The following is a 223,767-nucleotide window of genomic DNA, read 5'->3' as shown; positions in this document are numbered from 1 at the left end:
TCTTTGTAAAGTTTTCCTGTGTCTGTCATTGTAATGCTAGTTGTTTTCAATGTGTTCCAGACTTTCTAACATGGGGGATGTGTTGCTTTGCTTCAGGTTACTAGCGCAGTCTTGGGGAAAAAAAAATTCTAAAAATATACTAGCTAAAGAGGGAGTATAAGAGGGAGAGATAAAGGGGAAAGACTTCACGTTTTGTCTGTTGAGTCAGATCTGCCAAAATACTTGGATTGCAAAGTTGATAACAATTTTCTTTTGATGGTGTCCTAATTTCTCTTGGGATTGCAATATATAATCTTACTGAAATACCTTTGATTGGTAGCAGGGCCTAACAGGGGTTTATGAGTAAGATACACAGTATCATATATGGACTTGCAAAGTTTATAATTTAAACTTAAAAAAAATTGGGAAAATATGAAATAGTTCCATAAAATACTCTCACTACAGCTGTCCTTGCGAAGAACAGCTGAATGTTGCCATTAGATTCTGTACATTTCAATGAAATTGAAAGTTGCTGCTGCCAGAGGGGCACCTTCATGGTGATTCCCAGCTGCAGCAGCAATTTTCACATTTAATGCTTTATCTGGACCCAGGAAAACAGCTGTGAATTTCTGGAACAGAGTTTCTTTAAGGAAGGGATTCCTGTTCCTCACTATGTAAGAGACTGCAACGCTAAGTTACAATTTTAAAAATGGGCTTCAGTCTTTGGATGAGTGTTTGAGGCCAGAATTTTCTTTTTTGAAACTGAAGTTATTTTCTAATCTCACTTCAATAAAAATAAACAACCAAAACCAAACCACAAATAAACAAAATCACAACCAACATAATAATTCCCAACAATGATAAAAGATTAAAGCCAATTAGAAATAATCAGTTTTAAAGGAGTTTCCTTTGAACATTTCTTTACGAAACTTTCTCTCGGGCATCAGAGCAATGCTGATAGTGAAAGTAAAGTATAAAACATTCTGTCTTGTTGCTCTTCGGTAAAGAAACCTAAAACAAATTAGTAAACTTAAATAAGATGTTACTACTTGTTTATTCATTTGTATAACTTGCAGGACTCCTAAATCAGTTTGTAGCTGGCTTCACATTTTGACCTAAGAGAATGTGAAATTTAGCTTTCATGGCGAGAATGATTGTAGGTGACATTCAGAACTTTCCTTCTGAAGGAACCCATCAAAAGCTTGGGGACAGCCAAGCTTTTCTCCTCCTTGTCCTTTATACTGCAAAAAGCAGCAGCCATGGACAAAAGTAACTGCTGGAAAAGATATACTGTGGAAATCTCCAAGCTCTTGAGAATACATAGAAAAATTGTTTGCCGAGTTAGCTGTCTTGTTGGTTCTTAAAAAAAAAAAAAATTGCTATCCATGTTCTGATCTTTTTTTCATCCTAATGATGTTTATCTATATACCAGAACTAAAAGTGAGATAGATTTCTTGCTGACGTTCATGTTTGAATACGATTTAAGATGGAAGAGTATGAGACATAAAAAGGATTGGTTACCATAAATAATGATCTCCTATTACTTCTGCTTTAAACAGGGGGCAGTTGGACTACCTGGTCTCCAGAGGTCCCTTCCGACTGACCATTCTGTGATTCTACAGTCTTTGTAGTTTCCCTAGGCCTGAGTGAATTCACAGCTTCTGTAACGTGTGACTTTTTGAAGAAGATGGAGTTAAATATAATTAAAACTTAAATAAGGCCAATGCTAAAGCTTACTGCTTTGTGTGCTAATGCAGTGGCCCTCTGCATTTTTTTTGCAGCACACCCTTCGGTGCTACTGTAGTCAGGAATCTTCTGCCCTAGGAAAGTTTTACACATTTCTGAGGTGGAATACCTACATTTTAAATTTTCTTACAGTTCTTGTAAGTGAACCTCTTAGCTATTATTCAGATGACTAGTTGAAAAGTGAGAGAAATGTCTTGTTGATAAATCTTGCTGTGTGGTGTGAGGCATTGGTTTTATGTATAATTCTGGCAGCTGGTAGGTTTCAAATGTGAGAAACCTTGCAAGTTTAGCACAGGACAATCTGCAAGCTGTGAGTAACATGGGTGAAGCCACCAGGTGAGATAAAAACAAGAATGACTTCTTTTAAAAGAAGTGCTTCATCTACATTCACAGAATGTAAGAAAACAGTGACAATTTTTTCTCCAGCATTGACAGTGCGGTTCAGTGCCACCACCTAGAGCTTTGCTTACAGAGTGCTCACATAATAGAGCACTTGTAAATTTTCCGATTTGTCGGTATAGTTTTTCTAATATGAACATCTCAATAACGGGCTTCAAGCTCACATAAATGAAGGATGAGGTCCTTTTTGAATTTCCAAAGTTGCATTATTACTTATTCATATTAGCATAGTGCTTCTCATAGCCCCTGCTGTGCCAGTCACTATACAAACTCAGCATAAGGGGTTTGTCAGTTTCCAGAGAAATACTGGTCTAAATTCAGTACTGCAGTTGGAACTGCTTTGCCTACTTATTGCTTGGGAAGTAATTTTCTTATTTTTAATGAACCACATTAAAATCCGGCCTAGAAATCTTACTCACAGCGGAAGAATCAGGTAACAGTCCTTGCTGTTAGGGCTGGTAGGGCACAGTGAGTGCTGGCTGCTGCTTAAGGCTGGTGACCTGAAGAGGGGGTGCACAGCTGTTGGGGCAGGGTCCCAGCCAGCCAGGGCGGGCTGCACACAGTGCCAGAGCAAGGCTGTGGTCAGGTTCAATCGAGCCAGGATCATCACACAAACTCACAGTGACGAGACAGGTCCAAGGGCAGGGTTGGGATCAACAGGGCCCGTGGCTGTGACAGAGCCAGAGACCAACACTGTGGCAGCCTAGCTCAGGCAGAGACGGGTGGCCCTGGTCTGGGCTTAGAGCTCCAGGGCCTATGGGCAGAGGTGGGTATGGAGGCCCCAGGTGAGGCTTGTCAGGGCTGTTAAGGCAAGACAAGAGCTATTTCAGTGTTTAAGATGGGAAGAGAGAGTTCTTACAACTTGTACTTGGAGATGCAATGGAGAGCTAATGTAGTAAAAGGCAGAGAAAAGAATGTTTTCATAAGCCAGCTCTGTGAACAGCTGCATCTTGTCTGATTCTATCTTTTTAATGAAAAGATCTGAATGCTATGTAAATAACAGAAATTGCTGCAAACCCTCCGTGTGTATACAATCAGTATGTTGCAGGAGCTGTCATGGTAGATACTGAAAAAGGATGAGAAAAAGAGTGTTGAGAAGTGGCATTGCAGATGAGCCTGGAAGCGTTTTGTTTTAGTTTGTCCATAATGCAGTGTGAAAGATAGCATGAATGTGTTTGCGGAGGAAAGGGTAAATAGGCAATGGAAATGGATGTTGCTGGCTAAGTGAGGGATCAGGCTGTACCAATTTACATACAAGTATGTTAAGGGCTCCAGTATCATGTTCAGGAGGTGGTGAATAAGGGGAAGGGGTGGGCATTTAAGAGATTTGATAGATTATTGTTACTGACAAGAAAATAATTATTAATGGTAGCATTTTATGCTGAGAGTCATGTTCTGGAAGAACCACCTAGTAAGCTGTGGCAGCATTGCTTGTAGAGGTTAAGCAGCTGGACAAGAGGTTCAGTGGTTGACCAAGACTATTTTGAAGTCTGCTTTGTTTCTTCGGAGTGCAATAGAATTTTCCAAGCAAATGAAACCTAGTCTTTCCTCCCACACACAATTTACATCCTCTTCTCCAAAACACCTCTTGGCTGTCTTGGAATAGTAAGCATTCCAGCCTCATAGCTCAAATACAGGGCAGATGGTGCCCTTGCAGAATTTAAATAAGATATCAGCATGTTGTCACCTGTAAGTGCAGCGGTTAGAGCAGTTCTGCAGTGCAGTCACGGGGGTGTCAAAAACAGAGGAAAGAGAAATTTTACTTCAGTAAATGCTGTGTACAACAGTTTTGTGAATTAGTTAATGCTATTCTTTGGCTTGCTGCGGTGCACCTGGCAGAAAATTATTAGATTGAGACACATATGCACACAGAAGTATTTTAAAATAATGTAATTAGTTTGTGCATGTAGTAGGTTGAGAGAATTAGAGGGAATTTAATATATGCATAGCTGGCAGGTTTAATTTGTCAGCTTTTAGCATGGCTTTAGATGATAATGGACTCCAGTATGCTGCATTTAAAAAACATACTACCTTTATCAAGGAGTACAGAAGTATGACTGCTAAGTTTTCTTAAAATAAATACAAGGTTGTCAGCTGCAGTCTGTTCATGAATTGAATGCAGTGTGGAGAATGTGTGCATACATTTCCCTTTGCATTTGTGTCACTACGGTCATTATCATTTAAACATTGCATTAACATATTGCCCCAGTGAATCATTGTTTCAATTACGGAATACCATTTTACATTTTCTTAGAAGGGGCAGAAAGGTGAAGAGCTTGAAAAATAATTTAGATGGAACACAATTATTTAGGGTGCTTTTTTAGGAAAAAAATGTGAAGTTTTTTTACTGTTAACCTAGAAAATACTATAGGAGTTAAGAGAATTTGGCATCCAAGTATGAAGTAAATACTAAACAAGACTTTAATAGTCTGGGGTGAAGGGCCTCAGGTTACCAGAAGAGACCATTTTTTAAAGAAAGAAGTCAAGCTTTGCATGAATAAGGAGAATATAGAAGGAAAAGAACAATGCAAACATTGGAAAAGTTGATAATAGTTTTTGCAGTGAGAATGAGATAAGTGAATGGAAAAATCTATGAATTGGTAAAAGGAGTCACACAGGGAAACAGCACTCGAACCCAGTGTTTGAGTTTAAAATGTTTTAGTGAGAGGAATTCATACTCATTTGAGTCAGTGTTTTTTTTGGATCTGATTCTGTGTTGCGTCTCTTGAGAGTCAGCAGTAAAGATTCTGTTTTGGGGAGGTATACCACCCAGATCCTGACTGATTGCTACCAAGGATGGTTCTCATTTAAGGTGGCAGCCTCCAAGATGCCACTGAACCAGTATGCAGCTATAGATAATCCAAAGCAGTTGATACTGCACGTTAATCTGTTTCCATTTCCTTCTCCTGTATCAATATTGAGAAATCAATGAAGCTTACGAAAGCATCAGAAGGAAAGAGACGATGACATCCCTGTCAGAACAAAGCATAATTACTTTATTTGATACAGGAATACAATCTCTCTCTTTATGAAGGGTAAGAACAAGAGGGGGGGAAAGATTTATTGTCCCTGAGGTGGATGGGTTTTATTTTGATGTGTCATGTGAGAGAAGGATTCCTTGACAGTATGCAGACATATGGAAAAAACAAGATTTCTGTTTGTTTTCTGTGTGTATTGAGGAGGATGCTTTACTGGTGATGTACTGTTTGCTTGGGTTTTTTCCTCTGAACTGTGTGCTAAGGTTTTCCCGGTGAAGGGCACGTTAATAATATATCTTACCCACAAAATATATTTCAGAGCACTTGTAGAGGAGTTTAAAATTGGTGAGCTAATCAAGCTGAATAAAAATGAATAAACATCACTGGTGAAGGGATTAGGTTGAATTCACCAAGAAACTGCCCTGTTGTAATGAATCAAATTACTTTGAGGATCTATTAAAGTCTATAAATAGATTTTATATATATATATATAATTATTATTTTTCCCAGAAAAAGAAACTGACAGTTACAGGGTAAGTTTCAAAATTAGTAGGATAGAAGAGCTGAGGCTGTACTTGCATGAGCAGCTGAGCTGGCCCAATAGCTCAGTGCCTCTGAAAATGAGAGGTCTCACCACCCTGCCCTCCTGCGTTGCTTCCGTCCGCACTGCCCAGTCCCATCCTCGGAGGTTGCTCCGATACCCGCAACACTCCTCCCTTGGCAGGCTGCAGTTCTGATGGGTTCATCTTTGTACTGGCAGCTTTTTGTCAAGCTGAGGATGACACTGTCACAGTGGTGGCAGTGGTTAGATGAGCGCTGGAGCTCATCGTGCAGCTCAGCTGTAGGAGTGCAGCTCTGCAGTGAGGAAAAGGGGGCCGTTGCCATTCCCACAGCAGTGATCAGTTAGATCAAGTTGTGCTGTTTCACATGGCTGTCTACTGTGCTTCAGGATGAAATGAGTAATTAAAACACTTGTGTTAAATATCAAACCTGCTTAACTTGTATATACAGAAATAAACTGTCCTGGCAAATTTGATCCTTTTTTGGAGCCAGGTGTTGAACTATAATTTGAACACGAAAAGAAACAAATAATGAACCAATTCGTATTTTTAAGTGTTAGTTCTCTTTTGCCCAGACTAGGTGTTCTGCAAGATGGTATGTTTCTTTGGGGTGTCTAATTTGTCACTGAAGATGTCTTATGTGTAAAAGATAAAGTCTTATGTGTAAAAAGCTGGCTTTAGAGCTGATGAGGAAGCAGAGCTATCGCCCTGCAATCATTAAAGGCTGTGAAATGCATTTTAAGAGCTGGATAAATGCTGAGGGGATATCCAGCTTTCTGTTTTATCTGTATAGGAAATACCTGTTTTTAAAGGGCACTTCTTTCATTTCGGCTCGGCTGTGTGAGCTGTAGCACACCTCTGATTAGATCAACTATGTGGAAAGAGAATTGCTATGCCTTATCCAGCAGGGCTGTGATTACTGGGTATACCCACTGCTGCAGTAAGGAGGGGGGATTAAAGCTATGTGAAACATAGTTTTTCATCTATTTTCCGCAGTTTGTTTTTCATCTGTTTTCCCTGAAGAGGAAAAAAAAAAAGTAAATAGGAAAAAAAATTGGTTTGAATCAAGCCGAAGTCAGTAATTTCTTCCAATGCTTGGCTTGGAGAGTTCTTACACAAAGAAACAGGGAGTAATGGCTTTGACTTCTAGGTTTTGCCTCAGTCCTTGCATTTTCCATGATGCCATGTATGTATATTTGTTCAACCGTGCTGCTGTAGGATTTCAGTAGATGCATTTTGGTTAAGGTATAGACTGCAATTCAGGCAAGGTTGGTTGCTTTTAGGGGGAGAAATAAAATTCTGTTTCTCTACTGTACTCCTGTTTCATTGTTTGAGAATTCTTATGCACATAACCAAATTGGATGCAAACCTGTTTTCAGTTAAAAGAATTTGGGTGTTCAACTATATAGGTACATGTGCAAATGGTGAACAAGAAGTGCTGAATTATTCAAAAATTGTCCTTAAAAAAAGGAATGAAATTACACAACTTGCAAAGTTAGTTTTTATTTTAATAGTCTTTTACGAATGTCAGAAAATCTTACTGTTAGCTGGAGCTGGATTTTTATTCTAGAAAGGTCTTGGGTTCTTACTGCTCTAGTATTGCGTGTGTATTTTCTCAGTCTGTAAAAGTATGTCTGTGTCAATATAGTATTTAAGTCTATTTTATGAAAATTAAAATCAAATTTTTCTTACCAGCAGCTGACATCAATCATGCCCTGCCCCCCCAGTAACCTTTAATGCTAAACAATGTTCCAAAAGGAAAATGTATTAGATCACCTATTTAGATTCTCTGACATCATTCTGTCACAGCAATGAAACGATTTACATGGAAAAATGTATTACCTCTGCTTTTAGACAAAATGAGTTTATGATGATTAATGCTTTTACTGCAAGTATGAGAGAAACTGGAAATGGCCAGCCTTTTTAAAGTGAAACATGACCTATGTTCATTTTTCCTCCCCATTTTCTTCACCTTTTGTAAAATGGTTTTAGTTTCGAGTAAATTAAAATGTACAAATTATGCCTTGTAACTGAAGTGTAAGCTATAAATGCAGGGTGTCCATGGTAACATCACTACTTAACTGAAACTAGAGACAAAAGGGAGAAAGGGATTAGTTTGAAGCACAGAGTCTAAACTCGTGATGGCAGGGGACCTGGATCACGTATTCCACGAGTAGTCATAGTCATTGAGGGAGCTAGATGTCTAGTTTGGGGAAGACCAGGCTAAAGGGTGATCACCTCCAGCATGGTAACAGTTGACTTTGAGTAGAGAACTTAGTATACAGAATGGTCATACAAATGGCAAAATAGTATTTTAACAAGAAAGCAAAGAGCAAATAATCTTTTCTGAAATGTTGCTGGAAACATTCCTCTTAGCTTCACACAGAACTGTTGTTTTCTTCAGATGTCATATAAATAACAAGTAATACACAAAGGCCTGAACTAATGTGGATGAGAAGACGATGTTGAATAAGAACTCTGAAATATTTTCTTAACATATGTGAATTGAACTAAAACCCAAAGACCATTAAGGCAAAAGCTGTTCAACTATGGAAATACTTAAATTTAGGAAAAATTTAAATAGTGGCATTTTTTCTAGAGGGCTTATGAAACAAATTCAGTTTGATTAAAAAGAAGGCAAAGGTTGAGGTGAACACTGCTGGCAATGTAATCTGCATGGAAACTTTGTATCAGTCACAGGATGTAATACTGGGCAATGAATAGAGAATAATTTGTGTGACAGATGAAGCATGTTTTGCTGTGAGACCCCAGATTCTGACCAGTAGGATGCTTAATTGCAGCTTGTGATGAATGCTGGGGCACTGAGCACTGTTCCATTGCCTTAGTGGAGCTCTGATGCATAGAAGGTCAGTGTGTTCAAATGGGGAAAACGAACTATCAGGGGAAAATGAAAACTGGATGAATTTACAGGCATGGTTTGTCCTTAGTGACATTGACTGGACAACTGTCCTTAAGGGCACACTTGGCAATGGAAAATCACTTGCTGTTGGATTCTGTGCCTGAAAACATATTTGCAAGTCAAAGCAAAAGTGTATTTGAGTAGTAATTAAAAATACTTAAGCAAGTCATACTAACATTTTCAGGAAGACAGCAGTATCACAACAAGCATTTTAACAGTGCTATTTTTATTCAGAGGATTAATCCATTTCTTGCGTTAGGCATCCATTGAATTTAGCATTCTGCTGCAGTTCTCTATATGCAATCTTGAAATTTCAGCACTATCCTTCATTGATTTCTGCTGTAGCAGTACAGACTCTTGAGAGCTCTTCAAGATGAGAACCATCTTTCCAGAATTACACAGTTGTTTATCAGGAGCCATGTACTGTTGTTCGCCTATTCTTTGTTTAAATGGCTTGGCTTCTCCTCTGATACAGGTTATTGATGTTCAGTTCCCTGCTGTGTGTGTCATTTGTTCATCTGGCTACTTATTTTCTAACATGAATGATTTCCTTGGAGGAACAGCTAGAAAAGTGTGGAAAGAGGTTTAACACATCAATAGGCAGTGCAGATACAAAAGGGTATTTTGTTCTCTGGAGTGCCTCTGCTTCAGTCTCGATTCCCTGCCATCAACGGCAATTGTGACTGTACCTTTGTAGTGTTTGTGCTTTTTGTTTAAATCAGAGTGAAATCTGTATTGAGCTAAATCATCTTTATCATCTGTAATTTCCACCTTGTCTTCGGTATTCTGCCATATGCATCAGGTGGTCTCTATTAGATCCTTCGTGTTTCTAATGTTTAAAGCCTCCCAGGAAGCTATATGACAGCAGGTTTTCAGTGTCTGTGTGACCTGCCTGCACATTGTGATACCTTTAGTGACCATAAGGCAGACAGGAGATGTGTTGAATTGAATCTGGAAGAATTTTTTTCTCCCTGGTTTGGGGCTTCTATAATGCTTTGAGACTTAGCCAGAATCCCACATGCTATGGCAAAATTCAGCCAGCCAGATGGTCGCATGATTTCTCTTGTGACTGCTGCTGAGCTGGAGGCCAGCCCCCATGAATTTCATATATCACACTGAGTTTCGCTAGTTGAAACTGCCTCAAAATCCAGTTGAGAAGATTTGCACAGTGACAAGTCGGTAGTTGAGAGGATGGGTCCTGCTGGCAGGCATCTCGGTTTCTTTTCAGCAATCCTGCTGTTAGCTGTTAGTTTTTGATCTGCCATGTCACCTCCGTTTCCTCTTGATTCATTGCCACAGTACGTTGCCAGCAAATATTTGCAAGGTTTTCAGTACAGCCTGAACTGTAGGTATAGCCAGGATGGAGGCTGGGACTTGCACCCCGCGGGACCATTCCCAGCCAGTGTGCACAGGGAGCTGGCACCCTGACTTCCCTAATGTGAAAATGCCAGTGCTTGGTTAGGCTGGTTGCGCATATGTAAGATGATGTCCTTGTTACATCCTAAATTAACCACGCTGGTACCCCTTGTGCAGTGTTAAAGGGTTGCTGTCATACTCTAGGGTTAGCATTGTGCTGTGCTGGGCTTCAGCTAACACTGCTGTACAGTTGCGTGGCATCCAACTCATTGCCACCTTCTTACAAGCTGCTTAAGTTATTGCTGATTTAGGTAAGAACAAAGGTTTTCTGTGGCTGAAAACTTGGAATTTCAAGGTGGGAGAACAGGACTTTTGGAGCCGTCCAAACCAGTGTTCAGGAGTAGGTTGCAAGACATTTTCTGTTGGTATTCTTTTCCTGAATCACGTACTTGTCTAAATATCTGAAAGAAAATAGAAAAGATGGGAAAAATGCCACATTTCGCTTTTTCCATTTGCTGTTGTGGTAGATGAGAAAAGGCTTAATGAAGCAACAGAGTCTTTAATGATGGCAGATTGGTTGGTTTGTTTGGTTTTTTTATAATGATGAGATTTTAGTTTGTTTTAGTTTTCTGGTTGGGGGGTGGGTGCTTTTATTTTTTTTTTTTTTTTTCTTTTAAGATGTCTTCATCAGATGTTTTCTGTTGGGTGACTGGGATATGGTTGCTTTCTACCCATAGAGCTTTATGCAAAGAACTTACGAACTACTGAAGACGTCATCCATGGCTGTGGATGTGGGCTGGTAGGTGAGGAGGAGAACAGTGAATGGATGTGTAGGACAAATACTTTTTTAAATGTAAGTGGTTAAGCTGAAAGTACAGAGCACAACAGTGGCAAGAGGGAAGTGTCTGCAGGTTTTTAAATGCGGTGAAGCATGTTCTTCATGTAAAACCATGCCTGACTCATTGCTGTAACAACCATAGTGGATCAGCCTGCATGCATTTATATTTGGTTTAAGTATAATTTTGTGCATTACTCTTGAGGCTTAACAACTGTAGTGTGCAAGTCTCACCTCAGTTACCTCGTTTCTAAATGCCTTTTCTTACTCCTGGGAGATCTCCTTAGTGCTCTGCTTGCGCTGGTTCCCAAGATTAACTCAGCCATTTTCCCCACCAGAAGCAGGGCTGCTAGCTGCCCTGTGTGGTCTCCTGCTTATAAAGAACCTGCTGCATTGCTTTCTGGACCTGTAACTAAACAACCTTAAATAAAAAAATTTGCTTTCTGAATTACAGAAATGTTACCACCCCTAATATTATCTAGACTTTTGAGGATGATACTGTATTATTAAATGATAGACATTATAGGCACTCTTCATGTAAAGGAGTAGCATTAACACAGCTGGAGAACTAAGTGGACCAGGTTATGACTTTTTGAGAGCCAGTAAGTTGCTTCTGAGGCAAGAAGCACAGAAAAGAAGAGATTGCAGGCTGTGGAGATGACAGGTCACAACATGCAGAACTCTCAGCTGAGATGGAGCAGTGTGGTTTGGGATTTGTTTTCTCTCAACCTTTATTAAAAATGGAGGCAGCGGTGAGATTATTTTAGAGCTTTGCTATAGTAATTCACTGGGTAGAATACTGTATTTTCTGCATTCGTGTTTTAGGAGGAGAAAACAATGGCAACAACACAATCTCTGGAGAATGAACTGTTTTTAACCTGTGATGAAGTATAGTAATTGTGGACCTTCTACCCCCCTTGAGCTTACTGTATTTCAGATAGCTCATGCTCTAAGTGCTGCACATTCCACCTAATGTTGTCACTCTCTGTGGAAGAGGGAAAATAAAGCTCAGAAAACTTCTTTTTGAAAACAAGTAACTGCCAGACCTGATTAATTTATACATATATATGTATGCGTGTATATACATGGTAAAAAAGTAAATTGAGAACATGTATCTGAAATAGCTTTTGTACCTTACACTTGATCCTTATAAGAAGATAAATGTAAATCTGTGTCTCCTTTCCATTGAAAAATGCTTCTAATTTCTGTTTCCTAACTACAGGGAGTTGACAGTCCAGGGAGGTGAGTCCACGTGATGGTGACTGGCTTCGGAGAAACAAGGGAACAGGAAAAAAACATTTCTATACCACACTAATACAAAGGCAGCACAGAGGGAGCACATGGAGAAGACATGCCTAAAGAACTCCAAGTAAAAACCCAAGCCTAAATAAATCTTCTTCACAGGGATTACAGTAAATATACTATAGTCCTGGCTTAAATGTAGGTCAGCTGGATTTCTGTTCAGATATTTATAGGTAAACAAGGTAAATTAATAATATGGTTGTTTTGCTTCTCAAGTTGTTTGCCTCAGGATGTAAACCAGAACATTTGTCTGTGTAACACCAGAAACATTTTGGGGAAGAAAAGCTCCCCTAATAAACACTCTACATAAGGGATTACATAGCTGTGTGGAGAAAAAGATTGTTTTGTAGTGATGTTTTCTTAACTGTGATTCCTGCTAGAAACTGAATGCCCTATCTGATGTAGCAAGCAGAGGTTAAAGCCATCACACAGTGTGGTACATTTCTTTCCTGTATTGTATGGGGGCTTTTCTTTTCCAAGTAAAGGGTTCCAGCTCTGGTGCTGCTTAACAGATCATCATCTAACCATAGTACTGACGACAGACCTGCACTGAAGCTCCCTAGAAGCTACGTAGTCCAGTGCCTTACCTGTGTTGGTGTGATTTTACCTGCTGCAAGGGAGTCTCCTTGACGTGCTAGCAGATGACAGGCTACCTTGAACTTGTGTCAGAGACTTACAGAAGAAAACCAGTAACAAAACCCAACCAACAATGCCAAACAGGCTGCTGTAGACCCAGTCAATCTCTAGTCACTCATACTTTATTCTGCAAGTACCTAAACATCTAACTACTGGAGTGAAACTTGGAAGTTGTTTACAGGGTTCATGTGTTTCGTATTTCCTTGTTGGTTTTTTTTTCCTAGGTTGTCATCTTTGGCTTTTCCTGTATAGCAGTTGTAGGATTGCAGAGAAGCATTAATCCATACATTTATGCACAGCTTTAACCCAAAAGAAATTCCAGAGGAAACCACTAAGTCTTGCAGAGGTATCATTCATGTCTGTATATGAAGAGCACTGTGTCTACAACAGAAACAGAACGCTTGCTTAGACACAGCAATTGGTATAGCAAGTGGTTTGAGTGGTTTGCTCTCATGGAGCACCAGGTCTCACACATCGCTGAGCTGTTCCCTCTTCAGTAGAGTGTAGACTAGGTTTAGCCAGAGAAACTTGGCATTATTGTCTGTGAAGCATGAGGAAAGAGATGGACTTACTATGCGATGTGCTTTTCCTTTGGCAGAGCAGCTACAGCGATTCCAGTGGCTGGTAACATCCCACACTGCATTGCATGGTGATGTGTCAGTAGTGAATCTTGCACCAAAGGCAGTACCAGAAACCATAGGGTGAAATTCTGTAACGATCTAATTAGCAGTTTGTTGACCTTTGTGCTTTTAAAATTAATTTCTGTGGATTTTTAAAGCATTTTCTACAAGAACAGTGTAACAGTTAAAACACGGGACTTCAATGCGATGGTTAGAAACTGTGATCTATCTATACATGTTTCTGTTAAGTTTGATAAAATGGTGGAAGATGATGGGAACTGGTTAAAAAGTACTTTGTTGCCTACATACCCCATAGGATTTACTGTGATTTTACTGCAAAGTAACATAGCTACCTTGTGGTTATATCTAAAAAAACTATAAAGCTGTGTATTTTTGTACCTTTGTTGCCAAGTTTTTACTTGCTGGACTGTAATATAGTTGCAAGTTATTAAGGATTGAATCTCTGCATTAATTTGGTACAATACCATTATAGCTTAGGTTAGAGGGAAAAAATTGTAATTGCTATGTGGATACAAATTAGAGTTTAATATCCCATGCAGCTGTTTACATCTGCTTAATTAAGCAGCAGTGACTTCACATTAGCATTGCTGATACTGTAAATACACACTAGAGAAAAAGATACAATCACGTTAGCCACCCTCCTAATGTTAAATCAATGCAAGTTGGGTCCTTTTTATTTCTTTGTTGCTTTTTAGTGGTAAAAAACAGTCCTCATGTTTAAGGAGGATCTTCAGATCTGAGACCTTTGGTTTTGGTACAAGTGCTAGGATTTTATAAAAAGACTGCTAGCAGCTTAAGTACTAAATGAAGAGCTTTAATGGAAACTAACTTAAATATAGTCAGTAATATTATATATAATATTTTATTATAGGATAATTCTGCTTTTGGAGCCTTTACAAGAGTATCACAGTCACAGAAGGTAAGTAAATACCCACCTAGAAAACTGCAGTGCCATAGTAACACTGATGAGGACTATGTGGCATAAACTCTTGCTTCATGTATTTCCCGGCAGCTCTGGCACAGAGCTGCTTGTCTTGCTTTTTGATTAAGGATCCCCTGAAGTAATGCAAATGTGCCAAAGTCGGTATTTTGAGAGGTATGTACAATCAGGACAGGCCTTGGATTAACACAACATATCTGTACACCAGCAAAATTGTACTTTGATTGTTCTGACCAAAGTCTGTGAACCATCAGCATAAGAACACAACCCTCAGTTGGTGCCATTTTTAATGATTGAAAATAATACATTGTAAAACAAAAAGTGAAAAAATTCCAGCGTGATCTTATAAACAAAGAACAAATAGAAAACAAAAAAGCTTCATTTTTGCCTGATTTATATTATTTATAGTACAACAGATCATTAGTCTGAGGTAATACCAGTAATAACTTTTTAGTCCTTCAAGGACTGCTCAAAAACGAAGAACAGCAATAAGTAATGCATGTTATGTTAAAAGTGAGACTTGATTATTAAATCAAGCAAATCCCTTACCCTTTTTAGTTAGGGATCTGTGGTTGCAAATACAAAATTGGAAATAAGTCTATACAGCAGGAACTACAGAACGTTAAGAGTCCTGCATGGCACGTCATTAGCCCATGTCAGTACTTAGAGTACAGCTGATTATGTAAAAATCAGACATTTCAACAGAGAAAAGACTTTGTTCCAGAATAGCCCTTAAGAAATTTAGAATACTGTTAGTTTGCATAAAATAGCCAAACAAAAGATGAATTCAGAAGTCCAAATTTTGGCATGAGGTAAACCATGTGCATTTATTTCATCTGCATTTTAGAATTAGTAACCATAAAATTAAATATGTTGACTGCAATGAATTCAGTCATACAAGTGCAAGTCTTCAGCTAGAATGTATTTTATGGCAGTTTATTTAAAAAATGTACCAGTAAATCATAAAAGAGGGATCATGTCCATTTAACATTTATTGAAGTATACAGGAGGTTTTCTTTAGAATCAAATATGAGCATGAATATATGGCCAAACGTAAAATCTATCAAATTCAGTGAAAATTTTCTGACTTTAAATAGTAGCTGTAAGAATGACCAATATATATTCTTTGTTACAACCGCCCTCACTCTACAAGTAAAAAAAAATAATAAACATTCAGTAAACATTCTTTCCTAAGGTAGTTTCCCTTATATATCAGTGATTTATCCATTTCTTGTATACATAACTTTTTTAAACATACCAATCAGTGGTTCTCACAATTGAAAAATAAAAGCACAAAAAAGTTTACACTCTTGTACAGGTAAATAAAAGATCATCTTGAATTAAACTGTATATCCTTAAGGGCATAGTATAGTTTCAATTTCATTACCTATTACATAATTAGCTTCTTACATACAAATATTGACATATTTGGCTTGTGCTTCAAAGCCTTTGTGTCTAGAAAGTCCATGTCAATGCAACTCATAACTTGAAACCAGACGGGATATCTTTACTGCTGCTGGGTTTAACCTGTTCGTGCAACATAGTCTCTTCTGAACTTGTTGTGGCACAGCATTTGTCTGTGGAGTCATCAGTATCTGGATCCAATCCTTCAGGACAGGGAAGTTTTAGTAGTTCTTCCCGCAACTGAGCTGTATGACGCTGAATAAACAAAAAGAAGTCAGTGTGGAAGACCATAGTTAAAACGGTACTTTTCACAATGTTAGACAACATAAAGAAAAAAAAAAAAAAAAGTTAGTTGAAAAGGTTTAAACATACTGTTTCAATGACTGGATGAACTTTTCTCCTGTATTTAAGGATTGGTATTTTCCCTGTAGTGACAGAATAATTAGCAGGTGCTGCTAGGGACAAATTAAAGGCAGTAAACAGAACTGCAGCAAGCAAGTGCATGGATATAAATGTTATGCTATTTGTCTTGCAGGCGAGTCATCTGTGTTCTGTGATCACAGCAGAAACCTGCTTGGATGAGGTAGGTCATACAGTCAAAACATAAATTGACAAGAGTTCCCGATGAGATCTGTTACAGACACATATACAGGGATTTCTATACTGATCATAGTAACTAACAGTAACTTAATTTTGAAGACCAGTCACAGCAAGTCTAGCAGTAGAAAAAAAGCAGCCTTGAAAAATAAAAAGTTTTTGTTGCTCCTCAGGGGAAGAAAAATAGAAAAATTATACACGTCTGTTGTCTGTGTGGACACAAAATACACAAATGATAGCACCTGGCTAGGAAGGAAGAAAGCATGTGTAATGGTTATAATTTGATAAAAGTTATTACAATTGTAATGGACCACAGTTTAATAATCATGCTTGTCTATTGGAAAAAGCTTGCCTCCTGGCAAGGCATTAGTTGTAGTACAACTTTATCAGAAACTCCTTAGAAAGAACAGTATGAACTCTCTGGTATCTTAGATAAGTATTTTTTAAAAAAACAGGCAGGAGAGGTCCTACAGGAAAATCTAACTTGCAGAAAAAACATTACTGAGAAAGTGGAGTGCACATACACTTTTATCTCGACAGTTGGGAAACAGGTTTGTTTTCATGTTTCAAAGTTGCTGGGTTTTTCTATTAGCGTTATTACAAAACTCAAGCTGCTGAGCAATTTCATTGTCATTTGTCACCTTTGGACTAAAGAACATAAAATTATAAAAGCACGTCTCACCTTTAGAGCTGCTGCATGATGGGACATAGTCCTGCCTACCCGTTTGTCACTGCTGTACTGCTGTATGTCTGCTATCCACTCCTCGCACTGAGCCATGATCTCCACTCTTTTCAAGTAAAAATGTTTGTGGATGACCTGCAAGAAAATATTCCCAATGAAGGAACAGCGTTCATGGTTTTCTAAGAACCTTATGTTTTAACAATACAAGATTTGCAAGACCCCTATGAGTCTAATTGGGTATAAGGAAAAAAAAAAATCACCGAAAACCAGTGTGAGGATAATTCAGCCTTGAACCAGGTTGCAGATAAATTGTGGAATTTCTGTCCTTGGAGGTTTCCAAGGCCCAACTGGAAAAAGCCTCAAGGAACGTGGTTTGAAATCAGGTGATCCTGTTTTGAGGAAGTGGTTGGCCTTGACCTCTCCCCCAGTCTGTATGAATCTACTATTTCTGTGCAGGCTGCCATCTCGCCATTCACTCGTGTCATCTGGGTGAAGGGTAAATGAGTGCCACAAATACAGTATCACACCAGGGAAAAGAGAAAGTGATAGCAGCATGTTAGACACATTCTTCAGTTCAAAGATGATCTTACTATGCAGGCACTATGTATGGATGTTTATGTTTGCATGCATAGTGCAATATTAAGGCTTTTACTGTTGCTTTCACAGCCCCGTTTACTTCCTGCCTATGCTGATTTAAATAAAAGCACCATGTCTTCCCCTGACGCTACCCACGTGCTGTTTGAACAGACAACAGGTAAGCAGAAACACTGTCAACAGTGTGAGCACGGGAACATAACAAGCTTCTGCATATAGAAGGATCATTGCAGCTTCTATGGAAGAGGTGCAACCACAGTTAGATGCCCTTGGCAGAGGCAGCACCTCTGGGGACACTAGAATTCCCGGGGAATAGTAGTTGAACTGCCCACAGTTTGGGGGGGAACCAGTATTTGATCGCACAGTAATTCTGGTATTTCTGTACAGCCTTGAGTTTAAAAAAACACCAACCAGTCAACCCTCAGACAAAGCTGTAAAACTACTCAGCATTGGCTTTCTCTTAAACAGTTTTCTAAAACTCTGCCTGCTGAAAGAAACAATAAACCTGAAATTTTACTGAGCACAGAGAGTTCTTGGCAATATTGCAACATAATTGACAAAATCATCTTTTCCTCTAGAGGTTAGAGAATGTTGCTATCTGTCTAAAGAAAAACTGCATATTGAAAGCATAATTGACTTCAGTTCTGGATGCGCTCCTTATATCCATAATGGAGCTTGGAAAAACTCCCAAAGACAGGCAGTTTAGATCTCCTGAGCCTACCTGTCATTTAAGCCACCTCAGATTTGTGAAGACAAAAGATCTTAGGAGCTGAAGGGCGTACACGTTCTTTCTTAGACCTCAGTTTTCATGATGCCTTTGCATTTATGCTCCTGAATGATCATGATTCTTGGGGTTCCTCACATAACCCTACACAAAACCTACAGGTCTTAACAAAAAGCTAGTCTGTCAGAGAAGTGCTCGGATAATCTATGAGAGAGATGCATTTTCATTTGGATGGGGCCGCAGATGGAATCTAGCATTCTTCCAAAATTCTGCTATTGCATCAGGGAAAAATGTCATGCATTCCAGTGCATAATTTCAGATTTTTCATATGTAGAAAGAAAGATCCGTGCCTCTTTACATGATCATGAATATGTATTTAGAGAAGTAGAAAGGGAGTTTTCATGTTGCACAAGTTGATAAGGCACAGGGGTAGGACCCCAAGCTTAAGCTAGTATGATTGTGGTTTTAAACACAAAAGCAAGCTGTCTTTGCCTCAAACTTCTCCTTACAGGAGCAGGCTATCATAGCTTCAAACTTCTCAGAATCTTCAGGATTTCATCATAGTGTCATAAAGACCTCAACACAAGGAAAACCAGGAAACTATCTTGGGAAATGAGGAAAACTGCAGTTACCTAAACCAGAGCAAAAGCTGTTAAGTGTTGGCCAGTTCTCTTCTGTGCAGCAGAACTCTTACCTGTTCAGAGGTAGCAAAAGGGAGTTTCAAATGTTTATGATACCTCTGCAAACTGCTGTCTACCTCTTAATACTACTTTTAATTTCTCTCTGTGTGTGTGGCTTAGCTTAATTCAGTCCTAGCTGCACACCACATTTAGAAAGCTAGTAGGTGTATTGTTTCCAACATCTGTCTTTTGTTAGCTATGGGCACGTTCTTAAGTTATCTGTTCTCAGGGAATGACTGGTTTTCCACTGAAACATCACCATTTGGATACACCTTGTTACTTCACCTTCCTGAAGAGGGGGCAGGATGTCAGCTTACAAGCTGCCTTTTCCGTAAAAGTAGTAAAAATGCTAAGCTGAAGAGTAAGAACAATATTGATGAGATTCTTTTGAAGAAAAGCGCAATAACAGCAAACTCGGATTCACTTACCAAACACTGTAATACTGCATAGCCTTCATTTTAGTATATGTGAAAAGAAAGATGGAGCATTACTGTCAGGGAGCCCACCACCTTCCGATATCTTCAATGAATTTAAACTTACTGTAATTTGAGGACCTTTTTTGCAAAAGTGTAATTGTTACCTTCAGCTAGAAAAAAAATCACCTGTTAGCAGACATTATTTGATTGTGTGTCATGACACTATCTTTATCATGGTCTTCAACTTACTGAGTAAAACATGTAAGAGGTAATTTAGAACCACCGCCATGGTTTTCTTCATTAGTTCAAGACACCAGAGTACACTGCACATCCTTATGCAGCTGCATGTAGATAAAATATTTGACTCCTGTCAGGCAGGTGAAGTGTCTATAGCTTCTTATTCCACAAGACAGAGTAATTTTAATGGTAAAAGGTTTTTGCATTGCAAAGGATGTTTTTATGGTCAGCAAGGAAGCGATGGGAGACCACCCTCTCACTCAGATGCCACGCTTAGCAATGTCCTAAAATCCTCACTTAGCATCACCCTAAAATAACTACACTTTTTCAAAATTTTAGTAGGCAGACAATTGAAAGCATAGGTGATGCTACAAGATGGTACCACACCTCAATTTAGAAGTGGCAACAGTTGTTGTTTCAGAGTAAAATGTATTTTTCTAAGTATTTGCTGGTAGTACTGTGAAATGACCCATGTTTGACCGTCCATTTTGCATTAATATTCATACAGATTCTCTCAGTGTATCCTCAGCTCTGTTTTCTTTGAATCCTTTGCCATATATGTTCAAGTCCCTGGGATCTTATTGACCTGCTTTGAGGAATTAGTTGGACTAGAGACATCGAGAAAAGTCCCTAACAAGTAAATTAGCCTATGATGTTATGGGAGAGGTAGTCTATTTTCAGGAATGTAAACAAACTAAGCAATAAAAATTAAATTTTTTAAGACACTGCAAATGCATGAAGGCTAGCATTGCTTTTATCAGCATCAAGACAGTTGTTTTCAAAGGCATAGATTTCTAGTTTCGCACAGATGCTTTGCAGATCCTGCCGTACATAACATGCAGGCTGGAATTTGTTTTAAGGCACTTTTCCAATTTTTTGGTGTGTCCAAAGCATCTCCCAATACTTGCTCCAGATTCATGTTTCTTGGAAAGCTACTCCCTGTTAGCCCTGCAGGCTAACAAACACCGAGTGCCCATCTGCAGGGCTGACCAACAGTTTTCACGTGAAAAGGTACTGCCTGGCAGTAAGAACAAGCCAAGGTGTGTGAACCACGTTCTATCAAGCTGTGCACCAAGCTGCCTTACAGGTCAGTCCCAATTTGTCTGCACTCTCCTTTCACAGAAAGGAATCTGGGAAGTCAGATGCATCCTTGTTCACTTCAGTCTCTAGATTCAGTTGCCCATGGAGTAAAGAGGAAGCTAAAACAGACACCTACCTAATATGTGACATTTCCAAATATTTGCATTATTCTTAACACTCAAACAAAATAAGTATTTCTCATGTTTCACAAAACCTACCTCCTTAAAACATGGTGAGGGATTTCTGATTTGTTCAAGCATTGCCCACTTGACTGTTGCCTGTCGTATATTTCCATCGTATTCTCTGGAGCTCTGGGTACCACTTGGAGTACCTCTTGATCGTTCATAACCTGGTTCATTAAAATATGGTTCTGCTACCAGTATTAGGGATTGAACAGACACTAACACCTGTTAAGAGAAGAAACTAAATATTAAAATTGTGCTACCACTTGTTTTTACAAATGTACATAGTTTTGCTCACCTTATATGCAAAACCACTTCTATGGCGAACTGCTTTCATTTGTGATACAGGCTATGTGCAAGCAGGGAATGTCCACACCTCCTTCAAACCAAAACCGTTACTACACATAAAAACATTAAGTCTCACGACTGTGTATTTAGCTCAAACACTGAGAAAATGACAAATGTATTGGTTCTGGTTTTTAACTTATAAGTAAAATAAAATGTTTTAAGGAAGAGATGCCCGATTGCACCCTTTTGTAAAAGGAAAGTGTATTTGTCAATTTCTCAGTCAACAATTCTTCAACCTTTCCTGTGGCTGAGCTTACTACTTCTAATTCTGAAACAGACAGAAAAGGAACAAGGAAGGTGAAACATGAGCTGTTGAAATTAATCTTGGTATACATGCTCTCCCATTTTTACTTTCAAATGCATTCAATTGATTTACATATGTTTTTATTAGCATTTTCGTTTCAGATTGTACATACAACACTGTGTCATATGCCATTAAAACAAAACCTCACTATTTTTTTAAGAGAGGAAAAAAAGATGTTTTCAGTACTGTATCAAAGCAGCACCAACTATTCAGTGATAAGGAAATCAGTTTTCCTTCTTTCAATTTTTTAATCAAGTACATGTAGGAATAGATACTTACATTCATACAAGGCATTTAACTATATGCCCAAATATTCCTAATACAAAACAAAGAATACCTACATAGGGCACTTAGAGATCCAAATGTAGATGTACTGCATATTCATGATTTGATGGCTTGCTAGTTTTTTCCAGTATTGGACTGTTCATCCCTGTCTTGTTGTACTTAATCAAAATTATGTTACTGCAAAAATATTGTTCTATAGGTAGAAAGGCATAATTGACTTTCTTTTTACCCCTCAAATGAAGGATAGTTTTTTCTTACAAACTCGGGACCAAGAATTTTAGGGATTATAATTCTCTGACATAAACCTACAGTTCCAGAACTGTAAAGGATTCAAAAAAAGTGATTTGAACACTTACATTTCCTCAGATACTGAAAAACTGATGATATGTTACATGCCTACGAATGGCATTTCCAGCTATCCACTGAAATAGATGAAAAATGTCAGGGCAGCTGGTTCTAGAACTGACTCTCCTCCCAGCCTAGACACAATTGAAAGCTTGAAGCCATTCCCTAATTTAGCAGCCCAGTTTGTGAATCTGGATATGGAAGACAACAATCATCCTTTTCTTGGAATACAGAGGAAGTACAGCCTCCATCAGATAGATACCGTGTCAGCGACGAGACAAGACTTTGGTTCTTTCACAGGCCAGTGCCCCAACAACTAGATCAGGGGTCCTCAAACTTTTTAACCAGGGGGCCGGCACGTGGATGAAGTGGCAGGCAGCCATCTGCGGCTGCTTGGTTTCCCCCCCAGCCCCTGGCGGGGGGGGTCTGTAAATACCGGGGGCCGGATTGAGGACCCTGGGGGGCTGTATCCAGCCTGCGGGCCTTAGCTTGAAGACCCCTGAACTGGACAGTTGTGCTCTGTGTGGCATTCTCTCACTGGTTTCTGTTGTAGCAAAGCCAGCACAAAAGCGTTCCAGCTTCCCAGCTCTGCGCTGTGCACCCATACCATAGACACAACGCCAAACCAGTAACGCGCATCAAAGCAATAGCCCAAGGATCAGCTGACGGACCCCGGTTAGTCTCAGTCCCACCATCACCCCCGTATTCCTTCTGGTGCCGTGACACTTCCTCTTTGCAGCTGTGTAGTTGCTGTGCACAGAAGGGCCATCTAGGGCAGGTAAGCCGTTGTGCTGAGGGACAGGGCACACGGCTGTGCAGTGGGGAATGTGAACTGGCATCCCCCGTTGGGATGAGAAGGGAAATTAGACACATTTCTCAGGCAGGTGCTGCAGCTACCTGCTGGTATTGTACACACCATCGCACTGTCTCCTGTGCCTGCCACGCGTTCAACTAGAAGTAGCTGTAGCTTTCTAAATCTTAAAAAATTAAATACTTATAAATGCATTAAAATACAGAATGTGCCTTGCAAAGCAAGATTCCAGCAAGAAAATGGCCATTTATGACACTAAAAAAGGCAGAATATCAATGCCAATGTGCTAAGCCAAGGCAGAGTACTTCAGGTCCCTTAGGTGTTTTGGTGATCTGTGGCCTTTACATATGTCTGGAAGTAGTTGGGTTTTGCTTTTTTGGGGTTTTTTTTTTTGTTTTTTAAAAAATAGTAGTGAAATCTGAGACTAGGCAACACTGTAATTTCTTGGCCTTAATAACCAGTTGTTACTTTGAATTATAATTGTGATGAATGAGAAACTAAACCGATCTTCCAGTTTCATTTGGGTTATAAAATTCAATTTCTGAAGTATTTTGGGTGGTCTGACAATAGTTTAATCTCTAAGCCAGAAAAAACATGGTGCACTTAATTCTTTCCAAGCAATTTATTTAGTCTTACAGCTGTTTGCCATTTAATAGCTATAAAGTGTTTTTCTCCCAGTATGGAGGAGCTTTTTCCAACAGCTCTCCTACTATTTTCAAAATGAAACCCTAAAAAACCTTCTAAATTTGAAACTTAAATGCTACATGAGATTACAAACAATCAAATCTAACATTTTAATCTAAGAAAAAAGACTTTGGTGAAAAAGACTTTGGTGAAAATAGGGCTTCCTAATACCTGCACCTTTCTACACTGATTTTATAGTTACAGTCAAAAATTTCAGTTCATCTCTTGATTAACTAGTGGTGTATCTTGGGAGTTAACACTATGTAAGGAACTACAACTTACATCTCCAAGTCATAATTGTCCCATGAAGGGAGAGGGAACATTAATCTCCCCAAGAATGGAAATTCCCCAGTCTTTCTTGGATGCCTGTCCCAGTGTTTGATCACCCTCACAGTGAAATTTTTTTTCCGAATATTTAATCAAAATCCCATCTTGTGTCAACTGGTACTTGTCCTAGCGCTCTGTATCTTTAAGAGGCGTCTAGCTCTGTCTTCTCCATACCTGCCCTGTTTAGGTACTGAAGACAGCAGTAAGATCCTCCTGCCATTGGTCCAGCCACATTTCCACCCTCTTACAATACATGTCTCGCCGGTCCAGCTGCTAAGGTACTCAGGGAGACGGCATCAGAGGTTTTGCCCAAGTCAAAGCAAGCTACATCGGAGGCTCTCGCTTTGCGTAAAGCCAGCCACCGTGTCACTGTGGAAGGCAAGCAGGTTAGGCCCTGTTCACCCCCAGTAAATCCCCACTGGCTGTTCTCAATCACATTCTTGTCCTTCATGTACTTGAAAATAGCTTCCAGGATGATTTGCTCCATAATCTTCCCAAGGACAACAAGGTGCTGCTGACCAGCTTGCAGGTCCCCAGATCCTCCTTCTTGCCCATCTAGAAGTTGAGCGGGAGATTTGCCAGGAAGCTCCGTTAATTGTTTTGGCCTTTCAAAGGTGAGAGCTAGTGGCTTTGCAGTGATACTGCCTGGCTCCCTCAGCACCCTGCATGTGTAAGATTTGGTTCTATGAACATGTGGGTCCCGCCAGACTGAACGCCGTTTCCTCTACTATGGGCAAATTCCTAATTCTCACAGACCTTCCCCTTGAGGGCTCAGGGACATGGGAAAGCAAGCTTACCCCTAAAGAGTGAGGCAGAGATGACCTCTGCCTTTTCTCTGTCCTGGTCAGTAGATTCCCTGCCCCACTGAACAGCAGGAAAACCTAAGGAAAACGTGTTCATTTGCTGCCAAATACTTAAATGGAGCCCTTTCAGTTCCTCTTTACATCCCTTACCATTATCAACACCACCTGAGCGTTGGTTTTCCTAATTTCTCTCCTAAATATTTGGCCAATGTCTTTTCTTTCTCACAATTAGCCCTTCCACTCCTTCCACTTGCTGTGTACTTTCTTTTTGCAGTTATGCTTAGGCAGGAGTTCCTTGTTTACCCGTACTGGCTTTCTGTCACTCTTGCTTGACTTTCACACACTGGTACAGACCATTCTTGAATTTTTAGGAGATTGATCAGCTGGCTCTGCAAGGGCAATTCCTGATCAAGCTGAAATCTGTTCCGCTGAAGGCCAGGCCTGTAATTCTACTATGTTGAAACAGAAACTATACAGCCATTCAGGATTTGGAACAGAAAATGTACCTTGTGCTATGTAATAATTACTCCAAGGAAGGAATAAACTCAGGAAGTGCCTTGGGAAAGAATCCATTGCAAGCTTTACTTTTACTTAACATATGAACTTATCAGTCATTTCTACGGTGTAAAGCTGAAAATTGTAAGGACTCTGTGTCCTAATAAATTCTAGTCTAATTTAACACTAATTGTTACTGAACCCAGTGTGCCTGCACTAACTCCCTTCAGTTTTATTCCTCTATTCAGCGTACTTGTAGACTTTGGAGGGGTATCTTTACAGTTTGCACTAGTATGTTTCACTTTCCCATCTCTCACAACATGGAGCCTACTTTGTCTTCACCATAAATAGCCTGGGATAGAATTCCAGGAGGTGATGCCCTCTTCCAGTCTTTTTTTTTTTTTGGTGTGTGGTTTTTTGTTGTGGATTTTTTTTTTTAAATACAGTATTTGGAATCATCCAAGCTAAGTCCAGGCAGCACAGGAATGAGCTGCACACATGAACAGCCACTCTTCAAGACAAGACCAATAGAAATACTGGTTGGAAAGAGCACTTTGAAGAACTTGCCTACTCCACAGTGTTTCTCTAGTGTTCCAAGAATGATTTCTGGACTTGTCTTTTTTATGCTTATTTGAGGAAGAAAATTCCGGTTTAAAAGCACTAGAAAAAGAATCCTTAGGACTGACAGAACACTTAATACTCCAAAATGTCATCTACTGAAGAGAAGAAATGCTCACCTGTAAAAAACTTGATGTTTGGGGATTCCATTTCTCTTCTGGCCTCCCATGCCATGTGTTAAGGATGCTTAAACACACCTGAAAAAGTGACCTTATTAACACCGTAGACAGATATGATGATGAAATTGTTCTGCTTGGGCAGAACAAAATGTTGACATTACATTTAAATTTTTTTTAACAAAGAAAAACATTGTGACAAAAAAAAAAAAAAGACAAATTTGCGTCCTATGAAACTAATTTGAAATGAAAGTGTATAAAAATAATGAAGATAAGAACAGCATGTTAATAAATGAACAAGGCAAGGTAGATAACTTCTCTTCAAGGAAAACCTATGGATTCTAGTGGCTCCAAAAATAAATGAGTCCTGAATACTACCCGATTCTTTACTTTCCTCTTTAAATACTGTTCTAACACTTACTGTTGTGGTTTTTAAAGACAGTCATTCTGCTTAAACATGTGAATGGTGGTGGTTTCTGTCACACAGACTATCAAGGAATTGAAAATATTCCTTAACTTTTATGATTGATCTTGACTTTAGGGAAGTCTGTGGTCTTCTTGAACCTTACCATGAAATGGAACAACCAAAGACAGAGAACATAAAGAGAAAAAATAAACAGAGAAATTTAGAGGCAAGTATTTGCCAAGACTTCAGGCTGGGCAAAGAAAAAAAGAGATAATGTGGTATGAATTACATTCTGTGTCCATGTTAAGAGAAACCCCCGTGTCTAGTACTGAAAAGGAGTATTAGAGCTTGCAAAAACAGGGAGCATGGGGAACCCATGAATGACAGTGGCATAAGGGAAAAATGTTAAGACTATGGATTAAATGTTTACACACACCAAAAAAAAGCTGAAGGAGTGCCACAGTGCTACAGCCAAAGCTATTTTGTGGGTCTGTGCTTCAGTGGAGACATACACATAGCCACCTCTGTAGCTCCATAGAAAATTTCACATGTGCTGGTTTTGGATACAAACAGAAGTTGCATCTACCTGATGTCCACTTGACTTTTGTTAGCTTTTTGGAGCCTTTAGAATGAGCCACAACATACCAAGGAGACAGAGGTTGGGAAGGGGGAAAGCTTGTTTGTTTTAACTTTCAATATTATCTCCAAAAGCTTTACTATTTTTTGAGAAAACTGTCATTAAGTCCATATTTTAGAGCTGCATTTTCTTGTATAAAGGATATAGAGGTTCAGGGAAGTTTTCATCTTCCCTCAAGAAAAAAGCACTTTTGCACGACAAAAGAGAGCCAAGGCACTTGGCAAACACATTCAGTTGCAGCTGATGCGAAGCACACTTCGTCCATGGAAGGCGCATTTCAGCTAGCCAAAATAGATTTCTGCCTGGTTAATTCAACAAAGAAGGTGGAAAAGAACAATTTTCTAGGTCAAAATTCCTTGCTTTTTTGGTCCAATCCAGCTCATAAAGGCTTTAAAACAATCTCAAAGACTATTCAGAAAGGAGACCATTCCCATTTGAAACTGGTAAATCACTCTTCCTTTCAGTTTGAAGACCAGTTTTAACCAAACAGGTTCCTCCAGTGGCTGACTGATAGCAAAAGGAAAAAAAGTTTCATCTGTTTCACTTGTTACATCTATAGCCAAGACCAAAGCCGACCTACCTTGCCGTCATTGTAGAGGTTTGGATTAAATCTCACGCTGTGGCCTCCAGTTGTTTCCAGATTCACAAGTGGAGGGGAATTAGGATAGTCTTGTGGAAAATACACATCAAATTCAAAGCAACCATTTGCGTAAGGGGTGTCTGCAGGACCAGTAATGAGAACCTACCATTGTAAACAAAAGACAGTTTTCAGAAAACCCCTTGTATTTGTCACACAGTTGAGATTTTTCTAAGTTTATGAAGCATTATATTTCCACGTGCTACTTATCAGAAAATACCAGTAGACATCACAATCATATGCAGGCTGTCAGCCTGTTCATTTCGATGCTATGAAGCCCTCTGCTAACCTTAATTTTTCCAGATTACAAATGGAAAGCGAAACAGGAGCTAAAACTTTACCCCCTGTTGGATGCTATTAAGATTTTTTTCTTCAAACCTGAGGTCCAGAGATGTTCTGTGTACTTCACCATTGCTGATGCTTTTTAGTTGACTAAAATGGTCTATGCAAAGATACACTTTGACCAAAATGGAGTAACAAAATTTAACTTTTCCCTTCAGAACAGCTGAAGAAGAACAAACATGTGAAGTCTCCTTGGATAACAGAGTACTCCTGGGGTAGATGGGCCCTCCCTGCCCCCTGCCAAGTTTTTGAGAGATCATGATCAGACTGAAACACTCCTACTTACACAGACGTTTGGACAGCAATTAAACCACACATGAAATACTTCTGGATTTCCTTAAGATTTAAGGCACCTTCTTAAACATTTATATGCCAAGCTGAAAGAGGGAAACAAAAATAACTTTGCTTCTTTACCTTCATAATGTCAAGCCGCTCCTCATCACAACGTACGAAAACGCTGGATGAAGACGAGAGAGGCAGTGAGGTTGAAAGAGTCACAGCTTCTTGAGCGAGACGTCGGGCTCTGGCAGCGCTGTTGGCGTCACTTGCATTTTTCACCTGAGACATGTAGTGGTAATTTACTTTAAAAACCAATTTCCCGTCATCATCTTCAGAAACCATTTCAAATGTATCTAGAAGAGAAGAAAAATTTCATGCATCAGGAAAACATTGGATTAGTCTTGGATAAAGATTCTGAGCATTAAAATCAGGAAGTTTAATTTGCATTATACTAATGCAAAAAATAAGTATTTTGTGAGTTAACAGTGATCACAGAAACCAAAGCATTAACAGTCCTGGGTCGAATTAATTTCTGCAGCAAATTTACAAGCTTTCATATACAACATGTCAAACATATACCATTGCTGATTTGGAAAGCTACCAGCTGCTCCAGACCAAGAATATAATGATAACTTATGAATACGTAATAATGCTAATAAAGGAATCAGTGTGAAGCAAACTGCCAGCAGTATTTACTTGTGTGGAGGTTGCAATATTATTAAATAATCATAAAAAATTAGAGCGAAGCTAGTTTTCTTTAATCACTTACTATGCAAAATCTGCAGCACAGCTGCCAGGGTGAAAAGCCACCATGACAAACTTCCTACCTCCTATTCTTGGCATACGCTCCACAAACATCCGTGAGCAAAATCCCTTACAAATGTAACAGCAAAGAAATATGGTTGCAAATGCTGTCACTGCAACTCAAAAAATACTCATAGAACATGTTTTTGCAATAATTTTATAGCTCTTTTAGGATAAGATACTATTTGTTCTTTAGGATATTTTTTTTAACACATTCCTTTTCTGTCCAAAATTAGCACTGATTCCCATCACATGTTCCAAATACAACATACTGCACTTCATGAAAGGACACAATGAAGTTTACTACAGTTTCATTTTAAAAAACACATTTTGATCTGAATTCTATTCCATTTAAAAATATAAAAGCTACATTAACAAAAGCTTTAAAAAAATCTACTAACATTTCAATTCAATTTGAGGACTGAAAGACTGACAAATCATTACTGGAATGAAAACATAAACACTATCATTAAATTTGGTGGACTTCATCTTAAAGGTCTTTTCCAACATAAATGAGTCTATGAATTCATCTGGTCCCTTTAATTAATCTAGCATATGCTAAAAACATTTATTACTAGTTCAAAGAGTACCTTAGTTGGTAACCTGAAAATACAGACTTACATAATTTTCCACATGTGAAAAGTATTGGTGGTCACACGTAAAAAAGTTGGTAACTTTTAAAATAGTTAGGGGCTCTGTCCAAGAGATTACATATTTCTTCAGTATCTGCTTTCTAGAAAAAAAATATTCACACTTCTCAACCTACCAAACTGAAGTTTTTTCATGACAGCCACATACTTTTCTTCAAGAGACCGTAAAACAGACAAGGGCTTGGGCTTCACAGCAGCTTTTTTGGAGTATTCAGCCATCTTCTTTTCTGTTATGTGAAATGTGATGATTATTTGTAGTTAGCCATGTAATTTTGAGACAAGTACAGCAATCATTTGGGGACTGTTCAACTTGAAATGACATTTTATGGTTGCATTGTCTGCAGAGAAGTCTCAGAACTGGGGATCACTCACAATATATAAATCTGGTTTTCTTACTACCATGTATTTCATTATCTGAACAGCTCAAAGTAAACAAAGGTCATAATCTCAGCTCAGAAATACTTCTTGACTGCTGCTGCTATGAATATTTTTACTGTTTCTTCCAATCCTTTTTTTTTTTTTTAATAAAATAGAAGTATGACATGCTTGTGTGGATGGACGTTCACACACGTATGCTTGATGCACTCTCCAAAATCAGGAGCTGGTTATACACATCTTTTTAAAATCCACTCCCCTGATTAAGCTACTTCATCTTTAGTTTTCTTTACTAGACATCCACATGGTCCTTTGAACATCTGCAGGTTCAATCCATGATTCAGATTTTTGTTCTGCCTTCATCTAGTTAAGGGAATCTAATTCATAAGATCTAGTTTTAACAGCAATGGCTTTACTATTAAAGGACGTGTATGTTGCCTTCTGCCTGGGGCGGGGAGGGGAATTAAAAAAAAATAGGTGCTACATAATTGTGCTGAAAGTCATGAGATGTACTCTAACTTCTTTGAATTATTCTGTTTCCTGATGGAAGCATTTAAGACTACCACATGGTTCCAACCAACTTTCAAAATTAGTTAGCGGCTAGGGGCAGGAGGGAAGTATTTTTTCTTGCTTTAAGCTAATTTATAAATGATCTGTTAATGAATATATGACAAATAAACACTACACAATATTTATAAAAGTATTCCTATTTTACCTTGGTTTGCTTGTCGCAAACTGGTGGTAGCAGCATAAACTATCTCTGCAGTCTTTTGGATGTCTGGTACCAAAAGCGTCAGTCCCTCTGGCTCTTGATCAGAAGCATCAGGTTTTACTCCTGCTTTAGCTTTGTCTTTTTTAGACCTGTTTGGGGAAAACGAAGAGGATACAGCATGAGGGAATATTTTTCGACCAGTCTTACAGTACTCAGCATATTTGTCAACAGATAATATATTCAAATAGAGAGATTACAGGATCAAAATTAAACCAACTCTTCTGAAATGGAATGTCTCTGTGTACCTCCAGGTTAATTACTGAATGTAGCGATCAGCTGTGACCACACTGAACCTACAGTCTTGATTTGACAAACAGAAGCACATCTGATACAAAGAATAAAAATGTACACAAAGCCAGTGATGGTGGTATACTAGTTTCTGTTTCAACCACTTGGTGCTGTTGATGGCTACGCTGCATGCTGACCTTACATTTGCATGTTTTCAGAAAGCATTAGAAAAGCTTACAAAATCTGCGTAACAAAGATCGTGTCATGAATATGCATTTCATCCACCCACACAGATCCTCCTAAGAAATCAAGCCCTGCATAGGTAATAAAGTACTCCTTCCTACTACACAATACGCGAGCAATTATTTCAAATACACTAACGGTAAAACAATAGGAAACTTTTAGCAAAAATTCATGGCATGACAGCCTGTGGATGAACTACAACCTAGGCATCACAAGGGAGTGGGTCAAGAATGCAGTTTGTCTCACTCTGCAGTTCTCTTCTGGACTATAGAAGTTAAGACTTTTATTTCAATAAACAGTTTAGTGTAACATGGTTTTAAAAGTCTTACAAATATAGAAGGTGTCTATATTATAATAGACGTTTATAATCAATGTATTGCAAATTAAAACGTCAATTTAAACACCTCAATTTTTTACAACAAAATAGCGTGAAATACAGTATATACAAACACTGTGGTTTGCTAGAAGCTAGTTGCTTAATGATTTAAGATGTATTTAAATCTTTAGATTGTGACAACCCAGTCTTTACTAGCATATATATTCAACTGTTGAAATGAAGACGTGGTACTTGATAACACTGTAACCTAAATATGCATATTTTAAAGGGTCTGTATTTTAAAAGCTAGCATAAATTTACATCGCTACCCTGCAAAACTTACGAGATTTTAATGCTAACAGCCCCCAAATTATTTTACTGCCATTTCTGTTATTTTTTTTGTTTTAATAGCACTTGTTCATTTAATGACCCAAACAAGTTCATTAGCCAAGAAGCACCGGTTTTCTCTTTCCCACTACCATCCCTAGAAGCAAAACAGAAAGCTATCTACACAAGAAAAATTAGCAATTTAATGCTTTGATGTCCCAAACATACTTTAGCAAATACCACATACTGTATTTTAATCTAGACTGAAATCATGCATAAAGAATGAGCCTCTGTGTTGAGGAGAGGTGATTACAGTAATACTGAAAGCCTCTGTACTGTACCTAATCAAATGAGAATATCCCTAGAGTGCATTAGCAACAAAATTCATTACTGCAGCATGGTACATTTTCCCTGTTCCAGATTTAATCCAAAAGGATGTTGGCCCGTTGTTGACTTCAAGCAATACCGAGCTTTCAGATGCTCAAAGCTGGAAGGAAAGCATCAGAGCCAGACAGTGTCATTCAGCATTTGAGGAACAGTTAAAGACAAAGAAGGAGCAGCTCCCTCTCCCACTTGTACTTTCCAAAATCCTCATCACTGTTTTTTTCTGCATCTAAATTGAGGCCAATATTTTTAAAATAACCTATTATTCAGGTTCAAAAATGTCTATTTAAGCCCACTAAGCCTCACCGATAACCTGCTTTAGCATCACAGACATACCAGCAGCCACCACTCCCAAGGAAGATGTACGGATTTAGAGCTCCTTGCTGTTGATGTAGAATCCTCAAACTATTTGCTACAAAACCCTTGGAGAAATTTTGGCCAAAATGAAACATTAGTGGGTTATCCAAGAGAAAGATGTGTGAAAAGCAATAATACTGTAATTGGTGCAGGTAATGGAAGTAAAATTAATTCTTACAAATTTGTTTTCAAGATCGTTATGTTGTAGGTCTTTCTTCTGCATGGTTTTACTATTTAAACTACTAGGGTTTTTTTCCTTCTACCTGGTCTCAGAATTTAAAAAAAAAAAAAAAAGCGAAAAAAAAAAAAGCATTGACCTCATTAGACAAAATGCTTAACCACATGCTTCAAACCTCCTACAGATATAGTGACTTACTGACAGTCAACTACCCAAGCAGACAAGGAATACATATCTAGTTGAAGCAGCAGGAAAAGGAGACATCTACTCAAAAGCAAATTCTCAGTACCAATAATACGATTTCCTCTTGTTCTCCTCACTGTCTAGAACAGTTAACACTTCAGCACTTTTGAACTACCAAAAGAGAATGGATTTTCTTAATGTCTCCTTTACCACCCACATGACAATTCTGCCCACTGTTACAATGAGAAAAATAGACAAAACCCACACTCTCCTCAGAATATACTTTTTAAATCAAGTGTTTGCAGGACAGCTCACCTGTAGTTATCTGGAGCTTGTGTGATGGTCTGCATTACCAAGCTCACCGTAACTGTGGGGAAGCAGTTTTAGGAAGCAAAGTGCAGCAATGATTCCACCTCGGACATTCCCCCTGCCCTGCCCTGCCCTCAGATTTGGCCTTGATCTGCCTACTCGGGGATTTCAGTCTGTTTCTCAGGGAGTAAAAGCTAGCTGGCATCACAGAACCCCCAAATCAGACATACTGCCTTATCGACATTTCGTTACCTCACCCAAGTCATGCTTGCATATTCTGATGGTTAGGGCAAAGACAGTTTTTCCCCCCTCTCTTTGGAAAAAACACAACTGGCATTGCCATAACTCACAAGACTCCTATTAATGATGACCTCCATTTTTTCTTCCCTCATTTTGTCTTCTACCTTTATTTGATTCAAGTCTTTTGCTGTAAGAATACCAACTCAGTGCGATGAATCCTGGCATGGTTTGCAAGATGTCTGCTGTATTATCTTATTCTCTACATATTTAGCGTTATATACAAGTATTTGGAGATACTTAACAGTACTTTACAGTTTCTCAGTTTATTTACAGTCAACATATGGTAAATCAAGTAATTCCCTAGACTCCAGATGGGGAAATCTGTCAAGGGTTCCCCAGTGGTATGTATTTTCACACTGATTATAATTTTTAAAGTTCACACAGTTTCATCATCACTTGCCACCTGAGACAGAAATGACCTTCATTGCAGACACGAGCTACTACACTTGATTTTATATTTCTTTTATTTTAGAAGACCACAGTACCCTTCCTAAAATGATATCCTTAAAACATGATTATGAAATAAATACAATTCAAAAGAAAAAAATTATTTGGTACACACTGTAAGATTAAAAACTCACTCAAAACAAGTCCGGAACTGAAGATGGAGGTGTGAAGCCCGTCTGTACACCCACCTCCCCTGATGTTATGCCATGTCCTGTCTGGAAAATCTCAATGTCTATACAGTTTCCTAAATGATCTGGTTATAAAAGGAGTGAGACTAATGTAATTCAAGGCCTTGTGCAAAAGTAACTGATGCACTGGTGAACCCTGGAACACGCAAAGTGAACAAAGGCCAAAGTCACTTACGGCCTCTGCAAACCTGCTGGGGCCTTGTGGCTGCTGGGTACATCCAAAGTACTTCAGCTGGCTTTGATAGATTTGATCTTGGAGGTGGGAAGCCGCATTTTCAGCAGAACACAAACATTACTCCCAGGACAAAATTACAGCATCACTGAAGATTTCTGTATTTTGGTCCATAAACCTATTTCTTAGTGTAATTTGAAACACACAGTATTACTTTGTGTGCTCATGAAAAGGCAACCTGGTGACCATTCTACCATCTATTGACCGTTCTACCATCTGTGAGCATGTATAACACAGGCAAACCAAATTACTAATTGTGAAAACGTCATCCTCCCTTCTTGGTGTCATCTCCACTTTTATACCGCCCGGATTCAGGGCTGCAGTGGGCTCTCTCCAAGCTGTGTGTGATACACAAGTGTTTCAGGGGGACAAGTAAGAGTCCCAGCACAAGAGAGGGAGCTGCTGGGAATTACAAGGCTCTCCCACAAATATGTACGAACAAGGAGCTGCAAAACCAGAATTACAGTGATAAAGCCCGTAAGTGCAGTCCTTCCCTGCACTCTAGCAGCCTGCATATAAATTTACATATGCAGATCAACCATTACCAAATCCTCAGCTCTGTATGTTTTTCAAAGGTATTCCAACAGCCACATAAAAACCAGTAATACTCCTAAGTAATAAACTATGGTCAAATAGATAACCATATGAATATTTTGCTGTACATTTTCTCTATTTCTAGAAGACATTTAAATGTCTGCCACATACTGTACATTGCTTTCTGCAAGGATTCTGCTTATGAAGCAAAATTTAATGCAGTTATTTAATACAGGCCAAACCTGTATCTAAAGTCTAGTATCTGTTCTAACCAGTTTAATATCTGGTATGTCTTTGGTGAGAGGACTTTCTAGTAAATCAATTTTTACGCCTGGAAGTTGGACCTGGAACTTGCTCTCTCTGCTCCATGCATCCGTCCTGGTGTGCGGTGCCTTTGGGAACAGTGCACTAATTTTATTAGTGACAGGACAAGGGGCAATGGGCACAGACTGCAGCACAAGAAGTTCCATCTGAATATGAGGAAGAACTTCTTTACCTTGAGGGTGTCAGAGCCCTGGCGCAGGCTGCCCAGAGAGGCTGTGGGGTCTCCTTCTCTGGAGACATTCAAAACCCACCTGGATGCAACTTTGTGCAACCTGCTGTGGGTGACCCTGCCTTAGCAGGGGGCTGGACTAGATGGTCTCCAGAGCTCCCTTCTGACCCTGGCCACTCTGCAATTCTGTGGTTCTGTAAACATTACAGTTTTCAGATTGAAGGAGGAGCCAAATATTTAATTTAGATTTAGAAACTTCCCCATACAGTTTTTCAACCATGGAAGAAAAAGCAGACAAAATCATGTCAACTCATATTTAAAAGGATGACAGTCACTAATATATTTGCTAGAAGAGACAGCAGTGTACATGCTAATAATTTAAGCCATTAATTTAGCTTGTGCTAGAGGATGACAGCCTTCTCTTCACGCTGTGCTAAATGAATAATGAATGATATACTCCCAAGGCAACTTTAATTTTTAAAGCCAATACTAATACTTACTCACCCATGCCTGATACTTGGAGGTAAACGTGATGATACGGAATGATACCTTTATCAAAGTGTTCACAAAATGAAGCCAATGAACCATTCAGTCCCTGTGTACTACAGGGACAGCGCTTAGAGCAGAATTCTGTTCAGTTTTATATTGACGCTCCCCATCTTAGGATAAAACTGCCATAGGTTTGCAACCACGGCATCACTCAGCCCTCGTGGTCCCCCACCTTCCACAGGTTTCCGCAGGTACCAAACAGCAGCTCATTCCTTCCAGTAATTCTGGAAAATTTCTGGAACAAGATCTAAACAGATTCTTAAACCGATCGCCTGAAATCAGGCAAGACAAGTAAGGGACCGGACCATGCCTTTGCAAATACAGGCTGGGGAAAGCTAGTAACCTGCTCCGAGATGGCTCCACAAACTCCTCCTTGGGGCTCTGAGCACTGTTTTTACAGACACTAAACCGAATCATTCCAAACCAGCAGAGGCTGCAGGGCTGCTCTCTGCAGCCAGCCATCAGCTCGGAACATGAGCTTCAGAGTACAGCAAAAGAAACTGACAAGTTGTTTTGTCTTTTTAAAAAAAATAAATTAAACCAAATTAAGCCTCAATTCTTGGGACCCAATTCTAAAGAAAACCTTTTGTTTGCAAAATGCACTGTTTCATACAGAAGTTCTGCAAAATTAGTGTAGACAATGAAAAGCCGTAGCAGAGAAAATGCCTCAGGCCCACCTGGTTGCATTCTAGCACACACCCCCCCAACAGAAAAACATCCAGGTCTTAACAACAATTAGATAGGCAGGGCCTGACACATACAGACAACTCAGAGTGGGATGTGTTCTCTTAAAAAGTCAGCTGAACTCTGGAAGGTGTGCAGAGCGAGCTCACACAGGGTTACACCGCAGCACCTGATGGTACCACAGCCCAGATGGGATATTCAGATCTTTCCCATTTGTTTGCTAATTGCTCTGCCAGTCTGCAAGTGCCTGACAAGAACTGTCAAACGCAGAGTTTCTTGGAGGAGGCTGGAAGACCCCAAGGTCTGGCATGGATGGCTCCAGGGCATTCGTTTGTAATTTCACATCACCTTCAGCATACCGGCTCACCTCTGACGCCTGCGCTAACGGACAAACTAGCTGTCATAACATCAGCAACGTATAGAAACATGCTTTTCATATGTACCAACAACAGATACCACAGATCAAAAATTTTCAACCATCTCCATATAGTCAGGGTTCTCACCACAAATAACTCCCAGATCTTATGCCTCCTGAAACTTATTCTTCCTGACAGAAGCCAGAGGCTTCTCTCCTAACCAGTTAGCCTCCAATGGAGAAGCCGTTAAGGCACCTGGTCCTTACTCAATGGATCAAGGAGCACAGTAGTTGGGACATTTCTTGTAAAAAACACCATTTGGTTTGGCTCTCCCCAGTCCCACTCTTTACAGAATGGGCTTCTTCAGCAGCTCCTGAGGAATGCTCCTGCCTTCAGACTGACAGAAGGACACGCACACTCCTGCATAATAGGGAAACACCTCACTGAAGAGGAAAAGGAATTTAAGAAAGATATGAAGGTTCTAGATTCTTAAGCAGCAATCCTCTGATTAGTGGGCAGTTACTGACAAAGTGACAAGAGTATGCAAACCTACCAGCTTCTTTGTGTCATACAAAAAAAGTTCCTTGTAAGTAGTACAGTAAAACAGAATATATACATATAAATGTAAATCTATTCATAATGTGTAAGTACAAAATACAGTTTAAATGAAGGTTAGGGATGATAAAAGTGATTACCTCAGTCGGTTGGTATAGGTATCCACACAGGTCTTCATTTTAGCCAGCAAAGTCCCAACAGAAGCTTGTGACTCCAACCGTTCTTCCTCCTCTTCACTACTTTCTCCCGACAGAGGAAGCAGTAACGGTACCATCGATGTGCAGGACGCAATAGCACGGAGTAATTCTAGCAGAGCTCGGTAAAGGGGAACATGCCGGGCCATATCCAAAACTGAGGGAGAAGAACAGTTTACAAAGATTACTAAAATCGAAGACCCTTCCACTGTTAGTACAGATTTTTTAAATAGAAAAGCTGGATTAATGACATTTAATGGTAAAATACAGTATTGTAATAGCCATTTGTAATTTGTGTTTTAATGGACTTGTCCAGAAAAAAAATGCATAAGATACCTTGAAAACAAAGGTTAGCAAAAGACAAGAGGACAAAAGGGCTAACAAGGCATGGAACAGGACTACCACATGCTATATTCATTTCTAGTAGCTTAATATACAGTTCTGGCTAGAGTTGTATGCTGACAGCAATTGCACATAAATATCTATGGAGAAAAAATTGTCAGCTATAGTGTAGCAGGGTAGCAGTCGCTGATTCTAATAGCATAAGCATTAATAAGGACAGACTTTCATATCACCCACTTAATTTAGAGTTTTCTCCTTTGGGAAAATTTGTCTGCAGTATTTCAGGAATATTAATGGTCATGAAATAAATGAAGTTATCATCTAGCTTTGCTCCCTTTCACGGAGAAAGTACAATTTTAAAAACCATTATGCATTCTTCAGAGCATGCAAAGGCTCTGAAGAAGATTCAGAGCATGCAAAGGCTCTGAAGAAGATGCAAATTTTATCTGCATACATATGAACCACAAAATAGTAAAGATGAATAAGAATCTTAGAATAAGAACATCAGGTAAGCAAACCTTGCTGTCTTAGTGCTGCTCAGTGTGATGTATATTATTGTAGAAGTAACTGTGGGTAGAATATAGGTATCAGCTCCTCTGACTCGGAAAGACAGGCAGACACGCACAATTCTAATGGATTCTCGAGCACCACATTGTTTATTTTCTTTTCCACTTGCTTGGAAGAATATATGTAATGGATGTCATATCAACTGACTTTATCGTTAATAGAAATCCTAAAAACGTAGCAATATGCAGATACTTCAACACAGCTGCTTCCTCTGTCCCTAGGACATGCTATTTTTAACCTAACTGCAGGAAAAAAATTGCTCTAGTTCTAAGTATTTACAAATGACTGAATTTATGATAAAATAAATTTATGCTTTTTCCAGAAAAAAAACCACCAACAAACAAAAAGCCCCTGACAACTCACATTAGGACAGAACAAAGCATAGAAGAACTCTTTAATGTTTCATTTAGCACATTTCACCCTCCGAGCTAAAGCAGATCACAAACTTTCATCTCCTGTCACCAAACCCTTAGCTCTAAATACAGCACGATGGGGCAGTATAAATAGCCGAGCAAAATTCAACAAGCCAGTTTATCCAGGTTTAAAGCTGGATTTATCTCTACTTAGAGGTCTTTGATCAACAGTTGTATGTTGAAACTATTACAATGGCACAAACTCTTAACTCGGTGAAGTTCTGTTGTGTTGGAACAGGAAGAAAATTTACTGAAACAAAGCATTAATCTGTCAGGCTGGTATCATGGCTCTGAAAATATCCTTTGTCAAACTATTCACACATTTAAAGCAAACTCCATGGAATTTAAACACTGGCACTAAGAAAACCAGTTTCAATTATCTTTCAATTCTTATATATATATATATATATAAAATTATATAATATCAATTCCTTATGCTCAGTGCCTAGTAAACAGTAATTGCTCACAGTATAATCCCCACAATATGTAAAACGGCCTTAAAATAAAACACAAATAGATCTGATGATGTGTGAATTTTAAAAAAAAAAAAGGGGGGTGGGGGAGCAGGGCAAAAGAAAGGGAGACCATAAAACCCCATATAGTGTAGCCCTCACCAAAATCCATCTCCCACCTGTAGTGCTAAAGATCAAGCAGCTCCTCAATTTAATCAATAGCCGTTTATTATGAAGATAGTGAGTGGAGGAGATACAACCTCTTAGATAACCACAGCATTTCACTTCTGGAAAGCTTTTATTTATTTATTTTAACCATGAAATTTTCATGAGGCCAGAATATATAATTTCAAACCCTTCAACGCTTGCTTGCCCTCTCCTTTGCTAAATGGATAGTTAAATTCAAAATTACTGTCACGAGGGAAACTTTAAAAAGGGAATGTTTTCCAGAAGACAGGAGAGATTTCTGGTTTTAGCAGATCCAGCTCACTTGCACTGCTCTGCAATTGTTCCCATGTGAGACAAATGAAATGCATTCACTTGGTTTCAATTTAAACAATCTTTTAGAGAACAACTACCAATTTCTTTTACCTTAATGCTAGGCTCTTCTAAACTCAATTTCTTGATACCATTATGTGTCTTACACTATTTTTGTCCAAAGCCTTTATTATACTTACCAAGGATTATCACCCATGGAAGTGGGTTTATCTGTCCAAATGCCAGAATTCCCCCTCCCATCCCCAATCTGAATCCTAAAAATGTTTACCAAGACTGGATGTTTGGATAAGTATCTGAAAAACTTGCCGTAAAGAACTCAAAATTGGCAAGTTACTGTTTATTCCCTTTATTTGGCAGTTCATCTACTTGTGCCTGCTTTGCTTTCAATTGAAACAAGACTGCCAACCCGATACAGTACATTTTCTGAAGATACAGCTCTGCTTTCCAAAATAGGTTAAGAAGACTTGAGCAATTTTTTTAATCACTGCATTTACATTTAGTTAGACGTTCCAAATTGGATAACGCTCAATTTTTAAGACACTATGTTTAAAACGCAAAGACTACAAGCACTCCTTTGTAAAACACCCCCCGGCTCAGATCTCCTGTGTGCTGACCTGCCCACCTCCTCCTGGCGTACACCTCCGGCTACAGATGTCCTAAGAGCACCCTTCTGGGCTGACAGAGGCTTAGCAAGTCCAGCAGTGTTCAGACCTTCAAACTAGAACCTCAGTGTTCAGGCTGTACCATTCAGCCTCCATCATCATCTTTACTGCTCTTAGTGTTTGCAGCATACTTCGTTGGGATTTATGATGGATGTCTTCCCTTTAGATATAATTACGTATCTGGGGAGAGTATTTCAGAAATATAAATGATACAGCTTGGGAAAAAAATAATAGATCCTGTAACAAAGTCCTTGTATTTTTATTCATGTTTTTAGTATTGTAATTCAAAATCTGCAAATGAACAAATCCTATCTCCATTAAATAGAAACAATGGAACCTTTGGACCATCTACCTCACATAAAGGTATCTTACCAACTAAGACACCAGCAATTTGGATTTTGACCAAACAGAAACTTCCATGAAGAACAAGTGTTAAAAGCAATCCACTGTTTTCTTCAAAGTATGCTATTCCTTGGGAACATACCCAACTTTCTTCTGCCTGACTGAACTGGGCAATGCAGGTGTAACAACATTTTACTTGAATTAAATAAGGTGCTGCTTGTGTAGGGAAGAAAATCCCAACACATCACAACAGAGAAGGAAATACTTTGGCTTATAGCATAGCTATAATTTGAATAGCATTAGCACATCTTAAATACATCGGAATTCTTTAATATAGATACTTCAGTTGTATAAGGTGGCATTAACGATGTTTGATTTATATGGGCAGGCACATAAGCACACCAAACTGCAAATACACAGCATTCCTATGAAAATGAAAACGGGAGATTAAAATTCTCAGCTTTGTAAAAAAAAAAAAAAAAAAAAAAAAAAAAAAAAAAAAAAAAGAGAGAGACTGATGGATATATTATCCAGGATTCTTTGTTATCCCAAAGGCAAAGATGTTATTAAATAATGACAAATTCCTTCCCAAACAGCTCAGTTTGGTGCTCTCAGACTCCCGCACTGAGTGTATCTGGTAGGTACGCACAGACTGTGGGGTCCTTCACATCTGTCTGTGCCTGTGCGGTCAGTGCTCCCCAGTTCTGCAGGGCGATGAATTGCTGAGGAAGGTCCAACCTCCAGTACCAGGGACCAGTTCAGAAGCTCCCCCTTGTTGACTCTGAAACAGAACTGCTGCCCGAGAAAGGGTATCTGAACTTTTGCTGGGTTTCCTGAGCATTTCTTCAAACTACTGCTATATATGCCAGACATTTAACATCAAAATAAAGGTAAAGATTAAATTATTTTATTACTAGACTCAGAGCAGGAATTTCTACTCAGTTTTTATTTTGCTTCCTTGTCTGCCTTAAACTTAAAACTTAAACTTAAAAGGATAGGGCTGCTTGCTGGCAACAGTGCTGTCTTGGAGAAGGCTCCAAAACCAGTGCCTAGAACGTGGCTTTTGCACCACCTGACCCGCCTGCTTCCCCCGCGAGCTTCCCATGTACTTCGCAACTTGCATTCAGTAAATATGTATCATGGTCTCACCTTCTGCCTGTACCAGTAATTAATCAGTTCAAACAGTGGAGGATGAAGCAGAGCACAAGCTAAAAAACTGCTGGTGAACCTGGACCACGACCTGTAGAACGGCCCCTTTTTTCAAGGTCAGACTCCCAGTGCTATGACAGACAGCTATTCAAAGGACAGTAACTGCGGCACCTTTATTACCACGTTTTACTAATTGCAGGAATCACAAGTTCTAGAAGGATGAGTGGACATGCGCCCAAACCAGGCCAATGTCTTATTGTGCTTTATAATTAGCAAGGAAGTTCACTGTAGCCTTTCTGGACAGCATGTATCAAAAAAGTGTCTCAGGTCTGAATTTATTCTGTTGCACTTACAAAAGCAAAAATCTCAGCAAGGTCATTGCCATTTACTAAGATAGGTAGGGATGGCAAACGTCTGGAAAACATCTCATGGTTTAGTGGGATAAGGTCTCAACCCTCCCTCCCATTCCTTTAGGTAATAAAGTCATGTTTTACTGGAATTGCTGTAATTCAGTTAGCCTCTTGCCACAATATTTGCAATTCTGAAAGACACTGAAGGCTAAAACATTTCATAAAACCAGATCTCTCTCATATACTAATAATCAGCGCTCTGATTTGGGGCGGGGGGGGGGGGGGGTGGGGGTGGTACAGGGAAGAGAAATCTGACTGAAGTTATTTTAAGTCTTGACTTTCAGAAACTGCTGAGCATCCTGCCTTCTGAAAACTGCAATCTTTCACAAACATCTAAAGGTCATAAGATATTATGGCATTGACCACATTTTTTAAAACTTCCAGACACAGCCCACTTATTCCTGGGAAACAACTGATTAACATTCAAAGATTGCATGTGTGAATTCAAAATTTCATTTCAATTACTTTCCACGCATCTATTTATTCATCACCAGTACAGATCTACCTCCTACAAAGACCTAAGACTACCCACATGCAATTACAACCTTAATATAATGAAAAAGCACACGAGGGCAGGTAGTTTCGCAGGATCAAGGTATCACCTTAAACTGCACATATATCTGTAACAAGATAATGGCCCAACTGAGTCTAATACTCCTTTGCTTTCTTTTAATATTATACAATATTCAAACAAAGAATAGCCAGGCCTAATGGCCCATTAAATAGATAGTACTGAAGAGCAATAAATTTTTTTCGCAATTCATTTAACATCCTCAGTACAACTTAACTGGGTATGAATAAGATTATAAAACTTATTTCCATTGCAAAGGACATTTAAAATGTATCACAAAGAATATGCACATTTATTTTAAAATAAAGGAAACTATTAATATAGCATATCCATTATATCTAAAAATCTTCACGCTTTACAGTAGATTAAAGAAACAAATAGAGGGGAATAATTTGTAAGAAAATGATGACAAGCTCTGCTTTACTTGCATCTAATGTGAAGACCTTCCCACTGTGGTCTCACTGTGACCAAACCAGGAATTCCTACCCCAAAAGGGTCTACAAACTTGATGTAAAATAAAACAAAACAGGCACTTGAGGAAAAAAACCTGAACACCTTTACCAGTTTCAAATACATCACATTGCCAGATGCACACCCTCCTTACCTCTGTGCTACAAGAAAAACCATATATATCCTTTGAATCTCTCTCCTGTACATAATTTCTCATTCACTAGACCTGCACCATTGAAGGACTTCTTGAATTTCAGTTATTTTAGAGGCCCACAAAACTATGACTATTTTTTCTTATGCCCAATTTCTTTTTACTTCTGACCAATATACACGACTGACTTTCTGCCTTTGTTGAAATTAAGAAGGGTGTGCTGGCAGCCACAGCAGAAGGCACCACTGGAAACTCTTACCAAATTACAGCCCTTTTATTTGTTTTCTCAAAGACATCTGCCACTGTAAACATGAGAGGGGTGGTCACTAATGGACAATTAAAAGGAAATAACTGAAAAGAAAAAGGCATTCTGGAGAGAATGTGTATCTAAAACCACAAAATGTAAATTTAAACAAAAAAATTCTTGCAAATGGCTACAAGTGTGGCTTACATTTAACAGATCGGGGGGCCGGGAGGGGGGAAGGTTAAAACTTGGAATGAACAAACTGACATCTATAATCAAAGATGAAGTTGAACTGTGATTTTATAATTATGCTCTCATCTTCCATGCTAAGAAGCCTCCTTCTTGCATGGACTAGAGTTTCCAGTAACCCAAAAGATGCCTTCCAGTCTCATTTCTTAATTTGTTTTGGAACTGTTTTTCTCCTATTTCAATAAGACTTTATACCTTTCTAGAAAGATGAATGATTGTATTTTGTTAAATATTTGTCCAGAAGTAGCCACCCAATCCTGCCTCTGTTTTAAGTAATGTGAAAGAAAGCCACAGAGTTATGTAGAACAGCTATATTATAAAACTGTTCTATTTGCATCATGCACAAATGCTCAAAGTTTACTACAGTGTATCCAACCCCCCCTGCAAAACCCCCCAAGAAAATACCTATGTATTTCAAGACACTTATTTTTTGTTATATAGCAATAAAGTTTAAAGAACATCGGTCTCATCAATTTAAGAAGCTGGACGTAAAATAAGACATTCTCATTGCCATGATACTTACTAAAAAGTTGAAGTCCATTGTTAAGATCGTGACTGCAGTAACACATACCTGCCACTAAATTTTTCTTTATTTTACCTTTTTTTAACCTCTGAATAGACCTTAAAGTTCTGTCAATTTTACACCATTTCTAAAACACGCTTAGTAATACTGAGGATGTATTTTTGATGCCTCGGTATGTTATTCACAAACCTAAAACCCATAGCCATGATTAAATTAAAGACTTCAGGATCTCATTATCATATTAAAGATATGTAGTAGCTACAAACACCACTGTTCAAAAAAGCCACACAAAGAAAACACTCATTTTGTATTTTTAATTAAAACCTACAGACACAGTCTTGTGGCCACAGATACTGCCAAGCATGAGTGAGACACACTGTCTTCCAATAGGGCCACACTAAATATTTTAAAACCGAAGCTGTTCCTCAGACCCCCTTTACTGCATCTTTGCAAACATATGATCTATGAATGCAGTCCATGCTGCAGGCAATAGTGTCAGTTCCAAATATGTCATGCTCTGCTGCCTCTTGATTTTCTGTTTCAGAATCAACCCAGGGCAAGCCTCTTTTATAATAGGCCTAATTAACACCCTGTGTTCTGCTCCGTTTTGATAGAAAAAAAGATTGCCCACAGAGTATTTCAAAAGCCGAGGTTTAAGAAAACATTAGCCTTTGGGTAAAAAGAAAACAAAAGCCTTCTAAATATTGTCATCTTGCAATAATTTAATTAGCTTGACTTTTTCTTCATTTTTCTTTATAGGAATAACACCAGGATTTTCACAGTACCATTTTGAGCATCAGAACAAACAGCATCAGAAAAGATGAGCCCCCTTGCGTAATGAAGCAGGAGCAGGAGGGGTTAAGCCCCCCTACAGGCTGTGAGTTACAAATCCCTTGTCAAGACAGTAAAACAATGCAAGAAGGGTGGGCCCCTGAATTCGCTGGGTACAGCATCAGGCTCCAAGTTCATTATTGTTATTGTTCAAATACAGCCTTAAAATTTTGCTCTTCTGATGTCAGCACTGAGCCCATTAGCAGTCCGTCCCCCCCCCCCCCCCCCCCCCCCCCCCCCCCAAAAAAAAATCATATGTTAGGAAAGGCGAAGAGAAATTACCAAAAAACCAGAATGAGACTGCATTCAATTATTAGTACCACTTCAACACCATGTGCATTCTTCCCCGTTCTCAAAGACACGACAGAATTGGCAAAAGGACAAGCGAAAGGCAACTGAACAACCCAAGATATGGAATGAGCTGCTGTACTATCTAAAATGAAATAAACTAAGGCTTTGCAGCCTCAGTGGCTATGAAGCGTATCAAAGTTTTTTAAAAAAATTATGAGTATTTAAAAAAGTGAATAGAACAGGACTGATCAGTACATTCAAAGGAACGGGTGCACCATTAGAAGAAATGGTGCCACTTGTGAAAGAACATGCACCACCCAACTTTCAAAAAGCTTAGCACTAAATGCTGGGGCAGTAAATAGCGTTACAGGTTCAAAAGTAATTGGGTAAACTCGCGTAAGAACAGGCCATCAGGGGCTAATAAAGGTGGAGCTGTCGCCCTCGGCCACATCCCAGCACTACTCCACAGACGCTGCCCCATCCCTATAGCCTCCCATAGGCAGCTGTCATTGCCTACTGCTGGGGATAAAGAAATGGGCTAACAACCTCCGTCTGTCTTGGCACTGCTATCTATTCTTATAAGCATCTTCTAGGAAACTTGGAACAAAAAATAAGTTTAACCACAAAATAAAAGGAAAACAGTGTTCAATTATAGAAGCAAAATGCATTGCTCAAGTGAGTTGGTCAGTCATCTGCGGTTAGTGTAATAATGTGGCCCAAAGGGAGCAGACCATTGCTCTTAACTATTTCTCGTTTGCTTCTTTTTTAATAATATTTGATATTGGTGAAGTTAAGTATTTTCAGGAAAGTTTTGTTTACAAGACAAACAACATTTAAAAACCTATCACAAATCTATCCATCAATCCAGAAACACACCTTTGCTAGAAAAAGCAGAAGATATTATTTCATTAGACAGGTGCGTGCAGCTGAGTAAACAGACACAATTTCCCGTGCTTCCAAAGGACAGGAAAAAGAAACCCGAACAATATAAGACATAAAACCCAAACTCAGCTTTTAAAGAATAACTGACTACTAAAACTATGTGTGGTCCCCAGTTTTGGAGATACTACTATTTCCATGGCACACTCTAATCCCCAGTAATGGAATCCGTGAGAGAGATCACACTGCCATTAAATAGGGCTCCACATAATCTTGAAAAGGTGGTCAGGTAACGAAGGGATGCTTCCTGGGGGCTGTGGAGCCATCTAACAGGGGGGGTGGGGAATATGTAATCAAGTAAGAATAATTAATGACATCTAAAATCACAAAATTTTATATTCATTAGTTTTGTTTGTTTGGAAAAATGGCTCAGCAGGCATCAGTGGAGAAACGATGCGAGGGAGTACCGCAGAGGGAGCCCATACTGCCATGGGCCACTTTTCAGAATCTCTCCTCTGAAAGATCGCTGGTTTTACCCAACATCAGTTCTCTAAAACCAACAAAGTATGAACAAACACAAAGCATAAAGCTATGACCAAATCATGTTTGCATCCAAATCTAGAATATAAGTGTACGGAAGCATCAATGTAAAGCTACAGGATTGCTTTATATAATAAATACATAATGATATGAAGAAAGGCATATATAAATAAAAGATTAAAAAAAGATACAAAGAAAGATACATATAAAGAAAGGTATTCAGAGAATGCCTGAGAATAAAGTGTTTTGCATGGTCAGGGGATGAACCCCCCCTTAATTATTAATACAACTCTTTACTATAGCATTTAGTAAAATAAAAAGGATCAAAAAATTCTATTTGAAGTAAATGTAATGAAATAAGTCTGGTATTAAAGGTAAGATAGAAGTGTCAAATTAATCTTCCACTTAGCCACGAAAACGAAAAAAATATTTTCTGTAGAGAAAAAAAAATACAGGATTTATAAATTCTACAGACAAAATCTTTTCTTGAAAATAAAAATAAACCCAAAACAACTCAGGTGCAAGCTTGCCTACCACCTCATGTTAAGTGTCTCAAGTGCAGGCATTCCACAGAGATGAACAGAAGCATACTGCTACTCTAAGAACACGAAGCAGGATTTTTAAGGAAGTTAATCTGGCTTTCATCATCCCTGCACCGGAGGAAGGAGTAGTGATCTCACTATTTTTGGCAGAGGAGTGGGCAAGCAGCCACCTTGAAATGGTCCTCAGTCTGAGCATTACCCCTTCCAGACCATAAAACAGTCACTAGTATTTTAGAATAAGATGGGAATTGAAAATAAGATGGAAAGCTGCCATTTCATTGCACATGCTGCAGAAATCGACGTGGAAATTCAAAATCAGATAATGAAGTTGTGGAGCGTTTTTAAACCATTACTTCAGCAGATGGAAAAAGGCCAAGACTTGGGTCTTCTGTCAGCAGAGGATACCAGCATCGTTACTGGAATGAAAGGACGTGCCATTCCTGTGCTTTATGACAAACTTTCCGTATGTGTGAGCACACCTACAAGATCACATCCTCAGGGGGAAAGAAAGGAGACCACTCAAGAATCTCATTCTGCCTTAAATATCTCATTATTTTGCTTGGCCAAGATGGCAGAGCCCCCATGCATATGCCACACAGAACGTTTACCGCTTCGGCGTATTTTCTAGAGAATAGTTGGTTGTTTAAATACCAAGATGGGCTTTTGGTAAATGTACAAAGTGCACAATGAGGAGAAAAATTCTAGCCTAATAGCCTCCCTGAGTCTCAGCTGAATGAAAGGTAACCACTTGCGTTCACTGCATATTGAAAGTGCCTTAGTTCCTGCATCACTTAGTAAAACGGATCATCCTCCACTGTGTTACACTGTAACAATAAAGACTTAAGTCAACAGAAAAAAATAGTCTTTTGTTAATGAGTGGTACTTGTCTTAAAGCTGTTCTCTGGAGAGGACAAGAAGATATAAATACTATTTAAAAAAGCCAGAGTTGGTGTGTTGCAATAATCTACCATAGATGAACTTTTTTTCTAGGCCACCTCCATCAGCCACAGAGATGTATCTCCTTTGACTTGCTCTCAACACTAGGAAAACCCTCAGAGAAATGGAAGGGGGGGAAACACTATGAATGGGAAGTGTCTGCGTAAGAGTACGGGAAATGCCAGATACATTCACAACATCATATTTTCAAAACCAGGAGAGAAAACAAGAACACAAAAGAAATAAAAGACAAGTGAGTTAGTGCCTGGAATAATGAAGATTATCGCTTGACCAAACAAATCAGACTTTCAGCCACCGAAAATGAAAGCTGGCCGTCACCTCAACGTTCCAGTCAGTTCCTTCTCAAATGCCTGCCGAGCTACATGCCTCAGGGGACAAAACTCTTCCCTGAAAGTCCAGTAAGCTCGCTCCTAGGAAAGGCAAGGTAAAAACATCTAGAACTAATCCTGGCAATCTGCTCTGTAATGAACAGAAAGGGATTGCTAGTTTGTTTGGTCAAGAAATTTTTAGCAGGTTATTGACATGTGATGCTACTAATTGACAAAGCCACTAATACGAAAAAAAGACAAAACCAGTGAAAATGCATTACTTACAGTCCTGTCAGAAGCCTCTTGTATGCACCAGTAAAACACCTTGTGCCCTCCAAGTGGCTAATGTCTCTTTAGCAAAAAGGACCAGGAAGGCATGAGTTTAAATAAAATAAATTAAAAAAAGTAGATTGTACATTCCTGTGATACAATATGGAACTGCAGGACATCTAGTGTGTTGTCACATCCTCCTCTGATGTCATATTCTCTTTTCAAAAGGGGCTGAGTCAGTTGGTAATGAGATGCATAATTTTTTAAATTAATTCTTAACACCTCCAGTAAAATCTGTGAATATTTGTAACGTGCAGATTTGCACAGCCATCTAACCCAGACACCCAGCACTCATATTCCCAACTGTGATTACCGAGTCTAAATGAAACCACTTGAGATGTACTAAAGTAAAATGAGAAAAAAATTGGAGGCCCAGTAGTGTTTACTCTGGAAATTATGAAAGATGCAATGTAGTATCTCAGATTTTAAAGGGCCTGCTGAATGTCTCTACCAATTACCCTCAGAGAGAAAACTAGTTGTACTTAGAGATTCCCAATCTTGTCCTCCAAGCAAGGATATAGCTACCCGATGTTGGCTTCCAATTAATGAAGGGAAAAAAGAAACTCCTAGATGAAACACTCATGGGCCTTAGCAACGAGACAGATGGACCAGGAAACCTCAAGGAAAGGCTCCCTCCACTTTAAACAAGGCACTTTACTGCCTTGTGCCTTGAAGAGTCACATCAGTGACCTGCACTGTTTTCTGTAAATTAAACAGCTATCACAAGATGTTGACAGTCTACTGGCAGAGGGAATTCCATGGGACACTTATGGCCAAACCAAAACACTTTTGAAGACAACAGCCCCTACTTTTTATTTTGAATTATTCACGTGAGAAATAAACATACAGAAACTAACTTCAGGAACAAAATGCCAACTGCATCTCATGTGTGATTTGTTAGGTTCTCTGTGTCCTTGTATCATGGATCAGCATCTAACCACAGTTCTCCTGAAAGTTTATTTAAAAAGATACCTCTCTGAGGGAGGCAGGAAGGCAAACACCACGGTTCAGTTTCCTTTTTACATAAAACATATTACACAGTGGAGTGCAAGACATCAAGGTCTGAAAAAAAAAAAAAAAAGTACCCTCTCACATTAGTACCAGAAGAGTGATGTCTAAGTGGATCCAAAAGGGAACAGCAAAATAATTACAGGTCCTTGGCAGGCAGATACAGATGCATAAGCAGGCTGTTGCTCATACTTTCAAGACAGTTACACTATCCCGTAACCACAGAGGTCCAGAACTTCATAGCAGTCTCCAGATGAGAAAGAAATTTTGTTTACTTATGTTTTCAGGATTGTTCTGAAAAGCACCTCCAGTGGCTTCATCATCGTTTGGAAAAATTTCTGTGATTTAAGGCTCATAAAAACAGACACACACACACCCCCCCCTTGATTTCAGAGTATATTTTTTTCTGAAAAGTACTCTGTATTATTTAGGCAGCAGGACAAAGAATATGCGAGAAGCAGGTGAAGAACAAGGCGAGATGTGAGAAGCCCCACTGTAATCTAGCCTTTACCCCTCCTATTTCTCACCGGATAATTTCTTCTCTATCTTTCCCACAAACCTTACTTCCTTCAGGAAAATCTAACATGTACTTTCAATTCACTGTGATCAAGTGTGTGGGGCCAGAGGTTGCTAGCTAGCCTCAAGTATGCCCTGCGCATGCAGCTGCACAATCCACCACCAGCTGTATAAATCAATTAAGAGCTCTCTAGTTAACAGGTTTATGTTTAAAAGCCATACAAAACAATGTGCAGTACAGAAACAAATGAAGACTGAAGCAGAACTTACAGTCTCTCAGTGATCTTTGCTAAATAATGATTTGTTGAAAAAAAAAAAAAAATTTCCATTAGCTCTTCGAGGTAAGTAAACTTCGGTCTTTAAAGGACCAAGTGCTTTATCTGCCATGCAATCCAGTACCCAATTACAAACCAAATCTAATCTGCTTCATTTCTTGTAACAACTAGGTTCTTAATTCTCAAACATCTCAACATTATGATGTTTCAATACATAGGTTCATAATTACTCCCTACAAGTTACAACAACTTTCTCCAACACAGCTAGAAGTACAAATTTACAATCTGTTCTTTCATAAATCTTTTATATTATTAACAACTGAAATGGATAATCAGTTCTGACATTTAAAAATATTCTATTATTAAAATTCTACTTCAAACCCAGTGTACTATGAAATAGTCTGCTACTTTAAATGTTTTGAAAATATAATAAGCATGTATTCATATTCTTTTGCAATAGAAAATAGGAGATGTCATGAGATAATAATTTCATCCTCTTATTGCGAAACTATTTCCAACTAAAGATGAAAAATCAGAGGAAAGAAATGTGGGGAAAGATGCTGGATGATGGTATCTTGCAGATTTGTTTTGGTTTTTAAGACCAGTCACCTGAAACTCATAGGGACAAGATTTGTTCTTTCTCACAAGGTAAGATGCTTTGGAGATAAAGAGGAACTTGTTTCAGTACTGCTGTTCCCCGAGAGCCACCCTCCTGGACTAGGATCAGCTCCCACCGCTCTGCTTCCCCTTTGCTTACCCAGTTAGGACGCAGTCATCACTCAATGAACGCCTCTAACACAATAAAACTTATGAACATAACATCTCAAAAACCTGGTACTTGAAAGCCCTAATACTCCTCCAGAAGAATACTCACTCAAATCAATGGGAAGAAAGACTCTGGGATACCTGCTGTCTTTGACAAAATCCCTCTTGAGCTACAGAGAACAGCACTGAATCATGACCGAAGCATTTTAAAAGTTACTAACTGCTTTTTAAAGGTACGATACCCACACAAGAGGTTCTTTTTGACACCAGCAGAGAAAAATTAAGATTGCCCGATATCCCATGTGAGGCTAGAAACTGAAGAAGAGAACAACGCCTCCTGCCTTTTTTCCGTCATTCCCTTCCACCATCTCCAGAAGGTGTCACCACACAGCTGGGGCTGAAACCCTCACTTCTAACTCAGGAATATTCATCCGTCACCAAATTCTGAGTTGCGTCAGTTCATCGAGAGAGTGATTAAAACAGTTCCCCCAAAATAAATATGCAGTATGACACTTTGCACCCTCCAAAGGCAGATTTGCTCAGTTTTTTATTCAGCTGTCAAACTTATCCCTTTTCTTGATAAAATACCGGTGTTCATTCTGACTATATTCACAGACAATAAACCAGTGGTGGAACTCAACTGGTGCTACGAGAAGCTGGTGTTGAAAGGGATGTAGAGAAGAACTGGTATTACTCCACATCCGTTTAATTGATTTCTTAACACTGAACTATTTTAAAGCAAGTTTGAGAGACTGGAACAAGTAAATTTCTGGGAAGTGAAGACTGACAGGTGGGAACAAACTCGAGGAACTTACGAAGTTAGTTAGGAAAGAACTGTGCATTTTTCCAAGGATATTCTGCATCAGTAACTAAGTTACAAAACCAGGAAAACCCCCAGACATCAGCCAAAAGGCACTGAAGTTCCTCAGGCAGAAGGAAAACAAGACGCAGACACATAGTTGAAGTGTCAAAATCATAAGGTCAATGCTAAGATGAAACACATGAAGGAGGTGACCATGAGAACAGTAAGAAATCTAGAAGTAACTTGTGTTGCTGCAGATGAAGGATCTGCTTTCTTCCTGTTTTCAAGAGAAGAGTGAAAAAATACTTTGAAACCTGGCTCAAATGGTCATGCCCATCACTGCTGACTCAAGGGCATCACACATCAATCTGTATCATAAAAAATAACCTAACAGCTCCTGCAAAGAAAACAGTAGCTGTGTTTAGTTCCCAGGAGAAAAGGGGGAGGGAGGGGGAGGAGAAAAAAATAAAAAGGAAAGAAGAAAACTAAGGAAGGAGCATGTATATCCACTTCTCTCTTATGCTAAGTGAACCAGTTCATCTTAATTTGTGCACACTATTGCATCTCCCAACAGACACAGCTTTGCTCTATTGTTCCGCAAATTAACTGAAAAAAGTGTCAGACCTCATAAGGAGAAGTTCGTGGAGGCTGTCAGAGAAGAAAACTAGAATGCATCACCTACAGGATCCACGTGCTACTACATTTCAAGTAGTTTCCTGCATCTTAGGGGAAATGCAATACTACAAGGGAAAAGTGTCTTCATGGAAAATTGATGTATGAATGATCTTTTAGATTTCATTACAGCATTTTAACATAAGCAGATTTTTAAGTCTAGACAGCTGTTTGCATTTTCTTTAAATTTCTGCCTTCAGATCGTCCACTACATTCTGCTTTACTTTGCAATCTTATTCAGAGCATTTGCTCTCTGTAAGGGCAAACTATCTGACTTAGAACACACTAATGAAAAAATACAGCATATAGAATAATCTTAGAGTACATGAAGAACAGAATTATATAAATCCATAAAAATACATGAGGAAAAAGAAAACTGACATTCTGGTTAAGAGCATTTGTTCCTTTTTCAAATGTGATGCTAGGGGTGTACCACATTACCCGTAGCAGTAGCATATCGCAGGATAATGATGATCTAAGGATCAAGACTGTAAATCATTGAATTTATACCACCGAGTTTTTACAAGACAGCCTGGCAACTTGCCCTTGAAGTATGAATATCTTTAAAATATGACATACATTTGTATTGCCTGAGGTCTATTCCCATGCAATACAAATGCTCAAACATCAGCGGTAATGAACAGAATGACCTCTAATTTGTTCTGCTCTTGGGATACTACATAAATCAGTTACCAAGGAGTCACCAGTGTCTTACTAAGTGCTTAAAAACTCTGCCTAGACAGAAGTAACAAAATGAAATTTAGGACATTTTTGGATACCAGTGGCTAAACCCAAATACTATGTAACCATGTAATGTTCACCCCAAAACAGGTGGTTTCATTACTGACTTGTATAAAACATGCTCCCAGACTCGAATGTTATTGTACACAAAATGCAAAGTGTCACCCCAGCTTTCCAAATATCATCAAATATTATAGATAAATGAAGGCCTTTTCAAATCAACCTACAGTTCTCACTTCAGTCATGTTAGAAAGCTCGCATTAAATTTTCTTTTCATACTGGAGATGCATTATAGCTATAAGGAAGTTATTTATAAGTACCAGTTTCCACCCAACATAGATGACTTCCTCAAGTTTTCTGTAACTGATAAACGTTAAGACTGACAAACTTTCTTTTTTTCTTCCCAAACAGCAGCTCTTTGCAAGCGCTGACAGCCTAAGAAGCTACTGCCCCATCCCTCAGTGTGCTGTGCTAGTTATTTATTTTTGGCTGGATTGGTTTTCCAGACCAGTTCACGGCATGTCCGCACAGACAAGCCTATCAGTACAGCGGAAGGATGGCAGGGCAGCAATGCCATCAAACCAAGGGCCGTGGCAAACGCGGGATGTGAATCACGGTGTGCAGGTGTCACTCCCCCCTGACTGCATGCAGAAGGAGCCCAGATGGATTAGTTTCCCAAGGTTCACCTTGGCCATTGAAGTGCCACTTGCATCGCAACTATGAAACCGGCAGATCGCTGAGACCTCAACCATGGCAACAACCTGGCCAAGAAATAGTTTGTGAATCTTTTGCTGCTTTCTGTGAATACAACTTAATTAGCTGGTTATTTCTGGTGGAGCTGTTGAATTTACTTTATTGTCATTATTTATACTTCGTAATATTGCAAGAAATTCTTCTGCTGACCTTGAATCTTTATACTTGGTTGTGTTGACAAGGTGACAGATTCCTACTCTCCAAATACATCATTAATCTTTTATTTAAAAGATGCATTACACGATTTCCTCTCTTTCACAAAAGAAAAGGTTTGATTTTTAACACATGAGGGTTAATACAGTATGATGGCTTTAAAATTTGGTTACTGCTAGGTGCTCTCAGCAACATGAATGGTCAGAATGTACAGGTGAAAATTTCTCCATCTTTCTATCTTTGAATGGATATAAATGAATACAGAAATATGTTCAAGATACATAGACAGAAAACAATTCCAGGAACAACTGAAGTCGCAGCAGCCTTTTAAGAATAAGGGAATTGCTTAAGACAAAAGGCCATATACAAATATTAGAATGTATTTTAAGGAACCTATGCTGGAGAGATTTAATCTAATCACTTAATTCTTCTAGAGTCAAATAATTTCACTGAGGCAACACCACTTTCAGGATAAAGGGCAGATCATGTACAAATACCATAGAACTCACGGTACTTCAGACATGGTATTTGCCACTAAAATAATGCACATGTAAAATATGCAGTTTTGTCCATCACTAAGAAACTAACAAATGTACTTAGACCCTTCAGAAATATAATGAGAAAACCCCTGTAATATGTAAATATATTAATTTGAAAATGGAAGTATTTAAAGCAATGACTTTGTCCTCTATTGCCTTCTCACAAAAAGATTACTGAAGACAGAATTTCAAACAATGCCTTGTAATTTCTAAAATATGCTGTTCTGGAAAGTGATCAAGGTTTCCGGTTACATTCCTACTGCTTGTATTCAATGTAATTAACTATCTTTTGATTTTTTGTATGCATAAGCTTTTTGTACTTTTGAATTCTGAATTGCTTGATATTGCAAGTATTTTTTTAAAAAATAAGTTTTCCAATATATGTAAAATATAGTTGCCTTCATAGCGTGTAGCTAGGCTATACCGACAAACACATTACATTGGTAGCCTTCACAGATGAAAGCCATTGAATAAAATTATTTGAAACACAGCTCTCTGCAGAAGTTATTAAAATTGTAGCTTTTTATCTGAAGGGGTTGAGAAGAAGAGAAGACTTTGCAGAGCTCCCCCCCCCCCCCCTTTCCAGTAAGGCAGACAAAAAAATACCTCTCTGATTTACCTAGGAAAAAGCTGAGTTACTGCTTCCTACGAAATCAGAGCAGGAATATTTTTCTTGTCTGCATTTTCATTAATTACACACTAACCTGCATTCTTTGGGTGGCAAATAAAAAGAGGAAAAGCATTAGAAGTAGCATTTCCCATAGAAACAATTGCCTGTCAAACAAAGCATAAAAAGACAAAAGGCAGAAACACTGTTTCAGCTTGAATGCCCTAATGTCACCATTTGTCATGCAGCACTTCCTCAGAAAACCCCAAAGTACAGTTAACTCTACTCCTCTTTACACCACACACTTTCTGTGTCGGTACCGGGCCTGACAATGAAACAGCAGAGCCATCGCACATTGTTATGCAACTCACTGTCTGCAAGGGTGGCTTGTAGCTCCTTCTTTATTCAGCAAGTGCCAAGTGCATGTTTAATCAATGTCACAGCTCACCACAGTGTGCAACTAAAGCCACTGTCATTCCTCTCTCCAGATCTGCTTGGCTAAGTTATGCAATGCTCCGAAGAATACCTTGGAATTCTTTCCGGAGGCTCTGAATGCAGGTGTGTGACAGCGTTCACACTATTGCCAGTAAAGCAGACTTCTTTTCATCCTTTTTCAGGCTGGACCAAAATTACATAGTGTGACTGCACGTAGCTCACTGCATTTGGAATTGCAGCATGTCAACGTGAGAAAGCCTCTTCAGATGGCTGCCACAAAGAGTAAATCAAAGGCTGGGTTTTTCTGAAGTCTTAATAAATAACAAAGTATAACTGAATAAAACCAGGAGCTGTTTTTTTTGTTTGGTGTTTTTTTTTTTTTTTCTCCAAAGACAAAATCGAACAGCATGCATTTCGTTGCTCTGCATCATCTAAGGAAAGAGAATCCTCATTTTTAATGAGAATTAGTCAACAGTGAGGATCATTACCAGAAAGGGTTTTAACTGTTTTTTCGACTACACTTGCTTTAGTGGATTACTGAGAGAAAAGGCCAGTCATTTGGAAGATTCTGTAACATTATTATCCTCACTGATAAACTTCATCAAGGAACTGTTAATGTTCCTATCTGGTCTGTCTGAGAGAGGAGAGCAGCCCCTTCATGAAGATAAAAGCCTGGTTTGCCACTGAATCGACGAGTAAGAAGCATGTCTGATGACATTTTATTCCTGATGCAATGTAGGGTAAGAAACATTTTTTTTTTTTTTTACCTTTCTGTGAGATGTGCTCTGAGCTGATGGCTTTAATTAGACTCACAACAGAAATACATTTATCTCCAATGATTAAAGATGTTTGCCAGGAGAGAAAAATGCTATTGTGCTATAAAATGTGATTGCAAATCTTCAGTAAATTGGGGCTATCTGAACTAGTAGAAATCCCAATCAAATTTTGGTTTAAGGTTAGAATTTTCAGATCAATTAAGGCTAAAACAGCATAGCACATTAGATAAAGTATCAACCTCTCAGCCACTAATGAACATAATTTTACAGAGAATATGTTTCTAGAGAGTATTTGACTGTAAATTAAGAGTACAAGAGCAGCTAAGCAATACAGACAACCTGTCAACCCCACTTTTGCAACAAAAAAGGTAATAAATCATACATGCATCTGTAAACATCTATCTCAAGTCTTTATATTGTACAGAATTTTGTTACTGTAAACATACTACTGTCCTTTGGCATACTGCAATAATAAGCATATATAACAACAACAACCACCTTTGTATTTGAAGAGACAGGCATTTTCTGTTAAATGTTTACTGTTGCATGTATGTCCGAAAGCTGATCTATTAAACAAGTAAAATGATAAGATCTCACCTGCAATTGCCTGCTTAGGGCTCACTGGTCAAAAGAATGCGATACTGTATTAAGGAGGCACATATTCCATGCTCAAAAACAGCAGACAGGAATATTTCCCACTGTTTTTGTACTGTGACAGTTAAATATTTAACCACAGCTGAAAATTCACATAATCTCCCCAGGCATTTCAGAGTATTCGACAATGCTCACATACCTGCTTTCATCAGTTTGATGTTTCAAAAGGAAAGACATTAGCTGGCTAAAGACAAATTTTAGATTTCTTTTACAATAAGGCATGTTAATTGGCTTGAAACATCAAGCTGTTTTTCACTCCTACCAAATCTGTATCTACAGAACAATTCCTTTTAACACAGACACGTTCACACAAAAAGGAAACAAAAGATGAATACCACTCAGTAAACAAAGCACTAAGAAATACTGTACAAAGTAGTACAGAGCTGTTTTTTGAAAGATCAAAGCTTGCATGTTTGTCAGATCAGATTTACCATTTGCTTTCTTTTCTTCTAGCTAGCTGCCAGAGTACTGGTGAAGGTATTTGCAGGAAAAATGGGGACCTCTGCCATCACAACATTGGAAGATGTAAAAAGGCAAGAGGAGAAAGAGGAGAAAGAAGAATCTATTTTAGCACTGCTTGGGATTATTGGAACTGTGCTTAATTTATTCGTTATTGTTTTTGTGTACATCTACACTACACTTTGATGACATTTTTGAACATCAGCTGCACAGAGCACAGTGCAAAGACCAGCGATGGTAAGAATGATTTCTACATTTAAAGCAAAACCACCCCACTGTCTGAAAAGATTATCAAAAACATTCCAGAGCAAAGTGTCTGGCTAAGGGCGCTGCATCAGTGACTACTAAATGTATCTGTGAGCCCAGCTAGGGTGCTAAATTACATAAATGAATGCAGACAATATTCAACTCCTCATTGATAACAGATGAAATCAAAATCGCAGAAACAGAGATGGCACTGTTCTGTTGCCAGCAAACATGCAAGACACAAGAGATGTAAGCAAACACTGAAAACAATCAGAAGATAGAAAGAGATTAATTAAATATATAAATACATATAAGCAAGCCCCATGATGCTTCCTATGGTTTTGTGCAGTATGTCTCTTCATAGCTGAGACCAGAAAACAGACAAAAGAGTTTTATTTTTAGATCACCGTAATTTAGGTTTATAACTTACACTAAAGTATAATAAGTGTGGAAACAGGAAACTGTTATACCAAAAATTGTAATATTCTAAATAAAATTTTAATTATTGACTATATACTACAGCATCTTTGTTAGTCTTGTGGAAAGCTGAAAAAGGTTAGATTTTCTTGTCTTTACAGAACCTGTATTTGAAATCATCATGCTATACCGATAATGTGCTTTTCTAATTAAAAATCTTTTAGTGATGTGAAAAGAACAAATAGTTTCAGTACTACTTTGAAGAAATATTAATAATTACAATGCCACACTAATACATATTCTCCAAATGAAATAAAGAAGTTACACTTTCTATATTGCCATTTTAAAATGTGTTTAATGGAAATCAAATACTTTCATGTTTTCATCCTGAAGCTCATTTTGAAGTAAAAGAAAAGGTATCACACAAGGATTCATGGTGTTGCATGGAAAACAGGCTTAGTAATCTTTGCCCAGAAGAGTGTACTCTCTCCTTCTGGACCAGGTCCTGAAGACATTTTCCCTTTTTGTACCATTGATGACTGAGGCCCAGAACTGCAACTCTTACGCATGGAACATTCAATTAGACTACCAAAATTGATGAAACTATTTCCACATTTTAAATTAAACCTATGTTTGTCTTTGAATGGGATCCAAACCTGCAGACAGTCTGAGAGCACAGACCTTTTTGTATACATGAATATATCTCGCATATATCTTCTAATACAAAAGCTACTTTTGAGAGCTCAGGATTAAAAATACAGTAGAAGAACACAAAAAAAGAGGAAACACTGATTTTAACAAATACCATTCTTACTATCACATGTTCCACAGAGGAACAACGGAGGGGCTGCATTTCTGAAAATCAACTCAGTTCCTTCTCCCAGGCTGCAAAGCTACATCCAGTCCTTCCATAAAATGACAAGCGAAGAAATTCACCACTTGTATAGGTGATAGCTTATTATTGTACAGAACTTCATAACTGCTAAACAACTGAGCCTTTGGAGTCGCTTCGAAACAAGCACATGCATAAAATAAGGTCAGGTATCTAAGAACAGAACGAATTTGACAATGACATTTCAGTCAGTTGCAGAAACTACGCTGTAATGCTGATTTATGGATGAATGAGGTGGAAGATGGTATATTCGGGTTTTGCATCTCTGAGTCAATACTGGCTCAACCAGAACAAATGATAAACAGCACTGAGGCTGCACTGGAAGGAAGCATGTGCAGACAAGAAAATTTATTCACTCTCCATAGTCTACAGCAAGTCTCTAGTATTGTATACTCATTTTCAGTATATGAAGCACCAAAGCCTTCTGTAAAACTAAGCCACATTCTAGAGGAATTATGCAGCAATTCATGTTTATTTAAGACTACAGAAAAGAGTCAATATGTTATTAGATTTTTCTATGTACTTCTTATATCTACTTACTTATGGGTATTATTGCATTAATCTCAGAATACAAGGATATTTGAGATGCGTCTTAAAATGAGAGAGTACAAGAACCTGAAAACTGAACAGAAATATGAAATTCAAGTAGAAATTACTGCTGTTTACTTTGATTCTGAAGTTATTTAAAACTTGTCAATTCTGTGAAATAAATAAACAGTTTTATTTCATGTCATTTCAGTGCATAGCTCTCTTCTCAAAACAGTGAATCAAACAGTGCACCAGCACTGGAGTGAGACACCGCACCTTTTTTTATAAACACTTCAACAACAAAACAGATAAAAAGCAAACCCAAAGTTTTAACGAAATGTGGCAAAGGTTCAGCATCATCCTTTTACCAATGAATGAGTTCATCAACATTAATGAAAACTAGTGGAATCTTTAATTTTGCTAACTATATACTGTCTATCTAAACTGTCATTGTACTTCTGATTTCACTTATAGCAAAAGGCTTTGACCTTTTGAAGGAAGTCACAGGGTGGTATTAACATCAGAGATTGCCCCAGCATACGAGTTATATTCTGTTTTAAAACAGGACTCTAATATCCTCTCTTAATAGGTAATATTCACGCTCTATACTCATGCGGACTTAAATCTAACTTCAGTTAAATAAACTCCAATATACAGCTCTGGTGCTTATATGTTTAATCCAATAAATATGTAAGAATCTCAACAACAGAAAATATCTTAACAGCCTCAACAGTCTAAAGTCAATAGCCTAGAGAAAAGCAGCACTTTGTGATGATGCACCGTTTACACTGCAGTAGTACCTTTACACCTTCAGCAATGGATGAATAAAGATGCAGTATTCTTAGCTGAGTGAGCTCAGTGTACCAACCTCAGAGATCCGTAAGGGAACACAAGCTTCCTAAAGCACTAATCCTACTTGGTCCAGTGGAACTGGACTACTATGCAAAAAAGTAAAGCAACACCATATAAAACCTTGAGAGTAAGTATGTTTAATAGAAAAGAAATACCCTTAACTTCAGCAGGCAATCTAGTGTAGTTCAGACATGGAGGCAAGGCCTGAGAAGTGTGACCTTAGAAGACTCAACTAACAGGTTATCTCAAGACAGGCAGAAAAAAGAATTCAGTACATTCACCTTCAACAGGTTTGTCCACAGTACTTACTAAATAAAAGTTCATTATAAGGTATTTGGCAGCAGGATAAAGTAGCACAACTGTTAATGAATCCACAAGCCCAGGTGCAATAGTACTTGGTAAATTACGAAAGGTGCATTAAAAGCAAATACTGGACTCTTGCAAAGTGGGACATGCTGGTCCGTAAACGCAATCCCTTTAGTAAAGCCCTCACATAGAATCACATCATCTCTTCTCAGCAGTCAAACCCAAGATGATTGATCTAAGCTAACACCACAAGCTGTGCTGACCGCATCACATGGATGATGGATCTGTCCACCCAAGAAGGAAACGTGGCTAAGAGAGCTGAGAGGGGAGCATGCAAGAAAACCTCAGCTAAACGCACCATTATCACCTGCCTCCTGGAAGCCTGGGAATTCAAGTGAAGAGAAATCAGGCAGAATTCTGCAACTTGCTATAAGGTCTGTCACCCAGGGAAGAGGTGGCAGCAAGCCTCTCTCACTCTTCAGCTTTAAACAAGTTTAAGTCATCTCAGTGTTTGCTAGGTACTAGCTTAGGGACAAACCAGTACAGTACAACTGTATTTTTAGGCAAAAAGAGTCTACCTAATATTATGGTATCACTGAGATATCCCCACTTCACTGGGCTTTTTACTGTCCAAGCTCACAACAAACAGTCCCTGTCCTAAAAGTCACTTGATTTTCCTTCTGCTTCTTGATTCCCTTCCACTGCCTTCTCTATAAAATGTGTTAGCTACGAAGACTACTATTACTGCTGCTTTCTTGTCTCTGAATTGTAAATACTAGCTTGTATAAGCCTTCATAAACCTAGGTCCATCAGTCAAGTAACTCTCACTTTTATCAGCAAAATCTAGACCTTCAAGATAGCCACGTGCTCCGGTTAGAATCTGATGGTCACTCATTTGCCAGGAACCTCTTGTTGCACTGTGCAAATTTTATGGTTGTGCAATTTATTCAAGTGTTCACATATTTGGAAGAGTTCCTACAGCAGTAATTCTTTCAATGAAATGTGCTGTACACAAGACAACAGTTAAAAGGTTTTACATGACAGCTTTTGGTATGAAATGTGCATAAATGCATGGTAATGAATGCATACTAGATGTTTCACGATACAGAAGTTAACAACATCGATTTTACGAATGTTAAGTCCTTAGGAATAAAACACAAGTGTAACAAAAAAAAAATCTCGTCATGTTACAATGATAAACTCTTAATTTATAAAAAGAAAGATAATAAAAGCCACAGTAATGCTGCAGCAAGACACGAAACAAACACAGGGGAAAAAAAAAAGATCAAGAAACAGGGTGAGGATTAAGCAGCTATTGCTCCTTGTGACTAGAGCTATCTTGTGTAATAAGGAAAGTCCTTCATTGACAGATAAACCTTCCTTCTCTACAAGAAAAAAGCAGTTATGGAAATTAATGAAAGTGATAAGTTCACAATTTTCAAGGACTTCACAGTCACCTCACTCTGATGCAGATGAAGCTGCAGAATGTGTCAGAGCAATCTGGTTTGTAATGATGTACTTCAAACTGAGGTTTCTAAAAGATTAAATGATATGCAAATACTCCTCTGATCAATATTCCTTTTGTCTAGAACAATCTAGATAACAATCTAGTCCACATATGTTTGGGGCAAATTAAAGAGGGATAGCAAAACACATGTAAGTAACAAAAAACTAGGTAAGTTTCTTAACTGTGATGTAGGCCAATTTTATATTGTGATACTGAAACTGTTCCAAGAACTTTGTCAAAACAACTTTGCAAGCAGGATACATCATACCTGTAGCTAAATGAACAAAATACAAAGTTCTCGTGAATACCAAAATACTTACTATCCTGGGTCACCACAGTGATATCAGCCTACTGTGCAATAAAGGGAAATGGCACATCCAGAGCTTCATTGCACGTATTTCTTTATAGAAAAATTTTCCTACAGAATTTTATGCATATGGCAGACAGAGATAGATATGTATATATTTGAAGATCATTGTTATTGCAACCACTGATGGCAAAATCTAAAAATCTAGTAGAACACCCCCAGCATAAGGGTAACCTTTAACTAGCCCCACCAGCATCCATTCAACTCCAAGAAAGTTACAGAGTTGCTGAAAATTGCTATTTTCTGTCAGCACTGTGCTGGGCACAGATTGTTCCTGCTGGGATGCCAAAACCTGGGAACACTCTTATTAGCATTCTGCATGCAGTGTCCTAATTTCTCAGCCCAGCATGTTACAGGAAAAATAAATACAGTTACCTGCTTCTTTCACATGAAAGTATCTTTTGAGCAAGGTACGCTGGTCTGAAAATTAGAATACCACGTGCATGAGCGTTACTACTAATGCTGTTCCCTTTCCTCCTCTGCCTGGGTAGGCATTCAGCGCTGCTGGAGAAGAGACAGGGAATTCAGAGAAAAGATTCAGGATAGGGAAGCCTGAAATTAGATCAGGTCTAACAGGAAAGACTCAAATCTGTTCTACTACAATTGCATTGGTTTCCGAGGTTTTAAAAAATAAAAATAATAAAAACAATAATAATAAAAGAAGTTGCTTCCACCCTTGAAATGTTTCAATTATGTACACATTGAGTGGATTTTTCAGTCTTACAAACATTGTACCAGGGCTTAACATAGCTCCACAGCTTCTCAACCTTTGTCTCTTGTGACAGCCAGGCTCTCTGTTAACTACACCTCCCGACACTCTTACTAGTGACACTGAGAGCCCCAGCATCACCTGCAACTCACACTCATTAATGTGGGAATTATCTGTCTGCTTTTGAACTAAATAGTAACTGATGCATTGGAATCATGCCTTGGCTATCACCAAGACAAACTGTTTTCAGGGACGCCTTTCAAACTAAATGCATACGTCTCCAATATTCATGAAGAGAAGACATTATTTCCAGAAGTTACCCTTTTTGCACATTTCCCTCTCAATACTGATATCCTCTTACACGTTCAAAGACAAGCTTCACTGATATAAGCCTGGGAAGTTGTTAGTTTTTTGTGGGGGGTTTGGGGGGTTTTTTTGGTGTGTTGTTTTTTTTTTTTTTAATCCAGAACAACACTGTTAATTTTAGTTGTATGTATAGATTTTTGAACAAATACAGTAGGAAACTTTCAAGACTATCGCTTGGATCAATCAAAGCCTAACAACTTCCAGATTTTACAGTTTTAAATTCCAATAGAAATAACCTCATCCTTTGTGAATCTGTAATCAGAAGAGTAGGTAACAGTTCTTCTCTGAAAAGTAAGGTTTTGATTTGCTTTAATATAGTTCAGCTGCTGCATTAAGAGCTACACATCTATTTATGAAACAGCAGGAAGCATCTGCTTTGTTCACTCTTCACTAACTGTTAATTCACAAGCACAACATTTCAACATCCCCTGCCAACCACAAATAACAGTAGTGCAGCAGTGGAAAAACACACCTAAAATGAACCTTTGCCACTGAAACTTTGCCTTTTCTTTGTACTTTGGGAAAACAAATGGTCCCTGAAAACCAAACTAGTTTGAACTTCTTGCCATCAGCCACATAGCTCATCTCTTCTATCAGTACCTGAACTGCTCTTCCCCAGTTAAAGGTGACTTATACAGACAGATACGTTTTTCTATTGAAAACCGCAAAAAGCAATTTGAACAGCTGTGATTCATCTATAACTCAGAACCAACAGCTTCATCCTTTAGATAAAATAGCATTTTTGCCAGGTCTTTCAATGACTTTTCCTTCCTACCTCAACAAAGAAGAATTTATGAGTATGTTAGAAAGATTACTATATTGTTTTACGTTCCATTTTCATTTGCAATAATGAGCCTGGTGTATAAGCGACACAGTTCATTTTCTTTACTTTAATGCGCAAAATAGAACAAACAAATGCCTTGCAATATTAGGGAGAGGTGTCAGACTGCAGACTGGCAAGTGAAACATCTTCTATTTTTAATTTTACTATAAGGCCCCAGCAGACATTCTGAACTACTTCCCTTCCATCATATAAGATTATGCAATGCCCTAGTTACTACAGATTAAGAGAGCCACGTTCTTGTTTTAGTCCTATGTAGCTTTGTAAACACCTGTAAACATCCACATAAACATGGGTAAATTCTCTTTTTTTACCTGGGAGATAAAATATACTGTGTAATCCAACAAGAAGCTATAGCATTGTTTCAAGAAATTCACACCACCACACCCTATAACTGGCATCCAAAAGAACTGCAGTAAATGTGACAAGACATTATCAGTTACTCCAAAAATAGGGCAGGCATAATAAGGCAAAACTCCAAATTATTCAGAATTGGAACAAACTACTGCTACTTAAGCATTAAATCCATCTTAACAAACCAAGTACCGGAACAAAAGTCCAACCTAAGGCTCAGGCAGTACTTAAAATCTTCAGGTTGACAGTTATCTGAAGAAAAAATGCTTATCAGTATCTACATGCTAAAGTCTGTCATCTAGTGAGACTAAACATAAATCACAAATGCAGTCTGCTGGTTTTGCCATTAGCTCCAGACAGGCATTTGCTCAACTCGTACTGCTTAAAGCTACCTTGTACAACCAAAAATATTTCCACAGCAAAGTACAACATACTGGATAAAAACTATCAAAACATTTTTGTTTCAAAATTGTGTTGCCATTACATTTCTACTCATATAACTAATTTGGTTTTCTTTAAAAAAACCCAAAACCAAAAAACCCCAACAATTTCATTATTCCCATATATATCAAGTATTTTGCAGTTTTGGTAAGAGGCTTATTTTTGTATTTCCTCAATAAAGCAGAAAAATCTCTGATCAAAGTAAAAGAGAATAGCCCTAGTACGTGCAACACTGACCGATTTCAGATATATATTTGCTCAATTTTCTTCACAGTAAGATTCACGGTCTTGTACAAAGTACTCTATGCATCTTCTGTAGAAGAACTAAAATGTAAACTTTTCAGATGGAAATACTGTTTTCCTGTTAGCTTCAACAGTTTAAGAATTAAATTTCAAATTTTAAAAAAAGATATTAAACCAACAAAGTTTAAACTTTACAACAAACAAGTATTTCAAAGACTGTAATTTTGCTTCCTAAGGCACGAGTGAACATTCCATTAGTGTGATTCTAAATTGGCAAATGTACTGGAAGTAGCCAGAATGACCTCTTGTTTACAGAAAACCCCAAACTTTTGACAGAAATAAGCCAACTTTGATTAAGAAGGAGACAACAGCACATTACCTGAATCGTTGCGGAGGTACGATGACATTGCTGGGATGAGGCAAGATTGACTGAGTAGCTCTAGGAGAACGGATGGGAGAGCACTGCTGTTCTGTCCTCTCCCCTCATGGCTAGTTTGCGTCTCTCCGTTTGACGTACTCCCTGCAGGATTTATGTAACTGGCAAGAACCTGGAATACACAAAAATATTGAATCGAAACAGATTTATTTTAGGCAAAAGAACTTTGACTTTCCCCCCTTAAGGAAGACGCCATAATACTTCACCAGCTATTTTGCTAATTCGGCACTGGTATTTATTTTAGCTGTCCCAAAGATGTCTCCAAAGAAATTCTATACAGTTATTAGATCATGTTCCAACTTCTGCTAATGATAAAACTAAATAACTATTACAATTCTGAATGACTTTAAGACATCAATTAATATGAATCTTGACAAACCTGCTGGAGCTACTCAAAGCAGGAGTTTGCCTGCTCACATCACCTGAGACAGGTAGCTGGCCAGTCCCACTCGCTTTCAAACACCAACTAGCAACAAAAGATTTAGCTTTTCTTAAACCGCAAACGTTTCAAAAACCTTTATAACTTCCTTTTGCATGGGTCTTCGGGGTTTACAGATGAAACAACTATATACGATGAGCATGACAGTTACTTGGAACAATCACTTGTGAGCACAACTCTTGCTTCAGTAAAGAAAGAGCAACCTTCCCCCGTGACGGCGGGGTAGTCCCCTCATGGCTGCACCCCGCCTCGTCCCAAGGAGAGTTCTGGAAGTTCACAAGCCCTTGCCACCTGCTGTAGCCATACAACCCAATGCACGCCCATGGGGCCGATTTGTGCAGTTGTACTCTCTACCTAAGCAGTTTCAAGGCTTGAAAAGCTGTATTATTTCAAGTCTCAGGGGCTCTACTCGGTTTTTTAGCCTCTTCTCCCTTCTTTCATTCTCCCTCTTTGCTCTAACACCATTACCCACAGTATTTTGCTGCAGCACCTTACCAGCACTCCGTACAACTGAATTTTTCTACAGAAGGGACCAGAGAAAGTCTGCTGTACAAATGACTGACACCTTCAACAAAAGGGTGAAGGGTTTTCTACTCCCAATTGCTGACTGCCCAAAGCAAATGCCTCCTTACGTCATGACTTATCGCAGTTATAGCTAAACCTCTGCACGGCCTAATACAGCATACTGCCCAGAAGCTTTGTCGACAGTAATACAGGTGATTTTCCTCTTTCTTGCTTAGGAAAATTACTTCAGATTTTGTTTAGCTTGTGCCTTGTACTCACTCTACAGTGACTGAAATAACTGATTACATCCAAATGATACCTTCATCAGTCAGGGCATGTGCATTTTCAGAACTTCATCTCCTTTGTGCCCTACCCCAGCAGTGATGTTAGCTAATGCAATTGAGCTGACAGTTCTGTGAATGAAATTTTTGATGACTAGATAGAATCTAATTTTCCTGACACTAACCTAAGAGAACAGGGGTTGGTCACATTTCAAAATGGACTGAAAAGCCTAATTATGTGGGATTTTCTTCTCCTTAGTGTGAGGCATTTGGAAGGTAGAGTTTTACTAGGATCTGTGTGTTTACTGGTGACTTACTATTGTCGTTTAATTGACACACTAATGATTTCATAGTATATCTGAGTGAGATTTTGTTGTATTGGCATAAAAAATTCATGGACATCAGTAACAACTATGGGGGCATTTCCTTAAAGCACAGCAAAAATATACAAGAAATGAATAGGTAGCATTACTTGGCACACAAAACACTGGCTATTCCCACATCCTCCTGCTTTAATGGACAGTCCTGACAGACTGAATGCAGCAATGTTGACGGAGCTATGTGACAGCTCCAGGGAAATACATTGAAATGCCTCTTTGTTCACTGTCTATTCAGAACTGTCACCCACGTTTACCCACACAGGTCTTTATGCAGCAGCCTAGCGATATTTGAAAACAGCCTGAGGCCAAATATGATCTATACCATTTTTCATGTAGACAGGTAGTTGCAAACTATTTTTTACCCGAAATACTGTAATTACTCTGCTAGATGACTGAAGAAATACAAGCTCCATTTTTACTATCCAATCCTAATGTTTCAAGTGCTTATCATTAATCAAAACTTCATTATTACACACCTGTAGAAGGCAGGTCACATGCTCTTCTTCTAGCCTTTGCTTAGTCAAAGCTTGTTCAACATCCCATCCTGAAGCTGTGGAGCCTGTTCCAAAGCCTGTACCCTTAGCCCAGTACAACTGCTGTTCTTCTGTTGATGCACTGTTGTGTGTACTTGACACCTGTGGCTAAATTAAAAAAAACAGTCGTAATAATCTCATGTTTTTCATCTTATGAACATTGTCTTCACAAGCTTTTATTCTGCAAAAGAATGTAATCCCAATTAATTAACTTTATAAAGGTATCTTCAGGATCCAGCGAAATTCAAAGCTTTAGACAGGAAAGACTGCCACATACATGGAGTTCTGCTACAGGTCTGTGCTAAATTGTTGCAAGTGATTCTCCAATTTGTCTAGGACTGTAAGCCCACTTTGGTTCTTCTAAGATACTCTCACTGCTTAAAGGATGAAAGATATTAAAATGCTACTTAATCAATATCATGCTAAACATCACAGCTTTGTAATTATTACTGTTTAACACCTCGTCATATTTAGTAACATAATTAGATGTAGGGGATGGGAGTAGACATGTTATCAGAAGTACACAACTGAAATGTTAAGATGCCCAAGCATGTGCTAATTTTGTATAAAGGCTCCAAAACAGCAGGAGCTGTAACACAGATGCATAGCTCTGACACGTGATCTCTGGGTCACTGAAACACACTATTTCCGCTCCATATAAGAGATGGGGGGAAATATCTTGTTCTTAAAATGTTCTGAGAGAGCGCATTTTTTCAAAGGTGCTTGTACAGCTTTTTCCAACGGTCTGCCTCACTGCATTTTACTAACACAACTCCAATATTATATTGCTTAGCCTCTAGAAAACTATTTAAGTACTTATTTTGAAAGTTTAACAGACCTTTGGTGAAAAGGATGCAGAAAAAAATTCTGATCAGCATTTTTGAACTAATGCTTTCTTAATTATATATTTAGCAGCCTAAACAAGTGACCTTGTTTTCTGAAGCAATGAACACTTGCTACTTAAAATACTCAGTGACAATCAGCCTTACTGGAAACCAGGTCATGTAAGTAGGTACCCAACTTTAATTTTTAGTATTTGATTTATGGCTCTGAAAAGTTTCATTTTCTACTCAGATCTTCTTCAGTGACTTTACTAAAGACTATACTTGAAGGAAAAGAAATTATGTATGAACAGACTGCAATGGTAAAAAGAAGTTATCACCCATGAAGTACCATGCTGACAGTAGTCTGGAATCACCACTTAACTTTTACATTGGGAACGTAATGCATCTCGGTGATGAAATACCTGTGTGGTTATTCTCATGTAGACATTACTCATTACATCACTCAAGAACATGTTGTGCCTTTAACACTCAAGAGAACTGTCATGAGCACTGAGTTAAAGCACTTAAGGGAAAGCCTGGCCCCAGAAATACAAGCCTCAGTGCAGGCCTGATGGATCTCTAGTTTCAAGTTACCATCTATCACCTGATAGATATGAGTTATGAGAAAGCAAGCTGTTTAAGGGGTCACGGTAGAACTGAAGCAGAGATAAGAATTAATGGTTGCTCTTTCCCTCCAGAAGCGCAAAAATGCTAAGGCTTCAATGTGTCAGCAGTCTGATACCCCATTAGAAGCAGAATATCTCAGCTTCCCCTAAATTTGACTAGCCATTAAAGTGAATTATTCTCAGGCACAGCTCCATCTCTTCCTTGCTCAGCCCCTCATCAGTATGAGAGCTGATAAAATATGGACAGCCCCATATTTTGCAGCTATTTAACCATATTTAGGCACCATGAGCTTTTTCATGCAAGCCTCTGCCACAACAATGCTAAAGAAAACAGGCCATTAAGGTTTTTTTAAACACTTTTATAGACAATTGGTATGTTATGTAGAAATGGCAACTCGTAATCCTAAAAAAATCAGGGGATACATATTCTGAATAGAGAGTGGTATAGTACGGGAAATACCTTTCAAAAGTTTAATTTTGGAGGTTTACTTGGGCTTTTGAATGCTATGGAAAATTTGTCTTTAGGTCTCATTTCCCCATCAGTAAAAAGGGTATAAAAAAACCTATTACTGCATTAATTCATTAATTTCCACAACTCATTTATATTTGTGAAGCATTGAAAAGCAAATAATTTGCAGCCAGCAGAGTTTAGATGATGAATGCTAAATAAGGTAACGAGGTCATGCTACCTAATGAGGATTAAAGAACCACCATCCATTGAGCATTATGCCTCTGATGCCCTGAAAAACAAGGTCCTGTGAAAAAAAAACTGATTACACTTTAACGTCTTCTTTGTTGGTTAAATTTTATTATTACTATGTTCATTTGCAACATTCAAGGACAATTACCTAATCAAGTACTTTGTAGTTATTTCTATTCTTCATTCAAATGCCAACTGCAGAAATTAGACTATAATGACAGCAATGAGATTATTTTATTTTTTTATAGTTAAAACTCTTACTACTTCTCAGTGGCAATTATTCTGCCTGCCAAGCTTACCTCTGCCTGGTTGGGACTAGAATTGGGCACTCTCGGTGCGTGGTGGCTTAGAGCAGACAGACAAGCGAGGATAAGATGTATAGCACCAATCTCCAGTGCCATCCGCCTGAGCAGCACTCCATCATCGGTAGTCAATGGTGTAGTGCTGAACAAACTGCGCAACACGTGGAAGGGCAGAGTTGGAAGCACGTTTGCTGAAGGAGACTGCAGGATATGACCTAGGTTGAAGAAGACGACTATCAAAACCACATTTTCCTTCAACAGTTAAATACAGCCTGTTGATCTCTGCAATAGTTTATAAACAACACATACAGGAATCTACTAAGGACTTAAGCATTTGCATATAGTAAGCGGAGAAGAGTGTAAAAGAAAGAATGTTTCTTTATTTCCTTTATGGATTTGGTTAAGAACCAAAGTTATAAAATTTGATTCACCATTTCCAGGGATAAAATTTAGTTTGTGAATAATAATGAGTATACTTCTGTATTTGACTACACTTCAGGTCATATTTCAGAATGAGGAAAATGAAGGTAGTTCAGATTAATTTTATTTATTTTAAACATTCCAACTGCAGCAAGTTAAAGAATGCACATGGTCAGCTCAGCTGACAAGGAGCTGTAGTTTACCATGATGTAAGAATGCTTTTTTTTTCTTCCATATTCACGTGCCTAAAGTTGGAATTAAGTCACTGACACAATCCAAGCTGTGATGCTATTCAAGTTGAATACATGGTGAAATACTAACATAATTTTAATTAAACAAGTTGCGTGTTTGAATTTTGTAGTAGATTTTAAATTTTAACCCTTTTGCATTATGAGCAAAAATTACTTCTTTTAAAAGCCATATTTCAAATATAAGTGACCTGTTAATGCAACATACTCAGATTTGGGAACTGTCTCAATTTTTTCTGTATTTAACAAGGCATTTCACATTCCTTCTCCAGTGCATATGTAGAGATACTCAACAACTGAAAATACTTCAAAACAGCCAACTGCTATAAGAAGCAACAAGCTTCTTATTTTAAATATATTATTTTCTCCCTCGTTCTTTATCAGCTATAATATCATCATCCAGAGGTCTAAACTAAAATACATTACAAATATGTATGTCTACATTTGTATGTGTATGTATCTACACACATATATGCATACACACACTAGTTTTTTCATAACTATCTGATACTTTTGTAAAGACAATAACAAGAAGGAAGCAAAAAGTCCTCTGACTAGGACCTTCATAAATAAAACTGAATGCCTCTGGAAAAAAGCCCATCTGACAGACTTCCAGAACTGCAAGTGTAGCCAAATGACAAAGAAACAAAACCAGAAAATGTAAACATCTGCCCATGATTTTATCTTTGCAGACAACTGAATCCGTGTTTAATCAATAAGCCATGGATTTGTAAGTGCAGCTCTTCATATTATGCGAGAAAGAGATTCTACATTTATGAAAACATGCATTTCCAACAGAAAAGAAAAATATTAATGCTTTATACAGAGAACTAATGTGCGCTACTGTGTACAATTGATCCCACTATTTTGTAGAGCTAAATTCAGGCATTTGGCTTAGGGAATGGAGAAATTGACTGTTTAGTCCAGCAGAAACAAAGACTTAGAGGGAATACAACTGCTGTCAACAAATGCATCAGAGAAAGAAGAGCTATTTATGACGAGGAACAATGCTGGCACAATGATAAATGGGCACAAAATGGGTATGAATAAATTTAGGCTGAAAATTAAAGCAGCCCCTACCTATTATGAAAATTATGCTCTAGAACTGTGTTCCAATAGCAACAGTGGATGCACACACAGGAGAAAGAAAGCAACCTAAATTTTAAGGATTTGAGTTGGTCTCTTTATAAATAAAGGGATGTAAAAATTGTTTGCAGCAGCAAGGGACTGGAACCACTCAAGGACATAAAAAGCTGAGGGACTACATACAGTCTTTCCATTAATTACTACTCAAATTAGGTGGGAGCTAGCAGCCAGAATGAATTTTTGTTATCCTGTTTATTCTTGTCTACTGTCCTGTACCTAAATGCAAGAGTAATGAAAAGATAAACAGGAGAGAGGACAAATGAGACTCTTAGTTTCTCAGTCGGTCTTACGAGCTACATGTTGTCCACCACTCTATAGGCTGCTGAATAGACCGACTTCAGTTGATCGCTGCATAGAAAACCCAGCATTCTTTCCAAAGTTATAATCAAAGGAAATTCTTAAAAGCACTAAAACATCTTTCACGTACACTCTTCCAGTTTTTCAGAACACTAATATGAATATTAGAACTATATGCAGAATTCCAGGTTTGGTTGCAAAGACACTGACTACAAATTGTCTCTCGGCTCACTTACTCATTCATCAAAGAATACCCCATTTCTCCCTCCGAACTCACACCTTTAAGGCAGAGCTCCTCCTCAGCAAATGTAATCACTATGATGTGTAGAACCCTCCCTCCTATTCTAGAACAGTATTATTCATCAGTTTACTCTATACTTGCTGTAGCTATGCTCCTATCCATGTTATTCTGCATTTGGTTGCAGAATCATAAGTTTGCTCAATTAGTTGAGCATACCCCGCTACTCAGATTGTTCTGTCTGAACACACTGTCACCTTGACAATGTCACTGTAAGGTTTATCAGCAGTTATTCTACAATGATTCTGACATCTAGGTGAGAACTTGAATACTGATGATTGTGACAAAACTTAGGCAGAAAGAATTTAATATTTAGAGACAACAGACTATTAAAGATGCTAGCAACATAGTTCTGTACAAACCAATTCTAACTTCCTGCTAAAAGCATTACACAGTGTAAATAAATTTAAGAAAAATAATCTAGCCGTGGTCTACAAAGAAACATAATAATTGCAGCACATACTTCCTTCACCATCATCTGTAACTCCCAACACCAATCTCAACAGACACTGAGCATGTTTCCGTTCTTTTAGCAGCACCTCAGCATAGCCCGGGAGACGAAGAAATAAACCAAAGGCAGCCAGAGAATGCGCAGGTATGGGAGACATAGTCTGAACTGTTGACTTGATAGGTGGAGGTTCTGCAGCAATTGTTTCTGGTGCTTCATACACCAATTCCCCTGATTGTTCAATGGTAACCCATTCAAACTGATCACTGTCCTTCTGCTTTTCCTGTGTGGTCGATGTAACCACAGGAGTGCTCACCTTAAGAAAGAAAAAACAACAAAATTTGGTAGCCATTCAGTTAATCACCTAGGCAAAATTTTTATTCACATTAGGATCTAAAGGACATACAATCTTAATATAGGATACCATTAAATAGTCACATGAAACACACTACCATTTACAGATACGGGGCCAGGCTAAATAGCTAAAAAGGACATAGTTGTTGCATTTTCAATACTGTTCTACAAAGTCCTGCCTACAAAAGCAACAAACTGTATTTTCCCAATCTAAAATCCTCAGGTAAAACACATCCCTTAAAATCCAGAGGCATAAATAACACTGAAATAAACAATACAAAGATTATTTTATATATCAGACTTAAATAAGAAATACCCCCTTTATTTTTAGCATTGAACACTGAGTGTGAACTCAAGTGTTCTATTTTCAATTATGTATTGCAAAAAGGAGAACAACTAAACATAGTAACTTTAAAAACTAAGAAAATATTTGGGTATCTTAACAGTCTTGCAGCAACTCATGGGCTTCTTTCAGGTTTTCGATTGATTTGGCAAGCTTTATTACTATTATGCTCTAATACAACCATCTGTTGTTCTGTTTTATGAACAGGCATTATGATGGGAATCAGAGTGTAAGGGGGTAACAGTTGTACAATTCCCCAGGAAACGGTCATACACTCAGTTAGAATGAAGGTATGACACTCGGGTCCTTGTCATGATTAAACATCACAGAAGTTTCAAGCTTTTATGCTATTCAGATGAACCGATGCACTGATCTAAACTAGAAATTATTAATCTGAAAAGCCCTTGCAGAATTTATTCAGAATACCAAATCCCTAATTAAAAGTCAAAGCCATGTTTAGCTGCATTTATTCCAATCATCTACACATTAAGAAAATCAGAAGTATCAGTGACTTAGAGAAATATAAAAGTAAAATTAAAGAACTAAGAGTCTGGAGAATTCATCAGTCTTTACTCAATCTTCTACTCAGTATTATTGTACTTAATCTGTTTTTATGGATCACAGAATTCTTATTTGGTATTTGAATCCAAACTTATATCTCAAGCTAAAAAAATATGAAAAGAAAATAACTTCTGAGGACCACAGAAAAAGAAGGAAATAAGCGATGAAATTTCTCATGGTCGTATGCTGCCTTCATCTGTTGCAGAATTCCATGAATCAGTATTCTTCAATACAGAGTACATGTTATCTCTCTTGCATTTCAAAATACAGTAATTCTTTAAGTGAACACACTTCCTTAACTTTTAATTTTTGAACTGGCTTCATACTAGCCCTCTAAAACATCTTTGCAGAACTATTTACAAAGGATTCATACTAATTATCCAGTCTCACTACAGGGTTCCTATTCCTGCTACAGTTTCGCAGTCAGGTTACTGAACAGCACTATTAACTCATGATTAACTTAATTCCAAAGGAGTAAACACTCACAATCTTTCCTCTTAGAAGGGATCAGCCAAACATGACAAAAATAGAGCCAAACAGAATTTGAGTAATTCACAGGTTATTTTCTTCCCTTTTTAATAAAGATTGTGTACCTAGAACAGCAGCCAAAGGAGTAATTCCACAATAATGCCAATACTGACACTTTTGAAATGCCTGTCAGTGCCTCCAGAGAAGTTATATACATAATAAGTATACAAATAAATAACATATATTATTTTTTATAATTTCATTTTAGATATTTATGAATAAAAATATAATTAAGATTATACAGTTATTTTTTATTTATAATAATAAATATAATATAAAATTATATCATCTGCTTTGAGAACTGAATTTCTTTTAACCATAAAAAAAAAAATATCTCAGAGGTTACATAGGCAATTAAATTATAAGCAAGTATGGCTTTACAGTACATCTGCAACTTTATGTTACTGCATCCTCCAAGTTATTTTATGAATTAAGAGAAGCGAGGCAAGCAACAACACTGAATTCATGTGTTCGCTCCGCAAGGACATGGCTACTCAAGCAGTCCAGAACATCTACAGGGCAGCAGCATGTAGACCTGGCCGGGGCTGTGCAGTTATGCACTTGTCTATTTTAAAACAGCTTCCCCACATAACTGAGATGTCAAACTGAACCATAGAGAAATGTGAGGAAAACATTGCCCTTAAAAAAAACAAACAAAACACTCTTAGCATGTTTTTCTACACTGGTTTTTTCACTCACTTGCTGAATTACATCAGGATAAAGCATAGGGAGTCTCTCCGCAATAAGGGCCAATCCACCCATTCCTGCAAAAACTTGTAGTGGAGACTGAATGGGACAGGTTTCAAGAAGCGATTCGTCTAGAACTGCGTCCATACACTCATCTCCAGGACTGATGGCTTCATCTTCAGGGCAAGGTCCTAGTAAATCTGCATGTTCTACAGAAACACAGAGGTAAGAGGAATTAATACATAATCATCATCATCAATATTGTGTTTGTTTCTTCATCTTCACTTAAAAAGTGGACTTCAAAAGCATCAGTTCCTTCTGAAGCAAAGAAGAACCTGAATGAATGAGTCCAACAATATCAAAAGAAAATAAAAGTATTTGTGGTGCCTTTTGCAAGCGACAGCAGAACCATGTCGTAACTTGAGATTATTTATATAGGGTTATATGTTAACTACGAGAATTTTTTTTTTAATTAGAATTTGATCTACGCCTTCAAGATTTTGTTAACTTTGGAAATACAACATTTTTTAACACTGTCTTTCAACTAGAACATAAGACTATGTTTGTTACTCTCTGATAAAGAGTTTATAGCTGAAGAAAGGAAAGATAACCTTACTTAAATTAGTCTTGCTTTTTCCTCAAAAATGCTGAGGAAGGATTTTTTTTGTTTCATCTTTCCCATCATTTAACTCGCCGTCCATAAAGTTATATCACCTATTGCTCACCATTCCCACGCCTCCTCTCTGTGAAGTGTCAAAACGCCCCTCTAACAAAGCTGTGAAATGTAATTCTATTCTTTCTCATAGAAAGGATCAAGATATCTATTTTTAATTTTCTACTAGCCTCCATCCTCCCAGTTTATGACTAATATTTTGTACAACAGACAAAAAAATGATAATCTTACACACTGATGCACACTAGTTGTATATACAGAACCTTCCCACAATTCATTTTGTCAAAAACCAACCCACTTTGCTCATTATCACAGTCAAACTTCACAGTGAACATTCAGTATATTTAATCTAAAAAATCTGTATTGCAGATTACCTTGTTAAATACTGGAATGCAGTGGTCCTTAAAGCCTTCACAGTATACCACCCACATCCAAAGGCAACACAGATCAAATGGTCTTACCACCTCTTTGCTGACACCCAGCTGGAAATCCATGATCATACTTAGCATGCTTGTATGCACACACACTATGATTTGTTATATAGAGTTTTAAGTGCAGTTACTTTATCTTTTAAAACCTTTACTTCCCTAATTTGAAAGGGAATAGGAAACAGCCAGTCTTTCCTCATCCTAATGGAAGCAATATGATCATTTTATCAGATCTATTAAGTTCAAATCAGGGATATGTGGGAGTATGTACATTAATTTACCCTAACTCAATCTGACAGACTGCGAGAAACAGGAAAGGTCACATACATTTTCAAAGCAGGATAGTCCTAAGAGCCAGCCCAGCCACAAGGCTTTCAGTAGTTTGTTACAAGTTACAAAGTTTCAGTTTCCATGTCTACTGTTCTTAAGGATACAGGCAGGAACCACCTCTGTGGAAGTTTTCCCTGTCACCACAGACAGTGGGTGACGATGTCTGCACACGTGCAGGTCTCAGCAAGGGACCACCTTCCACCAGATACATGGAGGACTCCACCATGCTGGGCCAAACACGATTTACAGTTTGATTAATTGTGATGACATGAACTGAGCAGACCACAAGAAAGGTTAGGTTTCCTTGACAAGGAAAATTTTAAAATAACGGTTTTGAAGCAAGACTCACCCCTCTGTTTTACACTATAAAAAGGTGTAAGCCTTGCCAAAGAAGGAAAACGAGAAAACAGACACACACAGATAATCACAATGCACAGGAAGTTCACTAAGGCCAAATGCTTTTCTGCAAAAGACACTTGAAAAATACGGTATTAGTAAGGGTACAGGCAGATCTTTTATTATGATAGCAAATACAGTCCTATTCCTTTCACATCTTAAATGTTGTTGCAAGAAGTTACACTTAAGTACGCTTCTCCAGTAATTGCTTTAGCTGGTCCTTTATAACCCAGTTTAAGCCATTTAACCTCCACGAATGTTTGGTGAATTTTCAGTGAAGTCATGCACTTCAGCTGTGGAAAACTGCTGATCTCAAAGACACTGAAGCACACAGAAAAAAATATAAATAACAGACACTTCCTCAAGTATAGTAGTATAAATGCAGCACTAGAGACAACATGTGAAGCTATTAAATCTATCCAGCACAGGTGGTGTCAAAAAATAAACATCTGCTTTAAGGAGCAAGTAAGGAAATACTGATATGTAAGAATGATTTCTATAGATATTAAAAACTAGTCACAAAAATGCAGCAGCATTAACCTTCATAACTGATGAGTGGTGATTGTAAGACATCTGAATGTAATTAATATTTTGCTGTATAGCACAATAGATCAATGGATTTGTAATTACGAAGTCCAAGTTTCAACAGTATTAATCTCAAGTTAAAAAAAAAGCTTAGGAACTTAATAGAAGTTCAAAGAGGTCCTTCATGTTTTCACATCCAACTCTACTACTAAACTGAACCTCCTCTAATAATTTTTGAGTTCTATTAAAATATAAAAATATTTATCGTAGCTTAAGAATGTAAACGGCAAAACAAAACAAACATATTATTTCAAAGAGAAAGGCCTCTCACAGCGTGAGATCTATATACCTAGCCATTACGTGGAGTCAATGGCAAAAAAATAATTTCTTTTTTTTTACCTCTTCTTTCTGCTTCCTCTCTTTTCTAGAAGGAGACTGATCTATCAAGTGAGCAGTTTTTAAATGAAGCCCCTGTCTTCAAACAAATGAATGATTACCTCAGTAATTTTGTGCTGTGTCAGCAGGCTGGTGATCAGATCACCTTAGCTAATTTCGAGGTCCCATTCCTCTAAGCCCTTCCCACTAAAGGAATGATATCCAAGTAATTCAAAATAGATTCCTGGGACACAGCTTCTCCTTTCCCCTTCCCCAGCACTATGAGTAAGTACACAGCAAGCAATCAGAAAAAAACATTACCAAGAAACAGACCGTATTAGAAAATATTAAAAGGAATGTTTTTAAAAGCTAAAGTTACAAGGCCTGTTTAGATGGGCTTAAGAAAAATTCCCATTTTCAAGGAAGCATTTAAGTACCCCAGATGCTTCCATAACAGGCTTCTGTAACTCATATGGTTTCAAACTGCTCCTGCATTGCTTAATCTGCCCTGGTTATCAGCACAAACAGTGCAGAGAATCGATATACATGTCAAGAAATAAGATACACAGTATCTATACAATTATATAATCATATCATATATAGCACTATAATGAAAAAAAGAGAACTGAAACCAGGACAACCATACTGCTGTATCTCATAGATACAGTCTGAAGCCAGGCAATGAATTTGTTCTTTATCACGACGTTTAGCACTTGTCTTGTAGAGGATGGCTCAGGAACAGAATCCAAAAAAATACAGAAAACTGCTGTTTTTTACCAAGAAAATCAAAAATATTTTTGTCCAAAATTGAAGTATTTTTAAAAGGAAGATACCAAAAAAGTAAGAACACTCACCTTTTTCCGTGTGAAGACGTTTAAATGAGTCTGTTTTTGACAAGCTTGGGTCAGAGATGACTTTGGAACCAAGCTTAACTGTCAAATCTATCGATCGGTATCCTTGAGGGAGTTTACGGTCATACAGCAGAGTCAGAAGCTGGGCAAGTGTCATTTCAGCTGGTAATGGCTGGCCTAAACAACATTGGCATCAAGTCAGAGAGGAAAAATTACAACTGAGTTATTTTAATGTACACATGTCCAGGTGCTGTTCATTGCCTGTACCACAGATGCCAAGTAGACTAAATATTACGTGGCTCCAAACCAAGGCCTTAATTTTACCATTTTCTCTCTCAGGAAAAGGGGCCCCATCAGTTTGGAACCAACCATTGAAGAACTATGCCAAAATTCCCTAGGGCAGCTCTGTGCTGAGAGCCTAGGCACTTGGCATACTTAGCAGATGGCTAAGGCTGTAATTTGACATGCATTTTAAGCAGGTACTGCCTGTCCCCTACTAGTAAACCCTACACCTGCATCACCTTGACACTGGTGACATAAAGGTGTGCGACCATAAGGTAAAATGGCTGAAGTGGAACGAAGTGGAAAACAAAGAAACCTGCAATTCTTTTTCAGTCCTATTAGTCCCCAGCATAGCTCACTACGCTTGTGTCAGGACACAACTCGGCATGAAAAAATGAATGGCACTGCCAAGAAATACTTCTCTCTGCAGCAATGCAGACTTGAAATGCGTGTGAAATACAGCCCAAACTCATTCAAATCACGATTTTGGCCACTCTTTTGTTTCCGAAGGCTATGTTCTTCCCTGAACTACAAGTTACTCTCAAAGCAGAACAATTTTGCCTGATAACAAGTAGACTTACACATGAAGTGAAATGTTTTAGATTCAGATCACGTAATACAATTAGCATGCCCATTTCATCTTGACTGTACTTAAGTAACACAAGTTCCAGGAAGGTCTTTAGTAGGAACCTGTTTCATCAGTGGAAGACACAGTCTTAAATAAAAATTTAAAATGTCTTGTTACTGTGCAAGTGAGTACTGCCCCCTTTTTCATCACTGATTCTGCTTTCTATGGCTTCTTTTTTTGTAACAACTGGCTGTTGTGCAAGACACGTGATTGACCCGATCACAAATACAGAATGATCTACATTACCATTAGTAGACAGTCAACCTTTACCAACTAGATGCTGAAAACAGGCCCTGAGTTCTTATCTCCTGTCCAAAACAGCAGCATTAACTGTAACAATTTTAGATATTTTAATCTAAGTATATTTTCCCTCTAATAATAACTCAGAGCCAATAATTCTGTAGTAATTTACAAATCTATTTTTTATTGGGTGAAAACATCTTTGATCAGAAGTTTACCACTTAATTCCATAGCTAGTTCCCGGTTTTATGCTATTAAAAAGATAAGAAGCTCTTCTCCATAATATTAAAGTGTTTCACCCACGTTAGTGTCCTTTATCCCTGTTCTAAGATTAAGAATTCCAGTCACACCAATCTCTCTCTACAGGAGAGAGATCTCTACGCCCCCACTACATCATTGCCATCAGCCTTGTCCAGATAGCCGATAAGATGTGAGTACATAACTGCTATACGTAGAACATGACTAACTGCTTAAGACATACTGGTTTTGAAAATACAAGTATTAAGGAATTCAAGAACATTCCTGAACTGCCAAATCAACCTTCCAGAGAGCAGTGCAAGTTGGCTGCCCACTTAGAACATGAAATAACAGCACAAATACCAGTTCAGCTCTGCCTTGCAGGTGAAAGACAATGTGAGTCACCTTACAAATCCACCCCTCTTATTTCTGAGTGAAAGTGGAAATGTTTTTGAGATTTTGTTCAGGAACAAGGAACTAAACTTCAAGAAAGATCAGCATAATTTTACTTTTGTCAAGCCACTATGATGTTATAATGCTTCACTTCCAATTGAAAGCTGTTACCAGCCCAGAAGGACTCTACAATTCAAAATGCTCAATAGAATGACGAAGGCGTCCATTGGCATTGCAGCTACTTTCTGTTGACGTATCAGCCACTAAAAAAGAACACAATGTTTAAGTTTAAAATGGATTATTGAAGTTACCTGGTAGAAGTTTATGGTATAGATGAAAGACCGGAACACTAATGGTCTTGCTGGAAGATTCTCCTCCTGAAGAAGAGGTACCCACTTTATCCGCCATTACTCTCCCTCGCCTTGATGGTGGACGTGGAGGGGTGGATGAAACTGCTCTTTTTGACTGAGATTTCAAACCTAGTACAGAAGTAAAAAATTCAAAGTCATTCTAACATTTAATAACTTCAGTTAGCCAAGATGCAATGTACTCAATACCTTCAATGACAGTGAAAAAATAGAATTTTTCAGCACCGGTTAATTGAATATCAGACTAGCATTCATGTATAAAATCTATTTGGATATAATCCTGGTTAATTTTACAGTTACAAGGCTGCACATCCTCCTGAGCCCCTAACATAAACGGAACTGTACTAGATCATATTATCCACAAAAAAAGTACAAGCTATCTGATTCTGCTCTTAAACTTAAAGAGCCTGTCTACCAATGGACCCTACAATAAAACTTCTTTAGGTTTGGGGTTTTTTTTCAGTTGAAAGCAAGAAAGACGAAAAACTCTAAATTGAGAGATGTTTCAGCACAGACTATAGATAACAACCACTTGTCTGGCCCACAAAGGTGACTTCAACTGCAGTACTGACAGTACCACATGTGATGAAAGGCATCTTTAAAAGTGCTTTTAAAGTTGCCTAGTTCAAAGCATTTAAAGTAAGCACTACATGAAAATTTAAAGGCAGAACAGGCACGTAAAAGCTTATGAGCTTATACAGCAAGATTGCTCTATTTTTGGAACAGCTTAAGTTGACTTAAGGTACAGGGAAATTACACTACTATCATGTACCCTTCTACACAGGTGACAGACCAAGTAAAAAAGCCAGAGGTCAAGATACAAAGACACATACAACCACCGCCTTATCATTAGCCAAGAGCAGCTGCAAAACTAACACCACCCACACCTGAAATGCTCTGGTTTCAGCTGGTCAGTAGGAGCAGCTATAATATGCAATGTATCTCCAATAATCTCAGTACACTAAACTAGCTTGTCTCAGAAAGACCAGGCTCCAAATAACATCTTTGCTCTCTATTAACTTTACCAATAGGGAACAAGTTAAATACTGGCTGCATGAGGCTCTGAGGACACTAAGACAGAGACAAATGATGTGAAGATTTCACAATCAGGCAATAAAAACAAATGCAAATGCAAGTTTACATTTATAAACTGTTTTACTTAACTGGAAAAAATACAAATGAAAAGAAAGAAAAACTTAAGTCTGCTTCTATCTAAATAGGGAATGGGTTAAAACACGGCTGACAATGCTATGCCCTACCTTCAAGCCTGGCATATTATTTTTGTTATTCCTAAATTCTTTATTCATATTTTAACCCTTCACTTGGACCTAGTAATCTTTAAATATTATGAAATCATGTTCACTCTTTTAAAGTGGTACCTACAGCAAGTATCTTTCCAGACAAAGATGCTGTAATTAACATTAGCTGTGGTGCTTTACATACCAAGATCCATGAAACTGCTGCCCTATTCAACACTTGAGTTTAGTTATAACTACATCTAAAAACCTGAAATAAAAAGCTGAAGAAATATTGGCGCCAGAAGTCAAAGGAAATCAGCATCTCTTCTTCATGCTTCATGAAGTGTAAATGAAATTGAGGTACCTCAATGAGGCAGAAAGCTAGATAGGAAAAGAGTAGTTTGAAGTTCATTAATCTCTCTCTCACACACACAGAACTTCAAACTGAAAGACTAATGATCTATACAGCCATCATCTGAACTGTGATCTTCTTGTATCATTGCAAAATTACTATGTTCAATCTATAACCTCCATAGTAGTTTTGGAAGAAAAGGGTTTACGTGAATGATTTCAGAGGGATCTTCACATTAGTTTTTACAAGGTGAACGCTTTGGAAGAAAATCCTGTATTTGTGGTTTCCAAGTGTAATAACACAGTTTTACGCTTACATCTCCATCTGACAGTTTTTAGCAGAGTACCACCAGTTGTTATGCAAAGTGGCTCCTTTTATTTCCAAAGGATACTGCAAGAGCAGAGGTGATTAAACTCATACTCCAGCCACTGCAAAAATGCAGAGGCAGTACTACCCATATCACAGTAATAGTACACAACTGCTAATATATTGCCATTTACTCCAAGCTCCAGATGTGCCTCTACAAAATCCTGTAAAATGCATTAGCAACAGCATCCACAACATCACTGACACACACATTTAGGTACGAATTTGTCAAAGTATATAATCCACTAGAGACACCAGTTCTACCAGGAACCAATCTAACTGCCAGTTACATTACTGGCTGCGTAACAGCCAGTTAGATTATCTGGGCACTACAATTTTTCTAACCATCATTAGTAATAAGAAGAACTGTTGGTACAGATTTTCCCCGCTCTCGTAACATCAGAAAAATCCATTTTTCAGAAAGGGAAGGAAAAGACTTACCAGAAGCAACAACAACGCTATAATTGTCCTGAAACCCATTTTCTGCTTTAACTTTTTCTTTCTCTTCATAGTTCTTTTTTTCTTTGTCCTCCTTCTGTTCATTAATTAGCTTAGCTGTAATACTGGGTGTATCTATACCAGGGTGAGGGGAGTGGGGAAGAAGAGAAAGCACAACGTATTTCAATATACCAAGCTGATTTTACTAACAGTTTCTAGACTGTTAACAAGGCTATTGTCAACTATCTTAGTGGCTTAGAGTTCATCCCAGGCAGCAACAGTCTTGTAAATACCTATGAATTAAGGTATTATGATAATTATGTCCCCTCTTCCCCCCAAAATCAGTCTTCTGACAATTTAAAAATGTAACAGTTTAAAACCATTACCTGAAGAATCAAGTGTAAAACACTTCATGTTGAAATTCCAGTGCAATAACCAAAAATGAGATTAAGCAAAAAAACGCTATCCAACCCCAAGAACCACAAATGAAAACAAACCACCAAAAAACCCCAATAAAACAGCCAAAAAAATTCCAAAACTTTTTTTTAAGGACACCTGCAAACTTATGTAAATATATTGTTGCATTTAGGTCTGGATAGCTAGTGTTAGATACTGACCCAATTTCAGAACCGGCAAGTATGACTACTCCTTTAGAATTGGAAGATGCCTAAGTATACATCCAAAACTTGTGCTGTTCGCTTAAGGGAACATTAGGTTACTGCAGTTCAACTGTTTTGGTTCAATCATTAGTGAAAATCACAAATATCAGCAAACAACTATTAAATTACTGATGACTGGTGACAATGGATCATTTCACACTTTCTAAGGTACAACACTGGCACCAAAATGGTCAAATAATTCTCTAATTGCTTCTGAGCTGTAACTTGTTTCCAAACAGACGCTACAGCATTAAGCTCAAGACTTAGAAGTACCACCCAGCTACCTTCATCTGTGTATCATCAGTGTGCGAGGTGCTGAAAGAAACTTGGTTTGACTGCTTGGAAATATATTATGATTTGTGCCTAAAGACATTGGTTATATCTGTGTTAAGCAGCAGTGCAGACCAAAAGAAGATACAGAGTGTGAAACTCCTGCTACTCAGGAGCCAATGTTCACATACACTATATATATATATATATATATATACACACACACACACACACACACACGTAAGACTGGGTATTGGCTATTCTAAAAACTCTATTGTTTCCACTATTATTACTATTAAACTTCAGAGTTGCTCTAGTTTGGTTCCATGGACTGAACGCCCATTTATTGCTGAAGAATTTAAAGCTCATTAATAAAATTACTAAAGCTTAAGCAACAGTATTTTACTACTCAGGTGATACCCAGATTTGTTGTTTAATTCCTCTGACCAGCCAAGAGCAGTAATTTAAGACTAACGTGAATGAAATACAAAACAACTGCTACCATCCTAGACAATCTCATCTGCAGTGATACTGCACATTTTCTTCCTATGGTAAAGGGATGGGAGTAGCAGATTAGCAATGATTTTTGACTCCCCTCCTGCCTGCCTGCTCAACTCCCCGCCACCCTTTTTTGATATATATACTTGTGATATACAAGTATTACAAAGCTTTTAATACAGTCAGAGAGATAACATCAGATGAGGGATGAAAACATACATGAGAACTGGATCTTTTCCAGAATTAATTCTTCCAATTTAAAATGAGAGTTAAGCTGAGGGGTAACATTTATGTAGCAAAACCCAAAATTATGGTGCCCTACAAAGTCAGCATTTGATCAATTTCCGTTACAGTCATTAGCGTGTATCACATCATCCCGTTCCCCTCCCCAGTCCCTATTAGCACTGGCTATCAAGCTGACCCCAACACACCACCTAAGGCAGCTATTCAGTACAGTTTATGTCACTGCTCAACAACTATCCCTACCTCCTACCCAGTGACTAACACACCCATTACAGTAATTCTGACCATAAATTGTGCAAAGATCTAAAGACTTAGTCACATTCCACACATGACACTGTCTGGACAGTAACTGAATACAGAATTCTATCAGAAATAGCAAACTATTCCCTGGTAAATAAGCTTCAAGCATTTTCCTGGGATTCACTATTTTTTAATTAAAATCCCAAGCACATCTTGTTCTTCTAGTATTCTGCCAAATACCATTACAGTCCTTCTATCACCTCGTTAAGTAACATAGTTATTGTCCTAATGAATCCATTAATAATTTCGCTGTAAAGTTTTTCAGTAGATATAAAAAAAGCAATAGTTCCTCTGAAGTCCATGAAGATCTGCTTCAGAAATTGAAAGCTGATCTACACCGACTTCCAAGAAATTACACATACAAACATATCTACATATAAGAACACACATACCTAGTCAGATGAGTGCGCAGCTAAATGCACACATATCTGCAATACGGCAAAATCATAATTGCTGTGATGATCCTTGACTTTTCTTTGCTATTACTGAGATACACATCTTAAGAGCAAAAGAAGTAGTGCTGGAGTTCCCCGCCCCCCCTTTTGTTTTTTAGATTAGATACACTTAAAACTGATTTTTGATGTAACATGACCTAACAAATTTTTAGAGAGCTCTGGCATGGACATGATACCTTTAGTACGAATTCTACTCTAACTGTGTTTAAAAAAAGATCACTAACCCTCACCTGTAACATATAGTTCTGTTTTCTGAAGTATTAAAAAAACACTGAAGTTCAAGGTGTGACTAATTTTAAGATTAAGACATCATTTTAAAGACTGATATTTGGAGTATGATTTGTATGGTTTTTCAAATACCCTATGAGAGATTTGAGAACACCTTAATACTAAAAAGCAAACAAACCCCCAAAACAACCAACCAACCAAAAAACTCCCAACCAACCAAAAAAACCCTGAAAAAAATATCCCACCTTCCCCACCTCAGTTTTATAGAAGGAAAAAATAGCCTTTGACTAGTAGAAGTGCATTTTACACACAATATGTAAGGCAAATGGAAAAGCTTACAACTTAAACCACTGTTTCATAATTGGCAATTACGGATGAACGCTGCAAATATTTGTTAGACATAACACAGTTTATGTGGGTTTTTTCATTTTGGTTTGGGGTTGTTTTTTGGGGGTTTTTTTTGAAACTGTACCTTAAAAAAAATTAAAATATGAACTACTGCAAACTTGCCTGACACGCGATCAAGAACCTCTGCTAGAGTTGTTGAGACAGGCAAGTGAAGAGTACGAAATTTGTGTCCAGCTCCATACATTGGATGTTGAATTACATGACTAGTAGCATTAATTCTACCTTTGTACAGCTGAAAGGAAAAAAGTCAGCATTTAACATAACTTATTTTTGAATGATACAGTCAAAACACTTGGTTCTTATAAATTTAACTCAGCTAAATAAAACTAAATCTTTAGTGTGCTAAAAAACTGACGTATCCTTCAACTTTGGAGATATACAGTAAAAATGCATCAAATCAGGACAAGTTTAATTTTTTAACTCAAAAGAATTTGCTTCAAAAGCCTAGAATATTTTTAGGATCAGAAACAGTATGATACTGTATTTGTTTTTAAAAACCCAATTATTTTACTTATCTGTCTATGAGAGAAAAATTGAGTGTCTGAGATTTGCAATTATTTATGAAATTAAAACTTAATTCTGAAGTTAAATTAGGAAAATCACAATATACTTGGACTACAGAAAGATAATTCCTCTATTGCTCTGACTTTAGTATGAAGTTTATTCTGGACTTCGTATCTACTTTTTGCTATTGTAACGGATAACAAAGTCACTACCAGTTAAAACATTGCATCATAACATATTGTAGTCTGAGTTCTCTCTGCATTTTGTATCATTCTTTGCTTGCAGTAACCTTTTACAGGCTTTTCTGCAATGACAGTGCCACTTAATCCCTTCCTCCTACTGTCAGACTTGTCTACTAATATTCACATACAGGACCAACTTACTGTTGTGCAATACTATCAAAAGCATTTATTTAACAATTGATGACAATCAGAATTTAACTTCTAAAATACAGTTTTAGTAAGAACTTGAGTTAAAAATGGGGATCTGGTCTTTGAAAGGTTATGTTGTTGGATATACTAGATATATATGCTCCACATAAAACATTATTTTTAAGGTTTGTCTTTGGATAGTAGAGGAGGAATCACCTCAGTAAGGACAGACTGTTCCTGTGTGTTTTTAACAGAACAAACCGAATTCCCTGACAACTTATTTTCAAGATATTTTTACAGAATGTCACTAAATACGTAAAAGCAGATAAAAAAATCTGTTGTATGTAAACCAAATTATTAGCAAATTGATGTTACCCTCACATTGCCAATGGCCACGTTAACAATCTCAGCCAGGTTAAACCAAAACATTTAAGTTTGTGCTAAAATTCTATTTGTTCCTCCTTTTCTGTTTTATACTATACGCTCTAGTTTCCCTGTCATTATCTCACGTAGTACTTCTGAGATGTAGTAAGAACAGCAGAAACCAAAGCAGAAAACTCTTCCTTGTACGGGAGTACCAGATCTTTTACTAAGTTCTGGTTTTCCTATATTCCTTTATTCACAGCCTTCAACTGAGAAAATAGCACTTCAGTCATTAATTACAATTGTGTTCTGGTGAAGCATGTGGAATTATAAAAGCATACATCTGCTTTTGTCACTCAAGAATTTATTCATGGTGCTTTGGCTAATGCTAAAGATTCTTTGCCAATTCTGAAGGATCAAAACCATGACTGTTTCTTAAAGAAACTGAATGAAGAACTGCTGGAAGGATGAGAACTTTTATCTGTTTTTTCTGCTAATGTATAAGGATACTATTAAAAAGTATTCCACAAGATAAATTTCAGTTGTCAATTCTTTCAGAAGCAGCATATTTTCAACAAGATGGCTTTGTCTTATAACAGTGCCTTAAATTTTCTTTTAAAACACTGAGTTACAATGCACCCACACATTCCTTTCCAAAATTCTGCAACGTGTACAGTAGGAAAAGCTGCCATGTTACATTTCAAAGTTGAATATACCCAGTTTTGGGTTTTTTAAAGGCTAAATTTATTCCATATTCACCACACAGATATCAAAAATTCTTACTGGGCACGGGGACTGAAGAAATAAAGTTACTTTCTCATCCTCTAGCATCAGCTGCAAAAAAAGCCTCCTAATAAATCCTGAAATATTTCCAGAGGTTGGGAGGTTCCCACGCTGAGGAGAGGACTGGAACAATTCACAGAGAACCTGGGAATGCAAAATGACATCAGATTTAATATGTTTCTACATTTAGATCTCTAAAATACAGCTCTACACAGCCATAATAGGCAGTACAAGATCTACCTTCCAGTTATTCAAACCAGATCAGAAATGAGCACCACTAAAGAAAATATTAGCAGCAAATTAAGGGATTTTTTAGATGAAAAAACTAACTTCAGCATCAAAGTAATTGTAAATGCATAGACCATTCAAAAAGATAAAAAAATGAAGATAAAAAGTATTTAAAAAATAGCTTTTCCTAAAGCAAAAATTTCCCACTGCATAATGCAGTATTACTACCAGCCATTAACAGAGAATGGTACCAAATTTTTTTACTGAAGTCCACCTGTTCCCAGGACATTGTCATTCTTAATGTTGAAAAATCATTTCTTAATTACACTTTTATCCAGCTAGGTCTGCAAGGTTAACAAATGTGAGAAAAATACCTGAATTTGCACTAGAATGTCAAACGCAAAGCCATATTCTGCAACAGCCCGCATTTCCCTGGTCACAGACTGCACAGGGTACATGGTTGCACAAGCAATTTTACCTGGAAATCTCAAGTTACTAACATAGAAGATGTGTATGAAGCTTGATTTTCAAATTCCATTTCAGAAGATTTTAGACCTATCCAACTAAATACAGTACTTTGGATTTTGGTTTAAAGTTTATTCCTCTAAACCAAGAAGAATACAAAACTATACGTAGGACTGGATGGCCATGCCAAAACATTTTTATACTTTTTTAAGTCAGACTAACAAGCTAACAATTTTAATATAAATTTTTTCCAGTCAATGACAAAAAAAAAAGTTATTTGAAAGAAAGCTATAAAAAGTAAGAAGTTTCGCATGTTGGCTGTAGTTATTAATAAAGAAATTAAAATCTTTTTTTTTTTTTTCTCTCTCACCTGTGCCATAAGTCTCTGGTTATTAGGATGGCAAGAGATGCATTGCAAGAAGAACGCAACCGTTGCATTTTCAATTGCTGTCCGCTGCTGAGTGGTCAACCCTGTTGTTACAGTTGAAGAAAGCAAGCTAGATCTTGCACTAGCCTGTTGTGCCGTCACATTGTGTCCTCCAGAAGTAGCACCAGAATGGCACAACAGAAATAAAAGTGCTGTCCACAAAGGATTGACTTCAGAGCCACCCAACCAATCCTTCATCATATGGCTGTTGCCAACTTCTGTCAAAAACCTGAGAACAGGAGCAACCAGGTCTGCTGTGATAGGCATTTTATTAAAGTGCTGTGGAACGTGATGCCTCCTGAGCCTGTCCTGGGTGATATCCGTTGATTGTGCAGTGCAGTCAGAGCTAGAAGTATGGTTAAAGCAAAAACTAGCAAGACTTCTTACAAGCAGTGAAGGCAAACCTGAGTCCAATAATTGCTTGGTAGCTTCAGGAGACTGAGATGAGGCAGCAAGAGTAGCCAGGTGAGACTCTGTTAGTGCAAGAGGGGCTTGTGCGTTTTTAGAGTCATCTGTTAAAGATGAACTAAGGTCCTGCTTTTTGCTGTCATCAGTCATGGACAGTCTGTGTTGACACTGCATTGGAGGAGGAGTGATACCCATCCACCCCATGAGTAAGGAAAAATAATTTGGGTGGATGTGGCACATTGAGCAAAGCAAACTATCAACAGCCTTCTTCAAAACCATGTTGCAGGGAAGAGACATGGACCAGTTAAACAGTGACCTGCAGAAGACAGAAAATCATGTCAACACACAGTTTGCCACTCATATTCCCTTTTCTTAACTGGTTCATAAAACAACTTTACGTGATTATGATTAACTATCGCAGAAGCTGTTGTAAAACACACTATGCTGAGCTTGAAAGTCTCTTTTGGATCACAGTATCAGCAGGATACTCATTACACAAAAGGCATTCCTCAACTGTATGTTTAAATTTCTTTCATCGTAGTGTATTTAAAATAGATGTAAGCATGCTGCACATGAAAAACAGAATTTCAGTTTTTTGACAGTTACCACATAATTTATGCATTTTTGACCCAACTGCAACTTCTTCGTGCCTTCAACTCAGCAAGCTGCAGATATTAGAATCACAGACATGCGTGCACACACACTCATTTACATAAAGCTCTCTTAATCCTTTGTAAGAACTGAAGTATTTTAATGTGCTTTCAAAAAAAATTTAAAATATGCTTTATTTGAGTTCTACCTAAAGATGTTGCAAAACAATGAAAGCAGCAACAATCTTGTTGAATGATGTTACCCTCACCATCGTTACTCAACCTGAATTTTGGACATGAGTTGACAACAGAATTATTCCTTCGAGATATTAAAATCTCACCCACCTTTGAACTCACTTCCATCTAAACACTATCTCACAGAATGCTAATCCAAGGCATATGAATGCAAAAGCTAGTTTAGCTTATATTATTCAGCTTAAATTTCAGGAGTATTTTTCAAATACTGAAATAATAACTTTTTCATACAGACTTGTTCAGAGTAGCTGAATTATTTAAAAAACCCCCACAATGTTCTGAACTGCATTCACAGTACCTTGACCCCATAGAGTTACGTTATCTTAACCTTTACATACAGAGGTGAATGCACGCTTCGTGCCACTTCAATGTTAGGTTTTTAAAGAAGTTTGGATGTATCATCATATATCACAGTCCCATTTGAAGACAAGGATTGTTTCTACATCTTCTGGATGGAAGTGTTATTCTATGCTTAGTATAAGGGTCTCGAACAGAACATGGGTCTAATAAAAAGTTACCTTTATCACCAGTCCAGTGAATGACTGATAAAAAGCCCTCTCCAAAATGAAACACTAAAAAGTCAGCTCAGTGACCAAATGACCCATAACTTTGGGAAGAGAGTCACAATTTCCCAAAGTCCACGTATCACAAAGTTACACTTAAACTCTTCTCAAACTATATATTCACAGAATCCTTCTGCCAGAAATTTCTGGGTAAGTTCATGCTCTATGAAAAACAAGATTCTTTTCCAACTAGGTATTAAAAAATAACTAAGTAATAAATCGGTATCCATCAGCCACAGCAGAAATATTGAAATGGAAAATGGGGATGACGGGAAAATACATCCAAGAAAAAAGTGAAATATCACATGGAAGAGAAATCAGGAGTTATAGCTGGAATCAATGAAAATATTTCAAAAGTTACAATATCAAAGAGGATAAGGAATACAAATGAGAAGTTATTTTCATTAAAAGAATTATTTACCTATGCAAGTCTGACAATAATTCTTCTGTATTTATTAAAAATGTATTTTATAATTCTCTCCAGATGCTGGTTGATATGAATTATAGTTTGATTTGGCAGGAGGTAGAGGAATAGGGCTATACTGCAACATGCATACTCAACTAGGTACAATAGTTTTATTAGTATTTCTGCTTTTTGTCCTGTGATGAAAACATATGCTCCCTCCAAAAGACAGGAATTCAGTTCTAAAATTCACTTTTATATTAGTATAAATCTAAATGGGCTATCCATTTTTGGAAGTGTAGTTTTATTAATGTTCTTCCTTTTCAAATGTTAAGATGTATCCTGAAAATGTAATTCTGTTAAAATGTATTGCTGAAAGACTGATTGACCTGCAATCTAAAATTCTTAAATTGATTACCAAAATGAACAAGCTTATAGTGAATTAACAATTATTTATATAACAGCATCACTGAAGTATTTTTGGAAAAGGTCTAGCTTGTAGTCATGTATCTAAAGACTGTCATGTTGCACACACACAAGAGCTCTGTACGCTTATGCCAAGAACCGTAAATTGTACATTTCCCAGTGTTCGAATGTTTGACTGTGCCTAAAGGAGACAGCATGATGTTTCTTAAGATGATGGAACATTTCTTAAGGGCAACAACAAAATTAGGTGCTGTCAAAGTTCCTTTCACTAACTGGAATTGTGTTCAATAGTACAAATGAAAGACACTTTACTAGATAGAGGAATTTAACAGCTCTGCTTCTATAATACCGTTGTGGTTGTGAAACAAAGCTATGTGGCTTCTCTTTTTCGTTTTGTTTCAACAGAAGAGATGGTTAAGCAACATAAATGAAGAATGTCAGGTCATATATTTTCAATCTGGAGTTGCTTAAAAGTACACATCTGGTGTTTAGGGTGAATCCTTCTTTAGAATCCAGCAACATCCAGCAAATCACAGCTCAAGATTCACTCAAGATTTGGTGCTTTGTTTCTTTCAAATCAGACTAACTAGAACAAAAGTTCTAACTCCAAAAAAAAAAAATCCTCCCATGCCCTAGTTCTTGGCTATCAGTTATAGATACTGGATACCATAAGTAATAAAAAAATGCTTACATAACAGGATACTAATGAAGATCATGATTTATAGGTACTGTGGAAGTTACTGCAAACAATTTCAACAAGAACAGCCTAGAGTTATTCATTTAAAAAAACCACAAACAAAAACATGCCAATGGTTTACCTTTTACATTTTTGAATTTGCTGTTTTGTTTCAAATTTTTGTTTTTAAACACAATTATACCTGGAATATGTGAAGTGCAGTTTTGAGTTTAGAACTACAAAACTACCTTTTAAAATACCTTTTAAGTAATCACTCTACCAATCAGCTTCAGGGATGGCCATTTCCACTAAAATTTCACAACGAGCATTCTTCAAGTTGTATCATTTCAGTGAACAAAAATAATTCAGTTATAAAAAGTAGGAGGTGGAAAAGTTCACTTTACTCACTCAAACAGCTCTCTGTCCAGCAACGCTGGTAAATCATATTCAACAAGCAATTCATAACTGTGCCACAAAATTGCTGCTACGCAATGCAAATGCGAAGGAGATGGCATCAAAAGACCATACTCTCTTGTTGAGCTATTTGGACAAATGTAGCTGACCCGGCCACTTTTTTTCATAGCTGCAACTCTTGCGGAATCACTGACCCATTTCAGCAATGCTTGAATTCTGGAAGGCAAGATGATACGGTACATTACAAAGGGTCAAAGAAACACTCAAACCCAAATTATCTTGCTGTCTTTTTGTAGTCGGATTTACACATTTATCTCTTCCTTTGAATCAAAGTTCAAGAATGAGCCTAAAATATGTTTTCTCAAGACTTAAATCACTAACAGGGAAAAAAATTAATAAAAAACATTTATCATTTTGGACAGCCAAATGTAAACTTTCTACAGCAGGTACCCAAGTTCTAAGTATTTGAGACAGAAGACAAACAACAGAATTACCACTTTTATAAGAGCAAAAAAGAGGAACAGCATTCTCTGCAAAGGATGCAAAGAGCTAGGAGGGAAAGCTGGAAAGCTTCTTTAGATTTCTGCATTTTTCATGCTATCTCATAACTATCAGATTTCAAAAAGTCTGGTTTTGTGCAGTAATATCAAGCCACTATTTAGCAGATTATTGTTGTATATGTTTCCACATGACAATTCAAATTACATTACCTATCTTTTGTTCCAGGGTCTTGAGTTGTTCCAAGCTGATAAAGAATGTCTATTGTGGAGTCAGAAGAGAGACCATTTAATCTTCCAAACAGTAAAGGGCTATTCAGATCTTGCCGCATTAAAAAAAAAAAACACAAACAAACAAAAAAGGGGAGGGGAAATAATACAAGTACTTACATACATATTTTTAAGAGTACTAATGAAATTATTACAGAACTGCAATATTAACATTGTATTGAGTTTTGTCATTAACATAAGGATGCAATATTCACCACTATGCCAAAACTGTGCATTTTGTATGTTCAATGCAATGTTCAGCCTTACTATGAAATGAAAAATCATTGCGACATTCGTCAGATCCAGGACTTAAAAGGTTTAACTAGTAGGATTTCCTTCAACATATTCCAAAGACATGACGAATTCCAAGGTAACTGTCAAACCTCATGCTTCACAGAAGCAAACATTTATTTCAAAATGGAAGCTTATTTAACTCCAATTTCCATCAATGAGACTAAGGCTGAAGATCTCCTTAGATTATTTTCTATTTATCATCTACTCACTGTGTTCACCTCCTACCTTGTAGGAAACTACTGTCTTATCTAACAGCATTCCAGCAAAAGACAGTAGGTTACACTGAACCATTAACCCATGGCAAAATAAGTCATGGAAGCCATGTTGAAAAGAGTGTTTTCTGTTAGTATCACCAACCACAAAACACGAAAAATATGAATTCAGTTTTATTTAATTTAAAAACCAGAAAACAGCAAAGTAGTATGGAATCATTAATACAAAACCCCCAACGCATTAGCAGAAAAGCTACTGCAAAATGTCTCTGTGGGACATGGCTTTGTCGTTCAAGTGTCTTGATTATGTACCTCCACCTGTAAATATTTTTCAACACTTGGTGCCGTTCAGAATTTATACTGTCCTACAGACGATTACTGCCCAAATGTTGCTGCATTTGTTTTCCTTAAAACTAGTCATGGATGCTCTTTATCCTGAAACATCTAGACATAGTATCTACAGTAAGACACACTTTGGATATATCGCATGCCCTAATAATGTGTCTTCAAAACATTCACCTAATTATCTGTTCTACAGAAAAAATCAAAACAACCCTGGTTGCACTGCTTTACTGTTGTAGAACTGCCCACATATGAAGATTATGATACTTAGAAGCATAACAAAACACAATGGCAAACCAATTTCAGAATCAGAGAAGTAACACACAATTCTACTATACTTGTTCATTTATACGAGCAGTATTTTTAAGCAAAATCTGAAAAGAAAAACATTGCACTCACCTGCAGGATCACTCCCTGATGCTGAGCAGTTTCTTAGAAGAATGTCAATCAATTTTAGGCCTATTCTGGTGGACTGAAGCCCAATTTTTACAAGCACAGCCTCAATGTTTGGAGAATGCATACCACAGTAAGGTGACATCAGTAAAGCAGCACATGTCTGCAACAGGTTGGCAGTGGGTGCTGCAGCGCTAGCCATCATTCCTTCTAAATCACTTATGTGAGTGAGGCAGTGGTGTAGTAACCTTAACCATCCGATACTGAAAAGGAAAACAAGAAAATGATACATTAGCTCATCTTTATTATTTTAATCTATAACGTAACTACCAGTATTAGATTCTAGGGCAAGTACTGAAGAAAACTGCTATGACATGATCAGACATCATCTGGAAAAGCAAATTAGAATGACTGAATTTAAGACTAAAATGTAAGATACATTAGTAATGTTGTCATAATCATTGGTTTAAGAAAGGAAGCGTTTGTGGGTAGGAAGAGTTAAGAGTCTGCAAGTTTTATTACTAAAGTTTCTCAATATTTCTTGATTCACATATGTATTTATTCCAAAAGGGCCAACCTACTGAGGAGAAGGTGCAGGGGAGGGTGTTTATACAGAGGGATGGTAGAGGGCAGGTGTGGTATTGTGTGTGGGGTTTTTTTGTTGTATTTTGGAATATTTTTTTTGGTTGGGGATTAATTTTTGCTTTGTTTTGTTAGGGTTTGTTGGTTTGTTTGTTGCTTTTTTTAAAAATTAAAAGGAGCTGGACAAAACATAAATGTTAAACATGAAACATCACACTGCCTCATTTCGGCACCACTGGATTTATTCACATGTAAGGCCAATATTCTGCAATAGTGTTTGGCATTACAATTATACCCCTGCACAGCTTCCCTGACATTACAAACTTTTAGGGTCATATACATCTACAATAAATGACAGTGAACCTTACTGAACCTGATTTTAAAAGCACACACAAAAAGTGTAGAAATTAAAACCTGTTAGCCACTGCATCTCTCCCATGTGTCTTGTTCTTTAATAATACTGTTCTGTATTCCTTTTAAAAACAAATCTTGAGAAGTAAGCAAACTGTAATTGAATCCATTTGGAAACAGATAAGCTAGACTTTATTCATAAAAATACACTACAGTGCTGTTTAAACTAGCATTATGAATGAGACGGCAATCTTAAGTTGCATGTGAAATAAATGGCGTCATTTCCCTGACAAGTTCTAAACTAGCAAGGTTAGCTGTGAAAGCAAGTTAACCTACCTCCCATAGCTCAAAAAAAGGGCAAACTTGCATAGTTTACTACTTTATTTCAGGAATCATTTACTCCTAAACATTTATCATTTTAGAAAAGAACAAATTTTCTGTAATGGCTAAACTAAAATTGTATCTACGTTTATTGAATACATCTATCATATTACTACCATTACTCTGAGATAGTTATAAAACTAAGCTGAAAGCCACAATGAAAGATTTCCAGACATCAAGAATATACACTCACCTTCTTTCTTCAGATACCGATTACTTTTGTGTGACTTTAACATAACCTTTTCTGAAGTACAAATATAACAACAGTATAATTTGGCTACGAAAATTTGTTTTGCTGCTCTTCAACATCGAAGAACAATTTCAGTTATACAGCTTTTATCCAATATACACTGGACAGGATTCATGTTCTCCAGACTTACTTATTCTCTCAGTTTTTTTCCCAGCAAAAGAAGAAAAGAATTTCCCAGGCTCTCTTTTCAAAATTAAGGTTCGAAGATTAAATATTTCAAAAAATAATGAATTTTTACAATGTAGTAAGCTAAATTAAGAATCGGGAAATCTCAAAACCCCACCCATTAAATTAAAGTTGAACTCTAACGCTTTTTTTTTTTAATCCTTATGGGTTTATTTGTTATTATTTTAAAAATGAGTACGAAACTAAAGATGCCACTTAGCCAAATAAAAGCTTTTGCAAAGGAATCTTGCTGATATGCCAGAATTGTAACAACATTCAGTTCCTATTTCTCAAGTGTTTGCAAACAGCAATATTAGATACGACTTCCACAACACATCCCATTGTCCTATTTCTATTCCTGCTTCAATACTTATGTAACTTTGTTGACTTCAGTAGGGATAAGAAATATGTTGCTACTTCAAGTTTTTTTGACAACTGTCTACCCATTAAAAACAGAGAACGTAACAATAAATGCTTTCCTGTGCTTTGTACACTTTCATCACTGCCATAGTGAAACATCCCCTTTTACACAGGCAGGTTAAAAAGTACTGCTTACATCTGCCTTCTGTAAAAAAAAAACAAAAAAAAAAGGCCAAAAAAGCACAGGAAAATAAGGGGGGGAAAAGCAAGTTTTCCAAGATATTCGAAATAGATTCTGGAACTGCTACAATTCAACTACGAAAACCAGGTACTCATGAATACAGTTTGCTACTGAAAGGTCTGACTCAGAGCAGAAAACATCATAAAACCACCCCAACCCATGACCTGGCACAAACATCCCTCTGGCCGTTGATACTAGAACCTTACCTTGTTTTAGAGACCTGATCCTCCGAGGGAAGGAACGGATTGTTGACGGTTGCAGACGAGGTGTTCCCGAAGGCAGTGAGGCCTAACAGTTTGATCTGAGAAAGGCCGAGTGTACTGGCATCCCGAGGGCGATGGAGGCGAAGGCAGACAGCTGAGGCAACTTCAGCTTTTACCAGCTGGATTTTTATATAGGTGAGACCGCTTGTGATAACAGGAGTTGACAAAGGCAACATATTGACACCATCTGCGCTTATTTCAACAGATACTGACGATGGGCAAGCTACAGAGTAAGACAAGAAGGTGCAACACAATTTAAAAATCTGTACCGGTTTGAATTTTAAGTGTTAAAACCTGTTAAAGATACAGAACGAGATGATTGAAATGATGGTAGGCAAACGCTACTACAGAACTGCAGCCGGAGCATTTGACCTGTGCGACGGTATATGCAAAAAGGCGTAAGCATTTTGATACATGGTGTGTACAGTTTGTTTAAAAGACTTAAGATGAAGAAAAAGTCCTGTCAGTGTAAATGCACATTTCCCTAGCAGGGCTACAACAGTAAGAGCTGAAAATCTCATGCTTTATTCCAGCAAAACCATTTTGCCTGAAGACCCCTGACCCATATCCCATTCTCACTAGGGAAAGTTCTGAGAAGTTTGACACAGGTTTTTGGTGTTTTTAACATGGATGCCACAAGACATGTGTTAAGCTAGAAGAAATCAGGCAGAAGCAAGGCCTTCCATTCTCAAGGTAAGTACAACGAACAAGTTTTTCAACTTATTTCACAGGGGTATTTCAAACAACCTCTCCACTTTAGTTCCTCTGATTATACTCCGTATCACATCTAAATCCTACCCTTCAAATTTTCAAACCGGTATCCATGTCAGTGAATCTACTTACTTGCCAGAGAGGCCAGATGAGGCTGGATGTGGATCTCCTTGAGCAGCACAGCCGCGGGAAGGTGAATCGTGAGGTCACACCAAGCTTCCTCAGGTAAAAATATGTAGGACCATGCAGCAGACCGAGCGCGCCTGTGGGGAGGAGTAGCCTGCAACAGCACTTCAGCCGGCTGGGCAGTGGGGCTGCTTGAGGTAATTGAACCTTCAAAAACAGCACCAGTAACATAGATTATTAATGTTTATCCATAAAACCCAGATTAACTTACAACCTGAACCAAAAAAAGCATTACCCGCAGTTTTCTCACCTGTTTCGGTTTATTACACTTGGGATGTTATCAATAATGACAAGTGCTGAGGTATTTTTCTTATACTCAGCCTGTTTTACATTGGCAGTTGACATATGCAGGTGCTCGAAAATTTGCTAGGGGACACTTGCTACCAAAATCCTAAACTTCCTATCAAGAGAGTTCATTACAAAAACAAACCAACCAAAAAGGTGCAGGTTGAACAGTATGCTTAGCACTTGAACTCAGTTAATGCACAGTTAATGATAATATAATGAAGGCTTTAAAGGTTCAAATATTACAATGGTAACATCAATGACTTTATAATCAAAGTCTGCAATCAAAAAGCCTTATCACAGGACCTACTTATTTTTTTAATCTTAGCATGACTTAAGAGTGAAATAGGAAGTATCTAGGCTATGTCTTCTTTAGTAAATAGTATGGCACAGATTTGTGCTGGTCAAACTACAGGTACTTGGGGTGTTTCACTTCAAAGTAGCTCTAGCCTGGCCCTATGACTGAATGCCTAGTAGCAGCTGGAGATGAATTCCTGGACATATTTTGATAGATTTTCATCCCAAATGAATAAAGTTCATTTCTCAGAGAACACTACATAATGAGAATGAGAGTGTAGTAACTAAGGACAACCAGAAGGTTAATTTCAAAAGCACACTACTGACAAAGTAAAAAATGAAGATAGATGCACTCACAGCAGAACACGAAGAACTCAGGCACTTTGCAAGTTGGAAGATAAGACATACAAGAATTCACCACCATATATGCTTATGATTTTTACTACTCAAAGTAATGAAGTACCAACATTTGCAGGATTCTTAATTTTACCTTTTAGGAATTCACGAAGGTCAAAGTAGATGACGTCTAATGGCCCCCTATTCTGCCCCTATTCTGACAAATAAATCTTTTTCTGTGGTGCTTTTTTTTTTTTAAAAAAAAAAATCACTATTTTTGACACTCTTAAATTTAAATGACATGTCTGAATAGATTTCTCTCTGGTCTGACAATTTTTCCAGAAATTTTAAAAATAATCCTTTCCTTCTTCCCTCTTGACAGTGAGGGACAGTGTGTGAATACATTCACAGACTACGCTAGGCTAGTGGGCAGCAACAGAAAAGATTAAGACATTACTAGTGAAAAGGAGCCTTTGTAAGATATGAAGAGTACATCTACATCTTAAAACACATGCATTTTAGTTAACTGGCAGCCATTGTAGTGATATCAAAACAGCATTGCAATTCTAACAAAAGTTTGATGCAATCAGGTGCAGGTGCGAGAGCAGCATCAGCAGTATCAGCCCTATGCTCCAGCCTCTCTGTTGGACACAGCTCGGGCTCATTCTGTGTCACCCAACTTTGCTGTGCTTCTCTTAACAGCTCCATCGAACCTGATGTGCTGTAAGTGAAGTCAGTGAGCCTTAGTGTGTCTGTGGTAGATGGTCAGCTGGAACTGGGTATTCCCTTGACCCAGGGGAGAAGGAAGGGGCCCACCTCGATGCATGACTACATCAGATATAGATCACTCCCTTTCCTTCTTTCCTCTATCCACACAACCTTATTACCTGTGGAGGAGGGGCTAACCTCCTCCCCCAACATCGTCTTGAAACACCAGCAACCTCTCTGTTTAGAAGATTTAATAGTACTGCATCATTTGACACCGTCACAATAGTTTTTGTTAAGAACTTGATAAAGATTCAAATGACAAGTGGATATTAATGTAAAAGAAAGTAGTGTTACTTACCCAGAGGTGCAAAATTGTGAATTCCTTCTGCATTATCAGGCTCAGAAGCTAGGACTCTAGCTTTCAAACTGCTATCTGTTGCTTTGGTGGGACCAGAATCAAGAAATTTCATAATAGTTGAAACCATACTTCTTGCTGTGTTAACAATAGCTCTTGTGCTCGTTACCATATTGTTACAAATAAGCTGAACACCACCTGTGTATAGCGGGCACAGGGAAAAAAAACCAACACTGTTCAGAAGCATGCAACAGATTCTAAGCAAGCAAAGGCCTATTTAGTAAATTTGCTCCTCCAGACACACATCTATACTCTTTCTTTAAGTGTCAAAAAAATCTACAATAAACCTTTTACATAATGCAGTTAAAAGACATCCTTACCCATATCATGGAAAGCCTTCAGTGCCTCACTTGTATCCAACACTCGTAAAATAAACCAAAGCAGCGGCTCAGATAACTGACAAGTGGCGAGAGAACCCTACAAGAAAGCCAGTTAAGAAATACATGGTTTCATACAAAATTAGTATGACAAAAATATGCATGACTGCTCTCAGCCTCCCCTTTTAGTAGGCGAAAATCCCAGAGAGGAAATGCCACCACAGTTGACCTCTCCGCCACAAAATAGCAATACCATGTTCCGCATGTTTCACTCCTTATGTAGGAGAAGTCTTTGTGGTAAGGAAAAGATCAAACTGCCAGCAGTAAGCAGCTGAAGGGAAATAAGAATACTGAGCGTTTTAAATACCCACTACTATGAACACAATAAATGTGTTTCCCACCTGCACATAATAAAATATTCAACCCATCTTCAAACCTTTAGCCAGGAACATTTACTGGAATATCAAAATGTCCTTATACAAACCCTCTCTCCCTCTACCATGGCCAATGGAGGAAGGCTTCCTAACTTCTGTTTAGTTTTCTGAGTTTATTATTGACTACAGTATCAACTAATCTATAATTCCCTTGAAGCACAGCAAGGAACTTACCTGTCTTCCCATGTACCCACAGGCCATGTAGGTAAGAATCGGCTGAAGCATCACTTGCACGGTTGTTGCTTTTTTACTAAGCGTGGTCAGGATAGTGAACAACCCATCTCCAACTGATATTGCATCTAAGCCACCGTGAAAGTTTTCATGTTTAGTGAGATGTAAGCCACTTGCACCTTAGTGAAAACAGAAACAGTTGATAGGTCAGAAACCAAGATCTAACAAACCATTACAGCACATAAGAGAACTCAAGGATATTTAAACTTCTTCTCAGTTAAATGTTCACATGGATTTCACAAACTACAAATGGGCCAGTTTTCAGGATCATATAAATTACTATCACTGTTCCCAGATATATACTATGTTCTTTACAGTATAAATAGGAAGACTTAATGCAGGAACTCAGGGAATTGAAACCCAAGTTAGGTAAGACCATAGAAATGTGTGTAATTAGCGAAGGAAATCAAGTAAGAACTACAAGAATCAGAATCATTCCTAGCCAGAAGCAACTAACAGGTATTAAAGATTTTTTTCAGATAATAATAGAAGTACACTTGTCAGCCAAAAATCCCCAAATGTTTAACACATATTCCTATCAGAAATATCTCTCCTGGAATTCTCCTCAGTGATGTCTCAGGATTTATTAACAAGTATTTATTGAGTATTGATATTCAGCAATACTGATCACACATTGCTGAAATTGAGGATGGAAAGCAAAAGAACAGTCTTCCCAAGGAAGACATCACCTCCATAAATACAACTGTCTTACAAAGCATATGGCATCAAGCTGGAAGAGCTTTTAAAAGTGATTTTAGATTTGAGTGGGAGGAATCAATGGAATAATCCCCTTCCATTTAGAGAAACGGGAGCTATACTGACAAATAACAATAAAAAATAATGTGTTCAAATGATCTTTGGAACATGCCTTACAGAAACATTTTGGCAAGAGAATTGACAGCTGTAGTACTTTAATCACCTTTAAGCTGTCAAGAAAGATAATCTTGATAAGCACTGGATGCATGGAGACAGACAAGGAAAAGTCTGAAGACAGTCTCTGCACTATCTAGAAAAGTTAAGTGGAATGAATGATGGAGCCTAAGCCAACCAAGGTGAGTTTGCTGTGAAGACTTTGAGGCAAGGAGAAGGTAAGATAGGAGGGGAAGACTGTTGCTTGTATGATTGTATGCCTGTGTCAATGACAAAGCATAAAAACCTAATGAAATTAATAGACGAAATGGTCATAAAAGAAAATCCAACAAATGTAATGTGACAAGTGAATTACTCAAGGCCACCCTGGTTCTGGACCAGCTGACCTGCCAGGTGCAGTAAATTAACATTATTAGCACAAAATTTGAGCCACTACTTATTAGTACACATCTGCAGAAAACCCCTTGTTTATCTTCCCTGGGTAGCTAGCATGCTGCACTAGTTATCACATGTTTACTACTATATGCTGATAACAGATTTTTGGATCATATATAACCTTGGCTGCAGTCTTCGAGAAATGTTTTCTTTATAGAAATTGGCTGAAGAGAGCTTAATACAATTCTTCATGAAGGAAGTGAAAATGATGAATAGCTGTGTTACATCTTCCCAAAATACACATACAAATTAGTTTCAATAACCTTTATTAATATACATATTGGGAAGAGCAATCCACTGAAGGGTCAGCTGGCCCTGTCCCCTGAATTCAATGAAAAAACCATTTTGAAACAACACTATCTTTCCAAATAGCCTTTCTGAAAATGCAAAACAACTGCTGGACAGAAATTGGTGGTTTAAAAAGACATCAAAGTTGAGGAGAAGAATATTTGAATTTCAGTCCAAAGAAACATACTCAGAACAAACTATCATTCCCAGAACAAACAACTTTCAGTCAATATGACACCAACCACCCAGAGTAAAGGAGGAGATGTTCTGGAATTAATTTCAGGAAGGTTCCAACAGCGCAATTCAGGCTTGTCAAATCCTGCCTGCTGTTTAATTTGACTACTGGAGATGACTACTTTTTCCTCAATTGATTTTATGCCAAAATGAACCACAAGTCTAACATTTACATGCTCTCATCCCAAAAACATACTGCTCTCTGGTAATAGCACTGGTTAACACTTTCACACCTGCTTAAAAGAAACTAGCACAGAAAAGGCCAGAGATACTTCTTCAAAACAAGAGAATCACTACAAAGAGAACAAAGTTTTACTACTATGCCTGAAACTGAGTGCAAGCTCTTTGCCCATCATGCAAAATGTTCTTCCAGTTATCGCGCGTGCCACAAACATCCATGGTATTTCAGCCAGTGGTTTAATTTGTGCAAATAAACTCTACGTTATCATCACGGGTCACAAGCAAGTCACATAAAGAGAGTCTCTCTGAGAAAATGCACCTTAGGTACATATCTGACAAACAGCAACTTTGCTGTTCAAGGTACCATCAGCTTCCTCACTTGTTGGCAGTAAAAAGATCCCACCCACAAATGTATGACTGGAACACCCAGAATATGCTGTTGATGCGATTTCTGGTAAAACAGAGGAATAGAAAATTTTACATATTCTGTGCAAAGGCCACAACTGTAACTTGTCTTTTTCAGAAACAATTAAAAAAAGGAAAATAACGCAACAGATAAAGAACAACTGAGGTAATGTGTCTATAGAACAAACCAAAGACTGATCCTAATTAATGAAAAAAGGCATGTGACGGGCACAGACTGAAATACAGGAAATTTCATTTAAACGTTGAGGAAAAGGCTTTTCTACTTCAAGAACAATTGAACACTGTAACAGATTGCCCGCAGTGTTTGAGGAGTTTCCACCCTTGGCGAATTAAATGCCCAACCAGACAAAGTACTAAGCAAATCTGCCTCTCAGATGACCCTGCTTTGTGCAGTGAGGTTGGACTAGACAATCTCTAGAGGCCCCTTTCAACATGGACCATTCTGAGATTCAGCAAATTCAAATGCCAAACGCATTCATGTCTAAGTACTGTCTCCCACCTCATATTAGTTTTTTATCACATACCTATCCCCCCTTCACTTGTTATCAGTCTCTTTTTTCCTGTCGTTTCTGTGATACGTTCTTTATGTCTATACTTAATTAGTGAGTTTGTAGAAGTGTTAAGTGTTGCACCACCCCAGAAGGTCTTCCATTTTATTTACAAAATACTTACCGATAATCATTGCCATAGCACTGCTGTTACACTGGCCAAGTGCAGACAAAATCTGGCTCATAATTTGTTGGTTGGCTAACACCAAGTCTGCTACATATGCAGTTGATCCTTGAGTATTAGGGTTGCTTCCATTGCCATCTTTGCCTCCTGAAACCTTTTCTTCATCAGACACACTGTCTGTAGTACTGCTTGCTACTGGAACACGGGCACTATATTCTCTGTTACTGGAAAGTGGCAGCTGAACTAAAATGTTGACCAGCTTTAACAAATCAAACATAAGTTGATCCCTTGTCATTTCTCCACAAACTGCTTTAGCATCACCTGGACGGATAATATTGGCAAAAAGCCCTCCAAAACACGCTCGAGCGCCCACGGAGCTGTCTGAGCCGCTGCGAGACATCACTTTGTCCGAACACGTAATGTAATGATGTACAAGGAAAGTTATAGACTCAATTACTGCGGAAATAGTGCTAACTGATACAACTTCAAAATTCTGTTCCAGGGTAAATTCCAAGAGTTTCACTTGTGCATCCAAGGGGCCCTGGCCTGTCTGGAAAGCCCCCCTGAAAGAAAGAAAGAAAAAAAAAGAAAATAAAGAAACAAAACCTCCAGATATTTCATTGTTCAATATTAACAAGTTAAATAGGTTTGGCTGTTAGTGGGTTTTTTTGGCGGCTTGATTTTTAAGAATCAAAAAGCACACTAGACTTCCAATAAGTAAAAATCCAGCCATTTTCAGAAATGTGTGTTGAAGCACAGATCACATCTTTCACAAGTCAAGCATTCTTAAATTTTTAATATACTGGTCATTACACAGTCTGTAGGACCTGCTCATGCTATTGCTTTCCTGATACCATGAAGGATTTAAGGTTCCTTTGAAAAGGTCTAGGATCCATATTTTTTTTAAAAAAATAAATATAATCCAGTTAATTTTCTAAGTATAGGCTTAGAATACAGTCCTGTTCAGCTGTGGATGAAAAGTTTCACCTCTTTGCAGGGAAACTTCATGGGAGGAAGTGATCTAATACTTCAATATCACTAAGATTATTTGTTTTCTAACAGGAAATTATGATGTGTTTTTTCTTCCCATAGTTTTTTGGCTTTGGATTTTGTTTCAGCCCCCTGAGGTAGAATGAAGAATGGTCAGGTTTTAGCTATTTAAATAGTAACTCTACATCAGACCATGATAAGTTACTCAAACTGCCACAGGTTGGTGCTTATAGCATCTCTTTCAGGGATAATTTTATCTTCCCAAGCACTTTTATGTGTATACTGGCAGGCTACAAAATTAAACCTTTTGAATCAGTATGTTTAAAACAAAGCTGCTAATTCTTGAAGCATTAGTTACTGATTTTTCATAGATTTCTCTGTATTTTTGACACCGATTAATTTTACTATAAATTTTAAAATTAAATACAGAACAAACCAGTTTATAGACATAGCCCTGAAGAAAATATTTGGCATTTAATTAGTTCTAACAAATACTGCTTTTCTTCATAATCAATCTTACGCTTTGACCAGACATGGTGTACTTCAATAACTACCATCTAAACTATTTTCTGATATTTTGCTTCCATTTTATGACATTTCAGTCCCACCTTTGATTTGTCTCAGAAAAATCAAACACATTTCAAAAACTATCCTTTCAGTGCTCTCATTAGCTTAAGTCAAATAAATTATGTCATGCAGACACACGTTCCAAGAACCACTGTGAAATAATGATTTTACTGAATTATGACATTTCTTGTCTAAGCGACTGATCATCAATGTAACCTGAAAAACACCACCCATCCAATTGAAGTTACTGAAGTAAACTCTCTTAGAGAAGGCTGAAACTGTTTTCTGTGCAGTTAAAGAATAGGTAACACCAAAGTGCCACCTACTGGGAAGCCAGAAACTGAGGAAGCTCATCCCTATTTGTAGGAAGCCTTTGTCTAGGGATGAGCAAAACATCAATACCAGAAATAAACAGCAATTCCTAAGGTGCTTCAGACCAAACAATTGTCACATTTCCAGTGTACTGCTGTACAACAGTCTTGTGCCCACCAACCTAGCCTTGAAGGAGCAGAGCTGTAGAAGACAAGCCATAAGCTCTTAGCTCTCCCCTGGTCAGCAGCATTTCTCTACACTAGTGGGGAAACACGTCAATAAGCCCCAGAAGGACAGTGGGGCAGAGGAGGTTTTCCACTGTCAGGTGAGGAAAAGAAGAAAAAAACCCAAGGAACACGCATGTTGCATAAACAGGATTATGCAATTTCATATTTTAGTCCTACCATGTTATAAAAGCCATCCAAATTATTTTCACAATCTACAAATAATTTTTAGGAACTTTCATTAATTGAGGCCTCGCAGTGTACTTTTCTCTTTTTAATAGGTAAGCTCTTCCACAGTGCCCTTATTTCAAGGATTACTTTAACAAGGCTTGTATCTTAGCTCTAGATAAGATCAGTCCAAACAACTGTTGATGCCTCTGTTCACTGCCCCTCTCACACAGAGGCTGTGTGTGGATTCCAGTCGCCCTCTTCCACATGCCAGAAGCAGTCCAGGCCCCGATGGCAGTACTGCCCCAACACCTACGATCTCCATCCATATATAAGTTGACAGTATGACAAGGCGAGACATCCACATCTTAATTGTAATTGACACTCACATAGATCTTGAAGACAAAGAGAGCATGAAAGGAAAAAAAAAAAAGTTAAGATTTACCTTTCTGTTGAAAGAATATGTATTAATTTCAATAAAAATTCACTGAACATCTGAGGACAAGTTGAAGAAAGGTGCACTTGTAATCGAGTAAGAAACTCTTGCATAGCTTGCGTCGCTGTTGGCCCAACCTGGAGGGAAAGGCATTTTATTAAGTATTGTATAAAACTGAAATGTCTTCAAGAATATTAAGTAGTATCTAACAAGAACTTGTTCTAAGAACAGAAAATTATTATGTAGCTTAACTTGCTTTTTTTACAAGGTTTTCACATAAGAACTATTCCATATCAATTTATATTGTTTTCCTATCACTAACCATGAGTAAAAAGCAAATAATTCAGTTCTTTGCCTAAGACTCCTCTTACAACTTGAGACTTGATCTCTTCACAGCAATGTACGACTACACTTCACACAGAATACGTTTCTATGCTAATCTGTATGTTTTTCCACAAACCACACATTTACATGTAAGCGCTTTAAATTAATGGTACTGCACAATGCTTAAGTTCTGGAAAAGACCATGTACTTTCTGGAAAGTACTGGAAATAACAGGTGTTTTCTGTCTCCCAAAGTATGTGTTTCTGAGACTCCTGTCAAATATTACATACAATTAATTTAACTTGAGCTTTTTTTTTTTTCCCCATCACTATTCACAGATGTTTCAAAGACTGCAAAAAGGAAAAAAGCCATTAGTTGAAATCAGGAGAAAAAGTAGACACCACACGAATTCAGAAACAGGCAGAAATTAAACAACATAATTTTAAATTCTGGAATCACTAGATATTTAAATTTAATCATCATTGGCATTTTTATCTCAATCCAGCAAGATTTCAGTAAACTGACTGAACTCTGTTACTTTTTTCATGCAGGCACCTATGGAATCCTAACATGGAACACATTAACTGACATATCATGAAGCATTCTCTCCCTTTGGTAAGTCTCCAGATGCTTGTAAAAACATATGATTGCTACTCAGAGTGTAACACCAACATGACTTCCCTATGATTGCTTATCAGAACCCACTAAGACTATAACCATAAAAAAAAAGAAAGCAAGGATATAACACATTATGAATGACATACATTCACTTCAACTGTATTGAAATCCTATTACAAAGAGTTTTGCCTCTATTTTAATTGCTAGTTAGTTACCTGTGGACTGTGTTGATTTGTTCCATGAGGATTAGTGCCAGAAAGAAATTTCACTAACACATGAATGAGGTTTGGATCCGACACCAACAATTGGGCAGTACTTTCCTGAGCTCCAATGGCACTGCTTGGACCAGCTTAAAAATAAAGACATCAAAATTAAATCCATAATCTTAAGCACTCAGTGTAAATCAAACGTTTATACTGTGTATCCCTCATACTTGTTTCATGATGTGTAAATACTCTCAGCAAAATAAGCTACCAAAAGCTGCTTACTCAGGACTACAATTTTGAGAGTAGGGTTTTCAGTAAGTACAGCTAATAAAGTCCCCCAAAATCTGTTCCACCAGCGTTCCAAGCTTGCTAAGGCAGTATTCCTGAAAGTAGAGCTTCCTCTTGCAGAAGCAATATATACATTTTGATTTGTTTCTCTTTGCTATTAAAACACCCTAACAAGGCTTAAATGCATTTGTTAGTTTGCCAGACAAATACCACATGGTCTATTATCCTGTAAACAAGAGACATTTTTGTCCTTGGCATACTCAGAGACTTCTCATCATTGACTAAAACTGTAGGGACCTTAACAGATAAGGACTCTGAGGACCAGAATTAGAATTAAAATACATCCTTCAATGATCAAACAAATGATCTTTATTAATGTGAAGTCTTACCCATCATTCAGTAGTGGTATATTGAATCAATTCAAAATACAACTTGAAAAAAAGCATAGCTACCGACTGAATAAAAAACATATTCTTACAATATTACACCTAGCTAAATGAAGTTACAGGTTATTAACATGCTGAAGATGCAACCACTTTCAGATTACCTCATCATATATAAACTATTAAATCAAGAGGAAATGATGCTTTGGTATGAGAGCTTGGCTGGTACCCTTTTGCATCCCAAGATAAGATTCTTAATTAGGGAGGATGTTAAAAGAACCAAATCCTGAACTACATGCTAGTCGTGCTGTTTACCAGAGTCTTCATCATTCATAATAATTTCCTTCAACTAAGGGAAGTTAAACTAAAGATCCTAAGCAGGAGGGAAACATCTCTGTCAAAACCGGAATTAAACCCTGACTGCTTCCATCCCCATTGTAAAGCTTTCAGAGCAATGAAGTAAAAATAGCATTGCAAACACACTTCAGCAGAATGACACGTATGAGCAGAAATGCTTACAGGAAGATGGAAGGAGAAGGTATTTCACAGTAAGTTTTCCCCTTAACAAATGCCATTTTATTTTCAAACAATAAACAGATTTCTTTCTTCAGCTGCATGCAGAAAACTTACACTGGAAGTATTCCTTGTACAGCTACACAAACCATTTTGCATTGATTTAACTACATTAGTAGTGGAACAAGCCTGCATGGCTATGATGGCATGGGCAATAGCTGGAGTTGAATAAAAGAAAGCACCCCACAGCATTCCAGTTCCATTGTATTTTAGACAATCAGGCTGCTCTAGTTTACATTTAATAGTGCAAAGGATGAAAAGGTGAAGTCTTGTCTGCTGGGGACAAGTCTATAAAAAGTAAGTACAACATTTCACAGGTTCTCTGAAACAAAAAGCATTTCAGAACAACGCCTTCCACTGCAGGACGTGCCTTGGAAATACCGGTCTGGGTGAACTGATCAAGTTTCTTTTCCCCTGCTCAGTCAGCACCCCTGAATATCTACTGAAATAAAACACACAATACACTGATCCTCCTTCTAAGAAAACTAGGTATGTAGGCTGTTGGTGGGGGTTGGGTTTGGTTGTTGGCTTTGGGAGGTGTTTCTGTGCATATCATCATACATGTTAAAAACGAATATGACACTCAGGTCATTAAGAACACTAACTTGCTAAGCTCAAGCCCTTGCATGTATACTTAGACCTGTTATATTACTGCCTTTTGGAGTTTTTTTGGGGGAAAAGTTCCACTTACAAACTTCTTCGAAGTTTAAGACAAATCACTGTCACTGAAACTACATTCAACTGCAGCTGGCATAACTAATCAAAATGAGAAGTTAATCTGAATCTGGTTATTCTGTTTTTTCATAGTTTTCTGAAACATTTCAATGTAATTACATCATTCCAACTTTGTATATGACTTCAGTTTTGAGCTACATGTCACCTGAGTTTGTCCAAAAGTACCTACTGAGTATCCAAATTGATTTTAAAATGTGTAAAAAGTGCCCAAATTTTTTGTATTTTTATTTGAAGAAGGGTTCAAAGTGCTTTTGTGCTTTCCTGCATTCCTGAATGGTACATTCATTGACAGAAGGTATTTAATTTTCTTCAGAGGCACCAAATCACCTACGAAGTCTATAAGGATCATGATCAGTGTGACAAGCAAGTGTGACACAACAAAAAAGTAACAGTCAATGTTGTTTTTTAAACAAAACAAATCAAACTCTCCATTGAAACTACAGCTTGTAGAATACGTATGCTTGCATTTTTCTGAACAGGGCACAATTCGGGTGTAGCTTTAAGTCATTTAATTTGTTCACTTGGTGTTTCTTTGAAAGTAACATTATTTTAAGAACTCCAGCATTTTCGTGCTGTTTGCACCTTCACTTGTTAGGTTTGTACTGTAACTACAAAATTAAATGTGGCTACTTGCAAAGACTTTACATCTTAATACAAGCAGATGTATGTTAGAACTTCCCCCAGCATGTACAGTCCCAGCCCATCTTCTTTTGACACACAATAGCCAAGTCATGCTAAACCTCAACTCATTTCCTTCCAGGATTAAAAGGATCCATAGTTTTTCTACTGTTTCATGATAGGGTTGGTGCCATAACTGAATAAATACAGCTTGATTACTTCATAAGTTATTTTATTTTTATATTTTATATTTAACAGCTGAAAATACAATATAAAACCCCACTTTTCTTTCCTACATTGTATTTTTAGTCTGACACGTTTCGTTTGACATTTTAACTACAGATTTCAGGATGCATCTACATTATCTACTCTGTCAGGTAGTGTTTATCCTCAAAACACTGCTCCCAAACAGTATTTCTGGTGACAACAATAACAGATAAGCAAAAGGGCATGTGAGGAGAGCATGAATAGTTCTTACTAAAGGAACAGATGAGTAAATGCACCATGAGAATGATTTGACAGATTATAGCTGTTTACTTTAGAGCAACTGTAGTGCTGAAATATTTCTTAGCCAGGTATCATTGTAGATTTGCTTCTATCCACCTTCCTTTACCTAATGTTAAATGCTTTTAGACGTCACCCATCAAATACTGATTTTAAAAACCATCCTTGCAAAATTTGTCCCTGGAACTTGTAAACTAAGGTCATTGCTCCAAATAGAAATGACATGGGCATTGGGTTTATCCCTGAAAAATATTTTGCACTCCTCAGATAAGAGTTTCTGAAGCATAGAAATTACATAGCCTGAGCTCCTATTCTGATGACATTTATCAGCACATAATGGCATACTGAAGTAAGATTTTCTGACCATGAACTGACCTGCCCTACACAGTGGTTACTCATAAAATCCCAGCACAGGCCAGTTCCCCATAAGAATCTGCCCTATACTCAGGTGGGGGAAGGAACCAACTAAAAAGCTTTGATTAATAACTATAGAGATCTGGGGTTTTGGAAAAATAACTAAGAAACGGCTTTGAAAAAAAATGTTGTCAGGATGAGATCTCTAGAACCACCTCATTTCTCATGACAAAAACTTCTAATTCATTGACCTCTTGCAGAAAAAGCGACTGACACCTTAATCTTCCGAGTACAATGGTTCAGAAGTGGGTTCAATGAGACTACTCATAAAATGCAAATAAGGCAAGACCCTTATCTAGAATGGATGGAGAAGTATGAAAAAGCACTGCACACACCCCACACACATACACACACACCCTGCCCCCGCCTTTTCTTTTTCCCTTTTGTTTCCTTTCTTCTTTTTCAATGGAAGACTGGGGAAAACAGAATGGCTGAATCTATGTATCAAATGGCAATAATGAATCTCAGCTCAATAAAGCAAACTTAAGAAGGAGGGTCTCTGAGAAGGCTTTGAGATCCAGTGGTTCAGAAAAAAGGGATAGTGGGATTTTCTCAGTGCTAAAATGCTCACCTGCAAAAAGAGTTTATCGAATCATCTATAAGCAATTATATCTCTAAGTTGTTTTTCAGTTTCTGAAACAGCAAATATGATTATCTAAAAAGGATTATGTCAAGAAGAGGTGCTTTCTTGTTTATTTAAAAGGCTTAGTGCATCTGAAAAGGGTTATTATACCTGAAATCATCTGAATAAAGTATTTTTAGTGGTGGTGTTTTTTTCATCAGTGAAGATATTCTGCAAATGAACACGTCTGGGGGCTTGTTGTATTTTGGGTATTAAAAGGGCAAAGAACCTCATTTTATAACCACACACATCTAGCAAGACTAATCTAAATTGTTCCCCATTAACTGTAATTGACATCTTAATGGTTTAAACAAAAAAAAGAAAAAACCCTACCCATAACTTGGCAATACAGTGAAGATATGTGAACAATTTGTACTTCATAGCTTAAAACATTACAGAATTAAAGACAAATGCAAGAGGAAGTTGACTCCAAAGACAGTTGACATGTGACATACATTTCACCAGCCTCAGGACCAACTTGTCTTTAAATTGTTTGTTCTCTACTGGCTGCATATATTAAAAATAATAAAAAATCCAACCCCCTATCTCTCTTGGAAAGCAGGATCTTGCAAACTGTAAGTTGATAAGAACTCCTGTGAGACACTGTCTGCAATGGGTTAAGAGACTATTATTAGTCACAGTTCTGAACTAAAGCACATGGAAACCAAAATTTTTGATTGGAAAAGTGCTCTGATGGATCCTACCTTCAATTGTCAAGAACTGAACAGAGATTATTTCACTTCTTAAATGTGATAACTCAGTGCCATTAAGACAGAATATTATCTTGAATCATTGGCAGCTGAGGAATACTGGCACAGAAATTACCTGATGGGTGCTTAAACCTACTTAGCTCCTGGTTCTATCATTGAGTATGGGGAAAGGGGCAGTTACGGAATATTTATCTGTGTTAATCCACACACATATATAAAAGGAGACACACTTTCAATCCTTTTATTTACCCTCCAGCAAGCTTGCATCTCCAACTCAACTCTAACCTTGGGCTCACAATCCTATATACACAAAAATGCACAACCACATCCATGTGCTGAGGTGTGCCTGCGATGAATCACAGTGATTGCTTCTGAGCAGCTTTTCATTCAAATCATCACTTGCTGATCTCAGGCAACTGCTAAGAAACTCCTGCAAATATGCAGCTGCCTGTCAGCATCACAGTGTAACACTGAGCTTTGTACCACTTGGAAGAGATTCACATATGGTCTCAGTGGTACACACAGCAGTTTTTGGAAATTGCTAGTCTACAGTTACTAATTGGAGTGTTGAAAATATAAACGGGTGTTAACTGCAGGCACTGGTATCCTATAAATCAAGCCACATTCTATTCTCAAATACCAACAACAAGATGGACATCTCAGTTTGTGAATATCAATTAAGTCTCTTCCGTTAGTTTACTCACATTTAGCTCTATTGCTTCACCTAACAGCAAAAATTTCAGTAGACTTTCGAGACTGATCTCTAAATAACATCACAGAAGAGGGACATTAAGTGAAAACTTGAAGAAAAAAGTGCATCCAAAACCCAACAATTTGAAATGGCATATATGAGAAAAGATTCATAAGCATCTTTGAAGAAAACTGTGGGGAATAGCTGTGTCATCACAGGGTGGCAAATTGCTTCATGTAAGATCTTCAGGTGGCTCTGAGTTTCTTTCTTCTGTAATTACTACATATGTTTGGAGTGAATACAGAATTTAAGAGTTCTGACATGGTCTAACATGTAGGGTTTAAAAGATTCCAGTCTCCAAGTTCTTACTGTTTGCTTACCTTCTTTAGCTTTGAGGACAAGGCCACCAAAGCATTCCTCATGACAGCTGCCCTACGATAGCAAGCCATTTAGAAGCCTAATGTCTTCATTTTAAAGTTACATCCTTTACTTTCTACCCGTCTTGTGGCAAAATCTCATTCACAAAGCAATATTATCTCTAGTATGTAATGGAGCAATGTACATAATGTAAGATATCTGATGTGCATAGGGAAATGAAATGAAAGGGCTGGATTTCTTTTTTAATAGATTCAGCTTCTAGGGGCTCATTTTCAGATAGCTTAACATAAGCAATAACTAGTGGCTGTATATTTACAAAAATATCCCTACTGCTAAGAAAAACATGAATCTCTCATAGCACCTTAATCCTTCCTCTCTGCTATCTCTTCCCATAGTCTGAAACTAATTCCCAAGGATCATTAGCTAGTCCTAAAATTAATTTTTAGGAGACGCTGTCAAGCTACTTACAATGATATTTTCTTTTACCACTACAGTTTCAGTTTCCCATGGTACAAGCAATAAAAGGACCCCACTGTTAAAAAGCCTGAAGTTATGGAGAACCAGCAAAACTACTTACATGACAAAAGGAAAGTTCTGGTAGTCTTTCAGATGGGAATCAACACTCATTTGTACATCACTAGAAAAATCAACATTAAAAAAAAAAACCACAACCCAAAACTTACCATTAAGCTGCATATTTGTCATGAGAGTTAGGCTATGAAGCACAAGGCACCATGTCCGGAGTAGGGTATTAGGATACCATGCCAGAACTGACAGGAAGCTAGTTACTGAAGCTGTCAAGAAAAACATGTTTTTTCCAAGCTTTAATCTTCAAGGTATTACTACGAAATTCTTATTTTTACTGCAAGCTGCTATATTTATTACTGTTATTATTATTAATATAATTGTTTATTGTATTTACTTTGTTTGGACAACTATTGTTCCAGGTAATTAGGTAAAGCAGCCTCACCAACACTTCCCAGGAACTGCCCCACAGAACTTTCTACAATGTCCTGACCCTGATACCTCAGAGAAAATGATGCAAAGAAACTGGCTGCAAAATGCCTGGCTGCAAAATGCTCTCGTGGAAATCAGTGTAACAGGTTCATTATAGCAAGCATTAACATTTTGGACTATCACCACATGATACCACAGATTTTCTAAACTATACAGTATAAAATTGACATGTCTTTGTACTAGACAGTAGTCTGATGCCAAAAAGTAACAGGGCTTCCCCCCTCCGCCAACAGCTTTGAAAATAAAGGGATCATAGGACAGTATACAAGAAGTTGTTTGTCAGAGAAGTGCGTACAGGTGCACAGTTCACCTCATAATTATTCCCATTACTACTTAGTATGAGTTAAGAACCACAGATTTTACAAATTAGTTTCTGAGAAGATTATGCAAAATCAAAGAATAATCTCTCAGTTACATATTAGCTACACAGTTTTCATGTCGAGAAGATAATGAGCCCAAGAGCTCTTTAACAAGAACAGAGTAGTTATCCCAACACTGATCTTATCAAGAATACTTATTATAATACTTTTTACTCGCTAGCAACAATTGAGTACTTAAAAAAAACCCCAACCTGTCTTACACTTTCTGAAAATTAATTTCCCATATTCAATGTATTTTACCTTGGTTCAAGGAAATTACAGGTATTCGGTTAGCGTTATAAAGGAAAATATCAGCGCCACTATCTTTACTTCCAGAGGAGCTGGAATTCAGGCTTAATGTGAGCCATAACTGTAAAAGGGATTCAAGCTGAAAAAGAAAGGGAAAAAAACACTATCAGACCAAACTCAAGTGTTTTTCCAGAACTCCAAAGCAGTTATCTGTTTTGAGTTTAAAAGCCTTATCTACATTCTCAGCTGCTACTGTTTCACTGGTAACACACGTTCTCTCTCTCCCCTTGATTAGATTTGAAGATTCTGATAAACCTGAATATTCAAGACAAATTCAGCATAACCAGCAAATGCCTCTGCTACGTTTTTGTAATCGAGTTCTTCTAAATACAGGTAAGTTCTCTTAAGAAGTTTCTTTAAACTTATATTAAAAAAAGCAGCTTCAAACACTGCCCAGAAATGTCTGTATTATAACCTTACACCTGAAATGCTGGTTTGCATGTAAGCCTTTGGAATGTCTCAATACAATAAAGTGATTTTACCAGTGAACTGAAATTATTCAAAAGGCCAATGTAATTACTGGGAAGCCTCCTTTGGTATCACACACACACCAACACTCACACTGCATAAATCCCTTGAGGAAAGTAACTATTTAGATATTCTGGGGAAGTATCAAGACCCTTTACATCACACAACTGTATTTTGGATGAGATATTTAAAGAATGACTGAAGGATGGAGTCAGCCAGCCAATTAAAATATGAACAGGCAGGCAGGCACGCACCTAATCACTCATACATATCACGTATGGCATTCCTGTACATGTTCTGAGGAAAGCATTGCTAAACCAATGATTTTTTCAAAAAGCACACTAGATGCGGTGTTTAGGGACACGGTTTAGTGGTGGACTTGGCAGTCCTGGGTTAACGGTTGGACTTGATGATCTTCAAGGTCTTTTCCAACCTAAATGATTCTGTGATTCAGGATCACTGGGTAATTCAGGTTGGAAGTGACCTCTGGATGTTATCCAATCCACGCCTCTGCTCAAAGAAGGACCAAAGGTGACATCAGAATGGGTTTCTCAGGCGTTTATCCAGCTGGGTTTTGAAAAACTCCACAGATGGAGACTGCACACTTGTTGATACTCTTCACTAATAAGCTAACAATTATCTTCCAGGGAATCTACGAACTTTTTTTTAACTATGAAAATGTATACCCACTTTTTCACTGTAACAAGAAATGTCCTATTTGATAAAAGCTTTCAGCAGCTTGTCTACTAATTTGTTGGTACTGTTGTCCGTGACAGCTTCATCAGCAATACAGTACATTATGTAACAGGTTACTTGAATTCTAAGTAGTAAGAAGTACAGGAAAAGAACTTTCAAATTTAGAGGGAAATACTGTCAAAACATTCCAAAGTTCACAATTCTATACCTGAACATGGTGGACTTGTAGCATGGAAAAGAGTTTGTTGAAGCATGCACTCAGCATAGGTATAGATGACAACTGTACAATCAACTGAGCATTTTGGCTAGCAGCATGTAATCCTCTTAGCAGTGAATCATCTGTTCCGCTAGGAGACTGGGTTACTAAAAAACAAAAGAAAAAGTACCACCCCCCATGAATTATTTTGTAAAAGTTGCTAAAAGCAATCTCACATTTATCTCCATGCATTTCATACTTATGGGAAAGACACTTATAATTCACAAGAACATCTTCAATTTATTGTTTAGCTGAGCTGGACTACTGACTACCATACTGTGAACAAGTATCCTTGCATACTTGAATAACAGGCACCTCCACCTTCACAAAACTGTTTGGAAAGTGAGCCCGCACAAACACGTTTTCACACTTTTTGCTAAACACGTACTAAAGGAGTACCCTGATAACACCATGGTAAGACAAACAATTGGAATCTCTCTCACGCGTTATGGTAAAACTACTGCAGTCAGTAAAACTTCCAGAGAGTAAAGGCTGAGGATGTCACTATACCTATTCCATCATCAGATATTCAACTAATGACTGCATGCATATTAAGCTATCCAGAGAGCTACAAAGAAGCACATCTTAAAAGATGGGCAGTGCAACTCACTGAAAATATGTTCAAGAGCAAATCGGCATTGTGAGGGTTTTTATAACACAAAGTTTACTGAACAGCTGGGCTCGAAATTGTATTCAAATATTTTCACTTCCACCACTGAATAGGTGAAACTGTCAAATACAAAGCAGCTTTCAAACAGCTGAAATTTCACAATGAATGCAAGAATGAAGCTTACAAAACCAGGAAATTTAATGTTAACTTGCATCTAGATCAGAAAATGAAAACAATTCTTCCATTATAGTATAATGCACTGTAAAAGAAATCTTGCATATTTGACCAGTTTCACAAAATGTCTTAAACATATGTATACACATAATTAAAATATCTGAATAATGAAATATCTCTAAAGCTTGGTCTAACAAGAAAATTCAAGCAAAATATAACTTGTCCTAAGCTGCTAAATGACTGCAGAAAAAATTAGTACAAATTTCAAAGCATCGTGGCCATTATGCGAAGAGGATGATTTGACAACAGGTAGTTACATGTAGGAGATGTGTTTGTTAATGCTTGTAGAATGGAATCAGCCTCCAGGGTGGACATCATCTTCAGCATCAGCTCAGCCTGCTGTTCCAGTCCAACTTCTAGACGTGCATCTAAAGCTACACAAGGCAACAAACAGGGTAAAACTGAATTATATCAAAGACACATAATTAGTTACTCTAACTTCCTGTGCAAGCAACAGAGATACACAGTATACATTAAAATAAAAAAAAAAAAAATTCTCAGTATCACTAATCGGAAGATTCAGGTTTATGTATAACAGAAGCAGAATGCAGAAAGTTACACTCTGAACTGAGCATAAAATTCTTACAGACATGAAATATGTAATTAATGAAATACTGAATTTCTGTGAAATACACACATATTTCTTTTCACAGTCACTTTAATATGACACATGACCAAATCTGCATGTGTTTAAGCCTGTTTTTCCTACGATAATAGTTCTCAAACAAGAACCAAAAAGCTGTTTTGCTCCAGTGTGACAGCAGAAAAATCTATTACCCCATTTCAGTAGTGCCACTCCAAACTAAACAAGTGTGCCACCTCAGTCCTTAGGGTAGAGGCAACGATCCAAATTATCAGCTAAACGGAAAAGATGTTCCAAAATTTCCTGAGGAAACAGGAAAGTTTTAAAACTGCCTGTAAGAGTGTGTTCAAAAATGTTAGAAAATAAGATTTTCTGTTATGTTAGGCTCTTTTAAAAAACCTAACATAATATTCTTTAAGTTACTACAAAAAAGAAAAACTGTGGCATTTAAAAATGTAATTCTTTCCACTTAATGGCCTTAGAGAATGTTAACATACTCTGCTAAACAAAAGTGTCAAATACAGTCTCACAGAAAAGATGCTGAACAGGTTTTCAGTTCATTGCTTACCTTGAGAGACTGATACGCTTACAGTTTGTGATCCATTTTTCTCTGTAGTTACTGGTGGTTTTGCAACTGGAATTCCAACGCCTCCAATATAAGGATTGTAATTGTAGGTGCCATAATCAGCACCCCAGTAATCATACCAGGTGCTGCTTATAGGCTTAAAAAAACAAACACACACCCCAAACAAAAAAAGGAAAAAAGAAAAAAATAAATAGCAACTCTTTAGACTGCCCAAGTACAAAAATAAAATTTGCAATGACTAACAACAAACATTGAAGTTTGAAAAAATTAAAACCAGAAGATTGGATCCAAGAGCTTTAGAAAATTCTGTTTCAATTTTACTTCCAGTATAAACTACTTAATCCTTAGTGATTGTCAAAATCCAGCAATCTAGTTAGCTATCTCAAACATTCAGAAAGCCAATTCGAACACATTATCAGTTTTTATACACACATCTGTATCACACTGTAAATTTGGAAGTGGAGTGCCACACATATTTTGAGAAGTTATTTATCAGGACAGAATACTATATTATTAACTATACCATTAAAGTACCCTGAGGCCTCAGTGAGGCTCAGGGATTATTTGTATTGTGCTCTGCAACAGAAAGGAGTTGAATAATCTTGTTGAATAATGTAAGACACTAAGAAAAGATACAAATCACAGGAAAAGAAAACAGTAACATAAGACTGTATGAAGGCAATTTGTATATGCCTGTCTTTTTATTGGCATGATTCAGTATCAACTGTCATTTTACAGATAGAAAAGAAATCTAAGGAAGGATTAAGAATGAAGTAGTGTTTTTCTGGCTGGTTTTTAGAGGACATCCAATCAGGCAATAAGATTATAAAGATATGTGTGGATGAAGCGGACTAAGGAGTACTGCCACATGAAATGACAGCAGAATAAAAGAGGAGGGAAAACCAGCAACACAAAAATTAAGCACTAAGTGGAATTTTTGCTAAGGTGAGATTTAGAGAAAAAATGTCTTTACATGATAGGTAATCAGTGGAAGGACACAGGAAGGAATATATGAAAATGTAATGTTGTCTAAGAAAGTGGTAATTCAGGTTAATTCAAATGAGGCTGACTGTTTGAGGAGTAAGAAAGCTCCAAATGAGAGTATTGTTCTTAAGGACAGAGAAAGGAGACTCAATATTTCGTTAGGAACAGCTGTACTTCTTTACAAACAAAATACTTCGGATTTTTAATGTACCTTGACAATATACTATTACATCTAAGTGTAATTTTACTACCTCTGATATGTTTAGATTCCATTTTAAGTATGAAAGCATTTAATAATTTTTTTCATTCCACAGTGGAAAGTTAGTTGCACCTCTTTATAGTCTGAAGCTGGTCTACTAGTTACTTCTGACTCTTTTTTCCCAAATCCAATACTAGCAGTACTATCTCTCAAGATCAATCACAGAAGCAAATGGCAGTCTATTCTTAAAAAAGAACAAGACTAGATCTTATTTTTCCTTTATATTATGCTTTTGTTATCTTTAACATGTGCTAAAATATGAGTAAACTCAGAACCTCCTGTTTATACAGGTATCTTGGTGCAAAAGCAAAATATGTTGTGGTCAACTGAGATATGAATACATCTGACATGTGAACACAATCTTTACGTTCTTTCCTGTCATTCTACAGTAAACCTTCATAAAAAGCTAAAGCAGGTCTAAGATATGAAATACCTACCACTAATTAAAAAGTGTAAGAGAAAAAGGATTTTACTGTTTCACATGTAAAGGTTATCCTGAAAACGCAGGCGTGTCATACCTTGAAAACTTTGGCTGCAAGGGGATCTTTTTCCAAATCAATATCCAAAGGATCAATATCAACTTCCATCAGGTCTTGCAGTAATTCAAGTTCAATGTCTTTATCTTTTTCCAAAGATGACAGAGGTGGAGCACCTGTGAATGATTAAAAGAGTATTAATACTACCAAGTACAAACTATAAAACATGGCTATATGATACATTTAATGTATAATTTTAAGGCTTTTGATATTACAGCTCTTAGTGGAAAATGTTAATGAATGCAATCAATTTGCCTTTTTAAAATAATCAGAAAAATAACCATTTTTTACTGATCAGATGTAAAACTAAGTTGAAGAATTGCTCATATTCTGCCCATATTTTCAGAAACTAATTACCCTAACGCCAGAAATCCTTTACTGGATATTTTGATAGATGAGTAACAGCAAAGGTTTTTTTACTTTTTTCAGTAAACATACATACCTCAAGACTATGGAATAATTTACCTGTGATATCATGTGTCAAAGGCTCATCTATCGTTTCCACTAACTGAACTGCGGACTGCTGGAGACAGTCATCAGAATCCCCAGCTGAAGCTCCAGCATCTTCTCCCAAAGCACTTTCTTCAATAGCTTCAGCTGCTATAGGTGCCAACAACTCTCCTAGGTATTAGATTAAGCAGACAATTCCATTTCAAGCTTTATTCCAGTTATAAATTAACATCCCAGTGTCTATGCCAACTGTCTGTTTTTCTCCATCTAACTCTAAATTCCTCAAGGGCTACTTCTTCAAGGGGAGTTAGTTCTGACTAATATTTAAATAATCAGGGTCAGATAAATATTAACTTTACAATGCACAGGTCACTAATTCAGGATTCATTGTAACTGTAATTTTAAATTGTGTTTTTTACACACTAATCTCAATTTTATGTTTTTGTTGTTTTTTGGGGGAGTGAGGGGGGTTTCTATCGTAGTAGTGTCAGCAGATTCTAACAAAACAAAAAAAAACCCTAAAACATTAAAGGAAGAAAGCTTCAACTGCAACATATACTCTGAAAAATATGAACTGAAAACAAACCTGCTAGAATATCCTGCAGCATACAAGTAAGAGAATACTGAGCCCATGCTCCTCCCCAAGAGATGTCTCCTCTGTTAAAGTCAGTTCCAACAAGAAGCAGCAATAATCTTTCCAACTGAGTCTCATTTACTATCTCACATAAGTGAATTGTTGGTCTTGTAGCATTTGCAATCCTAGCAAGAACCTGTTAAAAAACCCATAAATATATGCCTATTCATATTTAAAACTATGATACTATATAATAGCTTTAATCTCTATTATTAGATTTTGCTTACAAGTAAATAATCTGTTTTCACTAGCTTAAATTTTAGAATTTTAGAAGTGTAACGATATGAAAATACTTTTTTTAAAGTTAACTTTTTCTACACAATTTCGAAGCCATCATATCATAGGCTACACAAAAGTTGACAGATCAGAAAAACAACCTCACCAGAAATGACTGATTTTAATGCTGCAGCTAACTTTTACCACCAAGCCAACAAAAAAGCAGTAATAGAAAGTTAATTTAATGTGGTCTCCATTGCAACTACAGAGTGATGTTCCATATTCTGCTTACCTTACAAACAAACAGAAGCAAATCTGCATGACAAGTAAAGTCCATGGACAGGAGAAAGAGTGCCAGTTTCTGCACTACAGAAATACAGCGTTCATGTGCCAGTGTAAATGGAAGTGGTTCAATTTCTGGAGTTTCCTTTGCTGTTGATACTTCCGTATCTAAAGTAGAACGGGGCCATTCCGCAGTCCGACGTAACCGTATTAAGTCCTTGAAGTGCTGCAGAAATTAAATTTGAAGCAACAATTACATTTTAAAAATAACCTCTAAATATTTTCCCAGTGAAAATCTGAGGCAGAAATAACAGTAACTGTAAAACTCAGGGAAGAAAGAAAAATTAAAAAGAAAAAATAAAGACTCTCAGAACATATGAGAATCTGGAATGGAATTAAGGCTTTATCTGCAGAAATTTGTTTTGACATCATTTTATCTCAGGTGACAGACTCATAATCAAATCGACTACTGCATAAGTGCCAATTCAGCCTTTATGTTTGCCATAAAACATATTGAAGATATGCATTTTAGAAGTTTCTTTCATATTTCCACACCTCCATATAAAACTATGGCTACCATGAAGCAAACTGCATATAAAAATAGCTAATACGGAAATTTACTCTTAAAAGAATGCCGACTTCCCAGTTCTTCACATCAGTTAAATCAATAATTTCCAACTTTCCTAATACTTACAGGGTACAACGTGTCCACTAGCCACCATAAATCAAACTTGTTTGATTCTTGATCAGGGCTCTAAACTAAAAAGTCTTTGACAGAGGGTCTACAAATTTAGTGGAGGAAAGAAGGTGCTTTTATTAATCTTCCCGTCCACCAAGGGCAGACATTTAGCAGCTCAGTTCGTTGTATCAGCTACACAAGCAGTCTAATACTAGATAACACAAATGCCTCTTATAATCTCATTTAAGTAGTAGCTACTGAAGTAAACCAAAGAAAGAACTGTTTACTAACACAAAGGTTTCAGCTTTCTCCTAAATGCAATAGATGTTTTAAGTTACTCACAGCTTGTCATAACTGAAAGTGATTAGTAGGCAAAGCAGTAACAACTGTACAAAATGCAACTATCAGGTGTACAGTAATACCGTAACTAGATGTTAAAGTACTGCAGGGGGAAAACTCTTTAGCTCAACATGCTTTTTTGATGCAACATGGCTGCTATAAAGTCAAACTTAAATAGCTGGACAGCATATTTCAGTCAGTGACTCATTTAAAGATGTCTCAAGGGGGCCACCAGTGGAGTAGCCCCCTTGACATAACCTGCTGGAATAAAGCAGAAGATAGGGCAGGAAAGAATAGCTCATGACAAGCAGAGTTAGTGAAAACTTATGGCTTTATTTTTATGCTGGTGTTTAAATTTTTTCCCCCAAAATTACCGGAATTTGTTCTAAGAATTCCCTTTGGATTGCCTGTAAGGTCCAACATTCTATAATCTCTTTCCACAGGCACTACTTTCTGTCATCCTAATGAACATGAGCACTTCTGGAACTAAAGAGTAAATATTTAAAGAGACACCTAAGTTTGGTAGCTAGAAAGATGACCACATTTTTTTGTGTTCCCTGCAAAGTCCATGTTGCCATTTCTAGAAATCCATAAATTTCAGCACCTCAACTCATAATCAAAATAATTCTTTAACTACCACATCCACCCTCAGTATCTGGAGGCTTACTGCAAGATGCCACGACTTACGTGATACGTACTTCCAGGAAGCCAAGAAGCTTCTGAGAAAACTCAGAAAACATTCTCTAAGTCCTATTTATTAGTCTGGGGAGACCACCGTTGGCATGACTGTTTTCTGATTACTCGATCAGGAGAGCATCCAGAAGAGTATCATGCATAAAAGTTAGCCATACAAAATATTATTTCACACTTCTATCTGTATATGTTACTCAAAGTTTAAAGATACGACTGGCATTCCCAAAATTACAAGATTATTAGTGATTTTGGCCATGACTACCTAAAAAACCCCTGTGGAATGATAAACTATTTTTCACGATACAAGAAATTTCCAGATGGCTGCTGTTTTCAGCATCAGAATATACTTGATAGCAGCCATGATGAAACAGCTTTTTAAAATAAGGTCAACATAGGACAAAAATGACTTTGCAGGAACAGGTCTTTTCACACAAAGGACAAGAAGTCAGTTACAGTTTCAGAGCATCATACCTTTGAAGTAGCCTGCTTTAGTTTTGCCTGTTCTACTAAAAGTTTGTATGATGATCCTTTGTTGCTTTGTATTTTCTCTTTTTCCATCTGTTCCACCAAAGCCTTCTGTTTTGCTTTTAATAAGTTAAGTTGCTAAAAGAAAATGTTAATAGGAAAAAATGAAAATTTAAGCAATAAGATGTTAAAAGGATCAGTATGTTTCATATGATAGTAATCTTCAGTTCAAATTTTAACTTGAACTTTTAGAATATTTTAAAATCACAGCTTTGGTGCTTGCACTCAGGTACACCCAGATTTATCTAGAAAGTAAATTATATTTATTGTCCAATATGGGCCACAGAGTGCAACAGTACACTCCAACATACGTTCTTCCAGCAGATCCCATGCCCCATGGTTTGAGACTAATGTCAAAGAAGTTAGGCACCGTTTAGCTGCAGAACCAGACCTATGCAAAAGCAAGGCTGAATGAGTCCCAAGGCCTAAGCTGTTCTTTCAAGAAATGAGATATACAATAAATGTGATATACTTCCATGAAAATAGCTACTACCATGCTGGAAGTCACCTGTTTATGATGCACCAGCTGTTTTCTGATCTTTCGGGAATACAGTCTATCTAGGCTGCTGTTGCCTTTAGTAGATCTGCTCAGACTCTGAGTGTGAAGGCTATTATTTATAAAACTCCACTGGTTTCCTGAAAGAAATAGAAAAAAAAAACCCCAAACCAAACCAGATATTAATCCATCTTATTAAACCTCACATAACTCCAGAGAAAAGCATTTAAGTTGCAGCAATGGTTAACACCCCCGTATACTAAATACTAAAGAAGCAAGCAAAATCTAACTCTCTTAGTGTTATGTAACTACCACCACTGATGGCAGTATTTGTTTAATTCTAAAATGCAGTGGTACCACCTTGTTTTCAGTATTTTTAAAACATATGAAAGAGGTAATCAAGACTGTCCTAAGTAAAAATACCTGAATAGTTTCCATTACACAAAAGCTCTGCAGTTTTCATTTTTAGAAAAGATGTTCAAAGAAAACCATAGCTAATCCACGTCAGTAATAATAAAAATACAGACCAAAAATGCATTTAAAAATACCAGATACAAATACCATGGCAAATACTAAAGCAGTTAGTTATGAAGTCATATTGTTGCCCTTTTTCATAATACAAACTGTCTCAACATGGTGTACTCTCAATTGCCAGGTTCTGGAGTCACAGGATAATATACAGACATTTCACAAACTAAAACTAATCCTGTATTTTTCACTTTAAAAAAAATGAAAGAGATCATATTTCTAAGGAGACGAGGACATAAAGCAGCAGACAACAGTGCAAATAAAATGATCACATCTGCTTTTAAAATCTCATTTTTCAAGTGAATTGAAAATACATTTGAAGTATTTGCACAGCTCCCAAACCAATACCCACAGAGGCAAGTTTTGATAATAAGTGTTATATACCTGTCAAAAATCGTTCCCTCTCTTTTCCATTTAGAGGTTTCTTGGCTGTGGCTGCTTCATCTTCAACAGTAGCTACATAATCCAGTAGCCTGGACACCAGCATTACAACCCAGCTGATCATGGGAATGTCTAATACCCCTTCAAAATAAATAGATTGAAGTGCCTTAATAAAGTTTTGAAGCCATAACAAACTAGTTTTAAAAGAAAACATAAAAACCATTAGAGCGGCACACCTTTCACTAGGCCACAAAGATTCTGCTCCCCCCCTTTTTTTTTAAAAAAAAAGAAAATTAAGAGTCTGACCACTCCTAAATGAGGCAACAAATCAAACATTTAGTATAGAACTCTGGTGCAAAACAAAATGTCACAGGTCTTAGTCTGACAAAGTCAGAAGTCAAAAGCTTCACCTCTACAGTTAAAGCTAAAAATTAAGCCGCATTTTTTTTAAAAAAAAAGTCCAAAATTGTACCTCTAAATTTCCTAAATACCAAATGCAGAATGACAGCTGCTTGCATTAAAGCACATAAATTAGATGTCTCAAATTCCATAGCATGAAATTCCTCCAACCACCAGGGCTCCAACAAGACAGTCATAACCATGCACTAACACATATAATAGATTCATTTTTATTCATTATTTATTATTAGTGTATTTTCACATAGCCATTTGGATAAGATGCAGGAAAGCCAAGGCTGAGTTCAGACTAATGAACCATGCTGGTAACACTCATGAATGGCTACTGCCTGTTTTCAGTCTCACACATTAAATGCAGTATTTTTGTACAGGCAGAAGGGAAAAAACCCGTATCTTACATATCATGCAAGAAAAACCTTGGTGCGCATGAGTAAATCTAAAGGAACAGTTCTGAAGTGAACTCAAGAATGCTCAATAAATACCAGAAACCTAAAATTAATAACCGCTTCATCACAGTCATTATGCAAAGGGAATATTTTTATGTAACTGTCAATAACAGCAAAGTCATTAGTACTAGAAGTTACACGCACATTTTCCTATCTGTGCACTGTGCTGAGCCACACTTAACTACACTACATTTTTCATGCACTGACCTCAAAAAAGCTTTAATTAACTACGATTAATTCCAGATCAAACAAGAAAACTAAGGCACAGAAATGACTTGTCCAAAATCCCATGTAGCTGCTGGCAGCCCAAGCAACAGGATGCAGCCCCTGACTGCTAACTCCAGTTTCACATCGACACTGGCAGAAAGCAGCCCACTCCAAGCTGGCAGAGGAACAGGAGACCTCCTCATTACACTTCAACAGGACTTGAACAGGAACTGCAGACTAAGTTGCAAGAATAGAAATGAGTAGCACTGGTGACCACTAACACTTTTTTGTTTGGCAGAATAAAAAGAAAGGAGCCTGCTAAGAGTGAAGTATATACCTTTTCATACTTCTTTTTAAAAGAGTGCATTTCATTTCCTTTTACCTCTTGAAATAAAATAAATCTTTAAAAAAAAAATACAACCAAACTTTCCAGCTTCTCTCCTCCCTCCAAGTGTCTTTCGCTTATTCTTTTTTTCCTCCCTGTGCCTCAAAGTTCATAACTTCTCTCTGGCCACAACACTCACCTCTTGCTCTGATTGTCCTTCATTTTCTGACTTCTTCCCCAGTAAGTTTTCACCCCTTTGACCCTTAGTTATGCATGATAGTTCTCAAATAGGAATTTCTTCTGCCGTACCTGATGCTTCCACCACACATAATAATGCCCTAGTACTCACCTGTACTGTCCAGGAGGAAGGAAGCTGGAAGACCAGCAAATAAAACTCTGAAGTATCAGTTACTTCTGCTTCCTAAAGTCCTCCGTGAGGACAACTAGTAAGGCAAGAGCTATGAAAGGAATTGGCAGCTGTGGGGAGAGTGCAAACAGAGGTAGAGGAGACGTAAGCTTGGGTTTGCCTCAGACTAGTTAGAGACTACAGCAGGATATGGCCACGATACAGAAAGTACACGGTAGACCAATGGGAAGCAATAGGACAGCTTCTGACACCAGCTGTAGGCTTGTTTACATCAGGAGACAAGGTAAAAAGTAAGGACAGCCTCAGCTGGCATTCACCAACTTCACAAGGCTAACAATTTTAAGCAACATGCCTTCTACAAGGCTCTCATGCACATAAAAATCAAGTAGCCTGGAGTTTGATGTTTACAAAAGCAAGCATTTTCTTCAACCTTAGGGCACTTAAGAAAACACTCAAAGAAAATCAAGTTTGGAGAATGTAATTTCAGTAATTTTTTTAGGGTCAAAAAAATGTAAATTCCTTGTGATTGCAAAAAACCCCATGTAGTTTGCAGACACCATGCAGACAGACCTAACAAACTTGTCTTCATAACCACGTTTCACCTCAAAAGCTTGAAACTTAGACAGGATCTCATGAGCAAAGAGGGGCACTTCTTTCCAAAATGCTAAATTCCAAAATCATTCACTAGAGCATTGGATGTTCCCCCCACTCTGTTAAAAGTTTAAAGCTTCCTAGCTGAATGAAAAGCAACCAAATAGATTTTACTCAGGTTTAATCGGGGGTGGGGGAATGGGGGGAGGAATCTCTTTTAGCACCTAAAGAACAAGAAGTTTCAGCACATTTTAAAAGGCAACTGTGTTTTGGAAATACAGTAAACAAGCAATTTCTTTTTTTAACATACCAAAAATTGTGAGCTAGTCTCTCAGGTTTTCTAGCTTATAATGAATATGAAAATAGAGTTTCCCAAATTAGAGGGCTACCTTCAGTTCTTCTGTGCACAGGTAAATGAGGCTGCAGTGGTGACAGCAGATTATCCAGCAGATTAAGTAAACTTTCTAACACACCACTGTTGCTGAGCGATCTTTGGCCAATACAAGAAAGCAACATGAAGACCCTAAAAAAAATTCACAAATTTGAGATTTTATTTCTTTTTCAGATCCAGTAATATCCTGAAACACCACTTTTAGAACAATATTCCCTTAGGCTTTCATTTGAGACACAAGTGGACTGCTGCGGAACGCCGTACTGGGGGCCAGCAAGTGAACTGGATTTCATGTTCTGTTGTAACAATAATGCAGCATTTTAGGGTGAACATTTTCTCTTTCACCCTCAAGAGGTCAGCAGAGCATTCCACTTCGTACACCTGAAACAAGATCTCATCCTTTTATTTCCCATTACATATGACATACTGAATAGTAGGGATGGAGAATTAAATGCATGTATTCTGGTATCACCTAACTAATTAATTTTTAAAAGTTATAGAAGTATAAATGTTGCTGTCCAAAGAAGGCAGAAAGCCACAGAACAGCAAATATGTTAAAATAAAGCTAATGTTTAGAATAACTATGACCTCAATCAATAATCTGAAATAATTAACACATCTAACATTCAATGCTCAACTCTATGCCTGCTCTTATCTCACAGAAATCTTTTGCATTAAATGATAATAGCATGCTTTCCAGTCTCAACCCTGCTTCCAAATGCATTAGAAGAGCAGCTCTGTGATGAGTGTGCATTTAAGCCTGATAAGGGAGAAGGCAATTTTTGACACCGGGGAGCAACTCTGCTAGGGATGCAAAGATCTCCAAGTAAGGAAAAATAGCAACTTCCTGTGGTGCAAGCACCAAAAAGGTGCAATACATAACTGCAACCAGATATTTATGGTTTGCAGTGCTTTTTGGGGGCCTGTTTCTTAAATCAATGAAATAGATGGATAATTATGCTTCACTCAAATGTCATCAATTCCAATGTTAAGTTATGAACAATGGAATTATTTAGGTGATACACAGATAATGTATCAATACAGACTTACACCTTACCTGTCTTGTGGGAATATGAGAAGTTGCTCTGAATTGTATAATTCCTGCAGTACATTTGAAAGAAACTGACCCCACCATCTTTCTCCTCCACAGAGCTGAACAAGCAGAAGACCTGTATGCAGTCGTATCTTTGGGGTTCCACTGATACATAGGTGTTTAAATAATTCTTCACAAGCTTGAGCATGGAAAGTACTTTGCAGAACCACAGGAACAGAGTGCCCTTTTAATAAAGGAGAACAAGCAACTATATTTAAGGAGACAATGGCTTGAAAACATCGGAGGAAAAAGTTTGCAGGAGGTTTTTAAAACTATTATTATTAGATTAATTGGCACAGAGAGGAAGGAGGAGGGAACACATGAGGAGATGGTAATTTGCAGGCCATAAAGACCAGGCCATTTGGTCCAAACCAAACCATTTCATATCACTGTGAATACCCCATAGAATCTACACAAAGCAAAAACCATACCATCATTATGCTTAAGAACAAACTGGCACAGAAAATTACAAGACAGAAGACAGACACACCTATATATGAACAGAATGATGTTCTGCTTTTTTTTTTTTCCTAAAAAGAAAAAGCCACCACTCCTACTCAGGCTTTTCAATTTCAGTTCTCCGATAACTCTTTCAATGGCAAGTTTAGCAAAAAAAAATCCTTATAGGATATTAGAAATAATGAACTGAGTAGAGATACTGGTTTTACGACCTCCCCCCACCCCCAGAAGCAACATCTGCTTCCCCTCCCCACTTCCAACTGCCTAATCCATCCCCCAGTGTTAAACAGGCTTCAAAGCTCACAGATCCTTCCACAAGCTGATTTTACCTATGAAAACATGAGTATTATGCCTGGACAGTCTTTTGTTACTTCAGCAAACTGAATCAGCCCACAGAAGGATCAGCTGACTGCCTGAACAAAGGAATATGCAGCCAAAACTATGGAAAAGGGAGAAGGCCTTCGACACGCTTGCCTATCCTTTTCGGGAGCAGAAAGTGGTTATGTCAGCTTGGTGCCACGGGTGAAACTTTACACTGTATGTTGCCAGTTACTAAAATCATAATAAACCATATCTGAACATAGTTTAAAAGCTTTATAGTGGGCAAGCACAGATCAAGAAATAGAAACTCTTGCGAATTGTTACTACTAACTTGAAAAAAATATCAAAACCTTGAAAAATACTAACCATTGGAAGAATGAAGCAAACTAAGCAAAGTATCCAGTAAGTATCTAATGATGGTGCGTAACTGTTCTGTGGATGACATCTGAATCAATTCTTTTGGATCAGATTGCTCCTTCAGCGTTTTCCTGCTTGCACCTAAAGCCACTTTGAGCCTCTGAACAGCATGGTGAGCCAAGTTGAGTTGAAGCTGTAGCTGAATGCAGTCCTGGTAAGCAGAAAATACTCTGCTATCTTCTTCTACAGCCTTGTCTGGCTTTCGTAAAAAGTACTGGGCATTGTTAGCACTATTGAGTGGTGGCAGGTCAATACTCTGCAGAAGGATTTCTAACCGATGACAGGCCAAATTGTACCTAAAGGGAAATATTCCAACACACAATTCAATAGACATTAGCAAACAGCAATACATTTGACAGTCACCCTGCCAGAAGACGACTTCTCGTCCATTTTGAATGCATTGTTAAAACAGATACTAAAAAAAATAAAATACAGTATAGTCTTTGTTGCTACTATAAAGATATTCACTGCAACAACTCTACAGCAAAGGCAGAGCTTTCTCTGGTCTGAAGAATATCATGGGAAGAAACAAAACAAACCAACCACAACATTATGATATTCCAATGTTTCAAGTTAAAATAACTAGTAAGTACACATATTTTTTTCTTCTAACCTGCATTGTATATCTTCTTGCAACGCAACCATCATTGCCAAATGTTGGTCAATTTCTGGCTGATTTGCAGCTTCACCTTCTCCTCTGAGGGGATCATGCATTAGTTTCAGCTCATTTTCAAAGGGTAAGATATAGGTATGGCCATAATAAAATCCTAATGGGATTTTTGCTCTTGCATTTGTGCTACCATATCGACCAATAACAGTGATCTGAAAGAGAACACAACTACATTATAACACAATCTTATCAAACCAGGCAAAATAAACACCCAGTCAATGACACATAAAAGAATTTATAGCCAACTAAAGTTTGTGTGAAAAGAAACTTAAGATAAAGTTCACACACCAAATATCAAGACTTTATAGACAGAGTATGCAGTTTATCTCCTTTTACCTTCATAAACCTGCAAACTGGGGGTGGCAACAAGTCATGTAAAATAAGTGAATGTGTGCTAATGTCAGTAGCCACAACCAGTCGCCTTCCATCCACTTCTTCTCCTAAAGTCCAGATGTCAATTGACAAAGAAGCCAAATCTCCACAAGTGGGAATCAATACATCCGTCAGTAATATAGGTCTTCCAAAATCTAACGTCACGAACCTTCTTGCTCCTAGGGGAAAAACACAGGATTGCCTAAAATACCAGTGCGTGCTAACAAGCAAAGAGATGCTACTTCTCAAACAGTAAAGCCTTGTTTATTTATTGTTCAAAAGGTATATATTTGAGGTTGAAAATAGCTGCACAACTTCAGAATCCCTCACCACAGCTTGTACCCCTTTGAAAACAAAATTTTGGCTTCAACTTAATTTGTTATGCTTTTCATACATTTTAGAACAGGTGCTTTGTCCAGAGACCCAACATATTCCTGCAGCCCCCAGGACTTTTCAACTTGATAAACATCACCAAATGCTGGGTCTTAAACTTCCAGAAAGAATAAAAATATCTTTTCTTTGGAAAGCCAAGTGGGACTACAGCTAAGCAACTTACTTAAGACCCTGGAAAATATTTCACTTCTTATTAGAAAATGTGTCAAGATTATTATTAGAAATTCTGGTTTTACCTGAGTGCATACGCTCTATAATAATTGACTGATGAGGTGGAGGTTGAAGAAAATGTGAAGCGTGAGATATTGCAAGAGCAAGACCGGATCCAAGTGGGTTCTGAGGAGTGGGAAAACATCAGCAAAATTAAGTCATTAAAATCTATGCATTTATAATAAGCTGCTCTTTACAAAAGGCTGTAAGAAAACCTCTTATGATTTAAAGAATCTACAATTCTGATAACACTTCACTACATTTAGTTTGAAGTATGAACCATCAAAATATATTAACTACTAAGTTCAAAGGATTAGTAACACCTTAGTTAAGCTAGCTCCAATTAAAAGAAACTATCTGAGGTACTGTAACAACACTATCTTGCTTTCATAACTCTTCCTTTTCATATGGTCTAAACTTAGTAATATAGCTTTCACATCTCATCTAAATAAACAGATATTTACTAGCACTCAAGTACAAATTACACCCTGATAAAGCTACGGCATCTTGTTTCTGTAAGAAAAATAAACAAAAATAATTACCGTTCTAGACTTGCTGGTATTTTTGTTATGTGCTGCAAGGTTAACTGTTGGGGGATCAATGACTGAACCAGGGAAAAGCTGAGCAAGCTCTGCATTAATAACAGCAGAGACTGCCTCATTAGGTGGAGTTAAAGGTGGAGTCATGAACAGAGGAGTTGTTTTTGGTGTGGGTGGAATGACATCTGAAGGATGGATGAAGAACCCTGGGGCTGCTACTGGATTAGAAGGCACAGAGTTGTGAACAGGACCAACTGCTGATGCTGCTGCTGCTGCCGCTGCTGTTGTCTGATGCAGTTTTGCTTCCAGCTTAGCTTTCTGTGGGGAAAATGAAAGCAGTGTATCTATCGATAATACTGCTTGTGAACACAGTAGTAGTACTGAACTACAAGTTCAACTTTTGTTACAGAACTAGATTTAATAAATCCAAGCTACCTTCAACACAGGCATGTTACATGTCCAACTATAAGCTGAAAAACAAAACTTTGTTCAATTTGACCTCACTTGCTGAGGAACATGAGCGTTTAATTGAAGTAATCAAAAAATAACAGAAAAACTACAACCGAACAGTGAAGTAGAGTCAACACAGCCAAGCTTCACACTGACAATGGCTTTATGACTGCTACTTTCTCAGGTTGGCAACTGTACTTTTCATTTCAGTGGGCTTTTTCAGACTTACATACTTATGTATTAAAACTTAGTTTTGATTACAAACTCCCAGCCCACCCTCAAAATACACAAAAAAAAAGTCTGAAAGACCAAAGCAGCATGGGAGACACTCTCAGCATTTTGCTTAATAAGAGTGATCCTCAGAGCAGAGTTGTTCCTTCCTCAAATACACTCTGGGGAAAAAAGAAAGGAAAAAAAAAAGGGGGGGGGGGGGGGGGGGGAGTGACTAGCTCTGCAACTACTTTCTCAGCTTTTGAAGTTTAGAGACAGCATTAAAAAATAGCCAAATAGCCTCCAACCTGTTGCTGAAGCTTCAAAAGCTGCTGCTGTTTCTCTTGCAGCACCTGGAGCTGTTGCTCGGCTGAGGCCATTGCATGAGAGAGAGACTGCAAAGCTACCTGGGCTGCTGAACTCAGTGCTGTCGAGGCTTCCCCAACCGTTCCAGAAGAGAGGCCACCAACTGCTGGGGTAACCCCAAAGGTACTCACTGGCATGAAACAAACAAACAAAAACCAAACAAAACAAAAACATGTATGTAGAAAAGAAATGATAAAACACACCTTTAATTTAATTCCTTACTAATGGTTAAGAGAAATGTAAACCCAACAGAAATAGCTCCTTTTTATCCAGTCCTTGCTACAAAGTAACATCATTTTGAATTACAAATTATATGGTTTATAGACGACACACACATCAAGCATGCAAGATTTTCATTACAGAAAAGCCACCTGATGTCCAGGAATTCTTTCACCACATAAGGCTGCAAGGTAAAGATACAAGCTTGCATTTCATTCTCTTCCATAGAAACAAACATATTCAAATTAATAAATTTGGAATCCAGTGTGTTTGTTAAGCTGTAAGAAGTTTAACTTCACAGAAAGTAACTATTAAAAAAAAAAACCCAAACCACAACACATTTCAATATTTATAAAACTACAGTCAATCTGTTTGTCAAACAGTGCTCATAATGTCCAATTACAAATATCGTATTGCGGAACTATGCTACGTAGAAAAAATGAAAAATTGTATATACCAGTAAACGTACTTGCATCGTCCCTTTCTATTCTAGTTCCATCACTTGTTGAAACACAGGTAAAGTGCAGAGGTTCAACTTCCAGAAGTCCAGTAAGGGAAGTAAAACTACCTTCAGCAGCTGCACAGCTACTTATTTTCCCATTTCCTGAAAGAGAAATAAATCTCTGCACAATCAGCTAATATTTTCTTGATAGCGACATCCGAAGTTATGAAGAGTCAAAAGGGACAGCTAAATGTAATCCACATGTTTTATTACTTCATATTGTGGAACAAACACTTTAACAATATCACATCCACAATATAAATGGAAGTGTATTTTAAATGGATAATGCTGCCAGATTTGAATAGAGTATCTCAGTAAGTCAAACTATCAAATGTGACAGCAGAAGCATAGCGTAACCTTGCTAATTTCAGAAATAAATTATATATGGATGGTCTATTCTTTCTACACTGTGAGAATATTACCTTGCAGAAAATACATTGCTGTTACAGGAAAGGAAGAAAAAGAAAGTAACAGACCAAGTAAGATTATACACCAAGTTAGTATAAAAAACAGACTATTAATCAATATGCTAACAAATTCACAGTATGGAGGGAGGGATGGGAAGGAGATGGACAACAGCATGCAAGAAAGGAAAGAAGTCACTACAACCGATGAATATGCTTGCTATGAAAACAATCTCCTGTCAGGTAACAATTGTCTCGTTCTTAGGACATTCCATGGTCTAAATATTCACTTATGAACTAACCTGAAAGGATAGATACAAATACACTTTTAAGGTATTTTAATGCCTCTGAAACAGAAAAAACACCTCATTAAATCTGTTACATTTAAGTAGAAGACTGTCATATGACAGCTTCCCAACTTCAGAAAAATCCACTTAGTTTTTTGCCTATGAGATGGTTCCTAGTCTAAATTAATAATAACATATCTCAAGAAAGCTGCTCAATAGAAGTGACAGATGCTTCCTCGATGACTCTGACCCAGGGAATGATCACAGCCTTTCTGTTTAATCTCTAGCCTTTTCTTAGATCTTCTACAGGATAAGAAAAGAACAGATTCGAGAAACAGGCTTTTTCTTGCCCTAAGGGATAGAGGAGATGTAAGAGATCTCATGAAGCAAGAGAATCTCTTGAATTTCATTATGTACATCTACAAAACAGATGGAAAGTTTAAATCCACATCTTCACTAAAGGAAAAATTTAAGAAAAAAAGAGAGAATTACCATTTCTTCCACAATAGATTACTGTAAACATACATACCTGACAGAACATCAGACAAATCAATTTCATCTGACTGTACTCCAATGCTGCTGTTGTATACATTTTTACAGGAAGAGCCACTTATTTCCAAATCAAACAGAACTGGATCAAAAGGCGAACTATATAATCCATATCTGCAAATGCAATAAGACAAACAGCACTACTCAAACAATAAGAATTTATATAAAATTACTTACAGAAAAAGGCCAAGTATTTCATCATCAGGATTTATTATATTCCAAACCATTCTTTTCATTCAATTGACATCTCTTAGACATTATCATTTACTTATACTCCATTAATGTAATTTATCAGATGTCCTTTTCAAACAGCTTATAATGCTAAATAAGTAGCTCTCTGTTACTAGTTTTGAAGATGTAATACTGTCCTGGAAGCATGACACACAACCACACTCAGACATGGAAACTAGAACTACAAGTCTTAAGACAATTAGCTATAGCAATATGCACGCCTGCACATGGTAAATCAGACATTTATCTGAAGTAAATAAAAACACAGTACTGTTTTCCAAAACAGCAAAATAAATTCCACCTCAGCTTGTTCTTCCAGCTGAAGTAAGAAAAAAGGAAAGGCTACTCAGGATACCAGTCAACACTTTAAATATCTCAACAGATTAAAATCTCATTACCCCTACTCTGGCTGTACTGCAGGGAAAAAAATGATATAATCACTCAGGTAACAAGGTGGTCCCATATCAATTAGGGCTTTATAAGCCAAGAAAAAGGAAAATCCAAAGCAATAAAAAAAATCAGTGTTAGTTTTTTTGTGTACCAATACCAATTACCAGTAAACTGACAAGGGGAGAAAAAAATGAAAGTCAGGCCAAATTATTAAGGAGGAGTAGAAAGAATGCATATGCACAAAAGTGAGAAACATGTAACACCTTGTGCTTTGACTAGCAAGAGCCAGAACAAGTATGAAATATTTCCATTAACACACCAGCAGTGACAGGAAGTTCTCCACCCCCTTTTCCCTCTGCCTCTGAGCAGCTTCTCCATTCTTCAGCAGGCAAGGAAAGCCCGCAAAGGTAATGTACCAAGAGGGCTGGACTGTTTAAGTGTCTTTTTTGATCAGGTTTGACCAAATTTATCCTTTCACCAAAATGATAAATGCGTCCATGAAAGCTACAACACCAGCAACAAGGTAGAAAAGGTTCTAGACTTCTCTGAATGTTAAAATGCTTCCATGCTGGCTTGGGTGGGCTCAGTGCTTTTTGCCACATAATATTGACTGTAACTGCAGTTATACAAAAGGGCAATAATTGTTACTGATCAGGGAGAGAAAAAGAGAGAGAGCACAAAGACAACTGGAGAATTACAGATCAACTCATTTAACATACATTCCCCAACCGAGTTACTTACAAGTACCTACAAGGTAGCAAATTTAAGATGACAACTTTATACTAAGAACAACACATTAGATGAATCTAGGTTGCACTCTACAGGCACGTATTACACGGAAACAGTGCATACTGCACATCTAGCAAGGTGTGTTTGTTGCATGACCTTATTTCACAAGACAACATGCTACTGTAAAGTGGTTACTAAAGCACACAAAAATGCTCAGACAAAATTCAGTAGGGTATCTTCACAGCCTGTTTCAGACCTCAGATTTACAATCTCAATAAATTAGGTCACTCAACACTACCCCTGATTAATTGCACGATTTAAGTGAAGAGTTTGACTCATTAAGAAAGCAGGTGGTAAAACCTAAAAAGGGGTTACAACAGCTTTGTAGAACAAGATCAGAATTTGAATGTACTGCAGAGAGTTAAATATATTGTCCAATACGGATTTATTTCAATAAGCATAGTGCCTTTTACCGATCCTTCAGCAGGAATGATCAGGTTCACAGTTCTAAGCTACATTAGCAACACTTCAGAAAAGGATATAGAAGTTATATCACAAGAAGCAAAGAATGAATCAACAATGTCACATAAAACCCCCATCACCCTATTCATCTATGCAGTAAGGAATATAAACTCTGTAATATACCTCTTCTACTTCACTCGGAGATCTCAACTGGAATAACGCTTACAATTTTGTTACCACAATTCAAGGAAGATGAGGACCGAAGAAAACAGCTTAAGGAAATGCTTTAAGAATGACTACAGATCTGGGGAATACAATCAAGCTACAAACATCCTCTAGACATCCAAAACTTGTTAAGAATGAAGTAACCTGTTCTTTATCACCAAGGTGGATGGGACACAAACATTCAAAGACTTTAGTTGTAGCAGGAGAGATTTCAGATCAGATGTGGGTAGAAGAAGACAGGTCAAGTGTTAATGACAAGAAGAATTAAGCCATGTAATAGCTTACAATATTTAGAATAATTAAATGCCTCCTCTACTTTTAATCAGGTGCTTCCAAGAACAGGCTGGAGATATCAGTCGCATTTGCTGGAGACAAAGCAACGTGGCTTTGTTGTAGGACAGCCTAAAATTCTGCCTGAAATTCCTGTTCTGTTGTTCTCTGAACTGCAAGTCATGTAATACACCCATCTGGCCTTATCTTTGTAAGTTTTACTTGCTTTATTGTGCCACAATAGTATACTGAGTAGTACTCTGCCTTAAGACAACATGAAAGTGCAGATCCTTTAAGTAGACATCTGCTTTTATTTGATTACTAGATGTTAGGCTATTGTACCTGGGAACAATGACAAAGAAGAATAAAAACAATACTAGAAACTCTACAACACAAATACATACAAATATGATAAAATACAACTCAGGAAAAGGGAAAGGAGAAAGAGTAAAGCAATGGCTACCTATAATTTGTCTTTAAAAAAATATACTTATCTTCTACATAAGAAACACCAAACCAAGAAATGACAGTGTTCTTTTGATCTGTAGACATATAAAGAAAAGGCCAGTAAATTCTGCCTAAATTAGAAAACTAAGCCAAGAAATAGTCCTTGCTAGAGAGAGAGCTATAGTAATCAAATATGGGATTAGACAGAAGTGTCTGCTGCTATTCTTATCCTAACTATGAGGATACTGAGTTAAAAGAGAAAGCAGATTTAGCTCCAAGAAGAAAATCAATACAATGCCATCTAGAAACGTTCAGAAAACCTAAGCCTGAAGAATGCCGAGAACAGGGGCTCACTTCAGAAAGCTTCCCTTTACATGCACACAGATGTGTTCACCACTAAGTGACCTGAAATGTCGTATGTGCCAAACTCAAAAGTGGGCACTTTTTCTTTTGGAAAGGAAAAAACCTTCTATTTCAGATATGCTGTTTAAAGGAGGTACTTGGAAACAATCTGTATGAAGGAACAAGTCAATTCCTACAGAGAGGTGTCATTCTCATGTCAGGTGGAATTTTCACATTTTTCTCCTCCATTGGGTTTCTAAAGAAATTTCAACATGAAAACAAAGAAGTATTTTATTTTTCCAGGTCATTTTGTGTATTTTTCAAAATTCTCCATTATTCAGTCACCATTTCTTTTGCTGGGCTAAATATTCTAATCCATTGCAAGGACTACAGATGGTGAAATAAAGTAACAACTGAGAAGAGGAATGTAGTACAGAACATGATAAGGATCCAAGTATAACACCTGAGAACAAATGTCTGTCAAGTATTTTGGGATTATAGTCCTTAAAAAATAAAACCGCTAAAATTAAATAAACATGCCCCCCCCTCCAAACTTAGGTTACTAAATTTTAAATTTGATCTGAAGATTCTGAACTAACCTCTATCAAACCTCTTCTACCTTGATCTTGCTTGATTTGGAGGAAAACTCTTGACCACAAAGCACAATTGAAAGAGCTCTCTTAACAGCAGCGTGTTCCCATCACCGTAATACAGCTTTGGAAACTGCTACAAAACTCTGTCACCAGAGACTTCCTTTAGAAATCCAAAGCTAAACGGCCAATCAGTTCAATATATAAATGATGTAACACCACAGTCTTAAATTACGTTGATACATAATTTATACAAAGAACCTGTATTAAATTATACTAAGAACCTGCATTCCCAGTATATTAATCCAGGTCTCCACACTTAGAATCTGACCTTTAGTAGCAATACATTAAATGTATGGTCAGCTTACAGAGAGACTACAATTTTGTGTAGCATTACGCAGAATTGAAACTATTCAGTGTATTTGATTCCCTCCCATACTCAAAAATAAGAAACATTTTGTAAATCCTTAAACTAAAACCCATAAATACTAACTTAAGCATTGCACAGACTTCAAACATTACATACACATTTGCAGATTTACAGTGCACTGTAAATTGCAAGATAGCAATTAAATTAATCTGTAACTTGGCACAAGTCAAAACTATTTTGCAGAGCTGTATCAAGTTAATACTTGCTCAAATACAGAAAAATGCAAACTTTTTCAGAACACCAGAGGATGGCATTAGACAGTTCATATGTTTGTTTTCATTAAGTTTACAACAAGCACATTTCTTAGTACCTTGTTTGAAGCAATGCTTCCATAGGTGTTAGGCGGTCCTGCAACTGCCGGGACACAGCAGTTAGCAAGGATGCACAAGCAGTACTACATCCTGCCAAATCTTCATCCTTTACATAATTCAGCAATACAAAATACCAATACACGGATCCTGCATTAAAAAAAACAAATTCATTTCAAGTGAAACATGATGTGAATTTGCCACTCAGAAAGCATACTTTGAAGCATAATCAATGGAAATGGTAAATGAAGTATCTAATAGTTACTGGATACAGACTACAAAGTGTTCTCTCCCTCCCCTATTTTTGAGAGACTTCACTTTAGAAACATTCTGTAATCATTAGTTTCCACAAGTAATTCAAACTCTCTTATCAACTAATTCATAAATGAATAAAAAAAAAGGTTCCCAAGAGACAGCTTTGCACACATTTCTTTCATTGCTTCTGCCCACTGCTTCTACTAAGCACAACAATCAAAATGTTCTTGACACACTAAGGTGCTAGGTTAGGGGTTCCACCATCTTCAGAGCCAAGCCTTACTCTAGATTCAACTCTTCCTTCTCCTCTTATGCTCTGTTTTTGGCTGCTGTCTCCTTATTCTGTATTTGTTGGAGGCACTGTTTCCTTACAGATCAGTTCTGGGAGCACAGTGCAGTGGTTCTGTACAGAAACACAAACCTCAGCTTCCTCCTCTTCCTCCCCTTGTGCATTCCACACCCTCAACAGCAGCATGTTCCATGATTCTAAATGGGGGGTAGCATAACAAACGTTTTGAACTGCAAACTGATTTTCCTGCAAGACCCCTTGGTGATGCCAATCTAGATGCAATCCAACAATGTCATACTGTGAAAAATGCAAAGCAGGTCTTGCCACCCCAAATACAAGTGCTGAAGTCATCTTCCCATGCTATCTGGCATTCAATGGCTTCAAAAAGGTGCCAAGATACCACTACTCTTGCCATGCAGATGAGGAAGGAATTTATTTTACTTAAAAATCTCCTTTTGGTGCAGAAGTAACAGAAGTGGATTACTAGTTGGAAATCATTTGGATATCCAGGCTCCCTGGAATAAGTCTTCCAATTTTCAGAAATAACAGACAATCCTGACTCTCCTTTACACCAACAGAATCTGTGATTGCTGAATACCTTTGAAAATTATTGCAAAACTTACCTAAGCTCTTCCAAAAATGTCAGTGCCTTAGTACTCTGTTTTAAGCAAGCTAAATTGCTTACAATTCCATCTTTTAATTTGTAAAAAATTGTTCAACTCCAAATGCATACTTCATACTTGGATACCACCTGATCAGACCACACCGAGACGCAGTTTGTACTAGCTGAACAATTACCTAATTCTTATTCCACAGGACAGCCCAGCAAAACATGCCAAACAACAAACATACTGCATATTTTCCTGACAACAAACATTGTATACATACCACCTGTTGCAGCAGCAGGCAAAAGAGGCATATTGTCAAGTAAAGCTTTTAGAAGAACTGATCCAAACCCCTGTTGACTTGGGTCACACCTGCCATTGCTGCGAAGAAACACATAGACACTTCAACATTTAATGAAGTAAGAACAAAACATGAAATCTCCTCCAGAAGATGTAGTTGAAAGACTGATGTTCTTTGCACTCATACCCTACTACACTTTTCCTCAACAGATCTTCCTGATCTTGTTGATTTATAAATTCAATGTTAAACAATAACACACATGTATATAATTCTGACTGCATGCAAACCCCCCAAATATAGACAAAAATACATATAAATAAATAGCACTGACCTGATGCATAGTGCAAGAAATCGTGCACACTTGTGAGCTATGCTCCGCCCAGCTTCAAAGAAGCAAACACGTATTATATCAGAGACACATTTACGTGTTTTAGAAAGTAAGCTGTCATTTCCTTCCTTTGAGCTGTAAAAACAAGTTGCACACTTTAGAGAATCACATAAAACTCTGGTTTTTTAACAGAGTTAATACTGAGAAATAGCCATGCTAACTGAAACCCAATTTCTCTCTTACCTGCCAGGTCCATTTGAATACACTCCAGCCAGCCAACAAAGAGCATCCAGTACAAGACTCTGAGAGTGTTCTGTAGTCAGACCATCATCTGTCTTCTTGCAAAGAGTGGCAAGCAGCTTCTCATGGAACTCTGAAAACTGTAACATGGCACACCGTTGAACTCTAGTGAGGAGGGGAAGGAAATAAAACACAGAATTATCCAATATGGCCATTCTTCCATTAAAGTGTCCCCTTCAGCTTTGTTTCCTATCTTAGGAGCGGCGAAAAAAAGATGCCTAGATGAAAGTAAAACTAGTACACAAGCATATATGATACATTCCGTGCACACATTCCCGATGTTCCTATTTTCTGCTCACAGAACTTCCTAGGTTACTATATATTTAGTAACCTTCAGAGAATATTTTTTTTCCCTATTAACTTGTCCCTATTAACTTCTAAACCAAAACAAACTTTCACCATCTACAACACTCTTTGGCAACCGTTGGCACAAACTTCTTTGCAGCCTCCTTGACCACTTTAAGCCCATTACAGCCAGTGCCGCCACTGTGGGGTGGCAGTTGGCCATACAAATTAAATACTGTATTATTTGTATTTAGGTCTGTAGTACCAATCCAGAGAGACTTTAACCACACTTCTGAGTAACAGTTTGTCAGTTAAATTCGATTCTAAACTTTTTGACAAATAATATACACTCTGTTGTAAGAAACAAGACAACTGGAAATAGAAAGGAAAGGTGCTTCCTTTAAAAAAAAAATATATATATATGTCCAAATAATTTATCTAATTTACCAAGAAAACTTAAACACATTTGCCTTTTCAAGTCAGGCAAATAAATCACTCAACACAGAATTTCATGCATGGTGTTACTCTACCACAACTGGCACAGCACAGCACCCCTGAAATCACAACTTACAGGATTTTCCATATAGAATACATTTACGAAATGACAACTTGCAACAGTGGTTTAACCCGATCTATTTTGAGAATTAAGTATTTTATGAGACTTGTAACTAAAGCTGGTATTTTTCAGAATTAAAAAACACCTACTAACCTTTCCTTGGAAATAGAAGTTTTTTTAAATCTTCGAATTGTTACAGAGACTTCTTGAAGTAAGTCACAGCCTCTCAGATTATCTGATTTTCTTGAAGAATTAGTGGCTTCAATTTTGCTAGATGGCTTTTCCTGATTTTGGCAGGGGTAAAAGAATTAATTAATAAATCACATTGGTTTTGACTGCTTCATTTGTATACCTTGTTCAGTGAAATGCATACAGTTCAGTAAAGTCTCTCACCCAGTTTGAGTGTTGTACTAAAACAGACCACTTTTATTCACCAATTGTTTTAATAGAGAACATCAAATTTAACCATGTTCTGTAATTTATTATGTTCTAACCATTCTAATAATGTTCACAAGATGTACAATGCATCATCTACAATGTATCAACTACAATGATACAGAGTAAAATGCACCCACACAGAGCAACCTTTGTAAGAGGATGAGGTGTGTGTATCAGCTACTGAAAACATGCATGGAAACAAGTTTCTAAAACAAGTGCTCAGAATTGGGAAGTGGCAGAACAGACCTTTTCAACTAAATTTGCACAGAAAAAACAACTTAAGAGATGTTGAACTCTGATTCAACCCTTTAAAAAGTCATTTTTAATGGATCTTAATCCTCCCAACAGCTGTTTCATTTTCATGTTACATAAATCATACCAATTCTACAACTCCTAACGCAGATGTCTTTCTCGGCTATTCATTACCTTGCCTGCTGCAACTTTTGCCAACAATGAAGCAAGCGAATGGCCCTTGTTAGTCTGAGGTTTTAAAGGTGGTATTCTAACTACTGGTCTAATGCCGCCATTGCAGATTTCTTCTGTTCCTCTGTCATTCACTGATTTAACATGAATCAAAAATGAACGATACTTGCCACCAGCCATGCCTAAAAGTGGAAAAAGAAAAAGGGGAGGGGGGAGGAGGAATTGCATAGTTTACATGGGCAAGTTGTAAACACATTCCAACTTCACAGATACAGTGTACAAGCAGAGCTCAACTACATCAACTACAGTACTTGAGCATCAGTTTGAAAAGGTAACTCACCAATTGTGTTACACAGCAAAATTTGTCAATGCAAAAATAAATACAATTCAAAGTCTGACTTTAGTCACACATACCTCATGTGAATAGCATAGTAAACTGGTTTACCTTTAACAAGCTTTGGACTTGTTAGTGTCAACATTCCTGCATGTCCTGACAGATCAAGTCCAGTAGCCAGCCATACTGGACCACAGAGTATATCTTCCTTGTGTTCCTCCAGAAACGGACACAATCTCAGACCTTAAAAAACATGAGTAATATGGACCTGAATTACAACTAAGTCACAAAATCTGATCATTTGCATGGGTTAAAAATATACCATGTCAAAATCTAATCACTAAATACATCTAACTCTACATTGAAAAACTAACAGTTACTCGAGATTCATTTTTAGCCATTTTCCAGTGAAATCAGTAACGGTAAATTACAGCATTTTCAGTTATATTATATGGGTAATATGTACATTGACTACCTCATCAGACCCACAAAATACACAACTGATAAAATGATGAACCAATATATATTGATCCACAACTCTCACTGCGTCTTTTCCAAAGCAGAACAAAACTGTTTCTCCTGTGGTATATTGAGATTCATTCCTTGCTGCCTCCTCCTCAGCATGAAACACCTCCTTCCAGCACTTTTTCTTTTATCACTCGCTTTGATCCCTCTGATCCCTCCCCTCATCCTTTGCAACACCTTTCTTGGAATCATAGAACAGTTTGGGTTGGAAGTGACCTTAAAAGTCATGCTCTAGATAAGCTCCACCACACGAAAGAAAAGGAGGTGTAAAGGAAAACTGTTGAAAGGACCAAGAAAAAGAATCATAGTTCTGGAACTGATTCACTCCAACTATCCATTCTTAGTCTGTAGCTCCCCTCACTGATCCAATCAGACTGCCTTCTACAGTCTCTCTAACAGATTCTGTGGAAGAGTACTGGTTAACAAAAAGTTTATAAAAACAGGCATAGCAAATCTGATGTGGCTAAAAGTCAACATGGCTAGTTATGAATTCTTTACTAGCTGTTTATTATTTTTTTGTGGTTTACAGCACCAGTCTCTACAAAAGCCAGGTATGCAAAGAAAAATTCTATTAAAATTAGCTAAGGAAACCAAGTGAAATACTGCTGGAACAGGGTAAGAGTTTAAGTTAGAAAGATGTCACATCACACTATTTCTGAATTCAAATAAATACCATTCTGCTTTTAAGCACCAGAACTTTCCAGTATGCTGGGGGGTTTCCTGGTGTGCTTGCATTTAACTTTCAACCCATACAGTAAATAGACCAGTGAGAGAGGCAACATTGAAGAGGGCTGAGAAATTAGTCTCTTTTAAATGGCTGAGAAAATTTTGCAAAGAAATTCCAGTGTATCATTAAAAAAAAAATGCGAAAAGCAAGCTTATATTTTAAACAAAGTATAACAAGATAAATAGAACTTACATTGTGGTTCCTCTACATCCATATACTGCATTTCTTCATTCAATTCAACCAGTCCTGGTTTTCCATTTCTCTCCACTTCAATATTATGAGCTGGAGATAAAGGAAACGTAATCTGTCTATCTACGGCTGCTTCTGGAAATAAAAATATTAGTGAGATTTCATAAACATTGCTTAAGGCTCACTGAAAACAGAAGCAGTAGTTTTCATAGGAAATTTATCAGCTATGAATTCTAATTTATACTACTTTCACCATTTCTAATATAAGAACCACTAATATACAAAGGCATGTTTTTCATATGAGGATTGCAATCAAAGTTGCAGCAAATAGTTAAAAAGGAAATATTTCTTTGCATGACCTGTAAAGCCTGCTTGGCTTTAACACTGCCCAAATTATTTTCTCCCAATAATCAACGGTGGATAACTCCTAAGTAATTAGATTCCAGTATTGAAAGTTTGAGAATTTAAACTGAAAATAACTGGATTGCTCCTGCTGAACGTCAGAATCTATTTTAGTAATACTTAAGTACAGCCTTTTTTTCAATTAAATGGTTTTCATGAATCATAGATGAAGAGGACATGCAAGCAAATGAGCAAGCATATACAGTGATTTAACTGCCAGATCAAAAACGTTAGTTCCAAACTAGAAGAATTATGCCTCTGGCCGTTATTACACACTACATGTTTAACTGGTTTCAGGGTTCCTGTCATACAAAAAAAAATGACTGAGTAAATTCTCCCCTACACATCTTCCTTTAGGTCTCATGATCTTAAAATTTCAGTTCCCTCCTACTACAACGGAAGGAGTGAATGGGGTGGGGGGGAGGGTAGTTAACAGAATTTCAGTCTGAAGTTTTTACACATTTTCAAGAGCCACCAAACAATGCTAAATATTACTGCTCCCTGAGATCAGAACATTTTGGTTAATATCCAGCACAGATATAAATTATCTAGGTTTGTCTTCCCTTATAATGAAACCATTAGTACCCTATTACTTCATTCAATAGTTCATAGAAATAAAGCAAATATCATTAAGGTCCTTTTTTCCAAAACCCAAGAAATTGAAAAAGGCTAGGAAACAACTGCAGTAACACTTGAGAAGGTGTCGGTTAGTTGAGGCTCCCCAACGCTACTGAACAAAAACGAGACAGACAGACCTGGCTAAGGTTGCTTTGCAGGCACACTCATATACCCTAGCTCTTTCTAGGCTGCCGGTGTATACCCTGGCCCTCCACTCCATGCCTTCTCCACCCTGTCCTTAACAGGGAAAAAAAAAAAGAGCAAATTCCACTGCATTGCATGTGAGGAAGTGAAATGCCACTTTCTGGAAGAGCTCTGTCATGCCTTATGATTGGTAAGCTGTACTGTAAAGCATCCACAGAAAGCTCTGGCCATCTATTTCACAGCCAAATCAAAAGTCTTTAAAGAATTACCAAGTCATGGAACTGTTTGCTCAAAAATATTTAAAACTGGAACATTAAGGAAAAGTTTAGCTTTTTCTGTTACACAGGTGAAGACTTTCAGATTAATTTTGACATCCAGATCTGTAAATGAACTCAATTCTAAAATTCTGACAAGCTGAAAATGAAACATGTTCTGTTCAGAAGAACAAAATGAACTATCTGTCCTATTCTTTGCTTTGATAGAACAAAATACTGCTACATGTTAAAATTAAGATTTTGCTTCAAGCACTAAACACAGGAAGAACCTGCAAGAACAGCTCTTAACTGCTATCCTGCAGTCACAGCTAGCACTTCTGTTAGAAGTTTTAAACCATCTTGTATCCTAAAAGAATAAGTTTTCTCCAATAATATTACTATGCTAGAATATTTTATAAGATTTATAGGTTTATAAGATTTCTTCGAGGGAGCATCTCCAGTATGTTTTTTTCCTCATTAAACACCGGGAATGCTACAGAGTGAGAAGTTGTCTGAAAGCATGTCAATGATCTTTGGTATGTCTGTATTCCTTTTTTTTAAATTTACAGCTCTGCTACTCTTGTTTAACTGGGGTGCTCTTACTTAGCATTTAAAAGAATTTAAAAAGAAAGAAAGAAAAAAGAGAGCTTTTATAATCACGCTTGCTGTTCTCCCCAGCACGTTATATCCAGCAGCCAATTTAATAATATCTGACAGCAAGGTTTCTCTGAAATACCGAGCTCCTAGAAGCTTTTCAAAAAGAGGTGGCCAGATAAAGCTAACCAATTCATGCCTCAGTAAAAGGAAGTGCTGCATGTAATACCTTTCATCCCTAGCAGACAGGGCAGCAGGACATGCAATGAACACTCTCACCACAGGAAAATCCCATTGGAGGCACAAACTCTTCCACATCAAAGAAGTGACTTTTCAATTTATGCTACCCCCTCACAGGTCCCCTGAGAGCTAGTAAGATGCAGAGTCCAGCTAGGAGTCTTTCCAAGGCAAGAGCATTCATAACTTTGGTCTACCCTGTCAAAGCTGCAAGGAACAAAAGGTGAAATCATACTGCAGCTTTCACATAGCTTAGTTAATGAGCCAGATGATGAGAGAATTCCCAAGGAAGCCAGGTTTTGCCTAGCGCCATCAAAAAAAAAAAAAAAAAAAAAAGACTTGCTATTTCTTTTATACATCCAGTAGGCACTGGCAAATAATTTCCCTCTATGACTTGGAATAATTTATTATAATTTTTTTTAATATATCAAGACCTTAAAAAGAGCACTGTTTGTTTCATCAGTCTCTAGGATCATTTACAATTGACTTTCTTTTTAAAATGACTGTAGGATTCAAGCAGTACAGAATAATAACTCAGTTCAAACCTTTTGAGCTATGCACTTTTTATTTATGTAAAATTCAGTATTTTAACTGTTTACCCAGTTTTTCCCCAGTTCACATTCAAACATGGTAAGTGAAAATGGACCACCACACAGAAACAAATGGAAATAAGTAAACCAGAAATAATTATGCAATTTCAAGAAATTCTTCCAATATGCATCACAGTAATGAGTTTGAGAAAACAAACAATATTCTGAAAGATATCTTAAGTTCCTTCTTACCATTGACTTTCCCTAAGCCTGGAGCTTTATTTTTCAGTAAAGTCACTTGAATCTGGGGAATGTTGGTGATGTTTGAATTCAAAACAAATTTGAAGTCCACATGTCCAACCATACAGGCTTTTGGTAGAACCAGTTCAAAGACATGCTCATCCCAGCTGTTGCTGTCAGGAAAAAAAGACAACAAATGACTCAGTGTTAAGAGAAATTTCAGATCAAGCAGGTAGCATTACCCAGCGCACTCTCCATCTACATACACTTAACAAGAAAAAATTATTTTTTGTAAGTTGACATCCACATGCATTTCTGAAGTAAAAGTCTTTCAAGCTGCAGTTAACCACATTTTGTGATGAACACATTAAAAGCCAATTGATAAGAGAGGGCAAATCAATGCTCAGATAAAAGTTGCTGTGAAAAATTCCCTATTACCCTCATTGCAGTACTGTTTCCATATTACTATAAATACCAGTTAATTATTTCTAGCAAAAAAGGAAGGGGGGGGAGGAGGATGTGAGTAACTAAAAAAGGACCTCCCAATAAATGAAGTGTCTGAAAGCACGATAGTAACCAACTTGCATTGGAATCTCTAAGTCGGCCTTCTCCACTAAGCAGTGTCAGTGTCGCTTTGCAGTGGTACAACAGCCACATCCAGGAGACCCAAAAAGCTATTTTCAAATTATTTTATCATTTTTAAAATTTATTTTATTTTATTAAATACATTTCATAACTTATACAGGATGAGAAGTGCTTCTTACCAGGTGCACACTCAGAAGCCTGCACTGTGCAAAATGGGTGCAGCTTTCTTTTAAGGAGTAATACTTCCCTTTCGAAGCCCACTCTGGTTTACACTGAAAGTGTAAACTTGAGATAATAGGTGCCCCTCAATGAGCAGCTCCACAGTTTGATCACTAAGGTTTGCAGAAGACAGTTCCAACCGAAGATCGATTCATATAAAATGAATCATGTGCCAACTGTCACATTTATATACGTTTTTAGAATAACTGCACTTCCTGATCTTCTCAACTTATCAGTGAATAATTTTTTAAAACACAGTAACTTTGATAGCCTGTGATTATTTAATTGTATAACTGAGAACACTAAGAAACTGAGTATGCTGCTATAAATACTGGTTAAATGTTTTCTAACATCTAAATTACAAAAAGGTATTATAAATCAAAAAATATGCTACACATTGAGTATTCTGCAGAAAACCATTTCAAAATAGATTAAGGATTGGTACAAATGTCAAGTCTTTGCATTTTTTACAGTAATATCCCTGAAGGCCATTATCTCCCTTAGGCAAGTATAACACACTTATAACTGATTCCAGGTACATATAATGAAACAGCACGCCATCTTTCCAAAACAAGCAACATAGAAAAGCAGTGATTTTGGGAGGAAAGATGAACAGAAGGAAAAGATGGACAGAGAGAACTTGTGGGTATGACTTAAGAAGAGTGAAGAATTTTCAGATAACTGTACAAATAACTCAGGAAAATAAAATAATGAAAAATTATCCTATAACTCCAGGGGAAAAATTGTAGCAAATATAACATTAAACACTTAGACTCACTCACACCTTTCCTCTGGCTTGGAGAATTTGTAGCCCAGTGCAAAACAGGGAGAGGTTTGTGGGTGGTTTTTTATGTCTGAGTATTCCTATAGGTGTCATGCAAAGCGTGAAATGAATGAGGAATTCAAAGGAGCAAGCCTTCTGAAAGGCTAAGTCATATTCTGCTCATCCAGTTTAACTTACGGATCTGGTAAAAAACCAGAACTGAATAATAAACCAGCTTGTCTGCAGTAGTCTTTTGTAGCTTGTATGTTGCATACAACGCGTACTGATGGTACCAAATCACAACTGTTACTCGTCTACTTCAAAAATCTATTTTTGGCAGAACTGAGGAGCAGGTGTGCCAAAGAAAGTTTTAAATATCTCTCAATAGGCATGTATGGAATAATGATCCTCCATGAAGGTCTCACATTAATCCAACAGTGAAGAAATCTTCTTATACCTGTGGCAATGAACTTCACAATCTAATTCTGTGATGAGTGGAAAATTTCTCCTTTAAACAGTTTTTAAATTTCTCATAGCTCTGTAAGTTCATCCACTATATTTGTGTGTGAATTTTCAAAGAAGTGAACACATTTTTTACTTCCTTATTATTTTCTCAGTATTTTAGTGTATCCATCCTGAGTATCACATTTCACATATATGCAAGTTCTTTTAGCAACTTTTCTTGCCTCCAAAACCCTTCTAAATCTATGGCATCTTTTTAAAAGAATACACAATCAAGACTGTGTTCTAAATATAAATGCATCATCATTCTCACAACTACAAAATATTTTCAAACACTTCTTAATTCCTTTTCTAGAACATCTCGCTAACATTTTATCTTCCGCTACAACTGAACTTTGACCTGCAGATCCACTTTCAGAGTTCAAACACTGGAAAGCACATCAGTACTTAGCTCTTCCTTCTTCACATATTTTCAAGTACATCTGCCTAAGATGAATACATAAAATATTCCTCAAATATAAATTTGAGAAACAGCCAGGAAACTCAGATGTCACTGTTTTATCAGAACACATTAGGAATACCTGTACTTGGTTTTTTTTAAAAAAAGGTTTAACCCAACTTAACATTTCAGTTAAATTACCACTGAAGGGGAAATACTGATACATAGGTTAATTCACCAGGTAAACCAGACTTCTGGTGTTTCCTTTGTTACACAGCCTTTTTAAAATAAAGTAGGAATGAAAGACCATAATACAATACCATTCCCTAAAATATATTAACAGGATTATCTCCTTCTATTTATCTGAGAAACAAAAGAATTAGCATATCAAACTGCATTACTCATCCATCTAACCCTGTAATCCCACATCTTGATAGAAATCAGTATGAAACACTCAAAGAGAAGATAAAAGGAACCTTATATTAAGGACCAACAACATAATACAGAATTCAAAAAGTTTCTTCCTAGATGACTTCTAATTAAGTGCTAACATTGCTCTCAATCTTAAGAGTGTATATTCTACCTTAGGGACAAAAGGGACTGTAATGTAATCATCTTCATGAGTCATTTAGCAGCTTTCAAAGATTTCCAGTACTAAACCAGAACTTTTAACTTTACCTCTTTTCATTTCTGTTTTACTCTGCAGCAGGCATAATTCTTTTCCTCTAATGAAACAATATTCATAAACTAATGTTCCACCTACCACCTTCCAATTAACAGCTATTGTCTTCACTGCTTGCTTCCATATATCTTTGTATTGGTAGGTTTTTATTTTTCAGCTGGTGCTGAACACACGGGATAATCAGTAGTTTTAACTGGAAGTTATCTTGCAAGGAACCTCCTCCTTTCCACTTGTTACATACAGAGTATTTTAGTTGCACAAAGCAAAACCACCAATAAAGGTTTTAAAGCCTATAATGCACTGCAAGTTTTTTAACTGTAGCTTATGAACATTAAATGAAACCAAGATACAGCTCATGTTAGGTGTCAGCCCTGGAAATGCCTGCATCTATTACCTTCCAGACCTGTTTTCCTACCTGGAATGCTTCATTATCACATGCTAGATTTTACTTGTTTATACAACAAGCTTTTTTGCCGCACCTCTAGCTCCCCGGCATCCTTTGGCTATTTCGTTGTTTCCCATGTGTGGCCATTCGGATTCTACATTACTATCCAAATCTTATACACCAGTGGGACAGATATGTGACAGCCTGACCCAAAAGATCTTGTAGTGCCTTATTATGCGTATCCCTTAATAAAAACACACAACACAAGTTATATCTCTATTTTGTTTCCTCCAGGCATTTTTCAGAAAATCTATGCAAAGCTACTTTGAGTGGGTTTTAAGCAACTCTTTAAGGAGACAGCAACACTGCTGTTACAGTCTTTAGGATCTCAGAGGAATTCCAAGTTCTCATGCCACATGTTAAAAATCCAAGTTGTACTACACATACTGTGTCAGTGCAGTTTATTTCAATAAAAATATTGCCTAAATTTTAACACAACTAGGGCTGTATACTGGCTTAAGCAAATGTCTCTTGTATAAAGATTTAACATGACATGAACAGACATAAATCCAAATTCTATCTTCACATTTTAAAATGTTATAATACTATTTTGTTTAGGACAACTAGTCACACTGGTACCCGCAGGTTGCATTTTCCAATTAAAAAATGTACTAGGAACGTTTGCATGCATAAGAAGGATGAATCAGACTTTCACAGAAACAGAACCAAGAATATCTGTAATTCTGGCAAGTGTGCTTGTCTAATGATGTAATGAAAGCACAACATCTGGCAAACAAAAACACACAAATACAAAAATTAACTTTTGCATGTGTTTCAAGGTCCACTAAAACAACTCTGTCAATCTCACAAAAACCTATAATCCAAACTACCAAACAGGGATTATTATCTTCAGAAGTACACGTTCTTAAACTTGTACAGTACTTAAAAACAGTTAAATTGCATGACATTTGTGATTCTACCAGCTATATGAACTAGTAAAGCAATACACACATTTATTTATTTATTTATTTATTTTACCCTACCTACCTGTCTGTCTGTAGCTTCCAAGTTCGAGTATGCTGAGCTGCATCCCCATGGTGCTGCTGGTGCAGATGCTGAGGATGCCGCCTTTGTTGCTGCTCTTGTTGAACTTCTACCCAACAGGGAGGGACAGTGGCTGAAAACCGTGGTGTCAAGGTCTCAAAACGGGTCAGTTCCACCAGGGATGTCAGTGTTTCAAGGGAAAATGGCTGGTCCACCAAAAGGTCAACTCCTGAATAATTACAGAATGTACATTAATTACCGCATAGATATTTTTCCCAGAGCATCCTATAAACATTCTGAAATATACCCAAATTGCTGTAGGTAAAATTAACTACATGTTATATGAAAAAAAACCCACAACAACAAACAAACAAAACCCAAACAAAACTCAAATAACAACAAATAGAAAACCCCAAAATAAACAAAAAAGCAAACAAAAAACAAACCTCCGCCAAAAAACAACAACCAGAAGCAAGCAACCAAACAATCCCAGCCTTGAGACCATGATGCTTTGAAGGCAGCTCAACTGAAATGTTTCGTAAGTACTGAGAGCTCTGAGCATGCTGTCTGGGATTCAGCCAGAATCATCAGGAAAAAGTAATAAGCCAGCTATACTTTGATGATGTAAAGCTGATTTAAACATCCTTTTTTTAATACCTCTATTGACTCAGATTAAAAAAAAAAGAAAGTTTTATATTTAATGGAAACAGACATATGGAATTACCGTGCAATTGTAATATTTTATCACTGTTTAAAACATTACTTTGGCACCTGCTTATCAATATAGACTTGCTTTATGGTGGATTACTAGAATGTTCTGGAAGGCTCCCAATTTAGTTTAAAAGAGGGGCAAACAAAAACCAAACATGTTTCATATAATGCACTTAAAAGACACTGGGCCTAGACAAGTATTTTGCCTTCATATTCAAGTCTTGTACTAAGGAAACAAGAAGTACTGAAAATTAAAATATCCCAGTGAGACAAACACCCCAAGAAACATTACAAATGAACTGTAAAAATAATCAGACAACAACAAAAGGAAAACTAGAGGAAAAATAAGATACACACAATGTCAATTTTCTTACGTTTCAAGCATTTTCTCTTAAAAATGCATTTTGGAGAAAATTTTTTACTTGTAAAGAAACGGTGGTTTTCAAAAGGAGAAAGTTTGCTATCCGACTACTACTGCTACCACACAGGACTGGAGGCGGGGGGATAAAAATAAATTAAATTCACCAACACAAATACTACCCCCCAATGAAGTCTGAACATAAAGACTAACTTGCAAAGCAAGCCAGGTTGAAACCAGAATAACAAGATTACATCCTTCAGCTTGAGAGTAAAAAGGCACATGCAATTAATTCTTTGTGAGAAGTGGAGGAGCTCAGATGAGATACCCAGTCAAGCAAAAAAACTCACTCTCATTGCAACAACTATGATTTCTACTTTTCAATCTAGGAGGCAGGAAAATGCTGAAGAAATTAGAAATTATAAATGCTTTAGAAATTTAATTTCAGTAACAAAGCAAACACTTGCATTATTTTTTTTACTGCCAAATGTGAATCTCACTATCTAGATGACCCAGAAATGAGAAGTGACATCATAGTTCAAACTGTACTACAATTCCATCTTTTGACTAGACTGGATTTTTCCTGCTTCATTCCCTGCCCTCCTCAACAGACACAATTACAAATTCAGAGTATTCACAGCAACCACATGTAATGTGGTATAAACACCTAAAATTGAAAAGTGAGGGACTTAACTTTACAGTGCTGTCAAGTGTACTTGGCTTCTTTTGTAAAATTACATTATTTTTGTTATTGTGTAATAGTGAGTTGTAACAAGCCAAAGATCTAATAGCAAACTTGTGAAAATGTTTTAAACTGGTCAGGAAAACTAATATTCTTTTTCAATTCCCTTCACCACAAAAAAAGCTCCACTGCTTAAAAGGAAGTAATAATTTTAACCTAATCTAAAATGTAACAACTCTGTCAACATATTTCCTTCTAAAACAAGACAATTTAAAATGTAGCCAATGCAGGGTAGAAGATAAATTTTAAGAAATGCATTTACAGAATGCCAACAGAGAAAAATAAACATACGAACAAACCCTACAATATACATGGACAAAAGCTGGGCTGGTTGCTGTGGTTTCTGTCCTGACTACAGCATCTTTTAGCTACAGTTCCAGAGAACGCCAAAGTGATTTCATAAAACCACCCTGCTGCTGCCTGCCATCAGCTGTGAACAAGATCTATTATAGATCAAGACTTGAAGCTCAGTCAGATCTGCCTAGGGGTTCATTTCCCCAAACAGAATGCTTTCTGTTGAGCTACGTCTCTTGTCTGAAAAACATCCTAAGACAAAAGCGGAAGAAAACATTTCTTTCTGCTGTTTAGTACTTTGATTAGAAAAGGAGCAACACTGATGTTACAAACGTTGGGAGCAATGTCTCATCGTGATCCATACACACGCTGACAGCTTCATCCCTTAGAAAATGTTTGCACAGTCCTAGCAATTATTCGCAGATTATATGCTAAGAATCCAGTATTACTGACTTTAGTAACCTTAACCCAGATGGGTCAGACCAAGAGCTCTACAACCACCATTTGGTTTCAGCTTTTCAGCTCTTCCCCCCAGCCCCCTCCTTTCATCACTGGCTTCCTGTGACTATTAAGCTTCTCTTGCAGCTTTTAGTGGCTCAGTTTGATGCCACAGCAAAACTGTACTCAATCTATCTGATCATTACTGTGTATCTAACTCCTCTTTGGAAACCATCACAGACCAAGATCAAGCAATGCTACAGTCTCTGAACTGTATGACTACTTAAAGGACGACCTGCAGCTTATGGACAATCTAAAGATACAGCTACTCTGAAGTCCATACATACAAGTATATTCCTTTCTTGTTCCAATAAGCCATATTCAAGCCTATACTGAAGGCCGGATGGGTAGGAGAACAAGATAAAAAAAACAAACAAACAAAATTTACCCATTACAGTACTGGCAGAATTTAAACAGTAATGATCAATTTGACTCACCAGGTTAGTCAAAGTTACCATTTGACTGGAAGTCACTTAAATCTGCTGATAAGCTACTCTACAGGGAATGCACCTACTGAAGCACTTCTATGCCCTGGATATTCGTATTCTCTTTATTGCTTTATTTGCCATTAGCAAAAGAAGAGAGCTGCAGAAAGCCACAGACTTCTTTCCCTCATGTATGTTCACTGGTTTATTACGTAGCAGTTTTCAAACTTCAGGAATGGCCCCTTTGGTGAAAAAGGAGGAGGAGGAGGAGACATTCAGTCCTCAGAGCAGAGAAGATGACAGCAACTGCTGTACTGCTGCTTACAGATCATTTTACAACAAAAAGCATCTTTTCCTTTCCTCTTTTCATCACCTCTTGTACAGTAAAATCAGGGGTCATACAAACATAACACAACACAACTTAAAGTGTTACAAGGCTGGCAGCAAGCAGGGGTTTGGGGAGAAAGACAGCAAGTAGCCTGTTGACAACAAAGATGCTGTGATCCAAAACGGTCCCTTGTACTGCCACTCAGTCCTCTCCCAGCTTTTTTTCTCTGCCACTGCAGGCAAGGACACCTCCCACCACACACAGACACACACAAAATGGACAACAGTCCTCTGAAATAGCTACATGAATGGTTTGTTTCCATTGTAATATTGCTTTATCTTCATGTTTTATATTATTTAGTCTTGTATTTTATATTCTAGGTCATCTTTTCCCAGCATATCCCTAGTTCTGTCCCAACAGGCATGACCAAAACCTCCAAATTACAATGCAACCAAAATAATTATGCTTTGTGTCTCTATTTTCATCAATTGCAGGTTAAAACAAAATGAAAAGCATAATAGTTTTACAGCTCTCTCGGACAGTTACCTTTAAAACTCAAAGTAAGACTATAAATATATATATATATATATACACACACACACAGACACACACACTTTAAAAAACTCAGCATGACTCAAATCTTCCTCAGGCTTAATGAACAAAATTAGATTTGTCGTTAAGTTTTAGTAGCAAGTTATCTACACTAAAGCATCTTTGATGAGGACTGAGAAAAGATCGAGAGGCCCCCACAGGAGCTCCCATAATGTGCATGCTCACCATTCTTCTTCACAAGCAGGAGCCCCTCACATTTTTCCCCTCTACCTGACTACAAAAGGAACAACCTTCTCACCCAACTCCTGATTTTCCCCTAAGTGGGCCACAATACTACAAAAAACAGCAGACTGGTGGCAGGACTGGTATATGAGAATTGCAGTAAAGACAAGACCCAAATCTGATGTTCAAGGTAAAAATAGAATTTGGACAATTAGAAGCAATTATTTCTTGCTGTTCAAGGGTAGACAACCTTTCCAGGAAGGAAACTAGTAGGTAAATGTAACCAGAATTTGAGCATCGCTCAACCCGAATCAACGGTTAAAAACCAAAATCCAAGAGTTCACATCATAAGCTTAATTTATCAATAGTAACTGCACTGCTAGAAGTATAGACAGCATCAATTTCACTGTAACAGTACCTGCTGAATACATGTTTTGTACAGTTTATTAAGTAGAGCTGTACAGCTTCTGCATGAAATGCTAAGGCAATTTTACATAATGAACATGTGATTTAACAGTGTCTATACAATTAAGTGTTTTTCTCTGTCTGCCACATACAAAATAGCACATAGAGACTGGAAAAACAATCAGTTATACAAAAGTGTTTTTTTTTAAATTAAGAACTGCTAAAGTGTTATGGCTGTACAGAATCAGTGACAGACATACAGCAACTACAGAACTACGACTACGGGGAACAAAAAAGTATAAAGCAGTACGCTCTCAAATATATCAAAATCATCTTAATATGCAACTTGCAAAAATCACAAAAGCATTTTCACTTATGTTACATTTAAACGCATGCAGTTTACCTGTAATTCCTGGACTAGAAGGGTTAGACAAGGGCTTGGTGCCTTCTGATGACTGCTCTACACTTTTGGAAAGGGATCCATCTACAAGTATATCAGCTTCATCTATGTCATCGCAGGTCCCTCCAATCTGAAGAAAATGAAGTTCTCCACCTAAAATCACCAGACAACAAAACAAGAAAGTTTAGACAGGCATACAGCTAAACTCAACTCACAAGGCAGGCTTGCAGTTAGAATGGTATCCAATTATGAGAGTAATTATACAGGACCTGAACACCAGTATGATCATACAGGAATACTCATATTCCTTTATTACCACAGGGTTTTTTTTCAGAAAAAATGCAATACAGAACTACAAAAATGCTGACTACAGTTGTGAGTGGCATCAAAATAAAAAAAGTAATAGGGGAGAGGGGTTAAAAGGTAATTAACTTAGGAAACCTCAATAGACACCAAAAATCAAAACCATTACGACACTTTCCATAATACAAATCAGGCTTTTAAACAGAAAAATACTCCATCATGTCAACTGAAGGCCTATATTACTTCATTTGTACAGGCTGGATAAATATCATTTTAAAGTTCATTATTTGTGAACTGAAAACTCACTTCCCCACTGAACTCTCTTAAGGGGCTCTTCACATTATTCCATCAATTCACATTATGTCCATTTCAGTGGACAAAATGTTTTGATTAAAGCTTGAAATCACTCAAGGAAGTTGCCCATTATTCACCACTACAGATATACATAGATGAATTCTGCCATTTACAGAGAAGTCACCAAGAAGGAATGCTCAATTTTATGTAAGGCTGGGGGGAGGGAAGAACTGTTAACAGTTTCAGAAGCTACAAAAGTCTTAATCAGTAGGATTTAAATAGAGGGGAAAATCTTAAGAAGTTCAACATACTGACTTGCACCATCTACCAGTCTTACAGCTTACAGCAAGAGAAACACTGAAGAACTTCAGGAAGTTGTGGGTTTTTCTAAGGGAAAGTTATACCAAAGGTCTCATTTATTCTGGAGATGGTTGGATACGGTTTCGTTCTAAAGAAACAGAACTTTGGTTCTCAAACCAAGTGTCTGAGTTTCTGTCACTAACTCACAGCAGCAAAACCATCCTTACCATTTTATCCACACTACAAGAGAAAGAGTCACAATCTCTACCAAGAAGATATGAAAGCTGACACTGACTTACTCAGGAGAATAATCTGAAACCAGCACCATTATACTCCCCCAAAATAACAGTTAACACATTCAAAACACTGTTAATTTAATTCTGAATCGTGTTTAAAATCTGTAATTTGCTTGGACTCAAGAACCTGGTGGGTTATACAAACAGAACATAAGAATCACAAATCCATCCAAATAAATCCCAGGCTTCCTTCTGGCAAAACAGTTATCGGTTCCAGGAAAGCAGCACTGGCACAAGTTAGCGAACATGTCAGAGACTAGGCCACTGCAGTCAAAGCTGATCTGTGAAATGTTCAGCATCCCAAACACATCCTAGACTCTCACAGGAGTCTGGAAGAGTGACAATTGTCGACAGCAAATCACAACACAAGGACATAGTTAACAATACCTGAATAGTTAAAGGAATTAAGGAAACAATGCCATACTACAGGAAACTATCCACTGAACAACTTATAGTCCTCCTCTCGCCACTGGGCCGTAAAGAAAGGGTTAGCTCTAAACATACTAGTTCAGAACACTTGAAAAATGTCCTCAAGAAAGCTTCCCCAAAACCTCACTCCAACAGGATTTACACTATTCTCAGATTTCAGCTGTAAAATTCCACCCAGACTGATGAAAAAATAGAATGCAACTGAATAGGGACATGTGAAAGTTACTATGCCTAGCAAGAAATAATTAAATGCACTATTATGGGATGAAGAAAAATCAACTAGCCAGCAGTTTTGTAAAGGAAGCTCTTGTGAGTCCGAAGGTAAACCTGATCCAATTTCCTGCTCAAAAGTGCAAACATCCCACTACATACACACACACATGGTGTGCACAGACCACAGAGCTGCTAAGGAATTCTGTTCCATTCAAAGACACCTGGAGGATCACAGTGCCTGGTTTTCGGTATCTCATCAAGATATGTGGACTGACTTGAGCAGGTTTTTTGGGAGTGGAGAGTAAGGGTTTTTTTCTTTCAAAGTCCCTGAGGAAAGTTTAAAGGGATTGAAGATACTCAGCTTAAAATAAACAGTTGGAAGACCGTACTTAAACTCTGTCTTCCCATTCTTTTTTGATGCACTCTCTTTGCCATGTTCATAAAGGACAGTACAACAGTAATGACTTCAATCGGCAAAGATGATACAGGCTAAAAACTAGGGGGAAAAAATCATCTTCAAGGACAGCATGCAGCAGAAGAAATTTTATGAGTAGACTGTTAAATCTCCACGTTGAAGATCTTTGAAAACAGTCTAATCAGTTCTCTACTGCTGACCGGGTAAGTGTAATTGATCTTGACTTGAAGACTATCTCTCAGCCATCACTTTGAACACCAATTCTGATGTGGAAAAAAACTCAGTCTCTCCTCAGTCCCATTAGACCCCATTGACTATGAAGGCAGAAAACTGAGAACACTAAATTGATTCCTGAATTTCAAATACACCAGTATGCAAGGCTGACAAAGCCTAATGACACAGAAGGGACCAATAAGATATCCAATAAACCCAGAAGAAAGCTATAGAGAGTAATTAATACACAACTCAAGAGCAAGAAATCTGTTATAACTGAAAGAAAGGTACAAGATTTGGGGGAATCAATTACCAAAGCTATGAAAGCACTACCCAGTTCTGCCAGGCTTGCAACAAGAAATATCAGCACAGACAACAAACTTTGGACATACCAATTTCCAGTCTGAAAAAACACTTTCTCCAAAACAGAGGAGTGACCAGGAAAACTCTTGTTATAATGTAAGACTCAACACAAACAATCACAACTAGATTTGTGAAAGAATTATTGCAAATTTCAGGTGAGCACAACGCAGGAATGCTTCACTCACTGGAAGGACTCAAGCACTCAAACAGATCATACACATTTTAACACCTACTCAATCAGTCTGGGTGGGAAGTACCTGCTTCACCACAACACCCTGAACATTTCCATTTCTTGTAGCATTTGTTTGAAATGCCACCTCACTTCCCTACTCTGCAATATGCCTTCAGACACTGAAGTTCATAACTTGACAAGGGAGAACATCAGCAGTGATGGAAGACAGAAAACCCACAATTCTTAATGATCTTTTAAAAAATATTCCCAGAAACACAAGTATGCACAATTTTCAAAACTGCCAAAACAAAATACAGAGATTTGCACCTTTATGTTAGATTAAAAAAAAGGAAGATTTATGAGATACCTATTTTTCTACCCCATTTCATATTCTAAAGCAAAGTTCAACAAAACTGCCTGAATGGCAAATACAGCTAAGTAGCTAAACTAAGGAAACAATCCAAAACAAACCCAACAAAAGAAAAAAAAAGTAGAATGTATGCTGTGGACCATTTTCTTCAGTAATTTTTGGTAGGACTGTAATTTAAAAAAAGAAATATAATTAGATGAAAACTGAGATATAAAGGCAGTGACAACTGTAGCTCTGGAAATTGACACATCCAAAATAAACGATTGGATCCTCTTAAACACAAGATAATAGGTTTTAAATACCGTCAAAAGACCACCCTAGAGCTGTAACCCTATTAAAAAACAGTATCTGTCAGCCTAGTGCATAATTTTGTAATAAAGATTTTACTTATTTTGAATGTTACAAAAGCAGAATTTAAATGGGTTTATATTAATGACACAACACAAAATGCTTAAAACCCTCATATGATAACACACAAAACGCTACACTAAGAGGACTATTAACTACAGCCTACCTGAGCCAAGGGGAAGACAATAAAGCATAATACAAAGCCATTAGAAGTCCACTATGTTTGCTTAACAGAACTGTAACCAAGAATATACTTGCACACTCAAGACCCAAGAGGTCATCTCCGGGTAATCCCTGCAGAAACGGAGAAGCACCTGAAGCTGACACCAAGAAGTAATGTTTTGAAGCAGGATAAGAATAACTATTCCCAGATCACAGATGGATGATGTCAAACGCAGGTCTAAAACATCTTTACTTAAAGCCACTCAAAACCTGAAACACCCCTTCACACAGAGGTTTCTTTTCAGTTATATCTTAAAGGCAGTTTTGGAGAAAATTATACGATCGACCAATGAAAATAATATGGCAACAAGCAGGAGCAGCAGGAAAAAAAAAAAAGGCTCTTCTTCATCCAAAACTTTCTGACATTAAAGCGTTCTTTGCCTACTGCCATCATTCAAGCAAGTAAACAGAAAAGAATATATTGCTCAGTTTCTATTCTTGAATAGTTTTCCAACAACATCCAAGCACTTCCAGTGCCATGTACGTTCCAAATCTTCTACTTAACATTTTCACTTAGATCGTTGTACTAGAAGCTACTTGCTAGAATGATTAACGTTGAATACATCAGTGAATATAGCTATTCTACTTCAACACTTATCTTCCTAATGCTTTCAGACCGCAGGCACCATCCCACATGTGGTAGTAAATATATAGAAGCAAACACTTCAAAACAATTTCAGAAGAAGTCTAAGAAAGCTGCATTTCAGAAAAAATAAGAATTTAAAAATAGATATATTTGGCCACGTAGCAAATCAGCAATTTTACCCACTTACAGAAGAAAGATTCAAGGATGATTACAATTCAACACAACAAAAATTATGCAAAAACTACTCCTTACATCAAGTTATTGAAATGTGCAATAAGACTATAGGATAAAAAAAATATATTAATAGTTGAGCTTTTTGATTTGCCTTTTTTTTTTTTTAGTATTCCTGAATTTTATGCAGTACAGTTATTTATGAACATCTAAGATCAAGTCATTCTTTACAAAACTTCATATTTTGGCATAAACATTAGGACTCTGAGGCTTCAGATGTACCTAGTATCAGACCCTGAAATCCAGACTTCTAATGGACATTAGTCCCAAAATATTTATCATGGCTTTGGACTTTTCTCACAAAAGTGAGAAATATTACACCCGGAGAAGCGACTGAAATGTTAAAAAAGGAATAGAAATTGAAAGCCTCTAAAGACATTTAAACAATGAAAATAATGAATTCTGAAGTTCATTCTAATTTGGTTGCAGAGCAGAAAATCAAGTTCCACAGTGCAGTGGGTGTAAATGAAAGATAAGAATAATCAATGGATTAAAAAAAAAAAATAAAAATGAAGAGTTATCTAAGTACTATACTCAAAAGAGGAAACTTGAAGGCAGAGGGATACCTGTGGCACACAGGACTACAGAAGAGAAAACCGAAAATCTCAGTCATCTTAAGGGCAGCAAGAACAAAAGAAGTCACAGCAAAACTATTTATAAACTACTAAATGGACATTACAACACTCTCAGAGAGAAAAATATAAAGAAAAAAATACTGAAAAAGCAGAATGATGTACTTGTCTGTTATGAGGAAAATTAAGTGTTCTCTAGTCAGTAACAGAGGTGGTGGTTATCTAGAGAAAATACTCCTACGCGCACAGAATGCAGGCCCCCAACTCAACAGACCTGCGTATCCTACACTCAAGGTCCCAAAACAGGTTTAGATCATACCAAATGTTACAAGAATATAATTACCATACATGCTACCAACGGATGGGAAAGTACCGTGGACAGTAAGAATAAGCCCTTTAATCATTAGTCTTAAAAGACAAGATACAAGAATAGATTTGAAGTGAGAAAGAAATGAATACTAGTATAATTCTATAGGAAAAAACCTTAGGAAGGTTTGGGGTTTTTTTTAAGTGAGACTACAGTTTAATCAGCAAAGTAAAAACATTATGACACAAATAAGATGCTAACAGTTTTCAAAGGCAATTAACCTTTCAGGTAAAGTTCTATTTTAACTAGGGAGAAGCACGCATTATTAAATAAAGCTGAAATAGTTCAACAGACATTTCTTCAAAAGCAGTTACCAAAAGAGAACCGTTTAGTAAATATGAATGTCTCCATTGGGAATCTGCAAACATAAATACTAGTTGCTAACATATAAAGTTTTCGTCCATACTCAAAAAGCAAATCTAAAGTCTCCACTGGTAAAACTCTTGGTAGGTGAGTGATAAACACAGGGCCCTTTAGAGACATGAGATTTTTACATAATAATGTAATAAACATAGTAAGCTTGACTGTTGGAAACAACAGGTAAATCTGATTTGAGTTTAACCACTCACGTAAGGACTCTGTAATCAACATGACACCACCATGAAAGGAGGGAATGTGTCAATTTAAATTCTTCTAGTAAAGTTCAACATGATATTGGTGGGATTTCATTTGAAACGTGAATCATCCCATCAGCTTAGCCCCTCTGAGAGGCCAATTGTTTCCACCAGAGCTGCATCCAAGTGCAGGAGAATGAAATGAGACAGTGGTGGATGGCGGAACCCTGCTGGTTGAAGCCAGAGCTGTTTCCACTGCCCTAACATGACACAAGGAAGCAGGGAGGTGTATGGTGGCTGAGGGACCTCCATGAAGTAGCAGTTGCCTGGACTTGTGTTACATTTCTGTTCTACCCCCCTCCTTCCCTCAAAATGTCTGGTGTTCCTTTTGAAAAAAAAATCATTCATGCTGAAAAAAATTCACAATCCTCCATGGCTTTCACGCTCAAGAGAGTGTTATCCCAATTGAAAAAGGCTGAAGCAGAACCAGCAGCCCTATCCGAAAGGAAATACAAATGACGACTGGAATATGGTACAAAAGCATTATCTTCTCTACCCTCTTGAACACCACCAATTACGGACAGGAAACATTTTGCTGAAACATGGATCTCTAGCACAGAATTAATTACATAAGAAAACTACCTTTATTTGTTTTGGATTTAAGAAAAGCTGTGCCTCTACAAGAGCAAGTTTACCAGTACACTGGACATACCCGAGTTACTCCCATTTTAGAGGTTAAAATCTACATTGAAGAAGAGGAGTTAACTAGAGTTTATGCTCGCTAGAACAGAATTAAACTGTACATAAATTCAATGCAATTTTCCCATTACTATTTTGAAACACAGTTTCTAAAATTCTGTAATATAATCTGAATACAGTCTAACCAAGCATTAAAAACCAACAATTTAAAGGAAAGTCTTACCTTTGGTGCACGCACATAATCTGTCTGTGCCCGAACAGTATATCACAGAGACAAACATATCTGGTTCCTCAGTGCCCTCTTTTTTAGGTGGCTCCACTTTGGCCAGAATTTCAAAGTTCGAAAGATCTAGTATTTTTACATATCCTCCCTGAGTAGTTATTACCAGGTGCCCAAGAGTAGAGATCTCAGATCTTCTTTCTCTGCCACTGCCATTTTTAGAAGTTAATTGTATTTCCTCTACAGGCTCCTCACAGTCATCCTCTCGATTATCCAATATATCTGGTGGGAGCAAAATCATTGAGGTAATTGTGTCTTGGGGGTCTTTGATACGCTGGATTTTTACTGGTTCCTCCTCTAGAGTAACTATTCTAGTGGCATAATTCATCTTATAAAGCACTAGGTATCCACCACTAACACTTCTCTGTTCAGGCTGAATTATTAAAGGAGTTGGTACATCTGCTGGTGACTCATGCTGGATTACATCAATACTCGTGCCATTCACTACAGCAAGACTTGATTCTAGTTCCCCCTTCCTTCTATTACATAGTGCCGAGTTTAATTTATTTAAATTATTCAAGGCCTCTACTTGATTTATTGCACTCAGAGATTCAACAGGACAAGTCCGCAGTCCTACTAACAGATGAACTCCATCTGCGCAAGGTGTGATTGAATCTACACACAGGTTCTCCTCCTCTGCAAACTTTGGCAGACGCAGGCACTGAACCAAAGTCCCAGGCTTGGGAACCATAGAGCTCCACTTGTCCGAGTCCGGAGAAGTTAGGTTGGCGGCAGCATCTGCAAACTGCTGAATGTAAGTCACAGGGGGATCCTGCAACAGCAACTGCTCCTGACTGTCCAGCTCCATTTCAATGATCTGTGGAACTGTGAAGCCATCATCATGTATACTTTTACTCATAATATTGTTCATCTGTGAAAAGAGTTTTCCTGCTTTTTCATCAGACTCCTTAATGCTATATAGCAGCAATACAGGTAAAGTCCTCCTTACCAGAGGGGAATTCAGTTCTGAATTAGTGCAGGATTCATTGTCAGTTGATCCCTGTTCTGAGACACTCTCACCTCGAGTCCTACTTAAGCCATCCAGTGACCTCTGAGAGTTACTGCTAACAGGAGAGGTAGCAGGTGATTTGTATGTTAATAGACCTCCAGCTAATAAACAAGGAAAGGGAATGTTGTGTTGTTCTAGATGTTTTTCCTTCATCTTTTCACTCTTACAGTTGGCCAAACAGGGATTTGCCCCAAGTTCTTCTAGATCCTTAACCGTGTCTTCCAGAACATTTGCAACAATTTCCCACTGAAGTTTCTCAGGTTGCTGAAGAATGCTGAGAGCTGTAATATCAAGGCTGACTTCCATAGTTTCTTTTTGTGATGTATGCCCTTTAAAACAAAAACGTGTAATATTATACATGTTCAAAAAAATGGAATTATATTGCATACATTATGGACTTATCCTCATAATTAAGCAAGAACTGACTGCTCTACAGTTTCAATATGTTAAAACATTTCATGTGTTCAAGATCTGATAGTCAAAAACAGTAAGAGAGGTCCAGAAACATTCCTTCCACAGAGACTAATGGTTCTCCTAATTTTATCCACAAGAGTGAAAGTAGAGAGAACAGGACATCAGCCTTTGTATCAAGTCTCCCAGTAAACAGCATTACCTTTCTACCAATTATTCTACTTGGCTAGACTACCACTCTGAAATCCAGCTATCTAATCAACGCAACTCAATTCATGTTCTGCCATATATTATTCCCCTTTTCTCCCAGACAACCCGATACCACCAAAAATCTGTAATTCTGCAGATTCATTGTCCGATCTTAGTTGAAAAATATGTCACTTTACTCTAAAACGTGACACTTCCCACCATGTAACAGACCACCTGATAGAAAGAACTCCAAACTATTATAAAACAAAGAGCCTGATCAAATTAAACAGCACTGCAAGAATAACAACGATCAGAAGAGTTCAACTAAGTAATGTGGAGATACAAAAGATTAAAAGGACACCATAGAAACGCAGATTTAGAGGATTTAAGCATAAATGACAGAGCACCATCTTTACTAATACTGTTGTTGAAAAAAATCCTTTTTATATCTCAAGTCTATTTCCTTGCGTGTATTCACATGCACATGTTCTTTTTTCCCCCCACTTGCTGATTCTTACTCAAAGTAGTAAACTGGATTATGGAAAATAAACATGTAATCCTCTCTCCCATTAAAATTTCTCATTCAACCTCTAAGAAGAAAACACAAGAACACCATGCACTGCACTGTTCTGCTTCCAGATGAAATCTTTATTTGGGAAGAGAATACTCTTATCAAAGTGAATACCCACAAGGAAACAGTCAAGATACAGGAACCCTCTCTGGCAGTCCCCTGAATTTAAAGTGTTTTGTACAGATATGATTTGTTCCTGTTATATGTAAGTTCTTTCAACTTGGTTTGTGTTTTATTGACCACAAGATAAGCAATGCTTGATGTCAAGTAAGACATTTATTAACAAAGTGGGGAGCTTCCTCTTCTTCTGTATGTAAGCTCTCCATCACACAATGACTTAAATATTGGCATTGCTTTCACGATCAATCTTTTTCCTTTTTTCTAATACAGTGACTATAATATCATTGGTTTTGACAGGGCTTTTTAAAAAAACTAAAAAGAGCAATTTCCCTTCTGACCTCTAAACTATTGCATAAATTGGATACAACCCACCTGTCACAGATTCCGATCTGGAATGTTCTTCACTGTCTGAATCCTCCAGTAGGTCATCACTGAAAAAAAGTAATGCATTAATGACACCATGTACACTGTAGCTGCAATCTTATTTTTAATTAAAAAGTAAAAAATACATTATAATCTGGCATTTCTTTTAGTCAGCATTGCAAATCCATTGATGAGTTGATCACAGACACTAACAATATAAAGATCTCCTTCTCCCTATCGTCAAACCAATAGATCAGCTTTCTATTTGCCTCATTCTACTATTGTGTTCCCAACAATTCAGACATAAATGGAATGAAAATTAAAGCCAGTTCTCAGGAATCTTTCCAAGAAAAACTAAACCAAACAAATAAAACCTCTAAAAGCTGACAACACCTTCTTCAAAGTTCCTCAAAACAGTCTCTGAAAGGTGGAGCTGCCAGACTGGTCTTCAATTCTACCAAGGCAATTTTGTAGCTAGTAACAGAATGCGCGTATGAACAGTGTGTTGCTTTTAAAAAAAATACTACCAGAGGAATTATTTTTTCATAAAAGCAGATTCTGCTCAAGATAACTCTTCAAGAGATACAGGCCCTCCAGTAGTTCTAAGAACAGATGAAGATTTTATGCACCTGGCTTTTCCAATATAAGAAACAATTTCTTACTATAGGCTCTTTACACACAGGAAAAACAGTAATGCCTTTGCAGCTTCAGGTAGAACTACTCACAGTACTAAATCGGATCCCCACATTTCAACAAACTGGATGTTTCCTTCATGCCCAAGAAACTGATCTACTTCAGTTCGAACCTCACCAACCTTTGCTTCATGACAAGACAGCAACAACTTAATACTTCTATTCTCATCCAGCTTCCCCTTGAGTAGGAAAGCGATAGTAAATTTCATACAGGTTAAGTGAAATGAAAGATAACTTAGTTCTGAGCAGTATGATTGCGATGACTGTCCCATCCTTTAACCAGCTCTTAAAATCGTCTTAATTCTTTCATTCTCAAGGAGTATAGCCCTAAAGCTACAGTAAAAGTCCAGACGCCAGTGGCTGTTAGGCCCCACACTCTGATGTTGCCCACATTTCTACATACCCTCTTCAGAAGAGCAAGCTTCCCATTTGCTCTACACCAATTTGTAATACACAACTACACCAAGCTTAAAATCAAACGTTCGCTTTCGTGTGCATTGTAGCAGTACTGCTGCTTTCTGTGATGCTGAAGTTTAAGAAGAAACATTCAGAAAACTAGCAAGACTCCCCAAACAGCTTTTGTCCTGAGTTTTCCAGCTGCAGAAGACTTTACTTTTTTGCGTTTTGGTAACATGAGGAATGAGTTTCCAGTAAGAGACCATAAGAAGCATAAATATACTGCTTTTTCTCACATGACACTTTCTAAGCACTGGCTTACCCTCTAGCTTATCAAGAATTTGCCACAGGACTAATTGTTTAGAATTTTTATGCATGCATTAAATGTACAAAATGAAAGCAATTCCTACCACATCCACATAATTTCTTTTCAGAATCAAGTAACCAGAAATTACAGTGAAGTAATCAGAGAAAAATACGTTCCAGAAGTACACAAGTAGCCTTTGCTTTCAAAGCCTTAAACACATAATCCATAACTGAAATGAAAAACTGCTCCAAAACTTATATTCCTTTCTGGTTTTTCTGTGCCTCTGGAACGTCAGCACAGGGCAGCAATGAGATTTGGCACCCCTCTGTTAGTGGAGTATAAAAACTGAAACAGCAAAAATAAAATGAAACTGGTTTTAAAGACAGAAATTTAGATTATTGTTTAAGTGTTGAATTGTGTACAGCTACACAATGATTAAAAAAATTATCCCCATGAAAAATAATAAATCTTACTAAGCTTAAGTTTCATAAAGCATGACTTAACTAAATGGCACTGACTAGTTACACAGCAGCATTTCATATTTCTCATTTTGTAGATCAGCATACCTGTCTCCTTCTAATTTTGGTATATCTGAGCAGCTAGATGAATCTTCTAGCCATGCTAGTGTTGGTCTCCTTGAGTCAACCCCTGAGCTCTGTTCTCCTGATAACATAAGTTGCTGCACAATAGCTGGATCATATGCATTGATCTCAAATTTTAAGTGGACCTGAGAAATAACAAAAAACAGAAGAGGTCTTTGATTTAAATTGACATATGCTTCATCCATTATTAGTTAATAAAAACTGGCTGTTTATATTGTATACCTTCATAAGTTTGGAAACATCCCATATGCAGATCTTTCCTCGTTTTGTTGCAGCAGCTAGAAAATGAGGGCAACTTCCAGATCCAAAGCAGGCTATTCTGTCAGTGCCATCTGTGCAGGGAAATTGTGCTGGACTTGTTGCCAGTGTGACTGAAAGAGGTACATTCTGAGTGTGCTCACCCTTGACAAATGGGCAGTTTGGGGAATGTCTCTCATGTTCAGACCTTTTCATATTAAAAACAAACACAGCAAATATTGATTTCTTACTGTGAAAAATATACACATCACATACAAACTCAGCCCTTGAAGTGAAGCTGACACTGAACTGTTTGAACTGTATTGCAGTCAACCATACAAGAGAGTTCTGAAGTTACTAACACAGCTTTCCCTGCTGTTTCTCAATAGTAGACTGCATTAAAGCCTTTGATCACTTACTGGCTATTCATATTCAAATGCAGGAATCTAAACACAGTGCTCTTAATATAATTAGTCCATTAAAAAAAAAAAAAATTGTTCTATAGGCAGTAGCCCATCATGTCCTCATGAAGAAAAGCACAGACTGAATTCTACAGAATGTACAATAGAACTCAAGTGTTATTATAAGTGACCTTAATAAGATGAGGCAACGTCCCGTCTTCAGTTCTACATCCACACTCATAAAAAACAAAACTGAATTTACTCCTGAATGACACACTGACCAAGAAGCATGAAAAAACCTTATAATCCCAATATATACCTAAGGCAGAGACATGGCAAAGAGCAATCACACTACTACAAAATATACGTAAACTAAGAAGGGAAAGGAGGAGACAAGAACTACGAAGATAATATTAAAAAAGAAAGTTTCCAGCAAGTCAGGAATCTGATGTGTTCAAATAACGATTATAAATTACCAAATATTCAAGACAAAAATATCATTAAGGACCCTTTTAAATATCAACATAAAGTTCTGTATTTCTGTCACTATGCACAATTTTAGTCAATTCAGGAAACTAATAATGGATTTTGCAACTTCACATAAAGGTAAATATGCACTGCATGGCCATTGCAGTTTAAGAACTTAAAAAAAGATGCGTTCTAGCTACAATCATACAGAAGATTGAGTTAGATCCATGAAAAGAAATGTTGGCTGTCATCTTTGGCATGGAACAATTTGAAATGAAATAGCAAATCAGAATTAAGAAATAAAACCAACTACAATGTCTTGGGTTTACTATTATACAGAAATTTGACATAGTACAGGGAATTATTTTGTTATTTGTCCCATGGAATCATTCTGGAAATCCATTCTTGTCAGTGACACACCCTAAACTTACCAGAAATGCCATCAAGATAATGTTGATCCTTGTCCTCCAAAGATTTCTAACCTATTCAGCACAAAATTAAGTCTACTCTAAACATCATTGAACTTACCAAGGTTCGTCTGTAGGCTCCCAGCATACCAAACACACACTACAGGTAAAGCACATTGCTCTGTCATCTCCTGATGAAGCAGGCTATAAAAATAACAAGAAACACTTGATATTTATATAGCTGTGTACTATGAAACACTAAATAGGTCATCAAGTCCTCTTCTTCTTCTAGTGGCATAGCAAAGCACCACATCAAACTTACAAAAGGCCACAAATTACACACTATAAAATGGCAGTATTTCACACTAAAAAGAAAATATACACCACATTACTACTGAAGAGGTTCAAAACCAACACCTGTGCAAGCCACCGGATAAAAACCACGCAGACACGGAACAGAACTCAGCATCACTTCTAAAACTTTTTTTCTTTGGAAAACATTCACAAGGTCCAAAAAAATTAGAACCTCAGCAGAATAACTGTACATCTGTATGCAACACAGGTTGAACCAGTATTTCTTATTATGCCTCCACTCTGCTGGAATACAAAGCATCCTGTATCACTCCTCTGTAAAGAACAGTTGTTGCTAGCTGAAGTGACAGAGGAAAAAAAATGGAAATTTCCATTCTCTTAAAATTTAGCATTTTCATGATCACATTCCGAGTCACCAAGATATACCTGGGAATATGCAAATGCAATTCTAACATGAACCCCCTGCATTTCTCCTCCTGAACAAGCTTAAGAAATCTTTCAAAAACTTTATCCACTTGTACCTATCAGGCTTTGCAGTTGACATAATGAGGCAGACAATACTGATGTCTACTGATATGCACTGCCTAGCCATCATTATCTAAATCCATACCTTAAATGATTTTTTAATAGTAAAAATAATTTCAAAGAATGAAAAATGTTAATAATCAGAAGCAGTGGAATAAAATGTTGAATAAAATATTCACGAAGCTTAATAATTTTGTAATGTGGTCTAGAACTGTTGTTTATTACAACACAGTTTTAAGTCCCACTAGGAAAGTGTTAGAGAGCTCACATGTCAAACTTATTGCTTGTTTTGCTTTACTTACAAAAAGTAAGGATATTTACTCAACAGTCTGACAAGGAGGAAAAGAGACTACGTAACAACCAGTTTCATCTTTATAACTGCTGATTAACTCAGATCAATCTGATACTTAGAAGTGTTTTATATGCTGAAGTTCAGAACAGTATTTTCTGTTATCTGTACAAAAAAGAAACTGAAACTTAAAATAAAGAAACAGCTGAATGACAAATTTTTTCTCTATGCTTTTTGCATCACTGAAGGAATACATTTTAAAAAGGGACTTTTTTCCCCTGCAGAACTACTAAACCTTTTACCTGGTGATAGAACCCAGCTTGAGCCATAGGATCTGGCTGTGCCCACCTATAACCCACATGAGGCCATGAAGTGAATGTCTCCCGTCTGTTAGCTTCACTATACATCAAAGACCTGGAAAGGTAAAAAAGTCTACATTACCAAAATTGCCACTTAGAGCAAAAAAAATAAACTATTTATGAGGTATTTTCAATGCTTTAGTAAGCATTTAGGAATACCACAGCTACTTATCTATAAGTTATACTTAAAATTATCATTAACAATTACAGAAAAGTTACAAAGTTCTCTCACTTGGGTGCCTAAAGAACATGCTCAGCAGAAGACCAAAAGATGCAACAACCTACAGGCCTTAAAAGGAAGATTAATAAAATAAGCTTCCAGGTAGCCTCTTTTGCCTAACTGCAGAAAAGCATCAGATATTCAAAGCTACTCTGCGTTTAGGGGGGATGCAGAATCTAGCCCAGTAGAACTGCTAGAGTTGATTTTTTTAACATGACTACTACTACAGAAATTTGAGTTTATTAGTTGAACAGATAGAAATATGCATATTTAAAACTACTCAAAAGTGATATTTTAGTCTAAACTGAATACATGGTACAAATCCTCCAACATTCACCACTCATTGCATACTATAAACTTAAAAATTATAAACTACTAAGCCACAAAATATGAACTCCTCTGCAACTCATTATCTACAAAGAAAAGCTCCTCTCTGTTCCACATGCACTCAGTGCACATCCCTCATCTGAAATTGTACATAAGAAACAACTATCAGCTTTTGTTTTTCCTTGAGAGAAGTTTTGTTCTCCAGTATCATCCAAGGAACGGGTGCTGCTAGACGGAAAAGTGCCTCGCTTCTTGTTTCTGCCCCTCACTTTCAGCACACATTTGCTGTCTTACAAGAGAATGAATGCATTAAACATCTCCTACCAAGGAAGTAAACTATTCTTGCAACACCTACATAAGGGCTGTCTTAATTGACATTATACCATCTTAAGAGACAGATCTCTGAGAGCTCAAATCAAAAATACAGTTATGGCAAGGTACATGTAGACCCGGAGGCTTGGGGAGGGGAAATAAGAGATGCAATTAATTTTGTTAAATTATTTGGCCTGTAAGAAATGATAATACGCTTGCAAAATAATATTGTAGAGAAACTTTCAAGCAGGAATTAATTTATAGACTTAAAAGATTTATCAGTATTCTAACTATAGTCTCAGCTTCTGGAGGTTAAGTAATGGGTTACTTGCTTGTGTACACATTATCACTTAGATCAGAAAGCAATGAAGCAACAGTCTGAGGTAAAATTTTCTCTGACCCCAAACACATAGCAGCTGACTAGAGTTCAGAAGTAGTGTATATATACACTCTGCAAAGGCAACAACTTCCTAAACACAAAACATGAGCGTAACTCTTTCTTGTATGAAGGAAAAGGAACTGAATTAATAATGCAGCATAGCATATATGCTCTATCTTTGCTAGACAAATGAGTGCTCCCCTTGCATTCAAAAGAGGCATACATGGGCTCTTAAAGCTGTGCAGTTTCCAAACATCTCAACATTGCTGTCTTGGTAACGTTTCAGTACTAATTTAAGCAATGCCAGTAACCAGTCATACACATCAGACTGTTCAGATAAAACTCATAATCAAACACAATGAAGCGTAAAGCCTCGGTGAACATATCACATTAACATGTTACAATACCACCTAGGGACCTATATTTAGGGATGCAATTGTTACCTTTCTGAAAGTATATGCTGGGATCAAGAGCAAAGCAAATTCAACTTGCCTAGCATTAAAGTCAGAATACAAACAAAACAGCCTTGTGGCACCCATAAAGATTTCTCTAAGTTTATAATATGTACAACACATTATGCATTAAACAGTTCATTAGCAGTATGTGTAAGAGCAAGAAAGTACAGAATAGGACTCATTTCTTTGGCAAATAAAAGTCACTTAAGAACTCACTCGGATACTACTAATTGTTAATCAGATTTATCACATATTTTGTCTTAATGTACCTGTCCACAGATCGACCAGGTCCCACACCAAGTTCTGGTCGCGCGCTGGGTAAGAGGTAAGATAACCTATCCATCACAGAGGATGCTACAGGTAAGGCAGCAATATTTTGATTTATCTTCTTGAGCTCATTTACAATGGCACTGGCGACAGACTTCAAAACATGATGAGGAAGGTGAAAGGTAACCGTTGCCCACTAAATTAAGAAAAAAAGTGCCTAGTTTATATTTTAAAATTTTAGTATCTAAACAACAAATAGATCATGACAGCATCAAACCCAAAAACAAATGCACGGCTTGCACTCTCTTTTGATTTCAAGAAATAACACAAGAACAGGCACACAAAAGCAACATGAACTTAATACAAGGAAAGTGTCAGTAACGTCAGATTTAAGCTCAGTTGGGTTTATCAGGAAGAAACTAACCTTGTTTATTCCCTTAATAAGTGAAACTTCACACAGACCCACTAAGAAACACATAACATATTACATCCTCTTCAAACAAAATGCACCACTAAGTCAAGCATTTTGTATGCTTCAATAATGGTAGCCAAGCAAATCAGATTTGGTAATCCATGTTAGACAGTACAGAGACAAACTCTTACCTTTGCAACTTTGTGATTTGCTGCTGTTTCATGTGAGGTATTTTTTAAACCATCCTTCAGTTGTGTGATGAATAAGTCATATCCCTCTGTGCTAGAAACATCTACTTTTTCTATGCAAGCAGATAACAGCTGCTGAGCCTAAAATGCAGATGCGCAAGAGAAGTTAGCATCCATGTGGAGTAACTACAGAGAAGAATTATACCTGTTTTGTTACTCCAGGAAATGTATCGTATATTATATCAGCATAATTCCCATAAAAGACCCAGAGTTGAGCAAGCAGTTCCAAATTTTACTTTGTAGGCCAATCAATGAAAAACTTCAGCAATAGTGACAGTAATTACTACAAGTTCCCCCAAGGGCGCTACCACCAAATGTTAAACAAGTCAGTCATACAAACAATTAGAACACATATTCAAGCCAATGAAAAAAGGAGACATCTATTGCCCAATGCTTTCCCTTCAAAAGAATTCACTCAGCTTTAGGGACAAAAAGTGAGAGCAAGAACAAAGTCTTGACATTTTTCTGAGTAGCTTTGTATCTTAAAAAAGTTAGATGATAATGAAAAAAACAATGTTGCAACAAAATTAGAGATAAATTACTTAAAATGGCTAGTATAATGAAGCTGGAAAATGAGGCAGAAAAAAACCAGGCTAGTTTAGAATCTAGAAATTTTTGAAACTCAGAAATAAGGCATCTGGAAAGTAACACTATAAACATCCATTTATAGACTTTTTTCTTCCAAATCCCGTCTGTTTCTACCTTGTCCCTCTGTCTGCTAACTTCATGTCAACAGATGAGATTTAAAGATATGCTCTGTGTGCAAAACACAGAGTATTCTGTATCTGTTGTTAGTTGGGCTAACATCTGAAAAATGTTCTATGAAGTCTTTCAAGTTACAAACATGGGGAAGTATTTCCTAAGGGCAATGGCCAGTCAGTCCTTTAAACAGCCAAAAACTGCTCCAAACAGAATGGGTCAAATGACTACTTGGTTACATCCTTCAGGAGTTCGCAGGAATAGACAAAAAATAAGGCAAATCAGTCTCCTAGCTAAGGCTGTATCTGTTTCTCAGATTTCAAAAAAAAGACAATTACAATTCCTGTGGTATCTTGTACTTCCCAAGTCTCTTGCAGATGACAGAAGTACACCACAAAGACTCTGGAAGTTCATAAATTTACAGTGTTCTATGGGGAAATAAAAAAAGCATAGAGGCTGCATCATAACTTCTCAATGCTGACAATTAGGAATGCATAAAGATGCACTGCATTACCAGCAGATCAATCACATAAAAAGACTATTTAAGTGCAAAAATTTGCAGAACAGTTCTAGAGACTAACAAAAAAAAAAGGCTCTTGCTTAGATAAAGGTTCTTGACCTTCTGATGATAAAAGACGTGGACCGATGTGTTTGTATGATATTTGCTTAATATTTACTAAAACTTTCTGAGGCCTGGGTAACTCATCTTTAAAATGTAAAGCAAGAACTGAAGACTGTTGATTTTTCTCCTCCCACCTCACTGATATGGCCATCAACTCCCCAGATCTGCTACTGAATTACAGTATTTTCTATTCCTTTCTACGGAAAGAATCTTTTGTGGAGAAGTGGTCTATTTTAACCTTGAAAGAAGGGTCTGTAAACTCTTTAGAACCAAAGAATCTTTAGCTAAAACAGACACAAACCTACAGGCTGTATTCACAGAATCACGGAATGGCCAGGGTTGGAAGGGAGATCTGGAGACCATCTAGTCCAGCCCCCTGCTAAGGCAGGGTCACCCGCAGCAGGTTGCACAAAGTTGCATCCAGGTGGGTTCTGAATGTCTCCAGAGAAGGAGACTCCACAGCCTCTCTGGGCAGCCTGTGCCAGTGCTCTGCCACCCTCAAGGTAAAGAAGTTCTTCCTCATATTGAGAGGGAAATTTCATGTTTCAGTTTGTGCCCGCTGTCCCTTGTCCTGTCACTGGGCACCACTGAAATGAGCCTGGCCCCATTCCCTTGGCACTCGCCCTTAAGAGATGTGTATGCATTGATAAGATCCCTCTCAGCCTTCTCTTCTCCAGGCTAAACAGGCCCAGCTCTCCCAGCCTTTCCTCATCAGGGAGATGCTCCAGTCCCCTCATCACCTTTGGATCCCTCCGCTGGACCATCTCCAGTACTTCCCTGTCTCTCCTGAACAGGGGAACCTGGATCTGGACACCATACTCCAGATGTGGTCTCAGCTGGCAAACCACGTGAGACTGCAAAACCAGTGACAGCAAAACTTATGAAAGGAAATGCTGACTTCTGTCTCTTCATACTCTGCCACACATACCAAGATTTCGTAGTTACCCACAAAGAGTGTAAAAATTATGCCAGTGGCAACAAGCCTGAGGAGCCTGGAAAGCTCTCTTTGAAGACCTCTATGAAGTAACATTTTATTGCTGTTGCTTCTACTCAAGACAAGTAGTTTTAAACCTCACATATAACACACATTCTTGGTTCATAATAAGCACCTATTATTCAATATTCCAAGAGTGCAAACATATTTTAAGACAATACTCAGGATAAGTTTTTGTTGGTGGTGCATCATTAAATATAAATTCATTTCCCACAGAGGTGCATGGGAAGTGCTCTTTTCTCAGAGTGCTTTAAAGACTCAGAATCTGGATCTAGTAGTCCAGGTTTGGGTTTTTTTTGACTGTAAACACTATTCTAAATATTATCACTGGCAGATGCTCTATGCTTTTCCCAAACAAAGAATTAATCTTGCTTGCAATTGAAAGTGAGGTACAGAATTACTTCATAATCATTACAAAGGTGAAAGCTGCTTTCCTCATCACCAAGTGCCTTAGAATAGAAACAATTATTAGCTATCTTGCATTAGGCAACATTTGAAAATAAGAACATACATGTTGCCTCACCTAATAAACACTAAGCTAGCTAAACATAAACCAACACGACTCTAAAAAAATATAAACGTATACATTAGCTTCACTTGAAGTGATACTAAATGCTGGGTTGTGTCTCAAATCAGGAGGAATCGTGTTACAGCTGTGATAGTCCAAACATAAAAGGGAAGCCCAGTTTGCAGGGAAAAAAAGTCTTTTATTAGACCAACAGACCTAGCCAGAAAAGTCAGATTCAAACATTAATTCTTCACATATACCAACACTACATTAGCTGATTTTAATTGTCTCTTTTCCCCTGAAAAGCTAAAAAAAAAAAAAAAATTAAAAAAAAAAAAATTCAGGGATGCCTAGCAGCCCAGACTGACTTCTAGAAGTGCATACAGATTCCATACATAAGCACTAACAAAGCTCTGGAAATTAGTCCTTATTCCTATTATTCCTAGCCACTAAAAAAGTTCTTGTGTTTGGAATAACGTGCTCTTGATGAGGCAAACTCTTATTCATTTGAGATACAGGTACCTGCAAAAAGCTATCGCCCCATGACAGCTAATAACAAAGAAACTTTTCCATTACATGCTGTTAATACCACACTAGAAACTCAGGGTCAAATGTCTGGTTTCAGTATTTCTGACAGAGTTATTTACATATTCTCCCCTGCCTCCCCCCCATCCCCATATCTCACCTCTGTAACCGGCAATTCAAGCTGAACCACGTCATCTTGTTTTGAAACAGGTGTTTGCAGAGCTGTGTCCAACAGTAAGATGCCATTGAGATCTTTCCTACATCCTACTGCATAATCGTCCACAAAGATCACTTTATCCACAGCAGAAATATACTGACATTTCACCCGTCCACCTGGTTTAGCTATAAAGGGAAAGACAAAAAGCAAGATCCAATTAGGAAACAGCTTTTGAAAAAGACCTTTAATATCTGTTCCAGAAAGTAAGATAAAACTTCAGCAAAATCTTTACTTTTTGAGATGATAAAAAACTAGCATTTTAGCTACAACTTTCACCAGATTTTTGTATTTCCTACATCAAAAACCAACCAACCAAATTCTATACATTCCATCAACAACTACAATTATATTATTCCTATAAAGGAAGCATCACTCAAGTCCTGTTCCTACCAGGAGGCCTAAAGTAGTGTTTTCAAGTCTAATGTAGATACCTGATGTACTTAATGTTATCTGACAATTAATAAGAATTCAGTTATACCAGTCAGCATAAAAATTAAGACAAAACTGCTAAACTACCATTAAGGCTGATAAACAACATTTCATCAAGCAAAACAATACCCAGACTCCTGAAAACCTAAGTACAGCACATAACATGCCAATGCTACACAGGTCCCTTGAGACACTGCGGTAGCTTATTTCTGCTCAGGGCTGCATACGTGACCTAACAGGTTAGAGAAGTTTGGTGGGGATGGAGGAACCACCAAGAGATAACTAAGGAAAGGCTATGGCAATGGTATCCTCCTCAGAAAAGTTTAACGTTAATTGACATTATGACGCGTCTAAGGCTGGATGGATTGTAAAACTAAATCCATGTATTATGCTATCCATGTAGAAGGCAAATTGCTTAATTCACAGAAAGTGTAAGCTGCTGCTACAGAAGCAGACTGTATGCGTGCTATAGGTATATGGACACATCACCCAAAGGACAAAGCTGAAATCGCTGGATCGTCAACATAGATCACTTCTTGTTGCACAGGAACTTCATTAAATTTTGCATTAATCAAGTCCAGTCCCTGTTCTCCCCTTTCCTCAGACACTGGGTACTGTTTTTATTATGAATAATTAAAAAAATCAACATTTCGGTAGCTCGCACCCAGATAAGGCGTCCAGATAAAGACAGCTACAAAATTCTGTCATCTTCCCACTTTGATAGTTAAATGGAAATTAGAACTTCCCCAAATATAGGGCACATCAATTCAAGTGCATTGCATTTGTCGTATCCTCTCAAAAACTCTGGCCAAGAAGAGTTGTCAGCTGCCCTCCTCACCAAAATTTTGGAAACAATGACTCATATACTCTCAAAATACAGGACATATGCCTTTGCCTGCATGAAGTATACTGCAATTGTAATCATTGCTGTAACAGTCAGAAACACTTCAAGAGCCCTAAAATCACTTGATAGCTATGAAGTCGTTAGTCCTAGCTCAACAAAAAAGGGTCCTCTGAATGGCAAATCAACTAGTTTCAAACTGTATTTCTGCCAATACATTGGAGTTCCTCACACAAGACTTTCTACAGCCAACACAGCTGCAGCCGAGGAAGTCATTCTACAGAGAAATTTTTGACAAAAATTCAAATACAGGCTTTAAGGGCTTTAAAAGCATTAGTTTCAACAATCTACTGGAAACGGTTATGTAAATAAACTGAAAGGTATCTGATGCCCTAAACTAGAAACCTCGGTGGATTCACATGGTGTATGCAGTCTACTCAGCAAGATCCAAGTGGTGGATTGCTACAGGATACTTTATTTAACACATCACTTCTACTCAACACCATGAACACTTTCTTTTGCACTTTCCTTATTTCCCGACAAGCACAGGAATATGCTCAAGCCCTACAACTAGGAGTTTAGCAGCGTACAGTAGCCCCAGCCCTGGTCACTTTCCAGGCTAGACCATTCTTATCATTTCTGTAGTGAAGTTACTGAAATCTCATGTCTAAACCACCAAGCAGCTAACTAATATCCTCTGTGTAAGCAGTCCCAATTTTTAGAAGCCAATGAAGATTACCAATGAGGTAGACAACATGCCTCATCAACATATTTCTGCTCCGTTAAGAAACAAACCGAAAAGTTTTAACTACAGCACAAGAAATGTATTTCCATATATATTTCCAAATGTATGTCCAACACCCTGGGAAACATTCTGCAACTGGCTGGTATACATTTTGAATAGCTTCTGAACTGCTGACAAGCTATTTTGCAAATTAGGAGTTTCATTTTACAGTTCAGAGAACACATTTCAAGATGGTTCTACTACTAGTCACAAAATATATTACAGAAGACCTATGACTGCCCATATAGATTAAAACAGTAGGTTGAGAACCAGTAAACTAAAGAATTTAGAATTCAGCATTACAGAAGAAGTCACCACTGTAGAAGAAATGCCTAGAAAAGTTTAATCATACTCAGAGCACTGGTGGAAGGGTCCTTTCCAACTCAGGATCAACGTTTTTGCCGTGTGCCAAAGGACTCCAACTAATATCCTTTGAAAAACCTACCGGTAGCACTACAGCATTATGTCTTGCCTGTCCAGCCTGGCTAAGTTTACCAGCAATAACTAGTGATCTGCATCTTCACAAATCACAGTTCAAAAGTTTCACACCAACTCACTAAATTACTTAAGCCAGATTCTCATTTTAGCCCTAATTCCTTCAGCTGTAATTTCTTTTGGGTGGTAAAGGGAGAAATGGTCAAAAATTTATAACAATTTTGCTTTTCAGTCTTGGCACAAGTGGATGATAGCTTCCTGCAATACCTCCATCTTATCTGTCTAGGATTAAAAAAAGAACAACTCACAAAACTCACTTTTGTCAGTTCCTGTTAGGAAACCTGGCCGGCTGCTAGCAAGCTAGAAGTGCAAGCCCAACAGCATACTATATTATGGTATGTCATACGTAACAACCTTACCACTAGCAACCTGAAAACTTTAAACAAAGGCAAATAAACATCAGATAGCAGAAATGCAGAATTTGAGAAAAGGAACATTCCCCCTTCCACCTCCTTTGTTTCAAACAATACAGAACAGAGATCATCAATTTCCGGTGATCAAAACCTGACCTACAAAAAATTACAGAAAACAAACTTGTTTGGAAAACACATAACAGTTTAACCAGCATCTATTGTTCCCCCTTGCCCACAGGCATTAAGATTAACCCAACTACTTAGAGAATCAGCCTTGTGTTTCAAGAAGTAGAAGAATGAAAAAGCCTGTCTCCATTTCTCTGCTATTGATAGCTTTAGCCTCAATGCTTTAGAGCTTAAGAGAAACTGGCTGTCACCTGAATATGCACGGCCACCATCATGAAGATGTTGATAGTAACACCTTTGATCTTTTTTAATATTGAAAAAAGATAATTCATCTTGAAAATTGCTAGCCAGGAATGGCACTAAAACATACCACAAAGTCAGTAATTCTCTTGACAAGGAGCTCCCAATGCATAGCACGCAAAAAAACCCAAATAGTCTCTAAATTACAATAAAGTAACATTTTTATATACAGCTATAAAGTCAGAGTGATACACACATGCATCATAGCACTAATTCCAGAACACTAAGATCCAGGATCAATCCAATATCTAAAGGCACATCCATAACTTCAATCCATGAATGCAACTAGGTCTTTAGCTTAAGAATTAAAGTAAATTTTTTTTGAGAAATAGAAATCCCATGAGCTCAGCAAAACACACGCATTATGTGCACTGATACCAGTTTTTGCACTTTCAATTTAAACTAGAATATCCAAACAATATCTCAGTATTCATTTCAAAATACTGCAGCCATGGGAAGCTAAATGGATAAAGTTTCAAGAGATCAAAAACCCTATCTATTCTATTAACTTTGTATCATTAGATTTAAACATCAAACTATTGAAAGGCAAGAGATTAAAAAAAACCCAAACACTCAAGAGAAGGGAATGGTACTACTGCAGAAGTCCTTGAAATTTACTGTTAGAATTTAAAAAAAAATAATAATTTTCCCCTTTCTATTGTGAAGTGTGCATGTAAAGCTCCAGGTTTGGGAGTTGCTATCACTCACGGTAAAATGCTGTGTAAAATCCTCCTTCCAGAAGCCAGGTTAGCAGGCAGCAAAACTATCCTTTCCACTAGTGACAAACGCACTTCCTGACCACAACACTGCTCAGCTACTTCTCACACATTTTTCACCTGTACTTGGGATTAAAAAAGCATATGTATCAGTTGCCTTCCGTTGTTGTGAGGCAGGTGCCTTTCCTACTGCTGCTGTTTCATGTAATCATAAAACCAACTGAAAAATCGAGTTAGCAAGTATAACATCTCATTGTATGCTACCTAAGTAACACAACTTTGCCAAGGCAAGCAAATCAGAACACTTGTACTTTGAGGAAGTTCTACAGTTCAAATAAAAACCTGTCTTAAAGTTCAACTTGGTATCTTAACTTGCTATACTTGCAGGAAACCATCCTGAACTATACTAGTCACAACTACGGATTAGTTCCGAAGGGTAACATTTTGACACAAAAGAGGACAAAAAGCAAACCACTTCAAGTCTGGTTTAAAAAGGAGAAAGCTGTCTCTAAATAGTTTTACATCAGTAGCTCCCAAAGGAAACAAAGACATGGTGGTTATGAACGCTTGGGAACACGGTAACCAGAAGATGGCTAAGGCATGGCCAAACCCAGGCCATGACTGCTCGTCATTACTGAATTTATCAGTTACAGATTCTCTCTTGTTCCTCCTTTTCTCCTCCTACAGCAGTTTTATCTTCCAAGTCCAGGGCCAGCCCCAGCCCCTTATCTGCTCACCTGAGCAAAGCACTCTGCTGCCCTACCAACACACTCCACAGGTCCCTCCTTAGCAAAACAAAAGCATTCTCAGACTCCAGGAAAGGATGGAAAGTAATCTATTGGATGAAAACAAGTTCAAGTTGCTATTTTAGACTAATGATGTAGACTGGTTTAAACCAGCTATACACAAGCAGTATTTTCTCTTTTTTATTTCACTACACAGACACACCTCCATCTGCCACATCACCTGGAAGAGCAGTCCAAAATGATTGAATAAAGCAAAAACACATTCCGAGGGGAAACAGGAAAGAAAACTCAAAACATTCTCCAAACAGGAAGAATGCCCAAGGAGGCAGCTTGACATTACAAAGGGCCTTCGAACTCGCTTATTTGCCAAATCTGTATTTAGATAAACTGTAGATCACCTGTCCTGTTCTTGATTATCTCTTCCTTTAGCAACAAACAGGACAGAATTGTTTCAGTGTCAGTTTCATTATATGACAGGTGGTTTTAATGATCCTTATGAGAGTAGGAATGTGTGTTATCTGGGCCAAAGCATTGGAGACTGCCACATAAATATGAACTAGATGTGTCTGATCAAGCAATTACTAACAGAAGCTAACATTAACATGCTTAAAAGGTTTCAGAACATAAACAGCCACTGAGATCAAGGCAGTTCCTACCTCCCTAGCTTTGCAGACGTAGGGTCCTCTTCCACTCTACAGATTGAAACCAAGACTGAATCAGCAGGAAGCCAGTGGCGAGCTCTTTGTGCCCACACTCTTCATGTTTCAGATCTCCATGTACCTAACATTACTGCTGTCTTGTATGACACACAAAATGCAACTGCTCACAGAGCTTTATACAATTATCCTGAGAACAAACTACAAAAGATTTCATAAGGATTGTATTCTACAATCCTTCCTGAAAACTCAGGTAAATCACGAAAATTTAAGCCCCTGCAATTCTCCTGCAAACACCTCTCAGAGGACAGTGTCTTCCTCAAAATTTCTCTCAGAAGTGAAACCTATGATTAACAATTTTCAGAAAGCTGTCTTTCACAAATTGCAGACAGACAAGATGACAGCATCCACCCAGGACCAGAGACAGGCAAGGAATACTTCACAGCTCAGTAACGGGAAGTTCCCATTCTTCAAGAGCAATTCCCATCGTGGCATTTCACAACAAAGACTCTTTGCCGGATGAAATTTTACTACCAGTTCCTCTTTTTGTCACTAAAGTGGTTAGAGCATCTGAGTTCACTCATTACGTACCCTGCAGTCTCTGCAACAGGAGAAAACACCTCCAGTTATGGCACTTTTTAAACTCCCCAAGACTGTTCAGCAGGAAACAGTTTAGCTTCCCCGCTTCCCAAGCCTCAATATCATAAGAAGTTTCCAAAATATCAACCTGGGAGAAGCAGTAGATTCTCAAAAGCAGATGGCTGGGCTACAAGGCAAGCAAAAAACTGGCTTGACTGTCATGCATAAAGTTAATAAGCCAAGACCAGCCAGTTACCAGTGGCATTCAGCAAAGCTTGATACAGTTTACTACCTTCATCAGTGGCTTGGATGATGGGACAGGCTGCACCTTCCGCAAGACCATGGATGACATGGATGAAGTGGGAGGCAACTGAGGGCAAGTAATGCATTAAATGGCAGGGCTGTCTTATAAAAGGATCTCAAAAAGCCAGAGAAATGGCTTGACACAAGTATCCTGAAGCTCAAAGACAAATGCCACATCTTACAGCTGGTATGGACTATAAACCCATAGACCAACAGAAGCTGGGGACCAACTGTCTGGGTGGCAACTTGACAAAAAGAACATGGGGATCGTGACGGACAGGCTGAACAAGCAGCAGCAATGCATCCTTACAGCAACATACCGTTACAGGGGATCGCACAGGCAATAGATCAGGGGATCTACTCAGTACTTTTGAGTCCACATCAAGAATACTGTGTCTGGCTTTGGTCCTCCATCCGAGATATCAGCACATATGTGAGAGTCCCACAAGGGGATACTAAGTTAGAGGGATGGAGCATACAACATGTGAAGAAAAACCAAGATAACAGGGCTCGTTTAGCCTGCAGAAAAAAGGGTTTAGAAGGAAATCTAACAGCAGTCTTCCATTACTGCAGCCGTAGTTCCACAGCTATGTTAGACTGCTGAGTTACTACCTTTCTCTTTTTGACATTAGTTTTAAGGCAGTACAACACTGAACACAGGAGCAACCTCACTGGATCACAGGAAAACACACATAACCCCACACTTTATCCAAGACAGTGGTCTAAACCAGGTGCGCAGTGAAGAATTTATGAAAGGGTATGTATACAATGGTACCTTCCTGTAACACTCCCAGCCCCTGCCGATTTCTGCTCAGGGACTTCCTGATTTCCTTTTTGTACAATGACCTTTGATAGGTTGTTCTTCCATCACTTTGTCCAACGCTGTTCTAACTCCACTAAATTCTTATGAGAACTTCAAATTAATTAAATGCATTCTCACATTCTCCTAGATCCACTATATTTAAAAGCGAAACTATTCTTTAGGGCGCCTTTTCAAATTCTTTAAAGAAGCTGACAAGGTGGAAGGCCCTTGTATGTTTAAGACACCGCTTTGCAGCGTAAGAATATTTGAACATGGTGACCATAGAAATTTAACTTTAGCTCTATCACTAAAAAGAGACATTCAGAAAAGATAAATTAAGTCTTGTAAGACTGGTCTTGCCAAGCTCCATCTATATAGGTAATGTGAAGCAGGTTCCTCCAAAAGTTTAGAGTAATGACTTTTTCTGTATTGAATGGAGAGGGAATCTTAAGATGATTTGTTGAGAAATGCTAATCTTGTTAATTCTGACTTACAAAAGCTATAGAAAACTGATCAGAAGAAAACCCCCACTATTAAATTAAGTCTGTCAATTACATCACAACATGAACCTAGGATCCTGTAGAAGACAAGCCAACTAAATCTATCACAGCATTTCTCCACAACAGCCACAGTGCCTTCTTGCTCTTCAATGAAACACTCCCAGTCCTTCCAGTCTTCGCTGCCATCTCCCCAGCTTCCTACTTCCCTAACCCTTTCTAACCCTTTCCCCACTGTCATGCAGCCACTTCATCATAGTTCTCAGTCCCACCCCTCACCCTCCCAGCTCTTCCCTTTCACAACAAGTTTTTCATAAGTCTCTTTAGCCTGTTGCCAGTAAAAAAGTGTTTCTCAAACTTTTCTACATCTGCCAAATGCTCAGATGAGTTCCTGACTGCTTCACACTCAGGTCAGGGAAGTGTAGTGGATCAAACCGTCTTCCCTCCATGAGCTGTACAGGAGACTGAAGAACTGACAGACTGCGTTATGCAAGCCTTCATTAACCAGCGCTTGGGTATGTGTTTTCACTAATGCTGCTAATTTTCAAGACTGATAAGCAAACCTAAGCGATAAGCGAATTCTCTCATCTCTTAAGTTACATTAAAAAAAATTATCAATACTCACTGAACAGCCCTTGCAAATACCTCAAGAAAATTTGTAACATAATAGCATTTATATTTATCTGAAAGGTAAGTTTTTTCCATAAGTTTACACTTTTAATCTAGGCTGTAAAACAAAAGCTGTTCTTTCTCCCCTGTTTCTTGTGCACCATCCTTATCTGTGGAGTGCTCTTTCTCCTAACATACATGCAAATCTTCAAAGTAAATGTTGTGCGTGTACCAGACTTCCTGTCTACTTTTTGATTAGCAGTGTGCACAGGGTCCTTACCAAATCGTGATACTCTTCCGAAAGACAAAGCAGCAAAGGAACTGGGCCAATACACCACCCAGTATTCTGACTCTGCAGAAGCCAAAAGAACTGCAGGTGTTGGTATTGGTATGCATCTGTACCTCACAAATGGAAGAACTGAGTGCAAGAGCTCTTCTTTCTTGAACTGTCCACTCAGTAGTAAGCACTCATCTGGTGACTGCAAGAAGTCATTGCAATTAAGAGGGCATTAACTATTTAAAGGACAGCTTTCTGACAGCAGAAAGCAATACTGCAACATCACTCAAGAACCAGGAGGAAAGTAAACTGATCCACATGTAAAATTTTTATTTAAAAATAAAACCCATGTTGAGTAGCTACTGATAAGCAACAAGCTATCTCTCAACATGACTTACAACAAACTGATACATTCAAAAGCTGTCCAGGAGTCCATGGTTGTAAGCCTTATCTCCAACACAGCCCAAGAAGCATTTTTGAAAGATGTCATACTGTTCAGGGAGAATTAAAGAATCCTTATAACAGCAAGGATGGACAGCTTTGTTTCCCTATTTGAAAATAAGTTGTAAAGAAAACCTGTAAAAACAGATCAACGCCATACCCAGAAATCAGGCATAATCATTACTAAAAGCTTGAGAGAAACAGTTAAGGTGACTCTTCAGTCTAGGACTGCCTTACAAAATCTTAATGTTCTATTTCCCTTAAGCTCAAGTTACTGATACCAATGCAATAGCAACCATAAAAATAGTTACAAGCAATATAACAAAAGACTCAGAAAGGGATTCTACTGAGCCAGCTAACATTATGGCTGGCTGATAGGACAGAAGAGTATACAAGATCCAAACCACTGATGCTCAGAATAGCAAAAAGATCAGGGCTTCTAAAGATCACTAGGCCAGGCAATCCAAAGCAAAAACCTTCTCCATGTTTCCATTACTCTGAGTCCAACAGAGGTCTACCTGCCTTCTTTCATAATGTTCTGGACTTGAACTAATCAATTATCTCTGTCAGAACATACTTCTGCCAAATTTCTTCTACGCTTTATATAATACAGTATACAACATGACTGGGAGCTGAGCTGAAGGATTCATCACATAAGCATATTAAAAGCCATCTTGACCAAAGCTGGACCACAATCAGCACTGAAGTTGAAAATCAGGTTTTCTCCCCGAGGGTTCTCCATATCAATGAGAAATACCTTAACTACCTGTGAGATAGAATAGGGCAGGAGGAAATCAAGGTTCAAATCCCTGATGCAGAGCACAGTATTTCCTCTTTGGGTCACTACAAAGCATTTCAAGACACATCTTCCTGCAGAAGACCTTTCTCAAAGTTCATTCGCAGAGGGCTAGGAAATTTCTGATTATCCAACATCAAAGCACACTGCAACATTTAATAATACGATGCTACTGTTGCAATGATAGCCATGAATCCATCAGTCCAGATATGAATGATCTGTCAATAAAATGAAAAATGTTCTGCTATCTTGCCTGGCAACATAACATACGCCTGCATAGCTGTCTGTTGTTACTTCTGAATCCCTACAATAAAGATAGTAATGCAAATGCCCCTTTAAAGGCACGTGATCAGATCTCTATTTTTACTCTATTTTAGCTTCTGCAGAAGATAATCCAGATGTGCTTCCACAGAGCCTGGAAGTATCAATTAATGGCATCTTGTCAGTCTGGCAAGATCCATGGCAAGTAAGAAGGAATATCTGACATACCCTGATCAAGCCTGCCAGACACATGCGGCATATGGCAGCCTAGAATCTTTATTGGAATAAAACACTGAACTCAAATCTTAACAATTCTCCTATTCTGTTTTTTTCAAGTGCTTAAGGATCTTCATGAATGACCTTAAGATCACATAAATCACTGGAACAATCTCTTTGAGAAGCATTTTACCCAGACTAGCATTGTCATTCAAGCATACTCAAATGCAAGGTGGCCTGTAGCAGATCACTAGATATTCGACAATATTCCCCATGCAATGAGAAACAGATGAGGAAAAAATACTTTATTAACAGCAACAGCCTTCATCATTAGTATTTTTATTTTTTTTTTGTCTCATAATCAAGTAAATGAAAATAAGAGCCAAGAAGATGAGAAAACTCGCCCCAATTCTGAGGAATGAAGGAGACAACTTGAGCAGTGTCACCACAGTGAGCTCGAAACAGTTAAAGCCGCTGGTGATGTCCCAAATAATTCAAGCCTAGAATTGGATGGCAGAGCATCCCAACAGTTTGTTCCTAGACATTGTAAGAAGCACACACTCCCTCTGTGACTCCTAAGCTGCAAAACGTGGGATTCTTCTTGTTTTGCTTCCTGCATCACATGGAAAGGAAACAAAAAGCCAGAACAAGGACATCTCTTGATAGATTTCCAAGGTTCCATAATTCGAAGTGAGGCAGCTGAAGACAAATAGGACTTTCCCAAAAGAGAACACCGACAGACAGAAAATGGTGTTGAACTTGCTGGCAAGACGAGCCTCCTGGGCTGGGACCTATTGATTTCTGAATTCTTGTGTTGGAGGAGCAGCAGCTGAGGGCCTCTGGTGATAAGGCAGAGTCTCTGTTTCCCCTACAAGAACTGGTATGTATGGACAATGAACAGATCCTTCCCTGTATGCATTCAGAAGTCTGTATTTTGGTTACCGTTAGGGTCTCTATAGTAATTCAAAGATCTTAACTATGAAACACTGTGCATTTTAGCGAACAAGGCTCTGAAGCCATTGCTATGTCAAATTAATCTAGAAAATTCTACAGAAACATCCAAGTTGGTCACTGTCAATCTGACAGTACATTTTAGTTTCTGTGTTCCTGGTCAAGCTTCTCTGGGAACTACAGCACTCTCCCAGTTCAAGCAGTTTTCTTATTTGGAAACAGAAGGAAATTATAAATCACACATCTCTACGAAAACTAAAGAGTCACTCGAGATTATTCTGGAAGTTTGCTTTGATACTTTGGGATTTTTTGGTCTGGCTTTTTTTTGTTTGGTTGGTTGGTTTTTTTGAGGTGGAGGAAAAGGTTCATCCTTAGTGCTGTATTTGGAGACTGATCATGCATGCTCTTTGGCTACCAGTGTTCAACTTGAAACTGAAAGCACACAAATATTTAAATGCCCAAGAGGGAAAATAAAAGTACTTGATAGACTTGCATGGCAGATTGAAAACTAGTCCTGACTACGACTAGCAAACACAGAAATGCCTAGTACCCAGTAATCACAAGAATTGTCCTTGCACTCCCAGTCTGGCTCTCTGAAACACGTAGTGCGTATTCAACAGCATTGGGAGAACAAAAAGGACAACCTTGTGACCAGGTAAGACGAAGATCAATGTTAAAGGACCATCTGATTTTCCCTTTACCAATAGTACTCTCATTCGCTACCGCAGTCTGGGCTGTTGCAAATGATCACCTGGCCCTCTGGAACAGGCCTACAGTGCCCATACAGGAAACAGATTAAGATGTCACTTTCAAAAGGTAGATCTGATGAAGATATGGTGTGGTATAATAATAATCGTAATCCTCACTGGATTCCTACAGTTTGGGCTCAGAATAACAATCCATGGATCATCACATACATCAGATCAGTGATGTTCACATGAGGAACTGAGGCGTGCAGACCAGAGACCACATTCTAATGTCTGGACCTGATCTACAACCTGAAGTGTCTTTTGGCTGCGAATCTTCTGTCTTGCTCTTTTACACACCAAAGACGGCAAACTGCATTTACATTCCACCCAAGACAGCCTCCACTGCTCTACCAGATTCAGTATTCCACAGGTTCAATCTTTTCACCGAGAAGGAGCCCAAAGCTTAATGTATTGCTGCAGTCAACAGCAACTGCAAATAAAAGCAAAACCAAAGCTTGGTGGAGTTTCCCACCATCTCCCTCCCTTGATGGGGGATCTTTTTCCTTGCTCTGCTTTCGAGAAAGAGAGGCCTGCTATGTTTTGTTTTTCCTTGGGTAATGAGCAACAGCATTTCTGTCCAACATAAATCTTTTGACAGGGCAAAAGATCTGCAGCCCCAATTACCAAGGAGGACAAGCAATCTCCCAAGAGAAGCAGTTTTAATTCCTAGAGACTCTATTTTTAGTTATAGTACCAGAAGTCCCTGCAGCAACAATATCCTTTGACCTGTCATTTATGGCAGGGGAGGGAGCAGGGACAGAGTTGGCCTACAGGTCTGAGTGCCCAACTACTATCCTACGTTAAAAGAGCTCACACTGTACAGAGCAGGCAGACATCAGAGAACAGTTGAATTCCCTTTTCCTCCTCTTCCCAAAAACAGGCTGAAAAGGGAGAGAACAAGAGTGAACACAGCTGGTAACAGCCGCAACAGACACCAGCTGCCGAGATGAACCAGATTTCTGACAGGCATGCTGGTCTAAATCTATAAGGAAATTAATTTAAAGTTTCTTCAAACTAAACTAAGGTTATAAATTTTTTTTCCGCTAACATAATCACCAGCTATATGGCATTGATAAAATTAGGGTAGATAGCAAGCAATTCCGTTGCTTCATATGAGGAGGAGTAGAATCCATCTTTTACAGTCATGTTGTCAGAGAGACAACTGAGACTAAAGGAAGTATACATGACTGAATACAGGACTGCATGCACGTAACAGAAGCAAAGCAGTAAGTTATTTTTAAATAGTTACTATTTAGGGGAGAAATTCCATTAGCATTTTGAATACTAAATCAAACCCCTTGCAAGGTTCCTATCACAGAAAAGTGTAAAACAACAGCTTAGGCTTTGATTTACAGTTCACTTTTTCTGTTCATGAAAATTAAACATGTTCTCCTCAACCAATTACAAATTAAGTCATCGATTTATGCCCTCTTCATCCACAACTTAAAAGCAATTCTCAAATTCTGGCAATAGCTTGAAGAAAATCGAGAAATAAAGATATTAATAAAAAAAAAAGCACTTTAGGAGATAGCATGGTAGAAGAAAGGGAACTACAGAAGCAGAATGATCTGAATTCTGAACAAAGCGGGAAACACCACACAGGAGCCTCGTTTTCAATACAAGCGACTAACAACAACAGCAGCTGACACCTTCTTAATACTCCCCCACACAAAAAAAAAAAAAATATTGCCCCAAACATTTAACCTTTACACTTTACAACGTGCCAACTTTAACTTATGAAAGGAAATCACTGATTTTTGTTTTGTTCTCCTCAGTTTGACATTGTAATACAGCTGTAGGTTTTCAAGGTGAAAGCATACACATTGCCTAGACTATGGCATCCCCATATGATTCATGACATTACTATACCACGTTCAGGCGGCAAATGCCAGCCTTGCACTACCACCGCTCAGCAAAGCTAGTTCTTACTAGCAATGCAGAACTGTGAGGAGAACCTGAACACAGAAACACACAACTAGTAAGAAATGTACCTTTCTGCACCAAGGGCTGGTCTCGTGACACACCAAACAACCCCACCACTAGCTCCAATATTCTGACAATTACCACAGTTTAAGAAACATTAATGTATGAGGAATAAAAACTGTTCATACCATATGAATCTTTTTCTACACAGCTAGTTTGTTAGCAGTGTAGAAATACTAATGGGCAACAAAGAAAGCTGCTTCGCAGTTACGAAGTTACTACAGTCATGGCCTCCACAAAGTCAGTCCATAACCCTGCCTCCCTAACATCACAGCAGGGATAATGTCACTGGCACCAGAGACAGTCAAGATACTCAGCAGCCTGAGGAACTATGCAAATATATATAAAAACGGACCATGAAATGACTTCACCGAGGGTTCTGATCTTAATTCTGAGCTATAAGGCTAATGATACTTCCATGAAATAAACCTCCTTCACAAATGCAGATTAAGGCTCAATAAATAAAACCACAGTAACATGCTAACAGTTAGAATTAGAACTATGCCTGTCCTGCGTAATACATTGATTCTAATCTTTGGAAGGTTCAATGTTATGTCATCCCCAAGAACAGCTGAAAAAATAAACTGGAAAAAATTCAGCCCTATAAATCACAGCTTTCCATCCCCATTTCATCTTTTAGTAACTACGCCAATACGATTTAGAGAAGGAACACGCGTCGCTGCTGCCTACACCAATCTCTCTGCCCCGAAGAGCAGAAACCGTTCAGGCTTGAAAAACCAGGGGTGCAACAGAACCAGGGCACCCCCCGGCACCTGGGCTCGAACCGGGCCGGCCGCTGCCCCCGGAGCCTCCCCACGGGCCACCCCCCGCCCGCCACCACCGCTGCTCCAGGGGAGCCGCCGGCCGCCTCCCCCGCGGCTCCGCAGCGCCGCGATCGCGCCCGGGGGCTGCCGCGGCCCTCTCCCCCCCGCCGCCCGCCCGCCTGCCTCCCCGGCCGCGGCAGCGGGGCCCGGCAGGCCTCGGGGGCCCGGCAGGCCGCGGGGGCCAGGCCGCTCACCGTTGAGTGCCGACGCCTGCAGCGTGGCCCCCGAGGTGCCGTCGATGACTTTGATGGCGCCGCGAGCGGTCACGGCCAGGATGGCGTTGAGCGCCGGGTGGTAGCACAGGCTGCAGAGACCGTCGGCGTCGCAGCGCAGACAGCCGTCCCGCAGCAGCAGCCACTCGCAGGAGCCCGGCCCGGCCGACACCGGCCCGGGCCCGGGCCCGGCCGGCGCCGCCGCCGCCGAAGAGCAGGAGGCCGCCGCAGCCATCTTGCCGGCCGCCGCCGCCGCCCTCAGGACAAGAGGCCCACAGGGAGCCGCTCAGTGACAGTCCCTGGAGCCGCCGCCGCCGCCAGTCACCATCCGGGTCCGGGGAGAGGGGGAAAGGGAGAGAGCCAGCGTGCGCAGGAAGTGACACAACCGCGCCGGATGCGGAACCGACCGCCGGCCCTGCCGCGGGGGGCGGAGGGGGGGGGGCAGCAGCTCGTCACCGAGAGGGACAGGGGGAGAGAGGGGGCGGGGCTCCACTGCGCGCGCGCATCCTCCTCCCCCACGGGTGGGGCCTCGCACGGGGCGCCCCGCCGCTGCCGGCGTGGGCGTGGTGAGCGTGCTCCGGCGGCGGGGCGGGGCGGGGCGCGACGGGGCGGGGCGGGGCGCGGGCCTTTCCTCAGCGCCGCGGGCCCTCCCTCAGCCCGGCGCGGGCAGTGGTCACCCCCGGGCCGGCCGGGAGGGCGCCGGGCCCAGCCCCGGTGAGGGGTGCTCTCCGGTGGGCAGTCGGCGTAACGGCCCCGTCTCCCCAGGGCCCGAGCGCTGCCAGCCGGCCGCCCCCCGCCCCGGCCCCCGTGGCCTAGCGCGCCCGCCGCCCCGGGAGGTGGCTCTCGGGCTCTGGGCTTCTTTCCGAAGGCGGAGCGGCGCGGGGCCGGCCCTGCCGGAGTTGCCTGCAGCTCCGGTGCGAGGCGGCGTGCGGAGTGCGGGCGGGCCCCCGCCCCCCGCCCGGCCGGGGGCTCCGCTCAGCGGCGGCGGGCGGCGTCCGCCTGCGGGGGCGCGCGGTGCTTCCAGCGTCGGGGTTTCCCCCAAAAAAGGGGGATGGAGGCACTGTGCCCGTGAAAGCTTGCTTTTTTTTTTTTTTTTTCCTCTGAGGCACTATTCACCATGTAGTAAAGCTTTCTGATTGCACCGAGGTGTTCCCGTTCCACCCACTGGCCCACCAGTGCACCTTGTCCAGCCATGCCTACCTGTAGGTGCTGGTTTATCCCAGTGACATGAGACAGCTTCTGTGCTAGGGGTGGTCTTACATATAACAAAGTTTCAAATACAACGCAGTTTCCTACACAAGAGTATTGTTACTAGGACCAAAGCTGGCACAGGCTGCGATAGCAGGGAAATGATTTCAGAAATCGTGTCTGCGTAAGGAGAAAAAGCCACGACCCCCAGGGGTACACGTGCCACCCAGGCCAAGCAAGTTGTCCCCAAGAGCAAAATCGTCAGCGTTTAGGCTTGCTTGGCTACTTCAAGTGAAAGATTAAAGGCTGATAAGGATAGCGACAAAACTTTGAGCAAAGCTCAAGCTGTGTGTTGTCTCCACATCAAAGCAAATGATTTGATACACATTTCAAGTAGGTATAATTTTCTGATAAACATATCCAAAGGGGAGAAGAAGACAGACATACACGCATGGACGTGTCTAGCTGCTCTGCACAGAACATCATCCAAAAAGCGTGTCACACTATGGTCTAATACCAACACCTCTGCCTCAAAATAAGGTGTTGCACCTTACAAAGGGAACTTTTTACCAGATGGATGTGGTCTTAATGTAGTTTTGACAGATAAAAAGCAGTATATATATTCTCAGAAAAACTTATTTATAGCCTCAAAGCTTGAGACTGATGACACAGATAGGAATATAGATGTGTCTTAATTCAGTAAATATAAATGAGCTTCATACATTCTGTAAACAAGTTTAATTCAAAATTTTTATAAAATACATCTTTTATTTACACACTCATCTAAAATATGAGTTTGTTGAATGCAAAGTTATTACAAACTATCAGAACCATTTGAGAGCTGTTTATACATATTTCTTGCACAGCATATGCAAAAGGTGACCCTAGAGAGACTAAGATTAAAAGGTGCAAATCTGCAGTTGTGTACAAAATATGTACTATGTTAAGTGCATATCTACATTGCATATTACACGTGCCAAGTCTGTGGAAAGGAACAGTTAAAATTGCAACTATAAATTTCACAGAACATTAGTATAGCGGAAGTTAAATAGAACATTTCTTGCATCCTTTGAATATTCATAGTCATTCCAGATGCACAGGATCCAGTACAGACATCTCATGAACAGCTATGCAAAGGATAACTAAGCTTAAAGCTCTCTGACAGCCTAGTAACCTACATGTGTCCTTGCCCTTCATGTTTGTGGTTGTTAGTTAACCATGTATTCACAGGACCCGGGTTGAGTCTTCCCATACTAGCTGGATACTCCTGTTAAAAAAGAAGTGTAAATCATGAAAAAAAAAAAAAAAAAAAAAAAAAAAAGAGATAAAACCAGATTATCATGCAAGATTCCAAAGCTAACATGCTTTTTTTTTTTTTTTTTAAAAAAAATACACTAACGTGCGTTTTTTTTAAGGTTGGTTGGTTTGGTTTTTTTTTTTAGAATGCGGTATGAACGCTCACAGAACATTTGCAGATAAGAAGTAACTTGCTGGTATAATTGGCTTAGTTTGACTCTGCAGTAATTCCACCGGAACTTCTGCAGAAGTCAAAAGTTAGGTGAGAAGTCACTCACTCTTAATTTTTCTCCTTTAAGGTATGACATCCTAGAGTATTACATTACAGTTGATGTCTAGCATCAATTGTAAGTAGTTCTGTTTAAAACCAATACAAGCATCAGCCAGAAAAGCAGACCAAATAAACTAGAGGTTTGTGGTAGAGTTGGAATTTAAATATATATTTTGCATCAATAATGAGTGGTAAGAATAAGTGACCAAAACAGCAAGTTACACAGTCTAAAAAGCTGAAAAGCTACAGTTCTGATAAGGAAATATGTCCATCAGGGATCAAAGACAGCCTCTACTATTACCTTGTCATGGTTGATTTTTATTTGCAGCGTTAAAAAAAAAAAAAAAAAGGATAGGGAATGCTTTTTTCCTGTTACCAAAAAAGCCACCCCAAAAACAATTAAGAATCTTAAGATCTATTTGTCAATACTAAATACTGAAGATTGCAAATGCCTAAGTTAGTACCATGCAAAGTGAACTTCAGTGGACTTCCCTCATGAAGAAACATTACCATAAGGACCATTACATAAGCCATCAACACAGTACACAGGAAATATTTAACATGTCATCACGTTATTACATAACTCTTGGATAGTCAAAATTAGCAAGACTGTAATTGTTACTAAGGCTGTAATTCTGCCTTATTTAGTGGAGGGAAAATCTGGCCTTACAAATCTTTTTATTTCTCTTTACAAGGAATTAATAGTACTGGGGGGTGGGGGGGAAGGGAATGGATGTGTGTTAAGTAGCATGCTATTAAAAGCAAGACAGAGCAAGATGTTGTAAAACAGTTAGGGAAGCATTATTTTTATTTTGCCATCATAAAATAACATTGTTTAAAGGTCACACAAATTTGATAGATCATCTTTTTTCTCCAACATTAAGCCACCACTACAGCTGAGAAAAGTGTTCCCCCTTTTCTCTGTAAATTTATACTTTTAAGTAAAATAATTTGTTTCTCTAAGTATGCATTTTAATTAATAATGTCACGCAGTAAATATCTTGCTCCTTTGGTCAGAGATATTAAATGAAGACTTCAAATACTTGTATCTTCAATCTTTTAAAAACCCAATATACATCCTTAACCATGGAGTATTTACGCTACACACAAGCCATAGATACAAAATACACAGTATATACATGTTTTGAAAACAAATTGGAATTTATAAAAACTCAATAGCCAAATCAAAGTAATTGAGGCACTAAATTAAAAGTAGTATCTTCATGTCTTGATTATACAGACTATTCTGTGAACAATCAGGACTGTTTCATAAATATATATTATCTACAGAATTTGCTGTGCCAAAAAAGCCAGCTGTGTTTAAGCTCAAAAGAAAAATTGCACTTTGAGATTGTTACAGTTAACTTCTCATTTTTCTCCTCGAATGTAGTTATCTGGTCCTAGTGCTTTTGGCACAGGTATTGAGTTGTGGTTTTGCTGCATTTTCTTATAAAACACAAGGTTCTTTTATTTTGTTCATTAAAATCTGAAGAGTTTTAAACAAACCTAGAACTTTGATACAAATCTATATAGCTACAATTGCTTCATTAAATAATATACACAAATATGCTCTCCGATCTTAAAACATCTTGACAACTGGATACAAAACAGTCACTTGTGTTATCTCCAGCCTCCTTATTCTTATGTGTTATCAGTCTGCAAGTGAATAAAATACAGTTTCTGGCCTCATATTGCACTAGATCACACCCCAGTGTACAAGGACAGAAAATAAATGTATAATAAAAAGATTGGATAAATTAGGAGGGGTTTCTTGGTCTTGAATTCTTCTCCAACTAGTAATGATGCAGCACTGTATGCAGCCCAAAAGACTCCAAACAACTGAAAAAGAAGATGAACAATCTTAGCTGACACCACAAGAAAATCTCTCCAAATACCAAGACAAAAATCAGTTCTTCTCTCAACAGGATTAAGACTCCCTCAAACAAGAATTTTGGAGAACTACACACACACACACTATGAATAGAAAAGAATACACTACACATTTTCATTTAAGTTTAGAGAAACATTTAACAAAGAGTCATATTATTTTTTATTTGAGCCATTTTTACTGAAGTAAACAGCTAAGGATCTACAGTAACTTTTCTCTAATATAAGACAGACATCATAAAGCAAGCCATATACACTGGTAATCTGAAACATCACCGGATTAGTAACTTATCTTTCTACCTTGACTGACCCCAACTATTGACCCCTCCCTTTCTTTAAGCAAAAGAGTCACTGTACTTGACTCTTCCTCTATAATATATACACCAGAGAGTTTAATTACTATTTTTTATTTCAGGATTTATCTGGCTCAAACTTTTCTTTAATTACGGTGCCTCCACCTCAAGGTAACTGAACCTCATATTCATAGTTCTTTCAGGTGCAGTGAGAAGCCTGCCAAAATACAATCTGTATCAAAAACTATATTGCTTACTAAATTAAGAAAGAACCAGTTTAAAAGACTGGCAGAAAGCAACATTACCTATGAACATCCACTGTGCTATATGAAGTTAACATGCCTATTTAAAAAAAAAAATGTCTTGAGGCCAGTGAACTTAACTCAAACCTCAAACTAACAAGGTTATAGCAAAAAGTAATCAGACATTATTATCCTCTAGCAGCACCTCGAGTATTAATAAAAAAAAAAGGAAAAAAATACTTAAAACCATCCAGCATGCAAAGCCACTGTGATCTTCTGCAAAACACAAGAGCAAAGGGGGCAGACATAGTAGGACCCCAGCAAAGAACTTGTCCTACAGTTCTGTCAGGAGTTGAAGCCCCTTGAGGGATTATGTGGCCTGTTCAACTGCCATTATAAAAACAAACAAAAAAACCCCAACAAAAAATATGCATGTGATTGCATACTCCTGTTTTTGCTGCCTAACCTAGGATTGCAGAGATGGACAGGAAGAACATTCAAGAATCATGACTGAATTCCCTAAGAAACATTAGGAAAATTGCAGCAATTGAAACAATTGAGGTGCATTACTTCGCTGATTGCAACTGGAAAAGAACTGATTGGAATGTCACTATTTCACTGTAAGTTCCCCAACTCTAGGACTGGGAAATATTTCCCCAAGCGCAGAGCTCTCAGGCCGTAAGTAGCAGTACTTGTCACAGCATAAGTAGTTTTGGCTGTATGGGGCTCGTCCTGCGTTTTCACACTAACGATGTAAAGGTAAGAACCTAGCACAGATTCACCCTGAAGTTCATGTAAGATTGTTACCAGTACTCAAGTAACAGACTTTTCATTAACATTTATTTATTTTCAAGTTATACATTAGTTAACTGGCAAGTTAATGATTTGCTGACTGTATCGCTTCACAGTAATTACAAGTTATCAAATCACAAACAGAGCAATTTTGTTATTTATCATACACTTCAGTTGTGCTTCAATTATATTGTTTACCAGCACGCCAAAAAACCAGAAATCAATCAAATCAACAGAACAAGAACTCAAAGTGTACAGCTTAGCTAGGAAGAGAACTTCCTCAGCCAACCTTTCCAAAAGTTCAGCAATGACCTCAAAGGCTACCTAGAAGGGTTTTAAGTAGTACTGGAAGCGTTCAAGAACATTATGTAGTTTTCTGATCTATCAGGGAACGTTGCTAGTTGCATAAAAAGCATCCAACAGCAGGTGGTATAAGGGAAGTTACTCTTGCTCTGTGCCTTACGTTCCACGTCTGCGGTAAATCAGAACAATACTTGCCGTCTCTGCAAAGGGTATCAAGGGCTTTGTAAAGCTACCACTACGGGAAGGTCTCGGAATAATGACTAATGTCATATTCATGCTGCAGTAACTAAAAATAAACTGGATGACGGGGGAAGGGATCAAACGGCTTATTTTCAGATTCTTCATTTTGAGGTTTAGTTATGCATCCTTTTCTCAAAATGATAATCCTATTTATTTTTAATGCGACCATTAGAGCACCACAAAATATTTAAATATAAGCTAACCTGATAACAACAGGTGTTGTTATAGCAACAGGTCTGTACATCCCCCAAGTACTCAAACATTTGAAACAGAATTTGCTTAGCAGTCATGTCCACCAAGAGGATCACAGACCTCACATTGTAGTTCTGATTATTCTGACACATTGTTATGTCATCCTGAACAGATTAATACTTGTAGTCTTAGGAAAGTGACTTAAAAATAACTGTAAACAATTCACAATAGATTATACTGAACTTACTTTTATTAGGGTAGAAACAACTTCAAATGATCCAACCACCAAAAGTACGGGTGCTATGACAATGAGGGGAAGTAGGGAATATCCTATCACACCAAGAACTTGGCCATAAGCAACCTGAAATTTTCAAGCACATAAAAACAAGCTTTGTAGTACTCCATCTTTGTCACCATACACAATCTGATCTTGTAATAACAGTATGAATAGCAATAATAATTTCTTAGGTATTCATGAGATTTCAACTAAAGGAAGCTTGCTAGCATGAAAATTGGTTTTGTATGCTACCCCCTAGAATTTTTTTAATTAATCATTCAGTTCTCTTAGAACATTGTCCTTTTAAAAAAAAAAAAAAGTTGTAAATGACAATTTTATCACTTCCAAGGGAAGAATTTATACAGGTTAAATATGTAATTCCACCCACTGCTCAAATTTTCATGTTCTGCCTTAAGTGGTTCTCAACTGCCACTCTCCATGGTGTGTGTGTGATACCCAGGAGCACAGAATGAGAACAGACCTCTCAAATCACCAGCTGTAGTCCTGGCTGTCAAAAGTAGCAAAGATGTAATTTCCTGCATTAACATACTCATATCCATTATACATAAATAAATGCATGAAGTACATGAATGCTTTTGGCATCAGTGGAAGACCTAGAACCTGGTCCCTCTAAGGCACAGATATCTGATTTCCAGTTTAAAATTATTTTTACTATCTTAAACAGATTTGTTCAAAGTAATTCTGTAACGGTTTTTAGCTTCATGGGGATTAAAATGTCTGATTTTCCCCTATTACGGTTTGAAATGTTCCTGGGCCAAATTAGGCTTCTTGGATTTAACAGGAAAAATACTGGCGAGACAAGTGACCATCCTGCAATCACTCTCTTGTGGCTGTTGATCCTTCACAGTCAACTGTGCACTTACACTTCCTTGCCAATTTATACATTCTAATAATTTCACATTTTGAGTTGCAAAACAGATTGATTTAAGGGCATCTGGATTATGTGGCATGCAGAAATACCATGTGATCACATTTGTAAAAGCTTTTTCTTTCAAAACAGTGTTCACACTAGAAGACGGTAGCAATTATAATTAGAAGAAAGTTTAAAAAATGTAAAGATAAATAAGGTAGGAAATCTGAAACATTATTCATCATTAATGCAAGATGCATAGTAAAAATATAAAAATTGGGCATCACTGAATATTTGGTTCTTCACAACACAGTTCAATGCATTTTTTGCTGCAGAGCCATTTTTAAGAACTTTCTACCCTCCTGACTGTTTTCACTGTAGCTGTCTGTGGGCCTTGCTGCAAGTCATTTGTTGTTATTTACACCTGAATCACTTAGTGACTTCATTTGTAAACAGCTCAAACGGCTCTTCCAACCCTGCTGGTGCAAGCAGCTGGAGGGAGGTATGTAGGTCAGAACATCAATTGGCTTTGCAGTTCAAGAACATGCACTGATTTTCATCCTTTAATGGGTTTGAACTGCATCAGTCCAAAGATAAAAACAAACACTGGTAGGTACTCTACCCACAAGGACATTATACAATTGCTGTTAGCCCCATTAAAAAAAAAAAATAGAAGTTTTAACAAAGCACAGTGCAAGAGCCGTGCAAAGGAGAAAGGATCCCTAAATGGCTCAGTGACCAATAAACTGAAAGCACTTGTCCCTCAAGAATGGACTTCAGCTCTGGATCACAGGCACCTGTTAAGAGCTTCTGGGATTCACAGTACAAATTGCCAGATTGTTTGTCACAACCAGCGCACCATCCAGTACACAGAAAGGCTAGCTGACCATCTCTGTATTTCAGATTTTACTTTGATGGCCAACAACCCAAAATGTAGGCATTACACTTACTAACTGCATCCATTCTTAGTCAGCTACAAGGTCCACAGTCAAGCACCAAGAAAACCCAACTACTACTGAACAATGTAGTCAAGAGACTTTACATTACCTCCCTCTTATGTCCTTTTTGCATACAGGTACTTACTTCTCCTCCAAGAACCCTGGCCAGTAAAAAAATTGTCAAGGATCCAAATATCCAAATAGTTATAATCCAAGAAACAACCTTAAGAGATAAACAATAATTCATTTGTATTAATCATTATCATTGTGATAAAAGAAAACTCATTTCTATCACCACTTTCACTGCTGTCACAGATTTTTTTAAATGCAAAACAATTCTGAATTGCAGCAAGAATATTTTTACTTAGTATCACAATGCAACTTGAGAATAAAATTCAGAGGTTACATTTACAGAATCACATTAACGGTAAGCTTGGTGAATGTGGAATGTATATGCAACGTGTTTTGCTAAGTATTGTAATACTGTGGCAGAGTACAGTTTACTTAAAACTAAAGCTTAGACCACCCTAGCTAAATAAATGTCTTCATATCCTGCCTATTACAAAATGTGACCTCAGTTTTTAAAAGCCAGCTCAACCAATACAAGGAGTTGGAATTCTGCTTCTTTCATCCATAAGGATGCCACTTTACGCAAACTGGGAATGCTCAGAAGACATAGGACTAACTCTCAGTAGAGCCTGATAATGATTACAGCTTACTAGAAGCCCCAGACTCCTGGGACATACTCTGCCATTTTTTTCCTGATTCTTTCATTGCTCTGCTCTTAAACAGGTGAAATCTTAAAAATCATTTTCTGGCTTAACAGAATCTTCAAAGTAACTCAGCTATTCTTGGAGCTGAGCCTCTGGGAGGACTATAGTCTCCCCTTTGCTCTCCCTTTTGAAATACCTTTTTACAAGGAAACAACAGTTCAGTCCAGTCTATTTTCAAATGCATGACGGCTGAATTTAAAAATTAAGTCCATAACAACAGCTTTATGCTATCTGTGAAACTAGCACATGGCCTCCTTCTACCTCCTGCTTTCCTCCACTGTCTAAAGGAAGGGGACCAGATTAAAGTCTTAAAGCTGGAATGCTCATCTCTCCCCAGCTTACAGCCCACCTTTCAGTTCATCTAGTCTAGCTGCTGTCAGTCACTCTGCTGCTAGCTACTGCCTTCCCTCCTCACACATATACAGTACTTTCACATCAGTATGTTAAATCCACTGTTTCTAAGAAATGTTAGACCTACTGTTCATGTACAGTAGGTACACAAACTGCAGAAAGTAGCTTATCTGTTGTGGGGTCAAGGAACGGTCTGTGCTTTGCCTGGGAGACAGCTAAGTGGTCCACCCAAAAGACTTTAATAATACAGTGATTTAGTCTACTCACTTCAAGTTCATAGAAACAAGACACAGAGTGAATTCTTCGTCAGCGTTGGTACACCATATGGAAGCCAGAGGTCATAAAGGGAGTGATTTTATCTCACCATTCACAAAAATCCTTGCATAAGCACATTCTGCTGCTTCACATATGGCTTATTGCTTTACTACGTTATATGTTAAACAACTGTAACTACACATATAGTCGCAAAGGTTTCTGAATCAGAATCACCTAGGCTCACATATAAATTGTGACTACGAAAGATACCGCTTCTCTACTGTCAATCTGAACATAAAGAAAAAAAGCTAACAGTGTTTATGGAGGCCAACTACATCTGCACAATGCCTCTGAATAGCTATCCACCCTGGAGTTCAAAAGGAATTACAGAAAAAGCCTACTGACCAGAGGAAAGTTATTTGATTGTAATTGAGCAGGGAGGACAAAATAGCAAATGGCACTAATGGAGATTAAATATACCAGGTAACGGCAGTGATATAGTATGAATTAAACAAGTAGCTTTATTTGTCAGAAAATAAAAAATATGGCATCCAAACAAATATTCTTTGGTAACATTTTCTGGTAATAAAAAACATGTTAACATAAGGTCACAATTCAAATGGGAAGATTCACTAATATGACTATAAACCTGTTAGTATCAAGTTATTTCCTCCAGAAACCACATCTTTCCTTTCTTTTACTGTACAAAACCAAACCTGACATTTCATCATGATCAAGTTATCCATGGGCTATCTAATTAATTTCTTACTGCTGTCTTTCTACAGATTAACTTGTGAAACAGCATTTGAAATGCCCCGCATTAGTATGCGAAGAAAAGACATTCTACCTACGTAAGAATGCAAATTGCTTAGCAATCATTTCCCCAGATTTAGTTTAGATTTCTTTTTAGGTAGAAGGCTTATACCTACCTTAAACTGTCCATATAATGAAATCATTGAGAAGAAGAGTACAACCGCCAGAGGACCCCAAAAGTCTGGATTGTCTCTCACTACCTGCCTATTAAACCCAAGAGATGGCATAGGCATCAACACACATCGAATTTTGTAGTAAATATCCTTCAGATCAATGTCAAGTTCCTCCCTGAAATTGTAAAGCAAGTGAGCATTACTATACAACATGGTAATAAAATAGAGCATAAAAAAGTAAGTGCAGGGGCAAACAGTAGGTTTATAGAACAAGCCTCCTGTCACCCATAAGGCTTTCTGAAGCCATAACTAGCAAAGGACCAGTTTGTCCACAACAAAGCAACACCATACCTTCATCCCACATTCAATAACCGCTGTGACACAGCTAGATATATTTAATTATTCAAAAAACAATTACAAGACTGAGAACAGAAAACACACAACATACCCTACCAGTCTAAGACAGTCAATCTATTTTCTGACATGCAGGAATACATGACACATTCATACCATTCTAACTACTTAAAAAGTCAAAGGCATGGATACACGGAAGTAGAATGTCTGTGCATTCCTATGCTGAGCACACTTATTACGGGCACATTTTATTTCAAACTCCACAAGAAAGAATACCTTTACATTCACTAATCCTAAACCATTCAAAAAATATCAGGTAAAACCAATTTTTTAAAGTAAAATCGGGTTTAACTTGCTTCACCACAGTAGTTTTCAGGAGACCAGTTTATACCAATTGTTTAATTACTGGCTTGTTTCCAATATGGTAAAAATAAATAAAAGCCAACTAAACAAGCAATAAATTCTATCAACAGATCTGCTCTTCTCTAATTGCCTTCTCCAATCCCTGTTACAAACTATTGGTAAGCAGCTACACATGGACTGGAAGACTCTTCTGCACAGGAGACTATGAACCGGTACCTCTTGCTGTGATTGTCTTAGTAATCCCTCCTTATGGGAGGGAATTGCACTTTCTAAGTAAAGGCCAATTCCACTTCTTTGAGTTTATGCATGGAATGTTACAACAGAACTGTACGTTAGTGTTTTCCTTATGCAGTCATGACTGAGGAGCTCTGAAGAGTTGCAAGAGACTTCCAGCAGATATCTCTCTGCTCTACATTTAGGGGCACAGCAGAGAAAAATGCAGAATCATGTCCTAAGTCCATTTATGAAAGTTTTGTACAAGGCCTTGAATTATGGGTTTCCCCCCAGAAAAGCTGAAGCAAGAAATAAATGCAAAGACATGATTCACCAGAATTTCTCTTAGAAAAAAACCCAAAACAACTGCAAAATGACAACTGCTCATTCAGTCTCTTAAGGCATTTTCAGGATTGCTATTACTGAAGCTATTTCAGAATTGATATTACTAACTTGTGAGTAAATAACAGAAATTGTTAACACATCCCTGAATTTAAGGATTAGACTAGAAGCTTCTATTTTCCTCCATTTACCTAAACAGGATGTAGTATTCCTATATTTTACTCTAAAGACTGTGTAACACAAATATTTTCCTGCCAGAAATAATTCTTTGTCATCACCTAGGGCTTCTGACAGTTTCTCATGTGAATAAACTGCATTTCACATGAAGCTCACAGCTATCTCACCTCAGAAATGTGGCAGGTGTAGCAGGAAATAAGTGTCTGGAGTAAGGCTGCCCAATGAGACCAAAAAAAAATCATAAAATAATCTCAATTCTATTGAACAAAATGCTTGCCCAGCAGCACCACACTGGTGAACCTCCCTTAGCTGGCTGATGTTCTTGAAATCCTTTGTAGGATTCAGGTTACCAAGCTTCATTACAGCACATATTCTGGGAATAATCCTAACTGCGTAAAAACTGCTACATGAAAGTCAGATTAAGGCCTTTCCTGTGAGGATGATTATATTCATCCCGTTTGCCACAAACTGATCATTTATCTCCCTGGCATTCCTCTCACTTCCAGCAATCAGCAGCTAAGAACACCTAGCTGTCTTTGAATCACAAACTTGGGTTTTCTGTGGGATAAAAAGTTACACAAAAAAGAGAATTCATATGTTTTCACATCAGTACACCATTCTGTTTCAAAATGAAAAAGTAGAGATTTATAGAACAGACTTATTCACACAAGGAGCTACTTCTGCACACTTTAATTTACTTTTCAAGTAGCAGTGTCATTTTGTTAAACTCTCCAGACATCTGTTCTCTCCCAGCACTCTCATTTGAATTCTCCAGAGTACTCACCTGCTCACTTCAAGCTTTTAAAGCATCATTATCTTTAATTCACACAGGAAAACACTGTATATGTTTTCCTGTATGTGAGACACTGAGTATGAAGTTGCTTAGGTGCAGCACAAGGACCAAAACCCAGGCTGCCTGACTCACAGTGTAATAACCTTAAGATACAAACTTTCTTCAGCCACCCATGTTTCTGTGAACAGAACAAGGGATGCTGAGATTTTCAGTTTTAAGGACAGTTTTGTCTTTCAACACTTTTAATCTATCTTTATAACATCAAAGATCATAAAGTTTGAGCAACCTTGCTTCTAGCATCCCTACTGTAATAAGCATGATTCATAATGCTTTCACTTCAGAATAACTGACCGAATTTCCTTACATTAATCTTTCCACAGGATTGCCTTAGCCTCCAATTCTTTGACAGCATTAAGAACTCGCATAATCAGTGCAGAAGATGGAAAGAATACAACCTAATTTTTAAATTACCATACCAGATACCACCCGGGCATTCCTGGGTTAACAGTTGGACGCTATTGATCTTAAAGGTCTTTTTCAATCTAAACGATTCTATCATTTTAAGATCAACACCTAAGGGCAGAAAAGCCATAAAAGCTTTATACTTCTAGAGATTAATAAAATTGGATTTTACTTCCTCCTTCCTTCCTCCTCCACAGTGAACAACAAGCCTCTCTTTTATGCTAAAAATAAAACCCATAATAAGAAACATCATGTTTTCATTCCTGCACTAGAAAACAATCATTGGTCAAGTAATCTGTCGAACTGAATTCCAGTCACAGCAAAAGGCTGGGGTATAACTTAAGAGGCTACAAGTTGGGGTTTTTTTCCTACACTACTAATAAAGACAGATACCCAAAAATAATTATGACATACAGGAGTGGCTTGTTATCTTCTGGGTCATCATCTTCCACTTCCAGAAGCCAGCCATACCCTCTCTGTCTTAGGAATGTAGTTGCAGTAGATTCTTTGATGAATTCTCCTCCAAGATTTAGCTTAACATCTGGAGTTGTTATGGAGCCACTAAGATCTTAAAAGAAAAAGGGAGAGAAAGATACACCTTTTTATGTACGGCCAAAAGCCATTAGATTTCAAAAGTACTGGAAGATAAGCAACAGATACATAAAGCCACATGTGCTGCTCCTCACCACAAAATATTCAAAGTTACAGAATAAAATTATACTTTAACAGATACAGAATTTGAAAGGGTACTTCCAGTTTTAATGCAAAAGCAACAACGTCGGTTTAGGTCTCGAATTACCAAGCCTTAGCTTCCAAATGGAATTCATGTTTTGATGACACAGTGTTATGACAGAAAGCCTTCAATGTGTGCTTTATCATTAAGCATATGGCATAAAAGGAGTTCACTAATGAAAGTCTCATCATACTCTAAGTTGTAGATTATTTACTACTTCTTTTCTGATCATACTATACCTCTTTTGGAGCCCACTTCTGCACAGTGGCACTGCTTCAGCTAAAACATTCTCTGCTTTTATGTCCAATTTCTCATGAAAGAAGACCAAATGTTTTCATTTGTAATTGTAATTGCCTTTAATACAGCTGAAAATATTAGAAAAAAAATACTATCAGAGATCCTTATGCTCCAGCCAGTAAGAAGAGATACAAGGAGTTCTCTTCAATATACTATGATCTTGCTGTGCCACAGTATTAAAGAAACCAAAACAAAGAGCAACTTATATATGTTCTGGCTGCGTCAAAGTCACCAATAAATACTACTCTGTTGTCTCGTATTGTTATATACAGATGAAAAATGCAGAATAGTAACTGAAAATATACCAAGCAACTTGAAGGAAGAAATAAAATGTAGAAGAAGGAATAATTATTCCTTTATGAAATCATGGATTTCCATTATTTGCTAAAAAGGAAAAATCCAAACAGAAACATGTAAATTTTTTTGTATAAACCTTATTACAAATACACTGAGACACAAAAACTCTCTTCTCATCCAATGCCTTTTCATTGTTGTGCGTTCTTCACCCAGAAAAGTTCCTAGGCACAAATTTCCCAAAACACCTAGCTATCACGAGTATTCCTGAAACACATTCTCACAGAGGCAAACTGGGCCATATTTTCAGATCACAATTGCAACATTTTCTATCAAAATGCAACGTCGTTTTCTAGAAATAAAGGTCTGACAGAATCTCATAGTGTCTTCAGCCAGCATGTCTGAAGCATTCACTGATCACTCAGTATCGCAATTAATTTAACAAAATTCTCCTTCCCAAATAAGCTTTCTAGGCCAGTCAAGCTTAAATTTAAGCTTCTCCATAAATGCTTTTCAACCATTTCATAATCATGAGAGTTAATGATCCATTGCTTTGATTCTTGTAACATCATCTGAGCATGATCCTTGTAAAGATGACCATAACTTAAAAAAGGAATTTCTCTTCACTCCTGTCAGTACCAGCACACATACACTGATCTCGCAAGACACAAGAAAAGCCTTTTTCTGCTGTTTACAGAGGGAGGAAAAAAGAAAAATGTATTCTCAATGCCTGGGCGTCAAGGTAAAGAAAGCCTCCAAAGTTTTCTGTTGTCACTGGGACACTTTTGTCACCTAAAAATATTTGCTTATGCTACAACAATACACTTCTTTGCAAGGACAGGTTCTTGCTACTCTTTGCGCACAAACGTGACTGTCAGGACAAGCAAATGTAACAGTCCAACCAGCCATTTATTTCTCCTTTCTCAGTGACCGCTCACTGACAATCCATCCTGAGGCAGGGAAACTTCTGCACCAGTCTTATTTACTAAGATTCCTTTTAGCAGTCCAATGATTGGTGAATACTTAGAACAACACTTCTTAATCATGAAACCTATTAACATGATTTTAAGTCTATTTTGCAAGACATCTCAGATAGGACATTAAGGTGCAGAAAGCAAGGAAAAAAATCCACCATCCCCTGTTCTATAGGCTGCTTTGAATGACAAGGTTAACAGCAGGCCAACCAAGCACTGAAGAATCTGCCAAGAATTGATGGTTCTGATGCTTGCCAGGAAGAGTTAGGGTGCCTTCACTGCTACTGTCTCAGGCAGAACACCACAGAAGCAAAACTGAGGTATTGCACATGTCATTTCAACCAGGCACTGTGGGAAACCAGCTTTCAAGACAGTCTTTGCTCTCAATTTTTAAAAGCTCTAAATTTTTTATAGAAGGGGGAAAAAAACCCCAACCCTAACAGCTTGTTCTTTATACTGTATCTGTCCACTTAATTGAGAACACCTCTCCAGCATTCTTTCCCACAAACAGCCTAACTCTTATGGAAATAAAATGGGAAAATAAAACAGCTTATACTTTCACAGGGATCGGGATTTGGGAAACATAGAAATCAGAGTGCAACATCTAGTATTTTTAGAAGTATCAAGCTGTTTACTTTATGTTTTTATATGTTAGGGTAAGTCTATGCAGGACTTTGCAGACAGAACTACACTTGAACAAGCAGGAGATCAAACCTCACTTATGTTGATAAAGAACACACAGCTGAGCCCAATTTAGCACATCCTACTGGAAAGGTGGCTGTATTGGATTGGGTTCAGCATTGCTCAACAAATACTTCTGGGGGAATCCAGAAGAGGTACGTGGATCCTTTTTCAGGCCAAGGTAGAGAAGAAAAACAAAACAAAACAACAACAATGAAAAAACACAGCCAAGATTGTACCTGTTGATTAGCGTTCCTTGTCAGAAGGCCTGGGAAGTTCACTAAAGAACAGGTATTCTCAGTAGTTTTCCCACTTCAGTAATTCTTTTCCAGGGTGGGGCACATGAGTCAGTATTTACATGAACCCCTACCCCTATCCACAATTACAATGGTAACCAAATTCACACATAAAGTGGAATGCTTGCTGTTTAAATAGGTAAAGCCCAAAGATCATCCTCCACCAAAATAAGTTTGCACAACATTGACTCCTGTACGTTCATTTTTGCATTCTTAAGGCGGATCTTCACGGCATGCTGGTACACCACAGCTCTTTGTGCTGCAGCAGTTGGCCACGCTTCACCCCTAAACTACACGCAGAGCTTCTTTTCCCCCGCGATTACTGTGCTGAAGTGAGACACGGCACAGACTTTGGCACAGCATCGCAGCGACTGCGAACATACGGGACAATCTTCGAAAGACACCAAACTGCGCTCCCAGCAACGCGGGGATGAGGAGCGGTCCGCGACAGCGCTTGTCACGGTTATGTCAGCCGCCGGCCACAGCCTGGCGTACGGCTCGGAGAGCCCGAGGGACGCGGCCCGGCCGGCCCTGCCACGCCGAGGTGCCACGCGGCTCGCGCCGCCCGAAGCGCCGCTCCCGGCACCCGCCGCGGGCGCCCCGCGGCCCCGAGGGCAGCGGCCACCTCAGCCACCCCGCTCCGCCTCCGGCCACGCCACCGGCCGCGGGGGCGGGCGGGGGGAGGGCAAGGGAGGCACCGCTCGCCCCAGCCGCACGGGAGCCGCCCGCTCCCCCGGCGGCCGGCCCAGCCCTTCCCTCGGGAAAGCGAGAGCGGCCCCGAGCGCGGCCCCGCGCTCACCTTCGGCGTCTGCCGAGGAGACAAAGGTGAAGTCCCCGCTGCTGGGCGCATAAAGCGGCGGCTGCTGAGGGCCCGGGGGCTGCATCTCCCCGCCCTCCGCGGGGGCTGCGGGGCCGGTGCGGGCAGGAAGAGACGAGCGGGCACCAGGGCCTGGGGCCTCCCCGCGTCCCTCCTGCGGCGGCGGCCGGCACCCAACGACCACCGCGCAGCCGCCTCACAGGACAACAACAACGACAGCGCCCCTCCGATTGGCCGCTTGCAAGGCGCGCCGTGATTGGTCGCCGCCGGGCCAATGCTGACTGGCTCCCCGGCTCCGTCTCGGGAATTGAGTCACTTCGACTCCGGTATAAAGCTTTTCCTGATTGGCCGAGGCGCGACTCCACTCGTGTGAGGGGTGGGAGCGGTAGGCTCCGGCGGGGCACCGTGCCGAGGGCCTCCTGCCCGCGGGGGGGGCCGCTCCGCCCGATCCCCTGCCCCGGAGCTGCCTGCCGGCGCCGGGACCGCGCGGGGGCCCCTTGGCGGCGCACAGGTGCGGTGGTGGGCTGGGGCCGTGGGGCTGTGGCCCAGCGGGGGGCTCCCACCGTTTGCTGGCTCGTGGCGCCCCTTGCCACTTACCTTCCGAGGCCGCGGGGTGACCCGTGTGCGGGGTCGGTGCGGCGTCCGAACGCCCCGCCAAAAGGTGGCCCCGGTGAATTCCCTGTCTCAACCCCCCAAAAAAAGTGTTCCTGCAGCGAATGCTGCTCGCGGAAGGGCGGCTGGCGAGGCTCTGGGGGTGGTGAGAAGCGACCCCCTTGCAAGCAGGGGCCTCGGAGGCCGGCCAGGCTGCTTCGGTGCTGCTGGCCGCTTCGGTGCCAGAGCGGCCGTCTTCGCGGTGGGCAGTGTGTGAGGCGTGAGGGCAGATGTTTTAGTCCAGCCTGACCTCCCAGATCTGATCTGAAGGCTGGCAGCGGAAACTCTGCATCTGCAGCGCCCTAGGATGACAGCTTCACCCCCTCATCACCATCTGCAACAGTTTTCCTAGTTTTCTTCTACAAGTTGTTCATCCACATGGCCAATGCCTTCTGCCTGCCCCTGCCTACCGTCTGTTATCATGTTTAATTTTAAATCTGCTTCTCATTCCATAGTGAGATATTTTATTCATGTCTATTCATTGTCTTCATGCTGCTTGACACATGCAATTTGCTTCCTGCATACTGCTAAAAATAGTATTTTGAACTTAAGTATCAAAAAATCTGCTGGCAAATACCCTTTCAAATGTAACTATGGACTTTTTATTTCTTTGTTGAATTAAAAGCATCATCCCAAATATTTTCCATTCATAATGGATATCAAAAAAAATGCGTCCTTCCTTTTGGCTGTTCAGAAGGATTTGCTTCCATCTTTACTGTCCAGCAATACTTTGTACGGCCCCACCTCCCAGCATTGTCATGGCCACCTGCAACCCTTTTGCTAATTGTTTTACATATACAAACCTAAATGTATTCTGTTACCCTACATCCTCTTTTTCTCTCCCAGTTTTTTTTTTTTTTTTTTTTTTTTTCTCCCTCTCAGTATCTATATGCGGTTTTCACAGGATTTTTTTAAGCTGTGCCCAGGCCCTGCTGATGTGAATAAGCTGTAAATAATATGGTCAAGTTTGTATTCATAAACCAATATTCATTTTAATGCATAAATAAGCTTGTAATTTTATAGCGACAAAGGGGTTAAAATGTCTGAAAGATCATATAGACTGTTCTAGCAAGAAAGTTGCAAATCTCTGAAAGGGGAGCTGTCCTCCTTATCTGCAAAGCAAGCTGCCCTACCAAGGAGATAACGGGACAGCTGGATGTCCTTGAGTAAAACTACAAGGGGTATTGTAAAAACCCTGGGAAAGATTTCTACAAGTCTGCCAACTCAACACTTTTGAGACCTAAGGTGAAAAGTACACCATGAGGAAGACCTACGGCCTTCCTCCCATAGACCACTGCCCACATTCTAAAGACCCCGGCCCACAATTTTTGGAAGAATCTGCGCAAGCGAGAAAGACTGATAAGCTAATTAGCATACGAAGCGAGGGTAGGCGGGTTCAGGTAATGAATATGTATACGTGTTAATGGAATATTCATTGTTTCATTATATAAATATAAGATAATCTGCCCCTCCGGGTGTGTACGATTGGTGGAAGGATCCCCCGTACACCCGGCGCCGACAATAAAGAATATTTAGTCACTAAAATCTGGTTTTGGACCTGTGAATCACTGTATATTAGTAGTATCTTTGGTATCCCTGTAGTTCTGAGGTTTCTGGACTGCTTTCCTGCAGTTTGTCCAGAAGGAAATCTGGCACAGCCACAAATCAGATGTAGAATGTGTATGCAACATATTGTATACACTCCAGAATGGGTGCCTTTTTAGTTCATCATTAAAATAAATTAGCAAATCCAGAAAATTCTCCCACAGTTTAAGCTGCTGCATCCAAGATATCCCCTTTGCCAAGCCTTGCTAGCAGCAACTGTGGTGAATAGAATAGAACAGAACAGATTTCAGTTGGTAAGGACCTACAATGATCGTCTAGTCCAACTGCCTGACCACTTCAGAGCGGACAGGCTTGGGCATCAGCCAACTCTCTAGGAAGGCTGTTCCAGTGTTTGGCCACCCTCTCTCTAAAGAAATGCTTCTTAAGTTCTGATAACCTGCAAAGCATCACCAAATGGTCCATTCATGATCTGGTTGATGATAGTGCTGTGAAGCGTGTTTTTGACTGACCTGCAGAGAGACCTATGTAGTCCTAAAGAAGTTGTAAAATAATACAATTGAGATGCTGTTGCCAGTCCTGGCTCTGGTTGTGGTCTATGCTTTGAAGAATCAGGAATCAGGTTCTCACATTTTATGTGTTCAATGACTACAAGACTTAACAGAAAAGCTCCCAGATAACCCTGCTTAGGCTTAGCCATTAGCTCCCTCCCTCTGCTCCCTGCTGAATACCAACATTTGTTCTCGGAGGACAGTTTTTTCCCTGACGTCTCAGCGAAACTTGGTTGAATTTGGTATTCATGCTACCTGTGTTTAATTCTACTTCATACATAGAGCTCATCACATGCTGTGGGAGTAGAAATATGGATGTATTTTAAATGGAAAAAGTTATGGGATGAGGAATTGCGTTAAAGCAGTGGTTTGATTTGGAGAAGGAACCTCCTTTCTCGTATATATCCCATTAAAAGAAATCACTGCGAGTTCCATCTCAAATACTTTTGGACAAATAAAAGCCAATCTGATTTGTATGGAGAGAGCATGACTAGATAGTTACTACTTTGCCACATCCAAAGATCACTGAAGTTTGTGTTTATATCAAATATAACTTGGGTTCAGGTTCTCTGTGGACATTTTACAGTGTTTATTAGTTTCCTTGCAGCAGTGAAAAAAAATCACCTATAGCATGTAGCCTATTTTTAAATTGAAAACTGTCTTGATAAAACAGCCCTACAGACATGTGTGATCTGATTTCCCCTTCAAAAAGTTGAGCAATCAAGACAGTTGGTAAGAGGAACTAATTTTCTTAACTATTATGTGGAACTTATTTGTTACAGGACCTTTGTGACAGGCTTCCTTCAATTTCTGGTGTCTCTTCCTCTTTACTCTGTTACAGCCAGTTTGTCAGAATTCAAGGTGCTTTTGGATGATGCTTTTAGTCATGATTTATTTGCAGGTAGTCCTGTGAGGAGGAGGGATTTTTACTCAGTCATTCTTTTGGGTCTCTTCCAACTCAAGATCTATGATTCTATTCTATTTACCTACATTGTTATGATTTTGCTGCTCCCTGTTGTTCCTGGGATGTCTTGGATGCTTGTGGAAGGTATGCGCTCCATAGAATGCCAGACACATCTGCTATTGGACAAAAGTAGAATCATGAAATCAGAGTCATAGAATCATTTAAGTTGGAAAAGACCCTTAAGATCATCAAGTCTAACCATTAACCTAACACCGCGAAGTCTACCACTACACGATGTCCCTAAGCACCATGTCTACAGGTTTTCTAAATACCTCCAGGGATGGTGACTCAACCACCTCCCTGGGCAGCCTGTTCCAATGCCTGACCACCCTTTCAGTGAAGAAATTTTTCCTAATATCCCATCTAAACCCCCCCTGGTGCAACTTAAGGCCATTTCCTCTTGTCTTATCACTTGTTACTTGGGAGAGGAGACCAGCTTCCCCTGTTCACAGCCTCCTTTCAGGGAGTTGTAGAGAATGATAAGGTCTCCCTTGAGCTCCCTTTTCTCCAGGCTAAACAACTCCAGTTCCCTCAGTTGCTTCTCATCAGACTTGTTCTCCAGACCCATCACCAGCCTCATTGCCCATCTCTGGACACGCTCCACCACCTCAATGTCTTTCTTGTACTGAGGGGCCCAAAAATGAACACAGGATTCGAGGTGTGACCTCACCAGGCTGAGTACAGGGGGACGATCAATCACTGCCCTTGTCCTGCTGGCCACATAGTTTCTGACACAAGCCAGGATGCTCTTGGCCTTCTTGGCCCCTTGGGTACACAGCTGGCTTATGTTCAGCCAGCTCTCAACCAGCACACCCAGGTCCTTTCCCTCCGGGCAGTTTTCCAGCCGCTCTTCCCCAAGCCTGTAGTGTTGTGTGGGGTTGTTGTAACCCATGTGCAGGACCTGGCATTTCTCCTTGTTGAATATCATACAGTCTGGCCTCAGCCCACCAATCCAGCCGGTCCAGATCCCTCAGTAGATCCTAGGCTTCTTTCTTTGGTTTTGGGGTTTTTTTTTTGGTTGGTTTGGTTGGTTTTAATTTTTTTCTATTTCTTTCTAACTACATATAGGAATACAACAAAGAATGCCATGTCAAGGAATTGCTTGCACTTAAGGCAAACCCTTCTGTTGCTTTATTGTAATTCTTATTTATTGAAGTAGGGTCTTAAAACCTTTGAGTTCGTTACCTGTCTCCTAACAAGATCAGCAACATACACTGCTAGAACAAGACTTGGGCATGTGTGTGACAAAGGTAGTGTACCTCTTGAGTAGTTCTCAGGGCACTGTAAAAGGATGGCAGAAGACAAAAGAGAGAAAGGTGAAGTCTCACGCTGTATCGTCTCTGAGGAGTGAACTTGGGATGATCATAATCAAGACAGAGTATTGTGCGAGAAAATTAGTGACAACGCCAGCAGAAGGCACTCTAGCACTGCTCTTGCTAGGTCAGACCTCCCCCAAGGTTTCAATTCAGGGTGGGATTCTGAAAAAAAGTGTTCGAAAACCAGTTGACTAACTGTTTCACCCAGATGCTGGTAGTAGATTTCTCAGCATTTTATGCATATTTCCTTTCTGTGCACTTTAGAAATGACCATCATTGACTAAAGCCCAGACCACATGTAAAAATGGGAGCAATCATAAATTGCTCCAGTTGGTCTGCTGAAGTTGAGGTTGTCTTGTAGCTCTTTGGACATAACCACCCTTCCACATACCTTAACTGTTTGAAAGTGCTGGCTTCACCCCTACCACCAGCAGGACAACTTGCTTGTGCTGTGGCTCACTGTATAGTAGCCAGGGAAAGGAAAAAGGAGAAAGGAAGTATCAAAAAAGGCTGTAGAAAGCTGTGCTGCATACGTATGCCTTGTCGGATAGCCACAAGTACAATCTGTCTGCAAATGGTTGTCTTAGGAAGGGCTTCTGCTTAATTTTAATTTTAGAAATACAAGAATTATGCAGTACGTGGATTTACTGGAACACTCTGTAGTATTTATTGTGTGAAAAGGAAGCTGGAGTCATTGATGGTAAGAGTCATCTTCCAATTTCTTGGGACAAGTCTGGAGCCAGCTGCTGTGACAGGGGAAGGAGGAGTTGCTGGGGAGTTTTATGCCTAATGTCTCAGAGTAACACCAGATTAGGTTAATCTTTATGCTGATAGTATAAATCATCCACTTTGAAATGACTTTTGGATTTGCATCAGGGGTTGTTAGACCCTCTCCTCTCTTTAGGCCTACCTCACTATATAAAAACTAATGTGAAAATGGACACATGGATTTTAATAGAAAATAATACCTTTTTTTTTTTTTTTACACAGAAAGGACATCTCAAAATAATACAGTTTAAAGAAGACAGTCTCATCAACATTTGTGAATTTCAATCGTTTCAATTTCTTAGTTGCTTAGCAGAGCAACTTCATGCTTCAAAGCTCTATTTCGCATTCGTCAACATGTGAAAGAATAACCAAGCTCTTGATAACCCCTCTGTCTCTCTTCCCACAGCTGTATTTGGTTTCTTTCCTACCTACTCCCTCAGCAGTCTATACTTCTCAGGAAAGACCTTAGTTAATGTTGTTTACAGTAGAAACAATGACATGAAGGTTGAAGAAATTAGACCATTTTTATTCTGCGTATTTCCTTTGTTTGCTCTTTATCACTGACACTTGATGCTGCAGACCCAGGCAAATTTCTTGCCCCCCCCCCCAGCTTTGTTCTGTAAGAAAAAACAAGTAGAAAAGCACACTTTCTATTTTCTGGTGGGTATTGAATTGCAACATACTGAGTGTTCCTGTCTTAACATATATAAATCCACTCTGACAGTTAAGATACATATGATACAAAACCAAAGAGCTCTACTAGACCTCATAATTAATGTACCAGGATGTGGACAGGTGTTTGGAACAACCAACATATCTTCAAAAAAGTCTTTATTTTCCATTTAAAGTTAGTTGTGAAAAGTCAGATCTAGAAAGCAGCTGACAGAAATGGGTTTATAGATATTGCTGAACTTGGACCAGACAGTGTACATAGTCCAGGCAGGTGGCCTTGTAAGAACAAGATCTTGAACAGATGGTGGTAAAAATTCAGTCCTGGAGTTTGAATGGAGATGGGTGATCCTTTTTTTGAGGATGATTGCAATTAAGTGACCTTAGGGAGAAACTTAGAAAGCAAACCAGGAGCTCCAACAAGATGCTGAGAAATTAGAATGATCAAGAAAATATTTACATTATACCCCAGGTGGCTGTGCAGTTTTGTTGCCAGTTGGTATGTTGGATATAATAGGACCAAGCTGGAAATCTGAGCTGTAGAGCAGGCAGATTTGGGTAAGGCCTAGAGAGAAAATAAGAGCCACATGGGGGTTTATGTCTGATGCCGCGCCAAAACCAAAAGGACTACGTGAGCACTGAGGCAGTTATCTTCCTAGAGCTATAAATGGGATATAGAAAGTTTTTTGGTGGAGAAAAGGAAGGGGAAAAGAACTGAAAAACAAGTCCATGAAATTACAACAATGAACGAATGATGTTGCTCAGATAGTTGGGGCCAAATCTGTACAAGTTTGATTTGACAGTCTATCAAATTGAACTGCTGACTTCACTTGTTTTTAGGCTCACATGCTATTCATTCTTATTCTTTCAGTCAAAGACATTTCTGTTTTCTATGAAAAAAACAACGAAATCACACATAATTTAGTCATTATAATTAAAGGACTATTCTTCTTAATGTGTTGTGTTGTCTTTTATCCCAGTGTAATGTTTCCAGACAGCGCTCTTTGCAGGGGCAGCCTTTTGCCCTCACTTTGTGCTGATTTAAGTAAGTACATGTGGTGTATAGCAATGGAAAATCAGGCACTAGGGATGTGGAAGATTATGTTGTATAGAGAACTGGAGCGTGTTCCATGACTTGTGAGATCAGAAACAAGTGCCATTATGTCTAGTCATTGGAGGAATCTTTTACTTTTGGTAAGTAGTGGAAAAGTCTTCGTTAGGACTGTTGAATGGGGGAAAAGAGCAAGCAGATGAAGAGCTATGTTTTAACCACTTTCAAAAATGGATAACTGAGCCTTTGGGAGATGGTTCTAAAGGGGAGTCAATCATAGCCTGTGGATAGTCTCAATCCTACTAGAAGAAAGGCAATAGTAAGACCAGAGCCCAGTTGTTCCATAGTGCAATCAATGAATAAGCCTACATTTTGGTGTCCTGTTTTCCTCACTAAACCAGCACATTTCAGTACATCTACAAAATATTTTGAAAGTGAAAAATTAGCCAGTAGTGTCCTCCCCTCCATCCTATAAAGCAATGGAGCCTGAGGCGTATATAAAGCTGATTTTTCACATTGTTTCGGTTGCTTGCCCCAGTTTTCCTCCACAGTATCTTGGATCATATTCTTTTATATTTTGTACATGCTTGTAGTAAGCACAGTAGTGCTGCCTGTAAACATGAACAATTTTAGGTTTGTTTTTACAGTCTATCCCCTTCCTTCCTAAAGGTCTGATGATTAACAAGCTGAATTATAATGCTATTGCTACACGTTCACAACTTTGGGATAAAAAGACGCTGATGAGATACTTAAAACGTCAAAACACAGATACAGAGAAAGCAG

General features: G+C 38.2%; 2 protein-coding genes across 2 annotated transcripts; both read right to left on the bottom strand.

Annotated features, from left to right (window-relative positions):
- Positions 1–14,561: 14,561 nt before the first annotated feature.
- On the bottom strand, positions 14,562–197,903 carry BIRC6 (baculoviral IAP repeat containing 6). The gene is given in 76 exon segments (XM_080408146.1): positions 14,562–15,951; positions 16,976–17,110; positions 20,925–21,113; positions 26,028–26,105; positions 27,648–27,809; positions 28,461–28,678; positions 29,896–30,006; positions 30,870–31,015; positions 37,930–38,140; positions 67,288–67,456; positions 69,425–69,589; positions 71,931–72,148; positions 74,806–75,106; positions 77,276–77,472; positions 80,845–81,018; positions 82,933–83,100; positions 85,387–85,518; positions 88,547–88,676; positions 90,466–90,609; positions 91,529–92,309; positions 95,315–95,536; positions 96,031–96,139; positions 97,335–97,591; positions 99,865–100,144; positions 100,765–100,965; positions 102,803–102,997; positions 103,180–103,276; positions 103,785–103,960; positions 106,947–107,509; positions 109,653–109,780; positions 110,801–110,934; positions 117,391–117,501; positions 118,345–118,471; positions 119,765–119,919; positions 120,914–121,030; positions 121,808–121,961; positions 123,587–123,720; positions 124,070–124,225; positions 124,641–124,824; positions 125,197–125,412; positions 127,369–127,500; positions 127,931–128,058; positions 128,831–128,968; positions 131,570–131,703; positions 132,629–132,848; positions 133,811–134,157; positions 134,475–134,683; positions 134,868–135,082; positions 135,533–135,632; positions 136,049–136,363; positions 137,014–137,201; positions 137,760–137,894; positions 139,013–139,146; positions 143,459–143,606; positions 144,889–144,986; positions 145,238–145,369; positions 145,478–145,639; positions 146,529–146,659; positions 147,240–147,418; positions 147,682–147,813; positions 149,015–149,146; positions 152,043–152,203; positions 156,613–156,838; positions 161,548–161,697; positions 168,715–170,109; positions 171,444–171,502; positions 173,396–173,556; positions 173,654–173,876; positions 175,066–175,148; positions 176,373–176,484; positions 178,392–178,585; positions 178,993–179,130; positions 182,558–182,739; positions 197,543–197,834; positions 197,837–197,870; positions 197,872–197,903. Coding segments are annotated over 76 exon segments (14,661 nt in total). The 5' UTR covers positions 197,889–197,903; the 3' UTR covers positions 14,562–15,771.
- A 3,087-nt stretch (positions 197,904–200,990) lies between these two features.
- YIPF4 (Yip1 domain family member 4) lies at positions 200,991–215,697 on the bottom strand. Its single transcript, XM_080408148.1, has 6 exons — positions 215,434–215,697; positions 211,774–211,927; positions 208,659–208,830; positions 206,496–206,573; positions 204,512–204,625; positions 200,991–202,154 (listed from the first exon to the last, which is right to left on the bottom strand). The coding sequence occupies exons 1-6, from the start codon at positions 215,516–215,518 to the stop codon at positions 202,017–202,019; spliced, it is 741 nt and encodes a 246-aa protein (XP_080264274.1). The 5' UTR covers positions 215,519–215,697; the 3' UTR covers positions 200,991–202,016.
- Positions 215,698–223,767: the final 8,070 nt, after the last annotated feature.

The sequence above is a fragment of the Falco punctatus genome (genome assembly GCF_963210335.1).
Source record: "Falco punctatus genome assembly, chromosome: 12".
NCBI lineage: Eukaryota > Metazoa > Chordata > Aves > Falconiformes > Falconidae > Falco > Falco punctatus.
The sequence above is the reverse complement of the archived record's forward strand: the minus strand, read 5'-3'. Positions and strand labels throughout refer to the sequence as shown.

Coding starts and splice junctions, on each gene's coding strand:
- YIPF4 (XM_080408148.1), bottom strand. CDS start 215,518: ATGCAGCCCCCGGGCCCTCAGCAGCCGCCGCTTTATGCGCCCAGCAGC. Junction 211,928..215,433: donor CTCCTCGGCAGACGCCGAAG/GTGAGCGCGGGG, acceptor TTTTCTTTTAAG/ATCTTAGTGGCTCCATAACA. Junction 202,155..204,511: donor TTGTTTCTACCCTAATAAAA/GTAAGTTCAGTA, acceptor CTTCTTTTTCAG/TTGTTTGGAGTCTTTTGGGC.